At 37.0% G+C, this 288,358-nt stretch overlaps 7 protein-coding genes and 2 long non-coding RNA genes across 24 annotated transcripts in view; 4 read left to right on the top strand and 5 right to left on the bottom strand.

Moving 5' to 3' along the window:
* Positions 1-85,729: 85,729 nt before the first annotated feature.
* Positions 85,730-96,016, bottom strand: LOC131523989 (uncharacterized). Its single transcript, XR_009266899.1, has 3 exons — positions 95,872-96,016; positions 90,143-90,221; positions 85,730-86,064 (listed from the first exon to the last, which is right to left on the bottom strand). It is a non-coding gene; the product is annotated as an uncharacterized LOC131523989 (long non-coding RNA).
* On the top strand, positions 89,198-130,843 carry grm3 (glutamate receptor, metabotropic 3). Of its 3 annotated transcripts, XM_058750676.1 has the most exons (6): positions 89,198-89,322; positions 105,002-105,612; positions 110,572-111,445; positions 122,064-123,139; positions 125,480-125,657; positions 130,704-130,843. In XM_058750676.1, exons 2-6 carry the CDS (start codon positions 105,154-105,156, stop codon positions 130,778-130,780), a joined length of 2,664 nt encoding a protein of 887 aa, XP_058606659.1. In that variant the 5' UTR covers positions 89,198-89,322; positions 105,002-105,153; the 3' UTR covers positions 130,781-130,843. The 3 variants fall into 3 exon arrangements, with proteins under 3 accessions (XP_058606659.1, XP_058606660.1, XP_058606661.1); XM_058750677.1 differs by lacking the exon at positions 105,002-105,612 and having other exon boundaries at positions 89,286-89,322; XM_058750678.1 differs by lacking the exon at positions 89,198-89,322 and having other exon boundaries at positions 104,335-105,612; positions 125,480-125,623; positions 130,704-130,823.
* Positions 126,730-161,587, bottom strand: elapor2a (endosome-lysosome associated apoptosis and autophagy regulator family member 2a). 4 transcript variants are annotated; one of them, XR_009266898.1, is made up of 24 exons: positions 161,390-161,587; positions 157,668-157,788; positions 156,334-156,523; positions 155,735-155,882; positions 155,543-155,632; positions 155,156-155,261; positions 154,911-155,063; positions 154,375-154,463; positions 153,860-154,040; positions 153,611-153,739; positions 153,338-153,428; positions 152,971-153,073; positions 150,823-150,960; positions 150,472-150,735; positions 149,715-149,888; positions 149,457-149,640; positions 148,038-148,134; positions 147,793-147,894; positions 144,543-144,669; positions 142,236-142,414; positions 141,976-142,147; positions 131,584-131,684; positions 130,635-130,865; positions 126,730-128,791 (listed from the first exon to the last, which is right to left on the bottom strand). XR_009266898.1 is itself a non-coding variant. In XM_058750675.1 (22 exons), exons 1-22 carry the CDS (start codon positions 161,579-161,581, stop codon positions 131,679-131,681), a joined length of 3,036 nt encoding a protein of 1,011 aa, XP_058606658.1. In that variant the 5' UTR covers positions 161,582-161,587; the 3' UTR covers positions 131,554-131,678. The 4 variants fall into 4 exon arrangements, 2 of the variants coding, with proteins under 2 accessions (XP_058606658.1, XP_058606657.1); XR_009266896.1 differs by lacking the exons at positions 126,730-128,791; positions 130,635-130,865 and adding an exon at positions 135,935-138,962 and having other exon boundaries at positions 131,552-131,684; XM_058750675.1 differs by lacking the exons at positions 126,730-128,791; positions 130,635-130,865 and having other exon boundaries at positions 131,554-131,684.
* A 3,782-nt stretch (positions 161,588-165,369) lies between these two features.
* tmem243a (transmembrane protein 243, mitochondrial a) lies at positions 165,370-167,802 on the bottom strand. The gene is given in 6 exon segments (XM_058752189.1): positions 165,370-165,778; positions 166,048-166,152; positions 166,257-166,307; positions 166,597-166,725; positions 166,727-166,785; positions 167,772-167,802. Coding segments are annotated over 6 exon segments (498 nt in total). The 3' UTR covers positions 165,370-165,655.
* On the bottom strand, positions 167,527-178,556 carry si:dkey-5i3.5 (uncharacterized protein LOC565091 homolog). 5 transcript variants are annotated; one of them, XM_058751716.1, is made up of 4 exons: positions 171,974-172,728; positions 171,410-171,659; positions 170,849-171,315; positions 167,527-168,836 (listed from the first exon to the last, which is right to left on the bottom strand). In XM_058751716.1, exons 2-4 carry the CDS (start codon positions 171,505-171,507, stop codon positions 168,475-168,477), a joined length of 927 nt encoding a protein of 308 aa, XP_058607699.1. In that variant the 5' UTR covers positions 171,508-171,659; positions 171,974-172,728; the 3' UTR covers positions 167,527-168,474. The 5 variants fall into 5 exon arrangements, with proteins under 5 accessions (XP_058607699.1, XP_058607703.1, XP_058607702.1 ...); XM_058751720.1 differs by lacking the exon at positions 171,974-172,728 and having other exon boundaries at positions 170,849-170,980; positions 171,146-171,315; positions 171,410-171,959; XM_058751719.1 differs by lacking the exons at positions 171,410-171,659; positions 171,974-172,728 and adding an exon at positions 178,435-178,556 and having other exon boundaries at positions 170,849-171,339.
* Positions 174,755-179,901, top strand: LOC131524542 (uncharacterized). Of its 2 annotated transcripts, XR_009266995.1 has the most exons (4): positions 174,755-174,839; positions 175,279-175,318; positions 175,410-175,477; positions 175,767-178,428. It is a non-coding gene; the product is annotated as an uncharacterized LOC131524542 (long non-coding RNA). The 2 variants fall into 2 exon arrangements; XR_009266996.1 differs by lacking the exons at positions 174,755-174,839; positions 175,279-175,318 and adding an exon at positions 179,550-179,901 and having other exon boundaries at positions 175,342-175,477; positions 175,767-177,530.
* Positions 179,902-181,372: 1,471 nt separating this feature from the next.
* On the top strand, positions 181,373-188,902 carry prrt4a (proline rich transmembrane protein 4a). Of its 2 annotated transcripts, XM_058752103.1 has the most exons (4): positions 181,373-181,462; positions 182,544-183,322; positions 184,764-184,898; positions 186,755-188,902. In XM_058752103.1, the coding sequence occupies exons 2-4, from the start codon at positions 182,623-182,625 to the stop codon at positions 188,656-188,658; spliced, it is 2,739 nt and encodes a 912-aa protein (XP_058608086.1). In that variant the 5' UTR covers positions 181,373-181,462; positions 182,544-182,622; the 3' UTR covers positions 188,659-188,902. The 2 variants fall into 2 exon arrangements, with proteins under 2 accessions (XP_058608086.1, XP_058608087.1); XM_058752104.1 differs by lacking the exon at positions 184,764-184,898.
* A 499-nt stretch (positions 188,903-189,401) lies between these two features.
* On the bottom strand, positions 189,402-208,551 carry impdh1a (IMP (inosine 5'-monophosphate) dehydrogenase 1a). Of its 3 annotated transcripts, XM_058752105.1 has the most exons (16): positions 204,299-204,767; positions 203,715-203,813; positions 201,901-201,949; positions 200,080-200,181; positions 199,917-199,991; positions 199,552-199,758; positions 198,998-199,085; positions 198,716-198,915; positions 196,315-196,405; positions 196,063-196,158; positions 195,278-195,421; positions 195,012-195,156; positions 194,640-194,783; positions 193,357-193,440; positions 193,066-193,082; positions 191,192-191,312 (listed from the first exon to the last, which is right to left on the bottom strand). In XM_058752105.1, exons 2-16 carry the CDS (start codon positions 203,810-203,812, stop codon positions 191,218-191,220), a joined length of 1,635 nt encoding a protein of 544 aa, XP_058608088.1. In that variant the 5' UTR covers position 203,813; positions 204,299-204,767; the 3' UTR covers positions 191,192-191,217. The 3 variants fall into 3 exon arrangements, with proteins under 3 accessions (XP_058608090.1, XP_058608089.1, XP_058608088.1); XM_058752106.1 differs by lacking the exon at positions 193,066-193,082 and having other exon boundaries at positions 189,505-191,312; positions 204,299-204,318; XM_058752107.1 differs by lacking the exons at positions 193,066-193,082; positions 203,715-203,813; positions 204,299-204,767 and adding an exon at positions 207,964-208,551 and having other exon boundaries at positions 189,402-191,312.
* A 10,217-nt stretch (positions 208,552-218,768) lies between these two features.
* Positions 218,769-288,358, top strand: part of frmd4a (FERM domain containing 4A) — a 145,984-nt gene continuing 76,394 nt past the window's right edge. The window contains exon 1 of one of the 3 annotated variants that reach the window (XM_058750519.1): positions 218,769-219,077. In XM_058750519.1, the coding sequence (XP_058606502.1) occupies positions 219,033-219,077 (45 nt within the window). In that variant the 5' untranslated portion in view covers positions 218,769-219,032. Of the gene's footprint in view, positions 219,078-282,788; positions 283,163-288,358 lie in introns of those variants that run through there. The other 2 variants (XM_058750518.1, XM_058750517.1) reach the window with 2 other exon arrangements.

Raw genomic sequence — 288,358 nt, 5'->3', positions numbered from 1 at the left:
GGTTTTGGTTTTGGTTTTTGTACTTTTCTCTTCTAGTGCTTTTCATCTACTGTAATATAACTTTACAGTAGTGTAATGAAAGTAAACTTTTCTTAAAGAATTTAGAAAGAAAGAATTTTACTGTATCTACACAACTCTATTTATGATGCATACTGTAACAGACATTGACATGCAAGATGTTTCCTGTATCCCAAAAGGAGGTTTTTGTAACAGTGTTTTGAATTGATCTCACTAGTGTTCTCTAGTCAGGAAAATAGTCTGTGTATTTGACAGCTTTGTGTGTCATCTGAGGCCAAAGATTAGATTCTGACAAAAGAGAATATGTTTTTGACTAAAATGTTTGACTTTGGCCTGGAAGTTTGAAGTTTGCACAAGTTGGTGTGTAGTTTTGAGATTGTGTTTATAGTTGTGAGAAAATGGTGAATTGTTTCATGAATTGTGTGTTAGCAGTAGAGAAAAACTGTAATCAAATCATAAAGCCTTCTTGTTGTAGATTGTAACATGCAGTTGTATTATTTGGAAAAATATACTGTAAGCAACTGAAATATTGTGATTAATCTGGAAACTCCTAAAAACCAAGGGCAGTGCTGAATGCTTACTGACCTTTTTGGGATGTGCTTTGGATAAAATGCAGGACAGTCTGTGTAAAAACAACTGGGTGTTGTTGAGAAAAGTGGCTTGCTGTCCCACAACACTGCCAAAGACGTAAGAAGTGGAATATTCCCCTGGAAAGAACTTTTGTGTGTTGTCTACAAGTGTGTATCTGGATGTGAGTGAGTGTGTGTGTGTGTGTGTGTGTGTGTGTCTCTGTCTGTCTGTCTGTGTGTGTGTGTGTGTGTGTGTGTGTGTGTACCTGTTTTTCTATTCAGGTGGGGACTTAAACCTGAATACACACAGACTCATGGGAACTCGTGTCATGGTGGGGACCTAAATTTAGGTCCCCACGGGTAAACAAGCTAATAAATCACACAGAATGAAGTTTTTTGAAAATCTAAAAATGCAGAAAGTTTCCTGTAAGGGGTAGGTTTAGGTGTAGGGTTGATGTAGGGCAATAGAATATACGGTCCACAATAATGTGGACAGCATAGCACAGATGACTGAAATCTCCCAAATTTGAGTGCAGATTGTGGTATCTTGGCAAATCTTTTTTAGGCATTGTTGAGATGTAACTTTCTTTTTCTCAAGAGAAAAATCTGAGAATTGGGAGTCTCAATTTGAATTTAATTTAATCTAATTGATATCTAAGAGAAACAACTGTGACTTTAAATAGGTCTCATTTGTGATTTTTCTTTAGGTTGCAATACCATATGCAACACATAATTGTCCTGACACATTTCCAAAGGCAACAATGTGTACATCTGAGCTTGTATACACTCTTAAAAGGTTCTGTATTGCTGTTAAGAGGAACTTTTAACATCCATGAAACCTTTCCATTGCACAAAAGGCTCTTTATAGTGAAAAAAAGGTTCTTCAGATTCTTTCAATGTTCTTTTCTCTAAGAAACAAAATCTGTGAAAACCCATTTTGGAAACCTTTTAAGAGTGCAAATAGAAATATTCATGTTGACATTTGCATAGAATATGACTTGGGCCTTAGCCTTTAAATGTGTGATCTAGGAAGCGCAGTAAATGTTTTTGAAATTCTGATATAAAACAGTCTTCATTTACCAACAGCAAGCCAACTGAGCTTCCATCTATCCTAAGCCAGAGTGCTGAGAGAAATCTGTGAGTAATTTCTGCAGTAATCTGTAGTAGAGATCTACTGCACCGAGGGCCCAGAGCCAACACACTACACCAAGGGACCTTTTAGTTCCCATTCCCCACACAGAACAACTTATTAGAGCAAAGAGAGAGAAAGAGTGATTAGCCAATCATGCCATTAGTGCAGTCTATGAGCCAGGCCTCTGGCTGAGCACTCCCACAATGCAACAGGCCATGATATCCAGGCTTATCAATGATTAGGATAAGTATCAATAATGAAATCACACCAGTCACTTGAGAAATTGTGGGGGGTTTATCAACCATGAAGGTCCACTGAGGGTTTGGGAATGGGTGGCGAAGCATGCCACACACAGATATTCTGTATATAACAAAACACAGGAATGTTCCTTAAAAGAGAGTGAAAATGATAGTATGGTTTGATGCTAAATTAATAATAGAAGATCTAATAATGATGCTATGCCTAAATAATGCAAAAAAAAAGTATGTGGTGATTTTAAGTAGGGTGACCATATGTCATCTTCTTCCCGGACATATACTGTACTGGCCAGGATTTGTAAATTGCCTAAAATGTCTTGGTTTTGGCTTGGATTCCTGTCACCGTTCTTTAAAGTCCTCAAACATTATACCCGTATTTGCATTGCTTTGACCGTTCTCTGTAGATCCCACCTTCTTGTATGCCATAATTGGATTGATGGATTATGTACAATGCCTGTTCACTACTGGTCAAATTACTTTCCAGTCATTATCAATAGGAAAACAAAGCAAAAACATTTTGCTTTGGACATTTTAGGCAATTTAGAAATTCTGACTAGAACATGTAATGGAAATTTTAAGAAAACTCTTTATTCTATTCTTATGTTATATGGGCATTTATTATTGGTCAATGTTTTGTACTGTTACAAGGATATATATATATATATATATATATATATATATATATACACACACACACACACACACACACACACAAACACATGTATGTACATTTTGCACATATGCACCTCAAACAATACCACACGACTCATTATTTGCACACCATATATGCATGTAAGATGTTTATATAGTCTTTTCTCCTGCTGTAAATACTGTCTTTTCAATGCGTTAACTCCCTGCTAAGTATCTGGATGTATTACAAGGAATTTCTTTGTACTATGACATACAGAACTTGATTTGACTGAAGCCTTTTGTCTGTATGACACTAAGATGGAAATGCAGATTAGTTGGGAATGTGAGTGAATTTATCAGCATTATAGAAGTCATTATTTTTTCTTCACATTTTTCCTTTTTTATTATTTTTTTATATCTAAATATTAAAGGGGGGGTACAATGCTGTTTCATGCATTCAGAGTTGTTTACACCGTTAAAGAGTTGGATTCTCATGCTAAGGACAAATTTTCAAAAAACAATTTGGACATTTCAGTAACAGTATTTCTGTGCCAAAAATCTCACTTCCGGGTTCCTTTTTTTACAGTCTATGGTTCGTACAAGTTTCGGAGAGTTTTTTTCGATCGTGGCTCTTGCTGACGTAAACTAGGGTGGAACTCCTTATATGGGCATTTCTCCCGGAAGAACGCGCCCGTGCATGCATAGACCGGAGCAAGAGCAAGTGCGCGCCCATCAACGCGCTTCATCACTGCACGGGACTCGCTCAGGAAGAATGTCTCTAAAGAAGTGTGTTTTTGGTTGTGAGGGAAAGATAACCTTGTTCAGCTTCCCGAAGAACCCAGAGTAACGTAAACAGTGGATGCAGTTTGTTTTTCAGGTCAGCAAAGGAGTTTCTCAAGTGTGTTTGTTGACGAACGTTTTATAAACAAGGCCCAGTTCGACTGCACATCACTTAATACTGAAAGATGGAGCGGTCCCAGCTATAAAAGATCCCTGTCATGATTCAGAACTTCAGACGGTAAGTGAAACATCAAATGTCTCTGTTTTGTTGGCGATTGGCGCAAGTGCTCATCACTCTTTAGCTCCACCCACGGCACGCCTCCAGGAGCTCGGCTTTTTTCGGAGAGAATCGTAAAGCTGTATCTTTCTTTTATAAATATGATAAAACTAAAGACTTTTTGGAGATATGAAGGATGCAGTACTACTCTGTAGGTACTCAAGATTCACGAGATTGGGTGAAACTGTGTGTGTTATGCCCCCTTTAATATTTGAAGATTTCTGGACTCTGAACAATTTAAAGTAAGGTACATGTGAATGATGTTTGTGTGCTTGTGCATATAAGGAGAGGGTCATTTCACAGTGTAAACAAAGACATTTTGATGTCAAACTGAGTTTAATCAAAACCCAGACATTTTAGGCAATTTAGAAATTTCAGGCAGGATGTGTCCGGGAAAAAGAGGTACTGTACAGTATGAGTCCTTCATAAATACATGGGCATACATTATTACACATTCCTCCTCATACGCCCCATGAGATTGAAGGGGGATTTCAGCATTCTTCACGACCGAACCGGACCATTAAAAGCACTCCATCCATCCAGAAGCAAAATTTACGCCCTGCACTAATTCTCACCGACAACCATCAGAACAATTTCCCATCTTGATCAGAACATTAAAGTTTCTTTGTTTAATTTTGCCGGTTCAGATCCCCGGACCAGTCGACCCCTCGTCTGTGGCACTGCACTAAAAACAATGTTTTGACAAAGCAGGCAGAAAGATGCCCTGATATCTGCTGTTTGTGTTTTTTCCGACGTTCAGTATGCAACCGAGCACAGGTTGTTTTCCAACCAGCCCAGAGTGAATTCGCTGTAAATAAACAGTGTGGCAGTCTACATAGTCTCACTCTTCCATAGGTAAACACTTAACAGTAAAAATCCATTTAACCACAATTGCACTGAAAACATGTAATCAGCAAAGCAAAGTTTTCTCTCATTCTGTAATGTGTTTATTTACCCCTCACTTTTTCATGATTGGCAAGCGTCTGTGCATAGGATTATTTATTATTTTTCTTCTTGACCAGACAGCTTGATTCTTTGGTGCGGCCGAGGTTTTTTGCAGAGATCTGAAACATATGAGACACACAAACACACCCATATATATAGCACAGTGACATTCAGAGGTGTGTCTGCTCTGGTTGACATCATGCTAGAACAGATAAACAACTGAAATACATCTATATGTGAGTGTTTATCTTTGAATAGATGACGAAGCACGAAAGTAATGTAAAGCATATGTGGTTTGACAGCAATTTAAGATGAGGTCTGGCTAAAATCTAAATCTGAATTGCACATACCAATTATGTTTATTTGTTTACAGTGTGTCATACAGTATTATCCACATATCTCAGCAATGACATGTCGATATCTGTCAGGAAACCAGTTTCCTCTGAGCTTCCATTCCTCTAGAATCCAAACGTAAACATTGTGCGTTCGCTAGAGATCATTTTGTTTGTTTTTAGGAGATCATAAGTGGGATTCATTCGTCTACTTAGCTCTGTATTGTTACTCTATGCCAACAACTGTCTCATTTGTTCCTATCTTTATTTCTCCTTAGGAATATTAAATTTAAGACAAAGCTGATGAAACATAGCTATTAGAGAACAACCTGTGAACAATACAATTTTCCTTTCTGTCTATTTGCAGCTTTGAAAATATCAAATGTAACTTGAGCTGAATAAATCAAACACTTCAGTGACTTTGAGAGATTTTTATAAAGACCCCAGTGTGAGATGTCTGGGTGCATGTGGAGCAAAACTGATATGAATTTTTAGGAAAAAAAGGAGAACTAAGGAGGACGGAATGGAGAAAAGTGGACAGCTGAAGGGAGATTACATGCTTCTGACCTGCAGGGGATATTTGGGAAATAGTTTCAGAGAAAATTTGTTTAAAGTGTAATGTCAGCCAGCTGGTGGACACACTCTTGCTTGTGCCTCGACAATGGGGGGAACATTTGTGTGTGTGTGTGTGTGTGTGTGTGTGTGTGTGTGTGTGTGTGTGTGTGTGTGAGTGTGTGTGAGTGTGTGAGTGTGTGTGTGTTAGCCACTAAAAGATGTCAGAAAAAAGCTGTAAGGTGTTCTGAGTAATGGTGCAGGTGTTAAAAATGTGTTTAGCTTTACATCACTATGACCTACAACAACCATACACCAGCTTTCATGTGACTCATGTGTAAAAGCTCAAAACGAATGCCTTCACATTAATAACAATACGTTAACAAGAAGGGAGATGAGCTGCATGCAATGCTTCATATATGGGCAAACTATTCCATGTTTCACATGGAAAGGATTAACCAGATACTGTAAGTAAAATGTTTGCTTTGATACTTTAAATATGAGCTTGGGGTGTTTAGAAATATCCTATTATAAACTGCCTGGAACTACCCACTGATTCAGACTAAAGTCATTTATTTGTATTGAATTCTGCTTTAAGGCTGTGTTCAATCTCTCACCCAGACGAACACCCCAAATGAATGTCTGCCCTGAGACATTGGGTGTTAACAAAAGCTGTTTGGATAACAAAACAAAAGAAAAAAATGCTAAGATTTTTGCAGGAACACACATACAAACACATGCACATATTGGTCTTATAAATCTCTTATAAATATGAACCCAGAACAGTACTTAAAAGTGAAGTGCATAATGACAGGTTTCCCAAACACACCCCTTGACTGTCATTTGTCCAGAAAATATCCAAAAATATAGTCCCACCCCAACCTAATTCCATTGGTTGAGACAATGTTGCTGTTTTGGACTCGCTGGGATGCTTTACACTTGTCGATGTTATGGTGGAATGTTACAGTATATACATCTGTAAGAAACAAATCCAGTAAGACATTTTTAACTTTCAACTACTGCTTCTGGCTGAAACACAAGTCCTCTCTACATAATATTGCTTTCTCCAGTGAAAAAGTCATCTTGTCTGAATCAGGAGAGAAATATGCACAGATCAAGCACTGTTCACAAGCAAAAACGGTCCAAAACAGATCTAAACAAATATGTCGGTGAGATTTGATGTGAGATGACAAAAGGGGATGGACTTTTTCACTGGAGGATGGATTATGGACTCGTTTGATGGCCAGAAGCAAGTTAAAATGCCTTAACGATGGATTTGTTTCTTACAAACATGCAGCTTTTCGCTTCTCAAGACATTAATTGATGTACTGGAGTCTTTTGGATTACTTGTGGATTATTGTGTTGTTTTTATCAGCTGTTTGGACTCTCATTCTGACGGCACCCATTCACTGCAGAGGATCCACTGGTGAGCAAGTGATGTAATACTAAATTTCTCCAAATCTGTTTAGATGAAGAAGATCTGAGGGTGAGTACATTTTAATTTTGGGGTGAATAACTCCTTTAAACAGGATAGGCATATTTTACCATAAAAGAAATGACACACTTGACCTTTAAAACACAAATTTCAACCTAACATGCCCTCACCTTAAACTAAACCCTCTAGCCCTTTGAATAAACCACAAAGATGGACATTTCTTGCCACAATGTTCCCACATTCACAATCCACACTCGTCAGGGTGTTCACCTTCCTTCCCATCCTTTACTCTCACTCAAGCTCTGATTCCACCCATGCCTTGGGCTTTTCCGCTTTGGCATGAAATCCAGTGGACACTTTTCCTCATGAATCATATCAAAGCCATTTGCTATGATTCAATTACCCTGTCAGCTGAGGGTATCCATTTTCATTTGCACAAAACCTGAGATGATGTGCTTGCAATGGCATTCCACTGAAATTAACACACTTAACCTTTCCGCCTTCTTACTAGTTTAATGTGTGTGTGTGTATCTCTCATAATGCCAATCATATTAATTCTACACCTCCATTTAATTAGTTTGAATATCCCTAGCCTCTTCAAATCAGAATAATGAGACAACTCCTGGGTCATTCCTGCATTATGCAGTACCTTTTGAACTCTCTTACTTTTACATAAAAAATTACTGTGTGTGTGTGCTGTAATATAGGGAGGCATTTCTAAGGCCTTCAGAAATATGTTCAGGTCAATGTCAGATACTTAATGTGTATTATATTTGGATCATTTTACACAATAGCAAGACAAACAGCATAATGCAAACCTAACAGGACAAAAATAAAAAGGTAATAGCCATTTCTAAGTGATGATTATTAGCTAAAATGAGCGTGTCATGTTGAACCATATCAAATGTAAATTTATCAAACATGAAGAAATGTTTTAGATAATTGATACCACTACATCACAGAGTCCATTGCTAATATTTACTAAGGGGCAGTCGTGGCCAAATGGATAGAGAGTTGGACTTGTAACCCGAAGGTTGCAGGTTTGAGTCTCGGGTCGGTGGGGGGAGTGAATAACCAGCGCTGTCTTCCACCTTCAATAACACGACTGAGGTGAGACCCTTGAGCAAGACACCAAACCCCCAACTGCTCCCTGGGTGCCACAGCATTGGCTGCCCACTGCTCCGGGTGTGTGTGTGTGTGCGCACTTGGATGGGTTAAATGCAGAGCACAAATTCTGAGTATGGGTCGCCACACGTCACTAATGTTTGTGCTGTTGTTTTCCCTCCAAAATGATGTCACTTCCTGAAGGATGTTGACACTAGAAGAAAAACATCAGATTAACAAAATGATAGTGATATATAAAACAGAAAAAAAACTTTAAGCTAATTAACAATTAAAATCTGAAAACTAAAGGCTAAAATAAAATAATTAAAAATGATTTAAAATGCATATCGAATTAAATATTTCCATCTTTTTTATTTCATTATTTTAATATTTTATCCTGAATATAAAGAATCATGAAAATGTACTGCACAATATCCTCCTTTTCTGTCCTCCAGTCCTTTCTTCTGTTGAACTGGCAGCTGTGCAGAGGCAGTAGGGCTGCAGTGGCAGTAGGTCAAAGTCCCACAGCTTGTGACAGAGAGGAAACGAGGGTGAGAAGCATGGGATCGGCACTTCCTGCCCAACTAGTGACTGACAGACACCACTGGGCTTTGTCCTCCTCCCACTGGTACTTACTGTCTGCTGGCCCTTTTGTGGCCTGGGCGTTGCTATGATGGACAGATATCCATTTAAACTCAGAGGGAGGAGGGGAAGCTAAAGCAAAGATGACAAATCTAAGTCAAAGAATTCTAGATAGTTTAAAATCAGGTGATTTGACGTCTGGCCAGGCTTATGATCAGCTGATAATACAGCAGTTCTTCAATGCTGTCCAGCTGACAAATGCCCAAAACTGGAAAACAAGGCAGAGATACAAATGAGAAAATAACTTTTTCTTTTGCAGTGTACCATATACCAAGTCAAGTTGAGTCAAGTTTCAGCATTAAACGATGGCTACAGGGCAGGAAAGTGGAGGAAGAGAAGTGCTAGTTAAGTAAGGAAGAATGGTCAGAGAGTTCACAAAGTGAGTGTGAATCCTGGAAGATACTCATACAGATACAATACATGCTTTGTATGTATTACCTCAATACTTTCCATTCAGTTGTCTCATCTGAAAACAACACTCTTCCAATCAAAAAGATGTTCTTATGCCTTCTAATAATCCTTCATGATCTACAGGACGACAGTTACACCCTACATTTAAAAACTATGGATCTTTTCAAGGCCAAAATGTTCTGTATTGGCAAGGATTTGGAGTACACATTCATTTTTCATTGCAAACACAGTTTTTGCCTGAGGCAAGCTGTCATTTGCCGGAATTTTGCTGTGGAGTGATTTCAGCATTGAGACTTCATTACATACTCAACTCTACTAATAATTTAGCAAGATAAGAACATTGTGACCTAGCCCACCGACCAATCTCTCTCTCTCTCTCTCTCTCTCTCTCTCTCTTTCTTTCCTTAGAATATGTGTCTTACTGTATTCTTCCGTCCGCAGAGATTGGCATCAATGGGAAAGGGAGCAATTATAAAGCATACTGTAGTATATTCAGGGTTATACGCAATGCCTGTGGTCCAGTCTAACAGCTTTATGCTTCTCTCGCCTTATCGGACATCTGCACTCTAGAGGGAAACTGCACAGGACCCCACAGGCCGTCCATATTGCTGCCTGCCAGTAAAATACATTCAAGTACCTATAAGATCTGTAACCAGATCTGTAAGTTGAGTGCGATAACTCACTCACTGTGTTTTCTTTCTTAAAATAATATCAAAATGTCATTGATCCCACAGGTAAATCTCAGGCGTTTATTTATGTATGAAGCAAGAACATTACTGAAACACAGATGAGATTTCTAAGTAACAAATCTGTGAACAGAATCAGTTTCATATGACTGTCTACTATGCATAGACTGAAAAAAATGGTGTAGAAACAATTTTCACTCAGAAATTGCTAGTAAATTTAACAAACAATTACAAAGAAATGGCAAGTAACACACTTAAGCATGAAATTTTGCAGTAGAAAAACTGAAATAGTATTTTCTTGTAAAATGTCCTCCAATAATCTGTTTATTTACAACTTTATAAATTTTATATTATTTTATACAGTGAATGGTACTATTAGATGTATTATTTATTTATTTAAAATCAAATGTAATTTAGTTGTTTTATTTGAATTTTATTTTATTTTTATTTATTTTAATAAGATATTTATTTATTTATTTATTGTGTATTTAAATCCAGTTTTATTTAATTTAAACAGTTTATTTATTTAAGTATTAATATATTTATTTATCAACTACTTTTTTATAGTGTATGTTTGACATAAATACAAATGACTGCGTGGGTTTGTGCATGCTGAATGCATGTGTGTGTGTTCCACATTCCTCACATGAATCAGTTGGACTTGTAGCTGTATCCTGTGAGAGGCTCTAATGACGGTAGTTTGTAATTGTGCTCAGTGGAGTGGGGAGAACTGTTAAGCGATAAACTGTCTGTCCCTGGTTAAGTAAACTCAACGGGTCAGGGGGGAATTGTTTTAGAGATGACCCTTTCTATTCTGTCTGACCAGAAAATGCCATTAAAGACTGAAATAGTTGTGCACGTCTGTCTATGTGTGCATGTAAATATATGTGTAAGTATGCAGCCGTGCAGCTATGTGGCTTGTGTCCCAATTTATATTTTTACAACTCCAGTACAGCCAAATTTTATAGTGACTGACAGTCAGCCAAGTGACTTATGCTGAGCTTTAGACCTTCAGGTCCTCATTTAGCTGAATAATTAATGGAATTTGTCAAATTAATGGAATTTGTCTACATTTATTGCAAATAATGGTGGAAAATATGTTGTTTAACATTTCATTCAATGATTAATTCGTACTGTATGTATAATAATATACTGTCAAATCTCACTAGACCCTTTGTGATTTTAACATGTTTACACTTCATTTGATGAATGTAATTGAAACTGTAGGCACATGTTCAAATAGTGTTGTTTTAAAGCAATGGTGGCCCATGAATTTTAAAGAAATAATTCACCCAAAAATGAAAATTTGCTGAAAACTCACCCTCAGGCCATCCGAGATATAGATGATTTTGTTTCTTCATCAGAACAGATTTAGAGAAATTTAACATTGCATCACTTGTTCAACAATGGATCCTCCGCAGTTAGGCTATAAACTTCTGTAAACTCATTGAAAGCCATCAACAAACCAGGAATATCTGTAATTATTTTAAGTGGAAATTAGGTCTGTTTCTTATTAAATATGGCAAAAGCATGTCATACAGAAGAAATCTGCAAATTGACAGAATCGGGAGTAGAAAGTGATAAACAGCAAACAGAAAATAAAACCGTTATTTTAAGGCCTGTTATGTATGGAAGCGCGTTTCCACCACTGAATAAAAAATTAAAAAGGTAATTGCGACTTTTTATCTCACAATTCTGACTTTTCCTCATAATTGCGTGATACAAACTCACAATTCTGACTTTTTCTCAGAAATATACTCAGATATAAACTCACAATTGCAAGTTAAAAAGTCAGAATTGTGAGATATAAACTCGCAATTCTGAGAACATCAGTCTTTTCACCCCTCAAAATTGGACTTTAACTCGCAATTGCGAGTTTATATCTCACAATTCTGACTTTATAACTTGCAATTGCGAGTTTATATCTCACAATTCTGACTTTATAACTTGCAATTGCGAGTTTATATCTCACAATTCTGTGAATTGTGAGATAAAAAGCTGCAATACCCTTTTTTTTCTTTTTCTTTTTTTCAGTGGCGGAAACGGGCTTCCATAGTTATGTCAATTAAATGTTAAAATGTAAAAGTATGATACATCACAATTGGAGATAGTAGCATTTAGCTGCTGTCCTGAAAAGATATAAAACAACAGTACTATTTCCAGACAGCATTTATAGATATTTTTAACATCCTTCTATAAACTTAGAATTTTATGAATTGGTCTAATCCAAGCAGCACCATAAAAATAATTCCATTAATCATATGACTGCTTTGCTCCAGAAACCATCCACAGGATACAGTCATTTGAAAAGCAAACTTTAATGGAAAAACAGTTATGAACAATTCAAAGTCATTAGCGGCGTGGGAGCAGAGTAGATGTGTGTGTGTGCTGGTGTGTCTCCAAGGAGGTCATTACTGAAAGGCTGGTTTAGTAAAGGTGTGTGTTAACACTCTCAGTGCCATACGTTTGGAGGACTGGCTGATTACAGGCACAGAAGGTGTGGTGTATGTCAGGCCTACCGACTGCTGCCATACATAAAACACGTCAACATCAGTTAGGAAATAATACATGCATTGTGATGTGGGCAGCACATTTACAGCTGCATCTGTGAAAAATAAAAAGTGGCTCAATAATGGCATTTCCAGGCAAATGCAATGAAAGGGTTTCTAGCACTGTGGTTTAAATTGGTGCCACATTTAGTCTTGTTAAAGTCACAGTGCAGGTATTGCAGTGCTCTGGCACAAACACAACCTTGTTATCTGCCTCATTACAGAAAGATATTGCAACCATTAAAGTTTCCTTTACACAGGGCTTTAATCACCACATATACAGCTTTCACATTTCACATCTCTCTTGCTAAGTTCATTGTATATGCTGTTGGGGCTTTTTTGCTGTTTGCAAAAGTAAGTGTAACATCATAATATAATTAAAAAGAAACACCTTTGGTTAACTGTATATCTTATATCTTAGTAATAGTTCAGCAGTTTATTTAATCATTGGTTATTAAAGCATAAAAATGTAAGTACAGGTGCTAACGGAGGATGGATAGATGGATAAATCAGTAAATGTTTTCACCTTTTGTAATAGTTGTGTCTGAGTCGCTCAGTTGTCCTCAGTTTTAAACAATGAATCTCAAAACCATACAGTCACTGCTGGAAAGGGGTCAAATATGCATAAGAAACTGCTGGAAAACCAAAGAATGTGCATGACCTGGAGGATTTTTCTGAAGAAAAGCGGGCAGCTGACCTGCTCAGGACAAACAAAAAACTCATGAACAACTAACAGTCATGGATCATCCAGGTAACAAACCACAGTATTAAGATTCAAGGGTATGTAAACTTTTGAACGGGGTCATTTTTATATATGCAGTTATTTTGTTTTGTGGAGTAGCCTATACTGTATGTAAAAATCTGTTGTGTGAAATGGCTTATTCTGGACTGTGCTAAATAAAATATAACATACCATTTGCATGATCCCTTTTATTTTATTCAAATTATTAACAGTTTGCATATTCTGCAAGGAGTAGGTAAAATAAAGTGCAAACAAATATGCCATAATTGCTTATATACATCTGCAAACGAACATGTGAGTGTGATTTGGGTTTGGTTTTATTAAAAATGGCCAGTAGTTGCCTAATGACACATTCTGTGTGAAACCTGATATCCACTTATCATTAATGGACTGTTTTTTATGTTTGAACTTTTCCTGTCTTTTTTATATCCAAGTTTATACCCTCTGCTCTGAACTGTCACCTCTCTAACCCTCTGTTATTGATGCCATATATGGCAGGAAAACGTATAAATTGTTTAAGTGTGTGTGTGTGTTTGTGACATATGAGGACACAAATTTGTATAATGGCATGGGTATGGCATAGGTATTACAAGGAGAAGGTGATTTATGAGGACATTCTCAGTGTCCCCATATTTCAAAAAGCTTATAAATCATACAGAATGAGTTTTTTTGAGAAAGTAAAAATGCACAAAGTTTCCTGTAAGGGGTAGGTTTAGGTGTAGGGTGATAGAAAATATGGTAACACTTTACAATAAGGTGTCATTTGTTAACATTAGTTAATGTATTAACTAACATGAACAAACAATGAACAATGCATTTATTACACTATTTATTAATCTTTGTTAATGTTAGTTAATGAAAATACAGTTGTTCATTGTTAGTTCATGTTAGCTCACAGTGCATTAACTAATGTTAACAAACACAACTTGTGATTTTAATAATGTATTAGTAAATGCTGAAATGAACATTAACTAAGATTAATAAATGCTGTAGAAGTATTGCTCATTCTTAGTTCATGTTTACTAATGTTGTTTACTAATGAACCTTATTGTAAAGTGTTACCGAAAATATGGTTTGGACAGTATAAAAACAATAGAAGTCTATGGAAAGTCCCCACAATTCACAAAAACAAACCTGTGTGTGTCTGTGTGTGCCACACATTGAAGGAAAGTATATGAAAGATCTAAAACAGTCCAGCATCATTAGAAATGAGGAACGTTATTAACGCTGTGCACCCTGGGAAGAAAGGGCCACACGGTCATATGACTTACTGACACCAATAACAACACTAGCAGTCCCACGGTAAATCTCCACAAACTAATCAGACCAGTACTCCTAACTAACCCACATTAAATGCCTCTCTCTGTGGCACCAGTAATAACTCAAGCCTTTTCTTTATTAAAAACTGTTGAAATTCCACATGCCGTTAAGACCATGTAGAAAGAAACTGATATTTAGTATTCATTCTTGATTTTGAATTGATTTAAAGGTACATTTGTTTAAAAGACAGGCAGATAGATAGATAGATAGATAGATAGATAGATAGATAGATAGATAGATAGATAGGTAGGTAGGTAGGTAGGTAGGTAGGTAGGTAGGTAGGTAGGTAGATAGATAGATAGATAGATAGATAGATAGATAGATAGATAGATAGATAGATAGATAGATAGATAGATAGATAGATAGACTCAAATACATAGAACGAATGATGAAACGAATGATGTGCGGACGGAAAGATAGACAGAGAGACAGATAGATAACGAACAAAATGAGAGATGCAGTATAATGACAAATTTATTATCCCACGAAAATGTATTCCACTGTAATCCAAGTGAAAATAACTCAATCAATAGTATTTCTATCCATTTCTGCATTCTTTTGGAACATCTCATTGGCTGCATCACACACACTTCCTGTCCTGCTGTTTTTAAGCTATTGTATCCTCAAGGCTCTTCATGCTAATGTCCGTTGTGTGCGTGCAGAGAGAGAAAGGTTAAAGACAGAGGTGAGGGGTCACAGGAAGCCCCAGAGTGCTTCATTAAGAGGGTCAAAGTGGGATAAGCTCAGTGCACCTGTGAAGAGTGAACCCAGGGAAGAGAACTCAGAGAAGACACACACACACACACACACACAGTCCAGTGCATCCCGAGGCGCTTCCCTAGAAAACAGCAATTATACTGCCATTATTACTCTTAGCTTTAATTATAATATGTTTAATGCATGCATCTACTATGAGAACGCACTTTGCGTATTTCCATATCTAAAAGTGATGAGAAGATTGTAAACAATTTAATGTATGAAATGTGTATTCTGCACATAATAAAGGTTCCAATCAGTACTTTTTACAGCCGTTTTAAGAATGTTTTAAATTCCACAAAGAACTTTTCATTTTCAAATTCTCTATAAAATTAATTTAAATGTTTCCACATGAAACTAGTTTTTTTTCTAAATATTTTTCTTAATTTTCTTTCTTGAGTTCTGAATTTTGCAGATTTTTTTTTAAATAATAACCTGAAATCTGCATTATGTGGTAACTTTTAAATAACTTATTTTATATACTTTAAGTCAGAAATGTTTAAGTTCATTAAATAAACTTTAACATATTAAGGGTTAAATCAGATAGAAATGGCTAACAATTACAGTTGACCTCTTTTTGTACCATAAAGTATGTGATTAACATACAGTACAGTCTGATACCACTTGTGAAATTATTTGACAATTTAATTACGTTTCAATAAATCTCATCAGCATATTTGAGTGAAAATTTTAAATTAAACAAAACAATGTTTTATTTAAAAATAAAATTAACATGTAATAAGCATACATGTAAGCATACTGTGCTTCAAATTTTCTTATTTGTTTAGCAACCTAGAAACAACCTAGAAATCTTACATTTTTCTTTTTCATCTTAGATCATATTATTTCACTTTGCATTTTTAGAAGCCCTAAAACTTAATTTACTTAAGATTTTAGATTATTGCTTTTCAGTTTTCAGTGTGGTCTCAGAGTTTCAGATCTCACTGTATATTTATTTCAAAAAAGCAACTAAACAGAACTTCATGAAAGCCATAAGGGCAGGACATGACACCCAGTGACCCAGACGGACATTAATATAGTAATTCGTTAAGAGAGCCTCTTTGTAGAATGACCCCTCGTTGCCGTGGGTTACCCAAGGGCATCCACCACTTACCCTTCAGGCAACATCTGACAGGTCAACAGTCTAATTGGTCAATATTTCTTCCGTGCTGCATTAAAACCAGCATCAGCTGCCCAGAGAAGTACAGAGGCTGCTGTCATCCTGGTTCGTCACAGCTGTATGAACCTAAACTAGATCACATTCTCAAAGGACCACCACCATAACATTATAAAAAAAATGTTTAAAAGAATGAAAATAATAATTAATTAATAATCAAAATAAAAAGAATAAAAATAAATTAATTTTATAAATAGATGTATCTTTTTTGATAATATACACAATACACACACGCAAAGACGTGTGTGAGTGTGTGTGTGTTTGTTTGTTTGTGTGTCTTGACCGATTGTTCCACATAATAAAGAAAATACGAGTTTCAACTGACATGAGGGTGGAAAATAATTTTTGGTTAACTATTCTTTTAAAAATGTCTGCAGGTTTTATTGCCTAGGCATGTTTTTATGATTTTGCGCTTGCATTTGAGGAATGCTGGTATGTTTTCTAGCAGTCGTCCAGATCAGGCCTGTCCACATCATCTCAGAACATTATATCTGGCAACAGTCCTCTCCCCAAGCAGTCCGTCACTACAGCTCAGACTGCATGACCTAACGTCTGCACTTCTGTTTGCAATGACCGCCGAGCATATTTCACTCTACCACAGGGATACTTTACACCCAATCATCCATCTTCCTCAGGGGAAAAACCTTGTGTCTGTAGCTCCCAGCAGACATCAAGGAAACCTACTGTCACTGCCCAACAGAACAAATGCTTCCCGTTCTAGCACTGATGGGACACTTCCGAAAGGCAAATTAAATTCCGCTCCCTGTCACTGGAGATCTGCTCTACTAGTTCCATAATCAATCATATTTGGATGATCTTTCCTTTTTCATCTGATTAGCTTCCTGTGAGGTTTGCAGTGGTCTCTGGAACCGATTACAATAATTATGCATATGCAGAGGAGTCGGGCGTGATACATCGCACCTGTCTACAGGACAACGTAATATTAAACTTTTATTCAGCCTCTTTAGTCTCTGGAGATTGAAACGTGTTTTTAAGAGAGAGATCTGGCCAACAATTACAGCTTAAAATAATACATCAATACAATTACGAACAAAGATGAATGTGTTAAAAAGGAAACTAGCCAGCAAAGGGTCAATGCCTGGACAGTTGACCAACAGCTGATCAAAAATACAATAAAAACACTAAAATGGTAAAATAATACTACAATTTACAAAATAACTTTTCTATTTAAATATATTTTTAAAAACTATTTATTCCTGTAAAACTGAGTTTTCAGCATTATTCCTCAATATGGGGTTTAAAAAAACTCAATTTCAGTTTTTATGGTTTAAATTCCAAAAATTGATGGATATGTGTGATATGAATAGCCTAATGCAAAATCACTAACACCTCTGCAAATAAGTCAACTGTCATTGTTTTCTGTGCAAAAAAAAATGACATATTAATCAACAATACTTTCCTGGAGCTATCGATACACATTATTAATATGCAATCTCTACCTGTGGAAAATAGGCAAGTTTGTTTTTGTACATTTTTATCCATCATAGCAGCTGTTATTCTGCTTATAATTATGGAGAAGACCATTACAACAGGGCATATACTGCATCCAGACACAAACACATTTGGTCTGAGCTGATTCAGATACCAGAATGGACAGTCTCAGTAAATTATACACTAGATCACAGTAATTTGCTCCATCCTCTACAATCTATCCATCTAAAATGACTATGCAGTACAAAATCAACTCATGTTACGCAACTAAACAATGTATAGTTGTTGATTAGTCAAGTATTTCTCATATTTCTGTATAAAACACATTCATTATGACCGAACAATCACGCACACGTCTCATTGCTAAAGTCCTCACAAATCCTTCCTGTTTGAAATATTCATAGGAAACACACCTCCGGCTTTCTCTTACTCACATATGCATACTGAAGCAATCTTGTAAAGCAAGAGCAGTAAAGTAAATGAAAGCATGTGTGCGTTCACCTATAACATCAGGAGACATCTGTGATACTGTTTAACCTGAGCCCCTTGTTTAAAATCCTGTCTCAAAGAGGAGACAAAAACCAACTGCCAGCCACTCGGAGTGAAGCAGACGGAGAGAGACGGAGAGAGAGTGGCAGGCTTGGCGTTTGAAGTATTGATGCAGTTGTTGCAGCTCTGGTGGTCTTAGACTGGCTGACTGGATGGTTAGACAGATAAACACACCTTTGAGAGTACAGGAAGTGACTGAAGACTTTCCACTGAGCTTTCAGGCCTCTTTTTCTCTCATGACTTCTACTTCTTATTGTCCAGGTGGCAACTTTTCAGCCACACTCTAAATGTGATGGCTCACAAAAGCAAAGCCTTATGACCAAGAACGTAACCAAATAAATAAGATTAGGGCAACAAAAAAAAAGTTACATGCTACCTTAAGACACCCTAAATATTAACACCACAAATTTCTGAATTCTTTCTATTTTAATTTTTTAATTTGTTTGGATAAACATAATTCTGAGTCCAGGATAACACCAAGGTTCCTAACCTGGGAGTGAATTGAGGGGAAGTGGTGGCCAGCTCCTTATAATGAGACCACTCTTAAATTTGGGGGGACCAAAAACAATTATTTCTGATTTGTCCTCATTAAGTTGGAGAAAGTTATTTGATAACCATTTCTTAATATCCCAGATACATTCCAACAATGGTTGAATGGAATCGCCAGCTTTCAATGACAGATACAACTGAGTATCGTCCGCATATACGTAAATGAAATGAAACATTATGCTTCCTAATAATATCCCCCAGAGAACGAATATAAGTTAAAAAGAAGCGCGCCCAGAATAGAGCCCTGAGGTACTCCGCTAATAATAGGGGCAGATAATGAAGTGAACTTACCTAACTCTACAGACCTATCTTTAAGATATGAACTGAATACCGATCAAATTCTGTAAACGCCAAATAAGAACATTATGATCTACAGTATCAAAGGCAGCTGTAAGATCAAGTAGTATCAATACTGCATTTTTACCAGCATCAGCTGCAAGCAAAATGTCATTGAACACTTTAAGCAAGGCAGAATCTGTACTGTGATAAGCAGTGAAACCAGATTGAAAAGGTTCTAATAAGTTAGCAGTATTTTAAAAATGGGATCAGTTGTCACTGCACAACTTTTTCTAAAAGCTTTGACAAAAATGACAGCTTAGAGACAAGCCAATAATTATTAAAGCAACTTTCATCCAAAACTTGTTTCTTAAGCAAAGGCTGAACAACTGCATGCTTAAAACAGTTTGGAACCACCCCAGTTCTTAATACAATCTAAGAACCATCTAGTACACACTAGCAACCATACAGAACACTATAGCAACCACCCAGGGTGCCCTAACAACCACCTGGAACAATCTAGGAACCATTTAAAACAACCTAGCAACCATCCAGCACATCCTAGCAACCATAGTATACCAGCAACTACCCAGAGCGTCCTAACAACCACCTGCAACAATCTAGGAACCATTTAGAACAACCTAGCAACCTCCCAGAACACCCTATCAACCATCCAGCACACCCTAGCAACCATCCAGAACACAACAGCATAGCAACCACCCAGAGTGCACTAGCAACCATCTCTCTTTTATATTTACTTGCTTTATTTTGGTTGCTACCATGGACATCAGGTTGTAGATCCGATCTGTAAACCTATCCTAGTAGCCCACTTCTCTAACATAAAATAGACTTGTTTCAGACATATAAATGACAGCCGCTCCGTCCAGTCCCTCTATTTTGGGGCAAACATCACACACAGAACTCTATAATCAGTCTGGTTACACCACAGGAACCAGCCTAGAATGATCACACTGGGTTGATTATACATGTCAAAAGAAAGAAGGACTCACAGGTATAACGGTATGAAAAATTCTTATCACGATTATAGTGACCAACATTATCACGATTATCAGTATAATCAAAAAGTACCGACACATAAATCACTTCACCCAGTTTTATATTTAAAAATCAACAAACAACAGATAAAATGACTTTTTGTTTGTATAATCACTAAAACATTACCACCAATGATGTTCGGATTTTAAATGACAACTTGACTGACAACAGTTTAATAGCATGTTCAAATATCTAATGTAAATGTTCAAATAAAGCTTTGAAAAAGTTTCATAAAAAGGTAAACCTCACATTTCAGCCTTTAAACAAAGAAAAGGGTTAAGTCAAAATGATAATTGATTAATAAATGATTATATGTATTTTATCTGCTCCATAAATAATTATAGATAACTTATCTGAATTGTTTAAATGTGTAGAATCCACATAAGCTTTTATCATCAACCGGTCAAAATTTACAGCAGGGCATGCAAATTTGGTCCGTTTTTGGCCAAACAGAAACTGCACACAGACTGAATGTAAATAGTCTCTGTAAATCCACTCTCTGACACTAGGTGGCGCTTATGGAAAAGCTGAATTACAGCTGCTTAAAGGAACACTCCACTTTTTTTGGAAATAGGCTCATTCTCCAACTCCCCCAGAGTTAATAAGTTGAGTTTTACCGTTTTTTTAATCCATTCAGCCGATCTCCAGGTCTGGCAATAGCACTTTTAGCATAGCTTGGCATAGATCATTGAATCCTATTAGACCAGTAGCATCGCGTTCAAAAATAACCAAAGAGTTTCGATAGTTTTCCTATTTAAAACTTGACTCTTCTGTAGCTATATCATGTACTAAGACCGGCGGAAAATGAAAAGTTGCGGTTTTCTAGTCCGATTTTGCAAGGAACTATACTCTCATTCCGGCGTAATAATCAAGGAACTTTGCTTAATGATAATTAAAATATGAAATGCTAATACTAACCGTGGGGAATTTTATCATGATTTATCGTTACATCCCTACTCACAGGAAAGACTCATTTCACAGAAGAAATGATCAACTACTAAAGAATTCCCTGCACCGAAATAGAGAACTTCAGCAAGCTACTACTTTTGTCATGGGTGTGTGTTTATCTCTCAGATAGCAGCAGTGATGCATACTGACAAGGTCACGAGTCATTATCAGTCTGTTTCCTGTCCGATGGGCGATCGCGCTGATCTCTCTTACCCTTTGTCCAACACACACACTTTCGGTGGGCGTTCTCCTGTTGCTTTTCTCGTAGCTTACCCTGTTGGATAGCACGGTTCATTTAGATGACACATTGTGGCTTCAGAGGCCATGCTGATTGGACGCAAACTACAGCCAGATCAAACAAGGTATATTTGCTCTCTTTCATACACACACTCCAGCTGCGGCCCATCTGCGTCACAAAAGGTAAAGTGGCTTCCTCCACTTTCCCGTTAACCTCTGTGTTTTCATACGCAAGCGCTGACATAATGATAAAACATAGGAGGAAATCAAACACCGTCAGGTCTTTCATAAATAATAAAACTTGGATGCGAGTGTAATGTGAACAGCCACACTTTGTTTCTCTGCCAGGTCGGTGAGGGCAGAGGAGCCTCTGTTAGGTACGACAGTCTCAGCTTTCCTCACACTTTCACTGCCGCCAAAGCAAAGAGGCCCATACAGCCAAATCTCAGATAGCATTATTCCAAAATGACCCACGCTCTAACACTAGTCCTATTCAACTAGTTATATTTAAGTTTGAGATGTGCACGTGTCAAATAACCTAGCCAATACTCAATGCTCGGGTGAACTGGCTAATAGGTGGTTGTTTTGCTATGTGTTTTTAGGGTGTTATGGATAGTTGCTCTGGTGTTTTAAGGTGGTTGCTAGAGCATTCTGAGTGGTTGCTAGAACACTTTGGGTTGCTATGGTGGGTTGTTGCTAGGGCAGTTCTAGATGGTTACTAGGGAGTTTTGGATAATTACTAGGATGTCTCGGGAGGTTTTTAGGGTGTCCTGAGTAGTTGCTAGGGTGTACTGGGTGCTAGGTGGCTATTAGGGTGTCTTAGGGTGTTTTAGGTGTTGTGGGTGGTTACTGGGGTGTTTTAAGGTGATTGCTAGAGCATTCTGAGTGGTTGCTAGGGTGTTCTGTGAGGTTGCCAGGGCGTTCTATGAGGTTCTTAGGGTGTTAAGAGTTGTTTCTAGGGTGTACTGGATGCTAGGTGTCTGTTAGGGTGATCTGGATGATTGTTGGGGTGTTTTAAAGTGGTTGCTATGGTGTTATGGATGGTTCTTAGGGTGTTCTGGGTGGTTGCTAAGGTGCACTAGGTGTTAAGGTGCACTATGGCTGTTAGGGTGTTTTAGGGTGTTCTGGATGGTTGCTGGGGTGTTATAAGGTGGTAGCTAAAGCATTCTGAGTGGTTGCTATGAAGTTCTGGCTGGTTCTTAGGGTGTTTCTGGGTGGTTGCTAGGGTGCACTAGGTGCTAGATAGGGAGTGCTAAGTGGTTGCTAGGGTGTTTTAGGGTGTTATGTGTGGTTGCTGGGGTGTTTTAAGGTGGTTCTTAGAGCATTCTGAATGGTTGCTAGGGTGTTCTGTGAGGTTTCTAGGGTGGTCTGAGTGGTTGTTAGGGTGTACTGAGTGTTAGATGGCTGTTAGGGTGTATTGGGGTGTTCTGGATGGTTGCTGGGGTGTTTTAAGGTGGTTGCTAGAGCAATCTGAGTGGTTGCTATGATGTTCTGTGAGGTTGCTAGGGCACTCTGGGTAGTTGCTGAGGTGTGCTAGGAAGTTTATAGGACATGTATTCACTAAGGTGTTCCACAAGGTTGTGAAGGAATTCTAAATGGTTGCTAGGGTGTTCTGCTAGGGCATTTCTATTTAGTTTTTATAGTGTTCTGGGTGGTTATTAGGCCATTGCAATGTGATGTGATTTCTGCATGTAAAGGGAACAATACAAGCTGAAATTTATCACCAACACATAGAGAATTCAACATCAGGTCACATAAAAAATAAATACAGTCACATAAGAGGTCCCGTTACCATATTTTTAAAAATGTTTTCATATCTATAATGTTTTATAAAATGTATCTATGTCCTGCAAAACACTTCAACAACATATAAATCATACATTTAGAAATGCAATTCAAAATGCAAAAAGGTGCAGTATGTAATATTGACAGTTAGTGGCTGAAATGGGTACTGCAGTCTGAATTCAAAATATTGAAGAGAGTAATTTCTCTCGCTCCCTACTCCTCAGACTCAATGCAGGTTGCCAGATTGAGGACACATAACAGGAACAAGCACAATTAACAATGAAAGGCAATGAGCCTTCCACTATACTATTTTCAGTGGCTGAGGTCACACCAAAACAAAAACAGACATTCCGACATGGAACACACATTTCAAAGCAGAATAATTGGCTGTGGCATTGTTTTTCGGAAAAACAAGCATGTTTATATATATATATATATATATATATATATATATATATATATATATATATTTGCAAACATATTATTGTATTTTTATGATTTAGTACAGTCAAAAATTGCATATAACACCTTTAAATAAACTGATTTCTGATTTGTAAACTCAAGTAATACCTACTTGCCTAATAAAAGTTCAGTGTCGAAGGCTCTCGTTAAGCCATGACCAATCTCATCTACGCTCTATTAAATGAATAACTGAATATAACTGTTACAACCTCAGTCCCTGACGGATCACTCTAGATATCTAAGCCACAAAAGTCCAACTGAACTATTTAAAGTTTATAGCCATGCTCTACTCATTATGATAAAAGACAAAAGGTTTTGTTTTAGGGGCCGATAAAAACAGGGGTAAGTGTGTGTGTCTAAAACGGACTGTTTTTGGCATTAAGCCTACGAAAAGGAAAATCTCTTTGACAGTAAAGCAGCAGGGTTTCAAGCAGTAACACAGCACTGTCCCGATTACTCAAACACACTCGCCAAATCATCTCCACCGCTCAAAACATGACATTAGAACACCATTAGAGAGTAAATATTCATTCACTGCATTATCACTGTCCATTTCACTTTCTATTTAATCACGCCATGATCAACTATCAACAAAAATGTGCACATATTGTGACAAATTACTTGAATGATAAAACAACAAGGTTTATGTTTTCATACATGGAAATCTATGTCTATATCTTTCTCATTGGGCAGGTTTTTACATTTAGATCTTTACTGATAATTTGCACTTGCGCCAATATAAACTCCAAGATTCTTCAAAGGATAGCGGGTCATTTTAGGAGCCATTTAGCCATTGAAGCAACAACATAAACTGGACTATGCTGGCTTGAAATTTCTCATTATTAACCAGAAACAGGTGTGCTTGGCAAGAAACGGGGCAATAATTACTATATGTTACTGTTTTAATACAAGCATAGCCTGAAAATAATTTGGACGAAGTTTAAAGAGGGAGAGACAGACTGTAGTCTGCACCTTTTCAAACTCCCGAGTTTCAAAACATTATTCTCCATTTATGGAGAGAGGTTTGAACAGCTTGCTAATGAATCAAGCCAAGGTGGATGAAATGAGGGGAAAAAAAATATTTTTAAATGTCAGTTTGTGTAATTTATAACTTGCTTTGAAAGTGTGCATCATAAGGCCTACTAAATAAGCAGACTTAGTCTAAATATTATTAAGTGGGTGACCCCAGTGTACAGTGGCTGCATTGTCGTTACTAACCTGAATGACTTAGTTTCTTCTGTGCATTTCCGATCCCAAACTTTTGAATGGTCGTGTATTTTACTAAGAACATAATTTGCTAACAAGTTATGCTTTAAAATGCAAGACCTTAAGTATACATTTTACACATTGAAATCCAAACCTTAAAGAAAAACAGTCATAGAGAGAGTGTGTGAGAGTGAATGAGAGAAAAGGGGGAGAAAGAGGAAAAAATGGACATCAAAAGGGACGGGGAATGGTATCCAGAGGGAAATGAATCTCCTGCGTGCATTTGATATTGAACTGCAGGATGAACTCCAGGTGTGGAAGAGTTCACACGCTTTAAATTTACTCTACAACCCCTCTGTAGTACAGTACGCAATAAAATACAGTATGCAGTAGCGTACAGTACCGACTCAAGAGAGGACAGTGGACACATCGGCCATGAATCCGACCCCCATTTACCTTTATCAGCAATCTCATCACTGTTTTACAACATCCGCACCTCAGGGTAGCCGCATGGGCATCTATAAACTTGTAGGGGAAGTGCAGACTTGCAAAGTGAGGCTTTAATGACACTAACAGGCCTGAATGTCAAGGAGAGGGTTAAAATGTCAGAAGCAGTATGGTAAATTTACAGACAGGAGCACTGTCCCATTCGTCTTCCCATGCGACGATGACACCAGACATGCTGCATTTGCAAGCTCTTTGAGGATTTCAAAAACAAAAGAGCTTACAAATCTCCCAAAGCATCAGTGTGTCAGGGGGAAACAAGGCAGGTGTGTGTGTGTGTATGTGTGTGTGCGTGTGTATTAGCCGAGAGCAGATATTCACAGCTGCCTCATCACAAGACCAGAGGAAGCACTCCAGTCAGAGTGAGACTATTCTCAGAGACTTTAAACCCACACATGAGAGGAGTTTGAGTTGCTAGAGGAAAGATATATGACTGGAATATTAATTCCACATCAGAGACAGAAACAGAGGATTTTACGTCATCGTCTTTAGAGAAAAAACAAATACAAGATGTGCACTAGCACAGGTTTTCAGACATACCTATATGAGATTATGTGAATTTATTAGCAGATTTACATGTGGATCACAGACTGGTCAATCAGTTAGTATATTAGTTGGACATTATAGTATGTAACTTGTATGTATGTTTCAGTGCAGGTTACACTGTGCTTGTAAAGCTACTAAAGACTGCCCTCTAGTGACTTGATACATCATCTAACAATGGTTTTGGAGAGAAAACATTTGCATTCCTGAAAAAGTATTTAAAAAAATAGGTTAAAATAAATTCTGTCATCATTTACTCAACACATGTTGCTCCAAACATTTTTACTTCTTCTGTGGAACACAAAATAAGGTATTTAACAGAATGTCCGAGCTGCATACAATAAAAGAGAGCATATATATATATATATATATACATATACATACATATATACAGTATATATATATATAAAAAGAAAATCAAGTTAATTACTGAAAATCACCCAAGCAATACGATGCAAAGTATTTTTGCAAATTGTAATTTTCCAGTAAACAATCCCTTTAAAGATGAATTTTGCACAAGAACATGCATAATGATTTCATGATGAATTCATTTAAGAACAAAAAGATACAGGAAGCACATGAATCTGAAACAGGTTTGAATTGCATTACCAATTTCTTTGGTCACAAAGTCAGATGACTGTCAGACAGCCATTTCTATAGTTTGCACCATGTGCTTTCAATTAACTGTCCACATTTGAATCTCCACAAATAATGTGTTACTGTCTCCATGGATATCCACAGAAACCCTGTGAATTTGAGGAATGTTTCCCGCTGTGTGGGTCGTAAAAGAGAGTGTTTTCACATTAACCGTATAGACAGCAGATCAATGAGGTGCTCTTTCGAGGACAGAGTTGGATTGAAAGACAGAAAGAGAGTCCTTGAACGTTTTAAAGCACTATGGTAACAGAAGCTTAAATAGGGGGATTGATTTGCTCCTTTCTATTATACATATAAAACTCCAGGGATGACCACTAGGTGTTGCTGTTGTTCATTTTGTAACCCTGCACTGTACGACATTTATGCTTGCATTATAGATAGCTCCACATTTATAAAAAAAATTATATATTTTAGAAGAAAATGATAAGCTTTATTACAAGCTAAATCTTTCACACCTTTTTGTTATCAGAGGATCAAAATGGTTATGAATTATTTATTATACAATTAACTGACCTTAGCTAACATATTGGTAGAAATATAGTGAATCTGACAGGAGAGCGGATATTGCAACTGTTCTCTTCACAATTAGTGATGTTATCACACTTTCAGTTAGAAAGTCAACTAAGAGTACTTTCAGCAAAAGTGGGCTTCTCACCAATCTCAGCCAGCAAAGACACATTGGAATAATATATTATTATTTATTTTTTATTATCCCTAAGAAAAATAGTTTGGTTTTTAAATGACTGAATGGTCAATTTTTTTTTTTTTTGTGTGTTTTTGGAAAAAAGCCTCTTATTGTCACGACTCAAGGGAGTACGGGAACGAGGAGATGAGGAATACACGTAATGAGTCTTTTAATGATCCAACATTGGACCCCGGAGCAGGAGGAGCCTGGCAGGACCCAGGCCACAGCCATGATGATGGCCCACGGTGGAGCCGACGGAGGGAGGAGCCATGGAAGAGGGATGGCCGCCGACTCCAGGGGGCCGACCAACGGCGGCAGAGCAGGTGCTGGAGGTGCCCGAGGTGGAGACAGAGAGCCGACGAGCCAGGGGGATGCCGAGGATCCGGGGGGCCAAGGTGGAGCCGAGTGCTCTGGCGACCGAGGCGAAGGCGGAGCTCCGGAGATCCGCGGCAAAGCCGGAGCGACTGAGGACCAAGGTGGAGCTGGCGGGAGGAAGGAGCCCAACTGAGCCGGTGGGACGAGGTGCAGCCGGAGGAGCGGAGTCCTGAGGTGATGGCGGGTCGACGCCCGACCAAGGCGGAGCCGGAGGGACGAGGGAGCCCGGTGGAGCTGGAGGATCGACGGGTGACGGTGGAGGCGAGGGAGTTAGGAGCCGAGGTGGAGCCGCTGGGTCAACGGGCCAAGGAGGTTGGAGGCGAAGGTGAGGGATACTCCAGCCCCGGCGATGCTGGAGGATGGCAGTCCCGAGGGGCTCGCACCGCATTGATGGTGGGCTGAGGGCGAGCAGAGGGGCTGCCAGACGACAGCGATGGAGGCAGGAGTGGGTGGGAGGGTGGGCATTTGAGCCTCCGGGCTTTCAGGGCTAATCCTTGTAGGGTACTTTCGAGGAGCTGGCACTGGAAGGCGCTTTGGAGGCGCAGGCTCTTGGAGAATGCTTTCAGGGAGCAGGCACTGGAGGGCATTTTCGAGGAGCTGGCAATGGACGATCTGAAGCCCCCTCAGGGCTGAACAAGGGAACCAAGGACAAAGGAGGGCTGGACAGGACCAGCGGGGATGATGGAGAGAGGAGAGGGGGCAGTTCGACTTCCAGTTCAGTTTCCCAGTCTATCAAATCCTCCTCCATGTCCAGCAGCCCCAGATGGATAATCAGCTCACCCTCAGCCACGGTGCAGGGGGCGGAGCTCCACTCTGCACTCACACCGTCCACGGCTGGCTCCCTCGCGATGGGCACTATCGCCGGCTCTCGCACCTGATCTGACGTGTTGGGCTCAACTTCCAGGGCGATCTTCCACTCAGTCGCTCGGATTCGCGCTGGTTCGCAGATCGTGGCGGGGAATGGCTCTCCGTCATCGGTGAGCTCGGGCTGATGCGCCGCACCGCTGGGAGTTGGTGGGCTGGGCTCTGGGTCCGGAGTGGATCTGGCAAGATCATCCTCAGGAGAGACGGTGAGGGGTGATCCGTTTCTCACCAGAATCCACTCCACGAAGGCGGCGAAATCCTCCCGAGGACCATCCTCGGACGACAGCACTCTGCACGCGGTGTTCAAGCTTGCATTGTAGAAAGAGCAGAGCGTGACGTCCGGGTAGCTGGTGGCATTAGCTAACATCAGGAACAGTCTGGTGTGGTCCTCAAGAGATCGTTCCCCCTGCTCCAACAGGAGGAGGAGGAATTCGGGCCGGACGAGGGGATCCATAGGGCACAACGGAAAGAAAAAACACTGGGTAAAACGAAGAAACAAAACAGAGGGAAAAATACAAAGGTTACTGTTTTGGGTCAGTCTTTCTGTCACGACTCAAGGGAGTACGGGAACCAGGAACGAGGAGACGAGGAATACACGTAATGAGTCTTTTAATGATCCAACAGGAAAACACAGAGAACAGGCAGGGTAGACACTCAAAGACCGACAAACACTAACTGAAAGGACTGGGGCTTATAAAGACAGGACAATCACGGAACTAAGGAGACACACCTGGAATCAAATCAGACAATCAAAGGAGACAGAAACTAGGTCACAGGGCACACATGGGGAGCAAAACACACAAGACAGTCCAGGGGCGTGACACTTATACTTACCAATGCTGCATTTATTGATTAAAAATACATTAATGTATTTTCCTGTAATATTGTAAAAATACAATTACAATTTAAATGAACTTTTTTTCTAATTTAATATATTTTAAAATCTAATTTATTCCTGTGATGCAAAGCTGAATTTTCAGCAGCGATTACTCCAGACTTCAGTGTCACATGACCCTTCAGAAATCATTTTAATATAATGATTTGCTTCTCAAGAACCATTATTATTGTTGTCAATGTTGAAAACATTTGTGCTGCTTAATTTTTTGCGAAAATGTTTATACTTTTCTCATCTTTACTGTCGCTTTTTATCAATTTAATGCATATTATTTCTTTCAAAAAATAAAAATAAAAAACCTTACTGACCCCAAACATAATAACAGTAGTATATATTGTTGCAAAATTGCATTTAATTATTTGTGATTGTATGTTTTAATACTGTCCCGCTCAGTGTTGGGGAAATTTACATTTAAAAGTAATGCGTTACAATACTGTGCTACTTCAGAAAAAAGTAACTAATTGTGTTACTTAGTTACTCTTAATTGAAAGTAATGTAACTTTTTGTCATCTGATCTGGCTTGCTTATTTGTTTTTTTAATAACAAAAAAACCCCAAAAGTTATATTTTTAGCAACTTTAAAGGCCTTTTCATACCAAATGTGAAATGAATAAGCCTCAGGTTGAAGGAAGTCCCTCCGCACTTACTCCCAATTTCTCTCAACAAGGGAACAGGAGATGTATCAGTGAATAAACTTGCGTTACTTATTTGAAAAAGTAACTCAGATATTTAATTGTAGATTTAAAAGTAATGCATTACTTTACTAGTTACTTGAAAAAGTAATCTGATAACAGAACTCACATTACTTGTAATCTGTTACCTTCAACACTGGTCCCACTTTAGCTTCCAATGATCATGTAAGAGACGTTTTCAGGTAAATTGGGACACTCTTCACTGTTCTGATGGATTGCGATCATTAATCATCACACTATTATGAGCTAACATGCCAAGAACCATGTCATACATCAATTACAGCCTAGACATTCCTGCCTAATTAAAGAAGTTCTATGTCACAGACATGATACATACATATATGTTCTATGTGTTTTTACATGGTAGCTGGACCAAACTGGCCAAGAATTGGTCCAAGCTTATGTAGATAATGGAATCAGTCACCTGCTGGGGCCAAGACTGACCTATCTTTGCTACCTTAAACTAACTAATTCAACCAAATTTTACATTTTTACTTTTGAGAGACAAAAAGTCAGAATTTTTTAGTAGTTCTTGAGGTACAGCAATCAAATATGACCTGCTCTATCATTCTGAGTCACTTTGACCCAGAAACACAACAAACTTAAATAAAAAGAAATGTCTCTGCTTTCTATTGATACTCCAAACCAATGTTGAGATTCCTTTTTTTTACTGTAATAGCTACATAAAACTGTGTCTTTGGGTCAAAGTGTCTCGATGAAGCAGGTAACATGCTATGAATTTAAAATCACTGTTTCACTTTACCTGAAAAAAGTGAGATGCAATGCCTAACTGTGTTCAAAAGTCTATGATTAATCACAAAAACGACATATAATACTGTTCTGGTATCACGAAACACTCAACAGATCATAACATAAATCTTTTATGTCCTCAGTTACACTTCTACAAAGCTCACCCTACAATTCATCAACAAATGTGCTTTCTTGTTTAGTGTCTGATAGTGTTCTTGTCATAGATATTGAGTTAAACACTGCAGTCTAAATGAAACGAATATGCAAATAAGTGGAGCTGTAATGAAAATGAGTTTAAGAGCTCACTGAACTGCAATAAAATTTTTGGTATTACAGTATATGCTTGAATTTGTTACTGCTAGATTAATTAAATGAACGGCCGAGCATATGACGTAATCCATTTTTAAAAAATATTCTCAGGCTGTTTTAGGAAACTGTGCACACAAATCCAGGCACTGACAAAGTTGAAGTCTGCAGTGGGATGTTTTTTTTTATTATATCGGGTGGACTGAAAGGTCCTGCTTTCGATTAGGACTTTCCTCTCTTGCAGCTGAGACACATCTCTGATGTGGAACATTAAAGGTGAGCTAAAGCTGTCCACTGAGCAATGAGGTGTATAATAAAGGAAACCCAAGGGTCTGGAGAAGGTCAAGAGCACTGGCTACCACACCCCATAGACCCGTGCACCAGCAGTGGCCAACCGGCACCCATTCTTATCAGCTTTACCTGAGGAACATTTCAGTGTGAAAATGTACAAGGTATCAGGAAGAAAAAAAGAGAGCAGAAAGCACATCTTTTCATCAGCAGGAGACCCAAGAGACATCCAGCATGGACTTAGGAGAAGCATCAGATGACTGACAGGATCTGTCAGCGAGTATCAGAGAGAACAGCTTAAGGAGAATAAGCCAGCCGAGACATTCTGTTTGGGTCTGAAACCAGAGCTCAAGAGTCATGCTTTAGTTTACTTGGTGAGTAATTATGAAGGGCGATACATATGAGCACTGTTCAGATATGTATCATATGCATGTTATGCCAAATATGGAAATACTTAATCACTGTTAGCCAAGACGATGAGTGTACCACCCTAGTGAGAAAAATACATTTATTTTGTGCTAAGTATACTACAAATACATTTACATATTTATATGCTTAAAAAAAATACCCTGCAATAGTACTTTTGGTACTAAACTAGTATACTTAGAGTCAAACAACTAATTGTGTGCTTAATGCAGTTAATTGTAAAAGTAAAAGTACTGCTGAGGTCCAACTAAAGATAGACTTGCAGCAAGTATATTTGATTGTACTAAAGTTTTACTTTCTCATCCAGTTGGCGCGTGAAAGGGCAGAGGAGGCCTGTTGCTGGAGAATTTGTATCCACCGTCGTCTGCTTGCACGTATTGCATCACAAATAATTAACTGCACGTGAAGCTTTCGTAAAATTGAAAATGCAACACCCAAAACTGAATATAGTACCATAACGAAGATGAATTACGTCGTTATGTACTATAACTCATTAGAGTCACTTGTTCGTTAATCGGAATCCCCTAGTTGTGCTGTACATTTTGATTTGCTAAAAAGTACTAGCTGAGAGTCATTTGTTTGAGAATCTTACTACACTGGTAATGCAGTATGCTTTTAATTAACTAAAAAGAACCATATCATAATAGTCATTCTTTAAGGAAATCGACTACACTTGTTGTGCTTTATGTCTTTGGTTGACTGCAAAGAACCAAATTAGAGTCATTCATTCAGAAAACAGCTTACAGTGGTTGTGCTGTATGTTTCTGATTCACTAAAAAGTTTAGTGATAAGAGCCAAAAAGTTTATTTATGAGAGCCAAAATGCTGGTCTTCAGTGAAGTCCATTTTACCTCAGTCAAGCTATAATAGATTCAGGACCTCAGCTGAGACCGGCTATGTTTTTTAGAACCTTTTGTTATGATTTTATGATACCCCCTTAAAGCTATTTTGGCAGACTAGCCTCTCCTGGAAAGATCTGCTACAGTTCCAAGTGTCCATTTCAGAGCTTATTGACTTTCGAGTTGTTCAATTGGATCGTAGAGTACCAGACTGACTGAGTGACTCTTTCCACGCTGATAAATATCAATTTGTCTTTGTTTTCATAAATGCCTATTGTATTTTCAAGCAGGTAACCTGACTCTGATGATATTACACAGAGCAGAAGTGGCTGTAATCAAGTCTGGCAGTGCTGGACCAGCTGACTCTAATTATCACTTTAATTTGGTTAATTTAAGGAAAGGACAATTGCTTTTTCTCTAAGGGCTAGTTGGTGTCAAATAACTTTGTTCAGTGTACATAAATTAAATAAGTAGTACAATTAGTTCACTTAGGTTCTTTTAGCAATCACTAGATTTGATCTAAAGGCCTAAAAAGATTCATCCTACTGAGGAAATGAGTTAAAGCTTTGTTCACACTGCACACAAATCCTATTTAGTTTTTAAATCCAATCTTCAGAAAAGACTCAGTTTTCAGGTAATGAAATCTTATTTTTTAAGATAGTATAGTCAATGTCTGCTGTTTCTACATTAGTTGCTACGGTAATGATATAAGCACCTGCTGTCAGTGTGGAAAAAGAGGAAGAAAAACAAATTTTGCTGCTGCTCGTGTGTATGATGACATCTCTCTGCTTTGGTGAAATCTCAAGGTGCATGAGATGACTTAAACGAGGCATCCACATGCTGTGTCCAAAACCACTGACTTGTTCACTCATTTACTATTCATTACATAAAGTTTGCTGTAAGATGGAAGAGTGAATGAAAATTGATGCGCTTATAAACACTGTCCAGATAAAACTGCACTGTTTTGCATTCTGAATGACGAAAAACTACTTCTGATCTGACTGTTTAGACTAAAACTCATTACCAAAAAATATGATTATAACCAGATTTTAAATCACATATTGATGTGATTTGGATCTGGATGGTAAACATCAGATTTGAAACCCCCAAAAAATGGTACCTGTTGGAGCAAAGCTAACCGCAGATAGGCTACATGCAAATCATATTATAATGCATTTAATAGACATAGTATTGCAAAATGACTCCGCAACATTTTAATTTTCTTTTTTTAATGCTACAGTAGTTTCATATGACGTGATGCTTCAAAAATGGCTTCATATCTCATTGCACTCAAATCTGTGCAGCCATGCTACGTTGACTTTTATGAGTTTCATAACTTCCCTTTTCAATGACATGAAGGCTATTGCAACAAACATGAGAAGCAATACATTCGATTATGCTGCTGCAAAAGTCAAAGCTTGGTTTGCTGGTTGGAAATATTTTCCTATTTCAATATTTAAGTTACTAAATGTTAAAGTGCATCATTCAAACAATCAAACTGTGCTGTTACAAGTGGTAATGGTACACTTTTTTACAAATAATGCCCATCTATGATTCCATAAAGAACCTTTAACATCAGTCGAACCTTTTCATTTCCACAAAAGATTTTGTGGAACATCTGTGAGGAACATCTAAAGAAACTTTTTCCACTATAAAGAAGCTTTAGTGGTTCCATGGATGTGGAAGGATCCTCATGGAACCATCAATGGCTCTAAAGAACCTTCATTTTTAAGAGTGTGAAAGGATCCTTTAGGAACCAAAAACAGTTCTTCTGTGAAATCACTGTGTAAACCCCCTTTTGGAACCTTTATTTTTAAGATTGTATTATACAGAAAAGCATTTCATTGTGTCAGACCCATTCTGTAAATTCTCACCTGTGTGACATTTCTAATCCGCCCGAGGCTCTGATCAGCCACCAGGCCATTCCAATCCATCTCTCTGCACACAAGTTTGGTTTCAGATCCTCTTTACACTGGATCACTAAAGGGGCACATCTATAATTCATTAACGGCTGAACTGGGTAAACATCACCAAGCATTAGTTTAAAATGGATGAATGTGTTTGGAGAGCTGGGACAAACTTTGCTCACATGGTGCTCCACTAATTACCACAATCAGCACTGCGATAAAGTGAATTTAAAAACACTTGTGCTGTATCCAAGTAGCGCTTCAGCGTAAGAGATTTCAAGATGATGCAAGATATACACTGCTGTTTCCAACAGGAATTATTTGTGTCTGAATGAGTTAGTGCTTTTTTAATGGAGTTTCAAGATATCAGTGATCAATCAATCGTGATGTTCCCCTTCACCATCACCTCTACAGCAGATCCCATTTAGATTAGCAGGAGGCAGAAGGGGAGAGTGTGAGATTGACAAGGCCAGGCTACTTTATCTAATGCCCGTAAAAAACAGAGAGCCAAGGCGTAACCGCCTGAGGTGTTTCAGGACATGTTCTCATTGTCTGGTGAAAGAAGAGAAGCTTCAGACCTCCAATTCAAAAGCCAAAGTCAAATGTGGCTCACTGAATTGTACTGTACCATCTCAAACTTCACTCACCTCAAGCGAACTGTCAAAAAATACTCAACTTATTTTGCAGTACTTGCACTATTATTTAATTTGCATTTTAAAGCTAAACTGTGATTTTTGCACAAATAGCATCTTCAGATGGAATAAAAACTTTTCAAATTTACTTAAGTATTGTGATAATATAATACATACACATAATATAAATGGGAACATTAAACTGACAAACATAAAAACATGCCAAACAACATCATTCTATAACTGTCTTGCATTTTAATTAGGTAACACTTTTTTTTAAATGTGTCCTTGTTACACGTTATATGTACTTACTATTATAATAACAATAAATTATGCATAATTACATGCGAGTAGCCCTAAGCCAAGCCCTAATCCTAACTATATAGTAAGTACATGTAGTTAATATTACTCATTACTTAAAAGTATAATTACACTGTAACAAGGACACCTTAAAATAAAGCGTAACCTTAAATTATTAAAAAAAAAAAAAAAAGGTACAACAGCTGTTACTGAGGCGGTACCTGTAGGCAGGGGTTAAATTGGGATTTGCTATGTGGGGGGGCTCTATGGTATCGAGCTTATATATAAACACACATATACATAGTTACACTTACATATAGTAATTTAGCGGACACTTTTATCCAAAGCGACTTACAAATAAGGACACAGGAAATATGTATTATGTGTGCGTTTTATTTTTTTGCAAAGATTATTCTAATGCAATATTCTCACCGGTGGGAATAATGGGGGAGGCTCAGGAGGGGGGCAGCAGACAGAGACCAGGGAGGCGACGAAGGAGGGAGGAGCCAGGAGGGACCCGGAGCAGGAGGAGCCCGGCAGGACCCAGGCCACAACCATGATGACGGCCCATGGTGGAGCCGACGGAGGGAGGAGCCATGGAGGAGGAATGGCCGCCGACTCCAAGGGGCCGACCAACGGCGGCAGAGCAGGTGGAGGAGGAGCCCGAGCCGGAGAGCAGATGAGCCCGGGCGAAGCAGAGGATCCGGAGGGCCAAGGTGGAGCCGAGGGCTCTGGCGACCGAGGCGGAGACGGAGATCCGGAGGTACGCGGCAGAGCCGGAGCAACTGAGGACCCAGGTGGAGCTGGAGGGAGGAGCCCAATGGAGCCGGTGGGGCGGAGCAACGAGGCACAGCCGGAGGAGTGGAGTCCTGAGGCGATGGCGGGATGATGACCGACCAAGGCGGAGCCGGAGGGACGAAGGAGCCCGGTGGAGCTGGTGGGCCGATGGGCGACAGTGGAGATGAGGGAGCTAGGAGCCGAGGTGGAGCCGCTGGGTCGGAGGGCCGAGGTGGAGTCCAGGACTCAGAGGCTGGAGGCGGAGACAAGGGATCCCCCAGCCACGACGCCGATGGAGACAGGCAGACCCGCGGCGATCCCACCACACAGATGGTGGGCTGAGGGTGAGCAGAGGGACTACCAGGATGCAGCGGTGGCAGGGCTGAAGTGGCAGGGATGATAGGAGGAGGCAGGAGAGGGAGGGTGGGTGGGAAATCCGGGTAGGTAGGCAATTCAGGGTAGTTAGAGACTTCAGATAAAGGCAGAAGCAGAGAGGGCATGTCTGCATGAGTTTCCCAATCCATTAGATCCACAGAGTCCTGCGACTGTTCACCCTCAGCGGTGGTGCAGTGGGTGGGGCTTCCTTCAGTACCCTCACGCTCCACTGTAACTTCCACTGTCGCATGCGATGTAGCCGGCTCTCGCACCTGATCAGACGGTCCATGAGGCTCTGGCTCCGGGGCAATCTCCAGCTCAGTCGCTCCTTGCAATGGCTCGTAGGTTGCTATGGGCTCTGGCTCGTAGGTTGCTATGGGCTCTGGCTCTCCGTCCGCGGTGGGCTCGGGCTGACGGTGGACTGGGCTCTGGGTCAGGAGTGGGGCTGGTGTCATCGTCCTCGAAGTCCACGGTCAGTGGGGATCCACAGGACACCAGCACCCACTCCACAAAGGTGGCAAAATCTCCCTGAGGACCATCTCCAGACAACCGTGCTCTGCACTCGTCGTTCAGGCTCGTTCGGTAGAACGTGCAGAGGCAGTAGTCCGGGTAGTGGGTATAGTTGGAGATTTCCACGAATAGTCTTGTATGGTCCTCGAGGGAAAAGCTCCTCTGTTCCAGCATGAGGAGGAGGCAGGCAGGGTCATTCATGACAAAACAGAAAATAAAAACGGAAAAACAAAATGAGGGGGAAACACGCTGCTAAACTTAACTTTCGTTTTGGTCGGTTATTCTGTCACGGTTCTGGGTAGTGCGCACACAATAAACGCGAAGACGAAGGTTCAAAGGGAATAAGCGATTTAATATAACTAGAGATGAGGAGGTTCACACACAGGGTAACATCAACAATAACCGACAAACTACAACTAAATGGACAGCAACTAATATAGGGCAGATAACGAGGGGCAGACAGGTGAACACAATGAAGGTGATTAACTAATAATAGACAATGGCAGAAACTAGGTCACACAGAGCACATGGGGAGCAAAACACACACAAGACAGTCCAGGGGCGTGACAGACATAGGCTATAAATCTGCATGTTTTTTTATATTTTATCCAAGGGCTTTTTAAAAAAATATTTTTTTTACCTTTATAGAGGGCATTTTCCCACTAATCTCATTAACTTTCATTTCAAATTCTTACATTTGATCTATAAATTCCATTATAATACTGTGATTGCTATTATCTATACTTTATTAAATTAAATCATTTACACTGAAAAATACAACTACATTAAATTTATGAGATTCTTTAAAAATAATTTTTGAATATACACACAAGAAATGATGGTGGAAATTATACTTTTCAATGCAATTAAAACGCCAGTAGGTGCCAGTAGTGAGCGTTTAGTGAGTGAGTCATTGAGTCGTTCATTCAAACGATTCGTTCAAATGGTAGATTCATCAGATGTTGATGCATGGGCTAATGAAACTTTGACTCAACCGATTCGTTCAAAACACTGAATCATTTAGCAATGAATCGGATGGTTGCTTTGAGATGCGCTGTGGTTCCGCCAAAAATGTAAGTGACCTAATATTATTGTATTTGCTCATTGAACTGTTCATAGAACTATTAAACAGTCGTAATGGTGAAAACTAGCTGTATTTTAAATACGAAAACATTCCATTTTGAATTTTTACCTTAGTATGCTGAGTTTCTTAGTGTTGCGTGTTTTGATTTCTCCTGGAGAGGCTGAACCTTTTGTAATAGTTTTCTTATTGCTCTAGATGTATACTTTTAGTGCTTATAGAGCTACCTGCTGGAGTAAGTAGGTCACTTACATAATACACAGGTTCTCCTGTAATTCAATGCAGTGTCTGGTGAGAATGTAAATGAACATGGAGTACATCTCACAAAAACACTCTTCACAAAATTACTCCTAGTGTCATACCGTAATTGTGTCCAACTCCAGTCAATATGCACATTCTCTTCCACCGAATGAAACGCAGAAATGATCAAAACATCCCTTTTCATGGGGAAATGCAGGAATACATTAAACAGATCTGAGCTTTCGGATGACCAAAGCACTGGATATGCAGGTATCATTTTCACAGGTGCATCAGATGTTTTGTAGTAATAATGTGCTTTGGTGTGGACAGAGATAATGCAAAACCAAAAACAACAGAACCTCATAATGCTAATAACGTCACAATTGCTGCTATTGAGGACACCTCTAGAGTCCCACACCTGCACAATTTCCAGGTCTATCTGTGTCGACATCATCAGATGGCAAAAAAAGAGCTATTTATTTCACGGATATGAGTGGCTACTCTTCTAAACAAAGACGCTGCATGTATCGCAACAACAACATTAGTGTCCCGGCTTCGTGGACAAGACAAAACACAACCCTTGAGGGCCTTTCTATTTAAATGGAGAAAAATAGAAAACAGAGAGAGCAGAATTCGTTTACAGAAGGTAAGTGTCCGTATTAATTAATGTCCAGATGAGGAACTCTCCTGTTTAGCACATCACAGGCTTGTGTTTCACTGTCACGACTTTGATTAGCCCAGGTAATGAATTAATGTGAGCCCACATTAAAACGGCCAGGTTGCCCAGGTCAGGAATAATGTGTGGACACAATGGAAGAGCGATACACACACTCCAAGTTGAGACAGAGTGTATAGAGCCATTTCACTGATGTTCTGCCAGGATTTTTGCAACTGAAAAGTAGTTTGTGATGTTTGCTAGATTAACTATTACTACAGCTCATTCTTTTGGGATAAACCAAACTAAGTTAGATTTCAGTGGTAACTTGTCCTGCAATGTTTGGGCAGCAGACATCCCATAATAATAATAATTAAAAAAAAAATTCTAATGCTATATACTGTAAAAATGTATATAATGTAAAATGTTTAAAATACATTTAATTGAAACCTTCAAATGGCAAAATACTGTGTATTAGAAAATATATTATACTTCAAGGGGCAGGAAACGACATTTTTAATCTTTAAACACATTTTGGGTCAAAACCTTATATATAAATATATTTAGATTTACAATATATATATTTTTAAATGATAAAAAAGGGAAGTACACATATAAAAATATAAAATTATATATAAGCATTAAATATAAATATATATATAAATACTATATTATGGGTAGTTGACAAATAGCCAGTAAAAAATGCTTTTTTTGTAAAAGACCATTTTTGAAGAAGAAATGCATATATTTGTGTAGTATGAAGTCTGGTCTTTGAGAAAATATAAAGGGTCCCTAACTTCGTCAATTCTTTCATTCACTGATAAAAATAATTTAGTGGTGAAGTAAATACTACAGAAAAACCAATGTAATTTCTACATTAAATAATTTAGTTCAGGCAAGAATTTTAAAAAGAAGAGTAAATTCAATATTAGTACTCAATTTAAGCTTGTAGACTTTAAAGTTTGAACATATAAGTATATTTTACTTGGAATTGTTTGTTATTTTTACAAAGATTGTTTAAGTAAATATCAACGTCATGATCCCTTTGTTCCCATCCTGCACTTGAATGGATGGACATGAATAATTAATAAGGTAATTTTTTTTTTTTGCTGTTTTCGAGATGTATTTACACTGTTTTATGGTTGCTTTTGTTGTTAGGTTAAGTAACTTGCTGTTTTGTGACGTTTGGAGTTCACTTTTTATTCAAAATGACCCATTCATACTCAAACACTATTCACTGATTGTCACCGTCATTGTGTATCATTGTGTATCAGGTCTCTGTATTCACTCAGTTAATATCTTTATCCACATGCTTTATAGGAACTTTTTTTTTTTTCAGTGCTATGTTGTTTGAATAAAGTTTACAAAGCGTGACTGAGTGAAGTGTACTTGAGTATTGCAGGGTAAACTTAAAATAATTAAGTAGAAATTACTCATCAAGTAAGTTAAATTTACTTATTTCCTTTGCTAATCTTAGATAACTTAGTTAAGTACATTTGACATAATTCCGTATTTAAATTTTACTTTAAAAATATGCGTGCAAAAACTTGCAGAATAAAAATAATTTTTTTTCAGTGTTGTTTTTTTTTTTTTTTACTGAACTGTACCATAAATTTGTCCTATGGTGTGACATAGCAAAAATTAAGAAAAAAAAAAAAAAACTCTTAATAATATATAAATAGCATGAGAGAGATTTATCTTCATTGTTAGACACTTATTTTCATATAGTGTTATTTATTTAATATGAAATTATAATTAACATCATTTTTTCCCCATGACTTGGACAGTTTCAAGACAAACTTTGTTCAAATCTGTTCAAAACTGCTGAAAATTAAACCATTTTAAGATGAGAGATCCCCTATTGCAATACTCAATAGTTTTTGGGTTTTTTTTAGATATTTTGAGATAAAAACAAATCTGTGATTATTTTATTTGTGTCACACCATAGGACATTATGTCACACTAAAGGACAGAAATGGTAGTTATTAAAGTATTTCTATTTAATTTTGAACGTCAAATGAGAAAGAAAGTTTAATTTTGATACAAACAATATCAACATGTTTTCTTAAACAAAACAAAATAATTTTCATCAACAAAATTCAGTCTCGTAGTAAATCAGTGTGTTACTGAAACTCTTCTAGCCCCCCACTGCATGTGCGGCACAGCTAAATATGATTGATATTTATGATACAGCTAAATATTACTGATATATGATTGAAACTATATTCATTAAGATGTGAATGATTTTTTTTTTTTTTTTTTATTACATAGCTACACTTTTTAAGGCACGGTTTTGATTCTATTTACTTTCTGCATCATTCTCTAAACGTTTCAGCCTTTTGTGTCAATTAATGACCTTGCTATTCAAAGCTAACCTGTCATTAGCAGTTTGCAAGATACATTTGCATAATTTTCCATTATTATGTAGTTTAACATGCAGTTTTTAATTAAAAAATATAATTTAGGGGTGTCACACGAAAGGACAACAAAACTTAACACTTTTGTAGTGGTTCCAAAAAAGTTAAATATTGGAACAATTCTGAGACACAAATTGACCATCTGCTCATGTCATGGGCTTCACAGGGGGCTTCAGTAACACGACCATGATGGAATCGCCGATTTAAAATCAGGATATGGTGTCACGCCATAGGACATGGTTTTCAGAGACAAAATATATCAAGTTCCTACACTTTCACAAATATATGGATGAAAAAAAAATGACTAAAATAAATTTACTAAAATAGACACTTGTACAATTATGCCGGAGGTATTTATTAACATTTTTATGCTTTTATTTTTAATTCATAAAAGTTGTAATTTATTGAAACATGCTTGAGACAGTCACACCATAGAACAATTTTGACATTTGGCTCAAAAATTTTAAAAATCGAATAACACTGCAGCTTTTATAATAGCAGTTCCATGTAGGACAAAGAAATGTTTAATGATTTACAGCATTTTAAATAATGACAATATTAATTATATTCATTTTTATCTTGTGGGACAGTGAAAATGTCAACAACCATATACATATATAGGGATTATACCTAAAATCATGCAAATTGTGTGCTATACCTTTCTAAGCAATCAGAATTATGATTTCAGATATAATATAATTATAATATAATATAATATATATCAGAATTATGATTTCAGATATAATATAATTATAATATAATATAATATATACAACAAGTCATGTATTGTGAAAAAAACCAATATATAATATATAACATTTTCAGATCCACTTCTTTAACTAAACATTTCTAATATTAGGCAGCATAATAACAAAGAAATCAATGAAAATTATTATTATTATTTTTTAAATGCTACATACTGTAGTATATAATGTAAATTTTAAAAATTCAAGTTTAAAATATATTTAATTGAAAACTTCTCATGCCAAAAAAACTGTATGTTACAAAATATATAATACTTCAAGGGGCAGGAAAGTACATGTTTAATCTTAAACACATTTTGGGTTAAAACTTTCTAAATATAATAATCTAAAAACTTTTTTAAAAAAAACCAATAAAATAAATAATAAAAATAAAACAATAATACTTTCTAAAAAACAATCTAAATATATTTAGATTTACAATATATTTTTAAAAAATGACAAAAAAGGGAAGTACAAGTATAAAATATAAATATATAAAATATATACATTTTTAATATATAGGGACTATACCTAAAATCATGCAAATTGCGCATTCTATAATAACTTGGAGCAGAATATCTTTTTTTATTTTTTGACCATTGCTACAGGTATATATTTGCTAACATCCTAGTAACTACAAATCATTTTCCTAACAACCATACCAAACATCATTGCAACCACTTAGCAATGTGCTAACAAAAACTCAGAAACCCTTGGCAACGCCCTGGTGATCACTGACAGGTTGTTTTCAGGGCTAAATCAGTACAAAAGTGCAGGCGTTTTGTTTCTCTTGAAACTGAACATCTCTCTGCAACCCTGATTCTAATTAGCTGATTAAAAACAGAATCATATTAGTCCGACTTCACGCCTGCAAGCTGGCTCGTGTTTTATCAGAACAGGGGGAAAAGAAGAGTTCAGGAGGGCTGAACAATGAGCTGGTGTAAATTAAACAACCATGAAAACAAATTACAAGGACGGCCCATGGAAGAAAAGACAGAGAATTACTTTCGTTGTAAGAATAATGGCATAAAGAAACATGGCTCTTTGCCGAATTGAAATAAACTGATTATTTAGTGTCCTGTTGTTCTGAAAATTGGTCACCCAGGTGTCTGTGCATGTTGCATTTTGCCAGTTTTTCACATCCATAAATAACAGCAAAGCACTAAGTAGACTAGTTAGTTGAATTTGTGTTTTTGAGATGTACTTTATGATTTCAAACCAGTCAGAATCAAAAAACTGTCATTGGGACGGTACCTTTTCAAAAGGTGCTAATATGTACCTTTTAGGTAGTAATTTATATACTTTATGTAATAATACGTACTTTTAAGGTACTGATTTGTACTCTTTAGGGGTAAATAAAATACAAAAGTGTCATTTTTGAAAAGGTACTGCCCCAGTGACAGCTTTTGTAACTTTTGTCTGGTCCAGATCAGTACATGCAATGACAAACATCCTATTCTGATAATTGTAACTCAGACATAAATTTGAATGTTACGACCCCGAGTTGGTCTAGGGGTACTGGGGTCTAACATTTGAAACATACATACAAACAATGTGCGGGACAAAGAGCCATGAAACCGGGAGAATATATTGCAATAGAGTGATTTACTGAGGGTATAGGTAGAATAAAGGTTTGATGGTGAAACAAAGAAAGTGGTATATATGTACAGTATTTACAGAAACAATGAAACCCATCTGAATAATGCTTTAATGCGAGCTAACTGACAGTGATGGAAGTGCAAACAAATGAACATTCGAATATTGCCAAAAGCCTCAGAGCAGCTCATTACACCGACAGAACTAAAGCACAGGCTAATTATTGGTCATCTCTCCTTATTTAGCCAAACAAACAGCCTCATTTGCATATTGTTTAATGGATTGTTTGGGTAAAAGAAGCAATGAATAAAGGCCATTATTCCCCACCTATACCATTTACCCCTCATAATCGCTCTGCAAACGTGTCCCCAGATGTAATTCTTAGCTGTCAAAAGTATAAATTGCCAAGCCTTGGGGCCTGGTGTTAAACAGCAGGTGGGTCGCTTCTAGATGTATTAGCGCGTTTTACTGTTCTATCAGCTGAAATGAATATGTGCTTTCTGTGAGTGACCTTGGATATTATAAATCATCAAATGTTCAAGGAATTCAAGGTATTCCTTGAATAACAAAGTGATAAAAATATTCAAACAACTTTGGCACCAAAAACGTGCACAACAATAACAATGGCTGCAGTTTAGTGTTGTGTGATGTTCTATTTTGTCGAAGGGAATAAACGAAAATGAGCAAAAAAGGGATTTGTATATCCATTTCATGTCTTTAAATGGGCCACAAGACAAAGGAAGCTTATATATTTACATACATTTGCACTGCTCTATTTATAGTTAATCCAAACCATTCAGTCTATTCATTTTTATCTCGAAAGAACTAAACACAAATAAAACATTATTATTTGAGCTTAGATCTCTTAGATATCTTTTATCTGTTAGATGTCTTCAGAGATCAAAGCAACGTCTTGAGGCTGTTTTGACTAAAATGATGTCTCAGGTTCTTATTGTTTGTTTACAAAACAAAATAAAGCAAAAACAACTGACTGACCTTCTTGTGATTATTCTCTTACGTGTTGCTTCTTGTTTAACCTTTATTTACATGAAAAAGGGTGTTGGGTAAGGCTTGGGTTTGCTCAGAGCAGATGCACTTGACCCTATCAGAGAGCATCGTTCGATATTAGCATCTTCTTCTTCCGCCACTCGCTCACTTCTGTGATCTATAATGTGAAGTGCCTCCTTTGGTGTTGTGAAAGGTTAAGTGTGTAAATAAATGCAAAGTATGGCTGTTGTGTTTGGTTTTGAAGGGCATGAGTCAATCAAATCATAACGGGTGCTGAATCGTAAAGCTTTTGGAGGTCAATTAGAGTTATTTGTGTAGGGTTTAAAGTGACAGTTCACCCCAAAATTAAAATTCTGTAATCATTTACTCTTTCTTTTCAAACCCAAGCACACTGCAAAAACATTCCTCCACCAGCATTTTTGCAAAACTTACCTATAAATATAATTCTCTGTAGTTTCCAGCTGAAATGAGCACTAGAGGCACATAAATTATGATTACTGATAATGATTAAGATGACACTATGTTCTCACCTCAAAACACTTTTACCATAGCGCATGATTTGTAAACTAATACATTTTGATGTTTGAATCACACAACCAGCTCCATATGTATGGCTTGTTTTAATGTAGTAAACTTGCTCAGTAGCTCACCTGGTACAGCATTGCACTTGCAATACAGGGCGCTCAGGCACAATGCTCTTAAAATAGCTCAACAAGAGAGCACAAAACCATGTAAAAGCAAGTTAAAATGGCATGATTGCTTCAAAATTTGTTTTTGTTTTTTTCTTTAACACTATTTGTTAGATTTAGGTCAAGTTTAGCACTTTTAAACTTTTTAGGACCTCTCACTGGACATTTCACTTTGAAATTGGCACACAATGTGCAAAAGTAATGCCATAACATTTTTGCAAAAATGTTGCCACAAACACATATTTAATGAGCCTGGGTTGTTCTTTCTTCTGTGCACCCCAAAAGAAGTTTTGAATAACTTTCCTGTTTTGTTGGATTGTCCCTTTTAGATGGTGCAGTATGTTTTCACAGAATCTTATGTCTAATTGTTATCATAAAAGAAAGAAATCTGAAAAAAAAAAACTGTGAATGTCCCCACAATTCACAAAAACAAACAGGTGTGTGTGTGTGTGTGTGAGAGAGAGAGAGAGAGAGAGAGAGAGAGGAATGCAAAAGTGTAACTAGATTACACAGAGTGAAAAATCAATACTGATGAAGTTCGGGGAGTAGGGCTTATCGATTTAACACAAGATATGATAAATAATTGCTACATTCTGAGAATAAGTGTAAATCAGTAAATTATGATGCCTTTTGATTTTCATATTGATCTTTCTCAATAAAGAAACATAGTACAAGGCCATGCCGTATTTCATAAAGTTCTTTCTGGAGGAGACTACATAGCTACATATAGATCAAGTTGTAAAGTGTTCAATGCAGGCTAGGAGCAAAGTAGATGGAAATGAAGATACACTGAATTCATTGCTGATTCAAATTAAAGGGATATTTCACTGCAAAATGAAAAGTCTGACATCATTTACTCACCCTCATGTCATTTCAAAACTGTATGTCATTCTTTCCCCTGTGGAACACACACACACACACAAAAAGAATATTTTAAAAAATACATAGTAAGAAAGAAAATTATTTTTGAGTGAACAATCCCTTAACGAACATACAGCAGTGCATTTGTTTTTCATATCTTTCCCTTCTTCGTTTCATCTCTCCACCTCTATGCAGCAAAAGCGATTGTGATTGTATGACAATAGTTCATTATGGTTATGATCAGATGTGATCAACTGTTGTGTCCCAATAAATAGGACTTACAGCATCAGTGATTTTGAGCATGCACACGATTTTCATTTACAGTACTCCATTGTAGTAATGCTACCTTGAAGTACAAAGTACCTTTGTAGTGCATTCAAATTATTATCAAATCAATAACTTCAAATAATCACTAAGTCAGTATGCAGACATTTCATAATTATGAAATAACTTAATTTCTGAGTATGTAACATCTTTACAGAAATGGCTTTGTCTTTGAATATTCAATGAAAATGAGTGCAGTTTTGTTAAACACATTTTCAACACTCTTAATTGGAAGGACTATGGATTTTATCTCTTTTTAATATTCTAAAGGATGGGAGATTGGCATTTTAATTGAGTTCAGTGTTCAAATAGTGGTCAGGGAAATTGCGATGTGATCTCATATCATATCATTTGAGAAGATTCCACAACAGCCACGCTGTTATTTAAAGGGGACGGAGCCAAAATAACACTGGGATCAATCCAAGCAAATTCTATGAACAGAGCCAATGCACAATTTGCCATGAATAATCTGTATTAATGTCTCCTGGTATTGTGAGATGAAAGGAAAAATAAAACACTCACAGTAACAATTACGGATGTGTTTAATCGTGTCTAACCACAAATATAAGTCACATAAATGTTGAATGTGCCATTTCTGTGCCATTAGCAGATTCACAAAATTCTTTAAAGACCAAGAGTTAAATTTTTTAAAAGTTAAATATTTTTACAAGTTTAATATGCAGTGACAACTACAGGTAAGATAGGTAAGATATATCTATATTGAAATATCACAAATATAATTTTTTAACAGAATTTGCACAGCACATGTGTAAATGTGACTTTTATCCTATTATCATAACACTGTACAACTAAACAGCATGTGAAGCAATAAGACACCACTCCGGGTACAGTAGATACACTGTCTCAACCGTACCCCACTTTTCTTGCATGGCACAATATAATAAAATATGTCTATTTTTAGAGCACAGAGTAACGTTTGCAATGATATATGTTAAGATTAACAATCATAAAAGAATAATAAGCTATTCATTGTGGAAGAGACATGGTGAAATGAAAATCTCACCTTGGAAAAAAAACTTTTGCCGATATGTTCGGAGTGGAAAGACGCATACATTTCAAATTTCCCACGATCAAAGAGAACACTAATACACACGTGTGGAGCAAAAATCACAGCTCGGGGTTCTTGTGTACACAAGTTATTTAAGATGTTTCAACTGTACACATGTCTCAAACGTACTCATACCCTATTTTATGCTCAAGAGTGTTCCAACAATTATTAGATTAGTAAAAACAGTAGTACTGTGAAATATTATTACTATTTAAATCAACTATTTTATATTTTAATATATTTCAAAATGTAATTTATTCCTGTGATGCCAAGCTGAATTTTCAGCATCATTACTCTGCAGTCTGCAGTCTTCAGTGTCACATGATCCTTCAGAAATCATTCGAACATGGTGATTTGCCGCTCAAGAAATATTTCTTATTTTCAATGTTAGAAACAGTTCTGTTGCTTAATATTTTTGTGGAAACCAGGATACATATTTTTAGAATTCTTTGATGAATAGAAAGCACAAAAGAAGATTAAAAATAAATCTTAAAATCTTTTGTAACATTACACATGTCTTTACTTTTTATCAATTGAATGCATCCTTGCTGAATAAAAGTATTATTTCTTTAAAAATTCATTTAGATTGGTAGTGCATAAATTAAGCCACTGGAGCAGTTCATAAAATTGCTGCAACATTAACTCATCCAATGGCATGACCTTGGAGGTGGGACTATCTGTTTGCTCGACCAATGGTAGATGGGGAAACCAGTTTGAAAATAGTCATTATTTTTGCAATTCCATTTAGGGATGCTAGTTAAAAATAGGCTACACGTTTCAGATCTCAGTTTTTATGTTTTACATTCAAACATATTCCTTACCATGCTGTGCAAAACTGAGAAGCTACGGTACTGTGGAAATAAAACAATCCTTTTAGGCATCAATTCAGTGCACCCTCTCTGTGCTGAGAGAGGACGGTGATGAATCATCCATCTGTTAAAACACACACACGCACACACACACACATGCTACAGAGAAAAGTTTTCTCACTATGTGACACACATTCATACATTTGTGAGAGTTTCTCCCAGGGCTCTTCAAATGTGTGTATGGAGAGAATGAATCCGTCTAATCTGGGCATTGGTATTCGCGGCTGTTTGTGCCGGTTGTGTGGTAGGATTTGGGAATAGCTGGAGGGGATGGAGACCGTGAGAAGCTGTGGGTATTGTGTTGGGTTGAGGATACCAGGCTGGAGAAGTGGTCTCCTCTGAGGAACTATAGAGACTGAGGCAGTTCCCATGCTCCAGTGCTCTGTGGAACACTGCATTGTGTGGCCTCTACTTCAGGCCTGCGATAAAGCCTCTCCAAACCTTTATTACCCACAATTCTCTATTCCTTTCTGTTTGTCTGTCTCCATTTCATTCGACCAGTATCTCATCGGAATGCAATTTTAAGTGCGAAGCTTTGACACATCAATACGGTGGCCCAGTAGTGCACAACACAATGCAATTAAAAAAGCAAACATAAGCTCACAACACAACAACATTAAGCCACAACACAGCGGAAATGCTCCTGACCACTAGGGGGCAGTGTTGACAGTTATTTCCTCGAGACGCCACAAGGTAAGTGATTGTGTAATCGATTTTTAAACAAACAACGTATTTTCACTGAATGTTTTGATATCCTGGTAATCTTAATGTATCGATTCATGAATCGAGCAGAAAATAAATCAAAATTATTGTTTAGTTCTGCTCTATGCATGGTCGCTTCCGCGTTTTTCCTCAGGGGGCTTGCTTAAATCCGGTGCTGTGCCGGAAGCCATTGTTCCTTAATACGTAGAGCTTTCAAAATGACAATAGGAGAAGATGATTTTTCATCTTACAAGAACTTCCCAGGATTACTGTAAATTAATTTCATCGCACAGAGAAGGGCCTTAAACGTTTCAAGTTACATCGACAACTTTAGGGTGAGTATTGTTCTATCGTCTTCTAACAAATCTAGCTAATAAGGCTGGATAACACTGCTGCACCGATTTGATCAGCACTAAAATAGCAGGGCTAAATTAGAGTTTAGCTATAAACTCGGTCCACCTCAGGTTTTTATAATTCCTAAGAGATAGTAGAAATAACAGCTGAGCTCCCGGTAATCCATGTTTGTTTGCATCTGTGGCTCTGATAGGCGTTTACTGTGATAGGAACATCTTCACTTGATATAAAGTATTTTAAATACTGTTCCCATTTTTAGATTGCCACGTATCGTAATAAACCTTAAGTCTGACAGTTTCTGGCAGTTATTGTTATATTTTCAACTTTTATTATCTGTAACCTGAAGCTTGAATTGTTACATTTAATATAGCAGTTTTCCAGGGATCCCTAACACAAACATGATGAAGCCATTCAGTAAAAAGCAAAAAAGATCAGAAATGGTTAAGAGGGATAGAGACATCCTTTGAAATATTACTGAACTCTTTACAGTGTATTGGCATGTTTGTAACATTATATAAACTATTCATTTTTCATATAGTTGAATTTACAATGTAACAATTTAAAATGCAACTGAAAGTAATTCAAAATGTATCTGAAATAAATTCAATATGTAACCCAATGTAATTATCTTCACAGATCGTTTTAAAGGACTCCCATCCATACTGTTACAGCACTGTACCAGACAGCACACTATTCAGAACTGAGAATCAGTGCAGTTTCTCCTGTACAGAGCTGCCCTGAATGGAGCAGAGCTGGCACAAACCTAGAACAATGGTAAGTAAGATAATTATCAAATTCTTTAATGAATGACATAATTAATCAACTTTGATTAATAATATTAACATGCCCCATTGGTATGCCTAGAGAGTCAAGCCAGGACCTGTCAGTAGACTGTCTAATATTGTTACATCATCTTTTCATATCTTGCTATATTCATAATGTATAACATGCCTGTATGATTAGCCCTAGCAGAAAAAAAGACAAACACAATCATATTGAATATGGCTCCATTCATAATGTATGCAACAAGTAATGCCAGTGGTGGAAGATTTTAATTTTTTTAATGGTCAATTTACACTATACCTCTGTTTTTCATCTCAGGAGAATGCTTTACAGTGGTGTCACCAGCGATCTGCCTGACCTATCAGTCCTACAAGTGGCAGAAGTAAAAAATAAAGAAATAAAAAAATACCATTACACTACCACAAGTTATTAGTATTTTACATAACTATTACACTGTATCAAAGTTTCTAAAATGTACGTGTTTATATTTACATGTTTAGATTACACTAGTGAGCAAGAAACCATATTAAAGTTATATATATTTGCTTTTACATTTTATATTCTAGTCTGTACAAATAAAATCAAATTAATCCATCCCAAGTGTTTTGTGTAAGGCCAGATCTCTCTGTGGAAGACCGACTGAAAGGTGGATCATGAAGAGGAGGAACTCATCGAAGGGCTGCAGAGACTGACGCTGTCAAAATAAATTTTAAATAATTATGATACATGCATGTAACGTGTGCATCAAAAAACTAAAATATATATACATTTTCTTTCTCTGTCACAAACAATATAATATCAATATTTACCATTGCATTGCTTGTTACTCCAACTTCACTCCTCGTTGGTAGCTGTCCTTACTCTGGTCACACGTACCATGCTGTGGGATGCAGGTTCAATAACTCTCCAAAAGGCCATTAAATGGTTCTAAATCTCAAATCCAGATTGGATGAGACATGTTTTCAGAAAATACACACCGCACAGTGTAATAACAATGCCAGTTAGTTTGCCTACACTGAACCAGAAGGTCACTTTAAAAACTGACATGCAAGTACTCTTATGAAAAAAATAATTTTAGCTGGGGGTTTTAGCTTATTCTCCCTCATGTCATTCTAAACCATTATGAATTTCTTCTGTGGGGAAAAAAATATCTAAATAGCTGATTGACACGAACATTATTTACAACATTTCTGTATGCCAATGAAGAAAGCAAGCCATATGGGTTTACAACGACATAAAGGTGAGTATATGATGACAGCTTTATTTTTATTTTTGGGTGAATCATCTATTAACTGGTTAACACGTGTTGCCCAGACCCACAGAAGAGGTTTTTAAACAAACAAGCAACCACAGCGACAAAAAAAATTCATAATAGGCCTACACTGTGCTCGGTAATAAGATAAAGTATATAAGGGTTTAGATCTTACCTGGTGTAGAACCGCATGCTGTCGTCATTCTTGAAGTATCAGAAGTGATGTTGAAATCCTTACATCTACTACTCTGAATCCACTTATTGTGAGTTTCTTCATCCAGGGCAGAAGTGTGAAAAACCTTTGAGAAGCCTCACAAAACAGGACATGGAACTCTTCATTAAATAATTATATTAATGTGGTATACTTAATTTGTTATATTATAATAAAATGTATAAATATTATTTTATATTAATCGTTCACTGACAAAAGATTGCGGCATCGGAACCTTTTATGCGCCCTGAGATTTCACCGGAAATACGTAGGCTGCGTGCTGTGCATAGAGTCCATTGCCCGTTAGTCCAACTGCCCCCTAGTGGTCGGGAGCATTTCCGTTGTGTTGTGGCTTAATGTTGTTGTGTTGTGAGCTTATGTTTGCTTTTTTAATTGCGTTGTGTTGTGCACTACTGGGCCACCATACATCAAGGTTTCAGTCAGTGCACAATTATTCAACTGACTACACAGACTGAATATTTCCTCTTTGCAATAGTGCAGTGCATTATTCACAAATGGTTTGTTTATTTTTGACTGAACATGGGAATATTTGCTGCATGCGAACTAAGCTTCTACTCATGCTATGAATGTAAGCAGGGTCATTCTATGAAACCTGTGCCATTTTCTGCCTTAAAAGTAAATTTGGTGCCATCTCAAACAAAATCAAACATTAAATAATACATTTTAATATATATTAGGACATAATTATCTTCAGAAAGATAGCATATTTGACAGCATTACACATCTTGTGCTACATCTTGTTTGATTGCACAAAAATATTAAGCCGTGTAACTGTTTTCAACACTGATAATAAGAAATGTTTCATGATGAAAAAGAAATCTTTAAAAAATAATTTGTAACATTACATACTGTATGTCACTTTTTTTTTTCAATTTAATGCATCCTTGCTGAATAAAAGTATTATTTCTTTAAAAAATAATCGCACTGACCGCAAGTTTTTGATTGACAGTGCATAATTTAAGAAATTAAAAAAAATTACTGTTTGAGATTCCCTATTAGCAACATTAACTCATCCAATGGCATGACCTTGGGGGCGGGACTATCTGTTTGCTCGACCAACGGTAGATGGGGAAACCAGTTTAGCCCCAAATTAGCATATCAAAATGATTTCTGACTCAAGTAATGATGCTGAAAATTTAGCTTTGCCAAGACAGGAATGCATTACATTTTAAAATGTATTAAAATAGAAAATAAGTTATTTGAAATTGTAATATGTTGCAGTATTACTGATTTTACTGTATTGTTCAAATAAATGCCTTGGTGAGCACTTTTCTTGGTGAAACATTAAAATTTCAACTTTTTTGAATTTTTTACCCCAAACTTTTTAATGCTATTGTATGAAGGACACAAAAGTCATTTTATAGAATGACCCAGATAATTAGGCTCCTGAAGCTTAAAACAACAGCCAAATATGAGCCAGAGCACTGCCCTTGTGGGACGCTTCTCAGCCACGGAGCTAACGAAGAAAATAAAGGGAAGTAACAGAAGACCAGAGATCCAGTGGTTCAGGGAGATTCTTCAAAAGTTGAAGGAAAGTCTTCCGAGAAAGGCTATCACTGATTTCACATCACAAGTCAGCTTGTCATGTGTAATAGCATGAATATTTAATGCACAGCAGAAAAGATGAGAAGAAGTCTTATCTGAAATATGGATTTCCTCATTGGGCCTAATAAATATTTGACTTAATAAGCAGCTAGACAGATTAATGATTAGCTGAGTTTAAATAGTTAATAGAGGGCAGATATGAGGAGAAAAGTGCCATTATGTGCACCCGTTGCTGTCATTGTGATGTCAGAACAAGAGAACATGATAATGAAACTGCTCATCATACTGATGGTGCCACATTCCCTATGACCATAATGCCAACAACACACAAAACTCAAACCCAAAGTTACACATGAGAGTCTGACCTGAAGCCAGCACAAGTTGAATATCAGACCACTATTACCCACTACACAAAAGTTATGCAAAAATACTTGCATTCTGAAATACTTTGTCAAAAACAAAGTAAAAATGAGTTTTGTAATCACCAGAGCTGTTCGTGTCACAGTAGGCTTTAGAACAATCATCTAAATCCAAGAATATCAGACAGAAGACAGTAAAGAGGGATGACAACAGGAAGCCTGATCAAACTTGCTAGAACAAGCCCTCATCCATTTAACAACTTCCTATAACAGTAACAGGAAATTAATTTATTCACAATGACCTTAAAGACTGCCGGCCGCTTCTCTGACAATTACTTCAGCGGAGCCCAGATACAGCTGTAATTTTGCTCATGGTTTAATGAAAGCCTGATTCCAGGAACATTCAAGCTCTTCTAAAAGCAATGATCATTTATAGGCCTGTGTAATGCATGGGTCAGGGAATTGTGCCTCATTCTTTCATTTCAAAGCCAATCTCAACTGCTTGTACACAATGTACTTGTGACAACAAGTGAGATTGGCTGCTATTGAAGTGCTCAGTGGGAATTTAATTCTTTAATTAAAGCCATTGATTTGTGAATACTTGCATTAATTGCAAAAGAAAACTTTGCAACTAACTACACAGAAAGCATTTTAATGCATCATGTATATTCTCAGTGCAAAGTCTGTTCCAAAAGCTCGGCAATCACCATGAAATAAAAAACTGAAAATTCAGATTTTTTGATGCATGTGTTTATTATAAATTATTAATATGTGATCGTAATTTTTTTTATTCATATGCCCTCATTATCTTTAATAAAAAAACAAAACATTAGCAATCCATGAGATTTGCAAACAATAATTCAATTTCAATTTGAGATTGACAAAATCCAAGTCCTGCCTTACATTTTGTTTTCTAACGCCGTTTTATTTGTCATGACAGATATGAAAAGAAGAATTTAATTCCAACTTTAAAACATTAGTATATCCAGCCCGATCTCACGGCAATTCATACATATTTTACGAGGTGGCTAATACAAGTGAGGTCGTACGAATTGGTCGTGAGATAGCGTTGGTATATCAATGCATTGCATTTGTACTCAAAGTCAGAAATTCTGTGACTAACTACACTGTAAAAAGTGATAAGTTGACTTAACTTAAAAAATTGAGGAAACACGTTGCAAATGATCATTTAAAAAAATATGTGAAGTGAATTGTCAAGTTCACTTAACTTTTTATTATTATTTACTTAATAATTTTAAGGCAACAGGTTTCCTCAATTTTTTTTTAAGTTAAGTCAACTTATCACTTTTTACAGTGTACAAACAAACGCCATTTTACATAAATTCAAAGTGTCTGTGAGCATTTGGACCTGATACTCATCTGAACTCACCTAGCTGCAAGGCATACTGGGTAACCGGTGGCACTACAAAAGTTCAGTACCTAAATGTATAGAAAGAAATATACATTGAAAAAAACATTAGGTGTAAGATTTACTTTAAAAACAATTTTCATACAGAAAATGCTAGTAAAATGTACATTTAATTACAAGGAAACTTTGTATTAAAGAAATATTGTATCAAAGTAACATTGAATTAAAGATGAAATTTTGAAGTAGAAAAACAAAATAGTATTTTCTTGTAAAACGTACTTCAATATTCTTTATTTACAACTTTGAAAAAAACATTTTTTACTGTGTATATCTAATTGAAAATGGAATGATTCGACCAATGTTTGTGTGCAAACTTCAGTAGTTTGATGTTAGCATGTTTCTAAGCTAGCAACATGCTAACATCAAGCAATAGCAAATTGTGAGTAGCGCTATTTGTGTTGCTTCTTGTATACATTCAACTATACCTATTTTTTAGCATAGCTCCCTAAGTGGGTCTTAGTGTACTTGTGTATGTGACATTTTGAGCAATTACTGACACTAGATGTGACATAGGCACAATGTGTTAGAGAGAGCATTTCTTTACGCAGCTTTTCTTCAGGCATATATGTGTGTATGAAAGTACAAAGGTGCAAAAATTAAAAACACTGGCCCTTTAAATCACTACCTCAGACTTTTCCCTTGGGATATTACATATGTGTAGTGTACCTACACAAACACACACACACACACACACACACACAAAAGTTCAGCAGGTTCACCCATGTCCCTCTGTGGCTGATGCCCACTTTGGTTTTTGTATGTCAAGCGATGTGTGAAGATGATCCCTGGAGATCAAATACACCAAGGATGTATGTGTGTGTTTATATGTGTGTGTGCATGTGTGCTTTTCCTCAAAATAAGCAGCACGAAGACCGATCCACCCAATCTTACACAATCCAGCACTTTCTCTCTCTCATACGCACACGTAAGACAAAAAAACACACACAGAGAGGCGAGAGAATGACAATCAGGGTATGAGTTTCTCTCCTGACTCACTCATCTGCTATCAGTCACTCCCACACTGCTTCCACACAGCGAGAATAGCAGAGGAAGAATAAACAAATATTTAGAAATGTTCTGTAGCCAGGACTGCATGAGCAACAGAGAGATAAACTTACGGTGGTTATAACTGTTATTGGCACATTCAGGCTAATTTTTCATGTTTGGTCCATCCTTAAAGGGATATTTCACTCAAAAAAGAGAATTCTGTCATCATTTACTCACCCTAATTTCTTCTGAAATAAAAGATGTTATTTAAATCGGAATGCCCAAGCTGCTTTTTAAATAATTTCAATTTCAAATAAATAAATAATTTCAATTTCAAAATAAATATAAAATAGCAAAAATGGCACTGAAGTGTTCTGAAGAGTTTAAAAGCAGAAATGTGAAGTGAGTATTTTTGTTAAGAACTTCTATGAATTATTCAGCAAAACCAGTTTATTATTCGAGCTGTAAAGTTGTGTAAATCATCCTTTTAAAGGTAGGAATATTTTTCTAGGTGGATGAACTTCTGGTTACGTGTTACCGATGTCATTTCTATGAATGTAGTTTGCTCCATTCAAACAGTGGTTTGCGGTAATTGCATCACGTCCCTTTCTGGTCTTTGCACATATTATATGAAAATTACCATGTTTAGCATATTGGTCCTGACATTGAAACTGACATATTACACAACTTTTTACAAACAGCTTAACAGATGATTATATCATAGTGTCATGCAAAAACATAATATTTAGATCTTGTGGCTATACTCTTCAAAGAAAGAGCATTTTAATTTATTATGAGCCCCTATGTCCATTGTGGCTTTCAAAAATAATTAAAAAAAAGACTTGTTATTGATATTATGCCACAAATGCAGTACATCTTACCCCAAAATTAAAATTTGCTGAAAATTTACTCACCCTCAAGCCATCCAAGATATGGATGAGTTTGTGTCTTCATCAGAACAGATTTAGCATTACATCACTTGCTCATCAGTGGATCCTCTGTAGTAAATGGGTGCCTTCATTAAGGTATTTTAACATTAAACATGTTATGAATAAAATTATGAGTTATGAATAGAGGACTAGCACTCCACTGAATGCCAGTTTGAGATTAAAAACATTTTAATTATAGACTTGTTTCTTACAAACACACAGCTTTTCACTTTATAAGATGTTAATTGATGGACTGGAGTCATGTTGATTACTTGTGGATTATTGCGATGTTTTTATCAGCTGTTTGAACTCTCATTCAGATGGCACCCATTCACTGCAGAGGATCCATTGTTGAAAAAGTGATGTTAGGTTAAATTTCTCCAAATCTATTTTGATGAAGAAACAAACTCATCTACATCTTGGATGGCCTGCAGGGTGAGTACATTTTCATCTAATTTTCATTTTTGGGAAAACTATTATTTTATTTATTTTCTTTTTACATTAAACCCACAAAATTACTGTTAATATTAAATACGATTACTCCGTATCCACTGTCATTATTGTACTTAATCTGTGCTGCAAATGCTTTGGCAATATGCAGTTTTTGTCATGCTAATAAAGCACACTAAATTTAATTAAAAACAGTGAAATATGAATCGATCGAGAGAGAGAGGGTGAAAGTAAGATATGCACTGTACTAGATAGCAGAAAGAGGCTAGAAAGCAGCTTACAGTAAGATAAGAGACAGAGAGCTGACTCTCAAAGGTGACGGTGTGCATGAAAGTGACATGCAGCGAGTCAGTGTTCACATTCATGCTTTATTTTCATACTATTCACTCTCGCCCACTGCGGACTTTAAGAGCTGTTAGACCGGCTCTCCTGTGGGCGATTACACAAACACACACATGTCTGCTTATCAGAGTCTCAGTAAGCTTCAAGGCACCCTCCATGGGCACATGAATAGATAGAGACTTAAAGTGTGTAGGGCCATGAAGAGATTTGTTGTTTTATGCACTCAAGCCTGGCGATAGCCCCCACGGTGTATTGATTAGTAACACACCCACACACACACACACACACATGCACACACCTCTCTCTATCCCATATTCTCCATTTTATTTGTGTAAACGCATGACTGATTTCACTCAAGGCTGCGCAGAACAGTATTTTCAGACTCCAACTCATTTCAGAGTCGGAATGACTTGTGAATTAGGGAGCGCACATCTACCGTGAGTCAAGTCTTTTCACAGAGTGACTGTCGAAACTTGGATGCTGCGCTGAATTTGACTCATTCAGGAACAAAACAGAAAATCCCATCCATGTGGTGAAAGAGGTTTTGCAAAGTTGGACATGTTCCTGGATCAGCATCCTTGCTGCTCCATCAACATTCCTATCAATCAATCAGATTTTAGGATTAAATTTAGGATTGGGGCTACCTGCATGAATGATTTTTAGAGAAAAATATTTGAAACTGGGCCAGAAAAGTCCTAAAAAATCAAAATAGAGCCACAAAGATGGTTCTGACTATGTTGAGGATACTCTCATAGGAAAGTGCACTATACATTAAGCAAAATAATATTGGATTAAAAATAATTCTGTTCTAAGATTATTCTGTGACAATTTTCCGAGAGTTTAACATGGTAGTATACATGATGTTAATGTGTTTGGTCTTGGTGGAATAGATCTGCTATGCTGCTGCTACTGCAATAGACATGCTGCTGTGAGCATGTAGGAAAAATATATGAAATAACCCCCATATATAACATACATGAAATTAGCCCGTAGCAGATCTAGACAGGTGGAACTGGGGAAGGTGGAGGGTTTCTGAAGCGCTCTACAACTGCTACAGCAAGCAATAGCCGAGTATTTGAATGTTGCGCAGCAAGTTCATTGGCTGCCGATGTGAAAAGAAACCAATAAACTCACTCAAAAAAATGGTTTTGTGCCACTGTTCGTTTTACTCAGATATTTTTTATTAAAACAACACAAATATATTTCATTTTCTGCCAAAACACTATTGTATTGTGTTTAATTAACTTAAACTGTTTAACTTTCCATTTTACTTAATTATCAATCGTTAAACTAACGTAAAGGGTTTAATTTCGCCATTCCAAAAAAAACGGATATGACGATTTCGAATGCGTTTGATGAAGATGGCACGAAGTAAGTGCATTTGTTAGTGTTTTTAGTATGCTTTTAGTGTTTTGTTTTGCAGTCGAGTAGTTATTGTGTAACTGTTTACTGCGCCATTATGATTTTGTGCGGTTGGGAGATGTGAAAGCGGATGTCTTTCTGTAGTGTTTGGACTGTAACTTTAGTGTATACAGTATGTAATGTTATGTGTGTTTGTGGAACAGACGATGGGGCGAATTTTTTAAATTCAGATGGTTTTCCGTCTTATTAATGATATATGAGCAGTTAAATAAAACCTCCCTGTGCTCTTTCTACCCTACTCAATTAGCTAAAGCACGGAAGCAAGTAGAAATAATGCCATATTCGACTTCTGCATACATTTTAACATTTTATCTGCTGTTCCTCTTTTGAAACAGCATGTGTTTGATCACTGTTTTCTTACTTCATCACTGCCTGATGAAGAAATGAAGGAATGTCACAACTTTACTGACGGAGGAGAAAACAGTTTTGGCAAAAGTAAGTGAAGTACTGTATCGCCTTTTCATCATTTATAAACAGAAATAAGAATGGTTTCCGCAGGTCCTTAAAATGTCGTAAATTTAGTTGTGTCAAATTTAAGGCCATACAAGGTCTTAAATTGTACAAGAAAGTATTATGATTTCAAGAGGTCTTAAATTTGGGGACAGAAAGACAAGAATTGCCATAAAGCTTAAACTTCAAAAGGCTATGATTACATTGAATAAACATGAGCGATGCAAGTTTCAAAGTCCTGTGCAGCGCTGCTTTGTGTATTGCCGTTACCAGGAAACCGTTATATTATGCGGTCTAGAAGTGCCACCTGTTGGCAGAAAATAATTATTTTGCTTTTTCAGTTTTTGTTAGAGCAATGTGAAAACTAGCCGTTTGCCAAATGTAATCAGTTTTATTTTTTAGATTCAACTTAGACTAATCTACATTTTTATGTAACTGAATTTAAAAAAAGTATGACCAGTCTTAAAAAAAAAAAAATTAGCTAACTTTTAAGACTAGTCCTAACCTTTTATGCAACCGCCCTCAGGTCTTAAAAAGGTCTTTATAAGTTTTAAATTTGATTTAAAAAATCCTGCAGATATCCTCTAATAATATTTTGTCGACTTTTGTTACAATCCACGGCTTAGCCTATTTGAAGTTTTGGTTATGAACATGGTGGCGTGGTTTATGGTCATGGGTATTAACAAAAAAGACAGATATAATGAGATTAGGTTTATTAATACAATAAATACAAAATATGTGACAGATATTACAAATGCATTAACCTCCCAAAAACAATTTATTTTGAGGCAAGGCGGGGGTATCCAGAAGTGTGTTCTGTAGAGTTTAGCTCCAACACACCTGCCTGGAACTTCTAGTAAGACTTTGTTTTTGTTTGAAAATTCCTAAAAACCTTGATTAGCTGATTCAGCTGTGTTTAAAGGGAGAGTTCACCCAAAAATGAAAATTGTCATTAATTACTCACCCTCATGTCATTCCAAACCCGTAAGACCTTCGTTCATCTTTGGAACACACGTTAAGATATTTTTGATGAAATAAAAAAAAAAAAAAGATATTTTTGATGAAATCCGAGAGCTTTCTGACCCTCCATAGAGAGCAACGCAAACTACCACATTCAAGGCCCAGAAACATAGTAAGGACATCAATTAAATACTCCATGTGACATCAGTGGTTCAACCGTAATTTTACGAAGTAAAGTGACACACAGTAGTTACACGCAGACGTCAGCAGAATCACACGTGTACATTGTTTACATGCAGAGGTACTCTAGATAATGGCGGAAGACATGATTTGGAGAAGAATTGTTGGATAAAGTCATTATTTTTCATTCTTTGCACACAAAAAGTATTCTTGCAGCTTTGTAAAATTATGGTTGAACCACAGATGTAACATGGACTGTTTTACTGATGTCCTTACAACGTTTCTGGGTGTAGGAACATTTCAGTTGCGTTACTGTCTATGCAGGGTTAGAGAGCTCTCGGATTTCATCAAAAAATATTTTAATTTGTGTTCCAAAGGTCTTGCGGGTTTGGAACGACATGAGGGTGAGTAATTAATGACAGAAGTTTCATTTTTGGGTGAACTCTCCCTTTAATTGGTAATATTGCTGAACTCTGCAGGACAGTGGCTTTCTGTGCTGATCTGGCCCAGTACTGTTATAGTTTCATTTTCCACTGAAATGTTTGTAAGAATTACATCTTGACTGCTTGCCTGTATTTCCTGTAAGGAAATGATCAGACAGAATAAAAATTGATGAATGACTGACTTTTTTAGAAAATATGTAAAGGCTAAATCTCATAAATGTTGTTGTTGTTTGCATCTTTAGACTAATGACATTGAAGTACCCGACTGAAGACCCTAGCAGTCTTATTATGGAGTATATGGTGAGTAGTGTTTTTTTGTTGTTGTTGTTGTTGTTTTCAAGGATGATAAATGTTATGGTAAAGTTAATACACAAGAATTTGAGTATTTTTACTTTTAAATATCTCATAGGAATCTGATATGTCATAAGATTTGAAGGTGCAGACACTGAAGACAGCCCAGCAGATGTTGGAGGGTTGGAAGATAAAGTTCTTCAGGACCCTAGCAGTATACCCCATGTAAAACCATGTTTCTGGGACTGATATATGGACTGAACTTGAGCAACCCTCCTGACCTCAGGTACACATTTGGAGTACTGCAGAAGTTATTTCTGGAGCCAGTTCCTGTTCCTGGAATAAGGTTTGATTGGTTGCCTTTAAATGCCAATTAGAAAAGGACAGTAGTTTGATATTTCTGCTATTTTGTTTAATTGTGTAATGTGGTTTCAACTGTATTTAACTGTATGTAACTGTATGTTTTGATCATTTGTGACACATCTTGTCTTTTATGACTCAATATAAGACAATCACACACACAAATGTTTTGTTGAAGGGAGTAACTTTAAATAGAAATTATTTAGTTAAAGTAACCAGAACTAATTGGATGGAACCACTGTCCATAATTCAAATGAGTTGTTTGAAACAAATGTCCTTATGTTGATAAAGTGAAACACATTTGGCCAGTTTTTAATAAACCATGTTCACTAAACTTAACCAGTTTAAGTTACAGGGAAGTGAATAAATTGAGTTGGTTGGACATTACTATTTCACATAGATTCTTCCTCATTCAATTGTGTTCACACAACACAAAGAGTTTGCATAGGTTCAAAAAATTCCATTCATGTTAATAAAAAACAATTTGGTTGTGTGGAACCACTGTCCATAATTGAATTAAGTTAGTTTAAAGAATCATTTTTTTGAGTGCACATGAATAATGATCTCATTATGTCAGATTGAGTTAGAACTGCGGACTGCGCCATCTAGAGTTTCATGACAAAACTTTGTATTAAAAAAACATAATGTATCTATCTAATCTATCTATCTATCTATCATCCATCCATCCATCCATCCATCTAATGAATCACCAGGAATTGATCCAGGAACACTTCCTTAAAAATCCACAACTCACATCAGCTTTCAGTCGCCTACTTCATCTTTTCAAGCGGCATATTCATAAACGAATGCCACTTATACAACTGATGAGCAAATGGACTTAAAGTTTTTAGAGAACAGGCTGCACATCAAGCCAAGATTACCAAACAACGATGGCGTAAAATGCTCATAAATCTAAAGCCATCGCATTAATCAGGAAAGCATTTGCAATAAACTCCAAAATACAGGCCAAGCACAGCCGTCATAAACACTCCCGATGATCACATTAACCGGCTTTATTAATGGGACATTGAGTTTTGATCTGATTGGCCGTGCATTCCATTTATTTATGTAAATGATCAGCTCATGAGGGAAATGTGCCGTTCCACAGCTGAATGCTGAGATGATTAATGTATGACGTCCCAGATAACATCACGAAGAGACTTAAGGCCCGCCGCGTGCCTCGCATAGCCAGCAGCGGAAACGGAATTAAATATGAACTAGGATGACAGGGAAACACAGGGCTGATTGGACACGACAGCAAGCTTTGATAGTCTAATTCACAAACATATTCAACTTTAAGTCAGGATAAAAACATGATAAACAAAGGAAGAAATGCAGCTTGATAGATGCAATACATGTAGTGCGCCACACAATCTAAAGGTGAAACCATTTCAGAGACCAACTAGATAGACTGTTAGATAGACGATAAGCCAGAGGAAGGCCGTTTAAAAGCACTCAAGAGCACTGTATTCTGTTTACACAGGCACTTGAATTGTTGTTTTGCCCTTGGCGTATGGTTGTATCACAATTGAAGTCATTACAGAACAATCGCTTACATTTTGTCTGAGATTTTTCCGCCTCTTCTGAATGTTTATGTGTGTCTCTCTGCAGTCCAGTGCATCTAATCCAGTGTATGGTTTACTTATCTCAAGTCTGTAGATCAATACATGTCTGAAACAGCATTTCAGCTCTAATCCGGCTGATTAAAACAACAACATCATGACAATTAGATGTTTTGACTTTAAGTTGGGGTAATAACTTTGACCTTACACTGCCTTTTTGGCTTCCGTTTGTTACATTTCACCTGTTTTTTCCCACATATCGAGCTTATCTACACTAGCGCTCACATTTAATACCTGACCTATTTATGATTTTTCGGATATCTTCAGATGAGATAGCGCTAATGAAGATTTCTTCCGCATCACAACAGATTTGCTAAACAGATTCTTGAGGACTCTCGTTATTTTGCGCTAATTTCAGCTGTGAAATGTTTTTTCTGGCAAGGCCGAGAGCGTGTGATTAGAATGTTATTAAATGCTTTTATGTCAGTGCTATTGAACTGACTGCCAAAGGAGACAGTGTGTGCCTTTGGCGTCTCAATCTGCCAGCACAGAACACACAGCCCACGGTTTCAAATGAGCACGGAGCACTTGGAAAACAGAAGTGGCATCGTGATCCGTGTCTCTGTTTTTTATGATTTCAGGAAGTTTTAATGCGGCAAACAATAATTATTCTTAGAGTAACATTTCTTACACCTTTCCTAGTTTTGGAAGACCACTTTTAATGCTGCAAACTATGTGAATGATAGCCCAAATCATGTGGCTTGTTGAGAAGAGGTATGTCATTACTTTTTAAGTGCTTGTTATAATGGTTTTTGCCTTGCAGACAATAAAGGCAAAACAAATCCAATAGACTCAAACCGGAGAATCAACCTCAGCCATATGAGACCAGAATATCAGACACTTGAGGAACTTTTGACTTGGGCCAGAAAGCACCAACCCAGAACACCCTAGCAACCACATAGCAATGCATTAAAGAACACCTTAGCAACATCCCTCGCATCCACATAGCAATGGTAAAAGAAAGAGCTGAACATATCAAAGAAATTATAGGAAAAATAAAAATAATGGGAAAAATTTAATGAAATATATAAAGAAAAAAATATATACAATATAGGCTATATACACAATAAATAAATAAATAGATGTAGCATCCACATAGTAATGCCACAGAATATATCAAGGAAATTATAAGAAGGGGGGATAAAATATAATTTATTTTAAAAGAACAAATAAAATAACCTTTTTAAAATGTAGCAACCACAATGACAAAAAAAAGACATTAAATAAATTATATGCAAAAATGTACATAGGGAAAAATAATCAAATATATTTCATAAAATAAAAACTGTAATAAGAGCTAAGAAAATATATGGAAAAATAAATAACATTTTCAAAAAGGAGCAACCACACAGCAATAACACAGAAGATATTAAGTAAATTATATGAAAATTAAATCTATTTCAAAATATATTTCATAAAGAAATGTTAAAAGAACAAATAAAAAAAATATATAAATATTTTATATAATATATAAATATAATATTTTCAAGTAGCCTAACAACATCACAGGAACCCACAACACCTCAGAATCATATAGCAGTGAGTTTTGTATAGGTGAACACATTTTCTTATAAAGTAAGAATCCAGTTTAGTATCCTACATTATATTTCCTGTCAGTATTCTCAAACATCAAATTAAAAACCAGTCTTAAAACAAACCTTCTGAACACAGATTTTTCTCCCCATATGAATTCATAAAACAGCAGCATAGCTGGCATCAACTTGCCCTCTTCACAGGAAATGAAAGCTTTCATATCACATGCTAAACCGATAATGAGACTTGGCTAAGTTTTATTAGAAATCAATCACTGTCAAATTGGAAATGAATCCTTTACATGAACAGAAAAATCTCAGTGTGTGTGTGTACGAAGGAATGCTGACCACATGCCTGTGAACAGCTTTAAACTCTTGTGCTTTTGAGTGGGACCACATATTATTATAAATAAGTCAACAAATACGTGAACAAGCTGTAATCCATCATCCATTTAGGATTTTATCCACTTTTGAGGGTCCGTTTACCATTATAAACCCATTACGGCTCAGTGTGTGCGTTTGTGTGAATTTAACGCGGCTATGCAGAGTGTACTGTAAGTGGAACATCGAGGAGACATCTCTCGAGAAACAATACTGCTTTCTCTTCTGTGAACCTCCGCAGGGCACTGCAAGAGTCCAGCGCTCTGAGTTTGGGAGGCAGAGAAAGAGGGAATCAGCTTTTTTCTTCACCTCTCTTCCGCCGTGGAGAGCCTCTTTTCATGGGGAGCAGCTTGAGTCCTCACAAAGACATGAGAGGCCAGTGTGTCCATCTAGAGCGGCTCAGCCAGGAGAAATCTTCCTGTGCATATGTGTATAGATGTCCGTGTGTGTGTGTTCCACTGCAAACAGAAAGTTAGGGCTGCCATGGCTTTGGGCAAAACTTTCTTTGTTGGAAAAAAATAAAGCCAACTAACAATGTGAGAAATGTCTGGCTGTTTTGTTTGCTGTCTTTGCTTTTAAACCAATAGTTCACCTCAAAATAATTCAAAATACATTCAAAATAAATTTTACTTACTCTCTTGCCGTTTGAAACACACAAGATTGTTTATGTTCTATGAAACACAAAAGATTTTAACATAATGTTTTGAAGAGCTGAAGATGTTAAAAATGCATAGAAAACAAAAGGGGAAAAGACAAAACAGGCGAAGAATACACTACCAGATTGGGGTTGGTAAGATTTTTTTAATGTTTTTGAAATAATCTCTTTATGAATTAAGTCATAGCCTGCATTTATTAGATTGAAAAATAATACATTCATAATAATAATATTGTGAAATAATATTATTATTATAAATGTATTATAATAATAATAATAATAATATTTCACAATATTATCATTATAAATGTATTATAATAATAATATTGTGAAATAATAACAGCTTTTTATTTTTATATATTTTAAAATATAATTTATTTCTGTGATGGCAAAGCTGAATTTTCAGCACATTTCTGATTATTATCAGTGTTGAAAACAGTTGTGCTGCTTAATATTTTTGTGGAAACCATGAAGCATTTTTTCAGGATTCTTTGATGAATAGACAGTGCAAAAGAAAAGCATTTATTCATTTATTTTCTTATTCTTTTAGAACTTCATTCTGCTCAAGTTACATAACTGTATAGCATTTATATGTTTTCTATAAAGCACTTTTTAAAATAGCTATATACTGTATATACAGTGCATGAAAAGGTTTTTGCCCCCTTCCTGTTTTTTTTTTTTTGCATATTTGTCACACTTAAAAGATTCAGATCATCAAACAAATTTTTATATTACACAAAGATAATGCAAGTAAATACAAAATGTTTTATAAAGTTCAAGATGGCACCGCACATGGCAGCCACAGTGCTTGGCTCTCCAGTTGTTTTAGTGTTTTTGTTAGTTTTTCCTGTTTTTTGTTTGTCAAACATGATCAGTTTCACCAGGGATGAACTGCTGTACAATTGGCAGAAACACACCACAAAATCTCCTACCGGTTTTCGATTATTCTGATGTTTTGCTGAACATAGTAGTCAGCGGAGCAGCAGCGCTGATCAAACGCTTTAGGACGTGCAGACAGGCGAAGCAAGCCGGCTGGTTCATGAAGCTCAGACAGCGCGGATATTGAACGCCGCTACCCAGTATCCATCTGGCAAATCTCCACTCTCTACCCAACAAAACGGACAAACTCCTTCTGTTTTCCCGGTTAAACAAGGACTTTTCAAACTCTGCTGCTCTGTGTTTCACTGAAACCTGGCTGAATGACGCCATTCCGGACAGCGCACTACATCTGCTGGGCTTTCAGCTGTTTAGAACGGACCGCAACGCAGAATCAACGGCGAAATCGTGCAGCGGCGGGACGTGCTTTTACATCAATGAAAGGTGGTGTACAGATGTAATTGTGTTAAAGAATATGTGCTGTCCCGATCTGGAAGTGCTCTTCATTAACTGTAAGCCTTTCTACTCACCGCGGGAGTTTTGCTTGTTCATTCTCTTGAGTGACCCAAGGATCTGGTACGCCAGCCTGTACAGGGGGCGTGAACGCCGACCTCCTTGGTAGTTGATGTAAGAGACCACCGCTGTGTTGTCGGTGCTATCACACCAACACCGGCGATCTCTTAGGTCTGGGAGAAAGTGATTAGGTGAAACACCGCCAGCATCTCCAGGCAGTTGATGTGCCACATGAGACGGCGAGTACTCCACAGACTGCGGGCAGGGTGAGGGACGCGTCCGTCGCTAGCGTACGCAGCGACACGGAGCTCCCAGCACCGGGCCCTGAGACAAGAACCAAGGATGTCTCCACATGTCTAAGGCACGTAGGTACTGCCGCGTGACCTTGATCATGCGAAGCGGGTTTCCCCCCGGGGAAAACCCCTTGGTCTTGAGCCACCACTGTAGGGGTCTCATGTACAGCAGGCCAAGAGGTATCACATTGGACGCAGCTGCAATCAGACCCAGCAGTCTCTGAAACTGCTTGACAGTGAGTGACTGGCCTTCTTTCACTCTCCTGACTGCCGTGAGGATCGACTCGATCCGAGCAGGGGACACATGTGCCTGCATCGTGGTCGAATCCCACACCACACCAAGATAAGTGGTTCTCTGTAATGGAGAAAGCACACTCTTCCTGGTGTTCAGGCTTAACCCCAACACTTTCATGTGAGCAAGAACAACATCTCGATGTTGAGCCGCCATCTGCTCTGATTGAGCGAGAATCAACCAAATGTGGATATGCGGATGCCTTGTAGCCACAACGGAGCTAACGCGGCATCCACACACTTTGTTAAAGTGCGGGGTGAGTGCTAGGCCGAAGGGAAGAACCCGATATTGGTGAGCTTCGCCCTCGAAAGCAAACCTCAGGAACTCCCTGTGAGTGGGAAGGATGGAGATATGGAAGTATGCGTCTTTTAGATCGATCGTGACAAACCCGTCCTCGGACCTGATCTGAGACACGACCTGTTTGAGCATCTTGAACTTTTGTCTGCTAACTGAGCGTCCAACTTGCCTGCCGTCCAACTCCTATGCCTGAAGCAGTTGGACCGTTCGCTGGAGGACCATACTAGGGACTATCTCGATCTGGCGTGCCTGACACACTTCCCGGACCGCTCGCTCTGCGTCTTCTACACCACCAGCCTGAGCGAGCAGTGTAAGGCACGCCTACCAGCGAACGGTCCCAAAGAGGATTTCGCCGCTTGTGTGGAGTGGGTGCTGGAGAATAATGGACTGTTTTTCTCCATCTGCCCTGCCGAGGACGACTCCAGCCCCACTCCCGAACCAGAGACCAGCCAGCCGTCACCCCGATCTACGGAGATACTGCCAGAGCCCACTTCAGACGGAGAGCCTGAGCCCACTGCGACTGAGCCGCTACCATTAACTGACCAAGTGCGTGAGCCGGCAACATCGTCTGTCGTCGAGGGAGTTTTGGTGGAACTCGAGGGCTTGGAGGAAAGCCCCGCCCACAGTCCTATGACTGGGGGTGAGCTGCAACTGTTCTCTGGGAAATATGAAGAGGAACTGAAGGAAATTTTCCAGACGGATATTATTGACTGGTGGGGAGAAGTACAAACCTGTGTCCCTGAATCTCCTGTGTCTCCGCTGGTTCCGTCCAGCCCTGAATCTCCTGTGTCTCCGCTGGTTCTGTCCAGCCCTGAATCTCCTGTGTCTCCGCTGGTCCCGTCCAGCCCTGAACCTCCTGTGTTCCCTCCCAGCCTCCCTGTCCTGCATCCTCTCAAGCCAGTCAGCTCCTTACCTCCTACACCGCTGATGCCTGTCAGTCCCTCAGCTCACCCTCAGTCAGCGCCTGCCATGCGCTCCACTCCGCCGCCTCGGGACTTCCAATCTTCAGCTCCACCCAGAGGTGCGGATCCCCTGTCTCCACTCCCAGCCTCCGAGTCCTCGACTACACCTCGGTCCTCCGACCCATCGGCTCCACCTCAGCTCCTAGCTCCCTCGGCTCCACCGTTGCCCGTCATCCCACCGGCTCCACTGGGCTCCCTCGTCCCTCCGGCTCCGCCTTGGTCAGTCGTCGACCATCCGCTACCTCGGGACTCCACTCCTCTGGCTTTGCCTCGTCACTCCATCCCTCCGGCTCTGTCAGGCTCCTCCTTCCCTCCGGCTCCACCTGCGTCCTCAGTCGCACCGGCTCCACCGCGGTCTTCCGGATCCCCGCCTCCGCCTCAGTCGCCTGAGCCTTCAGCTCCGCCTTGGCCCTCCGGATCCTCAGTTCCGCCCCGGCTCTCCGTCTGCCCCGTTCCACCTGGGTCTCCTTCTCCAGCAGCGCAGTCTCCGTCAGTCGGCCCCCTGGTGTCCTCGGCCCATTCTCCATGTCGACTCCGCCGTGGGCCGCCATCCTGGCTGGCCTCTGGAAAACCACCTGGCTTCTCCTGCTTCAGGCTCCTCCCTGGCTCCTCCCACCCTCCACTCCCCCTTGGACTAACTGTTGGTTTTACCCCGTTTCCATTGCCTGCCCTCATCTTGCTCCACGCCCACCTCCAGAACCCCCACCCTCCCTCCTCTGTTGGACTGTTTTCGTCGGCGCGGGGACGCGCCGTTCCGGGAGGGGGCGTTATGTCACATGTTTGACCTAGTTTCTTCTGTTCCCTCTTTGGTTAATTAGCCCCACACCTGTTTCTGTTCTCCCTTTAATTACGTTGATTATATAAGCCTGTGTTCTCCCTCCACCGTTTGTCTGCGATTTCGTTTGCCATATGTGTTGTGCTACTCCATGCTCCTGGATACCTTCTGTGAATTATTATTAAAAGAGTTTATTTGTTCTACTCCTCGTCGTACGCCTTCATTAGCATACACGTCACGTAACAGTTTCTTTCTCACTGATTGGAGTGTTTTCTATATCAGTTTCTGTAGTGTTTTTCAACAGTGTTGTCAAAAGTACCGACTTCGGTACCATTCGGTATTGCAATTTTAAAATGTCCATTTCCCGCTAATATTTGAGCGCTGCTGAGTGGATTCTTAACCCTTTAGGCACCAGGGTTTTTTTGAAAAATCTTGGATTTTGACATCAAGATTTCAAAAGCTTGTGGCTTGAAAGGGCTTAAAGATAGAGATCTACTGTAAATTAGAAAAATGTTGGGCATGAATGAAAGTTTATGTGGGGTGTAAATATACTCATCTAATTTGCATATAATGATGTCATCAGGGGGCAGCCCTCTTGAATTTCCTAATATTCAGGAAACAGTAGATATTGAATTGATGTTTGAATTTATTTGCATGTTTGTTTGTTTTTTGTCTTTTTATTCTCATTCCAAATGATCAGAAAAGAGGAAACCAACAATAAAACAGGAGAAAGTACTAAATTATTACTATATTACTATACTATATAGTAGTAAAACACATGTGAACAGTAGCCTACTTTTTTCAGTTCATCAGTAATATTCAGGAAATAATAGATATTGAATGGATGTTTGAACTTATTTGCATGATTTTTGTTTTGTTTTGTTTTTTTGTCTTTTTTTCCTCATTCCAAATGATCAGGAAAAGAGGAAATCAACAGTAAAACAGGAGAAAGTAGTATATTATTACTATATTACTGTGCCATAGTAAAATACATGTGCCTATTTTTTGATCAGTTGACCAGCTATCTGCCCAATCAGGTATCTAGGTGACAGTTTATAGTTCTTGAGAGTATGGTACATCTCGTTGCATGGCACAGCACACAGACCTACCCCACACTGACTGCACCTGTACTTCTGCCGGCGACCCTTTGAGCGCGCACAATCAGAAAAAAAGACGCAATCTGGCCAATCATCAGCAGCGCGGAGCCTCTCCTATGGACACTAAGACCACGTTCACCCCTGCCACCCCCATCCCCGTTGGGCAAAGGCTTGAAATGATCACTTGATGGTGCTTCGTGAACACTCTCGCCTTTTACTGCGGCACCATTGCGCATGCAAAGATGTACCGGGAGAAGTGCGATCATTGAAGCACGATCAATGACCGATCGTCATTTCCAAAAGGCAAATATTACCCTTCAGAGTCAGAATTGGTGAATAACATTTGCAACACATCCTCACGGTACAACGTTTTATTAGCCATTTGGCGATTTTCTCTCACAAATCTCACAATTTACTCAGACGCTATGAACTGAACTGCTTCCGCATCAATGACTCGATAGCTCACTTTCTCTGCTATTTCCTTGAACAATTTTGCTCTATAATCGAAGTACTACATGTCTGCCATCTAGTGGTAGGGAATACAAATGAGATATTACACCATATTAGGAACTACAGTCTATTTCATGAAGTATGACATCTTGTTGCAATTTTGCGACTTTGGCGCTTAGAGGGTTAAACACCACTGATTGGCCATAGTGTTCAAGTGCTCAACAGATATAACTGTGATTGGCTTCAATGATCATCGCTTCACGCTCTTCACAGAGTGCTCACACAGAAGCACACGGGAGCGTTTGAAAACCGCATCTATCAGCGGATTCGTGATATGTCTGCACATAGACGGATCTGCACTGATAGACGTGGCTTTCAAACGCCCAAATATTAGCAGGAAATGGATGTTTTTAAAATTGCAGTACCGAATGGTACCGAAGTCTTTTGACTTTTGACAACACTACTGTAAATATATGTGCATTCCTACCAGCACTCATTTAACCTACAACAATGACAAACCATGGTTCACTGAAAAACTCAGACAGCTCAGAAAAGGTCTCAGAACCTCAGGACCTCAGAAAGGTCTGAAAGACATCACCAACTAGAAGACACCATCCCCCAGCACTGAGGGCGAATCAACAAATGGCAGACGATCTGAATGAGTTCTATTGCAGGCTTGAAAAAACACCATTAACACCTCCAGCAACCCCCATCTCCCCCACACCTGCACTCCAGATCAGTGAAGATGATGTGCGCCAGGTCTTCAGAAAGAACAAAAGAAAGGCACCAGGCCCACACAGTGTGACACCAGCCTGTCTGAAATCCTGTGCTGACCAGCTGGCCCCCATCTTCACACTTGAACACTTAACAATAAACATGAAACACACAACACTATCATACATTTATTTATTTAACACACATACTTATTACATTTCAAATTTGCACCTAACATACCTGTACATACTAAATTGTCTATTTTGTATATTGTGTTTGTGCTATTTTGCACATTGTCTATTTTGTATATTTGTATATTATTATCTTTATTATCTGTGTCTTTGTCTTGTCACTGTCATTCTGTCGCACTGTGGAGCTTCTGTCACCAAAACAAATTCCTTGTATGTGTAAACATACCTGGCAATAAAGCTAATTCCGATTCTGATTCTGATTTATTAAGGGAAAAAAGCTGTTCAAACCTACCTGGCCTTACATGAAAAATTAATTGCCCCCTCCTGTTAAATCATGAAAGAACTGTGATTAACCACATTATTTTAGAAAGCTGAGATAAATTTCACTAGCCAAACCCAAGCCTGATTACTGGCAGACCTGTTGAATCAAGAAATCACTTAAATAGAACCTGTCTGACAAAGTGAAGCATGCTTAAAGAGCAACACATCATGCCGCGATTTGAAGAAATTCAACAGAACAGATGAGAAACAAAATAGTTGACGTATCAGTCTGGAAAGGGTTATAAAGCCATTTCTAAGGCTTTGGGACTCCAGCGAACCACGGTCAGAGCCATTATCCACAAATGGAGAAAACTTAGAACAGTGGTGAACCTTCCCAGGAGTGGCCGGCCTACCAAATTACTCCAAGAGCACAACGACAACTTATCCAGGAGGTCATAAAAGAACAAAGAACAACATCTAAAGAACTGCAGGCCTCACTTGCCTCAATTGAGGTCAGAGTTCATGATTCAACAATAAGAAAGAGACTGGGCAAAAACGGCATCCATGGGAGAGTTCCAAGGCAAAAGCCATTGCTGACCAAAAAGAACACAAAGGCTCATCTCACATTTGCCAAAAAATATCTTGATTATCCCCAAGACTTTTGGGCAAATATTCTGTGGACTGATGCGACAAAAGTTGAACTTTTTGGAAGGTGTGTGTCCCGTTTCATCTGGCGTAAAACCAACACAGCATTTTATAAAAAGAACATCATACCAACAGTCAAACATGGTGGTGGTAGTGTGATGGATGACTTGCCATAATTGATGGAACCATGAATTCTGCACTCTATCAGAAAATCCTGAAGGAGAATGTCCAGCTGTCAGTTTGCGACCTCAAGTTCAAGCGCACTTGGGTTATGCAGCAGGACAATGATCCCAAACACACCAGCAAGTCCACCTCTGAATGGCTCAAGAAAAACAAAATTAAGGTTTTGGAGAGGCCAAATCAAAGTCCGGACTTGATTGAGATGCTGTGGCAAGACCTTAAACAGTCCATTCATGCTTGAAAACCCTCCAATGTGGCTGAATTAAAACAATTCTGCAAAGAAGAGTGGGCCAAAATTCCTCCACAGCGATGTGAAAGACTCATTGCCAGTTATCGCAAACACTTGATTGCAGCTGTTGCTGCAAAGGGTGGCACAACCAGTTATTAGATTTAGGGGGAAATTACTTTTTCACGTAGTGTCAGGCAGGTTTGGACAGCTTTTTTCCCTTAATAAATGAAATCATTATTTCAAAACTGCATTCTGTATTTACTCGGGTTATCTTTGTGTAATATTAACTGAAACGTCTCCGGATTAATGTGATCGTAAAGACGTTCTGCGACTGAATAAAGGCACTTCTATATATTCATAAATTAAGTAATCAATCAATTGTTATTAGTTAAATGTGTCATAAAGTATTAATTCCCTAATGACATATTATATTAACTAATAGTGTAAATTAATATGTTAATTACCACAATGGGTTCAAGCATGCATTTCAACTTTCAGTTGTCTGCTTTAATTAAGTTATTAGGTAGTTAATATATTATGACGCATTTAACTGTTAACAATTTATTGATGACTTAATCTATGAATCATATCGAATGTTCATTAGTTGCTGATGCAGTAATCATTAATAAATGGTTTAGTTCATCATGAGTTATACATTAACTCATGATTATCTGTGCATTAGTTAAGCATTATTTAATGCATATTTGTGCACCCGTATTGTAAAGTGTTACCGAAACTTCTTCTTTGTGCGTTTATCCACGGAACCGTGACATCAACATTATTAAGATCATCCAATGTCATTGGTTCCTACATGACAACATTTTGAACAACATACTGAGTAAATAATGACCAACTTTTTATTCAGGGATGAACTATTTCTTTAATTATTCTTTGGATCACAGCAGGACAGTGGAGTTATTTGCACAGTTTCAGTAAATAAAAAGGCACACAAACATCCTCATAATCACATACCAACAAACAGATGCTGAAAGGCTCAATGGAGCGAATAGTGAGCTATTTACAGACGATCCTTTTCCAAACTCAAACCCTCCACATCAGAACATGGACAACCAAAATAATGACGTTACATCTCATGTGAAAGTTTAACTACATAACTGCTGCACTCTTGAACTGTACGTTGCTAACTTTTGGAGAGTACAATGCCAAAATTATGTTTACAGCACAAACAGGCTTGGCACGACTCAATTTGGACACCATCCGACTGATAAAGACGCCCGAAGATTTCCTAATACCTGAATCCATAACAGCAGGGTTCGTAATGACATAAAGAGTAGAGAACAAGCCAAGTTGGAGAGAGATAAGGAATACTAAAATGACTCCATTCTCATCGCCAGCTCCAGATCAGTGGAGAGCGTTTTCAAAGGGGAACAAGTCGAAACTTTTAGCTGAAGAGTGAATCGACTGACCCCTTTTCCCTTGAAGGGGAGATAAAAAAATAGGAAGGAGAGGATATGAAATGCTGGCTGGCATATAAATATCGGAGGGTGAGGTGTATAATAATTAGCCTGTTTAATTAGCCGTCTGTGACGGATTGTGTGCAACTGTCCCAAATGACAGTAAGCGGCACTGACGCTCAAAACGACCGCAGAGTGGACATCTGAGACCCTGAGAACAACACGGCACGCTTTCTGACTCTCACATACGAGGACACACACAAGCTTGCTGAGAATGAGCCATCCAAAAAGAGCTCATCAGCATAGCCATATGCTTTACCACACACACTTTAGCACTTCTTTGGTCATGACTCAAATTTGTAGCACACACACACACAGAGAAATAAACAAATTCATTAACAAATATACAGATATTTCCATATTTGACTTTCGTTGAAATAATTTATTTAGGTAACACTTTTGTATAGGAACAAATTCTCACTATTAACTAGTTTCTCATTAGCATACCAATTATTACAATATTGTCTGTTTATTAGCACTTAAACTACATATTCTGCATGACAATATTCTACACCCCTAATCCTATTCAATATCTAAACTTAACAACTACCTTCTAGCTATTAATAAGCAGCAAATTAGGAGTTTATTGAGGCAAAGGTTGTAGTTAATGGTTTGTTCATAGCGTGAACTGGACCTTAAAATAAAGTGTACCTTTATTTAAAACGATAAATAAATTTTATACCATTTTAAAAACATGTTCTATAAAACACCTTTTAATCATATAAAAAAAAGCTGTTTTATGCAGCATGAATAATACATACTGTAAACCATGACAAAAACTAACAAAAAGCACTATGAAATTACCATAATACCATAGTGCTCTTTGATGTAAGTAGCGTTGTTTTTGTTTTTTTAAGTAGCGGTATTTAGTTTTTATATGTGCTGCATTTATGCAAACACATATACTACTGTTCAAAACTGTAGGCTCTGTAAATATTTAAAATAGCTTTCTTTTTTTCATTCTCTTATGCTCACCAAGGCTCAATTTATTTGATTATAAATACAGGAAAAACTGTACTATTGTAAAAGTATTATTACAACTGAAAATAAGAGTTTAATAAATGTAATTTATTCCTTTGATGCAAAGCTAAATTTCCAGCACCATTACCATGCTGATTTGCTGCTCCAAAAAAAAAGATGATTTCTGATTATTATTAATGCTGAAAACAGTTATGCAAGTTAATATTTCTTATAGAAAACCATGACACATGTTTTTAGTATTCACTGAAGTTCAAAAGAACAGCATTTATTTGAAATCTAAATCTTTCGTAACATTATAAATGTGTGTGTGTGTGTGTGTGTGTGTTTGTATAATGACAAGGGTATGACAGGTATTACAAGGAGAAGGTGACTTTTCAGGACATTGCCCCATGTCCCCACTTTTCAAAATGCTTATAAATCGCACAGAATGGAGTGTATTGAAAATCTGAAATAGCAGAAAGTTTCCTGTAAGGGGTAGGTTTAGGTGTAGGGTTGGTGTAGGGCAATAGCACATACAGTTTGTACAGTATAAAAACCATTACGCCTATGGGATGTCCCCACTTTTCACAAAAACAAACATGTGTGTATGTGTGTGTGTGTGTGTGTGTGTGTGTGTGTGTATATATATATATATATATATATATATATATATATGATTTGTGGTTGGAGGATGAGGGAAAGATGAGGGAAAGATTCTCTGACCCGAGGGAAGCCACCACAGATGAAATGAATGGGTCTATGTTACAATGAGATAGATCGCATCATAAATGTTAGATCATTTTTTATCAAATCGCAGAATTAAATATTAAAAGGATGGATAATGAACTGCGCTATCCCCTGTTCTCAGTCCAGAACACTTTTCAACACTTCTGACAGACAGCAAGTCACCGTGATACAATAGAGCAGCCCGCAATAATCCTGGCTTCAAACTCCCGCTTCCTAAATCTCCCTAACTATGTCAGCCTTCATTATCTTGCTTCATGTTTTTCGCTTGTGAGGACTGCCAATAGTAAACTCCAACAAATCTTTATGTTTGCGAAGTTGAATGAGAAGTTTCAGTTATTTCAGGCAGAGCTTTAAGCTTATATTATAAAATATGTCAGTAGCTCTTTTTGTTGCTAACAAAGGCTCGGTAGAGGAGCTGAAAGGAGTCTAGAAGCTTCTTCTCCTGTGTGACATTTTCCCCATTACAGCTGCGACTGTGGCACGCTATTGAGGATGTATCTGTGGCACAGATCTTAGGCAGCGCTCACAGAAAGAGAAAAGAGTGACACTATCAAAGAGATGAGGCAGTCAGGAGCCCAACCTGGGGAATTAACTTCCTCTTTCTGACCTACAGGAGAACTCAGACACATACTACACCCACTCAAACACACACACACACACACACACACACTCAAAGGCTGTTTCATAAGACTGAGGTAAATGTACCCCTACAGCTTTATGTTTCTGCTCATATGTCCTTTACAGAAAAGTAGGGTGCCATCGTACAGTGATGGTATCAAATGAAATATAGCACCATAATACTAAATGATTACCATATTCATATACTAAGCCATTTACACAGTACTAAGAGATAATTCAAAGAAAACCAAGCATGGTATGTGAGCAAAAACATGGTATTTCTATAGTACAATGTACAATAAATGTACAAAGTACTATGTAGTAGTACCATGGATTATCATTTTAAAACTGCATCATCATAGTAATATAATCTGATACCATCACTAAACCATGGTACCAGTACTTTTTAAGGGTAATACCACAGTATATTTTGTTTGATTTTTTTTTTTTTTGTATTTTGGTATTACCACAGTACACAAAAAAAAAGAAAAAAAAATAACACTGCCATAATACCGTGTCCAAAAAATTGAGATACCATGTTCATTTTTGTCATTATATTTACTTATTTATTTTTTACATTACTGAATTGCTGTATGAGATGGTTTAGTATAAGCATTGTTCCTCACAAAGATAGAACGAAGGGTAGAACGATAGAACGAACAATAGAACAATAGAAGTGTCCATGAAGTTGTTCACACACACACACACACACACACACAATTCAGGTAAAGTGATAAAGACAGCAAAGAGAAAACAGCCGGAGTGGCAGATGTCTCCTCCATAGGCATCTGAGGAACAAAGGCAGCCGAGCAAGCCCAGCACAGCACACTCTCTCCAGGCTTGAGCATCCAGCTCAGGCCTCCACACTGTGGGTCACCTCCAGAAGTTAATGACCCTCTCTGGGTCTGAACCGATCCACCACAGGTGGCACATTAACCCTGCGGCACGGAAGAAGTGGCCTGTAAACTCCTCACAGCATGAGGACAAATTTATCAGATCTGTGTGAGCAAAGAACATTGACAACTTGGACAGCTAGACAAATCTCCTCAATTCAGCCACCATCCCTCAGCGCATGTTACACCGATCGGCACATCTCTAACTCTTATTCGCAGACAGGTAAGCACGCTCACATCCCCACAGAAATCACACACTCGCAGCCGAGCGGTGGCGACAAATCAAAGTTCTTCTCTGAATTTCTTTGTTTACCATCCTCCCGATGCTTCTCATTGTAGCAATACACAGCTGCTGTATCAGAGCCGCTGATGAATCAATAATTCAGTATGGAGAGTTAATGTTTGATGAGCAGAGCTCCTGTGGTCAAGCGCTAACGAATGGTAGCCGTGATGGTTAGCTGGGAACGATTGTTTCGATCGGGATAAAGAGGCAGACAGCATGTGGACTGAAACACAAGCTGACAAGTTCCTGAAACATGCACTCTAACCTGCTTTGAGCAACATAGATAAAGCACACAGTATGGCTGTAGCACATTTACATCTTTTCTCCAGCGAGATGCTTGCGGCTATTGAGAAGTAGAATAAAGCACTTTCCTTTGGCCTATTTTTTAACAGTAAAATATCATTTACTTCTCTTGTTTACAGCATTTCAAAATGATGTTCTCCAACATTGTATCAGCCCTATGGCTATTGTAAGTAATTATCTGAACAGTGTATATACTTTTTCACAGCTGGTTAGTTAATTAAAAGTAGTTAAAACCATTTTTCTCTTTATCAAGTGTATCACTCTATCATTGTTTGTTAAAAAGGGATAGTTCACATAAAAATTTATATTCTTTCAAAAATGTCATACTTTCTGCAGCTCTTTCTCATGCAGTTAAAGTTTACTGAAGCAGTTTAATGATTTGTGTGAGGAACAAACCAAATATATTAACCAAATAAAAATAAAATAAATGCTTAATGAAAATCTTCCCTTTCACCACAACAGTCAAATTTTATTCACATTCATATCGTAATCAATTATGAGTCAAAATATGGCACTAGTTTTGACATCATTAGTGCATTGATTCACTATTGTTATTTTGTTAATTAAAATTAAACCAATATATACATATATATATATATATATATATATATATATTTATACATATATGACTAGCTAAATCTTAAATAAACAAAAATAAAAGCTAACGCAATAAAACAATACAATGAAGAATAATTTACATTTCAGGCTTTTGCTCACCCAAAGCTGTTGATTGACTTCAAAAGACTTGGAATATAGTGAACAAATGTCATGCACTACTTTTATGATCCTTTTATGCTTTTATCTTTTTATCTTTGCTGCTTGACGGCCTAAAATCGACCTTCATTATACAAGCAAAACCTCCATAAACATTCTTAAGAATTTCGTCTTTTATGTTCTACAAAGATATATATATATATATATATATATATATATATATAGCAGCACCAAACAAAATGTAAATAAAAAAATAAAGTTTACCATCATTCCACCTCCCTGTCAAGCGACAAATGGTTTTCATATAGCTGTCCCTTTACATTAACCTGTGAGAGCAGAAAGTACTTTAACATCAATGCAATTACACACTTCACCTTTTAGTATGTTGTTTTAAATAACATTACATGAAAGCATTCTATGCATTTCTGCCAGTGTATTTCTGAGAGTTTCAGACAGCAGAGTTAAGCTGACATCTTCTTAGCTTTCTGCGGCGAGAGAAAGACTGAGAGAGATGCTGTGGCATGAAAGACCATATTAACACTCATTGAAGCGTGTCTGGTGGTTCTGTTTAAATGAGGCCCTTCACACTCCACTTCCCCATTTTGAGAGACACTGGAATCACCTTCATTAAAAAGGGAACAACATTCTTTAAATAATCCTAATCCAACTTTGAAGGATTTTGGGACTTGGTTGTTCTTTTATTAAAATGCAGCCGTTCGGCCAGCCAGAGACACACAAGAGGATGTTGCTCTGTTTGCTATGTAAGAATTAAAGTCTTGGAATGCAACAAGTTTTATTGCTTTATCCCATTTTAAGACTGTAATAAAACATAAAAATACCATAATATGTTTGCAGATATTTAGGAAACATGCTTCTGCTACAGCCAGTTATTTTACTTTGAAATGTGCTTCCGTGTCAGAATGTCTTTTTTTGTTTTGGTGTGTGTGATTCCACCCACTGTCAGTTTACACAATAGCATTTCAACCCCCCGGGTTACCAATCATTGGAAAACACAGCGCATTGCAGCCATGGAAGCCAACAAATGAACTGGGTCAGAGATTGCAGATGCCTTAGCATTCATCTAAAAAGAACTATGAGCAGAGGCTTATTAAAACACAGATAAATCATCTCATCAGTTTACAGCAGTGGTTCTCAACCTGCGGCCCGTCACAAATTCAAATGCGGCCCACCATGTTGAATCAGGGCCGGCGCCAAGGTGGGGCATTCGCGGGCTGTGCCGAACGTGATCGATTTCGTAAGCGAAAGTTAAACCGATAAAACAGTGCAAGGGGGGGCATTCGCTGGCCGTGCTGAACTTGATCGATTTCGAAAGCAAAAGTGAAACCGGTAAAACAGCGCACATAAGAAAGCGATTGCACGCATTAGCAACTGCACGCGATCACGGATTGCAAAAAGAAACACCCATACGCTACTACGCAGAAATCATCCTTAATTACAGAAATGTGGCAAAACATCTCTCTAGAGAACCTCAGATTATTAAATTCGAAAGTGCTTTTTCCATATTTGGATCAAGGCTACATTTCTGCAATGTCGCGTGTCAAGTCACGCTTCCGTGCACGTCATACAGACTGCAATTTACAATCGCAATTTCATTGTGCTGTTACTCCTTTTGAGCAGAATTTCACAAAATTGGTCAGCTCCCGACAGCATCAGGTGTTTTATCAATGGTGAGTATAATTATTTATTTATTTATTTCAATAAATGTAATCGTTTAGATACCATAATATTTAGGCTATAAATAATATTATAAATCTGGTTTGTTTGTATTGATGACGTAATATGTAAATGACATGCGTGCGGCCCGTGAGACTTGCATGTGGACCATAGTGCGGCCCGGTGGAAAAAAAGGTTGAGAACCACTGGTTTACAGTGTAAGGCTTGTCGCCTTCCATTGTCAAATGCGTTTGTTCCTGTCGTGTGTCCTCAATCTGGCAACCCTCATGAGCACCGAGTCTGAGGAGGAGGGAGCGAGAGAAATTACACTTTTTATGTCTATCTATCTATCTATCTATCTATCTATCTATCTATCTATCTATCCGTCCGTCTATTTATCTATCTGTTCATCCGTCTATCTATCTATCTATCTATCTATCTATCTATCTATCTATCTATCTATCTATCTGTTCATCCTTCCATTCGTCCATCTGTCTGTCTATCTATCTATCTATCTATCCGTCCGTCTGTCCGTCTATCTATCTGTTCATCCATCCGTCCGTCCATCCGTCCGTCCATCTATCTGTCTGTCCGTCTGTCCGTACGTGCGTCTGTCCATCTAACTATCTATTGATCCTTTCATCTATCTGTCTGTCTATCTATCCATCTATCTATCTATCTATCTTACTGTCTGTCTGTCTGTCTATCTATGTGTTCATCCATCCGTCCGTCCGTCCATCTATCCATCCATCCATCCATCCATCCATTTATCTATCTATCTGTTCATCCGTCTATCTATCTATTGATCCTTTCATCCATCTATCTATCTATCTATATCAGGGTGGGCAAACTCGGCCTTTCCAGGCCACTTTCCTTCAGAGTTTAGCTCTAACCCTAATCAAGCGCACCTGAACCAGCTAATCATTGTCTTCAAGACTACTAGAAGGATACAGGCAGGTGAGTTTTATCAGGGTTGGATCAAATCTCTGCAGGAAAGTGGCCTGAAGGCCAAGTTTGCCCATCACTGATCTATACGTTCATCCATCTATCCATCTGTCCACCTATCTATCTATTGATCCTTTCATCCATCTATCTATCTATCTATATCAGGAGTGGGCAAACTCGGCCTTTCCAGGCCACTTTCCTTCAGAGTTTAGCTCTAACCCTAATCAAGCGCACCTGAACCAGCTAATCATTGTCTTCAAGACTACTAGAAGGATACAGGCAGGTGAGTTTTATCAGGGTTGGATCAAATCTCTGCAGGAAAGTGGCCTGGAAGGGCCAAGTTTGCCCATCACTGATCTATACGTTCATCCATCTATCCATCATCTATCTATCCGTTCATCCATCTATCCATCATCTATCTATCAAAAAGTTCAACAATAAACACAGGAAACAAGCTTAAATTCTAGATTGTTCTTTAAGATCACTGACATACTTTGAGAACTGGTGTGTTTTACAGCCTCAATCTGGTGTCCATGCCTCCGTTACCAAAACTAATTATCGTCCAACCCTGCAGTCATTGCCATAAAAAGTCCCCAAATTAACAGATACATGACGTCTCACCTTCACACACCCTGGCTACAGACAGCTAAACACAGCCCGCAACAGGTGTATGTTTGACGCATATGTAGTGATCTTCTTCACTCAGACAACAATGTTAAGATGCTCCTTTGTGACTATAAAGAGACACATTAGATGAGTCAACCTTATAGTCAAAGTCACAATTTGTACTGAATTCTCAGAAACAGTACTTCACAGATCTTGACAAGTCAAGGTGACTCTTGATCTTGTCTCTTCAGTCGGAGGTGGCATCATGTTATATCATGTCTCGGGAAATAAACAGCAGACAGTTAAAAATTTCATCAACATGTTCAAAAGCTTTTAGGTTGTTTTCTATAGGACTGATAGGTTAGTTGTGGTGGATCTGAGGCACAGAAAGGCCTCAGTGACTGTGTATGTGTGTGCACACACTGAACAGTAATCAATCAGTGGAGCATGGCTGCCATTGTGCAGTTGATAAATGAGCCATTGATAATCGTATTAATACGTGGACTGCGCTGAACATTAAGGCCATGGATGTCTACAGAGGGGGAACAGATGGACTCACCCTATGTGGGGGAAGTGTTAAACTCTATTTCACTGTCTTGCTCTCTCTATTTCTCACTCTCTCACACTGACTCTAATTCTGCACATGAAAACGTCTGTGGGGGGACATGTGAGAGGGTGGGCTTCTCCTTTTTCCTTTCCATTCCCTTTCCTTTAGTTCACTCATTTCTTCTTCTTTTTTTTTTTTGTTCCTTCCTACCTTTACTTCTCTGTCATTTCTTCCTTATATTTTCACTTCCTTCCTTCATTCTTTCTCCTTTTCCTTTGTCTTTCTTTTTGCTTCTTTCCTTTTTGTTTCCTATCTTTCCATTTCTGTCAGTCCATCCTCATTTTCCTCCTCCTCCCGTTTTGCTTCCTACTTTTCTGTTTGACATTCCTTCCATTATTTTATGTAACTTTGCTTTCCTTACTTTTCCCATTTTCAACTCCTTGCTCCATTTGTTTCTTTCTTCCTTCATTGCTTCTTTCTTTCCATCCTTTCTTTTACTCCATCAATTTTGCTTTTTACCTTTCTGTCTGTCATTCCTTCTTTTCTTTTACATAACTTTCCTTCCTTAGATTGTTTGTTCTTTTTTTATCTATATTTTGTTCCTTCCTTCCTCTTCTTGAAATTGTTTGTTCCTTCCTTTTTTCCTGTTTGTTTGTTCATTCCTTCCTTCCTTAGTTTGTTTGTGCCTTCCTTTAATCCTTAGTTTGCTTGTTCATTTCTTCCTTTCTTCTTTAGTTTGTTTGTTAATTCTTTCTTTCCGTCCTTTGATTGCTCCTTTCCTCCTTCCTCCATTTATTTGTTTATTTGTCCCTTCTATCATTTTGTTGTTGTTGTTGTTTACATTGTTTCTTCCTTACTTTACATCTCATCTGTCCTCCTTTTTTCTTACCAAATTTACTATTTTCCTTTCCAACCTTTTCTTATCTATTTCCCTTCTCCCTATTTATTCCTTTCTTTTGTTCATTTAATTTTCTTCCTTCTCTTTTCTGTAGTTCCCTTCCATCCCATCTGTCCATCCCTTTTCTTACCAAAATTCCACTTTTCCTTTCCAATTTCCTTTTTTTTTTTTTTACATTTTTTTATTACTTTTTTTCTTTATTTCCCTCCTCCCTCTGTTTCTAATCCCACACATTACTTTTTACTTCCTCTCCCCTCCTCTCTTTTACCAACAACTCAGCTGGACAATATGGAGAGGCACCCGGCACAAAAGATCTGGCTTTACTGTGTATGGGTGTTTGTGTGTACATTTTTGTGTATGTGTGTGTGAGAGACAGAGAGAGAGAGGCGTTTGACCAAACAAAGCAGTTCTGTCCAGCATACATGCATGCAAACGTACAAAGCCTCTATTCTTCAGAGGCCCAGTGTGGAGAGGAGACTGTTGCTTTAGAGGCATCCATCAAAGCTGTGGTACCAGCAGCAGGGCTCTGAGAAACTACACTGGGAAACAGCTTTGATTGACAGGCTGATCATAGCGCTCACTCTTATTCAGATGAATCGAAGAGAGGTCAAGGGCAATCCAGTTAGGCACTGATTGTTGTGCGTAGTTGAGATCTTCAGATACTTCAGACACCATTTCTCTCTCTCTCTCTCTCTCTCTCTCTGTTATATGTACACTATAGGCTACATTCACACCGCAAACTAAGGTGCCTATTTCTGATTCTAATCTTGTGTAAAAAAAAAAAAAAAGATCATGTCTATATCAAGACTGCTCACACTGATGTCAAATTGCAAACATTTGGTTCCAATTCATTGCTATGAAAGCCTGAAAGAAAAAGAAAAAGAAAAAGTATATATATATATATATATATATATATATATATATATATATATATGTCACGAGTTCCCTGTCACCAGTCACCTGCCCTGGACTCCATTTCCCAGAATCCTCCCCTGCTCACACCTGGTTCCAGTCAGCTATCTCAGTCATCAGTCAAGATCCCTATCACCAGGATTCTATCACCCGCACCTGATGTCTCCAGTCAAGCCTCCCTACAAGAACACACTGAACCCAGTCACTCACTGTCTGGTCTACTGTTCACTACCCTGAACAGTTCCCAGACCTTTTGTGCACTTACCTGTATGTGCTTACCTTTTCAGACTCCCAGCGATCTTCTAGCGGTTCTCCATTGTTCCTGGTTCCCATTCTCCATCGATCCTGCAATGAAGGACTCTCATCAGTACACAGCAAAGACCCATTGAACTGACATCATCTCCAAGACTCTCACCCGCCATTTGCTCCTCACTATCTGTTTTCATTCAGTCATTAAACCTGCATGTGTTTCACTTACTTCTGTGTCTCCTCGCTTGTGTATTGTGACAATATATATATTAAATAAATAAATAATAAATTTAGTTTTGTTTTAAACTTTGGGTACACTGGCATATAGACCGCATAGCTAACAAACAAGCTACAAAACTCCAGTTTTGATATAATGTCTTACATGAAACATGTTCATTAGTCACAGTAATATGCCCTGTATTATTAGTAATGCTTTGCCTGAAGACCTATTTATAGATCATTATGCTTGTATCCATATTCATTTGTATAAACAACACTGCAAAAAATGCTTTTCTTACTTAGATTTTTTTGTCCTGTTTCCAGCCAAAATATCTACAAATTCTTAAATCAAGAAGGACTTTCTAGACAAATAAAAATCAAAAACAAGTCAAAATGAAGTGAGTTTTTGCTTAGAAAAAGCAAAATAATCTGCCAATGGGGTAAGCAAATTAATCTTATTTAAAACAGAAAACAAGATTATTTTGCTCAAAAACTCACTTAATTTTTACTTGTCTAGAAAATCCTTCATGATTTAAGAATTTTTAGATATTTTGTCTGGAAACAAGAAAAAAAATCTAAGAAAAGCATTTTTTGCATTGAACATATTCCACCTCAGAACACCCAGCAAGGACTTACAAAATTGGCGATTACATGCCTCAATAGAGATATTAAGCAATGACAGAGAGGTTACATAATTCACATCGCTAGGCGACTCATAAAAGTCTTCCATCTGGAAGTCACTACTCATTCCCAACAACATGCATTCCCATGCAATAACACTGGCACATTTGTAAATCTCATATGTAGCTGTAAACGGCCCGTTAGATTATCTGTCACTTTTAGATGACAGAACCAGAGAATGAGAGAGAGAGAAAGTGAGAAAAAAGGATGGGGGGGGGGTTAATGGAGGGGGTCTAACAGCACACCCCGGAGGGTCCTTGTTTAAATAATTCCTCTCAAGTCTCATTTGTTTAGCTGCAGACCCGGCGTGGTATTAATAAATGCTGCCTATTTCCTTTCCCCTTGATATGCTTTACTCACTATTGGAGGTCACCATTAAAATGGCATAAACATTGTTTCAAGATTGGACTCCACCTCCTTACCTATTTTTTTTATATTGTAAAAGTGCATGATATATATGAATATATGAATGCATGTAAAGACGTGAATCAAGTCGATTATGAAAAAAAACGCCTTAACATGAAGATACTCATATTAAGCTCATGTGGATGGACTAATACAGCTGATCTGGGGTGTGTGTGTGTGTGTGTGGTCCTTGTATCGCCTACGTTATGGGCGTATATTGTAGCAATACCATACAATTTTGACCTTGTGGGGACATTTTTGGTCCCCATGAGGAATCAAGCTAATAAATCATTCAGAATGAAGTTTTTAGAAAATCTAAAATAGCAGAAAGTTTTATGTGAGGGGTAGGGTTAGGGTAAAGGGTTGGAAAATACAGTTTGTACAGTATGAATCATTACGTCTATGGAATGTCCCCATCCATAAAACATGGAAACCAGTGTGTGTACTTATCTATGGGGACAAAATTTTCCTGAAATCAAAACTAGATCTGACAATTATGTATGTCCTGTTAAGAGAAAACGATAAATAGATAGATAGATAGATAGATAGATATACAGACAGTTACTATTTCTACTTCAATATGTAATGTGTAATTCAATGTGTTACTATCTTTATTTATTTATTTATTTAAGTCTGTCATTGTCCACATTTATCTAGGTAAATGTGTGTTTGTGTGTGATTGGTGTGCATTAATGCCTCACATCAGTGCTTGTACAACATTAGCTAAACACCACACCGTGCATGCCAACTAGTTTATCACAAACACACACACAAACAATCACTACGTGGTTTCTTACAATACAGAAATTAAACATCCACATTTCCAAATTCCACTCCACACTTCACTGACTTGAAAAAAAGGCATAAATAATTAAGAGTGAATCAATTATTACATTTTTTCCTCCGCAAACGAACATTTTGTATTTCTCATGCAGTAAAGTGACAAAGCAGAGCGCCACACACACAAGCGCAACCATGCATGCGTCTTTGCTCCATCCAATTGCAGCCCATTCGAGGGGAACCACAGGCTTAAATACTTGCATTTTAATGATACCCGACAGACCTCGTTGACATCACATCTGAGACAGAATGGATTAGTCTTGAAGGACAGAAATCTAACTGCACATCCTCCACTGTAAAGCACAACATGCTCAAGTGTTTACAAGTGTCTGGACGTCTCAATAGGGTCAGCATAATGAGACAGGAGTGTAGCTACACACAATGAAGATGACAGATTGCAGATGTTAAATTGGTTATCTAAACAATTACCTTAAATTGAAATGACCATGGTCTCTCTGCGCATAATTAATACTCTCAGAGATGTGTTTGTATGCAGAATGAAAATGATCTGGCTGCATATCTAACATCACTGCGCACTGCTGTCGGTGGGCAGAGCTCATTTCACACAGAGCCGCTGATACCCCCCCACTCATAACCGATCAATGTTTTGTTGCATTTAAACATGCATTTGAATAGATCTGAAAAATATGCATGCAATTCATAATGTTGATCTATGCATTAATATAACTAATACCCAATCATGACTACGGACAGAATCATAGCACACCTGAGACCCTGACCATGTGCTCCCGTAGGTAATGTTTGTTGCTCTCTCTCTTTCTCCCTCTATACCTCCCAACCTCTCAAATGAATTATCCAGGTAGCTGATCTTTATCCGTTTGAGCGTGCAACTCGTATTAATTGTTTAAAGGTGAGTTTTCTCTCTTTGGACAATAAAAAATGCATCCTCTCCAGATCGATTGTTGTTGCTAGGAGACAGAAGCATCCTGAGGCGAGGCAGCATCCCAAACGCCAGACGTGTGTGTTTTCTACTACAGCAACGGCACTATTTCTCTCTCCCTCTCCCTCTCCCTCCCTCTCTTTCTAGCTCTCGTTCGCTAGCTCTCTGATGAGTGAGCGCAGTGTTGTCAGCCTCTCTGCTGTGCTCCCCGCATGCGGACCCACACAAACGGAGTTAAGGAACAGTTTGAAATACAGCAAAGAAGAGGAAAAATGCAAGATTGCCGACAAAAGGAATGTTTAACAGAGGTAATGCATTTTTTTCACACAGAATACTAAATAAGCTTTGCTGCTGTTTTATAACACAGGAGAAATGGAATGGGAATGAATGCAAAGAGAAATGATGCTGTAGATAAACCAAAGTGCAGAGTTGAGCTTCATAAATCAGGGCTGATGTGATATTCATTTAGTTTGTGGTAATGCATAAAAATGAAGGCAAAACACTATTCGCAAATGTTTTAAACTTGTATATGGGGTCTAAAATGTTTAAAAAGACACCAAGATTGTATGAGAAAACTTTGCATGCTTCTAAGCTCATCATGTCTGTAAGAGATGCGTCTTAGTTTACACAGATGCAACGCGTAAAAGTCTTTAACCACTTTGAATTCCAAAGTGAATCAAAACTCACTGGGTAAAATGTTTTTATATATCTTATGCATATATCTTACCCATAAATGTAAATTGATCAAGAAAACACTTCAAGAAAGAAACACAAGAAAGCAGTGCTTCAAAACTGATTGGGATACTCCTGGGTGGAAAAAATGTCCAGAAGTTTTGTATGACTTCTGGGTCTTGCATTTATTTTTATAAAAATACTGATTTACATGTGTTTGTTTAGGAAATCTGAAAAAATCGGTTTAAAGATCTGCGTCCAGTTAAACCCCTTTCATTGTAAGGGTTTTCTTAGCTTAAGAGTTTGTTGCTGCTGGTGACTGAAAGGTTGCAGGTTTGAACATGAATCATTCTGTCCTTGATCAAGACACATAATCTCTGATATCTCCAGGAGGACTGCTCTTATTCTCATACATTTAAGTCACTTTGGATAATAAACATCAAATAATAGACTCACTTGTAATTAGTCTCGTTTTGCATCCTCACAGTCAGTTTCAGCAACGGTGTGGCAGCTGTGCTTTAGACTTCACCTGGATCTGTAAGATAACCAGAGAAAAGACGAGGATGATTCATAATTTATTGCGTCGGGGATCTGCGCTGAATTTTAATATCTCTGTTGCGTTGGGTTGGAGCAATGAATGTTATAGTGAGATGTGAGGTTGTAAAGCCTGATGATGTTCTGATATTCTGCATGCAACAGAGGTGTGGCTTTAACTCGTTTGGAATGATAATTAGCACAAGTAGTTAAGCTGGAGAACACTACAGAATAGAGTACACACATGTGAAGGGACTTTCACTTCAACTCAGCCACTGATAAAGGCAAAGAATGTCTGTGTCGTCCAGGGTTGCACTGGAGATTGTGCGTCATTAAAGGTCTATAAATGTAATGATGCGCACATGTTTTGCATATATGTTTATAGAAGAATTATAAAACTGTTAATGTGTGTGTGTGTGTGTGTGTGTGTGTATATACTGTATATATATATATATATATATATATATATATATATCTATGCATGTATAATAAAATTACTAATGTATGTATATATATATATATATATATATATATTACATAGACAGTTAAATAAATATAGATATTGATGTAGAATACACATCATATGTAGAATACATCATGAATATATTATGCCTTTTTAAAAAGAAAATACATTTGTTTGTCTTTGTTGTTGTTGGTGGTGGTGGTTTTTAAAATATACTTTTAATACTTTTTATATTCTCCTAGATACAAATATACAAACCACACATTAAATGTATGGAATATATATAAAATACATCAAAATATAATAGTTTATTATTAATAATATAATGCATAAAATTATACTTAATTTTTCATAAACTGACATTCATCAAATTATAATAATTGTATTAACTAATCATATATATATATATATATATATATATATATGTGATCACAACTTTTCACAGTCACCAAAGAGTTTCCAACATAATATTTGCAACATATTTTGTTTTAAGATGCTGGCTGAAAATCAGTCGATAATGTGTGGATTGTGTGTGAATGTGGGTGCGCTAAAGAAATCATTGTTATTGGACTGAGGAGTTGGCCTTGAATACACCAGACCACCCTGTTGAAATGCCTGAGAGTGTATTGTGTTTAAAGCTCACAATGCATGCTTTCTATGGCCGTGCATATATGCATGAAATTTACAGCTTCTAATAAAACTGCACATGTTCATGCACACAATAGCATTTGCTAATTAGCATGCGTCAAAGTTGTTATTCAAACTGTCTGCTGGGATTTGCAAGATTTTATGCATGTGTGCACAAGCGTGCTTCTCTCCATCAGCATGCATGTTTGTGCAATGGGCCGTTTTGTACACATGTGTGCTTGTGTGGGAGTTTGAATTAGTAAGATGCAGAATGGCCTTGTATAAGACCGGACGGCGATACATTTACTGAATATGATGCAGTAAAGTGCTGTGCAGTAATAATTAGCCTTTCAACAGTGTGGTCCGCTCAGCGCATGTAAATAAGTTCTTCCACAGCCCAGCGCGCTATAACTAGACTTGCACATATGCTGGCTATCCGTCAGTCAGATGAGCGTTAAATGAGACTGAGATCTCACTCTATTACAAACACATTAGAAATCACTTCTTGATGATTACATAGAATAAACGTAAAGCAGCAATGGATTTTTTGCATTCTGGACCTTGTCACCATACACAGGTATTTTCAAAAAACCAAAAACATGCGACAAACAGCATTACAAGTCCAACCCAAAAAAGGCAGGCATGTAAACCACTGTGAACACAGTTGAAGTATTTGTGAGCTCAGTGATGCGAATGCTGTTTATCTCCATAAGCGTTAAAGCATCCTGAGTGCTTATATTTTTCTTCCTCCTACGCATGTGTTCTCTCTCCGCTTAGGAAGTCTACCTTTGTTAGACTGCGTTTTTCCCTGCGACGAAGCCCATGGGTGCAGAGCTCTGTTAGAAATTCTGCTTTAGTAAGAGACTCCAAGGCCCCATCAAGCTTTCAAAACCCCTGCCTTCATATTCATTAATATGGAAAGAGTATGGAGCTGAAAACTAAAGATGCCATCAATGCACAATAATATTCTTACATACGCAGCACAGGTATGCTGCACGGTTGCATGCAAACACACTTCCAAAGTGCTCCCCTCTTCTCGGCTTGCTAAAATATGAAATTTGCATTGACAGACATCATTGTGTAAGAGTAAAAGAGTAGCGTTAGATCGTAATGAGAAGAATGAGCACGTCAAATGCATCACGCGGTGGCTGCCAGAGTGTGGCGTTCCCGCTGAAAGTGATTTTATAAAGTAGGCTAGCCTCTTCAGACTCCTTCAAAACAGCAATTCTGTTGCATAAGTCATGCATCAAATCAATAAAGAGATGTTTGAGTGTGTGTGTCTGTCTGTGTGCATGCAGAGAGAAAGAGAAAGTGATATGCAGAGATTTCAGCAGTCTGGCAGTCCCACTCGCTGCCAAGTAAATCCATTTCTGAGCAAAAAGAACAGCTTTGTAGTTTTTTTTTCTGTTTTGGAGGAGCAGCGTTGTTGCTGCAGAGCACTTCTACACTCTACAGAGCTCTACAATCTCACAATTACAAAGCAAACTGAATCTCAAACCAAATGCGAACACTTTATTATGATAAAAATATACAAGTACAGAATGTTTTCCTAGTGCAGCCCAACAGTATGGGGTGTCAATTATGTCAATTAGGTTTAGGCTTAAATTCAGCCACAGATTATTTTGGTGGAAAAACAGATACAAGGGCTATAAAGTGAAGAAGGTTACAGCCTTTCATGTGAGAACATTTAATTCTTCCTCCAGGTCAGATTAGTTAAACTCTTAAAGTTCACCCAAATACGAACATTCTGTCATAATTCACTCACTCTCATGTTGTATCAAACCTGCATGACTTTCTTTCTTCTGTAAAACACAGAGGGTATATTTTTGAAGAATATGCTGGCCACTTTTTTCAATATAATGTAAGTGAATGAGGACTGGGCTGTCAAGCTTCAAAGTGATAAATAAAATGATAAATGTATCATTAAAGTGGCCCATGTGACTTGTTTATTATTATTATTAATGAAAATCTTGACATCCACCCTTCTGTAGTTCTACTTTGCGATTCATTCTTTTGAGTGATTTTGTCAAATGAATCAGTTCACAAACCGAACTGAATGATTCATTCACAAATCAGACTGATCTAGCTCCCAAGTTCAACTCACTGACTCATTATGTTCATTAATTGCAAAGAATTATAGGTACAATATTTACCTATATTGTATGGTCATGTTCACTGTCATGAGCTTGGAGCAACATCAGCATGATAAAAAAAATTCAGTTCATTTGGTTAAACTATTCTTTAAAGAAAAAATGGTTCTACGTAGCACCAGATCAAGGTTCTTTGATAAATAATATCAGAGCCCTTTCTGCTGAAGTAGCATAAAAAAGCATTAGCAAAAAGGTCATAAGATCAATTTCTAGAAGGCTAAAATAAAAGGAAACATGGTCAAACACTACACATAGTTCTGTGTGTAAATGGCACAACACCAGCTTATTTTCATGGTCAACTCATGATATACAATGGTATATAGATTCTACATCAAGTTCTGGAATTCATAAATATACGTTGCACTGTGGCACTAACGTGGGCATTATGAGTTGCAAATGTAGTTAAAGTCGTTTTCCTATGCCAAAACAAATATATAAATAAATTATGCTAATATGAAAATGTATTCATGATAGGGTAAATCCTGTCAAAAACATGTCTAGATCACCCCCCCACCCCAACAAAAAAACAATAAGAAAAAATATAAATTATAAAAATTGTGTGATTATCTGCTCGCCCTCACCAACCTGTATGCTTTTTCTTCTGTGAAAACACAAAAAGAGATATCAGTTTCTAAATAAATAATTATTTCTTGTTAGGTATTACAGTAAAAAAAAAAAAAAAAAACAATAAAACGATTTAGAATTTCTCATTTATTTTCACTGCAAAGGATTCTGGCCATGAAGCAAAAAATCCTTGATGGTACTAACAGGCGTCAGTCAGGCCTTTTTTTTTTTTTTTTTTGGCATGAAATCTGATTCGGTTTGATTCACCCAGTAGGTCTTGTTAACTTATTTACTAGGAAAACCCTTGTATATACAGCATATAGTTCAGTTTTGGGGTAGCAAAAGAACGGGATTCGGTATCTGCCTTAAAATTCCCTTTCAGCGCATGTTGAGTGACTGAAGCAGACTACATCTGAAACGACTGAGATGTTAAACATAGCGTAACGTACATCTCTTCTAGACTGGAATGAAGACTTTCTAATGATAGTAATTACTGACAGCGACGGCTTGGCAGGAGGGATCACAGTTTGACTAGAAAAGTTTGGGCATGTAGCCCAAAATGAAACTAACTACTTTGTCTTTTAGGAGTCTACTGCTGATTGTGTCTGAAGATTTATCTATTTTGTGAGTGTGTATGTGACTAAATAAATGATGTGTTTTATCAGCTTCAGTCTATGGCTCCTGACAGCGCTTCTCTAAGTCGCCACTGCAGGGCCACTTCCCCCGCTGAGTCACAGCATCCTGACATACACTTTATCTCTCTGCTCTCTCCAGCTTCTCTGAATATCTTAATCCATAGAATGCGATTAATGGCGAACTCACTCAACTCTATTTCATATCTCAGGAAATGGGGCTTGCTTTCGAGTCATACAAAAGTCCTAATAAAACACGTTGTAGGTCACTCTGTCTTGCAGGACTCGTCCTTACGCTCAGCTTTCTGGATTTGCTGTGTTTGGAGTTTTTCCTGGCTATACCTCAGTGTCGTGTTTATGGATCAGTGGCCTTACAGCTGTTACAGAAGCATTTTTAATATTTAATTGTGTCCCTCCACTATTGCTGCTCGAAGGTCTTTTTCTATTCTGCAAAACATTTATTATCATCAAAAAGTCTCCCTATGTAACCAAAGGATTCAGCAATATAAAGTGCATTCAATACTGTGTGTCAAAAGTCACACTTGCCTGTTGTGGTTTTGCTATGTGGCTGCAGATAATAGATACTGATCTTGTTTCCATATTGATTCTTTTGGAAATATTTTATGTACTTGTCAATTTTTCTTAAGTAAAAAAAAAAAATAAAAATCTCTCAACTAATGCTGCAAACTGGATCCTTCCCACTTGATGCATTACTATAATATTAAAGGTTAATATTAACCCAAAATATATTAAATTAAATTGCTATTTATCAATATTCTATTGATATCAATATTAAACATATTTTATTTTAATTATGAGCACTCAAATGAAATTGCATTTAAATGTACACATAAGGCAGTATTTATATCCACTTTCTAATGATATATAGGCCTATGTTTTACTCCAATTTATTATATAAACCTTTAAATAGTGGCTATCATAAAAACTAATGACAAATATATTACTTCAACAGGTTAAAAAATATAATGAATGTAATAAAGTATGTATATTTACCAAAATGTTACTCTCTAAGACTAAGTTATTTTTTCTAGCTGCTAACTAACGAGCTAAGTTACATTGAATGGCTATCTGAGGTAAATATAGCGTTCCGTGATGTTGTCCACAGATTGTTTTATTGACATCTTTCCACGGTTGAAACGCGATAACATGAATTAAGATAAAGTTCAGTAAGTTGTACTGTGTCTTTCAACATACCTTCTGATGTTCATTATATTTATTTCGTGCTGTAACGTAAAGCGGAAGGGATGATCTGTTCATGTTCTCTCGCGCTGCCGTTTAAACTGAGGCGTTCTGTCACGTCACAGTAAAGAGCGCCAAAACGTTGTTTATCTTTTTTCGAGGTAAAATTGACAGAAATAAAAGCTGAGACTTTGTGTCATATCAAAAGTAACAAAGTACAAAGCTTAATGCAATTATTGGACAGAAACATGCTCATAATGTTTTGTGAAGCTTTCCCGCATCGGCTGCAAATTGGGATTTAAGAATTTTTGTAGCTTCATTATAATGAAAATCGATTAAAATCGGGAAAATATATTTTCAACCCGGCCCTAGGTGCTGGTGTGTTGTTGTGTGATATATATAAAAATAAATACCTCAATGTAGCAAGTAAAATATCCCTTTGCAGATTTTTTTCTTGCTTGTTTTAAGCATAAGATTAACATTAATATCAATATTTGTATTATAAAAAAATAACAAAATTACAGAGTAAGAATCTGTATCCCCACCCCTTCTTCAGTCTAAGTCTATGGGATATTTTCACCTGTTTCAGAATGTCTACTAGGTGAAAGTTTATGTAACCTATGTCCACCTAGAAAAGTAATACCACACCTCTGCTCAACACCAAGCCACACAATTTGAGAAATCATTTGAACATAGGCTACCTGTCAACATTTGGGTATTGTGATTTAATGTGCTGTAATGTAATTATTCCACCATGTCTGATATTAAAATCAGTACGACACACTTTGCAAAAGGCGTGTGCATTGTTGATATGGCTTCCATCCAGCTGTTGTTAAATTTACATTTCGCCGGAGCACCTGAGTCTTCTCCCCCCATTCCGTGGTGCTTGTTTCCTTCCTGCGCTACTTACAGTAGGCTACTGCGAACATATCAACAGCGCCACTGGGTCGTAGGTTGCCAAGTTGAGGTCACAATTGTGACCCTGGACCACAAAACCAGTCATAAGTTGCACGGGTATATTTGCAGCAATAGCTAACAATACATTGTATGGGTCAAAATGATACATTTTTCTTTTTTACCAAAAATCATTAGGATATTAAGTAAAGTTAATAAAGATATTTTGTAAATTTCCTACCGTAAATATATCAAAACTTAATTTTTGATTGGTAATATACATTGCTAAGAACTTAATTTGGACAACTTTAAAGGCAATTTTCTCAATATTTTGATTTATTTTTTTATTTTATTTTTTTCAGATGATGTATAAATCTCAATTTCAAAAACGTTGACACATATGACTGGTTTTGTGGTCCAGGGTCACAAATGGGTTGAAATTTGTATGATGTGTCAATTGTGTGAGAAGGATGCGTTTCATACAAGATATGGCAACTTGGACAACCTTGGAATATGTTGACGTGATTATTCATATGATGAATTATTCATATGACTTTTTTATAGAAAGATTAAAAATACGGGAGAAATACAGGAAAATATTTAAACGGGATGATAGCAGGATAGAATGGTAAGATACGGGAGAATCCCGGGAAAAACTGGAGGGTTGACAGGTATGCATTTGTATCCATACATAGCATGAACAATGCAGCACGATTTACAGTGTATGAAGTGTTATTTGCTAAAGCAAGCATTACTATTAGTCATATTTACAGTTAGGGATTTGAACAAACCCTTAACTCTAAAGTTCCTTTAGTGCAAGTGATCTGAGATTAAACCTACTGTCTTTTAATATGAAGGGCAGAACCATTAAGCTACAAACATCTTAACTACAACAGAGATTGTGTTAAAGCATGGGAAACAAATGAAGAGCTCTCTGGCTCTGAATAGCTACTTCCTTTAGCGGGGGTTGATGGTCCATCGGGCATGTGTGTATGTGTGTGTGTGTGTGTGTGTTTTGTAGTGCCAGGTTTCAAGCTTAGTACCACCCCCTCTATGAAGAACTCAAGTGGATCTTTTAGTCTTTCTTAAAGAACCGCTTCAATAGTGGGAAAACAGTCCTGCAGACACTCTCATAATATACACGCAGAGACACAGAACACGAACAAATACTTCAGAAATAAACTCTATTTGAACCCAACTTTAATTATTAAACGTCTGTGTGTAACCCCGTTTACTGTTCAGAATTATACAATTTGCCTGGAGAATGATAAAACAGGTATAAAAATATTTTTTGTTTATTTTGTACCTTCCTTGCCAATACTTTAAAAGGTACAAATCTGAATTACTGTACTAGCCATATGGGGGATAAGAAAATCTTTATTTTTGAGAGTGTTAGTATCACCAGAATTCAAAGCTGAACTGAGACGACTCGCCTCATTAAAGGTCAAAGGTGAGCCTGAAGTCAAGGGTCTGCCATAACACTGACAATTCAGTCCAGATCCTCCAGAACTAGCAGATGGATTCTATATGACCTCAGCTACATCAACACACAGTGACTTTATTTAGATGAGAACAGAGGTTCTTAATGAGCTGTATCTGGTATCAGACGCACCAGTGAGTGACATGTCCTCCATGCGTAATTTGTCTTCAACTCCATTTCTAAAACCATGCACTAGCTTAATGTAGTGCGCTGTGGTAATGTCCTCCCTTGATCTGCTTTGCTGATTGGCAGATGAATCGATTGGCATGCTGGTTAAGACTCTCCGGCGCCTCTTTTGGTGCGTTTCATCATCAGAGGAGTTACTCACAAAGAGGACGAGTCATCAAAGGCTCTAGTGCACATTACAACTTTGCAAATGCAAGTTCTGACGGATGATTGGATGATGTCAAATGTCTCGGCCAATCACAAGCTCTCATTTTGCTGCAGTAAAATGGTTTTGCGTGCACTACATGCTTAAATATTTTAATAAATATTTTATACTAGAATTGGGCTAGTCTTCACAGTTGATTTGAAATTTGGTGATATTGACATTGTAGGCCAGGTCACGCCAGTAATTCAAATTTGATGACATACAATAATGCATGCCCTATAAGTTATCTTTTTTTTCTAGTGAAAATATTGGAAGGGAAGGTACAAATCTGTATTACTGATCGGACCTGGCCATATTGATAAAAATATTAAATATAAAAATATTTTATTTATTTCATTTATTTATGTGTCATAATATGTTTAAAATATTAGGCTAAAATAATTTTTTAAGAGCAATTCTATCTATTTATCTATCATCTATGCACACAAAATATAAAAAGAAAAGAAAATTGTAAAAACTAAAAAGTTACAAAAATATAATAGCTGGCTTACCATACTTTATCATTTTCAGCCCATTCTACCTGATACTTGCACTATAGTCCCATAAATCATTTTCACAAATTCAGCAGTCTCATCTGTGTAAGCCGGCTACATAATGTTACCTTGGTGACATATTTAATTTGCAAGAACAATGCTATAATACATAATACATAAAAACAAATGTTAAAATTTGAAAGGCATGAAAACACATGCACATGATCAACAAACATGAAAAGCAGTGACAATGTAGCACTTGCAAGTGACAGTTCTGTCAACTGGTCTGAAATGCTCTCACACTGGCCCGAGCCATCCTTATTTTTGAACCCATGCTATTATCCCTGTACTCTTGTAAAAGCACAAGTATGCAATTTAATAGAAAGTATTCTGTCCCAGGAGGATCCAGACACTCTCCAATATAGACTATTTCCAAATAATTGCACCATGACAAAAGAATTCTTGTTTAAAACATTTTGCAACAACTCACTATATTCTTTGTGGCCCTTGAAGCAAGCAAAACAAATTTCATAGTTTTTACAGATGAAGAGCATTGTTGCTTGGAAAAAGGGATAACTTTAATATTTTTTTCAAGTCCTTTTTTTGGCACAAGAATTTAGAATTGATTTTTTCAAGCTGACTGTTTGATTTAAGCATGCTGTTAAAGAACTGCCTGCGAGCAAAATCCAATTAATTCCTGAGCCTCTCTGTACCCAAAAAAACGCCCCGTACCGCTCTTCTGTCCTACCCCTCTTAACTAATTAACATGATTAGCCATGAGGAACTGCTTAAAGATAGGCTTCAGTAGGTGGTTAAAGGAAGGAACAAAAATGCCTGCGACTTCCCACCATCAAGAAATTAATGCAGTCTCGGGAACTGTGTCAAAATCAACCTGTTTGATTGATTTGATAATGAGCATCTTGATGAATATCATAACTAATTTAAAGATGTTCAGGGATTAGTTTGACCTCGGATTTTGTTGTGGTTCATTTTTTCTGCCTCTGTATTGATTTATAGCACTCATGGGAGAATGACCTGTGTGATGTACTATTTAAAGATAAAATCCTTTATAAATTTGATTTTTAATTAGCAAAACTCTCATTTTAAAGTGTTTATCTTACTAAAATTCATATGGTTATGAAATGTGATTAATTAGCCCACTCTGAGAACATTTTTTCACATGTAACACCTGTTCTTAAAATTAGATTCCAGCTTGGTGGAGAATGTAAATAATTCATTAGCACAAATTATGCACAGGGGCTCCCTTTGTGTACAATAACATACAGCTGGTTATTATATTCCCACTGATTTAAGACAGACATATTTACAGAGTAATATATAATAATGGTTAAACATCTGTGCTCTTATTTTGAATGTGTGTCATGCTTAAAATCATCACATAACAAGGTCTCCAACCCATTTAACCTCTGTAATCAGATGCATTTCTGAGAGAAGCAGGATACTCAGCAAGAAAATAATTAAGGATTTTTATCCATCGGGAATTGAGTGGATCGTGAAAACTGCTATGACAGGTGGTCGGAGGAAAGAGGCTGGGGGGGAGTGACGTCAACCAAACATGCAAGTCTTTTCAGAGGCAGAGCAAGTCATTATATTTTTTTCTTTGAAATAACGTGCACTGACTAATCGTCCATAACTTCAAGCATCTTTGTTCCATTTGTGTTCTTAACTTTTTTTTTTTCTGTATTATTTCTTCAACAATATTTTCTTCATTTAATCTTAAACATAAAAATATCAAAAAAAAAAAAAAAAAAAAACTTACTTTCCCATCCAATATAATGGACACCAGGGTTGTGTGCCATACAGACCTGAACTGAGAAATGAAATTCTGTCATCGTTTACTTACCCCAAAGTTGTTCCAGAACTGTCTGAATTTCCTTCTTCTGTTGAACAGGTTGTTTTGGACCCCATTAACTTCCATAGTATTTTTTCCATACTATGGAGGTGAATGGGGACCATCAAATGTTTGGTTACCCACATTCTTCAAAATATCTTAATTCATGTTCAGCAGAAGAAAGAAACTCATATACGGTTTGTAATGACTTGAGGATGAGTTACTGATGACAGAAAATTTATCCTTGGGTGAACTATCCTTTTAACAAATGTAAGGAATCTGAATTAAAAATAGCTGAAATGTTAACATTTTACTGTAATATTTAACTACAAAAAAAGTTAAAAACTAGTTTGGCAAACTTTAAACGTAGACATGATAAAGCCTTGTTTGAAAGCTGAAAAAAAAATTAAAACCATTAAGTTAAAAGGTTTATAGGCCTCACAGATAGAATGACATATAGAATCAAACGAACGATCAAACGATAGAACGATAGATAGATAGAACTTGCTGGTGTGTGAGGCCAATTCAATTCAAATTCTAATTCATAAATTCGAAGTACAACCCTGTTCATGCAGTTCAGCACATTTCAACTCGTGGATGATGTCTGACAGGGCCGCTCATGCGTTCTCCTCGCATTCTCACATTCGGCGTCAGGGTGTGAGGGGGAAGCGGGCATGAATTTCCTCTCGCCCAGTGTGGCCACAGAGACTCAGTGTGCTAAAACAACACCAGTCCACTTCTGAAGAGTCCAAGAGTCTGTCATCAAAGCAGAAAGCACTCTCCCTCCCCTCTCCTCCAGCCCTCCAGATCTCCCGCTGACCTCTCAGGAGAGAGAGGAAGAGCGTGAGCAAGTGGAGGCATTTTAAACCGGCGGCGGCCGAGTAGCTTTTGCCCAGCGAGAGCACCATTGTTGCTGTTTGGCTGGCAGACTGAATCACGGAAGAAGATAATGAGGAAAGCTGCCGTTAGTGCGATGCTGCCAGAGGCCTGCGTGTTGAGCTTTGTGTTGCATTGCACGGTGGAGATAGCATCACTGCGGTTGAGTGTTATCCAGCCTTGGAGCCATCTCCGGGCCAGGCTGTGAGCCTTTGTGTAGCTGCCAGAGCCGTGGAAACCCGGCAAGCCATCTCGCACACCTCATAAATCTGCCCCCCATCGCCGCCGCCACCGCCTGCGCTCGCCCACCCTTCTGCAAGGAAAAGTGGAAGAGGAAATCAGATTAGGGACGTTTTTTCTCAAGCCCTGAGATCAAAAACGAGGCTTAGATATCAAGGCTGCCTTTTGCACGGTTTCAGCACAAATAGAGAGACGCACATACCCGGCATAAGATTTAACAATTAGTGCCCTTCGCTTAGCTCTCTGAGAAGCTATTTATCAAGCGGCAAAATTTGTAGCATTTTCTAAAAGTCGTAGGTTCAGGATTTAATTAGTATTTCATACTTCTGTCATCTGAGCTCCATTAACAAGGGGGAAATCAACTCCGTACTAACAAGGAAGAAACATTAATGCTCATTTGAGGAAGGGAAAGGAAAAGATGTTACATAACAGTACATAATGGATTTAGCTTTACAATAGTTTCTCATACTCTCCACAGACATGATTTTCTCAGGCAAATTCACAAACCGTTGCATCGCTTTTGCACATTTCAGTGCAAAAACCTTCATCATGCACAGTTGAATTTAGTGCTTTAACACAGACTCAAACGTAAGAAATTTTACTTAAGAAGCTCCGTTCACACCAAGAACGATAACTATAAAGATAACTATTAAAGTAGTGCTGTCAAAATGATTAATCGCAATTAATCGCATTCAAAATAAAAGTTTTTGTTTACATGGTATACGTGTGTGTACTGTGTATATTTATTATGTTTGTATATACAAACACATATACTATGTCTACAATAACTTTTATTTTGGATGCGATTAGTTTGACAGCACTATAAAGATAACGATATTAGCGTACACACTAGCGGATGATATCGTCTGTTTATTCTAAGCACACGCTAATCTGCCGCTTTAAATTCTTTTGCTCGTTATAGCAGGATGGAATCTGATTGGCTGTCAATGTTTTTATCGTTCGTCAGCTAGAAAAAAATCGTTTTGAAAGTGATTCCAACGATATCGTTTTTCTGTGCCTTTATCATTATAGTTGTGGTGTGGACTCTGCTATTCTTTAATATTGAGGACGATTTTTATCTTTATCTTTATAGTTATCATCCTTGGTGCGAATGGGCCTTTAATCTGGGCGAACTAAGGAGAAAAAAATAATCTTGCTTGAGATCACATCATAAAATTGCATCTGACTTACTGTTTACTCAATTACAATGAACTAAGCAACAATTCTTGAACTTTTTGTAAAAACAGGCAGCAAAAATATTTTGGCATACAATTTACGATTCAAAAGAGACACCAGCATACATTTTCTGTTGATCATAGAAGCAGTAATAATCAAAATAAATGTGTTGATTGATAATTACCTGATCAGTATAATTCCTTTAGTGAATCAAGGGTTAAAAAAAAAAAAACTAAATTAAATAAACGGCACTATCAGTGGATACAAAGTTTTTTTTTTTTCCTCAATCAGCTAAACCGTTGCATCATCTGTCTCAGCTTCTGTGCTGATTAATTTATGTTTCTCATGTGTTTTCCATCCTTGAGAATCTGTTTTGACAAATCTGTTCGTAAGGGTACGGAAGGCGCGGAGGAGTTGGTGTTGGGTGAATTTGTTGAGATTCGTTTGTCTGTGTGTGCCTGTTTTATATCTTGACAGACGATCTTCTTTCAACTCTAAACAGAACACTGTGATTACAGAGAACAAACTGGCCCTGCAAAACACAAGAGAGAAATGTCTAATGCTTAAGTCTGAGTCTCTATCTGACTAACAAAAGTCTGTTTAATTCAGTTCAAGCGGCGGCCGTCTTTGTAACGCCTCTGGGTAGATATTTCCTATGCAAGTAATAGAGCTGTTCAGGTAGTAGTCTAAAAACCCAGAAGAGAATTAGCATTTTTGACCTACAGGTTCCCTCTGGATTTTCCTTTGGGCTTTTATAGTGACAGTTTTAAATTTATGAGTAAAATAAGGTCTGTGGTAAGCATTAAGATACTTGAACATTTATTCTACAACATAAATTGCACAGTTATATGCTAAACATCTATTTTATATACCAAACATGTATTGTGTATTATGCAAACATGTAATTAAACATATATTTTATATACCAAATACCAAAATGCTTTACAAATCAGACAATTATTGAACTTCTTTACATTAAAGAAATAGTTCACTCAAAAATGAAACTGTATGTACAGTATTTACTTCTTCTGCTGAACACCAAGAAGATATATTGAGGTATTTGTGTAACCAAACAGTGTTTGGTCACAATTGAATTCCATAGTATATTTTTCCATACTAAGGAAGTCAATGTGGACCAGCAACTGTTTGGTCACATGCATTCTTCCAAACATCGTCTTTTATGTTAAGCAGAAGAAAGAAACTCATATGGAAAACTTGGGTGAATTAAAAATATCAAAAAACAACAAAAAGCTTGACAACTATTGCAGCTCTTCTACAGTAACTTGTTAGCAACTTATGTTTATAAAAACTTCAAAATTCACATTTGAGGTATGATTTTGTGTAATTTATGTAGTAAAACAAAGCATCCAAATATCAAAAAAAAAAAGAATTATGGCACAAATTTATAGTACATCATGGCTTAACAGCTCTATAGGTACATCATGGAAGAAATAATTCATAAAAATAAATGTTCTGAGTAACCTCTTGACTGGGAAAAGTCTGAAATCTCCAAAACTGTCAAGATTTCATGTCACTTACATATTTCAAATATATGATTTGCTCCTAAGACTAAGAACAACTTGTATTTTTCAGGCTGGTCCAGTTTATGTGCTTCCTAAAACAAACAAAGTTTTTTTTTACTGAAAGGCGGGAAGTACTACAGCCGCCATATTGAGCATTACGATTTCTCACATTTATATTTCAACACTTAGTCTGTCTCCTTGCCTTATAGTGTCTCTTTCTCTCTGTCTGTTTCACTGCAGTTCAAAGGCTAAACCCAGTGCTGTGGATCTCCATGAGTAACCAGACAGAGCTCCCTGCTTCCCCTTCATGCCTCTGTCAGTTCCTTGACGCGCACCTTTCACCCTCTCTCTCCCCACCTGACCGTAACACCTCCTCAATCTTCTTCCCTTAAATGATGTGGTCCGTGGTCCGTGCTCTGCTCCTGGTGCTGCTGGGTACTAGGGTCCTACTCTCCAGCGGCGACTCTCCCCGCAAAGAAATTAAGATCGATGGGGACCTGGTTCTGGGAGGCCTCTTCCCCATCCATGAGAAGGGTATGGGCATGGACGAATGTGGCCGGATCAATGAAGACCGTGGCATCCAGCGGCTTGAGGCAATGCTCTTCGCCATAGATCAGATCAACCAGGACGTAGGTCTGCTACCGGGTGTGGCTTTGGGCGTCCATATCCTGGACACCTGCTCGAGGGACACCTACGCTCTGGAACAGGCACTGGAGTTTGTTAGGGCATCGCTTACAAAAGTGGATGATACAGAGTTCATCTGTCCTGATGGATCCTACGCTCTTCAGGAAGACAGCCCGCTGGCCATAGCCGGGGTCATTGGGGGATCTTTTAGCAGTGTCTCCATACAGGTCAGAACCAGTCAATTTAATCTAAATCAAAAATACACAAAATAATAAAATAATTAATCAGTTGATGAGAAAAGTTTTACTAAATTTAACCAAAAATAAGATAAAGTAATCAAAAATAAAATTATCAAAAAATAATTTGTTTTTGCATATGCACTACCACGCAACATACCAGACCACATGCATTAGTCTACTTTAACATAGTATTAAAAATAGTATTATACTATATGTACTATACTTCTTTAAAGACAATTTTGCAATTTTACAATTTCTGGGATTTTACTAAAAATTATTTTAAAAATAATTATTTAAAATAAAATAATTGTTTATGGAATAAATAAAATATTGTTAGCAACTTAGGTTAAAAAGCTTAAAATTCACATTTGAAATACGATTTTGTGTAATTTATGTAGCAAAACGAAACATCCAAATATCTAAAAATGTCAATAAATAAAGGCAAGTACACTGAAAAAAATTAAACTTTAAAACTAAAACTGTTAATTCAAAATTGCTAGAAAAGAAAAAAGGAAATTAATTACCGTACAAAGAAACAGCAAGTAACAAAGACTGAAAGACTGAAATAGTATTTTCTAGTAATAATATTTTTGAAAAAGCATTTTCTTCTAAAGCATAATCATTGGTTTATGTACAACTTACATTTTTTAAACAGTGTAAGTAATAAGCAAATTACAAGTTTATGTCATGCCCGAATGCATTAAAATAATAAATTGTTTATGGAATAAATAAATTAAGGAATACTACAAGAAAAAAAATAGTAAAATTTCAAATGAAATATAATTTAATATAAATATAATTAAGCAAAATAAACATATACAGACCATATTATCTCATTTATTTTCTAAAATATTTATAGTGTTCCATATAGTCCCAAACAAATGGATTAAACATAGTTTGATTTCACAAATTAGTTGCAACAACATGTTCAAGAACTGAGTTTAATTAGCTCATTTAATTCACTAAAATTAAACAAGCAGCAGAAAATCCAGTCTCTGTAGCATAACCTCCCTTGAGATCTCCCGGTTCATATTTTGAGCACAGTCACCTAAATAAACCCCTTTCATTTGTGTACAGTTTGGAAGAATACATCAAAATTACTGAATTATTTGCAAGTTCTGCTTTGTGAATCACAAATTTGTGCTTTGCCCTCTAGAAATCTACTTGGCAAAAAAACAACACAGCTCTTTTTCCTGACCAACTATGAAGAACTCAATCCATTATTTAGCGGGCCGCCCTCAAATAAAACTCTGCGCCACCCCCCGTTTCCATTCTTCGCTCCTGTAAATCCAGTTTTCGCTTTCCTTTCCTCTTGTATGTGCACGGATTAACACTGCGGCTATACTATTGTGTGTGTTGTGCGTTGTTGCTTTCTAGTACCACTGGTGACAGAGCCATGGGAATTTGCATAATTTTGCATAACCCTCTCCCCATTTGTGGCTCAGCAAAAGCTGACTTCCTCTATCAGTTCCGAAATCCGTAATCTGTCTAACCCTCTTTTCTTCTTGTTCCCTCTCTCTGTCTTTTTCTTGTTCCCTGTCACTCTTTTTTTCCCCGTCTTCCTGCAGTTTTATTTAGCGATATTGCTCTGTTTCTGGCAAAGAGCTGGGAGAATTGTGACCTCACAGTGGTCTCTCGTTAGATAACCATTGTTATCCATCGCTCTCCTTTCATCGCCAACGACTGGGCATTGTTTTTCTCTCACGACACCGGCTGTTGTTTGACAATCCCGCCTCCCTCCCTCTGGCAGACTCTCTCCTGAGAGACTGTGTACACTTCTGTCCCTCATTCCTCCATATTCTTTTAAGTTACATCATATCTCACCTTTCAAAGGGATAAAGTAATACAGCTTTACTTTCCGTCGAACTGAAAAAACAAGGTCACTTTTGCTTTTGTGGGTCTTTGGACATTGCTTTTTCTTTACATCCTATTGTCATCTTTTTAAAGTCTGCTGTTTAAAAGATTTTTTTCTAAAAGAAATTAATACTTTTAATCAGCAATATTAAAAGTTGATCAAAAGTGACAGACTTTGTTGTTGTTTTACATCTGACTTCAAATCAGCATATTATAATGATTTCCAAGAGAACAAGCGATGCTGCTGAAAAATCAGCTTTGTCATCAGAGGAATAAATTATATTTTAAAATACAGGTGCATCTCAATAAATTAGAATGTCGTGGAAAAGTTCATTTATTTCAGTAATTCAACTCAAATTGTGAAACTCGTGTATTAAATAAATTCAGTGCACACAGACTGAAGTAGTTTAAGTCTTTGATTCTTTTAATTGTGATGATTTTGGCTCACATTTAACAAAAACCCACCAATTCACTATCTCAACAAATTAGAATATGGTGACATGCCAATCAGCTAATCAACTCAAAACACCTGCAAAGGTTTCCTGAGCCTTCAAAATGGTCTCTCAGTTTGGTTCACTAGGCTACACAATCATGGGGAAGACTGCTGATCTGATAGTTGTTCAGAAGACAATCATTGACACCCTTCACAAGGAGGGTAAGCCACAACCATTCATTGCCAAAGAAGCTGGCTGTTCACAGAGTGCTGTATCCAAGCATGTTAACAGAAAGTTGAGTGGAAGGAAAAAGTGTGGAAGAAAAAGATGCACAACCAACTGAGAGAACCGCAGCCTTATGAGGATTGTCAAGCAAAATCGATTCAAGAATTTGGGTGAACTTCACAAGGAATGGACTGAGGATGGGGTCAAGGCATCAAGAGCCACCACACACAGACGTGTCAAGGAATTTGGCTACAGTTGTCCTCTCCTGAACCACAGACAATGTCAGAGGCGTCTTACATGGGCTAAGGAAAAGAAGAACTGGACTGTTGCCCAGTGGTCCAAAGTCCTCTTTTAAGATGAGAGCAAGTTTTGTATTTCATTTGGAAACCAAGGTCCTAGAGTCTGGAGGAAGGGTGGAGAAGCTCATAGCTTGAAGTCCAGTGTTAAGTTTCCACAGTCTGTGATGATTTGGGGTGCGATGTCATCTGCTGGTGAACCAGACCTGAACCCCATAGAGAATCTATGGGGTATTGTCAAGAGGAAAATGAGAAACAAGAGATCAAAAAATGCAGATGAGCTGAAGGCTACTGTCAAAGAAACCTGGGCTTCCATACCACCTCAGCAGTGCCACATACTGATCAACTCCATGCCACGCCGAATTGAGGCAGTAATTAAAGCAAAAGGAGCCCCTACCAAGTATTGAGTACATATACAGTAAATTAACATACTTTCCAGAGGGCCAACAATTCATTACATTTTTTTATTTTTTATTATTGGTCTTATGAAGTATTCTAATTTGTTGAGATAGTGAATTGCTGGGTTTTTGTTAAATGTGAGCCAAAATAATCACAATTAAAAGAACCAAAGACTTAAACTACTTCAGTCTGTGTGCATTGAATTTATTTAATACACGAGTTTCACAATTTGAGTTGAATTACTGAAATAAATGAACTTTTCCACGACATTCTAATTTATTGAGATGCACCTGTATATTCCAAAGGAAAACAGTTATTTTGAAATGTAATAATATTGTATAATATTGGCTTTTTACTGAATTTTTAATCAAATAATTTCAGCCTTGAAAGAGAAAAAAAAACCTCAAACTTGTAAACGGTTTTGCATTTCAGAGAGCAACAGAATCAAGTCTCAACCTAATTTGTTTCTCATTGATTAACCTATAAGGTGAAAAACAATTGTTAAAACAATACCTTAACTGGTTAAAATTAGCCAATAACATGCATGGCCTCAGTGACGTCAGCAAAAAAAAAGGAAAGTAGGATGGGACTTGATTTAAACTTTTTTTGAAATAACATGCTTTGATCAATCACAATAATGGTGCGTTCAAGTCATGTCGGATACATCGTATTTACAAGTTGAACGCACATGAACGCCACCACAAACTCATTATTACGAGTGGGAAACTCAAACTTTTCTTTAACCCCCGAGTTTCCGAGTTGGGGGCGTGTCAGTGAAAAAACGTGTCGGATGCAATGGACGCAGCCAAAGACTAAAGATATGCAGCGTCGGTAAAGTTGTTGATGAATAAAATGATTATTTTTTTGGAATGTACAATAAAACTATATAAGTTACATATACACAATAGTATATTATTGTATAATTATAATAGAATATATAATTATTCAGTTTACATCACCTTCATAAATTAAATAAAAACGGAAGAAAAGAAAAAACACACTGATGCACATTCTTCATTCAATATTTTGTAGATGTAGAGTTGAAAAAAAATCGTTGAATTTTATGTAGAAAAGTTAAATCGCCATCTTTTTCCCGACCAAAGTGACTTGAACGCACCCGACATCGTGATAAGGACTTGTCAACTCGTAAGTACAAACGTCCCAGGAGGACTTGAACACAGCATAAGACCAGAAACATGCATGAAGAAAATAAAATGGTCAATTTTGATTTCAGTTAGACTTTAATATCTGCTTCCACTTAAACATCAACAAAGTGTCAGCGACTCTTGTTTTGAGCATTTTGCAAACATTCATTACTTTTATATGTAGAACACATATCTGTGAGCATCCCAAAACACAAAATAAACATTGCATACAACAGGACCGAACTGCAGGTTGTGTCCTATTTTTGACGTAAAGAGCTACGAGCTGTCATTGTGCATGCCAGTGTCAGTGTTATGCAGGAAAAGAGACGTTATCCTGTACATTTCTGTGCGTGGGATGTGAGATATGGAAGAGTCAAGCTGCGTCTCACCAAAGAGAAACATTTCCACGCTGCTCGGCCCTGCTGAGGCTGCCTGCGTCCTCTTAATTGGGCTAATGTGGCTTGATCCAATCAAATGACTAAAAAAAGAATATTTTATGTATCATAGACTTTGGATAATTAATTCATAAGGTGCTGACTTATTGATTGAAACAGGGTTCATAATGCAGTATATGTTTGTGTGTGTTTCTCCCAGGTTGCCAACCTGCTGCGACTATTTCAGATCCCTCAGATCAGCTACGCCAGTACCAGTGCCAAACTCAGCGACAAATCCCGCTACGATTACTTCGCACGCACCGTCCCGCCAGATTTCTACCAGGCCAAGGCCATGGCGGAGATCCTGCGCGCTTTCAACTGGACCTACGTTTCCACCGTCGCCTCAGAGGGCGACTACGGAGAAACGGGAATCGAAGCCTTCGAGCAACAAGCCCGTTTGAGAAACATCTGCATCGCTACTTCAGAAAAAGTAGGACGGTCGAGCGCGAAACGCTCTTCGTACGAGGCGGTGGTTCGTCAGCTTCTACAAAAGCCCACGGCCCGCGTGGCAGTACTGTTTTTGCGTAGCGACGACGCACGAGAACTCATCGCGGCCGCCACCCGCCTCAACGCATCTTTCCTCTGGGTGGCGAGCGATGGATGGGGGTCGCAAGAGAGCATCGTCAAAGGGAACGAATTCACGGCGGATGGTGCGATCACGTTGGAGCTCGCAGCTCATCCTATACCAGAGTTCAACCGCTACTTCCAGACCCTCACGCCTCTTAATAATCACCGCAACCCTTGGTTCAAAGACTTCTGGGAACAAAAGTTTCAGTGTTCGTTGGGCGGCGCTTCGGCAGCAGGGGCGGGAACCCCAAAGCCACCTTGTGACCCAGAACTGGCTGTTGACAAGTCAAATTTTGAACCCGAATCAAAGATCATGTTTGTCGTAAATGCTGTATACGCCATGGCGCACGCCTTGCATCGGATGCAACGGACTCTTTGCGCAAACACCACACGCTTGTGCGACGCCATGAAGAGTCTCGACGGCAGGAAACTCTACCGGGACTTTCTACTTCACGTCAACTTTAGAGGTAACCTGCTTTGTTTTTCTCCGCACAGTCTAGCAGCGTACGAGTTTACGTTGTTTGCGGCGTATCTGTGTCACTCCGTGGTTCCGAAACGACAGGTTTACAGGCTCTGTAATTAGAGACACTGTGTGTCTTGATTGCGACTGGGAGAATGAGGCAGGAGTTGAGCGTCTTCTGTCAGCGCCGCTGAGAGCTCGGCGTTGACTGACAGCTGAAGGAGAGAGAGGCAGGTAAAAATAAACTATGTAAAAGTGCTCAGCATGCTCAGGTTGGCGTGGCAAGTAGATGGGATTATGCCACACTTATCTGTGACTATGCACAAACACATTCAAAGACAAACTCACAGAGGGAGAGAGCAAATGATAGCTAGACGTTTAGAGGAGGAAAGGATGCAGAGAATTCTGACTACGCCAAACAGAGATGATGGGAACAGCACCACAATTACATTATACATAAGCAGCGCATAATGAATACATAGGGGATAATGTAGAGATGCAAAATAAACCTCGACAGGGTAATCAGGATCCTCACTTGAAACAGAGTGGTCTTATATCATTCTAAGGGGGTTATTTTGCAATAATGACTGGCAGACTGTGCATAATTTAGTTGATTACAAGACTACTTACCAAATAAATAAATAAATGGACATTAAATATTGATTTGAGCTGAAATGTATGAATGTGAGAAGAAAGAGGCTGCAGAGTGATGTAAATAAATACCATTGTCTATAGCACAGCATACACTATAGTACAGTGGCCGTATCAGATGGTAATACTGTGGCATTTTGAAATATACCATAGTACTGAAATTCATGGTACCATATCTAAAATACCATAGTGGCACCATAGTAAAATCCCAAAATACCATGGTTAGTACTTTTTATAAGGGATGTACAATGGATCAGAAATTAATATGTACATTTAATAATAATAATAATGATAATAATAATAATAAATCAATAAATAAATACTCTTAATAGAAATCTCTTATGCTCACCAGGAATACATTTATTTGATCAAAAATACAGTAAAAATAAATAAAAAAATATTATAAAAATCAGTAATTTTGTGAAATATTATTACAGTTTAAAACAGCTGTTTTCTTTCTTAATACATTTTCAAATTATATTTATTCCTATGATGGCATAGCAGAATTTTCAGCAGCCATTACTCCAGTCTTCAGTGTCACGTGATCCTTAAAGGGATAGTTCACCCAAAAATGAAAATTTGATGTTTATCTGCTTACCCCCAGGGCATCCGAGACGTAGGTGACTTTGTTTCTTCAGTAGAACACAAATGAAGATTTTTAACTCAAACCGTTGCAGTCTGTCAGTCATATAATGGCAGTCAATGGGAACCCTGCGGCTCGTGACGATACATTGAGGTCTTAAGACAGTGAACTGAACAGTATTTATATAATTTTTTACCTCTGATCCACCGCAATGTCCAACTGTCTTGAGCGCATTCACAACAGCCGGCGAGTGACGCGTCAACGTGCTCTGTCTTAGTAGACGCATGCGCAGAAGCGATCGAAACAATGAGTGATGTATACGCACGGCAGATCGCTTCCACGCATGCGTCTACTATGCCAGAGCACATTGACACGTCACGAGCCACATGGTTTAATTTGGTTTTGTCTGTGTATGTTTTTTTTGACTCTCAAAGCCGTGGGTCCCATTGACTGCCATTATATGACTGACAGACTGCAACGGTTTGAGTTAAAAATCTTTGTTTGTGTTCTACTGAAGAAACAAAGTCACCTACATCTTGGATGCCCTTGGGGTTGGGGATGCAACGATTATAGATTTTGTTTGTACGATTATAGTCTGAGGAATAATCACGGTTTCACGATTATTACGATTAGTATGCATTTATTCATTTCACAATATAAAATCACACAAACACTCTTTAGTGTTATTTATTGCTGCCTTTTGAAACAGAAATAACAAAGTAACCAATAATACAGCACAAAATAATAATACTAAAGAAAAAAAAGTCCATCTCTCCTATTGGAATTAAAAAAGGTGATCTTTATTCATCTGATTTTACATAAGGCCTAATAAAATCATGTCTATTATTTTGGTTTGTGAGCTTGAGATCGAGCTGCCCACACAAACATTTAGGAGGACAGAAACTTGATGTCAACCCTGCCCAGCGACTTTCATTAATAAAATAGCTTAGATACTGGATCGCTACATTATATTAATCAGCAAAGAGGGGGTAAAATGACTGTTTAAATAACTAAACTCAAATCTTCATTGTTTAAAGTGACGCGCAGATGCAGGTAGGCTAATTCACACACGCTCTCTCTCTCTCTCTCACCGCACTATTTCGTCTCTGAAGCGGGCAGAATGTTAGAGCTAAAGAACTTTGTGTCAGTTGGTCCTTGCCTTCACGTCGTGCATTAAAATCGTTAATTGCACAGTGAGAACAGGTTGGCTAGCCGTGCATTATCCCTTATGTATTCGCTCTTTAACAGCAATTTTTATGGCAATATTTAAATGACGCCCTGGTCATTCTTGATGTACCCAAAATGGTCCCACATTATCGACTTCAGTCATTTCTCTGGTGGAAATAAAGGATCGCTGTTTGGTTCCTCTATCATAGTTAATCTAGTAGCCTCCGTGTCTCTGATAAACACGGCATTTTAAGCTGGTGCACCGCTAGTGTAGCTTTGTTTGTTTTGCTCATGTTTCAACAGTTCCATTCCGTGCAACAGAAACACTCGGTGTAGCGGAGCCTTTACAATTAATTAACCGTGATATTTTAAAGCGCGGTTAATTGTAAAACCGGTTAATCGCTGCATCCCTACTTGGGGTAAGCAGATAAATATCAAATTTTCATTTTTGGGATTTTTTTTAATGCTGATTTGTCTAAGTAACATTTTGGAATATTATTTGAAAACAGTTGTGCCGTGTAATACTTTTTTATGGAACATGTTACTTTTTTTTTTTTGTTAAATAAAAAGTTAGAAATAGAATTGAACAGCATTTGAAATAGAAATTTAAATGTTTTTACTGTCGCTTTTGATCTATATACTGTATATAACTATATATACTGTATATCTATCTATATATATAGATAGATAGATAGATATGTAAAATAAGTAATACATTAAAAAAGACACAGAACTACATGAAAAATTGTGCCATAAAACAAAATACCATGCTTTTTCCCTGTGATACTATCACTGTACCGCCACAGTACTTTTTGTACAGTGCATATGTGTGCATGTGTATGTATGAAAGACAGTGCAACAGAGGGAGGTAACGCTAGTTTCACACACAGAAAAGAGAGAAACAGACACAAAGACAGATGGAAAGAGTGAGAGAAAGAGAGAAAGATCGGGCAGATAAAATGACGGGAGAGAGGCTGAGTGGGCTGGTACGCATCAGCAGAAGAACATTCTCTTTGAAGTTCACCATCTTCATTTTTCAAGCGCAGAATCAAAGACGTGTGGGGTTTGCTGTCTGGGGCGATTGAGAGGGAGGCAGGAGGCAAGCCATGCAGGAGAACAGGAGGGGGGAAAACGTCATCATCATGCAGACAGAGGAGATGGCGGTAGAGAGAGAGACAGAAAAGACAGAATGGAGGAGCTTGTGGAGTGAGAATGATCATAGATGTGCTTGGAATCAAAAGAAGGGTGTTGGTATAGATGATCTGCCATGGAGAAAGGGAGAAAGAGAGAAACGGAGGAAAGATGGAAGAGATGAGAAGAGAAGCCCAGAAGGATTTACAGTTCACATTCTCCTCCCTACAGTGAAGAATTAAGTCCCTCTGCGCTTCCCAGCATTCTGACTCACAAAGTTCACACAGCTGCCCCTTCGCTCTCTTTCTATCTGTGGAGAGCCTATTATTACTCAAGGTGCTTTCACACTCGAGCTTTTGGAGTCTATTTGTCATTCGTTTGACTGGTTTTCAGAACTCGGATGCACACCTTTTGGCATTTTGTATGACCAGTGGCAGCCCATTTACACTTGATATTAACATTTGCTCTGTTCCAAAACCTACTGAGCTGGGAGCTTGGAAGCTAGTCTGTTCCTTAAAGTGATAGTTAACCACCCCCCTTGGTGAGCAAAAAAGACTCTGCTGGGAACCAGACAACATTGGAACCCATTAATTTTCTTTGTATGGACAAAAACACACTGAGACATTTCTCAAAATATATTTTCATGTTCCGGAACTGTGCCATTTTAGTATTATTGAGATACTATCATAGTTTTTATTAATATTTCGGATGATTTCTTATTTTTATTTTATTTTTATTTTTTTCATTTTAGTTAAAGTTTTAGTCATTTTATTTTTGTTTTTTAAACGTGTATATAGTTTTCAATCATTTTTATTTGGTTTACATTTTGGATTTTTAGTACCTCAAGTTCAACTAAATGAAAACTAAAAATTAGAAATATCGCAAAATAATTTTAAGTTTTAAAATACTTTATTTCAGTTCAAGTTTATTTTAGTTCATATTTAAGTAACAAACCTTTAAATGTTTTGGTTTTATTTAACTAATAACCTGGCACAGAAGAAAGAAACTCATACAGGTTTGAAACAACATGAGAGTGAATGATAACAGAATTTACATTTTTGGACAAACTGTTCCTTTAATTAAATCCATTGTATACACATTTTAACATGCAAATATCTGGTATGCAGTTAATTGCAAACATCTCAACTGATCATCTGTGATTGAATCACCCAAAGATGGATATTAACACCAGGTGTACCATCTACTCTACAACCCTGAAGAATATTCCAACTCATTCTAGAACATTCCTCCAGCAGAACCTGTTTATGGCTTATTGCATCTTAAAAGTGTTAGAAAAGGTTAGCTGGATGCACTGGCAGCTCCTCTTGTCAGTGGTGTTGTGTAAAAACCTTACCCTCTGCGTCAGAGCGTTTCTGTGCTGCGAGGAGCCTGTCACATCTCCAAGAGCCCGACTCCTCGAATACCCTAACACACTGTGGCAACATGCTGTTGCTATAGCAATTAGGTCGCCACATGGCATCAAGTGGTGAGGTAATCCAGTAGGGTTACAGAGGGGAGTTCTGTCAACAAAGAGAAAAAGAAAACAAGATAGAGAGGGATACAGTACTTCCATTGAGTGCCACTCATTTAGACACTAAGCACAAACACACACTTAGATATTTGCCCTAATATTCCAAAACTGCATGATCTTTATTGCTTTCTACTACCTACAAAGGCAACTGCTTTATTAAGCAACATCCAAACTAAAATAAAACTTCATATGTGATACTGTATGTCTGGAACGCTTTACACGGGGAGCAACTGTACTTAAACTTAAGTCAAACTTAGTTGTAGCTAGGTCATATTAAAGAGGCTGAGAAACTAACAGTGCTGCATAGCACCTGCTTACAGTATTTACAGTTTCTGCTGGATAAGTTAAAAACAGATATTGCTAAAACTACAACTGTAAGCCATTTTCAATTGCAGTTGTAGGGCTTTGTACATTTAAAATGACAAATGCATAAATATTTACAAATATATGTCATTTTAAATGTACTAAGCAATACCACTGCAATGCATGCAAAAACTATATAATAATACATATATTTGGATAATTTGACTACCTAAAGCTAATTTAGATGACAGGCTGCTAAGCATAAATTATAGTGAATATTACATACAGTAATCTGTGTAAAAATCCTTCAGTTAATTAAAAAAAAAAAAGATTATTGTTGTATTTCTCCATGAAGGATGCATTCAATTACAATTGCAAGTACACCACTTTGTAATAAAATACTAAGACATTTTAATAAAATTGAATATAAATTCTTTATTTATTTGATTGAAATACTGAAAGAGAAACAGTACAGAATCAGTAATATTGTAATATATATATATATATATATATATATATATAAATATATATATATAGTACATTTTTACAAATTCAAACAGGTATCTAGAGGGCGGTATAATTCTACCACTAACCTTTTGAAACAGTCACCGTTGTGTCGGAAACACCTGTGACGCTTCAAAATAATGTCTAGGTAGGCTGCTCACTAGAATCTGGAAATGAGCCATCAAGGCACACACACACACAATAGGATATTTGTGTTTTTCCTTTTCTCAGACACTTTCAACCCACACACCATGAAACAAAACAATTGCTCGTCCGCCTACCATCGCCACACAAACACACAACACAAACACACATTGAAAGCTGGGATTTAAGCATCACCTCCATCTGCAGCCACTAGATCACTTACAACTAATTAGCCGCCTCTCAAATTCACAGATCTGGAGTAAATATTTATCATGCCTCACAACAATGGATTATTATTTTAGCGATGGTGTATTTTTGGAGCAGCAGAAGCGTTTGACACTGAGCAGCTACAGAAGAGTTTTCACCTTGCTTACATTCTAAACACACACACACAGAGCAACATCATAATACACTATGAAACAAAGCAATCGCTCATCCACCCACCATTAACACAGACACACACATGCACTACAAACACACACTGAACTGGCACCACAGAAAGAAGAGCTTGTGTATTTGTTGCTCTATGGAAGATTTATTGTCATGTAAACAGCGATGGGGGAAAGTCAGGCATGGATAGCATCTCTGCGCTCATACGACACAATCTCACAATACCTTGTCCAAACTGCTGTGCATTTATATAGCTGGAAAAACTCATAAACACATCCACAACTGTCTAGCAGAGGTGGTAAACCATAGGCAAGTCTCGAGTCTGCAGTAAAGAAAAAAATGTCAAGTCGGTGCCTCACCTCATGCAAGCTGTCCTGCTAAGAATCAAATAATGTCACAGTACAAAAAGTGCCTTATATGACTTATTTATTTCCCTCCAGGAAATGAACTTTCTGTTTTATGAATTATAAATATCCGAAAAGAAACATACCGTTGTTTTGTCTACATCAATATCTAAAAGCTGATTCTGTCTGCGGTAGCTAAATTGTGTTACAAGCAGAACAAAAATATAGTAAATAGATCACAAAAACATTAGTTGTTAACCCTTTATGTGAATGAAAATTTAGGAATGACTCATTTTTGGAGGAATAGGACTCAAGATGCAAACAAATTTAAAATGATGTATTAAATTGATCTGATGTGACAGTAAAGAAAAAAAATCTCTCTCAGATAAATGCCATTTCCACAAAAAAATTAAAATAATAATAATAATAATTTTCTTTTGAGCACCAACTCAGCATATTAGAATGATTTCTTGAAGGATCATGTGACACCTAAGACCGGAGTCTTACAGAAATAATTTATATTTTAAAATATTTCAAAACAGAAAACAGCTTTTTTTTCTCTTTTTTTTCATATATATATATATATAAATAGGCCTATATGTTTTTTTCAACAGAGTGAAAATATGTGACAAAAGCAATATAAATGGCATGCTTTTGCATGTCAGTGCAATGTGTAAATTTAGACAGAGGTTTAAGTTTTTCTGCGACTGTCATTTTGCAAAATAATTCATTGTTATAACATTATTGCATCATCTACCACAAGTCCTTGTAGTCTCCTGAGTCATTTCATTTAGTCAAGCAAGTCACAAATCCTTAAATGTGCAACTCGAGTCAAATCATGTAACTGTAGTCCTCCACCTCTGCTATCTACTCATGACACACCTCTTTATCATTTCTTTCTGCTCTCCTTTCTCTGTGAAGAAGCTCTTCAAAACACAACTGTCAAACTCAGCTGTGCGTATGCCTGTGGATGTGTGTGTGTGTGTGTGTGTGGTCGTTGACGGGGAAGCTGTATCTGAATGGTGACTGTCAGTTGCATAGGTGTGCACAGTAGAGATATGTTGTTTTTAAGCCCTGAATTTTGGAAATGTCTCGGTTGCCAGATTGGCATGTTGTGGTACCTCAGAGTCAAGCGGATCATGCTCAGCAGTGATGTCACATCGCCAACTCATGTGTCTCTGTCAAAACGGAAAATAACGTTACCATGGAGATTAAAGAGTAACTGACAAGCGTATATTACCTGAGAGAGACAGAAAGTGAGACTGCACAAGTTTCTACAAAAAAGGGGAAAAAACCCTGAAACTAGCACTTTTCTGTTGAAAACAATCGTGTTTTATATAGCTATGTATGTATGTATGTATAAAACATACACTGTAAAAAAATCAAATCTAGTTAATCTTAAAAACTTAAGTTCAGTTGCAGCTAAATCAATTGAGTGCATGATTCAACGCGTCACTAATTTATTTGCTGAGTGAATCAGTGTTTTGGAACAAATCGGCTAAATTAATTAATCAATGACTCACTCATAAAGAGAGTCACTTGTCGCCACCTACAGGCGTAACGATGTAGCCTGCAGAAACGGTCACTGAATAATCCTCGCCATTGCTCATAATTCATCTGGAACGAGCAAACACAGACAAGTGGAGGGATAGCAGCGAAATGACAAGTGTAACGTCTTACATACAGGACTATTAAGGGAGTAAAAGTGTTTTTCTGCTTCAAAAATAAGTGCATAACACCCCTGACCGTGTCGATATGATGTACAGTGCTGTTCTATGTGCCGCAATGGTGATCTTTATGCCTTGTGTCAAAATCTGTAAACAACTTTGTGAATCCCCTACAACGAGAGAGATGTAAATTATAAATTCATGTTCATCCTCAGTCGGTCTGTGAGTGTCTATGTCCCTCCGCTCCAAGAGTGAATTGCTCTTCTCACACAGGTTAAACTGCTCTTGCCGGATCTGTTCAGATCAATAAAGCTATTCTAAGGCACTGTCAGACTAGCCTGATTTGTTGATTTACTGTATCTGTGTCTAAAGCATCCCATGACAAAACATGCAAACATCTGTCAGGGATGCACAGAGAGAGATTCTGATCGACACTTAGTTATTTTAGTTTGGGGTTTTGGCCACGATACTTTGTTCTTTGAATGACACAAGGCATCAAAAGACCATAAAATAAAAGTGTAAAAAATGTACAATAAAGTAATTATTTTGTAGACTGCCATAAAATAAGAGATTTTGAGATAATCCCATATCTATCCATCCATACATGATCTAATATCTGCATTTCAATCATACTGATCTATCCATCAACCTATCACTGATGTATTACACCCTCCAACCATAACCCCATATCTGTGATAGATAGACAGACAGACAGACAGACAGACACATCGTTGCTGTGAATGGAAAGCATTTTTCTTCACAATAGGTATGTCCATATCCTTGGAGGCTCAGCGCAAACTAATTAACTGCAATTAGTGTTTGTAACGGGTAATTATATTACAGTTAATTATCCTGTTACCAGATGCTGATTATTTAATATAGGGGTGTGCTCAACATCTGCTGCCAATGAGGGATGATTACACATTATCAAGGGTCGCGTGCCATCAAATTCTGGAAAGAACAGATGAGCTATGAAGAAACTAACTATGGGCCACAGAAGGTTAATTTGATACGGCACAACGATGAAGTTCTAGAATACAGCAAGACGTGTGTGGATTTCATTGCACCTCAGCTGCATGTGCGTGTGTGTAAGTGGGTGCGTGAGTGCATGGGTGTTGACATTGACGCTATCTTTGTGAATGATGGGGTTCATAACTTCTAACCTGTTTTCCTTATCTGATGAATCATCATCCAGCAGCGAGCTTTCAGAGACCCTCTGAGCAATTACACCATGCAGAGAAAATGCACTGCACCAGGTTTGGCTGTAGCCTACTATTTGTGTGTCTACATATAGTTACAATTACAAAAGATAAGTATATAAATATCCAAGACAAATTTCCCCATTGGGAACAATAAAGTATATTGAATTGAATTGAATTGAATTGAATTGAATATCATGGCACTGTTATAAATACATAATATATACATATACACATCCCTGACAGAACCAAATAACTAGCCGAATATGTATACATGTATATATTTATAAAACTAATAATAATACGTTATATAGACAGACAGACATACAAACAGATAGATAGATAGATAGACAGACAGACAGATGGATAGGTAGATAGAGAGATAGATAGAGGCACAGACAGAGACAGAGAAATAGATAGACGACTTCTGTCAACATCTCCACAACTTCAATTCTCACTCTTTCTCTTGCCCCTATAGAAAAATTATCACTTGTACAAACAGTGGTGACAGTTTCACCATCTTCCCTTGAGGGGCATTTTCTTCTCGTCTTTTCTCCCGGTTCACAATATATCATTCTCCCTGAGGCCAGAAGCATCAGCTCCTCTGTGCTCATTTGCCCGTGTCTTATTTTGCAATGTGCTGACCAAGGACGCTTACTCCCAGAGCCCCGAGCTACAGTACAGAGGTGTGTGGGAGACTTCATATGAACGATAAAACCAATACCTAGCACATGAACCCTGACAGTAAGCAGCCCGATTCCTCATCAAACCCGCGATACGTTCTCTGCTCGAAGTCGAACGGCATTGCAAAGTCATTTTGTTTAGAGATTTGATGATACTTTTCTTTGCCTACTATAATTGCTTTATGAGCCTGCAGCCGTTTACGTACTTACTGATAATAACCAAAGACAGTCATAAAGGGAACTATCTGTTCTTGAGTTAATAATGTGTTTCGTTCCGCTTGATATGTTTGAATTAACTTCTCCCCTCTTTCTCGTACTCTCTCTCAAGCTCCGTTCTCCCCTGCTGGCTTGGAGAGTCAAGTAAAGTTTGACGCATATGGCGACGGAATTGGCCGATACAACATCTTCAACTACCAGCGTGTGCCAGGCAGCGACAAGTTCACTTATATCCAGGTTGGAGAGTGGGCAGAAAGTCTTTCCCTAAACGAGGGCTTGATCGGCTGGCCGAGGGGAGCGGATGTACCCACGTCTCAATGCAGCGACCCTTGCGCTCCCAACGAGATGAAGAAGATGCAAGCAGGCGAATACTGTTGCTGGATTTGTACTCCCTGTGAGCCCTACGAATACCTGCCGGATGAGTTCACATGCATGCCCTGTGCACCCGGCCAATGGCCCCGTCCCGACCTGACTGGATGCTACGACCTTCCTGAGGACTACATCATGTGGGAGGATGCTTGGGCCATTGGACCCATCTCGATTGCATGCGTTGGCTTCATATGTACCTTAATGGTCTTCGTCGTTTTCATTCGGCACAACGACACGCCGCTGGTCAAAGCATCCGGTCGTGAGCTGTGCTACATCCTGCTGCTGGGCGTCTTCATGTCCTACGTCATGACTTTCATATACATCGCAAAACCTTCGCCTATCGTGTGTACACTGCGGCGGTTAGGCCTCGGTACCTCGTTTGCGGTATGCTACTCCGCCTTGCTCACGAAGACCAATCGCATTGCTCGTATCTTCAGTGGTGTAAAAGAGGGCGGGGCTCAACGGCCGCGCTTCATCAGTCCCAGCTCACAGGTGTTCATCTGTCTGTCGTTGATCTCCGTGCAGCTCTTGTTGGTGTCCATCTGGCTACTCGTGGAAGTGCCCGGCACACGGCGGTTCACAACACCGGAGAAACGTCAGACTGTCATTTTGAAGTGTAACGTACGGGACTCTAGCATGCTGCTGTCGCTGAGCTATGATGTGGTTCTGGTGGTCCTCTGCACGGTCTACGCTTTCAAGACCCGCAAGTGTCCGGAGAACTTCAATGAGGCCAAGTTCATCGGCTTCACCATGTACACCACCTGTATCATCTGGCTGGCCTTCCTGCCCATCTTCTACGTCACCTCCAGTGACTACAGGGTATGTCTGCCTGTTCTGCTATGAAATAATGACTAATTTTTCTATTTTTGGGTGAACTTACTTTCAAGTAGAAAAGGAAGGTTTGTCAAGGCAAATCTTGAATGATGGATTCATAAAGCCTCGTCTGAAAGTTTAAAGATGTTTCATAGGCCTCATACACAGACAGCTCTATAATATTTAAAATGTTTAAAAGAGTGCAAAAATACGAAATTCTAATAATAGCAGACAAATCAAATAACAGAATCCACGTCAAAAAAATACATCTGAACTGTAACATATATGTGACCCAGGACCACAAAACCAGTCGTGAGTGTAAATGTTTTGAAATCGAGATTTATACATCATCATTGATGTATGATTTGTTAGGATAGGACAATATTTGGTCGAGATACAACTATTTGAAAATCTGGAATCTGAGTGTGCAAAAAAATCTAAATATTGAGAAAATCACCTTTAAAGTTGTCTAAAGGAAGGCCTTGGCAATGCATATTACTAATCAAAAATTAAGTTTTGATATATTTACGGTAGGAAATTTACAAAATATCCTCATGGAACATGATCTTTACTTAATATCCTAATGATTTTTGGCATAAAAAAAAAATCAATAATTTTGACCCACACAATGTATTGTTGGTTATTGTTGCAAATATGCCCGTGCCACTTATGACTGGTTTTGTGGTCCAGGATCACATATATAAATTTAGATTTAATGATTCCGCTGAATTGGCATATGATGTGATGAATAATGAATATTTTTGCAATAAATGTAATTCATGGAATTATTAAATAATATGTCCTTATTGAATAACTTGAATTATTAGAGAAGTAATTAATATTAATTAATGTTAATAAAAATACCAGCAGCAACATGCCACTGTGAACCTTCTGCCTCAATTCTGATGGTAGGGGACAACTTACTTATCTTTTTACTTAAAAAAAAAAAAAAAATTGTTATTGTACAAATTGAAATGAATTCAACTTCCTTTGGGGTGTGGCCAAATCGATTACATTTCCAGCTCATGAATTTAAAGGTAACAAATTCTTAACATAACTGAATTATACCCAGTCCTGTCTGACATAAGCAGAAATACTGCTCAAATCAAATGAAAGTACCTGAAGCTAACTGAACACAGCTAGATTTAATCTGCTTTAGTGAGAATGAATCAAACTGATCTGAGCTGAAAAGCGGAACCAGAAAAAAAGCCATTAACATGCAAAACAGACGACGTTGTCTTGTATCTGTGCTTGTGGGACTGCAAGACGCCTGCTGTTCAGATAGCTGTTACGTGTATTAGGAATTACACCAAGTAAGCAGAACTGTCAGATAGAAATCTGTTGACAAATTTAAATCTTCAGCAAACACGTAGCCTCAACAGACAACTTCTCAATAGCTCGTTGATGCAACAAATATATCACATAGAGCGATTCAGTCTCTATAACCGAGCTTGTCATTCACCACACCAGCTTGAAGTACCCAAACAGTATTGCCACTCAAGAGAGAAACTGGACCATGTAGACAGCCTGCTGACGCAAAGAGGAATTCTTGCAGTGAGCAGGACGAAAACATATCTTACTAGGCCGCAGTCAATGAAGTGCGAAGAGAGGCTCTTTGCTCGAGAGACACGGCCCTCAGAGACCATTCACACAGAATGCTGATGCCCGTAGAAGCGCAGTTGAAAGATACAGAAACTCTAAGTGCAAATGCATGCAGAGTTACGAACCGACCGAGTAAAACACAACAGAATAAGGACAGCTTTGTAAGATGGCTCACGCTGATTGCAGAAAATATGAGCAAGACTAACAGAACAGCTTATCAGTTTGTGTATTTTTAGCAGGACATGAACATACGCGCATGGGGAACCCGCTGATAAGTCATAATGAGATAAAAGTCTAACTGAAACAGATCATACCGTTCATTTAGCTCTCTGTGAAATCGTTCCTTAAGTGGAACAGCGTTGGATTGTTAGTGAAGGTCTAGATTCCCCTGGGCTGAGAAATTCCTGTTCAGTTTAGCGTTATATCCGTCCTCCTATTCGTTCGCTAACAGCGGTGCGCCTTGACGGGGGACCGCAGGGAACAACAAGAAGATCTAAAACTGGAAGGAGGAAAATTATGTTGCTAATGGGAGACGTTCAACTACTTCTAATCAAATGCTATTTACGCAGCACTTTGCTAAATGTCACTGTTATTATACCCCCATGCTCTACCTCTTTATTAGCCAAGGGGGTTCTCGATAGTTACAACTAATAGCTTCTGATTATGGGAATGAATGGGAGACACCATAGAGACAATGAGGGTGAGAAATGAATTGTGGTTTTCCTCTCTCTCTCTCTCTCTCAGGTCCAAACCACAACCATGTGTATATCTGTCAGTCTGAGTGGATTTGTGGTCCTGGGCTGCATGTTTGCCCCTAAAGTCCACATCATCATGTTCCAGCCTCAGAAGAACGTCACCAGTCACCGGTTAAACATGAACCGGTTCAGTGTGAGCGGGCCGGCCACTAGCTACGCATCCCACGGTGAGATCTACACACAAAACAAAAAGAGATATTGCTGCATTTTAAGTTTAAGTATACATATATATATTTTATTTTTAATTATTACTTTTCTAAGCAAGCAGACTACAGATTTGGCAGATTATCTGGCAAATACCAAGGACACCCAGTGTGTTTAAACCAGGGTCAAGAGCAGGGTCTGGGACAAAAACAATAAAAAAAAAAAAAGCCTGGCTAATGAAATTGTTGTTTTAATAAATAAAATAAATAGATATCTACTTATTACTTTTCTAAGCAACTAGACTTACCATTTCCATTTAGCAGACTGACTGGCAACTACCAGGACAACTAGGGTCAAGAGAAAGTATAAAATAAATATTTTTAAAAATTGCCTGAATCAATAAATCAATCGATTTAAGTCTAGGAGCACATATTACTCATTTATAAAATAGTTCATTCTGACACAGGCTTAAACACACAACACCTTAATAATGCCTTAGCAACAGTTTTTGTTATTTTTGATTTTATTGCCATGGTTGTGGCATTATGGGTATAATGTGATCATATATTATATACTTGCATAACTTGCAACCACGTTGACCCACAAAAAAGCACAAAATGAGAAAATACTGCAAAGCAATTCATTTGTGCTCTAAATACAAGTGGCACACAAAGCCAACTGGTTGCCAGTGTTGAACTTTCCGCAGTGCTTACAGACGGTTTGTAGTGATTACAGCCCTTTGATATTCCAATTTACACAGAGGATTTTAATGTCAGTATTGTCACACAGAGCAGTTGTGTAAGAGCCCAGAGGAAAGGTGCGGCTGGGTGGCCGTTCTGCCGCCTGATGCTAGGTAATAAACCCATGTGTGCGCAGAAATCAGCTTCTGCTCTAATGCATTATTCACAAGCACAAAAACAGATCAGGTAAACAGTTTCATCTTTATTTACATTTCATCCGTCTAATAAATTACATGACAGACACTGCAAAGAAGAGAAGACACTGCAGAGCAGAGATCACATACAGTCACCCGCTAGGAGGGAAAAGAGGGGGGGGGGAGGTGATGAGAGGGGAATCAAATCAGGGGAAAAACATGTTGTGAACTTTGTGGTGCCTTTTATGTGAAGTTGGCCATCTGTAAACCTGGCTGTGTTTGGAATTGCATTTTAACATACATCCCTATTGCTGCAGTATACAGTATAGCATGTAAACAGTATGAAAATTTTCATTATGCATGGAATATCTTAATAAGTGATGGCCTTATACCTACTTTATGGTCACACTTTATCTTAAGGTCCAATTCTCAATATTAACTAACTTTTAACTATTACTGTTACCTCAAATACATCCTAATTTGTTGCTTGTCAATAGTTTGTAAGGTGGTTGTTAAGTTTAGGTATGGGGCAGGATTAAGGGATCTAAAATATGGTCATGCAGAATAAGGCATTAATATGTGTTTTATTAGTACTAATACTAATATACAGGCAATATGCTAGTAATGTGCATGCTAATGAGCAACTAATTAATAGTGAGAATTGGTCCTTACTATTTCTAATACTATTTCAGTTTTTCTTTGTAATTATTTGTTACATTTATTTATTGTTTACACACTATCATGCAAAAATGACTAAACTATGATATATGCAGTTACCATGATACAAAATTACTTTGTAAGACCCACCTCTTTTACACCCCTTTGTCCATTACTTTTTTTATTCATTTAATTCTACTTGTGCTTTCTTTCTTGATCTTCTGCTCATTAAGTGAAATCTAAATAAATTCTAAATAAAGAAAGACAATAAAATAAATATAACTCTAATTTATATATATATATATATATATATATATATATATATATACTAGTGCTGTCAATCGATTAAAAAATGGACTGTGATTCATCATGATTAATCGCAAATTTAAAATACTAGGATTTACCTGTAAATGTGTTGAAAAAGAAATGCATGACAAACTAGTTTAAGGAAACGGAACCTTTCACACTTCCGCAGGTATGAGACATAATCCTTATTATTCTTTTGTTTTTATTCAGCCATTATCAGCCTTTAAACTGGCAATAAAACATTTACCAAGCCACATCGCTTCAATTCCAGTATACATTTACCCAACTATTATAAAAAGTATTTCTAAATAAATAAAACAAAACATTTCTTGCGACCTTACGTGAAGTATTATGACAAAATGCATATGAAAGAAGAATTGGACCTGTTCTGCAGCTGCATTAGAGCTAATATTAGCATTGTGCTTCATAAGACAATTTATGAGATTAATAGTACACTTTTACTCAGAACTCACTTCAAACCACCATCGAGTGTTTGTAATAACTTCCTTTTGCGATCGCATGTGGAATTTGGTCGTTTACTGTTGTTAAAATATGCTATTTATAGCCTTTTATATCGCTGCACAAATTAGCATTTCAGACGTACACACTCATTAAAAAAAAAAAAAAATCACATACAGACCATATCTATCGTAATCGTGTGTTTATTATCTTATATAATCTATAGTGGCTGTTGTCATGTTTATTTCTGCTGTGTAAAAGCCTTAATATGTATGCTCTGCTGAAACTCACGCTGTTTGTGATGTTACAGCCGCCTCGCCATTCTTAAGTTGCCAGGGATACATTCCAAGTATAATACACATTAGTAAAAGGATCTATTTTAATTTTTATTTGTCTATAGACACTTTGAGCAGCCGCGGTACATTAAAAAAGTAGCCCAAAAAACCCACAACCCACGGCTCTGTAATTTTTTCCTGCAACTGTATTTTCAAAATAGCCCACTTGTGCCGCTGTCCCGACGAAACATGCTACCTATCAGATTGTGCTACCAATAATATATTTGCATTGTTTTAAGGGTAGGTTTAGGGTAAGGGTAGGTGTGAACGGGTAGGTATGGACATTAAAAAAAAACTCAAAGCACATGAATAAGATGCTGGTAGCACAATCTGATTGGTAGCATTTTTCGCTATTGATTTGTGCTACCTATCTTTTTAATGGGAGGTAGCACAATCTGCACGGGTAGCACAAATCGTCAGAACACCGCAACACTGGTTCGCTGTCCCCTCATCACACAATGATAGATGACCTTCCGCGCTGCGATGACGGGAAGAAGTTGGGGTCCAACCTTATCAAACGATTAATCTGCATTAAAAAATATATTAATGCGTTAAATTTTTTTGATTAATCGCATGCGTTAACGTTGACACCCCTAATATATACACATACAGTGGGTAAAAAAATTATTTGATCCCCTGCTGATTTTGTACGTTTGCCCACTGACAAAGAAATGATCAGTCTATCATTTTAATGGTAGGTTTATTTGAACATTGAGAGACAGAATAACAACAACAAAAAAATCCAGAAAAACACATTTCAAAAAAGTTATAAATTGATTTGCATTTTAATGAGTGAAATAAGTATTTGATTCCCTATCAGTCAGCAAGATTTCTGGCTCCCAGGTGTCTTTTATACAGATAAGGAGCTGAGATTAGGAGCACTCTCTAGTGATTCTAAAAGACACCTGTCCACAGAAACAATCAATCAATCAGATTCCAAACTCTCCACCATGGCCAAGACCAAAGAGGTGTACAAGGATGTCAAGGACAAGATTGTAGACCTACACAAAGCTGGAATGAGCTACAAGACCATCGCCAAGCAGCTTGGTGAGAAGTTGGTGCAATTATTCGCAAATGGAAGAAACACAAAATAATTGTCAATCTCCCTCGGACTGGGGCTCTATGCAAGATCTCACTTTGTGGAGTTTCAATGATCATGAGAACGGTGAGGAATCAGCCCAGAACTACACGGGAGGATCTTGTCAATGATCTCAAGGCAGCTGGGACCACAGTCACCAAGAAAACAATTGGTAACACACTACACCGTGAAGGACTGAAATCCTGCAGCGCCTGCAAGGTCCCCCTGCTCAAGAAAGCACATGTGCAGCCCGTCTGAAGTTTGCCAATGATTCAGAGGAGAACTGGGTGAAAGTGTTGTGGTCAGATGAGACAAACAAAGGAGTGGCTCAAGAAGCAGCACATTAAAGGGGACATAACACGCACAGTTTCACCTCATGTTTCATCTCATGTTAATCTTGAGTACCTATAGAGTAGTACTGCATCCTTCATATCTCCAAAAAGTCTTTAGTTTTATCATATTTATAAAAGAAAGATACAGCTTTACGATTCTCTCCGGAAAAAGCCGAGCTCCTGGAGGCGTGCTGTGGGCGGAGCTAAAAATTGATGAGCACTTAAGTGCCAATCACAAACAAAACAGAGACATTTGATGTTTCACTTAACGTCTGCAGTTCTGAATCATGACCTTTTATAGCTGGAATCGCTCCATCTTTCAGTATCAAACGATGTGGAAAGTGCTGCTGAATGAAGCGCATTGATGGGCACGCACTTGCTCTTGCTCTGGTCAATGCGTGCACGGGCGCATTCTTTCAGGAGAAATGCCCATATAAGGAGTTCCACCCTCGTTTACATCATGAAGAGCCACGATTTAAAAAAAACTAAGATTTTTGGCACAGAAATACTCCAAATTGTTTTTTGAAACTTCATCCATGCTTAGCATGAGAATCCAACTCTTTAACAGTGTAAACAACTCTTGAGTGCATGAAACAGCATTGTACCATTGTAGGTTTTAAGTCATGTACACACAAAGTTCCAAGTCATGTTTTGCGAAGGGGTCAAATACTTATTTCACTCATTAAAATGCAAATCAATTTATAACTTTTTTGAAATGCATTTTTCTGTATTTTTTTTTTTTTGTTATTCTGTCTCTCACTGTTAAAATAAACCTACCATTAAAATTATAGACTGATCATTTCTTTGTCAGTGGGCAAATGTACTAAATCAGCAGGGGATCAAATTTTTATATATATATATATATATATATAAACTTGGGGATGAATTTCTTGCGAAAATAACTAAATGATAATATATGCAGTTACAAATATATAAAATGATGAATTACTAGGTCCCACCTCTTTTACATTCCTGTGTCCATTCCTTCTTTTCATTTGTCTAATTCTCCTTTTGCTCTCTTTCTTAAGCATCTGTTAGTGCCCACTACGTTCCAACGGTGTGCAACGGCAGAGAGATCGTCGACTCCACCACTTCCTCTCTGTGACCTCGCCTCTTCCTCCAGACTCCTGCTCCTTAGCGACTGTTAGCCAATCAGCACACATTGTGCTCTGCCCAAGAACTAGGTCTGCCTACAGTGTGTAGAAAGTGTGTATGATTATGATGTTTATTAAATTATTTTTAGGGCTTGTTGTAAATATTAACTGACATTGTTGTAGAGAAACAAAAGAACAAAAAAATCCTTTATAGAGAGATTTTGGAAACTTTTGTTTTGATAGCTTTATTATGTATGTTGTAAACGGCCATGATGTGATGATGTAAAACTCAAACCAGTTCTTGATTGGGCCACAGTAGAGACTGACAGAAACGGCTCCGCCTGCAATACTGGACACTGGAATTTGTGGTCGTTTTCTTTTGTAGGCCTCATTGTAATAACCTAAACTGTATGTATTTCTATGTTGTACATTTTGTACAGAATCTTAACCGATGGTTTTAACAGCACAAGTCGACAGTATTAGAGTCTACGCTGGTCATGAGGTCCAGAGCAGGAAAACCATCGAGTAAGCGCTCGCACCTCAAACTTCACGTCGTCTCATCACAGGCAGTGGCTTGATGCCAGAGGTTACAATACCATTTTAGTACACTGTCATGACATCTGAAAGCATATTACATTAACTGCATCTCATAAGCGTTGCGTTTGGATTGGCTGTGATGCATGTTTATGTTGCAGCACAGATATGCAGTGCTAAGAGACTTTATATATGTTTACATTGCCTGTGACGAGAAGCCTTCAGACACGGAAAGTCTGGAAGATGAGCATGTGTGGTACTTTACAAAGTTGACGTATACCTCTTTTCCACCATCATGGTGCCGTCCCACACTTGTCGACTGGATAAAAGGTGATTCGCCAGAATAAAATAAAAAAACACGTCCACACCTGCTCCTTAAACCTGTTTGTGACAAAGCAAGAAACAGTATTGTCAGAGGGCACTCTCCAAATACACTTTTTAAAACATAAACTGGAATTGTAAGTAATTGGAAAAACCCAAGTTAAAAGATAGATAATTTGAAATAGTAAGTTCTTGGAAAAATACAAGTAATTGGAAATCGGAAGTAATGAGAAAAACTGAAATTGCAAATATTTATATTATATAATCTTTTTCTCACCAAGGCTGCATTTAATCATAAATACAGTAACATTGTGAAACATCATTACAATTTAAAATAATTGTTTTCTATATTAATAGATTTTAAGTTGAATTTTCAGCAACATTACTCCAGTATTCAGTGTCACATGATCCTTCAGAAATCATTCTAATATGCCGATTTGCTGCTTAAGGAACATTTCTTATCTTCAATGTTAAAAACAGTTGTGCTGCTTAATATTTCTGTCTACCCCAACACTGACACTGGCACCATTTCAGTGGAAAACTGGTGATAATCGGTTGCGTTTCTGATGTGTGAAATGCTTTGTGATGCAGTGAATGTAAAATGTATTCTGTTGTTCAATATCGGCTTGTTGTGCCTTATCATTTGTCCTATAGTTTTAATACGAGAGGTTCCTCAGAGCCTTTGGGCGGGAGGGGACCAGGCCATTTTTTACAGATGTCTTTTTTTACATTTCAGAGGTTTTATACATTTCTATGTTTTTCTGTTGGTTTGTTTGGAAGAGAGTGGGACGCTCGGGTTCTTTGACAAGCTGAAGATTGAGGGGAGCTAAAATGCTAAAAGTTTGCTTGTTTTTAGCTTGCGGCCATCACACGGCCCCAAGGGATTCTGTACAATATCACGCTACCTAATGCAAGTGTCAAACTGTATCATGTCATTGTAGGATCATCCATTCTTGGCTCGTCATGAAGAGACATAGTAAACAAACATGTAACAGTAACCTAGAAATGCTAAAGCTCTCAACATTCATAATTCAACAGCATGGCAGCAAAGGAAATCATTTGTGTGTCAGTTAACAGTACCAGGATGTGAACACAGCAGGAACAAGAAAATCGGATGATAGAAAAACATAACCAATCAATGACAGATTTGACAATGACAAACCCCTAACCCTAAGTAAATGTCATTAGGTAGCCTAACTCAAAACTCAGAACACCCTGCATAGCAACATTTTAAAAACACTGAACATCTGCAGCACCTGCACAGTAACTTGCTAAAAACTACTTAAAACATCTAAACAACTGCATAGCAACACCCTGGAAACTGCCCAGAACACCTTAAAAACATGCTAACCAATACTTAGGAACACCTTAGGAACTGCATAGCTACGCCCTGGCAACCATCCAAAACACCCTAATAACTGCACAGTAACATGGTAAAAAAACCACACACACAAAAAATGCAACTGCATAAAATGCCCTGGAAACCACCCACAACACTTTAGCACCTGCATAGTAACATTCTAAAAAAACACCCAGAATAATTCCACAACAGCATAGCAACACCCTGGAAACCAACCACATCCTAGCAACTGCACAGTAACATTCTAAAAACCACTCAGAACGTCTTTGCAGTTGCATAGCAATGCCTTGGAAACCAACCACATCTCAGAAACAGCACAGTAACATTCCAAAAACCACCCAGAACATCTTTGCAACTGCATAGCAACACCCTACAAACCAACCACATCCTAACAACCACACAGTACCATTCCAAAAACCACCCAGAACATCTTTGCAACTGCATAGCAACACCCTGGTTGCAACACCCTGTAAACCAACCACATCCTGACAACAGCAAAGTAACATTCTAAAAACCATCCAGAACATCTTTGCAACTACAAAGCAACACCCTGGAAACCACCCACAGCATCTTAGCAACAGCACAGTAACATTCTAAAAACCACAGAGAACATCTTCACAACTGCACAGCAACACCCTGGAAACCACCCACATACTAGCAGCAGCACAGTAACATTCCAAAAATCACCCAGAACATCTTAGCAACTGCATAGCAACACCCTGGAAACCACCCACAACATCTTAGCAACAGAACAGTAACATTCTAAAAACCACCCTGAACATCTTCACAACTGCATAGCAACACCTTGAAAACCAGTACTGTGGCGGTCACTTTTACATAGGCAAGATCAATAAATCTAAATTTTGCTCTTTATATAAATTACCAATGAAAGAACTGCAAAAACATATGAGGACAGCAGATACAGTCCACATTTGAAACAAAGAAAGTCAATAAGTCGGCGAGTGTAGAGAGATAAACAGCATGGTTTATGTAATGTATTTCACTGCCCCATACTCAGCAACTCAATGCTTTTGTGGTGAGGCTTACAGTACAACACCCTCCCAAAATCTGCACACATCCTCTTTCTGCACATTAAGTTGCTAGGGGTCCTCGTTCCAGCCTTAGCCTCTTTAAGAATGTTTTTGAGAGAAGAAAAAGTCAAATGTGGCGGATTCGTCTGAGTGGTTTAGAAACGGTTTAGGAGGGAGGCGAGACTGCAGTCTGCGCAGAAACACAAATGGAGAGCGAGCCTCCCTCACCCACTGCAGCAATTTCATTTCAGAGTGGGGATCGTGGGTCTTACTGCAAAAGCAGCCGGCTGTGTCTAAACGCGTCACTGCGTGGGAAAGTTTAAGGCAAACTTCAGAGATCTGTTCATGTTTGACATAAATCTTCACACCACGGCAGAATATGGATGTCAGCCCTATTTAGCGTACTAAATACGGTTAGGTTCATAAACAGTTTGGTTCTGAAAGAAAGTGATAACTGTCCATATCCTATAACCAAAGTGACTACTTCACACTTACAGGTGTCACATCTGAATTCAACATCGAGTTCGGTTGATGTGTGAGCAGAACTACAGGCGGTAAATAGTGGAGTGTGTATTAAGTAGACAGAGAGCAAGATATAAATCCTGTTAAAGGAACAGTTCACCCAAAAAAGATTGATTTTAAAACAATTTCTCAGGCCATACAAGATGCTTCTTCACAGGAACAGATTTGGAGAAATGTAGCATTCCATCACTCGCTCCCCAATGGATCCTCTGCAGTGAATGGGTGCCGTCAGAATGAGACTCCAAACAGCTGATAAAAACATCACAATAATCCACACCACTCCAGTTTGTCAATTAACATCTTGTGAATTGAAAAGTTGCACGTTTATAAGAAACAAGTCAATCATTGTGGTGTTTTTAACTTTAGACCGCTGCTTAGGGGACGGACTTTTTTTGTTTGTTTTTTTACTGGAAAAGGCATTATTTTGAATTATAGACATGATGATGGATTTTTTTTTTCTTACAAACACAGTCTTTTGCTTTTTAAGACAGCACCCATTCACTGCAGAGGATCCATTGGTAAGCAAGTGATGTAATGCTACATCTGATCTGATGAAGAAACAAACTCATCTAAATCTTGAACGGCCTGAGGGCGAGTAGATTTTCAGCAAATTTTCATTTTTGGGTAAACTATTTCTAAGTGTCTGGGCAGACAAGGTAATTAGAAAAACAAGATTTTATACAGTAAAGGCAGAGGGAGTTGCCAAAAATGGTTTAGATTAATCCAACTAAATCTTGATGTTACTGTGGTTATCCATCTCTTATGGTTACAGGCACGACTCAAGACCAGGCCTGAACAGAATTTGCAAACTTTTCCCCACATTTTTCTGTAAAGAAAAATCTGTTAAACAGCTGAAATTATCAATTTACCCAAAATACTTAATAAATATAACTTAGGTAGGTTCCAATATTGTGAAAATCAATGAAACTGATTCTGTGCGGCCTGCAAGTTTAAATAGGATTAATTTAGTTTTCTGTTGTATGTACAGGACAATTTAGTGTCACATCTGTTAGTAAATACAGTACAGTTGTCAATCCCAAATACTGAATGTGTGACTGGACACTCTTTCTCTGTCTGTTTTTCTGAAACGGCATGTTCGTTGGATGTACCTAGAACAACTTGGGGTGATTTCGAATTTGTATGTAAGGCTTAAATAGACCTCCTTCAGATCTGTAAAGGAGTTGCAAATGTGTGGAATGTGTACTTCTGGAAGGCACTGAACTTTTCGGTTTGAACACAAAGCAATAGAACAGTACCCATGGTGCAGTGTGCAATAAAAAAGGACATTATGACATCATAATAAACAAACTAAATGATGAATTGTCTGTTTTATTCCTCATGTTGAGGTTGTGGGACAACAGTAAGTCTTTATCATACACAAACACACATTGACGTACCTTCTCAACACTTTCTGTCATTGGGACTGTGATGGATGTCTCACAATGTCAGGTTAGCATTTCCTCACTGAAATTAAAAATAAAAAAAAAACCTTGCCCTGGTGTTCTCTCTTCCACTAAATTATTCTGCTGACATCCAATCAGCTGGCTTCTGGCTTTCTAAAAAGGACGAAGCAGCAGAGATTATGAGCGGGGAAAATGGAATGCAATTTTTGCCAGGGATTTTCTGGCCAGAATAATACATCGGAAGTGCTGAAGTGCTGAAGCCTTTGAAAACTCTTCCTTTTATCAGCCACACGAGTTCGTCTGAGGAGAGAGAGAGAGGACAGGTGAGAGAAAGCGAGAGAGAACAGCATGAATGAGAGAGTTTAAGTGATGGCTGAGGGATAGAGATAGTGAGGGAGTTTTTTGGTGAATTGTGCACATCACACTTCTTCCGTCCTCGGTAGAATTCTAATGGCTGTGGCACCGAGTCGAGGCTTTTATGGGAGATATCAGAACTGCTACACTTTTCCAGGTTAGACACGACCTCCTCCACCTACAACCACAATATTTCTGAAGCCCCGAGAGACGAGGAGGCACAGGAATGAGTGAGAGTCAGAATGAAAGATAGTGAGCTAGCCTGTGACATTCAGAACGAGTGAGAGAACTAATGAGGACAGCTAAACGTACAAGGCTTTTGCTACACGGCTGCAGCATTAAAGCGATAGTTCACCCAAAAATGACAACTCTGTGATCATCTACTCACCGTCACGTTGATCTAAACTTGTGCTGTTACAAAAAGAATCTTCACCCAGCTTGTCGTATTTACTGAGCATGTTTCACAACAAAACAAAAACAAATAGCATAAAGGTAGTCCATACACAAAATTATGAGCTTAATGTTAGGAAAAGATTGAAAAATGTAAGTTGGACATAAAATGTGATGCATCTGACACCACCAAATTTGATTTTTAGAAAAGATGAATCAGTAAATAAGGACTTACAGTAAATGTCAATTCAATCACCATGCCTTTTAGAAGACAATGAAATAAAACATATGGACCACTTTCATGATTGTTTTATTTCTGACCTGCTTCTAGCTGTATTTTTCATTCATTTTTAAAATAACTGATAAAAATCCAAAAGCAATCAAACTTACAATATTAAAAGATACAAAGGGGAAAAAAAGCTGTTGGCCACTTTTATGGTGTTTTGTTACTGTTGTCATCCCATTTGCTATACCCACAATTTCAGCTACTTTTTCATTAATTTCCAAAACTTCCAATAATACAAAGGAAACCAGATTCACAATATTCAATTGGAGGAACAGATACATTTAAAAAATAGCATAAATAAATAAATAACCATACAAATCTTGACATCTCTCATGAGGGAATGGACGACTTGTACCATGAAGTACTGCAAATTATGTAATCAGCCATGACATCACATTAGATTTCAATATTTTGTTAATTGAAATAAAGTAAATAAAATATGAATAAAATAAAATATAAATATTAGATGAAAACTTGAATTAGAAAAAAAATAGAAATGTTGCCTTGACAACTTAATGAAATTAGTTTAAGCTGAAGTACTAAAAAATAAATAAAGCTAAATAGAAATATTTAAAATAAATAAATAAAAAATAAAACCCTGTCCGAACTACTAAAAATTAAAAGGACGACTGAAAATGTAATAAGATCATTTCAAATATGTATAAATATTATAATAGCACATAAAAAAAAAAAAAAAACACACACACACACAAGTATCTCACTTAAGGGTTATAAAAAAATTTCAACAAAATGTCAGATGACGTCATCAAAATTTTTACAGAAATTCTTCATATTTGTTGGTTTTTTAAGTTCTTAAAATTGACGCATTTGAGAGTGCAAACAACCATTTATTACACACGATATCAAAAACAAATTATATCAAGAACTGACATCAGTTGGACACAGTTACAGGTTCATTTCACTGTAAACACACACACACACACACACACACACACAAATTGAGAAAAAAAAAAAAAAAAATCACAGAATTACTCATGTGAATAATACTGCCTACAGTATATCTAACACTTCAGAGTAGCAGTGGACCACACAAAACAACGAAATCCCAGCGGCACAGTAAACTATAGGTTTACACCTCAATCCAGAATCAATATGGGTCTCGGCGGATCATTTCCTCAGATTTCATGTCGATGGGTCTTAAAATTTCATGAATAAAAACCCCACCGGCAGTTCATTAAGTTCCTTAATTAGACTGCAAATGTTTCATCACCTCAGTCTGCAGTCACAGTTCTGAAGGAATCCTTTTCTCCTGAAATCTCCTGTGTTTGTCTTGATACTGTAAGCCAGATTAACACAGAGGTATGTCGAAAAATCATAAAAATAGCTGTACAGAGATGACTCCTGCTTTGCTGTAATCTCTTTATTCATAGACTTTATTCATGTCATATTTCATTTGGAATGTCACCGTCACAGTCAAACAGGTTACTTAACTAAATAAAAAACGACCAAAAAAAACAGTCTATTTTGGCTGCACTTGAACACAACACACTTTACATGGCTTTCCAGTGCTGTTTAGCTGGGATTGGAAGCGTCTGTCAGTAAAGCTTAACGTCGGAGTGTATTTGTGTGACCCTTGGCTACATTCGCTCTGACAAGCTAGGACTCGTGTAAAGTCGCGCCTGTCGCTAGCTCTAAAAAGCTTCTGGAGAAACCCGGGCACTGGAGAGGGAGGGAATTTTCACGCATTTACATTAGGAAAACACACACACACAACTGCATAGTGACAAATCTCAACAGGAATATTCGTGAAAGCACGTCCATCTGGCTTCCTGAGGCATCGCAGGCTTGTTTAACCCATATTCCTTCCTCGGGCAATTGTGCCCTTATTTTCTTAAGGCCACTGCATGTGATATCGAACTTCCATTCATCCCTTTCTTTTCCATATCCCTCTTCAGTCCTCTTCTATCCCCACACAGACTTCTCTGTATTGGAGAATTGCAGTTGGACGGCTTCACCGCTCTTCTTGTTGCCCTAGAAACAGGAACACGGTTTTGAAAACGCAGGCGAAATGGGAACAAATCACTGAACGCGGGCGCGACAAACGTACACAAACAGAGTGCGGAATCGGCCTCTTTGTCAAGGTCGCCTCCTTTTGAAAAGCCTGCCCTCCGAAGGCCAAGGACTGTCCGCGGACATCGCGCGTTACCAGGACAACCAGCGTGCAAATCAAACAGCTAGGTCTGTTAAACAGAAAGACAAATGACCTGCAACTGCCTCTGTATGGCACAGATTTCTGGAACGCTGTTATTCACAAATAAGTTTGGTTACGAAACCTAGTTTCCTACATGGACAGCATTTTAATGCATCACCGGCACGCTCCCTACGCAAAGCCTGTTCTAAAAGGTAGCCAACAATAATATCCTGCATTTTAAAAACTCTTTTTGGCAAGCGCAGTGGAAAATCCATTCAAGATGGCAGATCCCTTGAGCTGAGAGAAATGCTGACTAAAAATGTACATTTTTCATTCAATACTGAAAGTTTTATTATTTTACCCAATATTTGTGTGTCATTTATTTCTTAAAAGCTTATTAGCTCAATATTTTGTGCCATAGCTTAGCAAATTCCTCACAAGTAGTGCTATCTTGTGTGGTGCGAGTCAAGGTAATATTAAAATAGACCCGATTTACGATGAATACACATTCCTGGTCTTATTGTGATTGATTCACGTGTACATTTTTCCAAATCAAAATATTTTTGTCTTGTATTTTTTAACCACATCGTATTAACTTTCTCCACCTCTGGAAACGATTTCACTACAAAATATGTTGACTTTTCAATTAAAAAAAAACAAAACAAACAAAAAACAAAAACAAATAATCACTAAAAAACATCAATTATTAACCCTCAAAGACCCAAACATTGATATTCATGATTTTTATTTTATTTTAATTTTTTCATCTGTTGTCTTTAAGATGCCATTAGTTACAAAAACTACTTCGTTTTGGCAAAAATTGCATCTGTATAATTTGAAAACTTTTGAATTTACAACACACTCAGCACAAAAATGTACTTGAAAAATTAAATATTTCAACCAGTAAGAATACAGTTATGAATATTCATATGACAGCGGTTTTAAATAAAATGTATTCATTTAAATTTGTATTTTATTTATTTGTATACCTTTCAGAAAACAGCTGAAAAAAAAAATTCACTATATTTTTGTATAGTTTTTTTTTTTTCATACAATCCACTGAGAGAACAACAGAAAATGCCTCAATTTTTGCTACACTTTAAAAATGGTCTCAAATGTATGTACTTTCACATACAAGACTTTTCCTATCACTACACACACGAAGATATATTTCTGTGTGAATAGATCAATTTGTTTCAGAATTCTGTTAATATTTGATTTTTGTCCACCAAAACGTGTCGTTGTGATAAAGCGTCAGCTATTTTTATTTAGGAATTATTTGATAGTTGTTTTTTTTTTGTTTTTAACAAATGTTGCAATTGTTCTACGCTGTGTCTCTGAGGGTTAAAAACCAGTCCAAGCAGGTGTTTTTAGCTGGTTTCCTTGCAGAAAAGTGCCCAAAACCCAGCAAAAACCTGGGAGACCAGCTAATACATTTTTTCCCTGTTCAGCAGGGTTTATCTAAGGGAAAGCAGTCACCAGGAACATGATTGATTAATTCCGCTCGATTTGGACAGATTATTCTCTTAATTAACTTCCTCAATAATTACAGGACCAAAACTGACTCCATATACTGCATGAAATCGGAGCACGTTCCCAAGGGAGGTCGTACGGCATTTTTCAGGACTGAACGCTTGAGACTATAAGTGACAATGGAAGTGAACACAGTGTAACACGCCGCATATGCCAATGCAGCTCAACAGTCTTTAATCTTACAGATGTTTCTAGAAGTCCCTCAGCGGCTCCGTCAGCTGCCCTGAGTTAAACATAAAGGCATATATACACCCACCCTCACGCAGACTCGCAGCTAACTTTCCGACTGCAGTGGCTGCTAGCGCGGGGTGAAGGAGGGAAAGACAAAGAAAAAGCAAGGCGAGGGAAAAGAGTACAGGGAGGGTTGAATTGAGGTCATTTCAACAGAAATGCTGTGAAGAAACTGCAGGGTGTGGAAGGGAAAATCATTAAGAACTTGAAGCATATTTTCAAAAACACTTCCGTCAATGTCCATTAGAGGTCACTAAATAATACTCTACTGGTCAAAAATTGTAATAATTTAAGATATTTTTTTGTTTGTTTTTAAAGAAGATTTATGCTCAAAAATACAGTAAAAAAAAAAAATTATATTGTGAAATACAGTTTTCTATTTAATACATTTCAAAATATAATTTATTCCTTCTTTAAGGTCACATGATCCTTCAGAAATCATTCTAATATGCTGATTTGGTGCTAAATTATTCTTTTTATTATCAGTGGTGAAAACAGTTTCTCCTACTTAATAGTTAAGGAAACCGACTATTTTTGATAATTAGACAATTCCAAAGTCTTTATATAAAACAGAAACATTTTGTAACACTATAATTGTCTTTACTGTTACTTTTGATCATCCTTATTGAATAAAAGTAAAAGAAAAAATTTTCTCCTCTTCATTTCTCCTCTTCTGTAGCATCTAGTTGTCAAATAAATATATTTTATATACAACTCTCCTTGGCTCCTTGACTAATTGCTTTTGTTCATCTTACTTAAAGCACTTTGGATAAAAGCATTGGCTAAATGTGCAAATGTAATGTAAATGAAGAGTAATTATTCTTGCGGTTCTGTTTGGTGCAGCACAAACTCAAAATTGAACAAAAAGTAGCATAGCGATGAAGTTCAGTGGTGTCGATGTCTAATTTCCTCAATCGGCTTATTTTCTTAAAAACTGAGTATACTTGTTTTTCTGGGTTTTATGCCTCTTTAATAGCAAAGAGTGACAGGAGAAAGTTGGGAGAGATTGTTAGCATATTTGCTAACTGTTTTTGGTATGGCAATGTTACTTTAAAGGAAAGCATTTAAACCTGCTGTTGTTTAGCTAACCTTGGTAGCAATAGCCTTTAGTTTAGCCAGAAGAGAAGTCTTGTTGGCATAAACCACTTCTTCCTCCTCGTTCTCCTCTCCTTCTCCTTCCATAATGGCACAGCTGTCCACCGCTGGTAACTCGCACTCTTTATTGGCTGACATCATGAGTTTGGAATACTTATACTCCAGCCTATCAGAGCACAAAGATAGAGAAGCACGAAGCTTATTAGCATAAACAAAGAGAGATGGTTGTATATCTCCAAAAACAAGAATCATACTTTTTGTTCTTCTTCCAGAAGTAGCAGGTCAGGGAGACGAGCAGAATAGCACACAACGCTCCAAGCCCAGCGCCCACCTTCAGCCAGAAATCAATCGCCTCACATGGAGACGTTCTCTTCAGCGGGAGAGTCAGTCCTCCATTGCACAGCCGAGGTTCAGTCCACATAAACACGGTGTCCTTAGAATGAAAATTTGCATCATTGCATTGTTAATTGTGGGTGCTTTTTTTGTCTATGAGAAGATGTCATTATTTAGCTACACTATGTTCAAAAGTTTGGGGTTGGTGAATGCAAATTTCCAATGTTGTAAAGGTACATATTAGTACCTACCTATTAGGGGTAAAAAAGGTACAGATATGTCCTTTTAAGGGTACTGCTCCAGGGACAAGCTGTTGTACCCAAAAAGGTACAATTTTAGACCCTTATTTTTCTGTGTGTACACTGTAAAAAGTGATAAGTTGACTTAACTTAAAAAAATTGAGGAAACCCGTTGCCTTAAAATTTTTAAGTAAATGATAATTAAAAAATAAAGTTAAGTGAATTGTCAAGTTCGCTTAACTTAAAAAATAAATATTATTTACTTAATTTTAAGGCAATTTTTTTAAGTTAAGTCAACTTATCACTTTTTACAGTGCATGATTCCTCCACATTATATTCATATCACTGTTTCATGTTACTGGCATATACTCGAGTATTACACATTTATTTTCTTTTATTGTTATCCATTCCATTTATACCCATATTCCATTGACATAGTATTTTCTTTTAGATTTCACATATAAAAAGGTACATCTTGTTATGATTAAAAACTGTTTATCGGACGATGGAAACTTATTCTCAGCCAAAAAACAATTTTATATGCAAGGATGTTTTGCTAAATTTGTTTTCTCGGTTTTTCTGGGTACTAAGTGTTCTGTTATTTTCCAAGAACTGGTATTTGCAAAGTGATATTTAAAGATTGCTAAGATCTGCTTTATCTAAAGGTGTAAAACCATTTAGATAAATTTTATCTATTGCATTTCATTGTCATGTTAACACGACCCAGCCTGGACTTCAAGCTAATTTAACTGATGGAAAATATTCGTAGATGGTTGCATCCGACGTTTATCGATTGGACAAACTTCTCATGATGTTATAAGAGGATATAAGTCTCTAGTATATTTAGGTCTAATTGGATTTTCAATAAAACAATTAAATTATACTTTTAAAAAAAAGTTATTATACTTAGATTTTAGATAATTATCTTAGAGCAGAATATACTTAATTTTTTTCCTTTAATTTTAATATTATCATCCGTAATTGTTATCACTAATGATTTATGATTTTTTGTTTTCAAAAAATTTGTTATTTTACTGAAAGACTTTGTCTGCCTGGATCTCTCCTTGCATCAAGGGTCAGTAAAGTTTTTTTTAAAAATCTGATAAATGCTACAAAATAAATAACACACCTTTGGTAATAAACTAAATAAATGTAATAAAAATAAAACGACACAAATACATATATATTTTAAAATGTAATTTATTCTTGTGCTGCAAAGCAGTGTCACACGATCCTTCCAAAATCATTCTAATATGCTGATTTGCTGCTCAAGGAACATTACTTTTATTATCAATGCTAAAAACAGTTGTGCAGCTTGTAGAGAACAACATTTATTTGAAATGGAAGTCTTTTGTAACATTGTAAATGTCTTTACTGTCACTTTTGATTTAATGCATCCTTGCTGAAATAAATAAAAGTATTAATGTATTTAAAAAAAAAAAAAAAAAAACACTTACTGACACCAGACTTTAAAACAGTAATGTACTTAGTTTTTCCCTTTTCAGCTTGTGACAATATGGAAAAGTTATTTGTGTCACTCGAGCATCATATTTAAGCTAGTCATCATCATCTTTCAAACTGCACCTGTCACAAACACGTGAACACCCACTGTGATTTTGTTCATCATTTTTGTTTTGGCAGCTTAATGTGAGGAATATTCTGCATGTGTCACCACATGGAGTTCTGAAGAAAACAAACTTCCTCTAGATAAACTTCGGATGATAAATTCAGTAGAATATGCACAAGTCATGACAGATGATTTTCTTAAGTAGACTGATTTTATTACTTACTTTAAATCAGATAATAGTCTGTAAAAGCCAATTTTAACTGCACTTGGTATACAATCGGTATACAATCAGTTAGAACTCATTTCTCAGTCGATAATTAAATAAATGTGATATATATATTTATTTTTATGTGTGTGTATATATATATATATATACACTCACTGTATATAGTAACTCATCAATAGAACTAGTGAAAGAGTACCTGCACTCCTGCCTTACAAGCTCCTTCAATGGCGTGGTAGTCGACAGCAGTGCAGCGCGGGCATGCACTAGAGCTCTCCCACAGGAAGTGGAATGTGCAGCCGTCACAGGTCCCTGCAGGACACCCACTGACACAGGACAGAGGAAGTCAAATTAAACTGGAATTGAGCTACTTTTACACTATTTAGTTTTTGTTTTTTGTCCACAGGTTCTAGCAATCTCCTTGTAATGCAGTTTTGACAGAGGAGACCCCTCATGGAAGGAAAAACAAAAAAAAACAGTGGGGTTAGTTTTAATTAGCAATTGTGCTGGTTTTGTTTGAGACCTGGCAACCCTGAATGAAACCATCTTGGAGTGATCTTAAACACTATTTAAAAAAAAAAAAAGTTTAGGAGAAACTCATTTTATAATAGATATAAATGTAATAGTTGTTATATATCATACATGCAATTACACAGTACCGTATTGACCCGAATACAAGATGATGTTTTTTTCTAAAAAAACGCGGTCATCTTATATTCGGGGTCTAGACTTTGACATGTCAGTAATACACCCACAACAATAGGTGGCGCCAAAAACGCATAAAACGAGTGTGCCATGAAATAAGTCATATGTCGTGACTGTCATGTTAGCCTGATGGGAACAAACTTCCTCTGTAAGTGGTTTTAAAACATAAGACAGTACCCAGATTTGAAGACTACAATAAGATTTCACTTCTACTGTTAATAAAATTGAAAATTGAGATGTTATAAATGCCTAGATGTTATATAATTCAAATGGGCTACCTGTTATTTCAATGGTATATCAAAAAGTGTATATTTTCAATGTCATTGTTGGTACATTTTACCAGTATTTACCATATTTTCAAAACAAAAATTAAAATAGGAAAAATTTGCAATTTGAAAATAATTTAAGAAAAAATGTTTTACAGAGAGAGAGAAAAAAAACAATATTTGGTTTACAAAAAGCCTTTTTCCAAAAGGTACATCTGGAAAAAGGGGGGTCGTCTTATAATCAGGGTCGTCTTATATTCGGGACAATACGGTAATTACAACAATATTCCAACAAAATTTCCTGTAGCTCAAATAGTAGAGCATGGCGCTAGCAACGTCAAGATCATGGGTTCGATTCCCAAGGAAAGCAAGAGCTGATAAAATGTAGAAACTGTAACTTGAATGCAATGTAAGTCGCTTTGAATAAAAGCGTCTGCTAAATGCATAAATGTAAATGTAATATTAACAAGCCATAAAATTTTAAAATATATACACACTTACAATGATAACATTATTAATATATTACTACAATTGCTATTAATTTTATAATATTATAAGACCCAATGTAATATATAAATCACTATATAAATCTCAAAAAATTTGATTATCATGAAAAAGTTCATTCTTTTTTGTAACTTATTTTAAAAAGTGAAATGTTCATATATTCTAGATTCACTGCATGTAAAGTAAAACATTTCAGAAGCTTTTTTTGTTTGTTTTTATTTTGAAGATTAGAGCTTACAGCTCATGAAAGTCAAAAATCCAGTATCTCAAAATATTAGAATATTTCCTAAGATCAATCAAAAGAAAAGGATATGCAAAACAGAAAAGTTCGAGTTCTTTAAAGTATGTTCATTTATGCTCTCAATACTTGGTCGGGGCTCCTTTAGCACAAATTATAGAATCAGTGAGGTGTGACATGGAAGCGATCAGCCTGTGGCACTGCTAAGGCACTATTGAGCCTTCAGCTCGTCTGTATTGTTGGATCGACTGTTTCTCATCTTTCTCTTAAAAATATCCCATAGATTCCATATGGGGTTCAGGTCAGGCATGTTGGTTGGCCAATCAAGCACAGTAATATCATGGTCAGCAAACCACTTGGAAGTGGTTTTAGCACTGTGGGCTGGTGCTAAAGTCCTGCTGGAAAAGGAAATCAGCATCTCCATAAAGCTTGTCAGCAGATGGAAGCATAAAGTGCTCCAAAATCTCCTGGTAGACGGCTGCATTGACTTTGGATTTGATAAAACAGAATGGACCAACACCAGCAGACGTCACGACACCCCAAATCATCACTGACTTCGAAAACTTCACACTGGACTTCAAGCAGCTTGGATTCTGTGCCTCTTGAGTTTTCCTCCAGACTCCAGACCTTGATTTCCAAATGAAATGCAAAATTTACTTTTATCTGAAAAGAGGACTTTGGACCACTGCACTACGAAACAATCCAGTTCTTTTTCTCCTTAGCCCAGGTAAGATGCTTCTGATGTTGTCTCTGGTTCAGAAGTGGCTTGGAAGCACTTTTCCTGAAGACGTCTGAATGTGGTGACTCTTGATGCACTGACTCCAGCTTCAGTTCACTCCTTGTGAAGCTCTCACAAGTGTTTCAATCGGCTTTGCTTGATAGTTTTCTCAAGCTTGCGGTCATCCCTGTTGCTTGTGCCTTGTAGGGATGGTCATTTAATGAAACTCAAATGTAAATATTCTAATATTTTGAGATACTGGATTTTTGACTTTCATGACCTGTAAACTCTAAAATCATCAAAATGAAAACAAAGAAAACTTTTAAAATGTTTTACTTTACATGTAATGAATCTAGAATATTTGAAAGTTTAACTTTTTGAAATATGGTACAAAAAATAATGAACTTTTTCAAGATATTCTGAGGTTTTTTTAGATGCACCTGTGTATGCATGCATGTACACTCACACATAAACCAATAATAGGTTGTTTGCACATGACGTCATTGCTGTGGCGCGAAATGCAGCTGGAGGGCAGGAAGTGATTTTTCTCCATAGGAATCAGTAGCAGAAACTCAAGATGCCTGTGTTTTGCGTTGTTTATGGATGCTCCTTGTGTTTTCTCCGTTTGACCTATTTGAGCATCCATAAACAACGCAAAACAAAGGCATTTTGAGTTTCTGTTACTGATTCCTATGGAGAAAAATCACTTCATGCCCTCCAGCTGCATTTCGCACGTGATTGCAAACAACCTATTAATATATATAAAATATGACCAATAATTACATTAATATCAATAATCCATTATATAAATGTAACAAAATAAGTGATTACACCTTTGGTAATAACCCAAATAAATTTAATAAAAATAAAACAAGACAAATACATCAACTCAGTGGCCCTGCAGTGAGGTGATTTGATACGGCATGATGGGAGATGCCCTGTGCCAAATTTAGACTGCATTAACAGCGGTGTGCTTGTTTATGTTTGAGTGTGTGTGTGTGTGTGTGTGTGTGTGTACCTGGGCACAGATATGTCTCCCCTCGTTGTTTTCTCCGGGTTACAGCGCAGTGAAACCACTGCATTCCTGCCTCTCGGACATGAGGTTGTGACCTGTGAAGATCTTTAAGACGCCATTAAACACGTAATGGATGATAGAGGGAAAAGAACAAACATCACACTTTATTAAAAAAACCCTACAACTAAAACCCCAGATAAACATTTATGAGAGGAACTTTAAGAGGCACTTTAGGTTTGATGACGTACCGATAGAAGAAGTGGACATCTGGGATTCTCTCGGATGCAGATGGAAATAGTTCTGGTCTGGTGGTTATTCCGTTAAGAGATTTCTCCATTGTGGCTCCTGTGGCAGAAACACACACACACACACACACACACACACACACACACACACACACACACACACACACAAACAACCTGTCTTAGAGGACACATGGGGGTGACAGGCAGCACAGCAGGAAGTCCTTAGTAAACAGGACCACCCGTAGATTCAAGTAATTAATCGTATTTATCACTAAACAAGAAGCCCATTTTATATATGCTGAGTTTTATACCTGAGAACACAGATGACAGGCACTGTGTAAAATTAAAGCAACAGAAAACTACAGCACATTTTTATTGGCTGGAGCTTGTCTAATATTAAGGGCTCTGACCAGTAAATATTCTAAATGTCTGAATATTATGATCTTTTTATGAAAACATGGGTTCACCTTTGACTTGTACAAAGAACATATAACAACATCCAAGATTTGTATGTGAATATTGTGTTACATGTAGGTCCCGACAATGCTTAATTTAAAAGTTGGAAACATGCAATGATGCACTTGTTTTAATTATTATATTTCTGAAAAAATTATATGATATTTTAATAATAATAAAACAATGTTATAAAATAATATACAGACATAAACATAAAATGCATATGGAATATTTAAAGAATAATACAAATTTATATACACACTTCATCAAATTTCATCAAATATATAATATATATATATATATATATATATATATATATATATATATATATATATATATATATATATATATATATATATATATATATATATATATATTTTTTTTTTTTTAAACATTAAAATATTACATAATATACTGTTTTCAGGCAGGAATGTTGGGGTGTTACAGGATTACCTACGTGGAATGTGTGTGGAAAACATTGTTATTCTGTTTCTTGTACACATAAAAAAAATATTTTGCATTATTGTCATTCCAAAATCTACTCATATATAATGCATTCAGATAGTGAAGAATAAAACACTGCATGAAGATGTTTTATAGTTGCCACAGTCCCCAAGTGGACTTCTCATTAACAACAGCAGCACTGAAAATGTTTTTGTTCATAGGTCATATTTCATACTTATCGAGCTTTGATGATTAAACTGCAAATGACTTTACTTCAGTTAGAAGTCCCATTGGGATTTGACTTATAATTAAATAAGCCATTAAGGACGCTTTTCTCCATTATTTACAGATAATGGAAAGTCTGTTAAACATTTAATTTATGTCATAACTTACAATATTAATTTTAGCAGCCTTATTAGTAAGTAATTCAAATGAACGAAATATGGACATGCACGTCACAAATGCTACACTATCAAGAAGTCAGAATACATTTTTTGTTTTGAAATTATGAAATGTTCTCACCCTGAAAAGTGTCGGCCAGGCTAATGGACTGAGAGGAAAGAGCTGTTCTTAAGCCCCGCCCATCAGATGGGATAATCGTTGATCGACAGAGAAAAGCCTCCACTGAACTGCCCAGCTGACCACCTTCATCATCCTCATTGGGCAGGTTTGTGACATTATCTCTGCAGACCGCAGCCTTGTGACCCTGACAAAAGACAGATGAAGGAATAAATAACGTTATGATGTCATTTCCGCTTATTTCAGGTGTTGGTGTCATACCTCAGCTCCACACAGGCTGATATTGAAGAGGTGGTAATACTTTGTGCCTTTCGCAGTGAAGCTGGGCCCGTTCATGATGGACCCAGCGGAGTTCAGAGGACTGAAGTCATACCGAAGTGTCCGATTCTGGTCAGTGTGTGTGAACAAACAATTGCTGAAACACACACTGTGCTCCTATAATTGAAACATTCAAGAGAGAAAGGTTGCACACTTAAGAAGTTATTATTATTCCTGAAGCACTTAAGTAATGCCTATTTTCTCAACCACTAAGCCAATGTAATAAAGACGTGTGTATCTGTTTGTTTGTTTGTTCAATTCAAAATTATGAATTTTACCAATTTACATAATGACTTAAATTAACAGCATTTTTCATACAAAATGACCCTTCACCATTTTTTCAGTAGTTTCTGAATATTTATAGTGAATAGTGATAAATGTCATTAGCCAAACTTACTTTTTTTTTTTTTTTATTACATTACATTATGTATTATATTTAAAGTTAAAAGTATAACCAATATTACCCCATAGAAAAGGCCATGTTTCAATACACAAATATGTATATAGGGAGAGAAAATTATATCAATAATAATAATAAATGATTTATAATGTTTTTTTTATTCTTTATATTTATTACAGATTAATTATTTTTATATTTAGTAAAAATAAAATTAATAAACAAATAAATAATTATAAATAAATTAAAACTAATTTATACGTGCGACTCTGCCACCTAAAAACAGAGAAACAGTTGAACTACCTTGTTGCTTTTGCTGCCTGGCCCACACGGCTGGCACGCTTCTTTGCCATAGATGTGATGCCCAGATAGGACGGTGTTAGGAGGGCACTCTTGGCACTGGTTGGTCTCTTTATCGATGTAGTGTCCAGCTGGACAGGGCACACAGGAGGAGCCGGCCTGCTGAGACTGCAGGGCACACGCCCGACACGCTGATGCCACCCCATCCATGGCATTAGTGACAGTCACAGAGTAAATCTTCACCATGTCATTTACATACTGACGCACCTGACAGACAGTGGGAATGACCATTATGACTACTGTCATTCTATAAACGTTTTTTATCAGTGTGAGCGTGCTTGTATTTGTACTGACATCACTAGCCTGACTGGTGCGTTGAAAAGCCCAAGTGAACGCAATAGAAGAGTCTTCGGTCATGATGTGTGTGTAACTCTGTTTGCTTTTACTCCCGTCCCATGATTCAATGACATTTGTGCTTCTTCTGTTCACATCCTGAAGCAACAACAAAATCAATACCACTTTAAAAAGAAATTAAAGTCTGACAATTTTAAGTAAAGGCATAAAATGAAGATTCTGTCATATCACTTATCTACATTCAAAACCTCTATGACTTTCTTCTGTAGAACACAAAAGATAATTCAAAGAATGTTGGTAACAGTTCCACAGAAGAAAGTCATAGAGGTTTGGAATGTAGATAATAAGTGAGATTCAGCTCCCATTGACTTCTATAGTATTTTTGTCCATTCTGTTGAAGTCAATGGGACCTGATACCATTTTAATCAACATTCTTCAAAATGTCTTCATACAGGTTTGGAACAACATAAGGCATTCATATGGTGAGTTAATTTTTTCTTAATCCTCTTTTTTTTTTTTGGGGTGTCTTTAATGGGGCACTAAGTCTTTTTACATTTTTTTGCACATGTTGTAAATCTTCATCTCATGTGAATGTGCATGATTTTAAACATATTCTACCCAGTCTCATTAGAAATTGTAGTAATTTCAACAATTACTTGCAATAACTCTAATTCAATCTTTGCCGCACAAAAATATACAACCTAAACCCAACCATAAACAACTACGGTGACGCATTGCTGCCACACACATATTATTTTTTCCACTCAATTATGTCATAATAACGAGATGTTATGTTGTTTTAACGACATCTTTTCTCGTTAAAACAACATTTATTTTCTTGTAATAATGACATGTGTCATAAAAACTATGCTTTCCCATTATATATGGTACATCATGTGAGCGAGCTACAGTCATGGCCAAAAATATCGGCACCCTTGGTAAATATGATCAAAGAAGGCTGTGAAAATTAATCTGCATTGTTAATCCTTTTGATCTTTTATTCAAAAAAATTCACAAAAATCTAACCTTTCATTGGATAATAAGAATTTAAAATGGGGAAATATCATTATGAAATAAATGTTTTTCTCAAATACACGTTGGACACAATTATTGGCACCCCTAGAAATTCTTATGAGTAAAATATCTCCGAAGTATAATCCCATTCATATTCACAATTTTGAGCACTCCAGGGTGATTATGAACATGAAATTATCCAACCATGGCTTCCTGTTTCACAGAAATATAAATAGGAGGGAAAACAAAGCCCAAATTCCCTTAATCATCCATCACAATGAGAAAAACCAAAGAATATATTTCTGCAGCAAAAGATAATTGAGCTTCACAAATTAGTGAAGTGGCTTTAAGAAAAGAGCTAGAGAAGAGAAAATTCGCATTTCCACCATCAGGGCAATAATGAATGAAGCATTTATATAACGCTTTGTGTATTGCTATACACCCAAAGTGCTTTACAATCATATAATTAAGAATTTCCAATCAACATAAAATGTTTCGAAACTGCCTGGAAGAGGATGCGTGTCTATATCATCCTAATACACAGTGAAAAGGAGAGTTTGAGTGGCTAAAGACTCTCCAAGGACCACAGCTGGAGAATTGCAGAAAATAGTTGAGTCTCGGGGTCAGAAAACCTTAAAAAAAAATAATTGTCAAACAGCCCTTACATCACCACATGTTGTTTGGGAGGGTTTCAAGAAAAATTCTCCTCGCTCATCCAAAAACAAACTCCAGCATATTCAGTTATCAGACACGACTGGAACTTCAAATGGGACTGGCTTCTATGGTCAGATGAAACTAAAAAATGAGCTTTTTAGCATCAAACACTCAAGATGGGTTTGGTGAACACAGGGATAAAAAGTACCCCATGTGTCCAATGAGTATTAGAGAAAAACATTTATTTCATAATGATATTTCCCCCCTTTTTAAATTCTTATTATCCAGTGAAAGGTTAGATTTTTGTGAATTAACATTGCAGATTCATTTTCACAGCCTTCTTTTATCATTTTTACCAAGGGTGGCAATATTTTTGGTGATTGTTGCCACAGTCCTGACATAAACGAGGATCTGCACGCTGCTGAAATTATGAAATAAACTGTTTTAAATGTAATAATAATAATAAAAAAAAATGCTCACCGTCATGAAGTAGAACTCGCAGTCAGCTGAGCAGCTAGTTTCAAACTCAAAAGTGATCCGGCCGTACTCACTGCCAGATGCTCCTCGAACTGACACAGGCAACCTGATACCACAAACAGTAACAGACTCACAGCACAGGTTATGTAAGGACAAACACTTCTACATGCACACCAAGTTCTGTACCAAAAGGACATTATGTTCTTGTAATACCAACTCACACAGCATAGACGTTCATGTACAGCATTTTAACTATGTTAATCACACAAGGCTTTAATGAGCTTTAATGAGCTTTAATGAACGTAATGCGCAGTGGGCGGCACTTGAACGGTGTAGTTGTGTGGAGGTGGACAAGTACTTGAAGACTCACTTGAATCCAGGCACCATGAGAGTTAATATGAGATAATCGTTATCTGAACGACCTGCTCCTGATTGTACATGATCACCCGCTACTTCCCAACCTAAAACACACAAAATGTTCAAGATATGAAGATATTATGCACACAATGTCCACAAAAAAGAAGAACGTGGAAAATCTCATTTAAATTTATCAGTGACACAACAGCGACACCTAGCAGTAAAAACAAGCATTACAGCCATATGCTGTAACATAATACCACACCATACTCATGTAATCTCTCACCATTCAATCCATCACAATTGTTGTTGGCCACGTTGAAGCAGGATGTCTTCATGTTGGCAGGAAGCACGTTCCACCACTTGTACTCATAGCCGAGGACAGGCTCCGTGCCAGCTGGACAAGGCTGGCAAGCTACAGATGCCACACAATCCATGTTTAATATCTTTTGACTGTTTGTTTGAAATGGTGTTCATGCTTTTGAAATAATCATAATTCATACATCCTTCTTAAGCTGTCAGGATGGTTTCTTACCTTTGAACCCATCGGAGTAAGTCCCGGGTGGACAGGGAGAACAGGTGGCAGTGTCGTTGTTATAGAAACCAGGATTACAGGGTGGACAAGGCTCACGCTGACCAGAAGGTGGTAGTGTTACTGCGCCAGCAGCAGCTGCCAAACAAATCTGAGGCTCTACCCACTTATATATGACCTGAGTCTATGAGAGAGACAGCAGCAGTTATGTACTTGTATATTTTACATGGAAGAACACAAAATATTTCTATTTTACTTCATTACTCATATTAATAAATAAATAAATAAATAAATGGAAGCTTTTGTATTCTTTAAAGCATATTTTAAAGTGTATATATAAAATATATATATATATATAGATAGAACACTCATGCTTTAAAAATATAAATACAAAAAACTATCCTGTTTTCAAAAATTATGTGTGTGTGCGTGTTAAAGCATGAGGATAAAAATGCTATTTATTGAATCTAAAATACAGCGATACTTTTTTTTTTTTTTTTTTTACACAATTATTTTACCTTTCCATCTTTATCACAGGTGCTGTATGTCTGGATGTAGTCTTTTTCTGAGCATGGCGGTCTACTTTTGCACATGGCAGAGCCTTCTGCTATTAGAGATACAGGGGAGTCATACCTCACATAGACATGAATAGTTTGGAACTGGAAGACAAGCCTAACACAAGCAAAACTATTCTAAGAGTTAAAAAAAGAAAGGTGAGTAAATGATATTAGAATCTTTTTTTTTTTTTTCTATTCCTTTAAAATAAAATGGCTTCATCTCTGGATAAATGTGTGCATAAGAAATGTCATACGCATTAATGCAGGGATTTCCAATCTTTCTTTGTCAGCCAGACTCATTTGACCTAAAAGTTACCCTGTGATTTTAATATTTCAAAGGTTTAGCAACACAACACACAAAATTCACATGTTTGCAGTTCTCTCATGTTGATTAATGGTCACGTATTGCAGGTAAACAAATCAAATCAAATAAAATAGGCCTATGTATTTAATAGAAAACAGTATATACCACATACCATATTTGCACGTGTACTTACAGGCGTAGTGTGTTTTTGTGTTGCAAGGTGTGCAGGAGCTGGCCCCTCGGCCAGAGTACGTGTTCCGTGGACAGGGCTCACAGGAGGAGGAGCCCGGGGTGCGACTGAACATCCCAGGCTTACATGGAAAACACTCTGATGTATATGCCACACCTGAAGGAGAGAAATGGTGTCATATAATCTTTCAATGAGGGGAAGCTTTTTTTCAGATTGAAATGGAGAACACACTCGTAGCACATCCTGACCTTCGATCCGTATGTTCTTCAAGAGTACAGGTTTGACTGCTTTAAACCCGAGTGTGACTCTAGTGGTTCTCCAATACAGGATATTAGCGCCAGAATTCAGATTCACCTGATATATGAGGAAAACAACTGTTCTGTTACAATGATTTCTGAAGGATCACATGACACTGAAGACTGGAGCAATGGCTGTAACTCAGCTTTGCGTCACAGGAATAAATTACATTTTAAAATATACTCAAAGCATAAACAATTATTTTAAACTGCAATCTTATTTCACAATATTTTTCAAACTTTCAAATGGCAGTTCAAGCCTGAGTGCATATAAAAATAAAATAAAAAGCATTAATAATAATAATAGTAGTAGTGTGTAGTTAAGTGTTTTTGACTTGCACTATGTGCTCCCCACTCTCCATGAGTAGTTAATTTGATCCATTTTTTATTTGAATCCTGGTCCATCTCTTGACACTGGTCGTTCTGAATCTGTCAAAAAATTGATTTGTACAATACAGAATAGCTGCTTCTGATGTCTTAAAATATCTTGCACACAAATATTTCAGAGCCAAAAATGGGATCCAAACTTACAAAGAACTCAAAGAAGATGCTGTTATCCACATACTGGTAGTCAAAGGACACTGACCCCGGCTTCTTCAAGTGTACAGTGTAGATCAGAGACACAGTACACTCATCTCTGTTGGACTCCAGATATGAGCCCTGAGCGACCCACTTTGCACTAAACACACACAAATACACACACTGTGGTGACTACAGTCTTAAGTTATATAACAGGATAAAAATAAATGATTGGTTTAATACTTGTATTGTTTCATGTCCCTGGAAATGTGTGTGCCTGCACGAATAAGTCTGTGTATGCTTTAATCTGAATTTTTTATATTAAATAAATAAATAAATAAAAGGAAAGGGCAAAAATACAGTGTTTTATTGCAAAGACTTTGATGGGAACTTGTATTGGGAACAGTCATTTTAGATATATCTGACTGGCTGTAAGTAAAAGTGTATCTGAAATGCATGTTGTCTTTTGGATTTTATTTCTATTTAGTGTTGGACAAATAAACAAAACACATAATCAATACCTTTTAAAACACACCAAATACAGAAAGCAAAACTCATGTGGTCTTTAAAACAATCTTTTATACATGACTGACTCCTCTAAAGGAACTGACCTGCTGCAGGTGGACGCATTCTGTCCGTTGGGTGCGTTATCAGGGCTGGTTGCCAGGCTGCTGAATCCAGGAGGGATGTCGTCCCACTCATCCAAACGCAGGCCGCTGCCCAGCGAGTAAGTGCCAGCTGCACACTGAGTGCACTCCTGAGCAGACATCTCCAGAAACTCCCCCGCTTCGCACGAGAACGCTGACCGAAGGATGTAACAAAATGTATAATACATTTTATGCCAAAGAAAAAGAAAAGAAAAAAAAAGGAAAAAAAAAAAACACATACTGACCAGATCAATCACTAATCCAAATACTGGGTGGGTCAAGTGCACCTAAACTCATTTAGGCCATAACATTCAGTCCACTAACGTACACATTAAAATGAATGAATGTTTGATTTTTAATGCTATTTAGCTTTTTTGGTTAATTAATTAATTTTAATTTTTGTTGTTGTTGTTGTTGTTTTAAACACCATACCAGGCTCTTTGTCTATTTAAATTAAATAAATATTTTAAATAAATGAATAAATAAAGTTTGTTTTCAATGCCATGCCAGCTTATTTTGGTAAATAAATAAATGTAAAGCAAGCTATCAATATTCCTCTGAAAAAAAATAATTACTGATATCATAACGAAGTACTTCAGTGTAATTGTCCATTTAAAATCAATAATGACAGCTTTCCTGTAATTTATAAAAAATAAATAAATAAATAAAAAATAAAATAAAAAGTTACAGACAACATTCAACAGAATTCCAAGCTTTTAACTTCCATGATGCAACACATTTTCAAATGAATAATAAAATGAATAATTAGAAAGAAATAAGGTAATGAGTGGGACCTATTTTATTCACAGGGATCTCACCAAGTCATGAATTTTTTTTTTTTTTTTTCTCACCACCTCTGGAGTCTTTGTTGTGTCAGAAGAAAGCAAAAATAATTTCAGGGGCAGAGAATGTTTTGATGAATATTTATGAAGATATTAATAACGTGCACAATAAAACCTAAAAGTAAAAAGGGTCATTTTTCAAACTATGAACATTTTGTTAATATTACACATGACTAAAAATAAAATACAGAGGCCAAAGACTCTGTGAGGTTTTGGGAATGATTACTCTGGGGCCACTGAGAATATATTCTGTCCAAGAGGAAATTCCTCTGTGCTGATAAGAGGTGACAAATATGCTGTTCAAAATCACACACTTGACATTCAAAATGCATGGGACCACACCAGTGTACACATTCATGCATGAACATGCAAATAAACATGTAATGTCCATTTAACAAAGTCCCTTCTCATTTAAAATTAAACTTCCAGTCTGTCTAACACACTATGTGAACCTACTGCAGTCGGTGCCCTGCACAGGTTCTGGTAGTCCTGTACACGCTCCTGAATTCAGAGGAATGGCCACCCTCCATCTGGACCCGGTGCTGTCACACTCCGTGTACTGAAAGTAGTAGTCCGCCTGCAAAAACAAACAACACATCTAAATTTAACAAGATACTTGTTTTGTGGGTGTGGATGTGTGAAGTTTGACTGTAAAAGAGTAAAGCACATGGACGTTTGAGTATTGTGTGGATTTAATGCAGAGGACAGTAAAACAGGTCGTAATATGCCTTAATAAATCCATGAGTCATCTGTCCTGAGTTTGTTGAGCTCACACCCTTTCCTTTCCAGACATCAGTGTTAGTGGGGTTTCAACTGTGCATGGTTCTTAAGATCTTAACAGATCTTTCTTGTTCACAACCATGCACTGACTGATTTTTTGTTCATCAAAGCCTTTAACGATTTCCCTTCACTCAACGACTCAGTGTTTCGAGTCTGAGTTACACTGTAAAAAAAAAAAAAAAAAAAAGTTGAGCCAACTTAAAATTAAGGCAACCAGCTTCAGCAGATTTTTGAGTTTTCTCAACTTGTCGTTTTTAAGTTTATACAACAAAAATTTGAGAATCTCCCACAAAAATAAGTTGAGCAAACTCAAAAATCTGCTGAAGCTGGTAAAAAAAAAAAAAAAAAAGTAAGTTCGCTCAACTTTTTTTTTTTTTTTTTCAGCGTAGACTCAACCAAATTGAACAAACTGGGATGTCATTCTGGGAAATCTGAGACATATCTTGTTCCTGAACAAATTGAACAAACTGCGACAATGAATTGAATGAAGTGGCAAGTGGCTACATATCTTTTTTTGAAACTGAATGAACTGGGACACGTTTGTGAAAAAAAAAAAAAAAAAACTGAACAAACTGCAATTTCTTGTTCATAAACCAACTGAACAACCAACTTGGACATCATGTTATGTTAACGAACTGGAACATATTTCGTTTAATTTTTTCCTCACAATTCTGACTTGTTCCTCCGAAATGCGCAATATAAAAACTCATAAGTGCGAGTTATAAAGTCCAATTCCGAGGGGAAAAAAAGACTAGATATTTTCTCAGAATTGCAAGTTTACATCACGTAATTCTGACTTTATAACTCGCAATTGAGAAAAGATTCAGAATGTCACGCTCCGCTGGGAGCAAGGAGTGAAGAGAAACTTTCCAGGAACAGACTTTTAATAACAAAATCTTCAAGGAGCACATACGTCGAGCGGGGTGAAGACAAACAATACCGGTTGGAGACAATCAAACGCAGGGCTTAAGAACACTGGGAAATTAATCAAGGAGAAGAGAAACAGGTGGAGTAATTAATTAAACACAGCTTGGAGGAATCATAATCAAACTAAACAAGAACAGGAAACAGGAAAAACCACGTAAGGACATGGAAACACTGGGAGCACGTGGAAACACAAGACACAGGGACAAAAGTCTGACAGAGAACTGCAAGATGCAAACTCGCAATTGTGAGAAAAAGAGTCAGAATTGTGAGATAAAAAGACGCAACTACCTTTTTTATTTTTTATTCAGTGACGGAAACAGGCTTCCATACTTCGTAAACAACATACCTATTACCTATTGGCATAGCAACTTAACCTGCATAAAAAAAATAAAAATCAGTGTACAAATTTGAGCAACTCTTTTAGTAAACAGATTCAAAAGAGTCACTGGGATGAATCAAAATGCCCTCCACTAATCAGCATATAACAGATTTACTGATTTAGCTGAGATGTGACCATTTTGTTTGGCCAAAATGCAACAAAAACCTCTGAATCATTTCTTTAACATCACATGCCTGCAGATCCTCCAGCACTTATTGAGTGACTGGGAAGGAAAGGCGGCTATCAGGAGGAAGCTGATAATAAAACCCAGAATGCCCTGCGGGTCAACATACGGGAGGGCAGACTGAGAGACACAGCTCAAAACAGGAAATAGTCTCAGATATTACCATACAAAAGCCTAGTCCATTACCACTGTATTAATGTGCCACTGAATGACACAATGCAAGATAGCTCACTAAAAATCATGTAGTAAAATCAATGCTTTCTATGCAGCCACTATAATCACTTTAGTACAATATAACAAATATTAATATTTCAGTACTTTGGTTATCAAATATTGTCTTATGAAGAATCAGATTTGAATGTCAAACCCTAAACTTCCCAATGCATGTAATTCCCTAAAAGCAATTGAGTATATTAAGGAATCACATGAATCTCAGATTATAAATAATTCTGCTTGTTTGCATGTTTTAAATAACTTGTCTTATATCCTTATCCATTTATGTAAAAAGCATGCTATATTGTTTTTAAGATCTCATTAATTGCATATTTATCAAATTGCCTCTAAATTAAAAAAACAATTAAAAAAACTTTTTTATTCTAAAGGTCCAATAAATTGTTATATCAATAAAAAGAAAACTATTATTTCATATGCCAGGCTTTACCGGATAATGTAAATAATTAATGCAGCTTTGAGGGAACCGTGTACAGTTACCATCTGATTTTTGTAAATGCATAAGCCAAATAGTTCCAATTCTGCAACATTATTCTTATTCATAGCCAAGCACTGCAGTCAATCTTTTAGTTTATGGGGCACAGGGATTTTAACAGTCACAGTTTTTCCATGCACAAAGGCCAGAGGAGGTACTGAGCTCTCAGTGAAAGCAGTTTCAGCGAGGCTATTCTTAGCATCATATCACCAGGCTCTCGAGATGGGCACGCAGGGTTGACCATCTCTGTGAAAAGCTCTGCTTAGCACTCCACTAGAACCTAATTCAGCCATTACCATAACATTAGACATAAATCACACACCCTGGCTGGTAGACAAATGCATATTTAAAATGAGATGCCCATCCCAAACAGCAATCTGACACCAATCAATATACAGAGACAAAAGGCATATCAGTTTCTTGATCAATATGCATCTGAAAAACTCAAGATACCTTAGTATGTCATAATCAAATACACAAAAGACTTCAGAATAAACCGATATTCAGCTTAAAAGGATTCTGAATACCTGTAAAAAAAAAAAAAATCTTGAGATATTTGTATCCTGTATTCAGTTTAATTATTTCAAAAAAGAATTTGATAAAGAATACAAATAAACTGCAATAGTGTAAGAACTATAAGTGCCTAAAACATGATTTCAAAGAACCTAAATACATATTCAGAGCCTCAAAAGCCATTTCTCACAGTGAAGGATGCACGGACAGAACTTAGGAGTCACATTAAGCACTTCAAAGCTTCCAGAGACGTGATTTAAGGCTCCTCAAGAAGCCTCTTGCAGAACTCTCTTTTGTAAAAGCATGGTTAGATGTTCACCAACGGTATTTGACAGTCTGACATGTTAAAGCAAAGAAAGCCATAAATAACAATTGATACTGAGCATCTAAACCAGCCTTTTACCTTATTCAGACAGCCTACTTCTCATTAGTTAGGGCTTTTCGATCTGTGTAGAGTATCTGACGCACCTGTTACTTTGGTTATTGTAAGGTGTGACAACATACATTATCTTGCTGCACGTGGCAGTAAAGAGACCGATCCCAAAAGTACAAATAAATGTATGGAAAACCACACATGCTTGAAAAACAAGCCAGCGTGTGCAAAAACGGATTTCTGAACTGAGCGAGTGTATCAAACGCAATGAACGCTGACTGTGAACGCAGAACCATCAGCTGGAATGATCTCTCACCTCTTTACACTGGCGCAGGTGAGCGGCACACGCCGCGGACGCGTTCAGGATCACAACAAAACAAATCCACCACGCCGTATGATGCAGTACAAAACGGCTTCGGTGGCGGACAATGGTTTTCCTCGTGCGCTCCATCGCTTGCCGAACGGAATAACGGGACCGTCCCATCATATCAGCGAGCGACGTCAACATAGAACGTCATCTGACGGAGCCGCTTTGAAGTCTTAGAAATGACGTCACAACGGTGTTACCTAAATTAGGCCCAAGAAGAGTATCTTAAAATAGTACATATCTACTTAAGTGTTTTAATGTTTTAAAGTTTGAGGGTGACAACCAAATGCTTTGTAGTTATTATTACACACCGTAGAGTCATAATATTAATATATTCGAATAAGTAGGCTACAAATAATGAACATTCAGAACATTTTTTTTTACACCGCTTTTACATTTACTAATAAAAAAATCCAAAGCATTTGCGATTGTTATTCATATGCGCACCACAAGATGGCAGTCGTTTCAAAGAAATCACAACGTGTATTTAAAACTATTTAAACCTTTTTTTTTAAAGTTCAAGTAATTGTTAACTTAAAACCTTGATACTGAAAAAAAGACCATGTTATCTGTCAGCTTTACAATAATAGTGCATTGTATGTCTAAAACAAAATTATCTTTTTTTTTTTTCTTGAAGAGAGAATCCAAGGCAAAGCAAGATTATTTATATAGCACATTTCATACACAGTGGTAATTCAAAGTGCTTTACATAAGAGGACGTGAAATAGTCATTAAAAATAATAATAATCACAACAATAAAAACAAGGTAAAATAATATAAAAATTGATTTAAAATAATTTAAAACACTTAAGAATAGAAAATGATTATGCATAGTGCAATCAGTTCGGACGTAGCACAGTGCTCATTTAACAAATGCACAGCTAAACAGATGAGTTTTGAGTCTGGATTTAAATGTGGCTAATGTTTTAGCACATCTTATCTCTTCTGGAAGCTGGTTCCAACTGTTTTGTGTGAACCCTTGGTATTTCTAACTGACCCGATCCTAATGATCCGAGTGGTCTGTTGGGTTTATACATTTACATTTACATTTATGCATTTAGCAGACGCTTTTATCCAAAGCGACTTACATTGCATTCAAGTTACAGTTTTTTTTTTTTTTACATTTTTTTATCAGCTCTTGCTTTCCCTGGGAATCGAACCCATGATCTTGGCGTTGCTAGCGCCATGCTCTACTATTTGAGCTACAGGAAAGCCAAATATTCAGTGAGAATATCTGCAATGTATTTAGGTCCTAGGCCACTGAGTGATTTATAAACGAGTAAAAGTACTTTAAAATCAATCCTAAATGTAACTGGAAGCCAGTGTAAGGACCTGAGGACTGGTGTGATATGCTCAGATTTTCTGGTTCTAGTCAGAATCCTGGCAGCAGCGTTCTGGATGAGCTGCAGCTGTCTAATGGTCTTCTTCGGAAGGCCGGTGAGGAGACCATTACAATAGTCCACCCTGCTGGTGATAAAGACATGAACAAGTTTCTCCAAGTCTTGACTGGACACAAAACATCTAATTCTTGCAATGTTTTTGAGATGATAGTATGCTGATTTAGGTACTGCTTTGACATGACTACTAAAACTAAGGTCTGTCTCCAGAATCACCCCAAGGTTTTTGACTTGATTTTTAGTTGTTTGACCCCTAGAGTCAAGGTATGCATTCACCTTGAGAACATCTTTGTTTCCAAATGCAATGACTTCAGTTTTCTCCTTGTTTAACTGAAGAAAGTTCTGGCACATCCAACAGTTTATTTCATCAATGCATTGGCAGAGGGAGTCAATGGGGCTATAGTCATTTGGAGATAAGGCTAGGTAAATCTGGGTATCATCAGCATAGCTGTCCCAGGTGAAAAACAAGTACACTTCCATAATGTACTTAAAGTGCTCTATTTTTGTGCACTAATTTTGTACTTAATATACTAAAAATGAGTCTTTAGTACTTCTTAAAATAAACTTAAGATCATCTAAGTGTACTCAACTGTGCTATTTTGAGACACCATGAATATGAACTAAAATGTACTTTTAACATACTGTATCTGCATTTAAAAAATGCATTTAGTTACCACTTGTAACACACTTGAGTGTACTAGTGATAAATATATCAGAACCTAATTTTTGATATGCATTGCTAAGAACTTAATTTGGACAACTTTAAAGGCGATTTTCTCAATATTTTAATTGATTTATTTTTTTTACACCCTCAGATTCCAGATTGTCAAATGTATCTCGGCCAAATATTGTCCTATGCTAACAAACCATACACCAATTGAAAGCTTATTTATTATCTCTGCATTTAAAAAATGTATTTAGTTACTTGAGTGTACTAGTGTATGAAAGATGGGTTCAAGTGTGCTACAAGTGGTATCTAAATACATTTTTTAAATGCAGAGATAGTATGTTAAAAGTACATTTTAGTTCATCTTCATGGCGTCTCAAAATAGCACAGTTGAGTACACTTAGATGATCTTAAGTTGACCTTAAGAAGTACTAAAGTATCTGCAACTCACTGCAACTTCCCGAACAGGCAAACACACACAGAAATGAAATCTGCGTGTCTGTCTGCCTGATGAAGAAATGAATTTAAAACATGTTCATATTTTAGAGAATATTTGCATCACTAATGATTTATCTCATCCACCCGCGACCCACCCGCAATCAGAGGCGGACAAAGTACACAACTCCATTACTTGAGTGAAAGTACAGATACTCCTGGTCAAATATTACTCCATTACAAGTAAAAGTTGTAAAGACAGATTTGAATACTACATATAAAATAGCTACCAAAATAAATGTTGTTAACTGCACTTTGACTAAAAGTTGACAAAAACACAATGACTTTTCGTCGACTAAAACTAGACTAAAACTATGAAAGACTCAAATGACTAAAATGAGACTAAGACTATTAAGCATTTTCGTCTCAAGATAAAGACTAAGACTAAATCAAAAATGCCTGCCAAAATGAACACTGCTGCAGCTGTCTTCTAGCCAGGTTTCATTTAGAAACATAAAATCCAGGTTGTTTGTGGTTATTAAATCATTGATCAGAAAGGATTAATTTTTTAGGGAGCGAATGTTTAAAAATTCTAACTTGACGGAATTACATTTGGTCTCTACAGCAATCTTAGATTTGTGCATTACAGGCCGCAGATTAGATGGGTCAGCCATACGGCTTGAGAAAGCCTTAGACTTTATCTATGTTTTGATAAAACAGAGATAGAGAAAGCTACAGGAACACTGGGACCCGACACATATCACTGAGAGCTGTTATTAGTTGTTTTTGGTTCACCTACAGCCGATGGAGGAGGGTTTGGGCCCTGGCGTTGTGGCAGTGGTCGGAGAGCTCTCACAGGAGGAGGAGGAGGGAGATCTGGGCCTGCAGTCTTTGGTGGTTGGGGGGCCCGCCGTTTTTTAGTTGATAACTGGGGGCTTGCAGCGAAAGAGTGGGAGAGTTTGGTCCCAGCATACACCAGTTCCTCCATTTTCTGTGAGAAGCTTAGAAGTGGAGATGCTGGAGAGAGGGATAATGTGTCTGGTGAGATGGGCTCTGGCTCTGGTGCTTCCGGTGGCTGTGATATGATGTCCTGGCTTCCCTGGCTGTTTTCCAGAAAGTCATCCTTGGGGCTGAGTCTTGGAGCTGAGGTAGTATGTCACAATCTGTTTGTGACGAGCTCTGTGGGCTCAACCAGGATAGTCTCTGTGAGGAGAGCTTGTTTTGGCTGCGTGGCATTATCAATATCCTTGTGCGATGTGTCAACCACATGATGACTCTGAAGCTGATATGAAGTCCTGTGGTCACTCATATTCAGACTCACTGCACCAGTCATCATGGTCTCCAACCCATAAAATATTTCGCTTCCATAGTACATGTAGGCCTACATTACCAGTATTGTTCACAGAACAAAAATCACAATATTTAATAAAACTAACTGAAATGCTGCTTTATTTAGAATGACTGACTCATGACAGCAACAGAAAATAATGTACAAAAATATTCAGCATATAAATATTCAGCTTTGACAAAAAAATAAAAAATAAAATAAATTCAAAAAGTCCAAATATTTAAATAAAAACTAATAGATTTCAACAAGCATCTTATCACCTGTGCACACAATCAAAACTGTGAGGCTCAGCTTCTGACAAATAAAATCACTTTTTATTGTGCTTGCTTGACAGAATAATGAAGGTCAAGTGGTGTGTCTGAATCACGTCATCGTCCGACATCATGGAAGTACAGATTGGCACACAGACAGAGGAGGATAATGAGACCTACGGAATAATAAATCAGACCACAAAACTTTGGATCCAGATCACCTTGACGATACCAGAATATCTACAAAAAACAGAGAAACTTATTTTTAGCAAATTATATACATATTATGTTGTAATGTATATATAAACACAAAATCACCCCAAAGAATCAAACATCTTGTTACAGCACTGTGACCATGAAGCACAGTAGAAAACTAAATTGTAAAACCCCCATGACTTGAGAAAAAAGACAAAAAATTAAGATTTTGATTTAGATTAATGATTACGAAAGAGATGGAAAAATTAAACCACATAGATCATATATAGGAGTTTTATATATACAGAACTAACCAGCACCAATAGAGAAGAACAGATCATGATGATGCAGACCACAAAGAAAATATTTAATGCTGTCGGAGGAGGTGTAGGGAAGACAAAAGAACTGATGACAGTTACCTGAAAAATTAAGGAGAGGGGTTAAAAAAATTAATTCAATTTTCACCTGCAAGAAGTCTATGCAGTGTCCTCATTTAGATGTGTGTGTGGTCACAAATACTCACTAGGACAAACAGAGATGTGAGTCCACCAATAGCCAGATTAACTGCTGTGTGCTGAAAGAAAACAAAAGTTTACACGAACAAATACAGGGGCTACATTTTGTCAGTTTAACTAGTTTGATTTGATGAAATCTTTCCATACATCCAAGTTCATGTTGTGCATACTAATTTATCCCTTTAATTCTGCTTCATAATCTCCCTCTAAAAGTCCTGTAATGTCTGCTCAAGAGTTTTGCCTTGATCAGTAAGCAATTAAACAATCTTAAAATTCGTGTGTCTGCATTAATGCTGATAAACACTTAAAAACTAACCGTAAAAAGCAGTAAGTAACCGTTTCTCTCACCCGAGTTAAAGTCTCTCCAAACAGCGCGTTGTCTGCGCCACTGATGCGCGTCCTGAAATCATCCATGTTGCCGGTGGGACTGAGAGGGTTTGTGGTCATGAGGAGCGGATCATCTCTGAACCCTGCCTCAGCCTCCTGCACTCATGATCAGGCCTGAAAGCACTTTCTCATTCCTTCAGATGCGTAACACTCACTCGTGCCTCTGGCCGAAGCACAAACACAAAGAGAGCTGTTTTACATACATCTTAACGGAACACAGGGAACCGCTGTTTGGAGAAATGGTCATGAGGTTATGCTTGTTAATTATGGGAAATTTACAGAAAAAGGTGTGCTTGGTTACTTTCTAATCTAACATTCGAGGAATTCAATTCACATCACATCCAATCTAATGAAGTGGGCGAGGCTTAGTGGCCCAGGTAAAATTGGTCTAAAATTTTTATATTTTAGCTATTCACTGTTTTTTTTCCCCCTCCCCCTCTCTCTCTCTCTCTCCGTTTAAATGTCTATAAATATTCTCAGTGTTATTATTCAGGTTAAAATTACTTTCAATACCTTTGCTGAAATCACTTTTAAGAACGAGATTGTCATGTGGGACCTGTTACTTTTCTCAGCGCTGGTAAAGGAAGACTAATCACATTCATTTGTGATTACTAGATGATAATCTTTAAAACCGTTTAATGAAAATGAATTACGTTTCACTTTTTAATTAGTAATAATCATTGTGCAAGATATTATTTGGATAATACTACTGCATTTACACCATTGTAGATTTTAGTGGTGCTCATGTCTCCCGGAGTGTCTGAGTCGACAAGCGCCCTCTAGAGGAAAACGCAAGTCATTCATTTTAAACAAAATTCTGCCAAATTGTGTCTTAAATTTAATTTAGAACAACCCTTTTGCTAGACTTTTAGTCCAAACAGACAAAACATCAACAATCAGAATTTTTTATTTGACTTTTGCAAGATGAAGCAACAAAAAAGTAAAAACCATCATTATTGCATTGATGTAAAGCAGGACACTTCGATAATTTGATATAAACGTTGTTTTGAAATATGCAAGTTGGCATAACCTAAAGATTTCCATAACACTATACAGAACAAAAATACATAAACATGCAATACAAAAACCTAAGTGTCCCACTTTACTTGTATTTACCATATTGTGTGCATAGGTACCTGAACAAACCACCTTCACTTTAACTGTCATTGCTAGAAAAACAACATTGCATAGGTTTACCAGGATTGAGTCAAACAGTGTATTATATTTAATTATATTATGTTTTTAATTTATTAATTTACTTTACAAATTTAAGTAAGTCATTTCTGTAGATTTAAAAATAATCGTTTCCTTTGGATGTAACTTAGAAATGATCAGAGGACAGTATATTCAAATGAACATACTAAAGATGTTAAATGTTAAGTTGTCATATAAACTATAATTCACTATTAACACTTAAAACCTAAATGCTTACAGTTTAGCAAAAAACATCTACAACAAAATAATGATACGCAGTTTTGTATGTCAAGGTCCGAACAGATGTTGGACAAAGTACAGGAGCTTCACACTGTAGTGCAATAAACCTAACTGGTCACATATCAGCAGATTTTATAAAGTATTACACGTCCACAACATGCCAGTGCTACAGTCTTCAAAAAGAGCTCAGATTCTTTTTCTGGACTGGGTATGAATTTTTGGCTGAAAAGGATTTCATTTAGTCACATAAATATTTCAACAGACTGAAGAAGTTTGAGAAAGAGTCAGATTTTGCAAGACCAAAGTACCACTTGAACAAAGAGCATGAGAATGTCAATGCAACAATAAAATCAGGCACTTCAGGCACCTTGGTTGTTTAATGAGACGGGTGACGGCCTTCAAAATTCACATTTTGGCCTTCAGAGGCACCATGTTGAGAGACTGCACAAAGTATTCCAGGGTGGACAGATAATCCTGAGGGTGTGTGCGCAGATGACCTGCATGAACAGACTCCTTCCACTTCTTGCTCTCGACAGTTTGGCCACGGCTCCTCCAGAACTCCACCATCTTCTCCAAGTTCTTGTAATCGCACAGTGCATCGTTCTCAGAGTAGAAGAAAAGAGCAGGCGCCATCACAGGAGTGTTCCAGAAAATGCTGATCGATGAGTTGAAGTAGTCAACCGTCTGGTGTTTAAAGACACGGAAGTACAGAAGGGTAGCTGACTTCACGATACTTTCGATCTGGGGCAATATGGTTTTACCCAGACCTGGACAACAAACAACAAACGCAAAATAATTGAAATTTCTATCTCTGAAATCTGAAGGGGTTTTTTTTTTTTGTTTTATTACTTAAGCGGTTTAAAGATAAATATGATGTTTTAAACCTACAAGAAGATTTCTATTTAAAAATTGCTTCGAAAAACATGAGACGAGAGCAGTGGAATGGGGGAAAAAACTGCCATGTCATGTGAGATGCTGCAAAAGATGTGAGCACAATGGACAAACACGTCTTTCTAGTTGGTTAACATAGAAAAACAATGGAAAAGTGGCACAGTGGAATGGAAAAATCTGTGTGTTAATGACCCCTAAGATGTGTTTAATAGAGATTACACTATATTGTAGTAGATACACTGTATTTGTTTGTTAGTAAGATTTATTTTTTTTAAAGAAATTAAGAATTTTATTGTTTTTACCAAGGATGCATTTAATTGATCAAAAGGGACATTTAGAATGTTACAAATTATTTCAATTTCAACTTTCTTTAACTTTCTGTTCAACAAAGCATCCTGGGGGAAAAGTATCATGGTTTTTACAAAAATTGTAATCAGCACAACTGCAACATTGACAATACTGCAAGAAGAAATATTTATTTAGCACCAAAACAGCTAATAATAATGGCAGCTGTAAATACAGCTATGCATCACAGGAATAAACTATTTTAAAACATTTTGAAATATATAAAAAAATAAAACAGTCTTTTTTTTATTGCAATAATTTGCTATATTAAATATGCTATAATTATATATTTTATATGTATTTGTGTCACTATTAGGTTATTTACACACGAGAGAAACATGGCGTGGTGTATAATAATGGTATATGATATAAATATAGTCATACTTGTGATTAGGGGTGTGCGATATTGAAAAAAAAATGATCTCTCGATATTGTTTTTGATTTTTTTTGATAACGATAATTAGACGATATTTTGCATAGTGTGTTATTGTGCTGAAATCTGACTACTGTGGACAGCTTCAGTTTTGATATTCTTCATATTCTTGTGTGGTCAGTTCACATCAGAGATTAATTAATCTTTTCATTTAATTTTAAATTGATTTTTACCTTTAATAAAGCAATTTTTTTTCTAAAAGTGTACATCTTTTGAGTCAAATTGTTACATTTAATCAATCAATTAAGATAATACACATTTAGGCTGTTACCAAACAAATGAAACCAGTATCATCGAAATTAATCTTTGCAGAAGTTGCATCTGAAGTGGCATTTAGATGTATTTACACACTAATTAATGCAGCTCAGAGGGACATGGAGTGCTTTAACCAGTTACAAATGCATAATTTTTTGACATTTTAAACATAAAACATTGAATGCTGATATTTTAAAATTATTTTAAAAATGTGACATTAAAACCGCCAGTAGGTGGCAGAAAGTCACTGGTAATAAGTGAGTCATTGGGACTGAACCTAATCATTTAAATGGTTGATTCATTCAGGAACTAAGCACAGTCATGTTATTCAGAGATGCAAAACAGTGCTGTGGCTGTTTGGAATTATTTTTTATTGGCGAAATGGAGCAAAAACAGGCAGTATGGTGTCTAAAACGTAAGTCTCTTAATATTAACTTATTGTTTATTGAACTGTTGTATAAAATCAATATCACATTTGTAATCATGCTTATTTTTGAAGAAAAAACGGCACTCTTCATGTGATTTTTAACTACATGAAACGTAAATATATACATTTTCCGCCCCCATATCTTGAATTTTGTGATCATTCTTAATGCATTTTAATAGACTGAATTGTACAGTGAAAAAACACTCTAAATGTGCACGTGCACTGTTTAAGCCACTTCATTACCACGTAGGCTAATGTAAGCGTGCACTCCGTAGGTGTTTTGAATGGTTTTTTGCAAAATACTCGATAATGTCAAATTGCACATCGTTAAAACAACAATTACAATATTATCGCAGACGATATATATCGCACACCCCTACTCATGATGTATAAATAAACACACTTTACACTGCAATCTATGTACATACCGTTGGCCATATGCTCCAGCGATCCCATGACAAGGCTGTCATAGATGTGCCCCCTGATTCTGTTTGTCAGGCCTTGGTAACGCTGGGTGTCTTTGGCCACATGAACAAGCACCTGAGCAAACGTATATCCACCTATGGAGAAAGCATGGACCAGTAGAGGGCGCTGTGAGAAGCGCTCGCTCTCTAATAATTCCAGCACACGGCCACCATACTCCAATCCCCAGCGGGGCCACAAGAACTGGCTCACCTCACTTTCTACTACGAGCACATCAAAGCCTGTACGAAAGTAAATCTCACAGTATTTGGCAATGGCCTGCGGTCTGGAGCCCAGCCATGGAAGCATCAGCAGTATTGGTTTAGGGTGAGCAGGTGAAACGCTAGCCGTGGGAGTCCCAGCGACGTCATTGGCGAGGAAGGTGATGTGTTTACTGATCTTGTGAGCAGTGACCCCTGCCATGGTGGCCACTCTGGAAAGCATGACAGCAGGTGAGCTAAAGAAAGGACAGAGTGAAAAGAACAACATGTTCATTTTTATAAAAGGCACAGCGGACTCCAACTTACTCACGTGCTGGTCGGCGCCAAAGAAATCCTCTCATTGCCATGTGAACTCTAGAAATCTGCCTTTTAAAGAAATATCTAATCTTCTGGATGAACGACATGCTGTATTGCCTTAATTCTTGCAGTTATTTTAAGTTAAGGTCTGAATCGATTAAAAGAGTGTGCTTCTCAGCCCTGCTCCTCAGACACTGCCCATTTCGGATGTGTTCATACCGTATCTGATAGACAAACCATGGTGAAGAAACCTTCTCCCCTGGGAGAAAGAAATCTACAATTTACGAAATGCAAAATATTTTTGTGTTACACCAATAAACTTGAAGTTAAAATGTAACCCTGCATGTAAAATAGCCTAATACTTAACCAAAGCCTCTGACTAGAAGTGATAGCAGTCTGACTGAATTAAATCAGTGACAGACATACAGTATTTGATAATGTTTACATTTTATACATATCATATATATATGCAATTATATATAACATTACAGAGGACTTAAAATCTATTAGCGTTTCTAACAACCAAACTAGAAGTGCTGAATAAGTTGAATAACAAAATAAGTAGCTACGAACCCCTTCCAGCAACCTTTATGCTCTGATTTAAGCAAGACCATATGAAGGTCACTTCAGCAACAAGTCCAGAGGCTATCCTGCCTGAGTGGAAGTCAGTGGGGCAGATACTTAAGTACCTCCAAAAGCAGGATGGACAAATACAGAGGAATGTGAGATCAAAGGTCAAAGAACAAACATGCAAGTGGATTTTGAGTGGGTCAAAACATTTGTGGCATGATTATAAAACCACGGTCAAGCTGAAATTACTTTTTGGCACAAGTGAGAGCACAACATGTACTTAGTTATAAACCTCTCACATGCTCTCACAAGGTTAAATCCACCTACTTGACTGACGCTTTCTATTCCGTGTGGTGCTTTATTAACATGATGGTATCTATAGTATTGTGTCTATGCAATGCTGATTCTCTGTCATTTTCGGTATCATAAAATGTGATATAATTTTTAACAAAATTTTGAACTCAACTTACGAAAAATGATTGCAGTAAAAATATTCAAACTTTGTATTTTGATAGAGCCTAGTATCACAAGTAGGGATGGATACCGAGGACCGGAATTTTTTTGGACCGGTACGTAACTGGGTTAATACCGGACTACTGATAAGCTTCAGGACAAACGATACGGTTATCGATACTTGTGTTGTTTTATCTCTGTATACTTCAGTGTTAATGGCGAATTAGAAGCTGTTGCTTGTTTGGAACTCCCTTGGCCAAGGGAATGACGGACAAAATGTTACCTTGACAACGCTCAGGGTGAGCTGATTTCACCAAGTACAACATGTTCCTGGATCAACATCTTTGTTGATCCTGGAACGTCATTCCAATCAACCAATCAGAATTGAGGGATAACTTTTCAGGAAATATAAGTTTTAGGCTTATGATCAGGGTTAGGTGCTTCGACACCCTTGTTAATCAGCTATCATTTCTCACTGATTTTAGGAATAAATTATGGGTAGGGTTAGGTTTAGGGGTAGAGATTGGGTTAAGTCTATATTTTTGGACAATAATGTTGATCCAGGATCAACAAAAGATGTTGATCCAGGAACATGTCTTACTTGGCAAAATCACGGCGACCCAGCATTCAGCGCTCCAACAATTGTTGCAAATAAATATTTCTTCTTATTGTTATTATTTTATTCAAATATTGTCTAACTTATTTACTATTAAACTTTTTCAAACTAAACTTGCTAACAATACAGTCTTAAATCATATTTTTATCACTGACGAAAATATTTTGTATTACATAAAAATAAAGAAAAATTTTATTAGCTTATTCTATTTACGTTTGTATGTAAAGTCAAAATAAACCCCAACTTTGCTTTAAAATGCATCGCAAGATCTCCTAAATGAACATCACATGATCACAAACGGAAATCACTTCCGTTTATAAGGACCATCGCAAACGGACTTCTGGAAGGGCCCTAGTGAAGGGAATCAGTTGCTCACTTTCGTTTGGGACGTCCCTACAAATGGCGCAAAAAAGCCGTTTGGAATTCGCCCAATGTTTTCCGTCAAAGCATTATAAAGCACCTGATGGAGTTTGAACTTCACACAGCTGCCGACACAGCCGTGCATGTTCGGCTAGAATCGCCCTGAACTCGTGCATCTTCGGAAGCGGAGCTGCGCGTAAAGTTATAAAAAATGCCGTGCACACCGCCACGTGAAAAGACGTCGCGTGCACTCAAAGCGAACTTCCACCAACACCGCCATGACCTGTATTAATTTCTTTCTTGTGCTGATCACAAAAGAAGATATTTTGAAGAATGTAACCAAACAGCTGCTAGTCCACATTGAATTTGATAGTAGCAAAAAAAATACTATGGAAGTCACTGGCGACCAGCAGCTGTATGGTTTCCCACATTCCTCAAAATAACTTTTATGTTCAACAGAAGAAAGAAACGCATTCAGGTTTAAAACAACTTGAGAGTGAGTACAATGATGATTTTCATTTTTGGGTGAACTATTCATTTAATGTTAATAAAATAAAACACAAAGAGAAAAATAACTCACTACTCTTGCCTGAAGAACTTTAATACAGTTGCTATAGTTCAGCAGTATTAAAATAACTTTTCACATCATATCTTTTTGCACCAAATAGTATCGATAAGTACCAATATCGGTATCGGTATCAATAAAATGTAAACGATACCCATCCCTAACCACAACGCTGTCATATTTAATGCACTCTTTAAAAAGAATGAGACACAGCAAAAGCAACTGGTCTGAAAGTTACGGCTTGACACCATGAAAAGCTCACAACTGGGCTGAGAGTTCAATGGTTCATTCATCCATATTGTCCCATATGTCAAGTTCATGGGTCTATTGAACAAAACTGGTTGAGTACAAAATGTTCAAAATAAGTATTTTCACAGTGCATTACACCATGTATCATATATACCTTTGTCACTCTTAACATAGCCTCGAAAATTATAAAGAAATGTTTCGAACACCCATGAATTCAGTCTATGGCTGCATCCGAAACCGCCTACTTCTCCACTATATAGTAGGCGAAAAGCAGTAGGCGAGCGAATAAGTATGTCCGAAACCTCAGTATTCATATTATAGTAGGCAAGAATTACCTGGGTGACATACTAATTCTCGCGAGATTCGGACGTGCGTCTACTTAAAGTGCGTCCGAGTATGCCTACTTACCCACTATATAGTAGGGGAAAAGCAGTAGGCGAGCGAATAAGTATGTCCGAAACCTCAGTATTCATAAAAGAGTAGTCGAGAAGTTCCCGGATGTCCTACTGCTTTAGCCCAATTCTTTAGTGCTCGTCAATGGATACTTTTCAATCCCAGAAGCCCACGGGAGATCAATACGTCATCATCGAACGTGATGGAGAACAGCGACGCGGGTGTTTACAAATGTGAGTATTACAAACCAAAAACACGGTTTCCTGTGTTAAAATCACATTTGTTGAGCTACTGTAGAGCAAACTGTTGCTGAAGGTGTAAAGACGCTAGACAGTAATGTTACAGTATATTTGTGATTTTGCTGTAAAAAACATGTCTCATTATGTATAGCGAACAGCGGAGCTCCAGTAAACACACGCACGTCTCCAGAGTGCATTTACATAAACCATATACATCTTAAAGACGATTACTAAATGTCTATTTAATATGAGACAGGAAAATGTACTAAAAGAATTACAGATGAGCACATCACAACATGAACACACATCTGAGTGAGTGATATATGTGTTATGTAGAATTCACTGTCAACACTGCTTTACATGAATGTAATGTAAATATACAAATCTACGTGGAGTAACTAAACATAACTTATCTGTTTTATTTGTCCATTAGTATTGTAGATAAACTGAGGAACATTTGTGTTGAATAAAAAGTGAGTCAACGCATCAGCAAGCACCTCAACATGTAAATGCAGTATTGAGCAGATAAATCACAGCTGACTGACTCTTGTCTGGATGTTACAGATGAGACACATGCGTGTTTATCCGGTGAAGAGTGACTGATGGAGGAATGCTGCCATCAAAGGCTTTGAGTGAGTACACTATAGAAATTAATAAAACATCTCTTTAATCTTAAGGTGTAGTTTATTTTGGGTTGGAGGGAACGCGCACACACACACACAAGTAAATAATGACTGAATATAAATATGTTTGAAGAAATAAACTAAGAAATAAGGAGCTTTATTGAGCGTTTGTGCCAAGGCACAAAAAAGCATTTACATTTAAATTTTTACATTTAAATTTATTCATTTTTTTTACATTTACATTTATGCATTTGGCAGACACTTTTATCTGAAGTGACTTACAATGCTCTTATTACAGGGACCCCAATCCCCCTGCAGCAGCTCGGAGTAAAGACACCGTGGAGACGACTGCGGAGATCAAACCGGCAACCTTCTGCTGACCAGTTCATTACACCACAAAAGTAATGAAGCTATATCAAAAATTTGCATGTAATTGTAAACATATGAAATTTAAATTTGTCAAGAAATGGAATGCTGACAACATGATATGTAAAATGTTTTGCTCTGTGTAAATGTGTTACAGGTAGTTGTTCTCATAGAGAGCAGGCACACAGATGTTTGGAGCACACACAGCAGCAGCCAGATTGTCCCGCACGCGTTCCTCTGCTCTTGTTCAAGATTGTGTGGTTCAGGGAGCCTCATCCTCTCTGTACTCTCAGACAATGACAGTCTCGATGTCCCTTTCTCATCCATGATCAGATTCAGTGTGACTGCAGCAGTGAGGGACGTGATGGACGGCAGAGACAGGTGAAGGTGGACGCGGTGGTCAGCTGCTTCATCAGAATAAAGCTGCAGAACTGGACCAGCTGTGTTGAGATGGCAGTAGGATGTGGGCTCACCGTCTGTAAATACACGATTGTTAAAACAATATGTTTGTATAAAGCTTTGTTTCAAGTGTTGTTGACTTGTATTTATTTATTGTCATGGTTACTTTTATTTACATTTTACTAATTTATTCATGTTTCCTGTTGTTGTCAGTAAATAAAATATAATTGTTTCATTAACACATGCATTAATTCATTACTTTTATGAAAATTGAGATGTATTCACTTTGGCTGCATTTGTCTAGTGTGTGTAGTCATGCATAGCTATGGCATATGAAAAAGCAAATTACATTTTGCTTGTTTTACTAAAAAAAAAAAAATTATTGGTCAGCATTTATCATTATTATTGTTCATAAGTGTTGGGCTACCACTGCTTTCTGAGGTAATCTTAATTTCTAAGTAGTAATACTCACATTTTTCGATTGTAAAATCAACAGTCTTCTCCAGAGATGAGATCTTCTGAGCTGATCGACGTCTCGTTTGTGCAGATATTACAAACATTGCAAACATGGAGGAAAACGTACTAGGTAGGGTCGTGGATTTATAGATGCTATGAGGTGTTTGTGCGCCTGTTGCTCTTATTTTCCTTTTATTATTATTACTGAAGAACATACAAGCTCAGGGAAATATGGTAGTATCTTTAACAATGAACAATCATAATGACAAAAAAAAAAAAAGAAAACATAACTATAATGGGTTTGCGTATATCGTAGTATAATATTATACACAGGGGAAAAAAAAGATTGAATATCTTTGAATAATCATAAAATTCATATCATATAATGCATTAAAATTGCATTTGTTTTTGTTATTTATAAGCCTCAGGGATGAAACGAGAGCGATATTCAACCAAAAAAAGACAAAGACAAAAAGAACAATTTTGCACATGAAATTAAGAAATTAATAACATATTCAAGAGATAACGATTTATAATTTATTTTTAATAAAAATATCTTTAAGGATTAAACTGTGGGTTAGTCTATATTAGTAGTTAAAAATATAAAAACTTCAATCAATCCCAAATTTATTGGTTATAGCCTACTACAATCATAAGGGCAGCTGTTTCATCAACATCAAAATTTACAGATAGATGAATTAAACCTGTCGCTCATATCTTTTAAGTTTGTGTTTGCGTTTGTTATAACGTCATAAATCACGTGATAACGTAAACATGGCGGACCGCATTCATACTCAACGAGATTTGGCTGTAGAGTACGTACTCTTTTAGCGCTCGTTAAGTAAGTACTTCTTGAAATTAAGTACCTACTCATTGAGTAGGCGGTTTCGGATGCAGCCTATGTGAACTATGCAATAAGTCGTGGCCTAATGGTTAGAGAGTCGGACTCGTAATCCAAAGGTTGCGAGTTCGAGTCTCGGGCCGGCAGGGATTGTAGGTGGGGGGGAGTGACTGTCCAGCGCTCTCTTCACCTCAATACCACGACTGAGGTGCCCTTGAGCAAGGCACCGAACCCCCAACTCCCCGGAGCAGTGGGCAGCATAAATGGCTCCGCGTGTGTGTGTTCACTGCTGTGTGTGTGCACGTTGGATGGGTTAAATGCAGAGCACAAATTCCGAGTATGAGTCACCATACTTTAAAAAGTGCTCCAAGGTCAGCGTCAACACGTCTATGATCCCACGCATGTTTTGATCCAAAACAAAACCCAGTCTCAAAATGAACCTCAATCATCAGGCCTGGTCATCCACTGCGGTCTAAATGATTATAATTATGTTTTTGATGCCGCAGAAAATCACATAAAATCATGCTCATTCAAATATACCAACACAATTACGTTAGCCGCATTGGAGCTTAATTAAACCACTTCAACCGTTTAATGTCAAAACACAAGCTAAGGAAAACATTTGGAAGATAAGACTGGAGATTTGCTGCACTTCATCCTGATACATTCAGTTATTATATTTACGTTAGCAGCCTGTCGTAGTTTAGGAGAGATTACTTGTTGACATGACTAGCTGTTACGTTAGCAACGCCAAACTAAAGGATAAAAACCATAACAACTTTGCGTTTTTTGACTTACATAAACTGTCTCAGATCTCTACTGGTCTAGCCTAGGTGCAAACAGACAATACGTTTAAAATAAAATAAAAAATAAGCCAAAAACACGGATATGAGAGAGTTCTTACCTGCTACTAACAGGACTCGCGAGCTGAGGCAGATGCTGGCGTGGCGTGCACGAGCAGCTCTGCGCGTGACACTTTGCAGCAGGCGCGTGCAAGCAAAAAAAAATAAACAAATAAATTACTTGAATAAATAAGTCGGATAAATGAACACAAATACATATAACCTATCAAACTAGTGCACCTTACTCTTTGTGTAGTAGCAAGTAATAATGTTTTAAATAGTGTGATATTAGTGAACTGTGAGTGTAAATGTAAATACTCTTTACCACCATCAGGTGGCGTAGATGAATAGTGGTAAGCAAGCACATTCAATCCAGCTGTGAAGGGTTAAAACCTGGTTGAAACTTGAAGATATTAGGGAAGTCTGATTCATTTCCCTGAACCGGTTCTTTCGAACGGGCCTCTATAGTGAACCGACTCAAACTGACTCATCGGTTATTTTTGCGTCATCACGTAAAAGACTGTAATAAAATTTTAAAATTAAACAATAAAACACATTAAATCTATATGTGATAGGGTAGAATATTTAAGAATATTGTGACCAGTGCCTATTCAATGACTTCCCTGCAAGCTGAATGAGTGGCATCCCTTCAATGTGCCCAAAACATTTGAAGAAAAATCCTTACATTATATCCAACAATTAGAAATGAACTACAGGAGTTAAATCATCATTATTCTACTTGAGCACCACTCTACTGAAGTGACAGCAGAAGTGCATAAAATATAAAGGATTAAGACAGAAATGGTTGTGAAAACAGTTGTGCTGCTCAATATGTTTGTGTGTGTGTGTGTGTGTGTTAATTTTTTACAAATTCAAAACTTGTGACTTGTGTTTGCATTTCCTTTTTATATGAAAAGTAAATAATGGTCAAAGCTTACTTTTGTATTGGCAATGTGCAAATATAATGAACTAATATTTATTTATTATAACATGGTCTGTATTTTGGGGTTAGGTCTTTATCTGATCTTGACTTCAATTTGTTCGCATTAAAAACTTGTTTCTCCTTTAAAATGACAGGTTTTGTCCCATCATTCTTTCTGCTTCATATCATAGCCATGTATATGAACTGTTTCTGCATAATGTGTGCTGTGAATTATTGCTGCTGTCTTGTTTGCAGAAGTCAGCATTGCTGGGTCCGACCCAACAAACCCCCCTCTCAGCAGCAGTGATGCAGATGATTGGTGGGGCCGTAAAAGCAGCCCTAGCCTGGGGGGATCTGGCTGCGGACCACGCTGATGTCATATGTTTGATCAGCTCATCTGGGTCATTGTTCTAACCAAACCCCCCTTTAGTTCCAGCTCATTTGGTGCCTTCCTGTACACACACTATAAGAGAATGCAATGTGCAATGCATTCAAAGTGCATGTCAATCTGTGAAAACAAATTAAAATATCCCTTTGTATTCCCATGGGATGAATTTATTAGTCACCAGTCTCAACTTCTCTGATGAATATGGCATACAGTGATTACTTTAACTGTTTTACCAAATATTATAATCTGTTTATATTCTCCGAGCCCTAACTAGTCCTCTCAAAACTAGCTTTTTATGAGCCTGCCCCAGTTTGTGTTCTCTCGGGGTGTGTTTTAATAAGGATTGATCTACATCCTGCTCATTCTGTCTGACCACACACATTGGTGCATCCCAGCGGACCATCCATCCTGGATTCACTGAAGGGGAATGGCTTTAAATATGTATTGAGTGTTTATATGCTCTGAATATGGAAGTGGAGTGTTTGCCCAGCTATTGCCACTCACTCATTTACCCACACAGATTTACATGCCAATGGGATGAGCTAATAAAATGCAACACCATAATCCATAAAAGCACAAAATGTCTGAGAGTCTGCCTGAGGAATTGTATTTTATGCATATAAAATACATACACTTTTTTTTTTCTATGCATACACTTTTTAAATGTTTTTGAAAGAAGTTTCTTATGCTTACCAAGGCTCAATTTATTCGATCAAAAATCGGAAAAATCAATAATGTTGTGACATACTGTATTATTACAGTTTAAAATAATTGTTTTCTACTTGAATATTTCTAAAAAAGTAATTTATTCTTATCAGCAACTTTGGTGCTGAATAAACATTTCTTATGATTATCAGTGTTGAAAATATGTTGCTGCTTAATATTTGTGTGAAAACCATGATGATGCATTGTTTTTTCAGAGTTCTTTGATGATTATGAAGTTTAAAAAACAGCATTTAGAAATAGAAATGTTTTGTAAATTATGAATGTCTTCAATACACTTTTGATCAATTCAATGCATCCTTGCTGAATAAAAATATCACATATTTTAGCTGCTTATCTTTTTAAATAACCCTACTTGAAGGGTCTTTTCCCTTGTCCATTTCAAACCAGTCCATTTTATTTGATTTATTTTGCAAAGAAGTATAGATTTATAATCATTCATATTTTTTAGATTTTATTTTATCTTTAGAATGCTTCATCTCAATCCACCATAAGGGAAAACAGAGCACCAGTCACTCTTGTGGTCTTTAGAGCTGTGATTTATTGCTGCACATTGATCTCTGACTCTTTCTGAGGGATTCAGAAAATTACGGTCAATATTGTATATTGATTTGCTAAACTAAATTGGGACGAGAGGCTCATCCTCTTCTATTTAGATCTTTACTGTAAACATGTATTTTTTTTTGTTTTACTGCAGTAGATGCCCTGCCTCTGATACTCAATGATGTAAGAGAAAGGAAGTCAAACACCTAACATGGCTAATCCAGCTCTGGAAACTAGAGGCACAGCTTAACCGAATCAGAAGAGAGGGATCAGACACCTGAAGAGAGAGAGAATGGAGATGGGATACTAAAAGGGGGTGTGTCAGACAGCATGTGTGTGTGTGTCCCTGTGAAAAGCAGAGACGGGTATGTGTGTGTGTTAGGGAGAGAGAGAGAGAGAGAGCACTAAAACACAGACGCGTGCGCAGGCACAGACAGAATCAAACCTTTTCTGCTGCAGGACGGGAGGCAGAAGGATTACTCCTATTTTAGACTCTTCATCCATGCGTCCCGGGGTGAGCACATCTCTTCTGGCACAATCAAACTTTGTGTCTGTGCATGTATGTGTATGTGAGTTCAGTTGCTTCTGTGTGAAAATGTGTCACTGGATGCTGAAGAGAAGATGCATTAAACAGTGTTGCACTGGTTTGTAATGTAGACCAGCATCCCCCACTCTATTGCTGAAATATAAATGAAAAATTCTGCATCCACTTCGGAAGAGTGTTGAGAAATGCAATAAGGCAAGAAAGGAAAAGGTTATTGTGAGTTAAGAAGCAGAGCTTGCACTGCAGCAACTGTCAGATCATTTGACATAAATCTAAGCAGTCTAATGGAATCGCAAACTACAGTCACAATATATCTGCAATTATGTTATTAATAAAGACTGATCCATGTTAATTATGCAAAATATATAGTATTTGTTTGTGTAAAGGTATGCTCTGGTGGCTGGTGGTTTGGTTTGGTGGCTGCCCTGTTCTGTGGTACATTTTTTTCTGAATTGGGTCACATGACTCGAGGGGATCGAATAAGACTGATGGTGTGTAAATTCAGAGCTCTGGCTGTAATATGCCACTCAACACTCAACCTTAAGTGCCACTGTTGGAGAACTAATATTTATATTGCAAAAAATATAGATTTATAATATTATCTTTTTACATGAAGTATAGATTTGCATATGCAAAGTTTATTTATAACAATGTATTATTTTTGATGAAATTTTATCTTATTTAGCAAAGAAGAGTACAGATTTATAATAAATAAATACAGTACAGATTTATAATAAATAAATAAATATATTTTGAAGTATAAATGTGTACTAATTTGTATAATTTTATTTTTTATTGATTTACTGTTTTATTATTTATTGAAGTATAGAATTATAATAATTTATAATTTATTAATTTATAATTGTGTATGTAATTTATTTATTTATTTATCAAACAAGTATTTTATTATTATTATTATTTTATTTTATTTTTTGTTATTGGCTGATTAACATCAAAATAATTGGATTAATATTGGTGCATGTATATTTGAGATTCAGTTACCAAGCTACCCAGCTGTTCTTATCTTATCTGTGCTTTCCCCCCCTGCCAGAAACAGTCCAGAATGTGAGAGTCCAATGGAGACAACTTGCTGATATTGTGAGGAGTAACATCTTCAGAGGAGTGTCAGCATGACCCCTCACAGTGAAGCTCTACTGCTGGTCTTCAGTTTCTCACTGTGTGGTAGTCTGTGTGCTGTATCTTTAAATAGAAATGAAAAAGCCCACTTTTGGGCCAGCACGGACCCAGAGCCAGCTACCAGCTCATCATGGATGTCTCAGTCAACAGAAATGGACATGACAAGTCCAACCGATGTATTATATTCAGAGGTGACTAGCAGAGACCTTAAGGCGGGCTCTTCTGTTGATCAAAACCCCTATGTCACAATGGAGGACCATGGTTTGTCAAGACTTCCAGCCTCAAGAACACCTTGGATCAAAACTTTGATTTCCACTAAGATTGAACCACCTTCAGATATCCAGAACGATGAAGAGGGACCTCAAACAGAGGCATCTGATAGGCCAAATTTTAGTAAGCAAGGCAATATGGAACAATCTTTTAAATCATTTTCACTGGCAACACTACAGCCTTTTCCTTCTCAGGCCTGGAGTACCAAATCCAAGAAACCTATTGCTTGGAATACAGAGACATATACACCTCAGACTCCTGCTGAAACTAGATTTAGCACCTACCAGACACTGTGGAAGTCCTCTGGTGCTACTCAGACACCATATGCCAGAGGAACCTTAGATGGTACCACTTTGCCAAGAGGGCTGACAGACAATCTGCAGCCATCTGAGAAAACAAAGGATTTGACAGATGCTCCTACAGGTAATAAAATTAATGATACATCAGAGCCGACTCTGAACCTGATAGTGTGTGAATGTATATCTATGCACAAAATACATGCAAAACTTTGCAACAACAACAACAAAAACTTAAATCAAATTCATTTCCATGTTGGATCATGATGGTTCATGTTGTTCTGGTGCTCATGACCGAGAATAATCATGCTTAACTGATAAATCTGATATGTCAGTTTAATACAAACATCACTGAAAATAGTCATAATAATAATCAAAATAATCATAGTGAGTCAGTTGTTGTAACCATTCTGATGGATTCTGTTCAGTGAAGCATTTGTCAGACTGATTCAAACCAGTAACTTGGCTAACAAGAGTAATTTGTTTGTGAATCTGACTCTGCTCATGCTGTATGTTTTTGGTTCACTAAATAGAATCGGCTCATAAGAGTCACTTGTGCGTGAATCAGACTACAAGTGCACTATATTTTTTGATTCACTAAAAATATTTGGCTCATAAGAGTCATTTGTTCATGAATCGGACTATTCATATCACTGTATGCTTTTGAGTCACTAAAAAAATCAGAAGAGTAATTTTTTGTGAATTTGATTACTCTGGCTGCACTGTATGTTTTTGATTCACCATAAAAAGAATCGATTCATAAGAGTCATTTGTGCATGAATTGGACTACAAGTGCATGTTTTTGATTCACTAAAAAGAATCGGCTCATGACAGTAATTTGTTTGTGAATCCGATTACTCTGGTTGCACTGTATGTTTCTGATTCACTTATGATTTGGCTCAGATTCATTTGTGTTGAATAACTACAAGTGCCACATTATATGTTTTGCATGCATGCAGACTCCAAGGACAAAATAACTTCTTGTCATTATTTCTCAGAACAATGTTTTTAGTTTTTACTACATTGCTTTTAACACAATCAGAAAATATACTCATTCACTTATTCAAATACTCAGGTACAATACAATATGATATTTGAAATACTGATGACATTTTAAAATGTGTAAATGTACACATCAGAATTTTGTAATAAAGTGATATTGGTATCATTGCACTTTTACTGCATCTATTTGGTAATGCTATTTTGACATAATAGCTTCCACTTAATGCCTGCGTCAGTAGTGCATCCTCATTGTGCTCTTAGCTTACTCTGCTTGCTGTTCTTCAAGCTGCAGTGAAAACATCAGTATTCCAGCAGCGAACAAGCCGTTCATTACTGCAGATGTGAGTGGGATACAAGCCCCCTAGCGACTCTTTGTGCAACTTAATGCAATTTACAGCTTCTTTTGAATGAATCTTTTGGAATTAAAGTTTGGCTGAGGATTATGGGTATAAAACAAGAACAAAAACAGGTTTAAATCAAATGATATGGTTTCTCTTTGAGCTAGTATTAGCTCTCAGTTCTGCTTGCTTGAGAACATGTTTACAATCCTATTTTCTCTCTCTCAGATAGTCTGACAGAGCCGACTCTCAATAAGACAAATCTTGACCCTGAGCGCAAGGGTGTTGACCAAGTGAAAAAGGAACAAAATGGCCAATCGACCACCACTGTGATCAAGATCACTGAAACCTATCCTGAAGCAGGTACTGAAGCATTCATTGTCAGAATGACCTCTCTTCTAACACATGATCGTATACTGTTGGTGAGCAGAGTGCAAGAGCTTTGCAGTTCTTCACAATGCTTCTAAATTTATATGCATCTGAGAGATTACAAGAAAAATGTATTCAAAAAATTAAGGTTTGCAATAGTTGAACTCAGGGTCTTGCATATGTAACCGGTTTTGTCATTTTGGCCTCACGCAAAAACAAACACATACTGTAACCTGGTACTTGTAGTATTCACATGTAAATTACTTTTTATTATGAGCCAATCCTTTTTAGTGAATCAAAATGTTTTTGAGTCTCTTGTGCTCACAAAGGCTACATTTATTTGATACAGAATACTTTAAAGACAGTAATAAAATTTAAATTTAAAATAACTGGTTTTAATACATTTTCTGTCTCAGAAATAAAGATAAAACTGTATTGGTGAGCTATGACGATTCATGCTTAAGGGGTTTAGAAAGTGCAGCTAATGAGATTTTTATTATATTTTGCATCTCTTCATTAACCCCCCTCCCCTCGTTGCCCTTGTGGACAAAGTAAACCTGTCGTTTTTGACCACACAAAGACATATTATGGGCAGTGGTACTGAAATCTCTTCCTATGCACAAAGGTCAATCATTCAATCTTAAGAGGGAAAACTCAAGCCAGATTTTCTGACCTTAATAAACACATGCTAAAGGCTAATGCTGACTCAGATTCAGCTCCAGTGTATTCTGGATTGTTACTCATGTGGAAACACTTACTAATAATCTATATTAATCAATCAACCCTTCAATAAGCAATGAAGAGCCTTTTGATCCACAATTAGAGCAGGGTATTGGTAAAAATTAGGCTGCATTCAGAAACACAAGCTTGCTACATAGAGCCCCTCCTCCTCACTTCAACGCACAGGTATTTAAGTGATGTAATGTCATGAAAGTGTGTCAGTTACTAGTTTTTAAATAGTCACACTCATGAGAACGACAACAGGGTCAATGCCCTCTTATCTGTGCCGTATGTGAATGTGTGTCAGAGCTGAAGTGTGCGACCCATTTACAACAGCCTAGTTCCACATCTCTCTATAGCTAATTAATACAGTCATTGTTTTAAATATTTACAGCCGATGGTGTATCTTCTTATATTCATGACCCTATCTTACATACTGGGGCAATGCACAGCTATCTACTTAACTCTTGTTTTAGATCATTTGTATACTTCTAGATACAGGATTGTTCTGTGAAACATCAGTGTGTGGTTTGTTATGCATTTTCTCAGCAATTTAAATACCTCGTGTTGCATCAAGTGTAACTTGATCATATGCATAAAAAAAAAAAAAAAAAAACCTTCATAAGCTGCTTGTGGAGAATATTAGGTTAGTGTTTTGGGAATATAACCTCATGAGTGCATAAACAGACTAAATCTACTTTGAAGCTGCATTACAATATCTCACGCCATTTGAAAGGCAGCATTCTATAACAGTCAATAATATGAAATGGTTCACTCAGCATTGTTTTGTTCATTAAAGCAATTTTGTAAAAAAGGAAAATTTATACATTTAGCCTATTGTTTTCCTGGGTTTTTAGTGCAAAGTCTAACAAGTGTGCCAAAAATCTTAACTAAATTAGTAATTAATAACAAATAATTGAAAAAGAATGTTTGTGCTGTGGTTTCTTGTCACTGGTATGATCAATGTGATTAACCTTAATTTTGAAAATACAGTAAGTTCCAACAGTAAATGTTCCCATGTTCATACAACATTGTTTAATGTTTAGGTGAAATATTTTTTTTAAATAAAATTACTGTTAAATTAATTAAACTAAGCTATATATATATATATTGTATTTCATCATCTCAAGGTGAAAACGGACGCAAATCCTCCACACGTCCAGATTGCAGCCTGGTTGGCACTGGGATCTGTCAGTCGGCTGACTCCTCAAGGAATCATGCTTCAACTAACAACACTCGGTCCACTCCACCTCCTGTGTATGAAACCACACCCCCTGGTGTAATAACCCCACCCCTTGAAGCCCTCACCCCACCTCTATTGGTCCCTCTACTGACTGATTGGAATGCTGCAATGGCGACATGGGGCCTGGCATGGGAGTTGCAGGTATACGGGCTCGGCTGTGTGTTCTCGCTCGTTGCTGTGCTATCTGTGCTCAGCCTGATGTGTTTGCCGTTGCGCTGGCCCTCTGGCTGTGCCCACTTCAGCCTCCTCCACCTTCTCCAACTACTTACAGGTTCCAGCAGAGCTCTGTGGCTCCTCTACGATCCATACGGCCAAAAAGAGCGCCTACCCATAGCTTGGGCACGACTGCTGCATGAAGCTGCCTATCCCTGTATTACGGCGTCATTTGGTCTGCTGCTACTACTACTAACTGCTCGCTCTTGTACCCAGCTACTTTCCCAGAACACCCTGCAGCGCAGCACCTGCTTGTTGGCCGCCCTAGTGCTGCTGCACATAGCTATAGTAATGGCATCCATGGCAATACTGCAACTCTTTCCCACCCTGCAAGTTGTGCCTCTATTACCGCCTGCAGCATTCGTGTTGATGTCCTCTCTCTTGTCATTCACATACCTGCTTCTTTACTGCTGTGCTCGCGCCGATGTCAAGCACATTTACCGACTAAGCGAGAGCTCTCCCGAGCGGCCATCGTGCCATGCTAGTAGGTGTCCATTCACAGAAGCACGGATGTGGGAAAGGGCTGCCAGGACAGGGGTGTTCTCTGCACTGTTTCTGCTAGCATGTGGCGGTCTACGACTTTATGCTATGCTCAATGCAGGAGGGCTGACCGGTGGAGTCATAGTTGGCCTGATGCCCTGGCCCTGGTGGGGCTTCCAGCTCAGCTGCCGAGTCTGCGAAACAGGAGTATGTCTCACCCTTGCTCTTGTAATCACTCACCCCCTTCTCTGTTGCGGAGTGCCCTTTTCCAAACCAGGAGGCTGCAGCTGGCTCTTCAAAAAGCCACCTACAGAAGACACAACACTGACCAAACCCACCATCCTCTCGAGTCGGTGTGGCTGGTCACTCCGGCCTGCCGAGAAGCTGGGATTGTGTGAGGGAATAGCACGGCGGGAAAGTGAAAGTGTGCCGCTCTACACCTTGGTGGAACTTCCGCACAGCGAATCTGATGGCTTGGACCTCCACTATCCCAGCAGCCCTCAGCACGAGTCTTGCACACAGCTCACCCAAACCATAAAGAAGAGCAAAGTATCCCATGCATCCTCCTTTGCAAGCTTTGACGCCGATTCCACAGCAGATCTGCGGCCCCCTTCGCCAATCGACCTGCGACGAAGCATCGACGAGGCCTTGAACAGTGAGGCTCTGTTCCAGCATAGCCTGTTTGGCTCCTCCAGGCTCTCTCTCAGCACACGTGGACCCCCAGACGGACAACCCTGTCGGGGAAACTCCACCGAACCCAGCCTATACCGCACTGCCTCCTGTGGGGATGTGGACCCCGCTACAGTCCCCAGCCGACCCAGGCAATGGAGCACTATATCTGGGAGACCAGCTCACGTCTCGGTCCATTGCAGTGGGTTAAACTCAACACAACAGTCCCAGAGCAGCCTACATAGGGGCGCTCAGTCAGGGCAGCAGCTCCACAGACGCTACACAACCTTGGGCTCTACGTCCTCCAGAGGGAGCGTGGATGTGGAGACAACTTCTCATGTTGATGAGCTTGCTGTTCAGGCTGAATTCATCAACGTCTGCAGGCAGATAGATGCACTTAGTATCAGTAGTGATACAATTGACCTATAGGGGGAGAAATCTTTATTCAACCACAGATTGCTGTAGAGCAGGGGTTCTCAACTCTGGCCTGCCCTCGAGGTCCACTTTCCTGCATAGTTTAGATCACCCAAAATCAAACACACCAGAACAAGCTAATCAAAGTCTTCAGGATTACTAGAAAGTTTCTTGCAGGAGAGTCTGATAAAGGTTGGAGGTAAACTCTGCAGGGAAGTCGCTGAGAACCCCTGAAGTAGAGCATGTAATGTACTTACCTGCAGAATTAACCTTCCCATTTTCCAGTGTAACGTTTAACCCAGGAATGTCAAGGTGTGCTCTTTGAAATTCCACCTTCCAGCACAGTTTACCTCTGAAATACCTTGGAATTTTCTAGTGATCCTGAAGACCTTGATTAGCTAGTTCAGGTGTATTCTATTAGGGCTAGACCTAAACTCTGCTGGAAGGTGACCCTCCAGAAGCAGGATTGGATACCCCTGGTTTAACCTAACACAGGGCTGGGCAACTTCAATCCTGGAGGGCCACTGTCCAACACTAATCAAACACACCTGAACAAGCTAATCAGTGTCTTCAAAATCAATAAAGCTACCAGTAGGTGTATTTGATTAGGGTTGGAGCTGAACTCTGCAGGACAGTGGCCTCTCCAGGACTGAAGTTCCCCAGCCCTGACCTATAACACCTTTTAAGTAACTTCAACCCTAACAACTCCAATTTACAGAACTTTTCTTGACATACATGTGGAGAAGAATTTGCTGTTGATGCATTCTGCTTGAATGGAAAGAAATGTTTTATTTTAGAAGCAGACACGACATGTACAAAACAGCAACCTACAACCTCTGAGTGACTGATGTTCTCTGTCAACGAAGAGAAATTTGACAAATCTTGTTGAAAATGCTTGGTTTGATCAAAGGACTTTAAAAAATAAACTACTGTACAGGATGCTTTTGTGTACCTTTCAGCAATAAAGCTAGCACTTATGAACATGTTTTATGATGATATGTCTTTTGGTTTTGCTCTTACAGCACAGATCACCTAAACATTCATTAGGCAACATTACAGATGTACAGTATAGAGACATTCTCTAGAACCATTTAGCATTTTATTGCAGCACTATCATTGGTGTTAACCCACTTATTTGTGGCAGCCCTGTCACTTGGGTAACATTTTGTTCTGGAACGAGACCTGGATGTTCCGTTGGAGCATATTCTTATGTAAAAAGACATATTTAGCAAAAGGCTGCATGAAGATAACCATGAAAACCATGCTAATTAGCTGTTGTATGTATGGAAGACTTGGCATTTTAGTACTTCTGTTTTTTTAAACTGTTATTTCATTACATTTAGTGCTTAATAAAGATCTATTCTATGCTGTACCCAGAATCCCTCACAGCCTCAAATACTACCCTCTGTTGGCCATAGAGATGTAATAACGAAGTTTTGACAGCTTGTACATTTTTGTCATCTTTATTAGTGCACATCTGTATGACTGACAGCAGGAGCTCATCACAAAAACTTTAAGATTCTCACTCTTGCTTCTCTCTTTTTTCAAATGTTTGAGATGTGCATTTTCTCTCTGTGACTAGTAAATGCTCCAATGACTTCTACATGTCAATTTAATGCTCTGAATTGCATTGCTCATTATGCTACTGTTTATAAAAGGGTATATTAACATCTAAAATATTTAAGCAAAGTATGCAAACTGACACTACAGGAACAAAATAAGAAACACAATCTATAAAACTCATTCTTTATTCTATAAACTGTATTATATTCAGAATGACAACAAGTCTTTGCAAACTACCAAATGGTGCCCAAAGTTGAAAGTGTCACTCCTTCAATTCAGACCTTTTTTTATATACTGTAAAATGTTTGATATATGTAAATGCTTCTGGGTTAAATGATGCAAGTGTGTGAAACTGTTAAATAAACTTTAAGAAATGAGCATGTCTAATGTCGGTGTACGTTATTGTCTAGTGTAAGGCGAGTAACAGTACAGAATACCTGATTTTAAGGCTGATACTCATAATCTGGTCCATAAAATAACATCATTCTAGTGATAATCTGAAAAGCATTGTAACACAAGCAGTCTGCAAACCTGCCCTAGTGGAAAAATAAAGAAAACAAATGCATTTCTTAGATAACATTAAAACTGAACTCATAACACTCTAATTGCAATGCAGTATGCACATGATTTTGTTCACACAAATATTGTTACTATTAAAATAACACACAATATGAATTACAATGAACCAGCAAGACAGTCTGGAAAAACATAGCCACATAGATCATAAATGTTCATACTCTCTCTTTACATAAACACAAGTAGCATCCTCATATTTCAGATGATGCCGTACATTCATAGGATTTTGAAAATAACATCTCTAGTGCCAAGTCTAATTTCTTACAGGGAAGCCCGAACAAAATAAAAAAATCAAAACAAGAAAGTCCATAGTACATTCAGTACTGTTGCTGGCTTTTATTACAATCAGACAGATTTTTTTCATTTTAATGTTTATCTAGAGTCAAGAGCCACCAGGAAAAAGGATAAAGCGGTTGAGGATAGCAGAAATCACTTTCAGCTGCTGTGTTTAGTGACGGCTGGTGACGGGACATTGGGTCCAGCTCTCGAATGCCCCCTGCTGCCTGGCTCAATATAACCGCTTCTCGTAACTGCCGAGGAAAGCAAAGCAACACAAACTTAATAAATGCAGTTACATTGATTATATTATTAAATGAAAGGTTTTTACAAACATGTCAGCATAACCAATTAAGGAACAGTTCGCCCAAAAATTAAAATAAAAAAGCAGCATGGAAGTATCATAAAAGTGCCTTTCAGCAAGGAACAGACTACAATTTAACATGTTACTCAGTCTCAAATATAATTTGTGAGTCCAAATATTGAAACTTGCATACTGTCATCGGAGATGCATGAGAATCAATGGCTTTAAAGATGTCAAATCTAGTGTCATATTTAAATAATTGAAATTCCAGTCTGTTCTTCACACAAAGCTATTATATGGCTTCAAAAGAAATGAAATATAGTGCTAAATCATATGGATTATTTTTATGATGCACTACCATTCAAAAGTTTGTGGTCAGTATTATATATATACATGTATGTATATATACTAAGATAATACTATGTATGTGTGTACACACACACATACATACATATACATACATATATATATATATATATATATATATATATATATATATATATATATATACACACACACTTTTAGGTAACACTTTACAATAAGGTTCATTAGTTAAACATTAGTTAATGTATTAACTAACATGAACTAACCATGAGCAATATATTTGTTACTGTATTTACTAATCTTCGCTAACGTTAGTTAATAAAAATACAGATGTTCATTGTTAGTTCATGTTAGTTCACAGTGCATTAACTAATGTTAACAAGATTTTAATAATGTATTAGTAAATGTTGAAATTAACATTAACAAAGATTAATAAACCCTGTATAAGTGCAATTTATTATTAGTTAATGTTAACTAATGTAGTTAACTAATGAACCTTATTGTAAAGTGTTACCCACTTTTATTCAGCAAGCATGCATAAAATTGATCAAAAGTGACAGATAAAGACATTTATAATGTTACAAAAGATTTCTATTTCAAATAAATGATGTTTTTTGAATGCATTCATCAAAGAATCTTGAAAAACTTATCTAAAATATTAGGCAGCACAACCCTTTTTTTAATCATTAATGATGATAACCAGCATATTAGAATGATTTCTGAAGGATCATGTGACACTGAAGACTGGACTAATGATGCTGAAAATTCAGTTTTGCATCACCTGAATAAATTACATTTTAAAATATATTTAAATATAAAGCTGTTATTTTAAAATAAAAAAATTAAAAAAAAAAATATATATTTTTTTTTAAATCACAGAATTACTGATTTTTTAGTAATTCACAGAATTTTTACTGATCAAATAAATGCAGTTTGGTGAGCATAAGAGACTTCCTAAAATAAAAAAATCCTACTGACCCCAACTTTTGAAAGTTAGTGTACTTTCATGGTCTTTTTTGTCCTTTCACCATTTGCATGCAAAGCATGGAAAAAAAAAAGCTCTGAAATTTTGGGGTGGATAAATGATGACAGAACTGTCATTTTTGGGTAAGCTATCCTTTTAGAAGTATGAGTGGGGTTCTTTCAGATATAAGGGAGATAATCTCCCTTTCAAAGACAAGACTGATAGTATTACGAGTACACAACCACAGAACTGGGATAGTGGACTCTAGGCTTGTCTACATGATACGACAGTAAGAGTAAACTAAAATAGTCTCAATGCCCACTAAAAAGCCCAGACCTTACTGATGTTTACAACACAATCCCCTCCACCAGAACTTAACGCTATTATAAAAGACATGAGACGCTATTATACTTACATGGCACAAAAGAATATCTATGATGACGGCATAAGAGAAAGGAAGAGAAGACATTTTCACATGTAAACTCTACTTTTCCATGACAACGTAAGAAAGGATGGATTGAGGGTCTCTGAGAGGAACTTCAAAAAAACAGAGAGGGGATTGCTAAACTTTTAGTTTTATGTGAACCACAAGAATTCTAATGACGTGAAATGTTTTCACAGCCATTTTTTGAGGATATGTGCTGTGAGGAAAGAAACACGATGATAGGGCAAGTGGGTGGGGTTAAATGAGTGGGTGGAGACTTACGAATGCAGTCCATGAACTCCGCCCTCAACCTGAGCAGACATGGTCCTCTTCTCAAACTTCAGCTCTCCAGAGTACATCATTGATCTATATGTAACGCAGGTGAGACTTACACAGGTGTAGGTTAAAACAAATTACATTATTTTTCATGTTGACATTTCGTTCAGGAAGTTGAGTCGAAAAAAATATTTCCTTCACTTTTTCTATGTACTTATTTTTCTTTAATATCTTCCTGTCCCAGCTTTTATTTGTATTTTTTTGAACGATGAAAATTTGAATATTATGGGCACTTCTCGTGTTTATTGCCATCTTATAATGAATCGCTTGTTTTTCTCAACTGCAAGTCACTTTGGATAAAAGCATCTGCCAAAAGAATAAATGTAAATGAGCTTGTTATCTATTTTAGGCCAATAGCCTTTAGTTTACATTACAGCCTGGTAAATCTAGATTTGACAGCTTATTCCATGGATGGAAGCAAAGAAGACAGTTTAACAGTGCATGAATTCCCTTTATTTCTGATGTTTGAAACTAAATATTGTAGAAGCATTAGTACAACTGAAGACACACAGTGCACCGATGATTTACTCTTATCTACTGCTAGTTGAATGTAGGAAAGGAAAGGCAATATTCTTTTTCTAGAGAGAATTATTGAACAAAAATTTGTTTAGTGCAGAATGAGTATAATGTTTTTAGTTAATTTTTTTCCAGAAGAAAAAACTGCCGGCCAAAAGTTTGGAATAATTAAGACTTTTAAAAAAAAAAATAAGTCTACTAAGTATACTCACCAAGAGTAAAAAATATTAATATTGTGAAATATTATTACAATAAAAAAAACTGTTTTAATATATTTAAAAATGTAATATATTCCTCTGATTTTCACAATTTTTGTTGGAGCTTAACTATTAATAATGGCTCTTATTATTGTCAATGCTTTGGAATAAATTACCATTTTAAAATAGAAAACATTCTATTTTAGAACATTGTAACAATATTTCACAATATTACTGGTTTTACTGTACTTTTATCAAATAGAGCCTTGTTGAGTTGGTGATGTCTTTTAAAAACATTAAAAATCCAAACTTTTGACCGGTAGCGTACATCTGATAAAAATTTGGTCCATTGGTCTAGAAAGAAAGACTTATACGTGTATATCTGCTAAAAGCTCATTTAGCTAACTAGCTGCTAGTGTATTTCTAAAAGCGACTAGTACACAGCAGATACTATCATAGATATGGCATCAAGTCTTTTGTCAAGCTTGTCAGATGTCTATAAAGGAACATACTTACCGCAGAATGGACAAGCTCTTTGCACCGATATCCTGACAGCCATGTTGAATTCCAGTGATGAGGTATGGAACAAATTTGTGTATCGAGCCTTTATCCTGAACTGAGCCAGAGACTCCCTGAGCCACCTTCACTTTATCTCCTTCACTGAAAAACACACACATATACACACAACCCATTATGTTCTGCATACAAAACACTACTATGATTTTCACTTTTTTAATGCCATTCATCTACGTATTTTATTGTTTTAACCTTGTTTCGGACTTTGAATTGTTGCTATAAACTATAAAATTAGAGAAGAGCATATGTGAGATTAATACACCCAATGTGGTCTTTATGTACATGAGGTCACCTGAGTTTAAGTGTGTTTACCTAAAGTAACGTTTCTGACTGCTGTTGTTTTTCTCCATGGCGTCCAACGAGCCCATGCCACGGTACTTCTTCAGTCGTACGCCATCTGAGAAGAAATACTCGCCGGGCGCTTCTGTGGTTGCCGCTAACAATGACCCCATCATCACTGAAACAAAACAGGCAGAAGGGAAGGGCACGGTCTGGCACAGACAGTAAAATGTAGGCAAACAAATCCCAGCCATTAATAACAATGATCATTCAGGCAAATCACCCAGAAAAACACACACCTGTGGAAGCTCCCAAAGCAAGGGCTTTGACAACGTGCCCAACTGTCTGGATGCCACCGTCTGCAATGACCGGAACCCCAAAACGCCGGGCGTATTCAGCCACTTTATACACAGATGTGCCCTGCGGTCTCCCACACGCCATCACTATATGATACACACAACACGTACACATATTTACATTGCTATCTAACATCTAATTAAATGTCTCCGGTTCAAAAATAAAAAAAAAATCAAATAAAATGATAATTGTTATCCCCAAAATCCTAACTCTAAAATACAACTTTTGCCATTTTTAGACATGAATAAAAGTACCATTTTCCTTTTACCATTTATACACCTTTACATTGCTATATAAATAAGTAATTCCTATTTTTTCTTGTTCATAAAATAAAATAATTTTTTTAATCCATTTTCAGACATGATTATAGGAATATTTTTCCTTTTACGCATGTCTACATACACACATTTACATTGCTATATAAATAGGTAATTCTTTTTTTTTCTTGTAATTAAAATCAAAGAAATATAATAAAAACTAAAATGATCATTGTTATCCCCAAAATCTTTTCTTTTTTTTTTTTTTGCTGTTAAAAAATAAAGTAAATATAAAATAAAAATAATTGCTGAAGACTAATCTCAAAAAAAAAAAAAAAAATACTTTTGTCGTTTCCAGAAGTGAATTAAGACACCATTTTTCCTTTAAAGTGTCTCCACAAAGTTGTTTCACATTTAGCTAACTTTTGGGAAATTTCCACAGCAAGTTTGACCTCCAAACTCACACATACCTTCCTGTGTGATGCAGATGGATCCACAGCCCATGCCCACTCGTAAAGCGTCAACACCGGCATCTATGAGATTCTTTGCTTGTGCAGCAGTCACCACTGTATACAAGAGAGGGAGAATAAAACACAAAGAATATGCTATTACTTGATTTAAGTATGGAAAGCAACTAGGTCCGTGCATTCTAAATATGTCTAATATCACTCTTTCCTCACGTTATACAGAAAAGAACCGCACAAAGGGAAAAAAAGCCTCACCGTTTCCTCCCACCACTTGTAGTTCAGGGTATTTCTGTTTGATGTAGTTGATCATACTGATCTGAAACACTGAGTTCCCCTGAGAAGAGTCCTGAGACAGAATAACAGAAAAACCATCACATATCATGTAGGCTTAAGAGCTAAAAGGAACAAGTGATTTTGGCCTCAGTTTTGCAGTCTGAGACCAACTTTGGAAATTGTAAAAGACTTCTTTTACTTTATGCAATATTATGTTGATTTTTTGTGTCACACAAGGAATGAATGGTTGATGCAATTCTATTCTGCAATCCTGTAGAATTTAGGTTCTACCCTGCCCTAATCCACCCACTAATTAATTTCCCAGTGAAATCAAAGAACTTGATTAGCTGGTTCAGGTGTGTCTGATTAAAGATGTATCCCAAAGGTGTGACAGTATGTTACACGGTTACATCTTTGCACATAAATCAAATTTTAACTGTCATTTGCAAGTGAAGACATCATCCTTTGTTTGGACAAAGCCGTCAATATTTGGCAACTACAACAACAAACACCTGTTGCTGCATATTAAGTCTGATCTACAAAATTATTTGACCAACACAGAATCTAAACATAGACTGGTCACTTGACAAAGTATACAGAATCCAAAGCTGTATAAGTGGAGTAGATGGTACACTACCGTTCAAAAAAGTTATGGGGTCAATGAGAAATTAATACTTTTATTCAGCAAGAATGCATTAAATTGATCAAAAGTGAATGTAGACATTTATTATGCTACAAAACATTGTAAATGCCGTTCTTTTGTACTTTCTATTTATCAAAGAATCCTAAAAATCCCAAACTATTCTACAAAATCCAAAAAGGTTTCAACAAAAATGTTTAGCAGCAACATTGACAATACTAAGAAATATTTCTTAAGCAGCAAATCAGCATATTAGAATGACTGACACTGAAGACTGGAGTAATGGCTACTGAAAATTCAACTTTGCATCACATGAATAAATTGTATTTCAAAATATAATAAAATAGAAATCAGTTATTTTAAATTGCAATATTATTTCATAATTTTACTGTTTATACTGCATTTTTGATCAGATAAATGTCCCAGAGCCTGGTCATGGCCTAGAGCCTGACATCTTTTTTTTATTTTATTTTGCATGTCAGCTTTCCGAATTTTATTGCCACCCTTCCCTCAAACACCTACAAATATTTTCCAAGTAAAGTCAAACATCTTGATTTTCTGGCTCACACTTTAAGGGCGTTTCACACTTGCTTTGTTATAGGCCTCCCAGCAGTTCAAAAACATTTTGCTTAAATACAAACTCTCAAAATCTTGCCTCCATATAGCAAACTAAACTCTGACAATCTCAGAAAATGATCAGAATATGGTTTCCTCATAACATACACTGCGAGCGCAAAGCATCCCCGGTTCACTTTTATTTTCTTGTTTGTGTAATTCAAACTACCTTTGGCCCAATACAGTTTACCATTGAAAATTTCAAGCGTACAAACATGCTAATGCTGCATTCCACTACCCGACCCATGGAACAAAGAAATAAAATGGACAACAAAACAAAGTCTCCATTGCATGTTTTCTGCAGGTGTATGATTATATTATTATAATATTATATTATATTATTTTTGTCATGTTGGAAATTTGACTCACTGATGCATTTTTTGCTTAAAGGAATGGCTCACCCAAAAATGTACTCACCCTCAGGCCATCCAAGATGTAGATTAATTTGTTTCTTCGTCAGAACAGATTTGGAGAAATTGAATATCACATCACTTGCTCACCAATGGATGCTCTGCAGTGAATGGGTGCCGTCAGAACGAGAGTCCAAACAGCTGATAAAAAAATCACAATAATCCACAAGTAACCCACATGACTCCAGTCCATCATTTAATGTCTTGTGAAGTGAAAAGCTACACGTTTGTAAGAAACAAATTCATCATTAAGATGTTTTTAACTTCAAACCATTGCTTCCGGCACTCAAAGGACTGCTAGTTGTCTACTAATAGTATTGCTTTCTCCAGTGAAAAGGTCACCCAAACTGGTGTCGTGGAGATTACTTGTGGATTATTGTGATGTTTTTATCAGCTGTTAGGACTCTCGTTCTGACGGCACCCATTCACTGCAGAGGATCCAATGGCGAGTATGTAATGCTAAATTTCTGTTCTGATGAAGAAACAAACTCATCTTGGATGGCCTGAGCATGAGTAAATGTTTCTCATTAAATGTGAACATCTATCCTGGGTGTTGACATGTTTGCAGCTTGGCAGAACAAATGATGGAGTTCTGTTTTTTTTGTCCAAATTTAAATTTCAATGGAATACAGCAAAAGCGATGCAAAAGGCTAGATATCCAGAAACAGGACTGTGTTCTGCTAAAGTTTAATGTCATCCTATTCCCCTTAGGACCCACCAGAACTATCACGTCCACTCCGGCCTGCATGAGCAGGTCCAGCCGGTACTTGTCATCCTCTCGGGTGCCGATGGCAGCGCCACACAGCAGCTGTTTGCGAGAGTCTTTGGAGGCTAGAGGATAGTCTCTGTTCTTCTTCAAATCGGTACGAGCTATTATAGCTACAAGCTCATCGCTGTCATTCACTATAGGCAGTTTACCTGAGAGAGAAAAACAGGAATGTGATCAGCAAGTTTCTGCAAAACATCACACCATAAACAGGACTGAAGTTGAGGCTCATACCTTTTTTACTGCGCTGTAAGATGTCATTTGCCTCTTTTAATGTTACACCTGCTGGAGCAACCACTAAATCCTCTCGTTTTGTCATTGCCTGGAGGATTTAAGAAATTTCAGAAACAATAATTCATGCATATTAGTATCATTAATGATTATTATGAGTGTTTAAGAGCAACAAAAATTTTGAATTGTTTATTTTCTTAATAAAAGCAACTGGTTTTATTGTGAATGATTCATCGGTGATCAATGTTTTTTTTTTTATTCAAAATTTTATTTCAAATAAATTGTTTTGATATTCTTTTATATACAATGTTCAAATGTTTGGGGTCAAAATGTTTTTGAAAGAAGCCCCATGTGCTCACCAAGGCTGCATTTATTTTATCAAAACTACAGTAAAAACAGTAATATTATGAAATATTATTACAATTTAAAATATCAATTTTTTTATAACTTTATGGAATTTAAATGAATACTTAGATTACGAAACATCACTTAAATTAGAATCAAACTTCAAATTATTAAAGAATTAAATTAGAATTCAGAAACTTCAAATCACAAACCTCCTCCAGTGGCCTGTCGTAATCTTTCTCTGACAGGAAGTCGATGTCTCGTGACGTAACGATGCCCACCAGCTTGCTGCCCATCTTGCCGGTTTCTGTAACTGGGATGCCGGAGAAACCGTGCCGTACCTTTGCTTCAAACACATCGCCAACCGTGTGCCGTGGACTCATCACTACAGGGTCCGTAATGAAGCCCTGCTCAAATTTCTGCCAATATGACAGATACACAAAACATATTAATTACAGGTAGTTGTCATTATATATGGAACCTATATCAGGAATCTACAGTTCACCAGACTTACAAAATACAAGTTTAACTTTTTAATTCCTCAAAATCTTCGTCTCTTAACACTCATGTGACTGACCTTGACTTTCCGGACCTCGTTGGCCTGGAACTCAGGTGTGCAGTTGTGATGAATAATTCCTATTCCACCCATGAGCTATGGGAAAAACCAGTGGATGAAATGGAAAAGCAATTACGATTCAGTACAAGTACAGATATATAACATTTCTGTGAGTGTTACTTACAGCCATAGCGATGGCCATGGAGGACTCTGTGACTGTGTCCATGGGAGAGGAAATGAGTGGCGTCTTCAGGGTTATCTTGCGGGTCAGGGCAGATGTCAAATCCTATGACAACACATGACCGTTACAAAACAAATCAGAGGGGGATAAATTGTCTATGTAATGAGACTAAGCAAAGCTAATTAATAACCTTTGGTCATTTTAGGAGCTCAACTTAAGTATGCTACTTAGGTGCAAGTAAAAATGACCTTTTGTCATGAAATCATACAGATGTTTAGAACAGCATAAGGGTAGGAAAATAATAAAAAAATCTACTATCTATTACTATTACAGAAAACATTTACAGTACACAGAACAGTGTTGTTATTGTTAAGTAAAACTAACACTATGCCAACTGTTAACTGAACTAAAGCTGAAGTAAAATTATCAAATGAAAAAAAACCAGAAACTTAAAAACTTAAAAATGTAAAGAAATAAAAAGAAATAAAAATCAAAGCTAATTCAAAATATTAATAAATACTTTAATGATATATAATACATTACACTGATCAAAAGTGACAGTAAAGACATTCATAATGTTACAAAAAATTATATTTTAAATCTATTTCTAATTCTTTTAATTAAAAGAATGAAATGATCAAATATAGCTTAATAGAAATATTAAAAGAAAAAAACAAAACGACAAAAGCACAAAACAAAATGACTAAAACATAAATGAAAAAATAAAATAAAGGCTGTAATTAAAATATATTAGTAAATTAGTACTGTCAAATGATTAATTGTGATAAATATTTCAAAATAAAAGTTTTTGTTTGCATAATATGTGTGTGGACTGTGTATATGTATTATGCATATATGAACACACACATGCATGTATTTTTTTTAAATATTTACATGTGTGTATGTATATATTATATATATAATTTATATATAGAACATATTTTTCTTAAATATACTGTATATACATGCATGTGTGTATGTATGTATATACATATAAATATTATGTAAAATATGTTGTGATTAATCATTTGACAGTGCCATAATAAATACTATAATTATATACAAATATTACTAAAATAACACTGATAAAGTCACACAAGTTGACTTCATAAAACTGTAGACACTTTCACATCTTATTTTTCTTCTTTCTCTCTAACACCTGTGTCCCATCGTTAACCACAGCTCAGCGTAATCTCAGAAGTGCTCAAAGAAAACACAAACACTATTGTGTACCTGCGTTTACATCAACAGGAAGCTAACCTATCTGCCCTACTGGAAAAAAAAAAACCAACAAAAAAAAAAACATTTTAAACAGACTCATAGACTACCTTAAACCAAAACATATATGAGATTTTCAACAAAATAAGTTGAAATAGTACCTATTAAGTTCAACTGATTCCCTGTTTAACTAAATCATTGGCTTATATTCTATCCCGGGAAAGAGAATTTGCTCCATCTTTAATTAAAAATGTGTTTAAAGTTGTGGTTCCAGGAGGACTGATATTTGTGTCATCCTGGTCTCTCTCTCTGTGTCTCACACACACACACACCTGAGCTTCACTGCTTGTGACAACATGCCCAGAACACCAGGGACTGTGTGGATGCTAACACAGCCATGTTAACCTCTCATCCACACAAACACAGTCCTTTGCAGATCTTCCACCTCACTGATAGTTAAAGAGCTCCTTTTCCATCAACTTAGCATCTGAGTTGATTCATGTGATCAAAAATGATCCTCTGCACTAAACCCATTAACTAATACAAGAGCATTTGTGGTCTGTTCCACCCATTTGTTGATAACCTCTGATAAATGTTGGTACTCACCACTTCATCAGATGTGAAGTCAATGAAGCCAGGCAGTATGAGGAAATCACTGAATGAGGAAGGACAGATGGCAGAGTTAGGCAACAATGACCTTTAGATCAGCAATTTATGAAACAGAACATTATCAAAATTACAAAATGCTTAAACACACACTCAAATTAGTGTCAAAAACAGGAGAACCACTCTAAAGCAAGCATAAAACTAACCAAGTTTGATTCAGAATTTCGGGTATTATTATGGCTAGTTTATGCAAACATGACAGCAATGTATGCGACTACTAAACACTACCATTTGAAAGTTGTTGTTTTTTCTTCACAAAAAACAGAAACAAAACTTTTATTCAGTAAGGATGCATTACATTGATTAAAAGTAATGACATTTTTTTATGTCACAAAATATTTCTATTTCAAATTAATGCTGTTCTTTTGAACTTTCTATTCATCCAAAAAAAAGAAATGTATCATGGTTTCCACAAAATTAAGCAGAACAACCACTGTCAACACTGATAATAAGAATAAATGTTTCTTGAGCAGAAAATTAGCATATTAGAATGATTTCCGAAAGATCATGTGACACTGATGACTGGAGTAATGATGCTGAAAATTTAGCTTTGTATCACAGGAATAAATTACATTTTTAAAATATATTAAAACAGAAAGCAGTTATTTTAAATTGTAATAATATTTCACAATAATTCTGTTTTTTGTATTTTGATCAAATAAATGCAGCCTTGGTGAGCTTAAGAGACTTCTTTCAAAAACATAAAAAAATTGCATGAGCAAATGAATGTGTGTTTGCATGTAGCATTAATACTTTAAGAAGCCACAAATGATAAACTTGCACGTGTACAGTATGTCTCTGGTCCTGTCAAGAGGAGTTATATAATCTACTTAAGATGTGGCATACTGAGACGTCCTGTTAATGTTCTTAACCGTGTGACCAATGTCACACGCACAAACACATAGCCTCTTTCTAATGCAGCGGTACTATACTACAAAAGTGTGTGCAAATTAAAAAAATATGAGATTTAGGTTTAGTCACTTGACAATTTAAAGCCTCCTTGCTGAGTAAAAGTATTAAATAATCTGACCCCGAACTTAAAGTGGTACAAAAGCATGTTATCAGTGTTGTTATAATCTAACTTCACTTAAAAGCACTGTTATTGTTTCAGGGCTACAAATAGAAAGTGTTAAATGATATCCCTCACTTTAAAGCATGATAATGTTTTGATACAGGAAAAATGGGACCGGATTTGTCTGTCTCAGGAGGATGTGTGAGAAGGCACTGTTCAGTGTCCCGCCCCATGTGGCCTAACGCTCATAAAACCTCCATTAGACCAGATTAAACACTCCAGCCAGCATGACAAAAATAGACACAGAGACCACTGCTCCGCTAACAAGTTATCATAAGGCTGGGAAAGCATAAACACGTTCATATTCACACACAAACACGAGCTCACTTAATGCACTGGTGTAAATCATACTATGTTCATAAAACATTCTGCGTTTCTAATTGATACTAAAGCACATGTTGAGCAAGCAGGGACAAAAGGGAGCACACATGCACTCTGATTTTGCATTGTCCCATTAACACGGGCTGCATGTACTGGGACCGAGCGCTTGAGCTCCCCGTTGCTATGGAGATGCACAGAGGGTTGCCATGGAGCTGAGAGCCATCTCACTGACAGATGTCCAGAAAGATGCCTACCTAGAGTGCATGTGTGTGTGCCAGGGTGATTGTGCTGTCAGTCTATGTGTCTGATTACAAGACAGGGCATCTAGAAAAGGTTTTTGTGCACATGATCCTTGACTTACTTGTATGTGAGACCATCACCGATGGCAAAGAGCTGCTGGGCAGTGAGTCCATCCTCTGGAACGTACCCAGTTCCACCGCTGATAAGGTAATCAGCCATGCTACAAACATACAAAAGAGAGTTTGTAACATGAAATCTGGTTTCAACTTCAACCATCCACAGACAAAATGTACTGCATGACAGTGCATACAAACAATGTTGTACCTATAAACTAATGTAACAACTTTAAAACACCTTTACAGAGGGGGATTGATTTGATGTTGCATGTTATAATGATATGACACGCCGAAAAACAACAGTGTCCTGCAGTGTTATATATATATATATATATATATATACACACACACACACACATACATATACATATATATATATATATAGTCTTTGGATAAAGGCGTCTGCTAAACATAGAAGTAAATACAGGAACAATGCCAACTGATAGTTGGGCGGAATAAATGTAAAAAATACAAATAAATTCAAAATGAGAAGAATTTAAAACGACAATTTTCTGTGCAGATAACTTGCTGCTCATTCTTATACGTTTATAAGCGCGTTAAATAGAAAAACAAAGAGGAATCAACTTACAGTTTCGAGTTACTTTCTCTTTCGGACCGGTGTTATGAACACACTTCCTTCAGCTGAATATACACCGTCATGTACATTATCTCACATGATGACGGATGTATTAAAGTGCATTAGAGATCAATGCGGGGATCAGCAGTCTCTCATCCTGTACAGCAGCGTTCTGAGGAGGCTGAGGCTGCTCTGTATGGAGGGTCTCATGGTGAGACGCGCAGCCGTGTGTCCAGAGACCGTCAACCGTGTGAACTGAAGTCACATGATGCCCGCTCAGTTTAACGCTTGGAAAGGGAACAGGAAAGGTTGAGCTAAACACCCCCCACACCTGTTTTTACACGTGTTCTGAGAGTCAGTAATTCATTTTTTATTTTTGAATATCTCTGGGTTTGCATAGGCCACTTTTAACGATTTAACGCATACAATGTTCGCATACCTGAGAGATTTCATTGAAACAGGTCTCCTAAGAAATCGAACTCTGACAGAAGTAAACAAATCGTTCTTTCGAGTCGAATCTTTTCGATGATTCAGATTCACAAGACCGATCTGAAAAATGCGTTCACGAACAGAACATATACCGTATTTTTTAATTGAACATGTTCAATTCGTACTTTTTATGAGCAAAATCAGGCCTGCAACACGCCGAATTGGGACATATGCAATTACAATAAATATTATTAAATATTATTAAAAAATATTACTAATATTTAAAAAACTAAACCTGAAAACCCGTAATAAACAGCGATAGCCTTTCTTTCTTTTAATTTATTTATTTATTTTCTGGAACCTATTAGGCTATTTGAAGCGAAACCTGTGCTGTCTTTTAATTTATTTTATTAAAGGATGCAATATATTTTGTTGAGATGTAATAGTTTATTGTATTATTATTTTGCTTCATTTTTTAATTTTATCTCAAATTTATTTGATCTTATTTTGGTCATTTTCATTTCTATATTTACTAGCCATATTAAGTGTGTACTTTTGCATGCATATGTATTTATTATTTATTTATTTACTTAAATAAAAAAAGAATAAACTAATTGATAAGACAAAAATATTATGATTAAATAATATTTGATCAAAATGCCAGTTTGTTTTTTAATGCCAGATCTTCAGGTGGTTATATTTTCTAAGCATAAAAACTTAAATTTCAAAACACATATCATACAAAATTACTTAACTCCCTGAGAGTGTTGCATTTTTGTATTTAACAACTCAGTGGACTACAGTGGTTTGTATCATTCATTGCAAATTGCAAAATCATACGTTGATTAATGAAGTCTTGATTGCAACATGGGATTTGTAATGCATTTTGCACTAGAATTGCACTGCATTCATTAGCACATACATTCAATAAAATCACTTCAACCATTTAAGCCGTGTTTAACATATAGGCACATATAGTGGTTATGCCGTCAGCTGAATCTATTCCTGATGGACATTTAATCTTGCCCTCTCAACATACACAGACGTGCTGTTCTTTCCTAGTGGGAATTATACTCTAAACTGCAGATTAGACCTAAAGAGTGCTCTATCAATGTAATCCTTCGTTAAAGTTCTCTTCTCATCTGTCGAGAGAGCCGACACTAATGGGAAAGAGAAAAGATATGGTGGTGGAAAAATGACAAAGTCCCTCTAGATTTTAATGTTTTACAGCAACAAGCTTCATGAATCATGACACAGTTAGCAGAGCTTATTTCAGATGCTGCACAACACAGAAGATGTGTATGGAGCTTTGAAGAGCATGCAGACTCACTACAGATTGATGGGTCATGTCTTATATTCTCAGAGTCACATGGTCCTGCAGTTCTGAGGCAGATAAATACTAGTTAACCTCTGAGGGCAGAAGTGTCAACCGCAGAGGTGGGGGAGACCCTTGCTTGACCCTTAGAAAAGCACCTGTGCCACAGGTGTCGGTGTCAAAGCTGGAGTAATAAGCTGTGATGCCAGATCCAACTGAAAGCTCATGGGGTTTCTGAAAAGGTGTCGTATCCTGAGAGTCAAAACAACATCACAGGCTGTTGCTGTGGACATTCCCAACTGTTATTTAGGAATGTGATTGATGCTTATACAGTGGACCCAAAAAGTATTTGGAAACCTGAATGTCACCATGTTAGGTAACAAAATATCAAACAAATGGCATTTATTTAAAATGAAGACAGCACAAACACACTTCTGATGGGTTCTAAATGACAAAAACATCAATATACTGTTAAAAACAAATTAGCATCATTGCTATGAATTCATTCATTTAAAATTGTTCAATGATGATTAATTATTTGTTTATAAATATATCATTATGCTGATTCTGTATTTACAGCTGATCTATAATACATTAATGTCTTCACTTGTTTTGACTGGACAAAACAGAGGTCAACACAGACACAACAGAGCCGCCCCCTCCTTCTTCTCTCCCACTCACTCACAGCTGTTATTTTTCTATTATTCCATCTACATTTTCAACACAACACAAGTTTAATATAAAGAATTGACACACATACATACACAAAAGGGGACCAAAATCAACATGAGTTATTCCCAAAAGGGCATTAATTATTAATGGGTCAAAATACATTATTAATCATAAATTAGTTGGTCATCATTGTCTTTACCTTTATATATAATTGTAATAGTATATTTTACAAATGAAGAGTTCATTTTCAAAGACAGATAACTCCATTTTTAACAATTTTCAAAAATCACGTTTTTTCATTGTGCATTCCAATTAATCTCAATCAAACTGCAGTCGGGTTATTTCGATTAGTAAAAACTAAATAATAAATACTAGCTAACTAACACAATAAAACAATAAAAACGTGATATAATAAAAAATATGATTTTTGAAAATTTTTGAAAACAGAGTTATCTGTTTTTGCAAATAAACTCTTCAAATATATAATTGAATGAAAGAATAATATACCATATGTTTATATACATATATATATATATATATATATATGTGTGTGTGTGTGTGTGTGTGTGTGTGTGCTGCTTTTTGTGAAAAGTCAGGACATAGATTTGTATAATAACAAAGGTATGACATAGGTATTACAAGGTGAAGGTGACATCTCAGGACATTGACCCATGTCCCCACTTTTCAAAACGCTTATAAATCACTCAGAATTAGTTTTTTTGGGGGAAAGTTGAAATGCACAGTCTCCTGTAAGGGGTAGGTTTAGGTGTAGCATTGGTGTAGGGCAATAGCACATACAGTAAGTACGCTATAAAAACCATTACGCCTATGGAATGTCCCCACTTTTCACAAAAACGAACATGTGTGTTTAATGGGTATAGACATAATTTTGAGTTGATATATACAGTATGAGTTCCTTTAGTTCCCCTAATTATATAAATGAAATAAATATATTTCATACCTATATACACTAGGTGGATCAAGTGGATCAAAACCTTTCATCAAAGTTGTCCTTAAACCAAAATGCGTTCTAGTCAGGACAAATTTGATTAACTTTTTTGATCCACTTCAAATGTTGACTACTGTATTTGTATATATAATAGGCATATACATAATGTATATTTGTGTTTATATGTCCATCCTTATTGAATGTGATCAAGTGCAGTGTCTTAGAATGGTTAAATCAGATACTTGAGGAAAAAGAAACCAAGACCTGCTCATTCATTCATTCTTAATAGGTAGACCTACACTATGTTCTCACCTCTCTGGTTCATATCCCGCCTGTATTCGGGTAGCACTGTAGCGCTGGGCAGCCGTCTCGTGCCCGTGCCCATGCCCGTGTAGTGTATTGTGTGTAAACGGGCCATGAAAGTGATGATCCGAATCTCGTAAAGACATCCGTGGCCTGGCCGGCTCCATGTCCCCCACAATACGCCGGTAATCAATCTGGTAGCTGTCCCTGTCCCCATCCGCATAGCGGTCATACCCGTGCCCATCCATACCAGCGAAATCCAGCAGGTCGTCCTCCACCGTGGCTCTGTTTGAGCCCGACCAACCCCAAAAAACACCTGATTGCTGTCTCACCCCCCTCACCTGAGACCACCTCACAGTCACAGCTGTTTGCTCCTACACCAGGTTCTACTTCGGATTCAAACTCTTCCACAAAGTTTAAAAGAATACAAAATCAATAAGAGCTGGATATGGGAGTCCTCAGTTAGATTTGTATCCGATTTGCATAAGCTATTAGCATCTTCCAAACCACAGGCCGAAGTTGTGGAGTTTGTGCAAGTGCAAAGCAGGTTACCTGTAGATGAAGTTGAGATTTTGATCAGCAACTGACAATCCCAAATTTCAAATGTCCAAAATGAGAAGCTTCTAAGATCTGGTTGGATATCTTATTCGTAGTCCCACTGATCAACCAGCAAGAAAAACCAGATCACAGAACCTCAGACAGTAGTTAACCGGATGGCAGACAAGCAGAAATTGAATGAGCCTGGTTCTCTATCTCTCCCTGTTTCACTTCAGCTAAGCTCTGTTTCTGACAGAAGCGCGTCACTTTCACAAAGAGGATTGCAGCATTAAGTGTGCATGTGTGTTTGTGTGTGCTTTAACAGGGGGAGGAACTTGTGGTGCATGGTGTTCACTAATGGAGTGAAAGGGATGAGTTTTACATGCCCCACCTCTTGTTTCTCCAAAGCTACTATAACATTGCAGTGCACATTTGAGATTTTGTGTAGCTATGAAAAGCATGCATTTGTGACAATTAAAATATGTGTTAACAGTTTATTTGGGGCATCATTTTCATTCTTTTGCGTGTGCATGCATGCATATGCCTCTGTCACTATGTGTACACAGCCTAGAAACGGCTTTCTCACAAACAAAGTCAAATCCCAGGGTGTACTGATGGAGTGTGCTCAACCCTGGAGAGGTTTCAGGTTGGAGCAACAGAAAATGGCTCTTGACGGGCTAATTACACGCAGACGCTCTGCAAAAAGTGCTCTGGCAAAACCGTGGCTTTAACAAACATGCACCCTTGTTTGTGTGCACAGGTAAATGAGTGTCCTTCCTTACATCAGACACTTGTGTTGACCTATTTATTTTAAGGAAAAGGCAATTAGCTTGTGATTGAAGGTGTGTGGTTTGTGTATGTCTGCATGTTGTGGGAAGGTTTTGGGAGAGGAGAAAGGGGTTATGGGTACACAAATAGGTGTTTATGTCGTAGGATGTTACGTTGTCAACAGGTCAGCCAGGTATTCAAATCCCCTTGACGTATGTTTGAGTCTCCCCATCGCTAAGCAGGAAGAATTAAAAGACTTATGTAAGGAAGGCAATTGTTCCTACACTGCCACCATCTGGCAAACCTCCAACAGGGGTGTGTATTCGTGGAAATTGATGAACTGTGTAGTCAGCTAACGCCCTGTTGGGGCGTATAGTTGCACACATACACTTCACAAATAAACATAATTTACTTTGATTGTTATGTGCACTGGGAAGAATATAATTTATTTCAATCAGTACTGTTGCAGTATCATTATTATTGTTAATGTTTATGTGTATTATTATGATCCACTCCACATTTGACTCTATTTCTTCTATGGAACACAAAAACACAAAGAATATCCTGGCCACTTTTCATTTAGTGAAAGTGAAATGTCAAAAATGACAAAAAAGCACCATAAATGTATTCTTGTGCAATATATTATAAGTCTTCTGAAATTATACACTCAAATAACACGCAAATAAAGGTGCTTAATGATGCCATAGAAGAGCCTTTTTTGTCTAAATGGTTCCATAAAGAACCTTTAACATCTGAAGAACCTTTCTGTTTCACAGGTTCATCAGATTATAAAAAGGTAAAAATTATAAAACATATCTAGATAGAATATTCCTTCTGTCCCACAGAAAAAATGAAAATCACACAGGTTTGAAACGGCATGAGGATGAGCAAATAATGACAGAATTGTCAACTACTTAAAATAAATGAATTTTGCTTACCTCATAGGTAAATCTTTTCACTGGAAACCAAGACAAAAAATATGACCAATGCCTAACCCTCACAGAAACCTGTACACATTATTTTACAAATATTAACATGATTTGGCCAATTTATGAGCATTTTAAGTAGTTAGGACAAATAAAATGTCTTCACAAGTTACTTTTTATGATACTTAATTATATTAGTTAATTATGTAAGTGAGGATGTTTGTCCCTCACAAGCATAGCCAAACCAAACAACCTCATTAACATCAACAAGGAGACAGAGTGGCTAAGGGTCTGATGAAAAGTCTCATCTGTAAGTGACAGAGTGCTTGTGACAGTTGCAGGGGATTGCTGTAGGAAAGCCTCTTATAGACACTGACTGCAGCTTCCTTAATGCTGCTGAGAGACTGCGAGTTTACTTCTCTCTCTCTCACACACACACATACAGCCTACTGCATGCAGATTAGCTTAATGTTTTTTTTATGAATTAATAAATCTGTTGGAAAGCTTTGTATCTAAAGAAGTCATGTAGATTTAAATGTATAGGCCTATTATATTATAGTTCATGCACCTCTTCCAATCCAAGTTTGTCATCTTTTCACATTTTCAGAATCATCTGCCTTATTAACTCTTAAGCCTGTCTTAAGTGTGTGTGTCTGTGGAAACATCAATTTGTTGACTAAATATTCTGGTTAAAAATACAGTGTGATTCAGACGCTCACCTGACGGGATGGCGACCTAATCCAGTTTAGTATAGTCACTGACGTCTAGGTGAAAGTGACTTTGAAAGTAACTACGATTTATGTACTCGTCGTTGTAGAGCATCAGTGTTGGGCAGTAGGTCGCTACAAATTGTCACGTTATTGGTGCTAGAGTTGCTGATTTGTATAGTGTAGCTAGTAATTTCGTTCACAAACTCCAAAACACTTCATTTTCACTGAAATTATCATTCACCATTCATTCACGTAGCTATGTCTGTGAATCTGAACTCTTTTGAGTCAGTTCTTTTCAATAAAACTGTTTGAATCGGTTCGCGCTTCTGGCTCTGAATCAAACGCCTCACGAGTTGTTTGGAGCGATTTTCACTCCGAGAAATAAGCGCGATAGACGCAGATAACAAAAATAGTTTTTTGACAATTTTGAAACTACACCTTTTTTTTATTATTATTATTATTTTTTTTAATCGATTTGACACTGCACGTGCAACTTGAGAATGAATCAGTAGCCTACCTCAGGTAAAACATTCTTCGGTTCACGAAAACACCTGATTTACCATGTTATTTATTTATTTATTTATATTTTTATAGGCGTTTTTGAAGTCTAATACTATTGTAAGTGAATATGGTCATCTTTCAGTAAAGTGGTTTATGTAACTAGTGTTATGTCACGTGAACTATAGTTTAGAGATTATTTTGCTGCGGTTGCTGTATCAAACTAGGGCTTAATGGGATTTTGCGAACCAACATTTGGTTATTGGAACTATTCAAATGAGCATCATTGTGAATGTCGATAGTCATGTGCTAATGCATTTATCTGTGTGTTGTTAGATGGTTGTGTAAATCGTTTTGTGGCTTATTTCCTGTGCTCTTTAAGGATTTGGAACAGAAAGAATGGCATTCTGGAAATTACAGTAACGTTACTGTATTTTGTCATAGTAAATCCAACTCCAGAAACCTTTTTACTGCTTAGTTGTCAGCGCCAGTATATGCAAGTATGTATGTTTTCTTTACTGCTTAGCTTTGTGTGAATTAAGAGATTTGCCTTCACGCTCACTGCACATGCAGTTGTGAGATTTGATTCATCCAACTCCAGCAGAGGGCACTGTTGATTTGTTTTAAAACATTGCTTCCAGTTTCTCCGTCCTCTAGTCTAGAGGATAATAGATCAAGATCAAATTCCAATAGGTTTTGCTAGCAAAATGTAACAAAATTGTAACAAAAATGCACTCTCAAAGTATGCTTTTCTTCATTTCATGGTGAGTTTGTGTCAGAACTCTGCCCATCTGTATTGAAAGACTATCAATTATACAATCGGTCTGATTTGAGATTAAAGACTGTAGTTAAACTTTATTTTTTAAAAATCCTGTATTCTGAGGATAAGGTCATGCAGTACTTGCTGTTTAAGATGAGCTTTATTGAATGCAAGAACATTCTGCTGCTTCTCACAGATAGAGTTTTGAAAAGCATGTCCTTCAGCAGCCACTCAAAATACAAGCACTTTGAGATGCAATTCAACTTTATTGTTTGATATATTATTATTGAATTCTTTGTTGAGCACTGCATGCTTTATTAAATCAATAGGGCACAGAAAGCAAATCACTCTGGCACAGGTTTCTTTCCTCTATCGCTCTACTGTGTTAAAAGTGATTTTAGGACTTTCAATATTTTTTTTCAATGCACGGAGATTGTAAAAGCATGAGACATTTTACATAAGCATGCCCAACCTCCTCACAGTTTGTGTCTGGAAAACCAGAAAAAGTAAGTATTGAGCTGTTTCTTACATGGCGACGCATTAATAATTCATTCATCTGTTGATGATGGATTAGTCTCCAAATTATTATGCATACCTCAATAAGTAACATATATAACAATTCAAGCATGCAAATCCTGTATCAGCCTGTGGTGTAGTAGTGTGGCCAGGTGTGAATGATTTATTTGTCCAGTGACAAGATCAATACAGATCTGGCTACAAATAGCTGCATGATAGACCTCTAAATGTTCTTTTCTCACAGCTGACACTCAATAGCTTGTGAGAACATTATGATGAATAGAATGTATTCTATTGCAATACTGTACATGATATATATTGCAATGCATTTCCGTTAATTAATCTTTTTATTTTTGACTGGAGTATGACACATTTGGGAATGTATGAGACAATTCACTTATCTAATTGGCATATCTAACAACTTTGCATTATGTTAATGACACACGCAAAAAAAAAAAAAAAATTGCAAAACAAAAATAATAATTAAAATCAATACCTGGCGTCTGTGTATTGATTCGGTATCGTGATAAAATCTTATTGCAGTACTAGACAGTATTGATTTTCCTCCCACATGTAGTCTTCACAGATCCCAAGAGATACTTTGTATTCTCAGCAGGTTTCATTTGATTTAATTTAATTTAAGTATATAGTTGAATTTAAGTTATTTATTGGCTTTGTGGTGAGATTTGTTGCAGAGCAAGTCCTATGTGTCACAGAATATTTTTACATATGCAAATTATTTTACCAACATCTAATGTGCATTATGCTGTATTATTTATTTATTCACTTAAAATAATTTGTAAAACGTAATTGCACAGTCTGAGCTGTCTTTGGTGAGTGTAGCTATAGTCTAAACGATGATATCAGATGCCAAAACTCATTTATAGGAGCTGAATCGTTTATGTAAATGAGACCTTTTCCACTCATGTATGTGACACATCTTGTTTATTTTCCAGACAGTTTAAAACTGCAACAGGATTTGACTTCAAGCGTATCAAGATTGGCCTTTGCCCTCTTCCAGTTGCGATTTTAGATCTTTTCTTCTTCTGACATTTAAAACCCCACTGAGAGGAGAGATGGAGGTGAAAAGACGGAACATTCCCAGAGGTCTTCAACAGGATAGATCTTACCTGAACTACCACAGTAAGTGGCCTGTTTAGCTCATGATGATTTTTCAACATGCAGTCTTTGTTAAAAGGAGATACATGTTGTAATGGGTCGAACGAGACGTGAGACGTGCCGCAAAGCTTTATTCACAAACATGATCATGCACAGGCAGGGTCGAGTATTAGCAAACAGATATGTAGAAGGCAAGACACAGAATATTCCTAGGGCTGGCGTAGGCCTGTGGCTTGACAACAGGGGTAATCCAGAAACATAAGCAATAGTCCAGACGAGGTACAAACAGAGTCCAAACTGCGAAACAAGGGTTAATCCAAGAAACACAGGAAAGATAAGACTAACTAGAACTGGAAACTAGACTCAGTAAAGCAGCTATCACTAGGTGAGTGATAAACGCAGAACAATACTAGACACTAAACAGAAACCCGGAATGGCTCGGTAAGGCAGCTAACACTAGGACAGTGCTAAACGCTAGAACAATACTAGAGACTAAACAGAGACACTCTTTACAGAGTCAATGTAAAGAGAAGACGACATCTGGTGGTGAGCAGACGGAAGGCTACGGACTGGATTCGTGACAGAACTGGAATTATGGGGCAAAAAAGGCAGGACAGACAGTTCAAAACCAGATACATTAGATGAGACTAAACGGATGGGCAGTTCAAAATCAGCCACCATGGCTGATTTAGCACAGGCCAAGAGTTCAGAGATGGCCTCCTCAGCCAGTTCAGAACAGGACAAAAGTTTGTAAGTGGCCTCTGTAGCCGCGACAGGACGGGACGAGGATTCACAGATGGCCTCCTTAGTCATGACAGGACAGGACGAGAGTTCAGGGACAGCCCTTCTGGCTGCAACAGGACAGGCAAAGAGTTCACAGACGGCCTCCATAGCCGCAACAGGACGGGACGTGGAGTCTCAGATGGCCTCCATAGCTGTGACAGGACAGGACGAGAGTTCAGAGACAGCCCTTCTGGCTGCGACAGGACAGGTAAAAAGTTCACAGACGGCCTCCTTAGCCGTGACAGGACAGGATGAGTGTTCAGAGACAGCCCTTCTGGCTGCGACAGGACAGGCAAAGAGTTCACAGACGGCCTCCATAGCTGCGACAGGACAGGCAGAGACGTTCCTCTTCCGCGACATCCACAGTGAATGAAGAGCCAACACACAACAAAGCATAGTCCATAAACTGACAGAGTGATGAACGCGGACCATCGCGTCTAAGCTTAGACATCATTGGTTGATTAATGCCTTCGCAAAAAAACTCTTATCAGTAAACAGTCCGGTAAATCAGAGTAATAGGCAATGGACAAATACTCTTGAATATAGTCCTCGAGCGATCACGTGCCTGCTCGAGGGCTAATAACAGTCTTGCAATTTTCATACCTGGCCAATGTTCATCAGAAAAGCTGCTGGATCCTTTTGAGGCTGAGTATTCTGTAACAGGTCGAACGAGATGTGAGACGTGCATAAAGCTTTATTCACAAACATGGTCATATATAGGCAGGGTCGAGCATTAGCAAACAGATATGTAGAAGGCAAGACACAGAATATTCCTAGGGCTGGCATAGGTCATCGATCGGCGAACAAAATCCAGTGGGCTTGACAACAGGGGTAATCCAGAAACATGAGCAATAGTCCAGACAGGGGTACAAACAGAGTCCGAACGGCGAAACAAGGGTTAATCCAAGAAACACAGGCAGGAATCAGGAAACAAGGCAACACGAAAAGATAAGACTAACTAGAACTGGAAACTAGACTCAGTAAAGCAGCTATCACTAGGTGAGTGATAAACGCAGAACAATACTAGAGACTAAACAGAAACCCGGAATGGCTTAGTAAGGCAGCTAACACTAGGAGAGTGCTAAACGTTAGTACAATACTAGAGACTAAACAGAAACACAGAATGGCTCAGTAAGGCAGCTACCACTAAGAGAGTGCCAAACGCTAGAACAATACTCAGCGATCTGAAAGAGTAAGTCCAAGGCTTGTAAAGCATGTCTGAATGGATTCAGCTGTGTGTGTGCAATCAGTGCAATGGATCATGGGAACTGTAGTCCGGAGTGACATGTAAAAGTCTGTGTGGTGTGAGGGTCAATGTAAAGAGAAGACAACATCTGGTGGTGAGCAGACGGAAGGCTACGGACTGGCTTCGTGACACATGTGCACAACGATTCAAAATTTTGGAGTCAGTAAGATCTTTTTTAAAGAATTTAATACTTTTATTTAGCGAGGATGCATGAAATTGATCAAAAGTGACAGTAAAGACATAAATAATGCTACAAATGATTTCTAGTTTGAATTTTTTTATTCAACACAGAATCTTGGCAAAAATGTATCATGGTTTCCACAAAAATTAAACAGCACAACTGTTTTCAACATTCATAATAATATGAGAAGCAATTCAGCATATAAGAATGATTTCTGAAGGAACATGTGACATTGAAGACTGGAGTAATGATGCTTCATCAGCTTTACCATCACAGGAATAAATTACATTTTCAAATATATTAAAATAGAAAACAATACATACATTTTACAGTATTACTGCTTTTACTGTATTTGTAAAAAAATGCAGACTTGGCTTTAATAAGTGGCTTTTTTAAAAATTTCAAACATCTTACTGACCCCAAACTTCAATGGTAGTGTATATTAATCTTTTTTTTTTATATGATTTTATAGACAATACAATATGGACTGCACAAAACAAAGGTCTTATAATATATTGCTTACTGCACAAAATAGAAGGATGAGCTTAGAAATTTCTAAAAGTGTGTGGAGACATAAATATCTTAGAATATAGTTAAACTTTAGTTTTTGGACTAGACTGGTACTAGTTTATGCATTGAGTGGTTTTATTTCAAAAGATCAAAGCAAATTTTATTCTTCACAGTCTGTTGCTATTAACTGAAGCAGATAGAAACCAGAGCGTGTCCTGAATTCATGAATTAAACCTCAGCATGTATTGTTTGGACTGACAATTTTTGATTGGCAGAGCTATAGCAAAAGGAATAATGTTTTGATGCTGTCATGGCAACGCAGACCCTCTGCCACACCCGGACGCCCCCCACCCCAATGTCTCGAGTCAGTCAGTCAGACCGCGAGTGTGACTTCATTTATCTTTGTTAGTCCACTGCTGCTCTGGAGGGCTAATTAGTCCTGTGTGGGTTGGAAGAACCAGCCAAGGAGAAACAGTGTGTGTGTGCATGGAGAGAGAGAGAGAGAGAGAGAGAGAGAGACCCAGGTGTGTGAGGTTCAGTAAAACTACAGAAAGCAAATCTTTTCAAAAGGATAGTGCTTTTAACCCTTACTGAGGTAGTGTCACATGGGACGAGATCTTGTAAGGAGAAGTAGAATCTAAAAAAAGGAAAGTGCAGCCTTCTCACCTTGTGGATTGTGTGTATGTGAGAAAAAGAGAGGGAGAGTCGCTGTATCTAATCATATGTTTGGGGAAAGTATGTTAGGTCCCCTGAGGCTCCTCTCACTATTGCTTTCTCTTTCTTTTTTCTTTTTTAATCCCTTACTCATTCATTCATTCTTTGCACCAAGAACAAAAGCACTGATTATAACTGGATCTTTATGTTTTCTAAAGAGACCGTGAGTGGTGGTTGCAAAGATAGATAGATGTCAATAAAATAAAATAATATATATTCTATACTGTTTTGTCAAAGTAAATATAAAACACTAAAAACAAAAATTTATTTATTTTAAATAAGTGAATTAAGGCATCACAACAGTAAAATGTACGCAATTTTTTGGTTTATTACAATGTTTTTTATTAAATTATCAGTGTTTATAAATATTGAGGGTCAGATGACAGCAAAGGGTGATGTGGGTGGTTGCCAGGTTGTTGCTTTGCACTAGCTAAGATATTCTCATGGGTTTTTAGCTTGTCACTCTGCAGTTACTAGGTTGCTCTTAGTAATTGCTAATTAAAGAAGAATACATCGGTTGTTCTTTCCTGTGTAAAAGTTATTGCCATGGTGCTATAGTGTTTTGTGAGTGGTTATAGTGAATGGTTACCAGGGTGTTGCTATTCATTTACTTAGGTTTTCTGATGGTTTTTAAAGCATTTTGCTGTGCAGGGTGGTAGGTAGGTAGTTGCTATATGCATATATATACAGAGCTGGGTAGATTACTTACAAATTGCAATCCGTTACTGATTCCAGATTACATGACAAAAATTGTGTTTAGTAATGCAATCCATTGCATTACACATTTTAGGTAATATAATCAGACTACTTTTTGATTACTTTTGATCTACCTCGTTTTTCACATTGATTTAAATAGCTTGTACCATATTGATATAAAAATACAACGAGTAAGAAAATATATTCCATTTGTTGTTATCAACAACATGAAGTGCATTAAACATTATATTACGCTAAGGTTTCCAAAACCTGGAAGGTTGTGTGAAGGAACTGCAGGGGGTTTATCCAGTCTGATCCCTTAGAAAAGTACTACACCACGATTTGAGGTACCTCATGTCTGAAGAACAAATAATATGAATACACACTGATTTTAAATATGTATGGTTAAAGGTTTGTTCAAATCCTTTACATTAAGTATGAATAATAGTAATACTGCATTATTCATTTTCTCTTTTCATTTAGGCAAAGTGATGCTAGTAGCTGTCTATTGGCACATGCAAATCAGTTCATTTATAGTAAAGTGTGTGTCTGTGTGTTCGCTCATATCCTAAGTGGCCTCGTGGTACTTTATATGATTTCTGTGTTTATTGATGGGTGTGCACACGCTCTCTCTCTCTCTCTCCCACTCTCTCTCCCTATCTCCTAGCGCCGTGTTTGGTTGTATCAGTTGGATTTGTGAACGTGAGAGCACGTGTGTGTCTGCAGTGCCGCTTGATCATTTGAAACGGCAGTCTCTGCCTCCTCTCGGACCATATGTGTGTGCGAGTGTGTGCATGTGTGTGTCCGTCCCAGCTCTCCGTCCTCAGGGAGGAGGGAGTCTAACAGGCTGTTGGAGATCAAAGAAGAGACATTTCATTTGGATCAAGGACGGAGCTTGAACAGTGCTTTGGGATTTCTGAACGTAAGGGAAGAGAGTACAGGAGCGGGAAACTATCGTACAGTGTCCTGTGAAAGAGTAGATGATACGTTACTTAAGCATTAACTGAACGTTGCCTGGACGATTTTGGAGGTGTTGTAGAGCGCAACGGTTGCCTTTAAGGTTTCAACACACTACTTGAACGTTACCTAAACATTTGTTTGTGGTAAAGACATCATGGCTGTGCAACTGATGCCCGAATCTGCCGTCTGCCTGCTTATGGTGAGTACAAAGCCAACTCTAAACACACACACACCCACTTAAAAACACCCTCGGGATTGAGTTATGAACTATCTGTCATATCTGACCTGATGGATTTGACTGCAGCTCAATTTTTCTTTTTACTTTACACACACACACAAAAGCCGAAGCACATGCACTCTGCAGCACCGCCACCAAACGCTGACCGAATTGCAGCACAACACTCTAAAATTGCAGAGAAAAACCCCTGACAGGTATCCTGACATCAGCATCCATGTGTCATCTCTAGTACTACTGCCTCAGTTTTGAGAGAAAGCCAGAGTTCGGTGGACGCACATTTGCAGAGAGTGTGCTTTTCGAACACTGGGGTTTCATTACTGCACGATGGGCTTCTTTTTAATAGTGCTGATTTTTGTTTCGCTGACTTTGTATGCGTGCACACTCACGCCGTTTAGCTGAATAAGGTGGATTTAATCTGTGAATTGTGTGAAATCAGGTGGATGATGATTATTGATTGTGTGCACCTGTTTCAGTGTGATTTAGTTGGTGTATTGTGCTTTTGAGAGGTGTAGAGAGAGGTTGTGAAGCTGAAAGAGGGAGGAGGTGTGGTGTAAGATCACCTCTGGAAAGACAAGGAGAAAGCATGTCACTGCCCCACCCCTCTGCCCTACCTGTAACAGCTGTCTGTCTCCATGGTGATAGGCCACGGCTCTTTCTGACATGTTGAGGGTAAACGGTGAGACAGACAAGGAGAGAGAGACAGAGCAAAGTGCTCTGCAAATAAGCTTTCATCTTCTATTTCTCATTTTCTTTTATCCCCTTCTATCACCTCTGACACTGGAGTTAAGAATACCTTGGAATCAAATCCAAATCCGCAATTGCTTTGGAAGATCCGTCCGGGGATGCAGTGGTATAGGAATTTTGGCTGTTACTGATATGAGAAGCATAAATCTGTACTGTTTTAAAAATGTACAGTACAAGATACAGGTACAAGTGTACTATTTTGTTTGTGTTTCAATTGGAAAAATTCAGTGATATATCCATTCCATACCAGTCGCTGCTAATAAAGTAAATAATCCAATAAATTCAGTAAATATACACTTTCATACTGTACATTATATCTATCTATCTATCTATCTATCTATCTATCTATCTATCTATCTATCTATCTATCTATCTATCGTTCTATCTGTCATTCTTTCTTTCTTTCTATCTATCTATCGTTCTATCTATCTATCTGTCTATCTGACTATCTATCTATCGTTCTATCGATCCATCTTTATAGAGAGTATAAATGCATATCTTCAGTTCTCCTTGTGCTTGTCAAGTTCTCTTTCTCTCTGTTTATTATCATTCAGAAATTGTGCCAGGACGGTCAAATGATTCACACATGCACATTCACACATGCGTTCACATATAAATCCCATTCCAAATATAGACAGCTGAACATGTTGAGTATTCCTAAGGGCACTTCATCTTCCCTTGTTTTTAGGCAGTGATGATTGCATTTCCTTTGTATAATGTATTCATTAAACAGCCTCAGCGGCTGTATGTTTTTATAACACCAGAGTGCACACTCAAGTACACACTTTATCGTGTTAAATCTGTGGTAGCATGTGAAATATTAACATGAATTTGGGCTGCCTGTGTATGAATATTAATGATGTATCTGCAGCGAGCATTAATATTTCAGTCAGGACGTTAATTAAGATGCTTGACATTTGTAAGAAGCAACAAACCACAATAAAACACAAGCAGGAATCCATGGGAAACACTGTGGCTGTGTCATTCTCATTCTCTCTCTCTCAGAGGGGGACATCTGTGGGCAAATGGCTGCCAGTCTGGCTGATGAAGGGCCCTCGTTCCTCTCACTCTCATTAGTCTTCCAATAAAAGCAGCGAGCACTTCATATTTTCATTCATCTCCTGCATTTCTCTGAGTTTTTCAGACATGGTTCAATGTCACGGTGACATCACAACACACAGCGTTTTCCTTTGAAGCACAAAAACCTAGACGGTAAAATATGATCAAAGTTATCGGTCGATCTGGGGGGATGCTGAAAATTATGCGCACGGTATGAGCAGAAAACTTGGCTCTTTTTTTCGCTGTTTACGATTTGCATGTATCAGGGGACTAGAGTCATGTAGTATTCATAAATATAAAAGAAAGTAAAACTGAACATCTTTTGCTGTTTTTCTCAGTAAAGGGACGTTGCACATGATCAGAGTAAACTGGATTTTTTTGTTAGTCGTTTAAAATTTGCATACATCATGGGATTCAATACCCCTTGTGCTGTGCTGAAAATTCTTTGTCTAATTCCTGGTCAAAAATGAACAGCCTTTTAAAAATTGCTTGTAAATCTCTCATTATGCTACATTATCACCAAATATTGGATTTAATCTTTTTGTTGTCATGTTTTCTTTCAATTAGCACAGTTTTTGTACTACTTTTTGGAATTGAGCTTATGTACCTCAGTTTTTGAAAAAACATTTTTGTGGATAATTTTTTTTCTCAAAAACTGAGATGCATTAGATCAGCTATAATCTATATAATTTAGTTTTTGACTGGTTACTCCACAAGTATAACAACATTGAAAAAAAAAGTCCCATAAAAGTACAAAAATTATCTGTTTTTTTTGTTGTTGTTTTTTTGTGGGAAGTTGTTATGCACTGTGTGAGAAAAGTCAGACAGTTTTAGTCCAATGGAATAACATTAACTAGCATTCTTGGGAAATCAGATGTTCCGCTTTAATATTTTTGAAATCAAAATTTTGAAAGAATTGCATAGAAAGAACATTGTTTATTTTGAAATATAAATATTTTGTAACATTAAGCATCTTTACCGTCACTTTTGACAATTTAATACAATTAAATACAATTTAATACGATTTTTGGAAGACATTAGTGTGTCATTAGCATCTGTTTGTCTTTTACTATTGAATATCAATAGTAATAGCACTTATCTCTTTACCTGCATGTGATAATGCAGAATTTATGGATTTATGACTGCATGTCTGATGATTCCCAGTCTGTGACACGCCCTCCCGCCCCACACCGCATGCGGTTCCTGTCCTGACCCATCTGTTCCACTGCCATGGTTACAATAATGGTATACGACCCCACCTATCAGCTCCTCCTTAGCCATCTTGCCAACATCAAACTAAATCATTTTATAGAAACTGTCTGTGACTGAAGATGTTAGCTTAACAGACTCATATCTTCTGCTTTGTCCAAATAATTTATTTATTGTTAACACACTTTTATAGTGTCTGCGACAATCACTCATCACCCGTATCTCTTTTTATGATGAATACTTTATTAGTTTCAGTATCCTGCTGTCATATCATGTTATTACCAGCGCAGTGTGTTAGCTCAACAATGCAAGCTTTCATTCTGGGAAATTCTGGTCCTTATGGGAACTGCATGTGCACAGAAGTGGCATCTGCGTGCACTGTGCTCCATCATCAACCCGTATCTCTCGCTCCGTACTATTTGTGTCTAGATCAATAGCCTTATCTGTCTGAGATCCTCTGGGATGTGCAGTACAGCTCTGCGACCATCAGAATCTCATTACGACTGCAGATAGTGGCTTTTAAATGCGTTCTGGTATTGGCTGGTATTTCTGTCTGTGTCGTTTGTCTAGCGCTCCTGTAGCATAAACAGTAGTGCATGGATTTAGTAACTCCAAAGTCATGGGTTTGAGTCTGATGCATGGTTGATCTGATACAATGTGTAGCTTGTGCTTTGGGTCACTTTTGAGTGTAAATATGATTGAATTGTTAAAAATGGTAGCAAATTGGTATAAATGATAAGGGGCATTTAGGGTAATTGGAGAGCTGGTAAAAAAAATTAGTACTTTTATCAGTATTAGTTAAAATATTAATGTCTCAAAACACTTAAAGGGAAAGTTCACCCAAAAATGAAAAATTGCTGCAAATGTATGTCTCTCAGGACATCCAAAGTGTAGATGAGTTTGTTTCTTCCTCAGAACAGATATTTAGCATTACATCACTTGCTCACCAGTGGATCCTCTGAAGTGAATGGGTGCCATCAGAATGAGAGTCCAAACAGCTGATAAAAACATCACAATAATCCACAAGCAATTCACATGATGCAAGTCCATCAATTAGCATCTTGTGAAGCAAAAATCTGTGAGTTTGTATTAAAAATACCAATTGTTAAGATGTTTTTAACTGAAAACCATTGCATCCGGCTAAAATATGAGTCCGACTCCTCAATATTGCTTTCTCCAATGAAAAATCAAAAGAGAAATATACACAGTTTCCAAGCGAAAACAGTCCTAAACAAATATGTTGGTGTGAAATATTTTGATGTGAGAGGACAAAATGGGATGGACTTTTTCACTGGAGGAAGCTTTATTATGGATTATGGACTTAAAGTAACGGCATAAAATGAAAACAACTTGATTTTGTTTATTGTTAGTTTCAGAAAATGTTCATTTTTGAGTGAACTGTTCCTTTAATTTTGTCTATAGCTATGAAATGTCTGGCACACTTTTAGCTTAAAGTTATTTTAGCTAGTGTTATTTTGTTTATGAATTATTCTAAAGTTTAAACTGAATCTTGCATATTAATGTAGTAATGGTGCAAACGTTTCATGGTGAACATGGTAATTCTTAGTGCCATTGCATATTGAGGTTATCGTATTGGCTCTGACAGTCGCTGCTGAACAATACACAAAGGCTAAGGAGATTATAGTCAAGCGTAGTGGGGAACCTCTCAGAATAATAAAAAAGAAAATCTATTTTTTTCATTCTCATTCTTTCGTTTCCTCTAGCCTTTCTCTAGCCTTCTGTCCTTAAAGATCAGCTGCATACCAAATTACAGCAAAGAGTTTGTTGCTGCCCAACGGAGAATGCCGGGTGTATTTCACTCTTTGAAAGGAATATTTTTTTTGCATGAAACTAGACAGTTCCTTGGCCCTGAGTAGCATTTTGCATATTTGGCCCAGGAGTGCAGTGGCAAAGGTGATGAGATAAGCAAATTCTGCCAGTGAAAACATTTCATATGCGTAGTGAAAAATACGCCAGCGTTAAACAAACATCACAATGAATTTAGACATTAAAATATTCTTTGAATTTGAACATGGTCTTGAAGCTTAAGAATTGTGCAAATGCAACAGTGTTATTTTGTATGTTTTTGAAAGATTTATTTTCAGCATCATTACTCCAGTGTCACATGATCCTTCAGAAATCATTCTAATATGCTGATTTGGTGCTCTAGAATTTTATTTTTATTATTGTCAGTTTTGAAAACAGTTATGCTGCTTAATATTTTTGTCAAAACTGTGATACGCTTTTTTAAGTTACTAAATATACATTTTTAAGAAAACAGTATTTTGTGTTAATGCTCTTTTTGTATAGTAGCAGTAATTTTTTGGGCAGAAACTACAGTATAGTGTCCATAGTAAATGTGAACTGCAATGAACACAGATGCTCTACCTGCTCAGGTGTTTGGACACTGAGGGTTTGAGAGCTGTCTGTTGAGACTCTTCTGAGAGAAACAATTATATAGTCTGCGGGGAGCTGTTAGGATGAGTGAGCATTTACTTTTTATCTTCTGTGTTTATCATTTTATAACCTCTTTTCTGGCTTGTCGCCTTTAATGCGGCACTGGAGAGATGCCATCTTTCACTGAAACATTTCTACAAGAGGTTCGCTTAAAAAAGAACCACGGAAGCTGGGGAAAGTGTGTCAGCTGCTCTATAACATTGCACTTCCTCAAAGAGTCTCTGCAAGTGTAAAGGACGCCCTTGCTTTGGAGACATTCTGACTTTATCATTTTCTGAAGGTGTAAAGCTAGTCTCAGACAGCACACCCACAGACCGCCTACAGCCCGTTCACAGAACACAACAATGCCCAGAGTTGGATGAACTCACCAGCTCTGATTCTGACTGGTTGACTTTCCAAAGGTTTTGTATCAGTATACCTGGAAACAAAGTTGTTTTTAAGGTACCAGGCTGCAAAAATTGGCACATTGAGGAAGATCTAGTCACTGAGAAACTTAGTAGCAAGTAAATGGAATGTACTTGGGCAAAACTGCATATTCTGATTTGTTTGGAGTTATTTCTATTAAATAATCATATTTAGAGCAAGACTGGAACAAACTTCAAGGTCTTACTAAAGTCTTGCCAAAGTGTTGCTGTTTTTGTAACCGAGAGGCAGATGTTCATGTCATTTTTCTAAATGTATACATTCATACATACCCCATTTAATTAGGGAGAAAATCATTACAAAGTCAACATGAAAACAAAATTAGGGCTGCATGATATATTGAAATAAAATCAATATCGGTTAAATGTGTTACTGTGTTCATTTACATGTGTGCAGCTCATGAAGATACAGTCTTTCAGTGTCCCAGAGTCACTTGGTTCATTTACTGTGAATAAAGTCACTCTGAGACGCTAAAACACCATATCATGATCTGCACACGTGTAACTGAACACAGTGCCGCATTTCACTCTGAAACAGGCTGCACATATATTTATTAGCCAACAATCTGACAAAATAAAAGCTGGATGGTTTAATATTTTAAAATGAAAAAGTGTGTAAATATTAGTATTGTAATTTAACAGTACTATACAATTATTTTTTTATCAAATTATATTTTAACATTTTTATTAAAACATATTTTAATCAAATATATTTTTAAAATTAATATTTAAATTTTTAAAATGTTTTTAATTGAATAATAATCACAATAAAAATATTTTGTAGTAATTTAAAATGGGTCAAAAACAGTGGAAATGTGGCCTATGAAAACTCGAGAGGAAAATACTTTATTCGTATTAGAAGAGGTTCTTGCAAGTGTGACCAGACATTTTTTTTTCAAGGTTTCCAAAATCATTAATTCCTAAAATATTATTTATTCTTAAAATAAGTATTATTTTTATTTATTCATTTATTTTGAATTACCCCAATCTTTCTGGAAATATGAATTCTTTCCCAATAGAGTTATTCAAGTCATCTGCTGAAAATTCCTGTATTTTTTCATGTGGCTGTATATAAAGCATCGCAGAGAAAGAAAATGCTAGGTTATTTTTCCCCCAGTATTGTGGAGCCTTAATCAAAATACACTTTTTACTTTTTAATGCGGGATTCTCATCTTAATGTAATAAGTTTCTTAACCTCTTCCTGAAATGAATTTGCTTTTTGGCTGACGTCATCAGTCCCTCTAATTTTACAGCCTCTCCCTTCCAACCATCCATCTCCCTTTTTGAAATGTAATGCACTTTTCATAATCCAGTCTATTGCTGTTAGATTAAATCAAGTCCCTGACCGTGTTTTCTCATTGAATATCCTGTTTTACTCAGAAATACATTTGATTTTGGAACTGAGTTGTGAACAGTGTTTCATGTTTACTTTAATATAATACATAACATTTTAACATTAATGCTTTTCACTTACAATCTGCCTGATGATGTCACCTGTACCTTAGGTCTGTTGTGCATTACACACAGTACATTAAATGTAATCTGCCCTTGATTAAAGCAGCACAGAGCGCTGCGTCTTCATTTTAGCAGTAGGCCGTCTGTTCACACACTGAGCTAATGGAGAGGAATGGATCATCTCTCCCTCACTCTTACAGAACAGCCCTTGAATCCACACTAACCTCATTAAACTGCCTGCATACGGGACATGAATGGAAAAATTAGGTTTGAGATGCACACATGCGAGTTCAGAGCTGCACATACACGCCAGATGTCTCTGCCACATTCACTTTTAATCACGTTAGAGCTTATTACGGCGCTAGCCTTCCGTTGTTTGGCTTTATCGATGATGTCAGCCCTGTGTGTATGTGAGTGTGTGTGTATATGTGTGTGTGATCACACATATCTGATATATTGAGGTCAGTGGAGCACAACACCTCTCCAACAGGACATCCATCACTGTGTACTTCACCTAGAGAGGAGAGAGAGAGTGTAGTATTGTAAAGATTCAGTCCACTGAATGGCGAGCATAGTGAGAACCCAAGTGCAGTTTATTAACCGAAGTGAAATCCAAAATACAGACTTGACTTGACTTGACTTGACTTGACTTGACTTGACTTGACTTGACTTGACTCACTGACAGCAGGTTACAATATCAATACACGACAAGAGACAATGGAACAACAATTCTGTTGGTCAGATGGCAGCAGGTTTGTTATGGTAAAATGTTTTGTCTGATAACCTAAAAAATGTACTTTATATGGTAATATCTAAGTAACTTGTTTAATTCAAGTTCATTTAAATATAATTTTAAAATAATGTAAATGTATAATTCACGCTAATTCATGCGATTCATGCTCTAAATCCGCAGTCATGCAAACAAGTGTATTGCTTATGCTCTCAAATCTCATTTGCGCTAATGTAAGCAAATGCACATCTTCAGCTAAAAAATGTAATAATTTTTTCATTGGTCAAAGCTATTCTGGCTTTAAAAGTCTTAGAGTAAAATCCACAAATCATTAGCTGAAATAAAATATAAATATTAGATGAATAATGTAAACTTGTAAAAAAAAAAATATTGGAAATTGAAATAGTTTAAGCTTAAGTTAAAGTATTAAAATGACTAAAACAGAAAATAAAATAACGAATGCTATATAGAAATATAAAAATAAAACAAATGAAATTAAAATAAAAACTGAAAATATAAAAAGAAAAGCTAATACACAATATTAATAAATACAATAATAGATACTAAAACAACAATGCAAGTCATATGGACCACTTGTATGGTGATTTCTGCTGTTTTTTGCAGTTTTTTTGTTTTTGACCTTCTGTTGCTGTTCACTTTCATTGTAAAGGTGAAAAGCCTGGAGATTCTACAAAATAATTTTTTTCCTGTGGTAAACTCAGTAAGTCATGGGTAAATAATGACATGTTTTAAATTTTTAGGTGAACTATCCCTTGAAATATGACTGAATCTTTACACATTACAACTGATTTTTAGAGAAGATTGCAGCTCTAAATAATTTGAATTGTGTGACAAAACATTTAACATTTGAAGCAATTTTTGAAGGTTCAGATTAAGTGGAAATATATCCTTAAGCCAGCAACTGCACGTGCTTATGGTGGAGTCTGAGAGTCCTGGTCCTGTGGGAGTGTGTGTATTACTTGATATTCTGCAGAATGACATCATGTAGAAGGTCTAAGTGGAAGGAGAGAGAGTGAGTGAGAGAGAGTGAGAGAGGATGATTTATACCAGTATTGGGAAGTATACCTCCCTTCTGACACACACACACAGCTACAAGACTGCTGCGAGACCTCATGCTGCTGTGAACCAAATAAAACTTCCTTCTTATTAAAATGTATAAAGTGTGAATATAATTAATGAATTCGCCCCGTAATAAAATTTCCAGTCTCACTATTGGGTCGTCAGCTCATATCCCACAAGCAAACTCATTCAGGATATGCAGTTTAAACAATAAAACAGAGGTTATGATATTGCTGCAGCATCACTAGTGGCCGCCGGTGTGTGTTGATCTCTGAGCAATGATCAATATTAATCTGTGTGTATGAAGCAGCAGAGATTTTGGATTAAATATCACTGTCCGTAATTGAGATGATCAATGGGGTGCTGTTTCCTATGAATCTCTATTTATACACCTTATAGATTTCCTCCCTGCACTGCGGAGCTCAACCTCTCACCTCATGCGGCGCTTTGTCCTGTCCTGCTGTGTTTGTGTGCAGGAGGGGAAATGGTGAGTTAATGTGACAAAGAAAGGAAGAGGAATGAATAGTGTGTGTGTACTGTATGTTGCTGGAATTGGTTGATGTGGTCTGTTTTTGGATATATGAAACTTTTAATTTATTTGTCAAATGTACACTGAAATCAAATGGAATCAAACATATTATTCTACGGGGATTTTTAGTTATGAATTATTGTAAAGATCAAAATAAATTATGTAGTGTTTTCATGAAATTGTATTATTTTATCATTATTATTTATATATAATTATTATATAAAATATGTATATTATATAAAATGTTACAAATATACATGTATAGAAATGATTGATTGAAAAAAAGCGATAAGAATCATTCAGGACTTACAGAAAACATTGTATTTTTATTTATTTATTAATTTTGTTAATTTTATTTTATTCAAATTATAGAAATCTGTACTTAGAGAATTAATTTTGGATATATTATTATTTTTATTAATAATGAGTATAGAAAATTCAGTTTTTATGAGAAGATGTGAGTGGTCCTTTTATGTGCAAAACTCAGTGCCACAATGCTGTGGCGTGATGCTGCTATGTGCATTTACATTTCATTTATTCATGTAGCAGATGGTTTTGTCCATAGTGACTTGAAATGAGGAATACAACAAAGAAATTCATCCTAAGAAGGCAGTAACATGAGAAGTAGCACTTTAATACAAAGTTCCAGGATTGTTCAGAGTACAGTAAAGGAAGAGAAGTATGTATTTTACATTTTTATTCTTTTGTATTAATTTTTATCATTGTATTTTATTTACTTCAATATATAGAGATAATGTGTCGGTGCCGATAGCCTCGTGGGTAGCGTGTCGACATGTTGCGCCATTGCGCTTTGGGTGTCCCATGTTTGAGTCCTGGCTCACGGACCTTTCCTGATCCCGTCCCCCCTCTAGCTCTCCAACTTCGCCTAAATGCACCTTAAATGAATACTTTTTAAGTTGTTAATACTCTAATCAAAATGGGCATGGACAAATATGGATGCTTTATGCAAATGTATGTTTATTATTAGTGAAACCATAGTCGACATAGAGCATGAAGACTAGACGTTTCAAAGGTCATAGATGTTTTTCAAAGACCTTGTTCATGTCTATAAGACACATGAAAAAATTCACTAAGTTGGCAACACTGTGCATCTCCATTTCTCCAACTACTGTTAGGCCACATGTCAAACAGAAAATGTGTGCTGCATTAATCGCGTTAATAAATTTAGTGCTGTTAAAAGGAATTTGCGTTAACGTTAATTTTGACAGCCCATATATATATATATATATATATATATATATATATATATATATATATATATATATATATATATATATATATATGTATATATATAATGCATAATTCTGTCAAGTGCTCACAGAAAAGATATGTCTTTAGATGGTTGCTCACAGCTTGAATTCTCAATTGCTGGATTTCCATCCAAATGTTTTGCATTATTTAGCACATTTATGAAAATTCAACCAAAGACAATGCTAAATATTGCAGATTTCCATCAGTTTTTTTTTTTATGCTCATTATGTTGAAGGAGCCCACCTGTATTGTGTGTCACTGGAGCAGCTGAATGACCTCCTTCATTTAGAGAGTTAAATTTGACATACTGAAGCATTTATATATAGCGTTATTAAATGCTGCCAGGAGATTCACAGAATGAGTGCAATAGCTCACGTAATGAATACTGCCAGTGCTCAAAACTGTTCTGGCGGATTGTGAGAATGCAAGCAGCTGTGGGTTAAACACTTCTACCTATTTTTTATTTTTTTTAACTTGGATTAATTAAAAGAAAGCTGTCAACTTCTTGTCAGTGCCCAAATGTTTAACCCTCGACATTTTTATGCAGAAAAATTAAATGTGAAATGGTTTTTACATGTGGAAAATTGCTTTCAGCACAATTTTATTCCTTGCATAACTCCAGAAAATTCACCTCAGCCTAATGCATAAACTTTAATGCACACATCAAGCAGTTTCCATTCAAAAATTCGCAATTTGCAGAAAAATAGTTGGATGCAAACCCAGTATATGATGTTCAGGTCTCTAGGTATGGCTCAATTCCCTCCTTCAGTGAAAGTCTCTGGGATTTTTTTTTTTTGTGTGTGTGCTCCAGGTTAAAAATCCTAAATCCAGTTTAGAAAAGCAGTAGCACATCTCTCCTCAACAAGCCGCATGTTTCATTCAGGAGCTTTCTTAGAATGTGGATGATACTGTTGCCGTGTAAATGTGGATTAGGTTGTGTAGACGCTATTCCACTGCCAGTTGGTTTCAGTACATCACACCTTATTCATTTTATTTTTTACATGCGTATTGTTTGTATATTCACAAGTGACAGTCTGTATATCTGCATCCACGAGTGTTTGTAAAAATGCTGGACCCCCGAACGTTTGAGCGCTTCAGATAATTATAAATCCCATCTGCCGGCAAGCTCTTTGAGTGTTCACACCAACTGTGCAAAAAGCAACAACACAACACTGTTTTTGTCCTACGGTGTAGATGCATCTCACCTCATCTTCCCTGATCAGAGCCTCAAACTGGGCTTTTCTTTTGGTCCTGGAGAAGTGTGTTTATGCTTATTTGTGTGTAGCAGATTGTGTGTGTCTTTCAAACCAGATGCGTATTTAACACATGGTTAAGCATAGAAGCAGTTCAGATTTAAAGTTCAGAGCTCTGCAGTAGGAAGACCTCTGGACTGTTTCTGGGTGCTTTTATCTTTAAGTTATGAAAGCAAACAAACATACAGAAAAATCTGAGCACTTGGTGCAAAGGGGCACAGGTTAGTGGAGCATTCAGACAGACTCTTTTCAATAGCAAACAGCTCTGAATAGAAGCAGCAGAAGGAAGAACATCAATGGAAGTATGTGTGTGTGTGTGTTTGGTGGGCTTCTGAAATTAGGCAAAGGCTCCTCTCTGTGGATTTTCATCCAATGCAAATTTATATTCCAGTTCCATTTGATGTTACACCATTTCTGGGCCAAAGGACTTTGGAAAACCATTTAATTTACACTATCAGCAAGCCACCAATAACATATTTTTATGTTTATATTATCATACTATTAACTAAAATCCACTTTCATCAGATTTAAACATTTTTAAACACTTAGTTTATAAGAAGGCTTCAAATATAATGCAATACAGTAAAAAAATTTCATATTACCATTTTAATCAAACATTTTAAGTAAATTCAAGTTCATTTTCATTCAAATGCAGTTGGAAATGGTCACGTCCAAGTGGGTGAGTTGTTAATTACTTAATAAAACTAAAACAGTTTTATCTTGAATTTTATTTATAATACTTGTTTTGCTGTCTCCTTTGCTTATGCTGAGAAAAGATCCCAGGGTGTGTAACAAAGAGCAAGAGAGGAGAAAAATGCATCTGAGATAGAAATGAAGAGAAAGGTTAATGTCCATGAGTCACAGCGCTGACCTAGAGAAAGATCGGACCAGATCAGCCGAACAGGACTGGAGTTTATTTATAGGGTTTATTATTAGGGAGGAGGTGGTAGTAGAATAATGCATTCTGATCAGACAGCCTTGAACTTTTCCTGTGTATATAGAGTCACAATTTCTGCACAGTCAGGAAGAAATAATAGCAAACATATTTTATTGAATATATGGTTCTGACTCTATATCCTGACTTAAAGGTTTTTAAAAAAGCAAAAACACACACACTGCACAACTGAAGTATTAAGTCTATAAATCTACAGTGTCATCTAGACTAAAGAACCGTTACTTGATGGAAAAAGTGTCAATTGTGATTATAGTTTAATATATGAAACATATGTAATATATTGTAAATGTATGCTTTTTATTATGTTGATGTTGCCACGTTTTTATAAAATGGAGAAAACACTGAAATGTCTGATTTTATATATATATATATTTATTTATTTTTTAGAAATTTGTAGATTTTATATATTATATATATACAGTATGTATATATATATATATATATATATATATATATATATTCAACATAGTATTTAATGTTTTTACTAATTAAATTATATTTACACTATTTTAATGAGAATTAGTCAATTATATAAAGTTTTTTTTGTTTTTGTTTTTAAGAGATTCTAATAAGTTCAAATTTGGAACTTTTCTTTCTAATGTTATATTTTGCTTTTTCCATCTGATGTGTATTTGAATGTATCAACACAGTTCCCCTTCAGGAACTCGAGCTGCGTCGAAAACGCTAGGGGAACGCCTTTCAGCGATATCAAGCTCTGAATCATATGTGTAATCAGTCCAAATGCCGGAGCCTGCCCGAGGTGTCGAGATCATGGAAGAAACCATTCTCGGCCCACTTATTCGTCCCCGCCTCTGATTATTATGGTAATGTAGCTGGGGCCATCGAGGTGGTCGTGTCTCAGATATATAAGACGCATACTTTCATATCTCCATCCTTCCCAGTCACAGGAAGTTCCTGAGGTTTGCTTTCAGGGGCAAAGCTTACCAATATCGGGTTCTTCCCTTCGGCCTAGCACTCTCACCCCGTACTTTCACAAAGTGTGTGGATGCTGCTCTGGCTCCTCTGTAACTCCAGGGCATCCACATACTCAACTACATCGGCGATTGGTTGATTTTAGCTCAGTCAGAGCAGATGGCGGTTCGACATCGAGATGTCGTTCTCGCTCACATGAAAGAGTTGGGGGTAAGACTAAACGCCAAGAAAAGTGTGCTTTCTCCATCACAGAGGACCACTTATCTGGGCGTGGTGTGGGATTCGACCACGATGGAGGCACGTTTGTCTCCTGCTCGGATCGAGTCGATCCTCACTGCAGTCACGAGAGTCAGAGAAGGCCTGTCACTCACTGTCAAGCAGTTTCAGAAGCTGCTGGGTCTGATGGCAGCAGCATCCAACGTGATACCTTTTGGCCTGCTGTACATGAGACCCCTACAGTGGTGGCTGAAGACCAAGGGGTTCTCCCCGAGGGGAAACCCGCTTCGCATGATCAAGGTCACGCGGCGATGCCTACGTGCCTTGGACATGTGGAGGAAACCTTGGTTCTTGTCTCAGGGCCCGGTGCTGGGAGCCCCTTGCCGCCGCGTAACGCTAGCGACAGACGCATCCCTCACCGGTTGGGGAGCGGTCATGAGTGGCCACCCTGCCCGCGGTCTGTGGAGTGGTCGCCATCTCATGTGGCACATCAACTGCCTGGAGATGCTGGCCGTGTTTTGAGCACTCAAACACTTTCTTCCAGACCTAAGAGATGTGTTGGTGCGCACCGACAACACAGCGGTGGTCTTTTACATAAACCACCAGGGAGGTCTGCGTTCGCGCCCCCTATACAAGCTGGCGCACCGGATCCTTGTGTGGTCCCACAACAAGCTTCTCTCACTGAGAGCAGTTCATATTCCTGGGCATCTCAATATGGGAGCAGACATCCTGTCGAGGCAGGGGCCAAGGCCCGGGGAATGGATGCTTCACCCCGAGGTAGTGAAGCAGATATGGAGAGTTTTTGGCCAGGCTCAGGTGGATTTGTTTGCGACTCGTCAGACATCGCACTGTCCCCTCTGGTTCTCTCTGACTCATCCAGCTCCACTGGAGCTGGATGCTATGGTACAGACTTGGCCGAGGCTTCGTCTGTACGCCTTTCCCCCGATCGCTCTGCTCCCAGGAGTTCTAGAGAGAGTGCGCCGGGACGGGGTCCATCTATTGCTAGTAGCCCCGTTCTGGCCGGGCCGAGTGTGGTTCTCGGACCTGGTTTCTCTCCTCGACGGCTCTCCATGGGAGATTCCTGTCAGGAGAGATCTCCTCTCACAGGCGGAGGGCATGATCCTTCACCCCCGCCCGGAGTTGTGGAAGCTGTGGGTGTGGCCCCTGAGGGGGCACAACTCATAGCCTCTGGTCTCTCAACCGAGGTTGTTGAGACCATCCTCCAATCTAGAGCTCCCTCAACAAGGAAACTGTACGCCCTGAAGTGGAGACTCTTCACTTCATGGTGCGAAGACCGCCAGCTTGACCCAGTTAACTGCCCGATTGGTACAGTGCTGGAATTCTTGCAGGCTCGTTTCTCCACCGGGTTAACCCACTCCACCCTGAAGGTTTACGTGGCGGCTATAGTGGCCTACCACGCCCCTCTTGGTGGGCAGTCAGTGGGCAAGGACCCCCTGGTTACACGTTTCCTCCGCGGTGTGATGAGGCTGAGGCCTCAGGTACGATCTCGTGTTCCTCCCTGGGACCTCGCTGTGGTGCTAGATGCTCTCTGTAGGCCTCCCTTTGAGCCTATTGAGGAGATATCAGACCGTCTTCTTACGTTAAAGACTGTATTTCTCTTAGCGATATCTTCTCTAAAGAGAGTTGGAGATCTGCTGGCCCTTTCTGTGGCCCCTTCCTATCTCGACTTTGCGCCCGATCTGGCCAAAGTTTTTCTGTACCCTCGTGCGGGGTATGTCCCTAAGGTCCCCTCTTCTACACCACGGCCTGTCGTACTTCAGGCTTTTTGTCCTCCTCCCTTCAGGGAGCCCGACCAGCAGAGGCTTAACTGTATGTGTCCAGTACGAGCACTGGACACATATGTCCACAGAGCTGCCCTGTGGAGAAAGGCGGACCAACTGCTTGTTTGTTTTGGTCCCCCTAAGAGAGGTCATCCTGCTTCCAAGCAGACCCTTAGCTGGTGGATAGTTGATGCCATTACCGTTTGAATGACATGATAATGAATAAATTGTGACAGAATTTTCATTTTTGGGTGAACTATCCCTTTAAGAGGGTCCATCAGTAGAAAGAGGATGTGATTAGGATACTAGTTATTGGTAATAATGGCTGTTTCTGCCAGTGTTAGAGGTCTGCAGTGAGGGCTCCCTATAGATGGCATGTGGAAAGGAAACAGTCTGACTATAGCCGGTTAGTTAAATCCAGTGGGAGTATCTTTGACGTTTTTTGACGTACACTGAATGACTCGAGCCTCATGAATTAATGGAGTACTTCTGCTGTTTGTGTGTGTGTTTCTATGGCTAATCCTATACATATTAATATCGTCACGGTATTTCTGTGTCTCGTTGTGTATTTGTGAGAGTGTGTCATTTCTTTGTGGGCTGTTTCATGCTTGACTAATGGCGGGGCTCAAGGTTATCACTTTAGCCTGGCACACGGAGATGGTCTGATCATGAGGGGCCAATTAAAACCTGTATAATGAGATATGATCTTCACAAAGACATGCGATACACACACACAGATGCACAGATACAATGTGGCACCGAAGGTCTTTTGGGATTTTTTTCTATGTTCGTCTGGTCTCCTTTCAGACGCTGACAACCCATAATCTTCCCTGACAGAAAGATGCACAGACAATGGAGCGAAAATGCAATGTGTATATGTGCGACTGTGCGTGATAGTAAAGTGCTCTGTAAAATGGAAATAGCAAGTGTGTGAATGCGAAAGGACAGAAACAAAGGAAAATTCATTTTAATCAGTAAACAGCCTCAGTCTATTTCAGACACCCACTAGGCTGCCTACACATGAAAACACACACAGAAACAAACCCAGGGGGTTTCGAGGTGGGCGAGTGAGTTGGATATTTTCAGAGACAGACTTTTGAAACTCCCACACTCTAAAATATATCCGACAAGTTTTGCCTGAGCCCTCTGACATGAAAAGTAATCGATTCAGACCACAAGCATTCACATAGCAATCAAATATGTTAAATGTAGTCGTATAATTTGCTTGTTTTTTTTTTAGCAGGAACAAATCTACAAAAACAATGTAGAGCAATTTAATTTAGATTGATTAAGAGAGGAAAATTCCTCCATTACGATCAATTTAAAATGATTAAAATAAGAATCTGATTTGCTACATCAGTGTATACGATACACAAAAGGATTGTCTAACTGTACGCTAGTGTAGTTTAGACTACCACTACAAGGGTAATAAAGAGTAATTTGATTATTTGCCAATATTCATCTTGACTTTATATCATCTAAACTGTTTGGGAGTTCAAATATTTGTTTGTGATTGAATAATGGTGATCTGTGAATCAATTTTATGTTGGGTATTTGTTGGAATGGTTTATATTTTAATAGAAGTTACATTGAATTTTAACATTTGAAAATTGAATGAAACATTGAGTTGAAATTCGCTGAAATATATAGTTTTTATTATACATAATAAATTATGTTGGTGATAATTATGTTTGATAATAAAAAATATTATCAAAATGTATTTGCATAAAATATTTCATTCACACCTTTAAAAAAAACTAAAGTGAAATGTATTTTTTTACATATTCAAATGACAGTAATATAAAATTGATATAGATGCTATTTAAAAGATGTTACCTTTTAGTGGTGTAAAGCACACTTTTCCTAAATTATATATTTTATTTTATAATATAAAATATTATTTTATAATGAAACAAATGTAAGATTGTTATAATAGTTATTATTTTTATTATTATAACCCTATTGATCACATTGCAGCTAATTATGGTCAAGAACCACCCACTTAGACAAGTAAAAAATGCCTGATTGCAACCATTTGCAGTTTGTTTTGTTAAAGTTTGTTGAAGTATGCACTCTTACAGTATAGCTATGCCGTTGTCAGGTGCAGAGGGTCGTTTCGGTGGGTTCTGCTCCAGCAGCAGGGGAGTTGCATTAGTGGAGAGATTGCCATGCCTCTGTGTGTGTGCATGAAACCATCTGCCTCACAGACCCAACAGATGTCAGTGACTGAAACCCACGCTGCGGTACCGAGGGAAAGCCGACCAAATCATGTTACGTTTAAATTGGGTGTCTATAAGGAGAACACATCCTAATACCTCAAATTAAATGCTACAAATGGAATTATCCACCTGCATGTCACATTCCAGATTAGATGGTTCATTCTTTATCTGCTTGTCCTGTGTATCTGTGCATAACAGTGCAGAAGAGATGATTACAAAGAATACATTAGTTACACACGGTGCATTTGATGCCTGACATTTCCACTTGTTTATGTCTCGGTGTGTAAATGTTGCATTTGGTGTAATCTGATGGAATTTGAATTGTCGGAATATGGGTGGGATCATGTCACACTGGAGGGTTTGCGTGGAGTGGGAGGTATTTAGGGATGCACATGTATTATTGGGGATTTCATGCCGGTCAGAATGAGCTGCATCTGACACCATCCTAATGAAGCAGCACTGGAGGTGAATACAAAATATACACACATAGCTTCAACAGCAGGTCTGCCAATGATTCACACTGAAAATCTGATTGACAGTCCTGTTTCTGACAGTCAGAACACTGGAAAGAATACAGATTTTCTGACAGATGGAAGTGAATGTACAGAATATAAAATGTGATGGCAGTACCATGGCTCATGTTTTCAGATGTTGTTCTGATGACTTACGTTAACAGTTTGAGTGAAGAGGTGACCTGAAAAATTAATATGTGTTTTAAAAATGTTTGTGTTTAGTATCTTCCCTTTTGCTTGAAAATGACAGCTGGCGTGAGCTTAACTCCACAGGTTTGTGTAAAACCTGAAGATCCATATTATCCAGCAAGATTTGAGAATGATCCAGCAAGTATCTTGAGAGCTTTAAAGTGATAGTTCACCCCAAAATAAATGAAAACGGTCGTTTATTCACCCTCATGTTATTCTAAACCTCAATGATTTTCTTTCTTCTATAAAAATGTAGAAAGGACAAGAGGGTTTCACCTTTGTCTCCATAGATTTATATGGCATGCTGTGCTCCCATAATCTCAACGGGACTCGAAGCTGCGAAACAAGACAATATGGCAAATAATTCTCCTCAACAGTGAAAATATAGAGATTGCCTGTAGACTGAGATGTGTCGGTTTATGAGAGTACCATTGAAAATGTTTTATAAAAGCATTATGGGATGCATTTCTCCACTAGACGGAGCTAAAGGATAAGACATGCATCCTAGGAGCTTGAGAAAGATGATGCCATATTATCCATAATACTTGTGTATAGATCAAACTGAAAGATTATTAGGATGCATCTGAAATCATAGTATGGTGTGCAAAAGGTGCTTTGTTGATATACCAGGGTTTCTGCAAGTCTTAAAAAGATCTTAATAAATTGTAATTTACCCTTTCACAAATTAAGGGCTTAAAAAGGTCTAAAATGAGAGCAGAAAGTCTTAAATTCATAAAGTAGTGGCACCAAATGTTGCATGCTGTGCTAAAAATTAATATCTTCCTCAGTATTTTTTATTCAAACATATTAACATCCTTACTTGAGAAGGAAAGTTAAGATATGAAGTCTTATTTTGGGGAAACTGAAGAAAATTCAGTGAGTTTATGCACAGATTTACAGATTTGTATAACTTCTGTTTATATAACAGATTTGCCCATCGAAGTAAGTCGATTTTTCAAATATTTGTTCTCATTTTAAGCATAAATAAATTTTGATCAGTTTCTCATGAACAAGACTTATTTTTGTCATTTTGCTTTTCTAGCAAATGTATCTTGATTTAAGATTCTGTAGACATATGTGACCCTGGACCACAAAACCAGTATTAAGTCGCTGAGGTATATTTGTAGCAATAGCCAAAAATACACTGTATGGGTCAAAATTATCGATTTTTCTTTTATGCCAAAAATCATTAGGATATTAAGTAAAGATCATGTTCCATTAAGATATTTTGTAAATTGCTTGCCGTAAATGTATCAAAACTTAATTTTTGATTAGTAATATGCATTGCTAAGAACTTCATTTGGACAACTTTAAAGGAGATTTTCTCAATATTTTGATTTTTTTGCACCCTCAGATTCCAGATTTTCGAATAGTTGTATCTCGACCAAATATTGTCCGATCCTAACAAACCATACATCAAGCTTTCAGATGATGAATAAATCTCAATTTCGAAAAATTGACACCTAAGACTGGTTTTGTCTTCCAGGGTCACTTTTGTACTGGAAAACTGATGAACAATCACTTTTTTTGCAGTGTGATCAGAATGCACAGTGAATTTTCTTTATATTTTATTTTAATATACTTTAATAATTATTTAATATATTTGTATGTAATAAATATACTGTATATTACGTGTTTAAATATTGTAATAATTCTCATTGCTGATGAAAGTACATGCTTTTGTTGTAGTACTTCTATTGTGCTGTAGATGTTTGCAGATTGAGATGCAGCTGAATTTGTTTCTGGTTAGTGGTCTTCATGAGCTGATTTAATCCATTTATTTCAATCCAGAACCTGGACAATATAACAGAAAACAGTAGGAGAGAACCAATTACTGATGCAAATGAACCAAGCCCAGAAAAACCCTCAGAATGAGCCAAATGAATTAATCAAGTCCCACTAGATGGCTCCCCAATCCTGACAGATGTTACCATCTCTGTTGCTTTCCATTCCCTCTATGCTGCATGTCTTTTCCTGCTCAGCTAAAATGAGAAATCGACCTCAGGAGTGTGAGGCGTGTGTGTGTCCCTTGATGATTGTACCGATTGTGTGACCAGATGCTTGTTTGACAACTTATTGTCAGTTATCTGTGGGAGTTTGTGTGTAAACCTCTGCACAAGAGTGTTGGGTGAGATATGCTTTTGATAAACAGAGAAGTGATGCTAATTACATCTGTTTTTGTGTCATGTCACATTTCCAACTGCCTTCATGCGCAGCCTTTGTAGTTTTCCTTAATGATGCATGCTTGTAATGTCGTGACTTTAACGTGTAAGTGTGTGTTGTTGTAACACGCTACATTGTGCAAACTCTAAAATGAATATATGTGGCCATCACAGATCATTAAGCTGCAGCTCGTAAACCGCTCAAGTTCCTGTTTGTGTGTGGTTTTGTTTTGAGAGTGTGTGTTTCCATCTGTCTGCTTGATTTGAATCATTCCAAATCCCTCTGCCCAAGCTCAAAGGTGAAAGGTCAAAAGGGCCAAACGAATTGTTTTTTTGCTCGCGTTTTAAGGTCACTTCATCTCTAAATGCACCCTGGGGGAGAGGTGCAAAAAAACATGTGAACAAAGCCCATTTTTCATTCAACACTGGGTTATTTTTTATTTATTTTTTTACAGCATACAACCATAGACAGTCCTTGGTAATAAGTGGTGTTATTCTGAGTCACTATGCAATGTGAAATGATACAGAGCTGGATAATGTGTTTTAGATGTACTGAAATGATGAATAATTAATTTAATCTATTTGCATACCTGCTTAGAGGAATATTTAATGCTTAAAGGTTGCTTTTTTTATTTCTCATGAGGCCGTATGCAGTTGAGGTTCTGTTAGGCATCAACTTTGTCTCAGAACTTAAATGAGACTGAGTAAGACTACTTACAGTAACTATGAAGAGGATTATCTTAGTATTTATTAATATGTATTATAGTTTCAGTTTATATTTCAGTTAACATTTATTTTTATATTTTCATTTTAATTTAAGTTTTAGTCATATGTATTTTGTCATTTTTTTATATTTAGCTTTATTTTTTAATTAAGTTTTAGTAATTTTTTAAGTTTAAGTTTTTATTTTGTTTTATTTCAGCTTTATTAATTGTTTTAGTTTTAGTTAACAATTACAACTGTGCACTCTCAGAAATAAAGGTACAAAAGCTGTCACTGGGGCTGTACCTTTTCAAAAGGTACACTTTTGTACCTATTAGGTTCGAATATATACACTTTAAGTACTAATATGTATCTTTAAGGTACCAAAATGGACCCTTTGGGTACAAATATGTACCTTTTAAAAAGGTACCGCCCCAGTGACCGCTTTTGTACCTTTATTTCTGAGAGTGTGGCTAAAAAAATAATTTAGTCTCTGACAGATTAAATGAGAAATGTCATAAAATCATATTGAGATATCTGACTTTTGATAGCAAATTTTGACCAGTCTGCACCCAGTTTGAGACAAACGAAACGGGAATTTCATTTGAGCCACATTTTTAGATTATTAAGATATTTTTAGGGAAATAGTCTGAGCAGCAGGAAACTTTGCATTAGTACACTTGATTTCTGTTTAATTTTGTTACTATTTAGTGGAAACAACTGAGATATGAAAGATATTTTTTCTGTGGTTGCTTCCAAGAAGTTCACATACTTTACGTGTGCCAAGTTTTCAGTTTATTTGCATATATATTTTAATATATGGGGACTTAGTCACTTTTTTATAATATTTATATCTATTCACAGACACCTGAATTCAACATCTGTATTCTGCTGTCTTATTCTCCGTATTTAGTGTGTGTGACACTGACTGCTGCATTTCTCTAGAGAAATCCCCCTCTGTCAGAAACAATACATCACTACATACCTACGCACACACACACACACACACACACACATGTACAGTCTCTAGGGAGTTGTCTAAGAGCCTCTGTGTGTATAAATGACATGTGGGTGGTGTGTAAGGTGCGTGTGTAATACCATCTCCCGGCTTGAGACGCTTGTGTGGCCCGTGCAGTGCTAGATGACATTGTAATGCTGGACTGAATTACGATGGCAGTGCAGATGTGAAGAAAAGTGTTACTGCTTCAAATTATGGCAACAGATCTCTTTTCCAAAGGACAAGAAATGGCTCCATAAAAATGATGAGTTTGGTCTGGCTTTTGAACTCCGGCCCAGACACATATTTCATTGCAGGGATTTTGTATGTGACCTTTCATTCACAGCACAGGTCAATTACTACTGCTTTACTGTCTTACATAGGACAAATATCTATCTATCTATCTATCTGTTGTTATATCGTTATATCTGTTGTTCGTTCATTCTTTGTTCATTCTGTCATTTGTTGCATCCATCCATCCATCCATCCATCCATCGTTCCATTCATCCATACATCGTTCCATCCATCGTTTCATCCATCCATCCATCGTTCCATCCATCGTTCCATCCATCGTTCCATCCATCGTTTCATCCATCCATCCATCCATCCATCCATCGTTCTGTCATTGTGTTAATCAGCAGAATCTCTAGCTTAGAGCTTAACTTGTACTGAACCCGGGCCATGCTTTTTAAATATTACCATAATCTTAAAATTGCAGTGCACTCTGAGTCTGTAGATGACCAGGGATAAAAATCCTCTGCTAATATAGAAAGTAATACGAGACTATCAGGGGAGTGATATTTCATTATGTCCTCTTTTATCTCCTTAAATGTATTGCAATACTCACTCTGTGGGGATAACAGCAATAATCTCTGTTATGAGAGGGAATGATTTCTATTAATTGAATCCTCTGGTACTCAACGACACAACATGACATGTGGAAGCTCTGTCTTCTCACTTGTACATTCAGGCAAAGTCTCTCGGTGTTTCAGTACTGCAGGGGACGGAAATCAGGTGTTTTGCACCCCATGAGTCACACACTTTGAGGTTTGAGGTTTGTTCTGGTGGTTTAACACAGAGGTTTTCTTTCAGGACCCAGATTTTACATTGGACACAGTACTGAAGCTGAGCTGTATTGACCTGCAGTAAACAGGTGTCCTTAAAACGATACATTAAAATGTGTTAATATGATCATAAATTGCGAAAAGCCCAAATTATATGCTACGTTATTGACATGGCAAAAAGAGTTAATAGGAAAATTAACCGTTTTGTAAATGCATAATCTATCAAACATACATCTAGAATAATTTGGGCAAATATATGGACTTTGTTTGGACATGAAGCTTTTTAATTGTTAAAAAAACTTAAAATTATAGATTAAAATGTATTGATATGATTACAAAGTGCAAAACGACCAAATTATATGCTACATTACTGAGATGACAAAAAGAGTGAATAGGAAAATTTGACACATTTGTTAATTTGTTAATCTATCAAACATACATCTAGATTAATCTGTGCAAAATATGAAGGTTTGATTGGACACGCAGCCTTTTAATTATAAAAAAAAAAAATTAAAATGAGACATTAATTTGTATTAATATGATTGTAAATTGCAAAAAGCTCAAATTATATGCTATAGTTTTAATGTTTGATTAAAAACTATCGAACATACATCTAGATTAATTTGAGCAAAAATACGGAGTTTGATTGAACATGAAGCCTTTTAATTGAAAAAAAAGAATACATTAAAATTTATTAATATGATCATAAGGCGCAAAAAACCCAAATTATTTGCTACATTATTGACATGACAAAAAACAGGAAAATCACATTTTAAAATAATAATTCTTCAATAATAATGTTAATTCATTTTGTTTATTAATAAATAAATAATCATGTTTGATAAAAAATCTATCAAACATTCATCTAGATTAATTTGTATGGACTTATCTTTAAAGTCAAAGATAAAATTTGACCATCCTAATTATGCACAATTATATACTTGAATTTTCTAATTTGCATTCAGCTTTCTTTGCAAACCAATTCCTTTTTTTGGGTCGTGACCCACCAGTTAAGAACCACTTCTTGTGCGTACAATATGCGTAAAAACTGACTACATCTGATAATGTTGTGAATTTAGTGATGACGTTAACCATGGATGGATCAGAGATGGATTGCAAGCCTTTGAAATGGGAAGAACAGCCTGAAAAATAATGTTTTGCCATTAGCCGAATGAATGGACGTCACACAGAGCAGACACTGGCTGGCTGTCCTTCTTTTGTTTGTGCGTGTGTGTATTTGTGTGTGTGTTTGCCCTGGCACTGGAGGCGGGAGAAAGACGGAGATCAGAGATGACGGACAGACCGCGCTGTCCCGCTTCCCGCTTGTTTCCTGCTGTCTCCCACCCCCACTAACACAAAAAACCAGAGAGAGAAGTGAAGAAGAAACGCAGATGCAGCCATCACTGCTTGCCGTCTGGAAAGCCAGGCAGGGGTTGCCCCTGACGACAGTTGCTAGGCGACTGCGGAGCGAGTGACTTCATACTCCAGTGTTTGCAGGGTCTCCGCACACAGGGAGAGAAAGAGAGAGCGCAGCATGCAGGACCTGCTTTACTGGGTATTTTCGTCACCTTTAATGATATATGAAAGCATAGCCTGCAGTAACACAAGTGGGTAATGCAAAAGCATGAATTTGTAAAAATTCAACAAAAACACATATACGATTGTTATCGACATGGCGTTCTCTTCAGAGCTGTGCAGTGAATCCTCCTCTTACTAGTTGTTAAAAACTTTCAAGTATTTTTCTTGCATATAGTGAGTGGCAGACCCGGAAATAGAGCTGCAGTGTTGCTTTGCACATTCAAATGTGCTCCATCCCCATCTCACATTTCAGTTCCATCCATTTCAGTGAAAATACAAAAGTATAGGCAATCAAATATGACATTTCTGATGGCTGATTAAGAATGCTATTTTAATTGGCTTATGAAGAGCTGCTGGGGCTTAAGATATGAAATATTCCACTGAGCTACAACTGTTCACATTTAGGACCAGAGTGACCCCACAAATGCTTGAACTGCTTTAGAGTAATTTATTTATATATATATATATATAATTATTATTATTATAATCAATTCATATTTTTATTATTATTAATTAATTTAATATATATATATATATATATATATAGATGATTTACTATATTAATTTAATATATATTTTATTATACTATATACATTTTATTTAGATTTACCTTCGCAGTCATCTGACACTAAAAAATTTGAAAACACAATAAAAAATAGTTAAATGTTTAGTTTTTTGATAAAATCTTAAAATTATTTTCTTTATGTATATTATAATATTTTAATGGCGAAATTAATTTTGCATTTAAAACTAAGTATGATTTTTTTTTTTATCAATTAATTTTTATTTTGTTTTATTTTATTTTTTATTTAATTAATTAATTTATGACTTTTATTTATTTGTTTGGTTGTTTGTTTTTTATTTATATATACAAAATAGTAAAAAAATATTGCTACATCCTTGCTTTATTAATTTTTTTGGATACATGTAGTTGAAAATAAATGTTTCAGTAATAACTAAATTTAGATTAGAAATTGTTCAGGGTGCATATTTTCACCTGCTGTCAAATTGCCTCATTAGCCACAGTCAATCCATCTGAAAATCAGCGTATGGTTCACACACTAGACTGTTCTCCTCATGCTGAAATTTTAGAGTCGCTCCTGTGCTCAAATTAAAATGATCAGAGAGCGACAGAGCAAACCACATCTCTATAGTGTATTTACTCACAGCCATCAGGGATATGAGTGAATGACCAGAGTTGTGCAGGGATTTCATCATGAACTTCAGATTGATTTGCTAGTTCATACATGTGTGCTCCACACAGTCCACACGTGTGTTGGAACAGGAACAGACATGTTAATGCTCTTCAAACAAGCCTGAAGCCCAAATATCAGCATCAGCATCCAATCAATCCAGCAGTGCAGTTATCAATAGCACACACATGTGTCCCTGAGGCTGGAACTGCTGACAGATAATATGACAGCTCTGCTGCTGGCTGCATGGGGACGTGTGCTCGTCATTGATCATCACTTTAACACATCGATTCTGCCACAGCTCATTGTTTTCTCCGGTTACCATGGTGACTGAGCTGCTCATGTAGCTTCTGCTGTTTGTGCCTCTGGAAGTGTGTCCTTGTGTTAGCACCATGGTACTAGATGGTAATACTATGGTAATGATTGCCGTTTTGTATATCATGGTATTTATATGGTTTTCAAAGGTATCATTTACAAAAAAAAATCATGGTATTAGCATTGAGTTGTCCAAAAATCTAAAGTAATACTATGGTACTTTAAGTAAATGAACTAAAACTATATATATATAAAAAAAAAAAAAAACATTTTTGTTAATTGAAATAAATCTGAAATAAAATAGAATATAAATAGTAGATGAAAAACTTTGGAATGTTACCTTGGCAAAATAAATGTAATGAGTTAAAGCACTAAAACTGAACTTAATCTAAAACTAAAATTTAAATCTAATTAGTAATAAACAAAATTAAATTAAAAATGACAAAAGCACATAACAAAATGACAAAAAATGAAACTAAAAAAAAAAAAAAAAAACTACTGAACTGAACATATAAAAATAAAAGCAAATTAAAAATTAAACTATATGGAATATAAATAATATTAAAATAACACTGGTATGTAAACATCTTTTTTTCTTTTTTTTTTTTTTTTTTGCTTTTTAAAACTTACATTCAGCCAGTTCTTAATACAAATCCTCTGTGTACCATTTACAAAAATATCATGGTATTAGCATTAAATTGTCCAAAAATCATTAGTAATACTACTTAAATGTTTTTAATAGTATTCACTTTTGTTAACCAAAATTAGTTCAATTACCTTTTGTTAATTTAAATAAAGCTAGTGAATTAATGTTAGATAAAAAAAAAAAAAAATGAAAATGAAATGAAATGAAAATTCTGAATATTGCCTTGGCAACTAACTGAAATAAGTTGAAGCACTAAAATATAAAAAAATAAAATAAAATGAGAAAATAACAATAAACCTACATAGTAATATATAATAAAGTAATAAAAATTACAAAAGCACATTATAAAATGACTAAAAATAAACTAAAATATAAAATCTATTTCTAAATATTGCATATATAATGGTATATAAATAATAATGAACTACCACTAACATCATTTTTATATTTTTCCTGCTTTTTAAAATGTATATTGCCAGTTCTTAATAAAATTCCTCCTGCATATATTTCTAGGAACACTCTCTTAACAGAAGCAAATTAATTAAGCTTTCTCCAGTCCTAAAAACATACCTAAACTGGCATCCACAATGAATTAATAAAGAAGTCTAATTCCTATCGAGACCTTTAGCCGAGATGGAAACGCTCTTTAAAGCGATTGGCCTGAATTCTTAATTGGTTCATTTTAGCTTGTTATGTTAATGGCGACTAATTGATGATTACAGCCATTAGTCCAGAGCTGTCCCACTGTGAAGCCTGTTTCTCTGTTGTTTCCAGGGGCGAAGAGCCATTAGCAGGATCCTAACGCTCTATAGATCCTAATGAAAGCCTTCAGCAGACATACTTAGAGAAAATTATACTCCTCTGTGTTCTCCAGCCTGGATCTGTCTGGATATCAGAGTCAATATTTACCCAGAGACACAATGTTCAACCCTCTATTGCCATGTCAACCACTGATGATGTAATGCTTCATCTTTTGTGTCTTTCATAGGGTGCTCTGTGAGTTTTAAGCAAACATATGTCATCCATCACAACACGGAGGGGCTGTGTGAACTGCTTCGTCTCTATGCATGAACACTTGCCAAACACAAGTAAAAATTGGCTTTGGCGAATGAATAAAATTTATTTACAGTGGTCATGTAACTGGAACATGCACACATACACAGACACACATGCACTCACACACACACATATGCCTGCTATTTGTATATGAGTAAAGAATACAAGTATATAAGAATATGGAAATATATTTGTTTCAAAATATTTGTTGGTGTCACTATTTCTCAAAATTTTTTTTTTGTCTAATTCTTGTTTACATATTTTGTTAATTTTCAAATTTTTTGATAAATTCTTCTGTATATTCAAATATAAGCATTTTATTATCTATTTTATTTCTTTAATATAAAAATCTGTCTGGTAAGAAATATTTGTGATCAGAATTTACTCCTGATATACAGTATTTGTGGAGCTAGTGTGTGTGTGTGTGTGTGTGTGTGTGTGTTTTGTTGGTGGTGGGATGTACCTTAAGCAGTTTAACACTTCCTGTCAGCATGAGGATTGATGAGTTTGCCACTCAGTGTTGACACTGCAAAAAACCCTCTTGGTCGAAATGGAATTTGCTGTAGTATATTTATGTTCAAATTATTTGGCTCAGTAATTTGGCTCAGTAAATAGGAATCAGATTTCCTTTGTTTATTGAGTTTGTTATAGATATCCAGTGGGTGATTCAGTGGAATGAAAGAAACTCAGTTTCGCCCTTTACTTTGTACTCATGATTTGTTTATACTGAATGCAGTTTTAAGAACTGATAGCTTAAGAACCCTTAACTGGCAGCAAACCTTAAGTAATTTATGTTACCCTGTATTTACATCATGTATATGTAAATAATGTATTTTGTTATCGTGTACATGAAGCATGTGAGAAAATGTATGAAGGATGCATGAGTTGTTCATAAGTTTGCATATTGCATTAGATATACTGAAAAAAGGATTTCTACTGCTTGTTTGATTTGCTTTATTAGCTAAAGCAACACAATTGCTATACAGTTTGTACTAACTTAAATTAGATATTTTGAAGAATGTTGGTAACCAAACAGTTGACGGTAGCCATTCACTTCTATAGTATGGAAAATAATTATATGGAAGTCAATGGCTACCGTCAATTGTTTGGTTACCAACATTCTTCAAAATACCTTCTTTTGTGTTAAACAGAATAAAGAAACACATACAAGTTTGGAACAACTTGAGGGTCAGAAAATGACAGAATTTTCATTGTTGGGTGAACTATCCCTTTAATTTTGTGCACTTGCCTTAAAAAATGAGTGAGTGTTTGTGTTGCTACCTCACATGAATTACAAATCTCATATACTGAACTTTAGAAAAGAAATACACATAGTGGAAAGGTGTAGTCGGGGTTTTGTTAGCATGTGTACAATATGTTAAACAATAATGCTCATTTTAACTGCTTTATAAACTGTAAATGCACAGCACATATTCACATATATATAAACGCTGCACTGGTTGATCCACAGGTCATATGTCATGCAAACAGAGTGATGACAGGTGCTTTGACTGGTGAAGAACAGAGATTAGTTTGATCTCTGGAGAGTTCATTGATTTCCACATTGGCTTTTGAAAGGTCAGGGTGGAGAAAAGCCTCCGAATTGACAGAAAACGACACAGGACAGATTAAGCTCCGGCTCCAGAACCATCAGATAGAAAACAAGTGGCTTTTGTTGCTTCTTTGTAGAGTGCAAATCATTGCATCTTGTGAGCTGTTTTAGTGAACCTAGAGAGGAAGTGGAATTTGGAAGTGTAAATGCAAGGAGGAGACAGTTGCTGTGGTGACTGTGATGCATGAATCTTAAAAGACGATAAAGTTGAGTGTGTGTGCATGAGGGAAAACTGCAAAGGAATAAAGAAACTGCTGCTGAAATTCATTAACGTGTCTGTGACTTTTAAATGAAGTGAAGTGATACACTAAAAGTCCCAAATGTGTAGCAGAGAGAGATGTATCTGTCAGTAAAGCTACAAACGTTTCTGTTCATGTTTTAATTGATTCTGAAAGATCAGGCTTGTGACAGCAAGGAAATCTCTCAGATCCGAGAATCGGGGCTGAGGCTCTAGGGACAGGAGATGAGAGGAATCAAGTGAGTGTGTGTGTTAGGATGTGAGAATGGTTGCGTTAATGAGAGACAGAAGCTCTGTGCTAAAACCTAGTGAGCTGACGTGCTGCCCTACATAGTGAGCATACTAAGTTGAATGGAACCTTGACACTGATTTAGCAAATAATGCTCCACATATGAAGGCCACGAGACTCACAAGTCATGGCACAAAATTGATTCTGATTGATTCTTAATGCATAGCACAAAGATATTGGGTGAAGTTTTTAATGCAGTTGTGCATTTTTAATATAATATAACCCCTTTTCAGTATTTAATGAAATACAAGTTTATTTATAATCAACATATTTACATTGTGCAATCTTGCGTTTATTTTTGCCCTTAAGCCTGTTGCTAGTGCATTCTGGGACATCCTTCTGATGTATACATGTGATTTTGACCAAATTAGAGCATATGATGCTGTATACTCTTTGGAACAACCATTGCCCCAGGGAACACTTATGACGATTTTTATGTACAGTAAATATAAATATAATGTATTACATGAATAATATGCTGTTAAAATGTTTGGGCTCAATAAGATTTTCAGTGTTTATGAAAGAAGTGCCTTATGTAAAAGTAAAAACTGTACTATTGTGAAATAATATTACAATTTAAAATAACTGTTTTCTATTTTAATATACTTTCAAATATAGTTTATTCCTGTGATGCAAAGCTGAATTTTCATCAGCCATTACTCCAGTCTTCAGTGTCACATGATCCTTCAGAAATCATTTTAATATGATGATTTATTATCAATGTTGGAAACTTTTGTGCTGCTTAATTATTATTTTTTTACTCTTTTGGAGACTGATACTTTTTCAGGATTCTTTGATGAATGAAAATTTTTATTTTATTTTATTTTATTGAAGAAATTAATACTTTTATTCAGCAAGGATATGTTAAATTTATAAAAAGTAAAGACTTATTGTTATACTGTATTATGTACAATATTTTAAATGTGTGTGTGTGTGTGTGTGTGTGTGTGTAAGTGTTTTTTAATAGTTATTATACAGTATGTTAGTATTTTTATCATATAAAAAATAATATGCATATATGCATATAAATTCTATATATAAATAATGTATATTTTATAATTGTATTATTTTCTAATTCAGTTTATTAATTCATTCTAGTTATTTGCCTAAGTAGGCAGTTTACTTGTTTTTGGAACAGAGGAATGTTCATTTCACACCAGAGTCCAAATGTCCTTTAGCAGCAGTGATTTTGAAGGAAAGTGGAACGAGAATTGCTGTGTTTTTTTTTTTTACAGAGGCTAATAATGCTAGTGGTTGTTTATCACACACACGATGCAGCAACCTTTTCTCAAGTACAAACTCCTACGGTTTATGAACACACACACACACACACACACAGAGAGAGGCTTTTCTGCAGGGGTGGGGGATGCTCTGACGTTGAGTGTGTGTGTGCATGTGTGTGTGTGTGTGTGTGTGAGCGTCCACGGGTGTGCGCCCAGAGCTGCGCTCATTGCTCGGTGAGCGTGGACCAGTTTGGATACGTTACTGAAGCGATGATGGCCGAGTAAAAGGATTGTGGGTATTCTGAGGAATGAGCAGAAGACATGGAAGGGCTGCTTTCTCCCATGCGCACACGGGTAAGTGCTCTGGTTGCCGGGGGATACGGGAAAAATGCTATAGAATGAGAGGAGGGAGAGAGAGTGCTGGTAAAAACGTGGGTTTAAAATGTCCCGTTCTGCCTGGAGACAGCATATAAGGACAGAAAGCATGAGATGACCAGATTAAAAGGATGTGGTGGCTTTATTTTAGGATTTTGGAGGGTTTGTTTAGTTGTTTTTTTGGGAAGTGTGGGTGGCTTTTCACATTCATGCTAGTATTTTTGGTCAAATCGAGAGCTAGTGTGGTGGTGGATGCCAAATTTAGAGGTAGAATTCACGAACAGCAAGTTGAGGTGAAGTCTAGGACAGACTTCAGCGCATGTGTGTGTGTGTGTGCATTTGTGTGCTTGATGCTGAATGCAAATGCAGAGATAGGATGAAAAGAGAGATAGAGTTGAAACACAATGTCATTCGATCATCGTCCGCAGATGCAGAAGTATAAACAGTCATATTGAATTCATAAAGATTTTCATTTGAGTCCAGTGATCCACGTTTATAGAAAGAGTCAACCTGTGACATTTCATCTCATCTCTCGCTGTCTTTTTTTTAGGCGTACTCCATCTAGCTCCCTAAATGTGTGTGGTTTTCAGAATAGTGTGTGAGCACATACTGGTGCGGCAGGCAGATCCAGCAGTGGTGTGTGTGGGAGTGAGTTTATAGAAATCATAATCATACAGGTGATGCATCCACACAAGCCTTCCAGATGGCAACAGTGAAGAACTTCAAACTTTAATGCCTTAATAAATATGTATGTGTGTGAGAGGGAATTGGTTGTGATGGATTTGAAAAAGGTTTGAGAGAATATTTCATGCCTTACAAATACTCCAATACAGTAGCATCCAAATATTTGTTATTTTACCATCAGATCCAAGATGTCTGAGACCACTAAAACACTTTCTATTTTGCTTATGTGTGTGTATATATATATATATGTGTGTGTGTGTGTGTGTGTGTGTGTGTGTGTGTGTAAAGAAAGATTTTCGGATCTCACTGGAGACATATATACACTTATACACTAAAATACTCCAAAATCATCATGCAGCACATGTGGGCTGTGATTAGTCTCTATTCATGCTGTTGGTTTTTGCTCTATCAGTCTATCAGCTCTATCTATGGTGTGCGTGTGTGTGTGTGTATGTGTGTGTGTGTGTATGTGTGTTTACATGAGGCCAACAGATTGCCAGCACAGCAGGATGTTTGTTCTACTTTCTAATATAAACCATTTCAAACTGTGTGGCTTTAGGAGAATTCCATTTAATTTAATTAACACACATTCATTTACAAAGTGCTACTTATGATACTGTTGACTGGTCTTCATCATAATGTGTATGTATGTGTGTGTGTGTGTGTGTGTGTGTGTGGATCCACCACTGTACTGTGGTGCTGAGGCAGCAATTGTCAACGAGTCAAGTCTACCCATGCATGAAAAACAGAGATGGAGTGAATGGGAGATAAAGAGATGTCAGCAGTCTTGTCTGATGTGAGCAGACAGCAGAAATGTAATACATTATTCCCCAATCTTAGTCCACAGAGGTTTTTGAGACTCTCTTTAGAGTTATAGAAACACACTCAGTAGAAAGTGTATTGTATTAGATCAGCACCAGTGTTTGCCAGCACATGAAACCCTGGTGAGCTGCTGCCCACCTCATAAAGCATGATAGACGCTCCTGTTCCCAAAGGTAGGAGGAAACATTATGCTGCCTCATTTCTGTTTTATTCCAAGGCATCACATGTATCCTTGTGGAAAAGACAATTCAATAGTGTATTGCAATAGAGCGCTGCAGGGATGACGTAATTTTGTAGGCCAACCTGTAAGTTAGCATCACCCTGTTTCCCTTGACGAAAAGCCAATATGCCAATTTTTCCATCGGCTTTTTGGATTATTGCAGAAAATAAGCTCTGGGACCAGCAAATAGACTAGCTAAAAGTAAAAAGCTAAAAAAAACTACTACACAGTCACATGACCCACAAAGCTTCCACTGTTTCAGTCTTTATTTAAAATGTACAATTTGGAAAGTTTGAGTTAGAATAGATTGCAAGAGCACAAGTATAAAAACAACAAGGCTATGGCAGCAGACTGGAGAGTAGATGAGTTTTTCTGTTTGCTGTCATGACAGCCTCTGTAGTCCCATTTAGACACTTGTTTTCAATTGCCTATTTCGAGACACATAAAAGCGTGAAATTATATTATAAGTGGGATATTACTATAGAATGTGAAAATATCTTGAGCTTGTGTTAACCACAGATGTTACTTCTTGCATTTAACCAAAAACCCATTCAAAAAACCAAGTCAGCTAGAGTAATAATGGAAGCAAAATAGGTTGTGAATGCGGATTCATATAAGATTCACATTTTTATGATGGACTGCAAATGTTTGACTCTGAACATGAACATGAAGTTTCTTGCTTTTCCTCAGCTCTCGTTGTTCATGTGCGTGAGATTAGGTTTGTCTGGTTCCTTAATGTATGTATGCAGGCCAGTGGATCAAAAATGAGAAAAAAAATTATATGTGCTGACCTAAACACACACACACACACACACAGTGTGTCTTAAGTGATGTGTAGGAGTATAGACAAGGTGATTTCTATCAGTTCCATTAGACTCAGAGTAGATCAATGAGCAGATGTTATCTTGGATTACATGTCAGAAGCTATTGAAGGGAGCCGAGGGAGTGTGTGTGTGTGTGTGTGTGTGTGTGTGTGTGTGTGTGTGATTTTGTGTGTCTGTGCGTGTAATTAGACTTGAGATGAGCTTAGGCTTTAGTTGAGGAATGGGTGTTAAAGATGTGCACAGAATGCTGAATTTCCTCAGACATTTGTCGAATAAATTAAAAAACTGGAAAATCAACCTGTTAAAGGGAAAGTTCACACAAAAATGCTCATTCTGCCATCTTTTATCCACTGCAACCTGTGTGACTTACTTTCTTTTGAGTACTATATTTATAGCAGAACGTCCCAGAAGCCCTTTTTCCATTAAAGTGAATGGTGACCTTCCTTCAATCAAGATTTATGACTTAAATTATTGTCTGTTCCTCACACAAAGCTTTCTTACCATTTTATATGTCTATGGAACACTTATTTTAATGCTATATATATATATATATATATATATTTTTTTTTTTTTTTTTGGGGGCTGCAAAATTTAGAAGAAAAAAATGCAAATTGCAATTTAAAATGCATATATTAAATTCATATTTTTCTTTTTTTACATTTGTTTGTAGGGCTGCATTGTTTGGCCAAAAAAACCCCCAAAGATTCTACATCACTATAATAATAGTAATAATAATCTTAAAGTGATTGGTATTGCTAAATAAAAATAATAAAAATAAGAAATATGAAAATAATGTAATATTTCGCTGCTAGATGACAAAAATCAAGTATTTCAGAATAATTATAATAATATTTAATTTCATTTTACAGTACAACTGTAAATTTTTAATACTAATATTTATGGCTGTCTTAACTTATTTACTTTCAACTGTTAAACCATCAACCTTTTATTTTGGTGGAAAACTAGGAAGTCCTTAAAGATTGTTGGTGCATGTTACTTTCCAAAACGCATATTATAAGGGACTCAAACTTTCATTATAGAGCAGCTCGGACATTGTCAAACATTCATTTGGTGTTCCACTGAAGATATAAACATGAGGGTTAGTGAGTGAATGATGTCATGTTACATCAACTACAACAGAATAGTACAGTTGATTTTTTGTGTGTGTGTGTGTGTGTGTGTCAATTTATATGTGATTGTTGGTCCGTGTGTTTGTGGTGTCATTAATGTGTATGTGTCTCTGTGGTAAGCGGCATTACAGCTGCCCATGCTAATACTAACAGATGGACCCATTAAGACAGAGACCCCCAAAGCAAAAATCAGAGAGAGAGAGACTGGAGTTTCTTTGGCCCAGACCTCTATCTACCCCACTGGCAGTCTCACCATCTCTATCCCCTCGTCGTTTCCTTCCCATCTCTGTTAATTAACAGGAAAACAGCTGGTAGGATATTCCAGGTCAAAGAAGAGAGCAATGTTCAAAACCTGAACACAAGTTAAGAAACAGCTAATTGAATTACTCCACCAAATAACAAAAACTAGCTCCATCTCTCTGTTGGTTCTCCTGTAAAAGAGCAAACTATTGGAGCGTAACAGGCAGGTGGTGTCCATGTTGGAAGCGGGTTTGTCGACTCCATCTCCCAGCTGTCATTGCTGCAGTAATGAATCTGGGATCTGACTGGTCATAGTGATGGAGGTCAGGGAGCAGCTAGTTTACAGACAGTTAATGAGGAAGTGATTATCTGGGTGAAGTGCTGCGAGAAACTGCGCCAGTTGTGTTGATCCATGATCACTTGGTTTAATTGGTTATAATAATTGGTTACATTTACATGGACTTACAATGAGATCTCAGGATTGGCAAAATATAGTTTGGGGGAAAAAACTTAATTTAGCTTAATTGTAATTTATTTTAACTTAGCTCAGTTAAAAAAAAAAAACATAGCTTAATTGTTTGGTTTGATATTTGGTTTCTAATGCAATGGAGTAATGCACACAAGTAAGCTGTGTGAACGGTATGATAAGAATATTGTCTTATTTAGAACAGGGTCAGTGGTCAGACTGTGGCAGCCTGTTTTAAGTCACTGCTGCAGGCAGTGAAGCGGTGTGTGTGTGTGTGTGTGTGTGGACAGAGGATGAGGAGAGGAGAGACACACTGAGGCCGTGACCCCTCTGCCAGACCCTCCCTGTAGTAACGCCTTTGTCATGCTAATGAGTCTCACAGACATTCATAAATCATCAACTATACTTTTCCCTTTTTTCTTTCCCCTTCTTGTCCTTTTTCAGGGTTTTTACTTTTCTTGCATTTTCCCTTTTTATTCCCCCTTCTTTTTCTTCTCCTTTGCTTCCATTTTTAGTTCTATTTTCTTTCCTTTCCTTTCTTACTGTTCCTTTCCATTTCCTTTCCTTCGGTTTCCTTTTCTTTTCCTGCTCCTCTCTTTTCTTTTCTTTTCTTTTCTTTTCTTTTCTTTTCTTCTTTCCTGTTCCCCTTTTTTTCCCCCTTTGCTTACATTTTCCTTTCCTTTTTCCTTTTATTTCATTTTCATATTCCTTATCTTTTCCTATTTCCTTTCCTTTCCTTCCCTTTTTACTTTTCCTGTTTCCTTTTCTTTTTACATCTCCACTTCCCCTTTCCTTTCCTTTTACTTTTCCATTTCCATCATTTATCAATTTTCATTTGCTTCAGTGTTTTCTTCCTCTTCCTCTTCCTCTTCCTTTTCCTTTTGCTTCTCTTCCTTTCCTTCCTGCAGGGTTATTGCATGAAGTGTCTGAATAATGATCAGGCACAGATTCGGACAGTCCCAGGGGCTGCCAGGCAGGGGTCCTGATTGATGCGTGGAATCAGAGCAATTTACCCCACATGTCCATAGTACCTATCAAATCTCAAGAGAGGAGAGGGCCAGCAGGAGTTCAGAGTATGTGTGTGTGTGTGTGTGTGTGTGTGTGTGTGTGTGATTGTACAGTAGGAACTGGCTGTGCAGTAACAGGCCGGCCGGCCGGCCGGCGGCTCTTTCCTCTGTTCCATTAGGACTCTTGTGATCTTCTTCATCAGCATCAGTCAGACCTGCAGCACTTTACCAGTCTCTCTCACTGTAGCCCTGTGACTCCAGCAGTTGTCATAGAAACAGCAGGCAGGCTGATGGGATGCCATCATCATCTGATCTGCAGTTTCACAGTGGGGTGATGATTTAAAGGCCACGTCGCAGTGGATGCCACTCATGTAATCATACGTTCAACACGCAACATGCTTGTATGTGATCTCCATGACATCATCATCGTCTCTTGAAGTTTTAATTCATATTGTTCCTCTTTGAATATTCTAATATGTGGATATTTTAACATCACGGGGAATGTGTCACAGTGAGAGATGGCCATTAGAAGAACCGTTTCATCATTCATACTGCTTATCAGCACGCACACACACACACACACACACACACATGCCTCATTTCAATATAGCTTTCCCTGTGCCTTGATTAGGGCTGCTGGATTGGGGCAGAGTCAGGCCCTCAGTAATACGGCTCATTCATCATCAGGAAAGCTGCCGGTGTCACGCAGTCTCCCTCTCACACTCACACACCTCTGCACTCCAGTGTGTCTTCATCTTCCTGATTAGTGTGAAGTGCTTTGATTCATGAATGGAAGGGTCGAGGGTCCGCGGAGGGTCTACAGTGAGGGACGGACAGGTAAGTGCCGCTAGCCAGCGGTTTGATGATGCCACGATCCCTCTGATATCTGATGGGCTCTGAGTGAGTTTGCATGTGTTGTATTGCATTTGCAACACAAACAACTACTGTAGGTTTTGCATTCTCTAGACTTGGCATCTATAGAATGCTGTGGGTGGTTGCCAGGTTGTTGCTTTGCAGTTGCAAAGGTGTGTTTGGATGCACAATATGTCAGTAATATATTAGTTATTGACACTTTTTTTTGCATTGATTATTTTGTAATTGCACATTTTATTTTACATCTTGCTTGTTCAGTTCCCAAATTTTTACATTAAAATTACTTTTGCTATCATGTATGGTCATTTAAACTTAATCTTTAAAATCACTATTAATTTAATATTAATGAATATTATTAATATTAATCTCAAATTAATGCTCATTTTTAATACTGTACAAAATTAATTTACAGTATTCAAAATAATTAACTTTTTATTTTATTTTATTTAAAAAATATATATATATTTGTTATTTGTCGTAATATAAAAGTAATATAGTATTTAATATAAAATAAAAATTTTAGCCAGAATTTTATTGTCAGTGTTTTCCAGGTGGTTTGTTGTATTTTATTTACTTACAAAAATATATATATATAATAGGCTATGTATCTAATATTGGCCATAATGTGAAAATAAATATCAGCCCATCTGTATTGGCCAGAATTTTGTTATAAGTACATCCCACATTTCGAATGTGTTGATATATGGTTGCTAAGGTGTTCTGAGTGGTTGCTAAGGGGTTACATACTGTCAAAAGAGCACTCTCTAAAATGACCTTCTGGTCTCTATATTCTCACACCTCGCTTCAGATTTGAAGCAGCATTCATGTCCATAGCAGAAGCAGTGCAAAGTGAAATATATATCGAAGGTTACTCAAAAAAGGAGTTTGGCTCCTGAAGACTTGGCATTTTCAATTCAAAACCTATAAACTTTCCATCTCTTCTAGTTTAGAAAAACAAATTTTCCAAAACATTACAGTAATAAGACTATAATGTGTTGTGAAATGACTAGTGACAGAAGGTTCTCATGTTGTTTCCCCATTAATGTGTATTTAATAGTGTATTTTCATTTAAATTCAGTTTAGTAAATCAGAATGATCTCTCTCTCTCTCATGTGTTTGCATGAGAAACGTGTTTTTAATTTCATCACAACATGTCATGTTCTGCTTGATATAGGCTATAGGACAGAGCAACACTCTTCCTCTCGCTCTCCTTTTCATATGTGCATATTAAAGGGATAGTTCACCCAAAAATGAAAATTTGATGTTTATCTGCTTACCCCCAGGGCATCCAAGATGTAGGTGACTTTGTTTCTTCAGTAGAACACAAATTAAGATTTTTAACTCAAAACGTTGCAGTCTGTCAGTCATATAATGCAAGTCAATGGGCACACAATCTTTGAGAGTAAAAAAACATGCACAGACAAATCCAAATTAAACCCTGCGGCTCGTGACGATACATTGATGTCCTAAGACACGAAACGATCGGTTTGTGCGAGAAACTGAACAGCATTTTTATCATTTTTTACCTCTAATACACCACAATGTCCAACTGCCCTGAGCACGTGCACTGCATCCGGTGCGTGACGTCTGTATATGCTCTGGCGTAGTTTACCCAAGTGCCGGAAGCGATCTGTCGTGCGTATACATCACTCATTGTTTACACAGTGCACAGAGATTGTGGGTATGACGGCTAATCAAAATGGTAATTACTTGCGCTTATCCTGATTGAACAAACCGACTTAAACCTAAAAGATTACATTTGCTCGCGTGAACTCATCCGGGAGTGTTGACTTTTCAAATTGCGTAAACCTACACCTACATCTTGGATGCCCTGGGGGTAAGCAGATAAACATCCAATTTTCATTTTTTGGGTGAACTATCCCTTTAAATACTGAGACAGACATAACACATTTTCACCTTTGATGCTATGTTGAAATTTTAAATCTTGTTGTAGGACGAATATTTTCTCTTGGTGAGAACTGGCCTTTAACCCATTCATCAATCCTTGTCTTAGATCTAATCTTTACCTCTAAATCTAATTTGCAAATTTTAGTACCTCTAGAGGCAAGTAAATAAATAAATAAATAAAATCCACTGACATTTACTTACATAGTTTTAATAAATTAAGGTTCTGAAATACACATTTACTTTATCTAGCTGATCTCACTCAAAAGCTAAATGTAATCTGCTTTCCTACTGTGTGTGTGTGTGTGTGTGTGTGTGTGTGTGTGTGTGTGTGTGTTTTAAATCAATGGTTACCTTATCTGCAGTAGGCAAGGAGGGTCTTAGGGCCCGAGACTATTATTCTGAATAAAAGAGGACAGTCAAGATCTTTCCTTCTCTCTCTCTCTCTCTCTCTCAAAGTCTCTCGCCCTTTTTTTTGTTACATAAAGTATATAGCATGTATTCCTTTAGGTGGCTGTTAGGTGGTTACTAAGGTATTCTAAGTGGTTGCTAAGGCATTTCTAGGTGGCTGTTTGTTGATCCCAGTTAGTCTATGATATTATAGTCTCTATACATCCTCCACTGAGAACAGCTGCTGTCCTGCATGTGATATGTTGTTTCTGTCTCCCAGGCATCTTCTAGAGAGCACAGTGGTTCATGAAGGACCTGCAGAACTGGGTCAGGCTGGCCAGTGTAGTTTTCACATCTGGATCTATGATTCTGTCCTCCTGTATTAACACAACAGTCAAAAAAGACACTCCTGTAATTTAGTTTAATGAGCCTGACCCACATTTAGGCACTCAGAATGCCTCCCAAAAGCTTTAGACTTAATGAGTAATCAAGTGCATCTCTTGTTGTTTGCCCCGTGTGTGTGTGCCCCTGTTTCCCTCTGAGCATTTCCACTTTGTTCTTCATGAATTCATCCGACTATTTTAAGGACCAAAAGAAGAGCAGTGCAACACAAACACACACACATGATTTCCTGATGTTTCCTTTGCTCTGTTTAGCAGGACTTCAGCCCCCCGTGAGGGCCACTTATCTTCTGCACTGACCTATTTCTCATAAAAGAGAGGGGTTTTATATTTGACTTTCATTTATAATCAGATCCACTGGAGAAGCACAAGAAGAGATTTCAGCCAGTCTGTCTCCACATCATTATGAAGATCTGGAAATATATTTGAAAATCTAATTACATGAGATCAAACCCTGCAAAATCAAAATCAGAACGTCTTGAGGTTGTGATAATGTTGTTTTCCCAGTAGGCCCTGCACAACATCCCAGGGGAAATGGAGATGTGTGTTTTTGTTTTTTTTTGGATGTGCAATTATTGCCTGGCTAAAATTGTCGAAATACATTTATAATGTCTATTTCAATTGAAAATTTTATTCATCAGAACATTTTGGGGAAAAAAGCAAAAATACAGTAAACTATCAAAAATACAGTAAAAACAGTATTATTGTAAAATATTATTACAATTTAAAGTAACTATTTTCTATTTTAATATATTTAAAAATGTAATCATTACTTCAGTCTTCAGTGTCACATGATCCTTCAGAAATCATTTTAATATGCTGATTTGATGCTCATTGCTGATTATTATCAACGTTGAACACTGTTGTGCTGTTTAATATTTTTGTGGAAACCATAATACAGTTCTTCCAGAATCCTTTGATGAATAGAAGGTTCAAACAAGCAGAATTTATTTGAAATATAAATCTTTTGTAATAGTATACATCATTTATTTTATGCATCCTTGCTGAATATACGTATGCAGTTTTTTTTATACCCAAAGTTTCAAATGATTAATATCCATGATTTCCACAAAAATACTAAACAGCAACATTGATAATAATAAGAAATGTTTCTTGAACATCAAATCAGCACATTAGAATGATTTCTGAAAGATCATATGGAAGGAGGACCAAATTAATGTATAAATAAATATAGAAGTGACTGAATGAATAAAGTTTAAATGAATATAAATAAAATAAAATAATGAATACAGAAAAGAATTAATCAAGGAAAAAAGTGCCTTGTATGTTTTATCAAGCCACATATTTATTTATTTATTTATTTAGAATAGTATATGCAATAAATGTGGAAAGCATTTCTGATAATTTGGTCTTCAGATCTTTGACTTTTGATTCCAGGCTGGTATCTTGGCAGATCTGAGTTTGAGACACTATTGCGATCTCTAGAGGAAGCGTGTGAAATTACCTGGGTCTTTTTCACAGCAGAAATACCTGAGAAGCACATTTAAGCCAACATTTGCTTTCTATTTAATCTAATTTCTGTCCTGAAGAAGCTATTGAGATGTTGAAGAGCTCTCATTTCTGATGGTTATATTTATGCCCTGGACATCAGACGCGTTCGAGGGCAGTGTGTTAGGCCACAGCCGCTGTCTTTAAAGCGCTTTTAATCCCATAATCCTCTGCTCCTGATCTGGGACGTAACAGGACAGGTGCATTCTGTGATCAATGTCTGCTGTTCCTGTGTTCACTGAGACAAGGGGATTTGAGACTGAACTCAAAAACTGATTCATTTTTATAGATTAAGGGGAAGATGGAAAAAACTAAAATAAAAGAGTCTCCTTTTTGTCTCCTTCCTCCAAATTTACATGCCTCTGGGGGGAGTGGATGCTAATCTTGTAACATGTTCACAGTCACTGCCCTAAGTCAGTGTCTATACACACACACACACACACACATGCTGCAGGGCACAGCTGGATGACTCCGGGTTGCAGGCGCAATGTCAGATTTCTCCCGGCACCTCCTCGGAAGAGGCAGAACTCATGTTATAAATAGACGAACGAGCTCTGAAGGGTGTAGTGACTGATTTACGCTCGATAAACTGTTACTATTACTGAGTGCTAGCTGTAAATATGACCTAGATTCAGTGTGGTTATATGAGTGGCCAGGAGAGGGCGCTGTGAGATGAATGCAGACAGATTCAGGCTCTCATATTTGGAATGGCATACTACTTTTGCAGAATGCAGTATAGCACATTTTGCAAATGATCTGCATGATGACTATAACTAGATTTCCCTACATGGAATGGTGTATAAAATAATGCATAAATAATATATATATGAAGAGTTCGTTTGCAAAAACAGATAAATCAGATTAAAAAAAAAACAGATACAAAAATAACTAAAAAATACAGCTAACTAACACAACTAAAACACAATAAAACATGATAGCATAATAAAAAAATAAAAAACATGATTTTTTAAAATTGTTTTTGCAAATAAACTTCATATATATATCTATATATATATATAGATATATATATATTAGTGGTGTCAAAATTAGCGCGTTAACGCAGGCGATGAATTTTTCCAGTTTAACGTGTTAAAAATATTTAACGCCTTAACGCAGGGGCGGGGCTAGGGTTGGCCACCCCACTCAAAACAGCTGATTCGGCCTAATTTTTCTGGACAAAAATTGCGTTTATTTAAACGCAGAACGTCTTTACAAGCACATCAAACGGGAGACATTTCAGACGCGCGCTCCTGCTTCACTTCAGCGGCAGGCACGAGTCACGAAACTGTGCTCGCAGCGTGTGCTCTGCGCCGCCGCGTTGTGTCATTTCATATCAAAGCGAAAAAGAAACTACAGTAGGAGCATGCAATGTCATAGTTATGTCGTCAGTTAAATCATGAAGTTACCAAAAAGGCGATTGCCTTAAGTCATTCGAGAACATGACTCTGAAATGCAGTGGTTTCCCAAACTGTCCTGGAGCAGCTCAGCACTGTCTCCCTCATCTAACACACTCGATTCAACTCGTCAGCTGGGTCAGAATAGGTAAAGAGATGTGAGAAAATAGAAATACGATGTCATATCCGCGTCAAAAACAGCCAAAAAACCTAATAACCCTGTCTGTTCATCAAAGAAAAAAAAAAAAAAAAGGAAATCAATAACTTTTGTAGCTTTAAGGATTCATCTAAAGTAGCAAATATTTCATTTAAAATTTTGTGTTTGATAACTCTTGATAGCTCTCAATTATACTGTAGTGTTGAATGGCTAGTCAATGGCTAAATATTAGGGGGAAAAAACAATTTCATGGAGACATCAGTAGTATTGGTATCAGTGATATTGGCCTTCAGTCATAAAAAAAAGATTCCATTATACAAATATTAAAAATATACTGTCTTTATGTTGTTTCTACATTAATTTAAGGATTGAATATGAAATTATTGCAATAAAAAAAAATCATTATAAAAATTTTAATGTTAGGTGGAGGAGAAAAAAATTTGTGATTAATTAATTAATTTTTTTTAGCAATTCACAGAACTTATATATATATATATATTATGTTTTTAAAAGAAGTCTCTTATGCTCCCCAAGGCTGCATTTATTTAATTAAAAATACAGTAAAAATTGTAATATCATGAAATATTATTACAAGTAACTGTAAGTTTTCTATTTTAATATATTTAGAAAAATATAATTTATTTCTGTGATGAAAAGCTGAATTTTCAGCATCATTACTCCAGTCTTCAGTATCACATGATCCTTCAGTTATATGCTTTTTTTTTTTTTTCATTTCTGATTATTATCAGTGTTGAAAACTGTTGTGCTGCTTAATATTTTTGTGGAAACGATTATGCTTTTTTTTTCAGAATCTTTTGATGAATAAATTTGCATCCTTCCTGAATACATATACAGTATATACTGTGTGTGTGTGTGTGTGTGTGTGTGTGTATGTGTGTGTATATATATATATATATATATATATATATATATGAATTAAACACTCAACATAGTGCGATCAACAACATTGTATCTTAGTTTGAAATGTTTATAGTTATTGATTCATATGGGTTTCTATAGCACTTTGTATATACTGTACTCTATGTAGGAAGCAGTACGGTAGTATTTTAATTCCAAACCACTAGCGCAGTGTAAAGAGAGGGAGGAGACACAGAATAACCTCTGCAGTTTCCTATCAAGCAGGGTCTTGAAGCGTTCAGCAGACTGTCAGTATAAATACACACATCCATCCAGTCTCGTGAGCGTGTGCTTAAACTGCTGACACAGTTTGCTGGTCTGGGGTCAGAGTCAGGGTGGAGGTTAAGGTCAGAGGTCAGGTGACAGATGACGCTCCTGAGGTTTAGCTGTGCTGAAAGTTCACTTTATGTTCCGAGAGGAGAGATGAGATGATGCAATGGTGGTTATGTTGATGAAACCTCAGTTGATTTTTTTTTTCTATTAATATTGATTTACTGTAAAGCAGTACATACATTTTCAGTTTATTGGCACATTTAACAAATTGATTAAAAAAAAAAACATATATATATATATATAGAAAATACTCATAGACCAACGTTGGACTGTTACCTCTATACACACACACACACACACACACACACAACTAATAGCTCATCCATCTTTTTAATGCCTGACATTGAGCGCATGTGTGTGTGTGTGAGAGAGAGAGAGAGAGAGAGAGAGACAGAGCAGTAGGAGAGGTTGGGGCCGTGTCTCTCTGACAATGACTTTTGTTTTATTCATTAACCGTTAAAGATGAGTTTTATGCAAGGTCCAGTCCAGACACACTCTCATAAATCACATTGGTTGTGTGTGTGTGTGTGTGTGTGTCTGTTCGGGAGGTGGGGGTACACCTACTAAAAAAAGAGGCTAAAAGGATAAGTGTGTGTGTGTGTGTGTAATTGATGCCCTCTGTCCTGGTGCATCTGTCAGGGTGTAGCATGTGTTGGAGAGATGCACCATGATTAATAATTACACAGGCACTGCTCCAGCTTCCACAACCCCTCTCGTCCACACACATTTAGCTCATTGTCAATTTAGTTCATTGTCTTTCATTGTCTAGACAAAACACAAATGAGATGTAAAAAAAAAAGCCCTATCACACACCTGCAATTAGTACAGCTGTGATTTTACTCAAGAAGTTGCTTTATATTTCTTATACAAAAAATTTGCTGTTTTATGAACATCGGAATACTTTAGTGAAGCGTGCAAAAACAGATTGATCAAATTATTTTTAATTTCTTATGTAAATGTTTACACACTTTTTAAAATTAAAGTTAAATTAAATTTCATTATTGTTAAATGTAATATTAGCATTTAATAGTAATATTTAACATAGTTTTAATGTATTATTTTAATGTTGAAAAAATATTAAAACCTATACTGTTCCAGAATATTGATTAAAGTTGCATACTGTACACTGTAAATATTTTTTCAATTTTCATTTTAGTTTTAATAATTCTGTTGTGTGTTTTGTCTTTTTTAGTAGTTTTTGTGTGTATGTCTGTCTAGTTTATTAGTTTTTATTTCAGTTTTTAATTTTAGTTATTTGAATTGAAATCATAAGTAATTTGAATTGAGAAATGTTGCTTTGGCAAATAAACATTATATATAAAACAAAAATGTATTTGCTGCACATGTGGATGTTTTTAAAAACTATCATTATTGATAGGCAGCCTAATTAATGGTAAACTTTGCATTTTACTTGGTAATTTCTTCAGATCTCCTAATAAATGATAAAATCTTGTTCCATTGATGTTGTAATTTTGTCATGGTTTCATTGATCCTGAGTCCCAAGTAGGGGAGCACAACCTCAATTTATAACAATTGATCTTTTTCCTCAGCATGAATGTGGTACATATTATTAAACTAAAATGGAATACCATGTGCTTAAAGTAACAGTCCACCCAAAAATTTAAAAACATTTTTTTTTATGTGTGTTATTCCAAGGCATGTTGGAATAACACACGTTCTGTAGGGCATGTTGGGAGGATGTGTGTAAGTGAGGTCAAAGCCTGTCTGTGTTTTGAAGGGTTTAGGTTAGGCTTTATTATAGGTGATGTAGAGATGGGGTGGGTGTATTAGACACTCCCCCTTCCCCAGATCACTCGCACATCTCTGGTTTTATTCATGAGTCTTGCTCAATGCTCATTACTCTATAACATGTCCATGTGTGTGTGTCCGCCTGCAGGAAGGGTGTGCGTCACCCTGATATGGATCACCTGGTGATATGATTGGCAGGTCCCTGAAGGTATCATTTTCAGATGGGACACCCCACTGATCTACAGAGTGAGAGTCATTGAAATTGAAATGCAAAGCAAGCCCAGGCCGCTCATGTGATGCTGGCTGACATTTTCATGGCTGGTTTTAAATCTTGCTCGCTCTCACTGTCTTTCTTCTCTCTGACACAAAAAGGCCTTTAGATGAGTCCACTGTCCGGCTCAAAAGACAGACAGAGACACAGATGTCTCTGACATTAATATAGATGTAGAAGACTTTAATATAAAAAAATGCTGCAGCACTGCAGGCAGGTATCCCGACATGAAAAACGACAAAAGTTCAGCAGAAATTTACATATTTATTTTGCCAGCAAAGCAACTTTGCAGCAGGACATTGCAGAAACGCCAGAGTGAATTCATCATGCATTCAAAAGGCTTGAGGCATAAAATGTTAGCATCTCCCCATTAGAACAGCTCAACACAGGAAGTGAAGTAATGGACACAATCACACACACACACACACCTGAACCCGCTCATTAAAAACCAGGGAGAAGGACAGATGGAGAAAGAAGGGCGCTGAGAGATGATAATGAGCTGTTGTGGGAGGAGACAAGCATGTTTTGATTTGAGTTTGGGTTTATAACTAAGATTATAATGATGATGCTTTTGAATGAGGTCACAGCTTTCTGTTTCAGTAGTTTGGGGTCAGTGAGATTTTTTTCAAACTTTCATTCATCAAAGATTAATTGAATATAATTGAAAAAGAGAGTAAGGATGTTTATGATGTTACAAAAGATTTCAATTTCAAATAAATGCTGTTTTTTTTTTTGTATTTATCAGAAATTCATGAAAATATGTCATGGTTTTCACAAAAATATTAAGCAGCACTACTGTTTTCAACATTGATAATAATAAGAAAAATTCAGATTTGCCATCAGAGCATGAAATAAATGTGTATATCAAATAAATGCAGCCTTGGTGAGCTTAAGATACTTTTTTTTTTTTTTAAACACTAAAAAATTAGACCACCAACTTTTGAATCATAATATGTTTTAATGTGATATTCCAAAAAAAAAAAAATCAATAATTTTTTTATTTTTTTATTTTAAAAAATTTAAGTGCAAAATATGTGAGACATTTTGAGTGTGACATCAGATTTGTTTTGATTAGATACAGATTGAAATTATTAATAACTTGCCGTTTATTAAGCGATTCAGATGTTATATCAGCAAGTTCATTCAGTAAAGGATTCATCAGTAATTTTAAGTGTTTTTAAATGATTCATTAAAAGAATCAACTGACTCATGGAGACTCATAAGAGTCATTTTTTTCATAAATCAGACAACACTGTATGATTTTGAATCAGTAAATAGAATCACATTGCTCACACAGTTTACTCTGTTTTGTGTGTGTGTGTGTGTGTGTGTGTGTGTGTGTGTAGTCAGGATAACTGAATAGAAAAATGTGGGGGGATTTTGTGCCATAATTTAGCAGTACTCTTTCTTTTTATCTCATTACAATAAATTCAGTCTGCAGCTCAGGTAAAATATGATTTATTTCGCATGGTGCTGTAGAATCAGCAGAAAACATAGTGAAGGAAACAGTGGCATGAATACTGTAGTATAAAATGCCTACTACTTCAACTTTCTGTATTGCCACATGGAGCAGAATGCAGTATATCTTATAGCATTATGGCTTTTTGTTCCTCAGAATCATTTTCATTCCATTCAAATTGTAACATGAAGAGACACAGAGACCAGCCAAAACTCTTGAGGCACAGATCTGAAAATTGCCCATACATTGTCACAATATTTAGAGTGGGAGTTTAGAGTCTGTATAACTGTTATCCTGTAAAGAAAACCACAAAAACAGTTTTTTACACTTAGCTGTTGGAGACAATCCAAGGCACTGAAGTTGTTTTTACTTTAGTATGCAAGCATTTGAGGACATATCTATAATTACTGGGTGTTATCATTCAGAAGCTAAAAGTAATAGCAGGTGAACTGGCAGTTAAATCAAGTTAAACCAGAGTTACAAGTATTGATAATAAAGCAACAACAGATAAAGGAATAAAAACTATAATTAAGTACACTTAGAAATGTTTCCTTTGAAGTCAATGTGTTGACATCCAATAATGTTTTTTTGCATGCATCTATCTATCTATCTATCTATCTATCTATCTATCTATCTATCTATCTATCTATCTATCTGTCATTTTTGTCAATCTATATCCATTTTTTTCAGCAGCATCTCCCCATTACATACTTCACTGAGTGTTTATGAGTACATGAATTATAATTGTTATTGTTATTATGCAGAACACTTGTTTCTGCTTGGTGACTCAATGAGATTTTAGGTGATCATGATTGAATTTTTAATTGTCAGTGTTTTGCTTGGATCCCTTATAGTGGCTGAATGACTAGAGGCACAGTTTACGCACACACTTTGGATGATTATGAACACGGATATTTAGTACACCTCATGCATGAAATTGGTTTATGCGATTCAGAATGTCACTTAGATGAGAGAGTTAAAGATCAGATGAACACACACACACACACACACACACACACACCATCTCTTTTCCACATGTGCAGTCATGCAGTCAAGTGTGTGGTGTTTCTGTGAAATGTGAAAAAACAGCATAGATATTTCAAACTGCACTACTTTTTAACACTTGAATTATCAAATTAGCATTTGATTTTTAATGGTGGGTAAGAAAGAGTCAGATATTTAAATAAGTTTTAGGGAGTGTCCTGCTATGGTTTGCAGTAATATTATGTGTGACCTCATCAGAAGATGAAATTCATTTACATACTTTTTTAATTTACACGACTTTACGCATTCCATTTTTAATTTGATAATTTTTGAGTTTACTTTAAACCCCACAATTAACTTTACATTCTATTTCATATTCTTGAATTTACATTGCACTGCACTTTTTACTTTTAAATTCGGGTTTTACACATTTACATATATTTTACATTTAATTCCACCCAAAATTTGGCATGATTTTACATTAGTTTTGCATTATACTTTACATTTTATACTTTACATACATTAATTAATTTTGTATTTATGTTCTACTTAGAATTTGACTTTTTTTTAAAAGCAGCCCTGTAGGGAGGTGAATGTACCCACACATGTGTGTGTAGCTGTGATTGTAATAGCATATTCTTATGCAGTATGTTAAGTGTGTGTGCGTGTGTGTGTATGCAGTAATGTTAAAGTATTTTACCATGTTCTTTGGGAGTCTCTTGACATGCTCCTGTTGTGACTTTAATACCCAGAATCCTCTTGAAACTTTAACTCAGATTATGTTTAATTTATATGAGATCCACGTGCTATTCTGGAGTAGATGGTGTGTGTGTGTGTGTGTGTGTGTGTGTGCGTGTCCTTGAATTCCTCTGAATTATGGCTGTTCTCAGTATAAAACTGGGCTGAGTTTAGTAGGGCAGAAAATGCTGACTCGTGACTCACCGTACTGCATCTTTATCAGAGAGATTCACAAACACAGGTTCCCATCGATGGTGTGTGGGCATTTGAGTCTGAGTGTGTGTGTGTGTGTGTGTTTGAGAGAGGGAAGCAGACAGCGAAATAGGCCAGAGAGCCAACACTGACTCAGGTGGAAAAGTAGGGCATTGTGGGTAGTAGACACAGTGATGACATAAAGATAGAGAGTAAAGGAAAAAAATCAGTAAGAATAAAGTACGGATGGAACGAAATATAGAAAGACAGAAGACTGAAAGAGTGTGAGGATATCAGTCCACACTGCTGCAGTCGAGGTCACCTTGATATACAGAGAGACACACAGAGAATACAGAGAGCCCTTTATTGCACACATAAACACACACATTCAGTGCAGAAATCACACTCAAAATCTGTGGTTTGTTGACTGACATCGCAGGTGAGATTTAATTGTGCCAAAAATGCATTGCATAACCTTGAATGCTCAATTTCAGTGATATTTTTGTGTTTTGGATAACTTTAAAAGTGTGTAATGTTAGTTTAGCAACAATATAACTGACAATATCTACAGGATGAACAGTAGTGATGCCTAAACAGATTGTAGTCTGGTGTATGTGTAGGTTAAGAACCACTGAGACGAAAACCACTTTGTGGTCTTGTGATTTAGACTCTTGACCTGAAGACTATTTAAGAGGTTAAAGTGGACACACTATAGTGCTTAATCCTGTTTAGAAGACAAGCAGGGTGAGCGTGAGAGAGAAGGAGCTAAAAGATCTGTAATGCATGGTCTCAAGTTGCTTTTATAAAAATACAGCAATAGTAATATGATAAAAGACGGGAAAATTTATTAAGCTCTCCATTATGCATTAAATCTTTAACATAATATTTAATTTAATTAATATTAATATATATATATATAATATAATATAATTTAATGCTGAAATATAGTTTGATAATATCGTAATATTAGATAAAAATTATATAAATATTTGTTAATTATACTGTTGTTATCTGTTAATTACCCTAATACCACTAATGTGATAAATATATAATATTATACAATTAATCTCAATCAAACTGCAGTTGGGTTATTTTAATTAATAATAAAAATTAAAAAAACTTGAGTTATCTGTTTTTGCAAATGAACTCTTCATATATATACATATACATGTTGAATAAATAAAATGTATAACTTTTTTAACTGAAAAAGAGAAATGAATGGATAAAGGATGGGCAAAAGTAACAAAATGTGAAATTCAAATTAGTGCAAATAAACTTTAATAGTGTTAAAGGAATCCCTTTATATATAAATGCAAATCCAGCTTAAGGGCAGAGACAGAAGTAATGAGAAATTAGAAACAGCCTGAAAAACAGAATCTTCATGAATTTTAATTCTGGCTTCGTTTTGCTTTGTTGAAGTTGATGTCAGTGCAAACACTGAGAACTTTGTTGGCAAAATGTGTAAATTGCCTGTGTATGTGCCAGTGTAAATAATGCCCCACCTGACCCAGTGCAGGACAGACACTAAACAGATGGAGAAAAGTAATCAAACAGACCTGATGTGAGAGCATGTTTTGGCTCTTTTTACTCCTGATGTCAGTGGATGAGCATGTAGTTGTAAGTTGTAAATGTCAGGCTGATAGTGTCCATGATCTTTCTTTGATGAACAATGATTTCTGATTTGAAACGGCTTCAAACACACAGGCTGGTAATTGGAACCTTGGCTTAGTGAATATTGCAGTCGCTAGGGACAATTGCATGTACTAAGGTAAGCATTACTATACTATTAAATATACTTTGAGTTATGGATTTGAATAATAAAGACCCTTAGACTTATATTCAGAGGCATAGGTTAATAAAAATCTGTATCTGTAAACAGCAGTACCATAGTAGATTAAGGAAGTGATGTTTATCAGTTAAGGAAAGCTGGAAAGAGGCTTTAGGTCAGGACTAAAACGGATCACCTAAGTCTTTCTCCTCTCTCGTGTGTGTGTGTTAAGCCTAGAAGAGCATGTGAGTGGTTGCTGGTCATGTTTGTATGTGCACTGAAGAGAAATGTTGTTTCTGAACCATGAATGCGACCGAGTTGCAATGTTAATTTGCTACTGAATGGACGTGGAGAGTCAAAATAAGGTCAGAGCGCTTTGGATATCTGACAGACGGCTGTGCTTAATCAAAAAATGTGCTCTGGTGAGGACGTTGGCTGTGACATTGAACATGAACAGCAGGAACTTTGAGTCAGTCCCAGTGCAGAACGAAATAATTCATGTGACAGTGAAGCGGAGTGTCTTCCTGGACTAAAAACTAAAGTTCACCATGTTCCCATTTATGGTAAGAAAGCATTTTAGAGTTACACTAGAAAAGTGCAAATACTTGATTATGTCTATGAATTACAGAGCCTCTAAAATTATGGCAAGTGCAAAAAAATTATATTTCAATGCTTTTGCATTTTCCCACAAAATTCACCTCTGCCAAGAAACTTTGCATTTGATTGCAAACGTTTTATGATGGAACTAATGCAAAGTTTTCCAGGGGAACATCATAGTTTTTCTTACATACTTTATATATTGAAAAGGATCGTTTTAATGAAGTGCATTGTGATTTTATATAACCAGTGCTTGCCTATGCAAATATACGCGGTGCTTGCCCATGCAAAACTCACCGCCACTATGTGGGTTTTGCCCTGCAGTTTAGGTGTGTATGTTGTTTTAAATGCATTGATATGTGGTTTAGAACAAAAATACATGTAATGGTAGGTACATTACATTTTGAATGCGCAAAAATATACTATAATCTAATTACTTTTGACCTCTGCAGATGAGGTGCCTCAGCAGGGTCAAAGGTCATTATCACCCACACTGAATTTGGGTTCAAGGGGTCAACAAGATTTTGATGTAATGAATTGTCATGTTAAGGTGCGTGTGAGTTTGTGAATCTGTCATCTTCATGGAGGTCATACTGTAGGTCAACACTCTTTGCATGTCAGTGTTTTGCTTGCATCAGTCCTGTCATCTTATCTGATTATTTGTGCAGTGTGGGTTTGTTCTGTGTTGGTGTTAATTGGAATATATAATGATGTTGATGGTGTAAGTATACACTATCGTTCAAAAGTTTGGTGTCAGTCTGTTTATGCTTTTTTGTTTTTTACTGTCTCTTCTGCTCACTAAGGCTGCATTTATTTGATCAAGCATACACTAACAACAGTAAAATTGTGAATTATTATTCAAATTTCAGTGTTCTATTGAAATATATTTTAAAAATGTAATTTATTCATAGATAGCAAAGCTGATTTTTTTACAGTCATTACTCTTCAGTGTTTTCAGTGTCACATGGTCATTCTAATATGCTGATTTAGTGTTGTGCTGCTTAATATTTTGAGGAAACTGAGACATTTTTTACGAATAGAAAATAATCGATTTATTTGAAATGAAAACATTTTTGCCTTAGGCTTTATCTCCTGGCACATTTTGTAATGCTACAAAATGTGAATCTGACCTTGTGACTATTGTTTTAAGAAGAGTGACAAATAGTTTCTATTGTATTTAAATCTGCTCATGCCTCTGTGCTGTTAAAATCAAAGTGAATAAGTTTCCATGGTATTCAGACAAATGAGAAAATGTGTTTCTATGGTGTTCAGCTCTATAAAAAGAAGCTCTTTAAAAATGCTAAGACCTCTGATCATTTTGCATTACGCAGTAGATAGTTTAAATTAAATTCTGACAGTGTGAAGCACACGTGAATGCATATTTTGTGTTTGATCATTGATTTAGCATATGGCCGCCTCTGCATTGGGATGTTTTGTAGCTTCGCATTTGCACAAGGTGAGCTAGAATAACTCGGCGTGTATGCAAATGCTCACAGGATTAGTTCTGTTTGATTAGCCAACAGCTGTTAGCATCTGTAAGTGTGTGTGTGTGTGTGTGTGTGTTCTCTGGCTGAAATTTAAACTGTGACTCAAATGGAGTCACATCCTGCTATTTATAATTACACCCCTGTGTGCTTTTCTCTCATCTTTCTGGCTTGCTGCACACACGTTAAAGGAAAATTTGCTGAAAAGTTACTCATCCTCAGGCCATCCAAGATGTAGATTAGTTTGTTTCTTCATCAGAACAGATTTGGAGAAATTTAGCATTACATCACTCCTCTGCAGTGAATGGGTGCCGTCAGTATGAGAGTCCAAACAGCTGATAAAAACATCACAATAATCCACAAGTATTCTGGCCAAAATCCATAATACATATAACGCTGCCTCCAGTGAAAATTTCCATCACTTGTTGTCCTCTGACATCAAAATCCAAAATCAAAATTGGACTGTTTTTACTTGTGAACGGTGCTTGATCTGTGCATATTTCTCTCCTGATTCAGACAAGATGACTTTTTTATACTGGAGAAAGCAACATTATGTTTAGAGGTGCAATGGTTTGAAGTTAAAAACATCTTAATGATGGATTTGTTTATTACAAACACATTCTGACGGCACATTCTGGACTCTCATTCTGACGGCACGCCATGTTGAGAACACTAATCACATTGCATGAGACATAAACAGCAGTAAACTCTCGATCAGTTACATAAGTTTCCAGACTCGGCCTTGTTTTGTGGCCGGGGCATCACAGAGACATTCTTGGCCCTTCGTTAATGGGCAACACAAAGCCGCATTGATCAGAAGGCCTGTGTGAATGAGACGGGCATTAGACACAGACACCCTCGCGGGTCCTCCTCATCCTCATGGGTCCCGGTACACAATGGGGTCTACTGTGGGTCCACTGCCCCCAGGAAGAGGCGGACACACTGTTCCACACACACATAGATGGTTGGTCATCCTCAGTAATGAAGTTTTGTCCCCATGTGAAGTGAGCTGGACAGTCTGTTTTTGTCTCAGTGATGTCCTGCGTGTGAGAGTGTGAACGGCTGGAGGAAGTGTGTGAGAGACTTAGACGTGTCATGTGGTTGTCATACGTTGCAGACTTTCAAGAATTGAGCCAGGTCTTCACGTGGCTGCGAACGCATATGCAATTAGAGGTTTTTCTGGGATGTGGAGCTCAATCTAATATTCTCTGGACTGGGACGGACCTCTGAGAAGCAAAGCTAAGGGATCGAGAACTTTCTGGCTGAGAACATTGATTTAAAAAAAAAAGTATTGGGAGTTTATCCTAGAATTTGGACATTGAATGTGGACATGTCAACATTCCTCTTAAGGATGTTCAGATTTTTGGAAAGTGGATGTGCATTTTGGCTGTAGTGCGCAAACATTTGATGTAAACAACTTTGTTTTCCTCGTATTTGAAGTTGTCATTGGTTTATGTTGAGTTAGTTGTTTTGGTTTGTCCATCATGACACTGGCAGCAAGACTTGATGACCTGGAAACAACTCTGGAGCACATGCTAATGGACGTGTTTGTAAGTCAAATTACATTCTTTTTTTCTTTTTGGCTTTTCAAACAGGGGTTTTGACAGTAATTCCATAGAAGAAGCATTTTGGGTTCCTCAAATAACCACTTTTTTTTTTCTTATAGTGTGAAGAACATTTTAATATTCTGAAGAATTTTTTCCACTAAAAGGTTCATTGCAAAGGTTCCATGGATGTTTTGAACCACAGATGCCAATAAATAACCTTTATTTTTAAGAGTGTTTAATGTTGTGCCAAAAATACCATGATACCATTTTGCATGTGTCACCATGATGTTCTTCGAAGCAACTTGGGATACCATTTAAATACCTATTTATCATCATGATATATATCAAAGTACCATGGTATTAACATGTGTTATTACCACTGTCTATATCATATTTTTTAATACACTCTTAAAAATTAAGATTCTTTATTGGCATCTAAGGGTGCCATGTAGAACTTGTAAAATCCATGTAACCTTTACATTGCAAAATAGGTTCTTATTTTGGAGAAAATTATTATTAAAAAGTACTTCAGTTCACACTAACAGAAAAGTGTCTTTAAAGAGGTTCCAAAGGTTCTTTGGGGAGCCCAGAATTGTTCTTTGTTTTTAGAACCCTTATTTTGTATATATTATAAGAGTGTATTAGATATTTCACCTCAAAAATAAAAATAAAGTATATATTATCATTTACCCATGCCGTGCTAAAGCTGTATGACTTTCTCTCTTCTGTGTAACCCAAAAGAAGATATTTTGAGACATACTTTGAAAGTGTTGTTTTGGACCTCATTGACCTTCAGTGTATGGCAAAACAGTTCTTCAAAATATCTCCTTTTGCATTACATAGAAAAAAACTAAGTAATACGGGTTTAGGACGACATGGTTGAATAAATTATGAATTTTCATTTTGGGTGAACTATCCCTTTAGGGCTTGAGTTGTTTTTACCTGATCTTGGCTTGTGCTCAAACATGTGTTTCATCAGTGTCTGCAAGGTGATGAAAATGATGATGCCGATGAAAAAGTTTATGCTGAAGTTTCACCGCTGTAAATAATTCAATCATCTCTCCTGAGTGACACACCGCAGGCCTGACAGATGCTTGAGACTTGTGCAGTGCAGTGCAGTCTGGTAGTTTGTGTGTGTGTGTTTGTGACAACTGAGGACATAAATTTGTATAATGACAAGGGTATGACAGGTATTACAAGGAGAAGGTGACTTTTCAGGATATTACCCCATGTCCCCACTTTTCAAAACGCTTATAAATCACACAGAATGGAGTGTATTGAAAATCTGAAATACCAGACAGTTTCCTGTAAGGGGTAGGTTTAGGTGTAGGGTTGGTGTAGGGCAATAGCACATACAGTTTGTACAGTATAAAAACCATTATGCCTATGGGATGTCCCCACTTTTCACAAAAACAAACATGTGTGTGTGTGCAGTTGTGCATGTGTGCCAGTTAAAGAAAAACTGCTATAATTTCCATGATTAGGATTGCACTGAAACACAAAGGCCTGAATTTTAGGGAAGGATTTAGGATTGACTTCAATGTAATGTTGCTGTTACCTATCTAAAAGAGATTTTAGCCTTGTGAATGATAAAACAAGTGGGAAAACCCCATAGACTTACATTGAAGGAGGGATTTGAGCTTGAGGATTGACTCTTTTGGGCTTGTAAAAAAAAAAACACTCATGCACAGAACATGTTAGCAACTGCATAATACTCTGCTAAACACCCAGAACTTTGCAGTCTTTAAAAAAACTAGTTGTTTGTGTGTGTGTGTAAATGAAAGATAATACAATCAGCATGTCTTTCCTTATTTCTGTTTAATGACTGTTTAATAATAATAGTGTGGATTGTGTAGTCACTGAGAGCCGAACAGCATATGTGATTCTGTCTCTCATCAAGAGCCTGCAGTGCCTTCAGGAAATCTAAGAACAAAGCTCTGATTATTTTTACCCAACCGGTTCATAATCCCTTTATTTTAATCTCCGGACGTAAAATGTTTCAACAATGCCTCTGATGTTATTTTTGGAAAAGATTAATTTAGTTCCACAAAAAAGTTTCAGTCTGTCAGATTAAATGCTGGTTTTGGTGATGCACAGTGTTTTGTCGTCAAATCTTTTAGGAACAAAGAATGAAGGTTATTTTCCCAGAGGTGTATGCTGTCCCAAATCAAAAATATTTTATATAAGGATGTGATGTAATTGTACTCTGAAGTAAATAAGAATTTGAGGTAGATGCTCTGGAGTCTGTATGTTATGATATACACTCTGTTTAAAAGTTTGGGGTTTGGTTATAGTGTTTTATTTATTTCTTATTAATTAATTAATTAATTAATTAATTTTTAAGATGCCTCTTATGCTCACCAAAGCTGCATTTTAATTTATTTAAAACATTTTTTTACCAAAAATACAGCAAAATTGTGAAATAATATTACAAATAATTTTAAATAATTGTTTTCTATTTTAATATATTTCAAAATATAATTTTGTGATGCTTAATATTTTTGTGGAAACGGTCATAAATGTTTTTCAGGATCCTTTGATGAACAGAAAGTTCAAAAGAACAACATTGATCTAAATTATAAATCGTTTATAATATTATAAATGTATTTGATCAGTCCTTGCTGAAAAGTATTACGTTTTTCCAAATAAAAAAAAATCTGTCTTACTATGTAATTACACTTTTTATTATGTAAAAACGTGTGTGTGTGTGTGTGTGTGTGTGTTGATGATTCAGTAGTTGTGATGGCAGAGGGCATGGGCAGTAGTCTGTCACTGGTCACCATGGGAACAGTGGGGTGGTGTAAAGGGCAAAGCTGGCCGTGAATCCATTTTATTGCCCCTCTATCACACACACACACACTCAAACACATTTGCACAGTGTATATGTGAGTCTCCCAAGAGTAAGAACGGCCAACTAGAGGACAGGGTGAACCCAGTGACTAAAGAATGAGCGATAAACTCCATTGTGTGTGTTTGTTTGGCTTTGGCTAGTGTGTTTGGCAGTGCTGTATTCAGTGATCTCTGTTGTAAATGCACCTCACACACACAGCATTGTTCCAATGCTTCAGCCTGTAGAAACTGCAGGTTCTATGTTTCCAGCTCACAAAACAGCGACAACCAGTATTCAAACGTTGCACCATGGACAAAACAGTCAGTCCCTCTCGCTGTTGTGGTTTATTTGGCTTTTATAGAATAGGTTTTTGGAAGATCTTTATGTGCCTTCGTCATGTGTTATGTAAGATGTCTTTTAGTTCATGTACCGGTGAAGGGGGCGACTCCCATGTATTGTCTCGCATTGATTTTTCTGCCACTTTGATATGTAAAAGGAACCATATCACAAAAAAAAAGACGATTTTCCATGCCGCAAAACCTTTATGTATTGAAATGGTGAATTTATATTTTACAATATGATTATTTTTATCTCACAATTGGAAACTTATTTCCTATAATTGAAACTTATTATGCTGTATCTCATAAATGCAACTGTATTTTCTGTCATTGTGTCTTTATATCTTGCACTATAACTCAAAATTACAACTATATTTCTTGTAGCTACAACCTTAAATCTTACAATTTTGAACTTTTATCTTACAAAATAACTTTTTATATACTTTCAACTTAATTTCGGATACTAGCTACCAACTATATTTCCCGTAATTGTGACTTGTTTTTACTTTATTTCTTACAATTGCAGCTACAACTTCACAATCTTACAATTGTGACTTTATATCTTACAATATGACTTTTTATTGCGCAATTGCAACTATATTTGCCATTCTTGCACTTTTTATATCTAATAAATAACAATTGAAATTTTCCATACATTTTCTCATAAAATTGATATCCCATTAATGCAGCTTTATTTACCCTAATTGTGACTTTATATCTTACACTATGACTTAGCTAACAAATGTGTTTTTTTTTCTTTCTCATAACTACCTTAAATCTTACGATTGTAACTTTATATCTCACAATATGACTATTTTCCGTATTGTAAACTTCATCGCAATTGACAGTTCGCAAAGTTTGTTTTATTTTGTACTTTGAAGCAGAGACCGGCTTCTATATAAGGTGAAGTGAAATGATAATGTGAAACTAAATTAAAACTTTGGGTGCTGAAATTGTGTTTAGCAGAATACCTTGACTAAGATTCTCAGGGGAAAAAAATAAATTCTAGAAATCTTAGAATATGGCTCCTTTGAATATTCTCTTCTGAAACGGATAAGTAGCTATTTCCCAATACCATCTGCAGCGCCTGATAACAGATATGTGCTTTATTTTAATGAGGAAAATTAAAGTGGCTGTTGATCATTTGTAGACTCAATAACCCCAGAAGCGTTATCAATTTGCTTCACTGAAGTGAATTATTCCAACATGGCGAACAAATCATTGCTGTCAGCGCTCGTGTTTTCCCTCTTTCTTGTTTCACTCTGCGTTCTCAGCCTCACCCTTTCCCACGATGAGTATTACGAAACTCTTTCCTTCTCCATCCAATTGTCTTCCGTTCATACCAAAGTAGGACTTACACCGGGTTCAGACGGGGTTCTGAGAAGAGCGTTGGTGGGGATAGATGTTTTTTTGTGTGTGGGGTTTTGCAGTAATTATGGTAATTTATGAAAACTCGCTCTGGATAACAGCCACACAAACTGCAATGGACGCCATCTGAGACACAAACACACACACACACACACAGTGCCATGGGCTAAGATTACAGGGTGCAGTGTAAACAGGGTCTGGATGAGCCCCTGCAGTCCCAGAACAGAGGCAGAGCTCCAGAACTCCATTAAAACATCTCAGCAAGAGTCGAACAGCCTCCCCCATCGCCTGCTGTACACTCTCTTTTGTGTCATTGAAGGTGCTTTGAGATTTTGTTTGTGTTATTATATTGGATAAATTCATTTAGCCGAACAGTAAGAGTGTGACAGGTTCATTTACCATGTTTTGAATGGTGACATGTTGTTCACCTATTTGCTAAAATGGCCTGCTGTGTTGGAGAAAACGCTTGGGAAGGTGTATGTGTGTGTGTGTGTGAGTATATTGTATATGAGTTAGTACTCGTATCCCCGGGCATTTTATCCACTCTCGGGTTGTATTAAGAATGTCACGGTTACACAGGAAGTAATAGCTTGGTTTAGTGTGTGTGTGGGGAGGGAACCAACACACATGGTGTGACAAATTTATCAGTTCCCCTGTTCCCTATCTTGGTTTATCACACTGGCATAATTTAGCTATTAAAAAACAAACTGTATATAAGCAATATAAGGCAAAGAGCCATCTAAACCCTCAGTGACTTTGCAGTACGGTAAAAATAGAAACGGTTTTTAATATACCTAATCTAGAGCAGCTACTGAATGAATGATGCTGAGCAGGGATTAGAAGGAAAACTCCTGGCTCTCTCTCTCTTTCTTTCTCTCTATATATTTGAAAAAGAATAAATCTTATTGGTCTTTTCATGTTCTTACCGGTAATAAGATAAAAATTCCTTTTCCATGGAAAGCTTTATGAAGTCTTCACAGTGCATGTCTAATAAGAATATGAGGAGTATTTCCAGTGTTTAATGTTGTAATTTTTAGACATAGAGAGAACACAGTTAAAACTAGATTTTTACATTTTCTATAGTACCTTACATGTGAGTGTTACTTACTCGTGTAGAAGTTGTTGATGCTGGGAGGGCAATTCTCAGCCTTTTTGACTCAAATGCCCCCGTTGTCCTACACAATTTTTGAAGGCTCATCCAAAATAGGCTAAGATGATATTTTCAAAAGATTTTGGGGGGAAATTGTAAAAAAAAAAAAAAATCTTGTTTTTTTCCCCTCCATTTTATTTAGATTAGAGTTCAATTATTTGAATATATTAATAATATATTAAAGGTTATATTTTAATGCAGTTAAACATTACTACCTACCTTTTGGAACAACGTTTATGAGTGTACCCATGATGTCTTATAGTGATATTTCACCTCAAAATAAAAATTCTGTCATCATTTACTCACCGTCATGATGGTACAAATTTTCTTTCTTTCTTTCTGTCTTATTTGTTGATGCAATGAAAGTCAGTGGTGTCCAACTGAAAATTTCTTCAAACTACTTTATTGTTTTCACAGAAGAAAGTAAATTATACAGGTTTGGAACAGCATGAGTATGACAGAATTTACATTTTGGGGTGAATTATCCCTTTAAAATGCCGTTGAAGCGTGCAACTCACTAGAGTTTTGTCTTCCAGGATTGAATCAGTTTCTTGAACATTACAGGATAGTTTTTTGTAATATAAGCTGTCATAATCATAAACACAACAGTATGTCACCTCATTCCAGTGCAGTTTCCAGACAAACAATCTCCATAAAACTCACTTAATACTACACTTTTAAAAATAATGGTTCCAAAAAAATGTTTTCACAGTGATGCCACAGAAGAACCATTCGATGAACTTTTCAATGAACAGTTCTTAAAAGAACCTTTTATTTTCTTAGTGTGAAGAACATTTTAAAATTCTAAAGAATCTTTTTCCACTATAAAGAACCTTTAGTGCAATGGAAAGTTATTAAGAGTGTAGCCCTCTGCTTGCTTCATTGAGTTCTGAAGAGCAGAGAAGGACGGACAGGCATTTAGTGCAGTTTTTAACAAGACATGGTCCCTGTTAGGACATACAGGCGATAATGTCCTACACACATGCAACGATCCCTAGTGTGTAATCTTGTTGGCAGCTTGAGGGTATTTTCCTTTGTGTGTGTGTGTGTGTGTGTGTAGTCTGTCTGGTGAAAGCAGCCATGGGATTTACAGCTAATCTGAACAGCAGATGGCAAAACATCAGATATTCTGTTTGAGCAAGAGAATGGATATTTTACAGCACACACACACACGCGTGCTTTATCCCTCGTCATAAACATTGACATATACACATCTTTGCTTTTTAAACACATGCATATATTCTTGTGGAGCGTCACGTGACTCACGTGTGCGTATGCGATAATACTCATATTAATCCAGTGACCTGAATTGAGTTTGACTGGAGGAAGCAAGGCTGACGTATCTGGAGCGGAGCGCACACGCCATTCCACGGCTACTTCCAGAGACAGAGAAAGAGAGAGAGAGAGAGACAACAACCTCCCTCCCTTCTGCTCGCTCTCTCACTCACACGCGCTTCTCCTGAGGAAGCAGTATGAAAGCCGACACAGTATGGGCTGAAGACCATAGTGAGGACTCCCACCGCTGAAAGACACAGGAACAGAGGCAAAACGGACAGAAAGAGTGCAAGAAACACCAACAAAGAAGGTGCGAACACATTCAAAAGCAGAACCAGGAGAGACAGGCTGGAAAATTGGCGGGAGGGAGCCGTGGAGACGGAGCGAGAGAGAGGAACACCCCGTCTGTCTGTGGCGGGACAGCAGACGCCGAACGCTCGCGGACCAGACACTCACACTCACACCATGGTGGTCCAGGCAGCCGTAACGCCCGGTAGGACCCGCAGGCTTCTGCTCAAGCTGCCGGTGGGGACGCTGAGGCGTAATAGCGAGGAGAGGGTAAGACGTCTTGTGTGTTTTTGAATGCTGGCTCAAGGTTATCAAGGGCTGTCAGTGTGTAACACTTGTGTGTTAGTTTGTCTGCAGCTGAGGAGACAATGGATATAATTAGCCGTTTATGTGTTGTCATGATGGATGTGCACCTGCATTAGTGCTTTACAGGGAATCTCAGTGAATTGCTTCATATGGCTCTTATGAGGGTTACTGTCACGGTTATGGCTTTCTGAGGTCTGTGACAGTTCGAATGACAGTGTTGCGTAATAGTGTTTATTCACTGAAGATACTGGTATGAGGTAAACATTACCCCAAAACACGCAGAATCCTGCCCAGTTATGTGAATCACGTTAGCAGACAAAATACGGCGAGCTTTACCTCACTGCACTGACTGTCATTTACTGGAACTGTCACAGGGTAAAAGTTCTGTCCATACAGATGTGTGTGTGTGTGTGTTTACTTTCGTTCTCCGTGTGGGTGTGTGCATCTCTATATGCGTATGTGTGTGGGTGGACACTTTGTGCCATAAAAAGAAATAATAATTTAATAATCATGGAGATTCAGGTTCTTAAAAATCACAAATGCAAAATAGCATGATGATTTCATGCCTGTTGATTTCATCATATAAATTTGTATAAATATGTGTAATAAAATTATATAGGCAGTTTTATCATATTATTAAATTATTTATTAAATATATTATTTATATATAAGAAGTAATCATAGTTATAAATATTATTGTTATTATTTAGTGACAATTTATAATGCATATATGTGTGTGTCTAATTTTAAATATTAAATTTAATGATTAATAAGGTAGATAGATATAATAATTATCTATAATTATCTATCTATCTATATATATATATATATATATGTCTGTCTGTCTGTGCATCTAATTTTATTTCATTTTTGAAATATTATATATGTAATTATAAATATATGCATATTAATGATTAATAATCAGTTATTCATATTTAATTATCTTTTAATGATGAATAATTACATCATTTGGATAGATGGATGGATGGATAGATATAAAATCATTAAATAAAAATAATATTTAGAACTATTGTGTGTGTATGTTGATTATAAATTACTATATAAATCATGCAAAACATAAAATAATATCAGTAATATACATTTATAGGCCAACCTACTTTCTTAACATCAGATCAATATTGGCCATAGAAAACAACCACTTCTATAAGATTTCTATAAATCTTCAAATGACATAAAAAGAACATGAAATGTTAAAAATGTATATCTTTTTGCATGATGGTGAAATGGCCTACATTCATGCCTATTTCATGTGGCTGTTGTGTGCCGGTTTCATTTGAATCCCGTCGTGCACTAAAATTACAAGACGTGTTTAATATTTCACAATGCCGTAGTACACATTATGTCTCTCTCTCTCTTTCTCTCGTTTTGCGCTGAGACAGATGTGTGTAATTATAGCAGTTTGAATTATTGATTAGAGGATTTCCTCACGCACGTTACTTTTACTGCATCCCTGTAGAGCTCTCCTCCTCTTCTCTGTCATTCTCTCTCTGCGGCCTGAGGCTGTCCCTTCAGCTGCCAGAAGTTTTAGCGGAGAAATTATAGACACTTAGCTCTAACTGCATTGTGGCATGATGCCTACATGCATGTACATGCAGACTGACGTGCAAAACTGACTTGAAATACTCACTCCCTGCAGTATCCAGCACTGCGAGAGCAGGTGAATGTGTTTGTGCATGTAACTCAGATTCACTGTGGTTCTTCATTACTGTGAAAGCAGCTTTAGAAAGCACTCTTCCATCCACTGTCAGCAACACTGAGCCGGCAGGCAGCAGAATCCATCCACTTAACTGATCTAGCACGAATGTCGTTAGCACATGCCGCAAAACTCTACCGTGACTAATGTGAAATTTTCTTGATAGCCAGGCTGCTCTGCATTGAATGCATGTGCAAGAACTTGCCAGGAGAGAATGGATATGGCAGTCGAGACTAAAGCTTCTTAGTTTAGGCCCAGACCAGCTGGGGAGGAACATACTACCATATGAGATACTACTGTACCTGCTGAGATAAGTTAAAAAAGACTGGCAACTTAATCTGAAGTCCTGCTGATCAGATACATGTGGGCCAAAAAGTCTGTCTTAGATCTGTGTGCTTTTGGATTTTATTTTATTTTATTATTTTTTAATATATACTTTATTTTATTTTATTTGTTTATCTGTCTTCAAATGATATTAAACTTTTTAAAATATTTGTTATATAATTTTATTGTATAAAATGTTGATTGATAATTTTACATATTTAGATAGTTAATATATAAACACACATGCAAACACACACACACACATGTGTGTGTGTGTGTGTGTGTGTGTGTGTGCAGTGTCTTCCACTCTCTTAAACTTCCATCTCACAATTTCTTGCCTTCTCTCGCACTTTCTCTTCCATTTCTCCAGCTGTCTGTCTGCAAGAAGGCATGTTTAATCTATCATATGTCCATATGGGCCATAACTAGGGTACAGATGTCTACCATCCTGTTTAACCATCAATTATGAGCTGGCAACCGAGGCAGCGTAATGGTTCATTCAACCAAAATGAGTTGAATAATATGACGCTGCCAATCACCCAAAAACTGGTCAATTTTTTTAGACTAATAAACATGATGGAAGTTCACTCCGATTTTCTTGACTTCGCCTTGTGTTTTTATTATAATGTGTCTTTAGGCTGCTACATGCCTTTATGAGGCAGTGCAGGTCTTAATAAAGGCCTGTGGTGTGTTGTGTGTCTGTCTCACTGGGTTGCGTTGATTGGCTCTTTTGAAGCGCGGTTGTAATTTAGGGATTTCCTGTGAGGACAGCAGACGAGGTTTTGGGGGACGGCAGTGGTTGATAAGGCATAACCATTGCTATTAGCAGACAAAGCGATTTAATCAAAGGAACAAGGGCTTCATTCTCCTCCTCTGATTACTAGGCTTCTCAAACCCCCCTCTTTCACTTCATTGTTTTTTCCTTCCCCTTGTCTTTTGTGTTTGTGCTCTGCCATCTCTCATTTTCATCTGTTTGAGTGATTTTGACTCACAGCTCCCACAGACAGCAGACATACACCACACGGGATAATCACAGAGCCTGAGAGGCTTTGGCAGAGAGGACAAGTTGTTTTGGGTGACTCTCATGAAAACATGTCCGTTTCACCTGTCTGTTTAATGCAATTGAAGTTGAAAAGACTTGTACAACCAAGTTGATCATACTTAAACATTTAAGGCAATAAGGACATTTTTTACAGCGTAAGCATGCAAAAATATATAATTTGAATAAGAAAATTAAAAATTAAAAAATTTTTTTAGAATGTTTAGATCAGGTAAGATTTTTTTAATATGTGTTTGAAAGAAGACTTACCAAGACTCCATTTATTTCATCAAAAATACAGTAAAAACAGTAATATTGTGAAATATTATTACAATTTAAAATAACTGTTTTGTATTTTGAAATATTTTAAAATATAATTTATTCCTGTGATGCAAAGCTGAATTTTCAGCATCATTACTCCGGTCTTCAGTGTCACATGATCCTTCAGAAATCATTATAATATGCTGATTTGGTGCTTAAGAAACATTATTATTATTATCAATATCATATTATTGTCAATGTTGAAAAGAGTTGTACTGCTTAATATTTTTGTGGAAACCTTGATTTTTTTTCAGGGTTTTTTGATGAATAAAAAGTTCAAATAGAGCATTTATTTGAAATTTATTTGAGAATAAAATATGAATTTCTTTAAAAAAAAAAAAAAAATATATATATATATATATATATATATATATATTGAATAGTAAATGTAATTCTACTTAATTATGAAAATAATTGTAAATAATCAAATTATAAAAATATATACTATAATATATTTTAAAATATATAAAATTATAAAATATGTTGTTTGAATGCAGTAATGATAAACTTACTGTTTTTATGCATTATATTATTAAGAATTGATGGAAGGAAATGCATTGAATTGTCACGGAATTAATGTTATAGTGTGCAAAATCTTAATGGCCCATTAACAGGCCTCCTTGTCTTTTGGTTTCAGGGTGAAATATGACATGGACATGTTCCTGATGGGTTTCACCTGCAACTCAGTGTTAGCTGGAGGGCTTTCCTTAAGAGTAAAATCTTTACGCTTGTTGGTCATTTGTGACAGACAAATATGTTCTGCTTCATTAGATTGAGACAATGAAAGAAGCCCTGTTCTTTTTGTCTCTTTTGCCCTCCACTCATCCCTTTTTCTTCATTCCTCCTCCATCTGCCCTACTCTTTTACTTACCCACGTATTTCTGTTTACCATTTCATGCTCTTCTGTTCTATTTCCTGTCCTTTCAGCTTCCCACTTCCTTCTCCTCCTCCTCGTTTCCTCTTTGTGATTCTTTTTGAGGTCGAGTTACAAATTTATCTCAGCTTGTTCCTCTGCTGTAATATGGTGTGACCACTTGCAGAGTTTTCCAGATTTTCAATCCAAGGCTCTCAGCGAAACAACAGTAGCAGTTTGGCTGTGGAAAACAGTTCCCTTCTACCTTGATGTTTAGGAGGCCGCCGGGGTTCTCCTTGGAGATGCTTTGTTGCATTGGGTGGAATCGCTGCGGTGTGTGTGTTTAATTGGGTCTTGTTTTGTGTGCTCCGTAGAGTTTGTCTCTGGGCAGTGCGCTAACTCTCGGCTAAAGCAGAGTGCTAATTGAGGCTTGTTAAATTTAACCGTTCTGTTGCCTCCCATTAGGAAGCAGGTCAGGCATGATGCAGACAAAATGTGGATTAATATGCAAGTGTGTGCTTGAGCTTGTGCAACGTCAGCCGTCCTTTAAAATCCTCCAAAGTTACACATTTACAGTTGCTGATGCATTGTGCCGTGTCTGTAATCAAAAATGTGTAGAAATGTGTGCGTGTTTTGTCTATATCTATAATTTGTATTATCTTTATTCATTAAGGCTAGACTTTACGCAAGTACTCGAATGCAGATGCTGCTGGCTTTCGCAAGCATTTCATGCATTGCTGAATTTTCTAAATATTTCTACTAGAAGTACTTTCAGGTCAAATACTGACATGGCTGCAAAACTTTGAAGAGAATCTTGCTGATTAAGTTAAAGTTTGCTAAGTTGTTGCTATTCTTATACCTAGCTACCATAATAATAGCATAATCTGATTTAATGGCACATTTGAAGGA

Source organism: Onychostoma macrolepis, chromosome 18 (assembly GCF_012432095.1).
Source record: "Onychostoma macrolepis isolate SWU-2019 chromosome 18, ASM1243209v1, whole genome shotgun sequence".
Lineage (NCBI taxonomy): Eukaryota > Metazoa > Chordata > Actinopteri > Cypriniformes > Cyprinidae > Onychostoma > Onychostoma macrolepis.
Note: the sequence above shows the minus strand (reverse complement) of the source record. Positions and strands in the feature narration are given on the sequence as shown.

Bases quoted from the DNA above. Each gene is read 5' to 3' on its own strand.
- si:dkey-5i3.5 (XM_058751716.1), bottom strand. From the start codon at position 171,507: ATGTCGTTCATCCAGAAGATTAGATATTTCTTTAAAAGGCAGATTTCT. The intron at 171,316-171,409 runs GTAAGTTGGAGT...CATGCTTTCCAG, and splicing joins TGGCGCCGACCAGCACGTGA to AGTGGCCACCATGGCAGGGG. The intron at 168,837-170,848 runs GTATGTACATAG...TTTGTTGTCCAG, and splicing joins GCTGGAGCATATGGCCAACG to GTCTGGGTAAAACCATATTG.
- grm3 (XM_058750678.1), top strand. From the start codon at position 105,154: ATGATGTGGTCCGTGGTCCGTGCTCTGCTCCTGGTGCTGCTGGGTACT. The intron at 111,446-122,063 runs GTAACCTGCTTT...CTCTCTCTCAAG, and splicing joins ACTTCACGTCAACTTTAGAG to CTCCGTTCTCCCCTGCTGGC. The intron at 125,624-130,703 runs GTGAGCGGGCCG...CTCTTTCTTAAG, and splicing joins TAAACATGAACCGGTTCAGT to CATCTGTTAGTGCCCACTAC.
- elapor2a (XM_058750674.1), bottom strand. From the start codon at position 161,581: ATGTTGACGTCGCTCGCTGATATGATGGGACGGTCCCGTTATTCCGTT. The intron at 153,429-153,610 runs GTGAGAGATTAC...TGTGTGTTTTAG, and splicing joins CAATTGTGATGGATTGAATG to GTTGGGAAGTAGCGGGTGAT. The intron at 142,415-144,542 runs GTACTCTTTCAC...TTTCATTCTAAG, and splicing joins CTTGTAAGGCAGGAGTGCAG to GACACCGTGTTTATGTGGAC.
- impdh1a (XM_058752107.1), bottom strand. From the start codon at position 208,202: ATGGATGGGCACGGGTATGACCGCTATGCGGATGGGGACAGGGACAGC. The intron at 201,950-207,963 runs GTGAGAACATAG...TTCCTCATTCAG, and splicing joins GCGGGATATGAACCAGAGAG to TGATTTCCTCATACTGCCTG. The intron at 191,313-193,356 runs GTAAGTCTCCAC...TTTCCTCGGCAG, and splicing joins GGAGTTCATGGACTGCATTC to TTACGAGAAGCGGTTATATT.
- prrt4a (XM_058752103.1), top strand. From the start codon at position 182,623: ATGACCCCTCACAGTGAAGCTCTACTGCTGGTCTTCAGTTTCTCACTG. The intron at 183,323-184,763 runs GTAATAAAATTA...TCTCTCTCTCAG, and splicing joins TTTGACAGATGCTCCTACAG to ATAGTCTGACAGAGCCGACT. The intron at 184,899-186,754 runs GTACTGAAGCAT...CATCATCTCAAG, and splicing joins TGAAACCTATCCTGAAGCAG to GTGAAAACGGACGCAAATCC.